Source organism: Sinohyriopsis cumingii, chromosome 15 (assembly GCF_028554795.1).
Source record: "Sinohyriopsis cumingii isolate HCF-2022 chromosome 15, ASM2855479v2, whole genome shotgun sequence".
NCBI lineage: Eukaryota > Metazoa > Mollusca > Bivalvia > Unionida > Unionidae > Sinohyriopsis > Sinohyriopsis cumingii.
The window spans coordinates 110,630,490-110,918,847 of record NC_142975.1 but is presented as its reverse complement, the minus strand read 5'-3'; the positions used below and the strand labels follow the sequence as shown (position 1 = coordinate 110,918,847).

General features: G+C 35.6%; 7 protein-coding genes across 10 annotated transcripts in view; 5 read left to right on the top strand and 2 right to left on the bottom strand.

The window, feature by feature from the left end:
• Window positions 1-70,620, top strand: part of LOC149782478 (alkaline phosphatase-like) — a 73,852-nt gene extending 3,232 nt beyond the window's left edge. The window contains exons 2-10 of the mRNA XM_089935144.1: window positions 33,802-34,022; window positions 45,332-45,506; window positions 46,203-46,372; window positions 49,026-49,136; window positions 49,576-49,678; window positions 58,603-58,743; window positions 64,505-64,696; window positions 67,978-68,103; window positions 69,236-70,620. Coding sequence (XP_089791270.1) covers window positions 33,802-34,022; window positions 45,332-45,506; window positions 46,203-46,372; window positions 49,026-49,136; window positions 49,576-49,678; window positions 58,603-58,743; window positions 64,505-64,696; window positions 67,978-68,103; window positions 69,236-69,510 — 1,514 coding nt within the window. The 3' untranslated portion in view covers window positions 69,511-70,620. The remainder of the gene's footprint in view (window positions 1-33,801; window positions 34,023-45,331; window positions 45,507-46,202; window positions 46,373-49,025; window positions 49,137-49,575; window positions 49,679-58,602; window positions 58,744-64,504; window positions 64,697-67,977; window positions 68,104-69,235) is intronic.
• Window positions 70,621-87,350: 16,730 nt separating this feature from the next.
• LOC149782477 (uncharacterized) lies at window positions 87,351-106,608 on the top strand. Its single transcript, XM_089933902.1, has 4 exons — window positions 87,351-87,483; window positions 99,211-99,277; window positions 101,823-102,153; window positions 102,877-106,608. Exon 4 carries the CDS (start codon window positions 102,945-102,947, stop codon window positions 105,204-105,206), a length of 2,262 nt encoding a protein of 753 aa, XP_089790028.1. The 5' UTR covers window positions 87,351-87,483; window positions 99,211-99,277; window positions 101,823-102,153; window positions 102,877-102,944; the 3' UTR covers window positions 105,207-106,608.
• An 8,467-nt stretch (window positions 106,609-115,075) lies between these two features.
• LOC149782476 (uncharacterized) lies at window positions 115,076-153,841 on the top strand. Its single transcript, XM_089933900.1, has 6 exons — window positions 115,076-115,237; window positions 131,978-132,209; window positions 136,329-136,474; window positions 141,684-141,743; window positions 148,889-148,999; window positions 151,721-153,841. Exons 1-6 carry the CDS (start codon window positions 115,147-115,149, stop codon window positions 151,855-151,857), a joined length of 777 nt encoding a protein of 258 aa, XP_089790026.1. The 5' UTR covers window positions 115,076-115,146; the 3' UTR covers window positions 151,858-153,841.
• Window positions 153,842-157,890: 4,049 nt separating this feature from the next.
• Window positions 157,891-181,652, bottom strand: LOC149782475 (26S proteasome regulatory subunit 7). Its single transcript, XM_089933899.1, has 11 exons — window positions 181,500-181,652; window positions 177,148-177,185; window positions 174,456-174,537; window positions 172,608-172,682; window positions 171,066-171,222; window positions 169,235-169,403; window positions 167,589-167,753; window positions 166,352-166,439; window positions 164,290-164,492; window positions 163,804-163,900; window positions 157,891-159,676 (listed from the first exon to the last, which is right to left on the bottom strand). The coding sequence occupies exons 1-11, from the start codon at window positions 181,567-181,569 to the stop codon at window positions 159,519-159,521; spliced, it is 1,302 nt and encodes a 433-aa protein (XP_089790025.1). The 5' UTR covers window positions 181,570-181,652; the 3' UTR covers window positions 157,891-159,518.
• A 2,494-nt stretch (window positions 181,653-184,146) lies between these two features.
• LOC149782474 (uncharacterized) lies at window positions 184,147-239,913 on the top strand. Its single transcript, XM_089933898.1, has 16 exons — window positions 184,147-184,270; window positions 188,897-189,115; window positions 189,967-190,110; window positions 194,351-194,505; window positions 194,797-194,890; window positions 202,150-202,293; window positions 205,271-205,347; window positions 208,845-208,934; window positions 211,543-211,642; window positions 213,163-213,308; window positions 217,595-217,722; window positions 221,812-221,921; window positions 223,268-223,372; window positions 226,880-227,010; window positions 230,717-230,808; window positions 235,651-239,913. The coding sequence occupies exons 1-16, from the start codon at window positions 184,238-184,240 to the stop codon at window positions 235,815-235,817; spliced, it is 1,935 nt and encodes a 644-aa protein (XP_089790024.1). The 5' UTR covers window positions 184,147-184,237; the 3' UTR covers window positions 235,818-239,913.
• A 9,093-nt stretch (window positions 239,914-249,006) lies between these two features.
• Window positions 249,007-262,015, bottom strand: LOC149782473 (uncharacterized). Its single transcript, XM_089933897.1, has 9 exons — window positions 261,885-262,015; window positions 260,535-260,656; window positions 259,314-259,655; window positions 257,786-257,899; window positions 257,250-257,490; window positions 253,958-254,144; window positions 253,307-253,600; window positions 252,586-252,662; window positions 249,007-252,172 (listed from the first exon to the last, which is right to left on the bottom strand). Exons 2-7 carry the CDS (start codon window positions 260,573-260,575, stop codon window positions 253,521-253,523), a joined length of 1,005 nt encoding a protein of 334 aa, XP_089790023.1. The 5' UTR covers window positions 260,576-260,656; window positions 261,885-262,015; the 3' UTR covers window positions 249,007-252,172; window positions 252,586-252,662; window positions 253,307-253,520.
• Window positions 262,016-267,460: 5,445 nt separating this feature from the next.
• Window positions 267,461-287,372, top strand: LOC149782472 (uncharacterized). Of its 4 annotated transcripts, XM_089933896.1 has the most exons (7): window positions 267,461-267,579; window positions 270,139-270,681; window positions 273,147-273,811; window positions 277,544-277,798; window positions 280,647-280,907; window positions 283,013-283,482; window positions 285,438-285,582. In XM_089933896.1, exons 2-7 carry the CDS (start codon window positions 270,425-270,427, stop codon window positions 285,447-285,449), a joined length of 1,920 nt encoding a protein of 639 aa, XP_089790022.1. In that variant the 5' UTR covers window positions 267,461-267,579; window positions 270,139-270,424; the 3' UTR covers window positions 285,450-285,582. The 4 variants fall into 4 exon arrangements, with proteins under 4 accessions (XP_089790022.1, XP_089790021.1, XP_089790019.1 ...); XM_089933895.1 differs by lacking the exon at window positions 285,438-285,582 and having other exon boundaries at window positions 283,013-284,082; XM_089933893.1 differs by lacking the exon at window positions 283,013-283,482 and having other exon boundaries at window positions 267,464-267,579; window positions 285,438-287,372.
• Window positions 287,373-288,358: the final 986 nt, after the last annotated feature.

The following is a 288,358-nucleotide window of genomic DNA, read 5'->3' as shown; positions in this document are numbered from 1 at the left end:
TCTGTTTTAAAAATTCACACTTTTCCTTTTGATAAACTCTCTAAATTAGAGTTCCAAGGTTGAATATACGTGATCCTTTAATTTTCTGTGAATTGTAACCTTCTGTCGATTCCATTTGTAAGTAATGTTTGAATCGTTAAAAAAAATATCAGACAATTTATCCACCTGCTATTATTATATCAAACATTATACATTATCACCGACAATATTGTTTCCTTACTCCAGCAATTTTGTTTTTAGAAAAGGAAAAATAAGTATCATTCTTTTTTTATACATATATCCAATACGTGACGCACCTCCAAGTTCTCCATTTAAAAAGGGGGTTGGGGCTAGAGGTTAGGAAAGGTAATTCATCAAATTTAAAAGAAAACGCAAAATATCGATTTCTAGTGTTCCACATTATCGTTTGGCAGACTTATGAATCCTGATTGCCATCTTCGCTAGCCAAGGTTCCGATATTAACCCTATCTATACCTTGACGGATCGAGCAGATATTTTAGCTCTTTGTCCTAGCGACATCTATTGGATTTCATGAGTTGCCTCTCTTAGTATATAATGCCAACTAACCAACAGTGCATAACTGTGGTGCATTGTATATCGGCAGAAAATGGTGGAGGTACTTGACTTTTAATGAATATTTTGTAAATGTAGCATCGTTAGAGCGTTACCTTCTTTACCAAAGATTATTGAATTTCACTCAAATTTTGGCGTGAAGCTTTACATTGATAAGCATTTGAAAGACCAGAACTTTAAGCATTCCATCTTATCATTTGGAAGAGTTACGGCCACTGAATGTCAATTCTCCAGACATTGTTTCCCATCATTTTTGATGACAAATTCTATAACAACAACGGTGACGGATAACATTTCCCGCACCAGAACTACCAGCAAGGCATCAAAGCATGTTATTTTTTCTATTTTCAGCGCACAAGAATTTTGTGTTTTCCACCGCTGTACCGATGGCAGACGAAACACATGGTGCAGAGGAGGTCGCCATTTATGCACGTGGACCAATTGCACACTTATTCCAATGTACGCATGAGCAGAACTATATACTTCACGTGATGGCGTACGCTTCCTGTGTTGGGGAATATGTAACAGACTGTGATCGTCCAATCAGATCTGTCCTCAGTGGTCGTGTTTCCATGATAACTGTTATATTTGTGTGTATTTTATGCAAAAAATATTAGACGTTTTTGAAGACTAGGAATGATTTTAAAAAATTACCTTTTTAGCATTATCCATTATGTAATCATATGCATAGATCGAGTTCGTGCATCTATATTTCTTTACTCAAAAACAATACTAAGTCCACCTTTTGTTTTTAGAAAACAGTTACTCAATTGAAGTGAGATGTTAAAGTGAATTTTCTCAGGAATGTCCGTCTCGTGAATATCTTACACGGAGAGAGATGACCAAGACAAATTGTTTCTCTGTTTACAGTCCATGAGCCGGTAGATTTTGCTGAATCAGAAGCACACCCACACCCACATCTATGAATAATGTGTGTGTGTGTGTGTGTGTGTGTGTGTGTGTGTCTGATTCCGCAGATGCGGACTTTAGTATCACATTTTTTCAGTTGCAAATAATACTGTGTGTTTCAATAGAAGTATATTTCATTAGTTCTGGTCGGATGTTTACAAATTAAACTTGTTTTTTTTATACGACAAGTGTTGACGTTTGCGATAGCCTACTTTTTCCATATGCCTTTTCATTTTGGGTCCTAATATGTAGGGTTGATATGGTATATGACTTGGACGTTGAGCTAAGAAAAGACTTCACGTGACCTTACTATGTTACTGACAGAAATCAGTAATCAACCTGATAAGGTCTTGATTGCTTCATGGATCCCATCATGTTACAATTTAGTGTGTGTGTGTGTGTGTGTGTGTGTGTGTGTGTGTGTGTGTGTGATTTGAATTTTTAACGTAGCTCTAAAACAATTTCAGTCATATTGCTACGATGTGTGCAGTGTGGCAGTTTATAGTGATGTCTAGCTCTGGGGCATCATGCCATTGACATGTAGCATCATGTCCCACCCAGTCACATTATTATGACACCAGGCCAACCAGTCCTAACACTAACCTCTTAATGTTGAGCGCCAAGAGAGGCAGCTGCAAGTGCCATTTTAAAAAAAAATAAGTCTTTGATATGACTCGGCTGGGGTTCAAACCCGCGACTTCCCACATCCGAGGCGAACGCTCTAACCACTTAGGCCACCGAAGCGGTTAGAATGTATTGATGTAACGCATCTCGTTTTGCATTGTATGAAAAGACTTTACAAAAAAATAAAAAAAAAGAAATAATGTCTCGTCGTCCTGAAGAGATTCCTCTCTCTCTCTCTCTCTCTCTCTCTCTCTCAACATCTAGAATATAAGTGAAATTTCTAACTGTTACAAAACCCAACCTGTTTCACTCAGAATGAGATAATAAAATCACAATATTTGCATGCTTTCTTTTCTTTGTGTATCAGTGCTGTTCGTACCCGTTGACGCGTACTATAGTTTTATTGCAACCTCTTATTAGATTTGATTGAAATTAAATTCATACAGCTCTAGATCAAATCGTATTCAGTTGAACAGAGGAATGTGAAGAAAAAAATATCGGTAAAACTTGAATGTGAAATATTCTTGACCTTGTAACACTCCACTCATTGTTTATAATTATATTAACCTGACAGTAATCAGATCCTTTCTCTATCCTACAATACTCTGCGATACCACACGGAGTGTAGCACGGGAGGTGGGGGAGGGAGGGGAAAATGTAAATCATGAGGAACCGCGGTAGCCTGCAGGGCATGCAAAACAGATCAGTCCGGGTCAGCTACTGATTTGCTGTTTCTGGGCAAGGCACTTCATTCCGATATCCCTCGGTACAATATATCCTTCACGTATTTATGTGCCGTTAAAGATAAAACAAAAATCTTTGCTGACATTTCTTTTTGGGGGGGTGGGGGTGGGGTGGGGTGCGAATTAAGTTAGGAAACTGTATTTGAGAAAATAGTGTTAGGTTTAGACTCTAATACAATTTAGAATAGACATAACGATTATTTTAAGTCAGGAATGAGTCCCTGTACAATTTAATGACGCTGGACTATTGATCTTATTGTGATCTAACTCTAATAAGAGTTTGACCTTTACGAGTCCCATATGAAATAACCCGAACGGACTGCAGGCTGTAAAATACGCCTGAGGTGATACCTGCATTTCGTAAAAGCCCAGGTCGGTTACCGTCTCTTGTTATTGGCTAAGGAAATTTACTGTTATTGTCTCGGCACTCAATACTCCACTTGTGTTCCTGTGCCGTAAAACCACAAATCAAACCAAATAAACACATGTGAAATTACAAATTCCATGCGACCTTTACATTTATTTTGACCTTTAGCCTAAGGATGAATCAGTATCACAGAATGCTCTTGGTGAATTTATAATAATAAGTTTCATGGAAATTCACTGAAGCAATCAAGCCATAAGAAAATAATTACAGTAATTACCGGTCATCTGATGACACAGACAATATACCAGCAATTAAGGAAAGAATCTGATATGTTTGAACCAAATGTGTAGTGTTGTGTTCCGGTTGATTCTTATATTTATTTTTCCCCTGGTATCGCATGCAAGAAGAAATATAAACTGGAACTGACACTCACTTCGAATATAAGACGATGCGGAAAAATTACCAGCTATTTATGTGCTAAATATATCGCTTCAAATATTTTCGCCAACACTCACCAAAATGAATCTTTTTTTCCCGCTATTTTGGATAAATTATACCCATCACGCATTTCCAATGTTCACTTACTTTTCATGTTTAACTGCGAATCCATCAAGTGTCCGTTTGCGGAAAAAGGTAAAAAAGAAAAAGGTCCCAAAAAATAACAAATGGATATGACCATGGTTTAATTGATCGACAAAAAATTATATGTTAATTTAAAAGCGCATAAAATCGGTGAAAAAGATATGTAATAACTTATATTTTTAAGAAAATCTGGCGTCTTTTAATAAACTGAACAGATAAAAATAGCGAGCGACTGTTATGTCATAAGTTTAATATGTCTTGAGTGAATTCAAGTAAACTATTAGAACAATTATGTTTGTAAACTAAATGAAGAAAATATCTAATGTAACTAAATCAACGAAGTGTACATTTCATTTGTGAAGAGATGTGTAAACCAGTCAGCATAAAGAAATAGACCTCAATGTTACTTACATTTTCATCAGCTGCTTGTATGTCATTTCGTGCATTAATTTTTAAGGACCTAATTTACATCCGATTTTCGTTGAACACGAATATTTTTAGGAAATATGTTTTTTATATTAAAAAATGATTTAAATTATTAAAACAAAGCAGAATTGAGTCTGAAATTTATTTCATTGTACATCAGACTTTTATGCTTTATTTTGCATGGTATTTTCAAGTTTCCATATTAAATCTTCGAGCGGGAATGAACCTTTATTAAACCGCACTGACTAAATCAGAAATCAGATATTTTATCATGTTTGTGACCAAGCATAATGAAACATGCATACATACATGCATACATACATACATACATACATCCATACATACATACATACTGTAATAGACCTGGGGATGGGGAGAGTGTTTTTTATGTCATAAATTGAACATGTTGTTCATGTCAATGAATATATAAACTGCTGAAAGAATGAATTTAAACACTGTAATGTATTAGAAATGTATAGATCGCGACTTACCTTGATATCTATGTTAAACCGTTCATATTGTATGTCAAGTGTTATTGCCGGTCATGTGGTAACAAATTTTATCGAGTTCAACCTATTACATCTTTAAATACTCACATAACCTTCTGGAATCTTTTTTATATGAATTTGTCACACCCAGAAATAGGTTTATCACACTTAAATTCTCATCCAAATCATCATATGAATAGCACTAAGCTCGATGACTCCAACAGCTGACATCACGAAAATACGTCTGCAGGCAAGATGGCTGACACTAGATCACATGACCGGTTCAGCATAGTAAATTTGTCAAGTTCATATTGTTGATTAAATATCACTTATTGGTTGTACATGCTGGCCTTCGTTTATACAATTATAAGTATGTTTTGCATATTTATTAGTGTATTATTCCATTTTTATGCTGGTCAATATATTTTCAATGTTATCAGCGTTCATCGACAGTTGTGTACTCTTCACCCAATCTTAACTGTCTTGATTACGACTTCAAGTACGTTGACATTTGATGGACACGACATAATACGTAATGTTAATATATTTACTAATGACAGAGTGTCAACGGACAAGTGATGATAGTTAAATTGTATATTAACCCTCAGTCTGTGTCGCTGGTTGTGAAGTATCTGTTCAGCACCATCAGACCTGTTCGGCATCCCGGACAAGCAATGATTGGTTAAAATTACGTCACATGACTATTTTCCGAAGAGTATAAATAGGAGCGAAATTCGCAATTTTGGCAGATAGCTGTGAATTTTAGCGCCTCTATCAACTCTCTCCACCAAATAAAAGAGCAGTGTATTGAGGTAGTTATAATTACAACTTTATTGGATGGCATTAAAAAGCTCATATATACTTAAGACAAGCCTACAAATTTTAATTTCTTTATTCTCAAAAATAGACTGGAATTACATATATATAGTACAATAATAGGAATCAATTCAATTCAGACAAATTCATTTCACTGATATTGGTTCAAGCTTAATAAAAAAAAAAGTAATATTGTGCCACATAAATAAGCAGATACCTCCCACCACACCGAGAATTTAGGGTTAACTTTCGTCCATTTCTTGCTGAATGATTACGTTAAGGTTATGAAGGCCAGCATATTATAGCATTTGTATATTGCATATGTTACACGTAATCAAGCACATACATTCATGTTTTAGTCATATTTCTTGTACTAAGCTTCTTATCACAATTTCTTAGTCAAAAAAAAAATGTCCTGACTTTGAGCAATATTTAAATTTATTATTACATTTACACAAGTTAGCACATACCCCCAATATGTTGCAATACCTGTTGTTGTTGTAGGGTTTAACGCCATTTTTCAGCACACGATAGGCTATACATGGCGGCCAGTATTAATGGTGGAGGAAGAACCCGGGAAATCCCCTGCAAGAACCACCGACCCTCGAGAAGCTACTGGCAAGCTTTCTCACATACCCACATTGGCCGAATCAGAGACTCGAACACACGCAGACAGAGGTGAAATGGCAGTGATCCGTAACGGAGAGCGGTTTAGACCACTCGGCCGCTCGGGGCCCCGTTGCACTACATACATACATACATACATACATACATACATACAAGGCAATATTAAGCACAACAAGCATGTATAATTTACAAGGATGTTAGTACAGTCACCCCAAAACGTCCAGGTAGCCGAATGGTCCAAAAAGGCTCTGCCGATTACAGATCACCGACACCTCACCTGTCTGCGTCGGTTAGAGTTACGGTCAACGTCTGGTCAATGTGTGTTCGTGAGAAAGCTTGTCAGTAGCTTTCTTCCTCCACGAAATATACCGGCCTCCATATATAGTCCACCGTATGTCGAATGACGTTAAGCCCACGAAACCCAGCTTAAAAGATCCAATGAATTTGCTTAACCGTGACAGCAATGTTCAGAATCATTTGAAGATATCCACTTAACCGTAATTGCCGGTCAATTTGACAGTTTCCGACTCCATATATCTCTACTAAATTTGGTCACATCAAATCTCTAAGTGGAGATAGTTCATCGTCTGGAATCAAACTAAATTTACGGTAAGTTTGTATCTGTTTTTAATTCATATTATTGCATTTCTTTATCGTAAGTCATAAAAGTCGGATTTTTGTTCCTCTTCAAATCACTTTCATTTGTGAAAAAAATCTGAGAACTGAACGAAGCCTCTGCGATATTTCTTTTCTTTTGTTTTCATTTGTCACTTCTCTTCCAGCATAAATGTACCAGGGCTGGCCCGAGGAGGAGGGGCGCTAAAGTCACTTTGGCCGGCCCTGAACTGCACGATGAAACTGTTGTCCCATTTAGATTACTTTGTAGCGCATTCAGTACAGCGTAATACGAAACAAGGCACGTGCTATCGCATCTCTAATTCCTTTTAATTTATAACGAACAGTTTTGAAGAAATCGTTTTTTTTTTTGTTCTTTCATTTAAGCAACTAGTCTATATATTATTAGTAAAACGAATCCAGTATTTTCTTTCCGAATGCACTCTGCGGAGGGGGTCGGAGTGGGGTAGCAGTAGAACTAACCACACTTGCTCTTTACAGACAGGTGTTTTTTTTTGTATACTTACTTTGGCTTATACTTCCTGAAAAAGCATTGAGTTTCGGTGTTATCGATCAGTTCTCGAGGTCACGGGTAACGGGCCAAGTCTATCTTTTGATCAGAACACGACAGCAACAACAACAAAGGTATTACAAAGAATGAATATATATATATATATATATATATATATATATATATATATATATATATATATATATATATATATATATATATATATATATATATATATATATATTCTTTGTAATACCTTTATACGAGTCTGCTCACCGAGTACGTCGCACACGGGGATTTCCCAATCTTCCATGAATTGTGAAAGATCGCAAGGAAACTCCAATTCTGATATAATACATTTATTTACAAATATTTTTTTTTCATTTGAACCACATTCTTTTCTTCATTACTGTAAATTAACCCTTCATAAGACTTTGCATCCCTCTAGCCTAGCAGGAAATTAATGGACAGGATGTGCGTACAGCGCGTGTCGTCAGGTACGTTAGAATATAATAAAATGAAACAAAGATATAACATCGATGATATATTCTTTAAATAAAATACGTGTACTTTCTTTTTCCTTGATACTTGACGAACAGAAGACAAATTGTTTATTAAAGTCAACATATATTGATCAGGAAAATGTCTTGCATAGAGATGTCACATAACATCGAAGCCATGATTGTTTGGATACGATTATTCTAGAAGGCCATAGACGCCAAAGTATGAACTTAGAACAAATAAATAAAAGCTAAAATAAAACAGAACCAAACGTCAAGCGAAATAAATAGCATTTAAATGAAACGAACTCAACTTAAGCTGGTTTAGCTAACATTAAATGAAACAAAGTAACAAGAAACGGTGTCACGTTTGCTCAGTCCCAGTTAGTAAGTCGTGTATAAACTATGGTATTATTGCAAGCCATAGTTTGATGTCTAAACATTGCCGCAGGCTAGATTTAATCTCTTACGCAAGGTTACCCTGACCAGAGAGAAGACCCGGCCTCTTGAATCGGCACATGCGTTAAATCGCGCGACTTCCCACCTATGTGCTACAGCTTAGTCCTAAGATAAGAGGAACCCGCGAGGGGAACGGGGCGTGTTCTAAATCCGTCCAAGCGTGGACAGACAGGGAGAGGACATTGTCCGCTAAGTTTGATTGGATCGGGTCAGAGCGACACCCAGTCGGAATTGAGATAGAGGGTGTGACTACAATTTAGATCAGAATCATAACTTCTAGCTAGCAAGCGAAAATTTAGTCTCGCCTAGGAAGATTGCTGAGCAATAAAGGGTTACTCCGAGGAAGCCACTCGTAATTTGGCGGTAAAACTTAGAGAGGAGATTCTAAGGAAAGACAAAGCTTCGTAAAGGTCAGTGAGTTATTTGCTCGATTTTAGCAGAATATTACGGCATTGTAATTATGTGTAGTATGTCTACTTAATTACTAGGATTTTTTGGTACGTATGATTACCTTTGTAGTGTTCATTTACAGGCGTATTTAATTATTATGTACATATTTATGTAGATTGTTAGCTTGTGTTCGGAATTAATTTTGCCATTCATTAATAAGTTACCTCGTAGTAAACTAGTGAATTTATTCATGTGATATGTTAGAATTTTTACATGCTTGAATTTTGAATTTGGAAAATGTTTGAAGTGTGCAAGATTAGTTAATATGGATACATGGATATATCAGAGCAAGGATGTTTGAAGATTTGTGTACTTTGTATGAGTTGTATTGTAAAGAAATACGTCTGATTGCTGGGATACTGTTTAACATAATAGGATTAGGATTATGTACTGATGTGACGCAATTTATTGATGTCTGTATGAGAAGGAATCGATACCATGCTTTTATTACGACGTTGTTTTACCATACAATAACGTATGAGTATTTCGATGGGAATGATTGCGTGACCGAATAAATTTAATAGCCGTTATCTGACCATAGGCTGGGCGTAGTGTGAGATGAGAGGGCTAAGGAAAATATTGTACCGTCCTTGTGTTTTCACGTGACGTTTTTTGGGGGACAGAATTTCCGGTTCAGTTGAGTCCAGAGTCTCTAAGAGGGGAGACGGAAGTGAGAATAGCAGAGCAGTCGGAGTCGACAAAGTCTAGTCGGCTGAGAGTCGAGGAGGAAGAGGAGGAGGAAAAGGAGTCGAGGAGGAGAATGTGGTGAAGGAGGAGAAGCATAGAGAAGGCGAGGCGGAGAATGAATTTGGAGAAAGTAGGGAGGAAGAGGAGAAGGAATTGGAGGAATAGGAGAGAAGAATACACAGATGAGTAGAATACAAGGACAGATGGAAAGCTATCTCACACTACTGATCAAATAATGCAATAGGCTTTCACAGGGTCGAGCGGAAGGAGACTGCTTCGGAAATTTGAAGCACTTGACTATAGAATTGTCATTAAATTGTTATTCGATGAATTTTACTTTTTTGTATATTCAACAATTTAACCGTCGGCTTGCTGAATGGGGGCTCGGAGCTTTACACACATCTTTCACTAATTTAACTTCCAACCAAAATCTAGCCTGGCTGTGACTTCTATAATAATTTAAATAGAATATTGGGAGCACCCAACCCCAACCATAACACACGTACCACAGTGGCGGCATAACAACCCCTCACACCACGGCGGAGGCATCGTCCTGGATCTGAATTAGACATAAATATTATCTTTACGACCTAAAGTGTTATTTGCTAGGAGGTATTAGTGAACATTTGTGAGATATTTTCCATCCTGTGCATTTGAATCTTTATGATTTTTCAGCTTGTGTATGCTATAATTTGATAATTGCATGCTTGGTAAATTTCAGTTACTTGCAGTAATTGTGAAGAAAATATCGGGCAAAATAACTAACCGGAGCGACGTTAGTTATTGTCAACAGGTAAGTATTGGGTTAGGAACGTGTATGATCTGTCAATTGTTTAGTAAGTCGAGACAAGGTATCACTTACTATTAGTATCATCATAAAATGGCTACAGAAAGATAGATAATTAAAGAGTATCGCGCCATGGGCTCGGAATATCTAGGGTACGAGGGAGATCGCCTAGCAGTGTTGATAGAGGAGTGAATCAAAAAATGGAGGGCCGAAAAAGCAGCCGAAAGAGAGGCACAGAAGGAGTTGGACAGGATGGCCGAAAAAGCAGCCGAAAGAGAGACACAAAGCGAGATGGGTCCTGCCAAGATAGCAGCGGACAGAGAGTCACAGACGGAGCTGGCCAGGATAGCTTATAGTTGATGATGAAATTGAATGAAATATATATATGACTATTTCCATCTGCATGTACGAGTATTTTGATTTGGAAAGATGGCAACTCTGGTATTTTCCAACCTTTTGTAGCTTTTAATTTTTTGTGTAGATGGGACGGGCACCATAATGTTTACAGTGCTTAGGGCCCTGGAAGGCCTTAACCCGACCTGTCAAACACTATTAACAATGAATGAAACAAGATAGTCGGACTATCAACCTTATCAAAAAAAGGGCACCCCTGTGTAGTCAAGAGAGATTAAATTCATCGAGTCAGGAGGGTACACAATTGGATAATCGCTTGAGTCAAGACGATAAAACTAAATTTGCAAGGCTGTTAAATGAAGTAGCCGGTTTGTTGTCACACAAAATAAGAAACATGCAGATGAATCGTGTCCGCCGCTCTCTCATATGACCCCAGATCCATTGCCAGTATCGAGATCGCCCTTGGAATCGAGTAGGGCAATATCATCGACATTAGCTACCACAAACAGCATCATGAATGAACACAGTTATTTCGAAAGATTTCCCTTTATGAATAGGCTTAATTGGTTGTGAGTAGTGAAGGGGGGCACTTTACGGACAATGGGAATTAGCATTAAAAACACCCTTGGGGCACTTTACGGACAATGGAAAATTAACATGGAGAAAAATCGTGGGGCACTTTACGGACAAGGGGATTTAACATGGGAATAAATCGTGGGTCACTTTACGGACAAGGGAATTTAACATGGGAATAAATCGTGGGTCACTCTACGGACAAGGGGAATTTAACATGGGATTTTTTTTTTTTTAAAAAAATTTTAAAAAAATTTTTAAAATTTAAATTTAAATTTAGGCAATTCAAAGACTATCTCTTTTCGAGATATATGGCTGGCCCTTAAAAGGGCCTTTGGGTTTTATGTTAATGTATTCATTAACATAAATGGCACCGCATTGGTTTTCTTCTTGTCCTTAGGCTGCGTCTTACTGTTGGTCCGTACATCAGCACTCTTTTCAGGCATCCTTGTCTTTCGACGTAGATCCTACGTATCCACAGGCTGGTGTTTGTCCTGTGGACAACGGTCCACTTGGCTCGGACATACATGAGCATGTCCGTCCGGAACATCATGGAAGACACAAGGGTGGATGACTCAACTGTGGTCCACATCTTGAAGCGACGAGAACAGGTGAATCAATGCAGTGAACGGCGCTTATTTATAGGCGGAGGAAGGATTGAAACGGATTGAGTTCATTTACCAATCCTAACACGCGTTACAGAATTCAGTCAGCTCGCATCCAATCCGAAGAGAGCAGTCTGTGACGTCACGTAGTCAATATAGATTCGCTAGCGCTTGTGTGCAGTCAATCTATGCGACAGTGATTCAACATGACGGAAACTCAGAAAACGATCCAGTGGGGTGCACCAGCAGGGGAGACTGCCCAAGGGAACCCGGACTTACTTTCAGAAGAGGTGAATTGGGATTTTGTGGATTTTCTCTCCTCGCAAGAATTTGTTCCGGAACCTTCGTTACTTTCTTCATTACCGCAAGTGGAGAATTTTAGACAGAGACAGAAAGAAGAATTGGAGAAATTTATACAACGACAAAAGGAAGCGGAACAGACTTTTCTCCTACAGCAACAGCAACAAGAAGAAGAGGTAAGAAAAAAACAACAGCAACAACAGCAAGAAGAAGTAGCAGCAAAGAAACAAGAGGGTGAAAATCAAACGGTCACGGTACTGTTGGACATTTTAGCGGAGTTAAGAAGTCTGAAACAAATGTATCAGACTTCTTTATCACGACCGAAGAGAATACGACCTTCCCGAGCCAAACATGTCAACCCTGTGACTAAGCCTACCGTACCACCCTTAGTGATTTCAACCCAATCATTATCATCATCAACATTACGCAGTCCAGAAGTAGGCCTTGGCCGTGGCAAAGGCTTAAGGCAGTTAAAATTGATTGCTTAAACTCACCCCTACACCATGAAGAAAAAAGGCCCTTTTCAGGGCCACCCACATTTCTCGAAAAGAAATACAATTTCAATTTGCCAATAACTCAAAAAAACTCACCCATGTTACCCTTATAGTACGTGTCTGTGTATGAGTGTGTGAGTGTAGCTTCTTATTTTAAAATCACAACTCAAAGACACTTACCTTATATCATTCATTTATTCTTTTCTCCATTTTTTTACAATCCAATTCACAATTTATAACACAACACTTTAATAAAAAGTTCATTAATTTCTTCTTTTCTCCTTGTTTAGTCTCTCCGGTTTTTGAATTTCTTCACCGTCACACTCTTTTCCTCTTCTTCCTCCTCGCTTTCTTCCCTTCTTCTTTTTTTCTCCTGTTTCTTTTTCTTCACCTGTCTTCTTTCTTCCTCAGAAGAATCCCTCTCTTCCTCTGAAGAATCCCTCTCTTCTTCTGAAGAATTCCTCTTTTCTTCTGACTCCTCTTGTTTCTTTTTGGGGCAATCTGGAGACCAATGTCCTTTTTCTTGACAATAATAACAGGTATCTTCACTTTTGTCTCTTTTAGTCCCTGTTTTTTTTCTTTTTTGACGGTCTGGACACTCTGAAGACCAATGCCCTTTCTTCTGACAGATATAGCAAGTATCTTGACTTTCATCTCTAAAGGAAGGAGAGTAGTCCGTAGGCTGGTCTGAAGAGAATTTTCTAATGACCCCTCGCAAAGCTCTGACGAAACGTTCCATCTGGTCAGTCTCTTCCATCGTTGTGCTCGGCTTGAGAGTGAAATGAATAGTGAAAGGACAAGACACACACCCTTTTATATACGCTGGTCTGCCAGGACTATAAAGTAGTTTATGGTGTTTGAACTTGAGTCATTTGACTTTTTGCTTTCAAGATGAAACGATCCCATTCATTCGAGAAGAAAGAAGAAGAAAGTAAGAGGCAGAAACGTGATCTATCGCCTCGTACCAGGGCTGAAATCTTGGCACAAATTCATGCCAGTGATTTTGAAGAGGACATGAGTGAACCAGAATCCAAACCCTCTAAACCAAGTTCACCACCCTTTGTCAACCCTGAAAAGTACTATTCCATTCGAGAGACGGAAAAGCGCTCCTCTAGAAAATTTAGAACCACGGCTTACAAATACACGGTGAAGTTTAAAGATTTCAAGTCCGAAGTACCGTTAGAGAAAGCAGAAGTGTTCATCACTGAGGTGTGGGATTCTTTGCTCACTGCACTCAAGCGACAATGTCAACCCAAAGAAGACGATCGTTTGAGACTTTCCATACAACACGACGGTTTGAAATCCCCTGTTTGGATCGAGTTTAGCACCCCTGCAGAATTAACTGCTTCCAAAGTCATGGACAAGATTCAACACGTACAACAATCTAATGATCAGTTTGACATCACCGATGGTAAAGCCACACTGGACATGACCCACGTCTCTCCTCCTCAAGGGACAGGACGCAAAAAGATGTTATTGGTGGACGACCTTCGCAACACCAAAAAGAGTCTCGTCCGAATTAGCAACCCTCATGACCAGATGTGTTTAGCCCGTGCCATCGTGGTGGGACGAACCTATGCCAACAAGAACGACACGGTAGAATGGAAAAGAACCTGGGACACTATTCAACGTTCCCATCGAGCCAAACAAGGAAACGAAGCAGAACTCCTGTTGCAACAAGCTGGCCTGTCCAAAGACACACCCTGTGGCATTCCTGAGATGCAAAAATTGCAAGATGTCCTAGCTCCACGATATACCTTGAAAGTGCACCCTCAAGAAGTGCGCGGACCTCTATTGTTTCGAGGGCAAGACTTTAAGGACGGAAAATACATTCATGTCTATTATCACGATGAACATTTCGATACCATTACCAGTATCACCGGATTCCTGAAATACAGTTATTACTGTGAGAAATGTGACCATGGTTATAACAATCGAGAGCAACACAAGCATTGTGGATCGAAATGCTTAGGATGTTTGGCCTCTTCACCCTGTCTGAGCGAAGAACCAGTGCCTTGTTCCACTTGTCTGCGCACGTTTGTCAGCCCTACCTGTTACCAACAACATCTGAAAACGCAAGGTTCACAGAAGAAATGCGCTTGTCAACTGCTGAGATTGTGCTCTACGTGTGAACAAGTCATACGTACCAATAATACCAAGGCACACGTATGTCGAGGAAAGAAAAAATGTCACATTTGTCACCACATCGTGGACTTGGAACACCAATGTTACGTGCAAAAATACCAACCCCCACCAGAGAAAGAGGACGGTCACAAGAAGAAAGGCAATTTCATCTTTTTCGATTTCGAATGCATGCAAGAAACTGGCATTCACATTCCTAATTTCTGCGTGGCTCATCGAGCGTGCGAGAAGTGCATTCAAGAACCTATCTTCAGTCATTGCCCTCACTGCAGCAAGATACCCGGAGGGCGTGAAAAAATCTTTCGGGGACCGAACACGTTAGCCGATTTTGCCCAATGGGCCTTAGACCCCGTCGACAAGACGTGGAGCCAAGAGGACATCGAACGTTACGGAGATTGTCATCGTCATGCCACGGTGATGGCTCACAATTTCTCCGGATACGATGGACAGTTTCTTCTCAGATACTATACGGAACATGGCACCGAACGTCCTAAAGTGACTTTGAACGGAGCCAAAATCATTTTCATGCAAGTGGGACAAGTGCAGTTTAAAGATTCGATGAGCTATTTGGCCATGCCTTTGAGTCGAATGCCTAAAACGTTTGGAATGACAGAAATGGCTAAAGGGTACTTTCCACACTTTTTCAATACGGAAGCCAATCAACACGCCGTTCTACCCCATTTGCCTGAGGCTCACTATTACAACCCCGACAACATGCGTACCGAACAACGAGAAGCTTTCTACGCTTGGTACCAGGCTCACGCCTCGGACCCCTTCGACTTTCAGGAAGAAATGCTAAAGTATTGTCGTTCCGACGTGGACATTTTACGACGTTGCTGTGGAAAATTTCGAGAACTGTTCATGGAACACGGAGGGGTCGATCCTTTGAAAGAAGCTTGCACCATTGCCAAAGCGTGTTCCTTAGTGTATCGACAACGATTCATGCCTGAAAAGACCGTGGCTGTCATCAGTCCTCAAACGACCCACTTTGTCAAACGTCAATACTCGGTCAAAGCCCTACGTTGGTTACATTACTTGTGCGACAAGGAAGACAAGTGGATTCAGCATGCCCGCAACGGAGGGGGCGAAAAGACCATCGGAACGTATTCGGTCGATGGCTGGGACTTAGAAAACCCCAAGATCGTGTACGAGTTTAACGGTTGCTTATTTCATGGATGTCCCGTCTGTTACCCTGACCGTGGCACTAAAAATCAGTTTTTGCAACGAACCATGGAAGACTTGTACCAGGACACTTGTCAGCGGCGCCTAAAGTTGGAACAGCAAGGATACCAAGTGGTGGAAATGTGGGAACACGAGTACGATCACCGTATGAAAACCGATCCCGAGTTTAAACGCCTTGTGGAAAGTTACCAGTTCGTGGACCCGCTGAACCCGAGGGATAGTTTGTACGGAGGAAGGACCAATGCCACCTGTTTGCTGTACCAAGCCGACGAAGAGAAAGGAGAAGAAATCAAATACTTGGACGTGTGTTCGCTGTATCCCTACGTGTGCAAATATTGTCGTTTTCCCGTAGGGCACCCACAATTGCTGACGGAACACATCGACCTGAAAAACATTCGACAATACGAAGGCTTGATCAAGTGCAAAGTTTTGCCTCCCACGAACCTCTACCATCCCGTCTTACCTCACCATTGTCAAGGCAAACTGATGTTTCCCTTGTGCCGTACTTGTGCCGAAACGTGCAACCAAGACCAGCCTTGTCAGCACAGCCAGGAAGAACGGGCCTTGACGGGAACCTGGGTCAGCGTGGAATTGTTCAAAGCTCTGGACATGGGATACCAACTGTTAGAAGTGTACGAAATTTGCCACTTTCCCAAGACACAACAGTACCGCAAGGGTGACCCCACGCAGAAAGGCATTTTCGCAGACTACGTGGATGCCTTTTTGAAACTGAAGCAAGAAGCCAGCGGCTATCCTTCCTGGTGTCACACTCCCCAAGACCAAATAAAATTCAAAGAGAAATATTACGAACAAGAAGGTATCACTTTGGACCACATCGAGAAAAACGAAGGCAGGCGATCGTTTGCCAAAGTGATGTTAAATTGCTTGTGGGGTAAAATGGCACAACGACCGTGTTTACCCAAGACGGAATATTTGACAGAACCTTCCCGCTACTTCCAGATGATTCACGACAAAACCAAATACATGAAACACGTGGACGTCGTTCGAGAGAATTTGATCTTGGTCAATTACGAAGAAGATCTGGACTTTGTACAAGACGACCCTTTTGGAAATGTCATCATTGCGGCTTACGTGACAGCCCATGCTCGCTTAAAATTGTACGAAGCTTTAGAACTGTTAGAAGAACGCGTCCTGTACTTTGACACGGACAGTTGCATTTACATCCATCACCCGATTCAACATCACCCTAACATCGAAGGAGACCGTTTAGGAGCCTGGACAGACGAGCATCCCGACGACAAGATTCTAAGTTTCGTCAGTGGCGGTCCCAAAAATTACGGCTACGAATACCGGGACAAACAAGGAGAAGTGCACACGACGTGCAAAGTGAAAGGACTGACTCTGAATTATCGTACCAGTCGAGTGGTCAACTTTGGGGTATTGAAAGAAGCCTTGCAATCGGGAGAGGATGGAAACTTTAAAGTGACCACTCACCAACCGAACAAGATTGTACGTTTACCCACTCACCACATCGTCAGTCGGCCCTTGGAAAAAGTCTATCAAATCGTGTACCAGAAGCGAGTTCGACTTCCCAATCATTTCACCTTACCGTATGGACACGTTGGTATAAAACATTGGTTGTAAGAGGATAGTTACCCCACCAGAAAGATGACTTCGCCACAGCAAGAATCGAGTGAGAAACCCGATGAGAACTCCAAGTTCAAACCCTACCATTTTCCAGTCTTCTTACCTGACTATTGTGATTGTGCCCGTCGATTGGACACGTTTCAGAAATGGCCTACGGATAGGGAAGGATTACCTTCTTCGCATGTTTTAGCTAGAACAGGATTTGTCTACTTGGGACCTAAGTCAGGATTGGGATACGAGGTACAGTGTTTCGCTTGCGGACTGAAGTTACGAATGGATCTATGTATCTATAAAGATTCAGCTATTCTGGAGCATACTCGATGGTCTCCGCACTGCCCTTACCTTTCTATGGCCTTTCCACCCATTACACTACGGTACAATGTTGACGGTACCTTAGAGACGGTACCTTCCAGAACAGGACATAAAAAACTTAAAAAAGGAAAGATGTACAAGTTGGAGACTGCATTGAGACTAGTATAAAAAGGGGGTTATGGTCAAGATCGATAGTTCATTGTGACTACCAAGACCGAGCGAACAAGATGAATACTTTGAAAAAGACATCGTTTCAGTTTGGGGATTGTAAAAAAGTTGTATCTTCCTCTAGTGTGACTAATACTGGATGGATAAGACCCATGCATTGCGACGGAAAATGTCCGGAAGGAAACTGCGATTGTCCATGTGGTTACCATTGTAATTGCGTAACGGAGTTTGCAGACGAGTGCGATTGTGAGCCTTGCGATGGGACCGATGCTGTACGTTGTGACCTGAGCGATGCCGTAAAGCATCATGGGAACTTTAGTGCTCCTACCCCTGTCATGGAAAGTGATGCTGTGCGTGTCAGACCTGTGGGATGCGAAAGTGATGCTGCTCGTCCTCTTGGACATTTTACTGGGTTTCGTTTTAAAGGGGAATGTCCACCTTCACGTCTACCCCCTTACGGATGTCATCCAGCCCTGAGCAAACTCCTGTTCCTGTCACCCAACCCTCATCGAAACGAACCTGTGAAAGACGAATATTCGTTCCCTGTGCGTTTGTCGGAATACTGCGACTTTGAAAATCGTCTTCAATCGTTCAAAGGAAAATGGCCAAAGTATCTGGGAGGACCGACCCCCGAAGAATTAGCCAGAGCCGGATTTTTCTACTTGGGCGAAGGAGATAAAGTCAAGTGCTTCAGTTGCGGTGTGTCACTTCACCACTGGGAACCGCAAGATTCGGCCTACGTAGAACATGCTCGATGGTCACCGAATTGTCATTACTTACCTTTAGTGGGACCGAGACATTGAAGTAACTTCTTACCATAATCATTTGTTCATGGATACTTTACAAGAGAACATTCGTGCTTTGCCTGTGGAGTTGAGAGAACGCATTTACCGAGAGCTGGTCAAAATACAAGTGAAACGTAAAGAACAATTGCATCCGATACGTCACCGGTGTTTGAACCACTGGTACCTGAAGGCTATACAAGGACTGATTCAATTGAAAGTGTTCCATTGGACAGACATTGATCAACGACCTTCTGGTTATAAAAAGGAATGGTTTGGTATGGACGATTGTAGTTACTACATTGTAAACGTATTGCATCGAATTCCAGAGGAAGAGTTAACGAATTACAAACTTTTTGAACACAATGTCAACTTGGTGAAAGAGGAAACTTCTGAACGAATTGTAATGTGTAGATTAGTGACTCAACAATTTAAATTCGACACTGAAGTGAAACCATGTTTGTGCAAAGAGTACATTTCTTGTGTCAGACCAAAGAGGATTTAGTATGACCTATTCATGGATACTTTACAAGAGAACATTCGTGCTTTGCCTGTGGAGTTGAGAGAACGCATTTACCGAGAGCTGGTGAAAATACAAGTGAAACGTAAAGAACAATTGCATCCGATACGTCACCAGATCTTTAACCACTGGTACTTGAATGGTATAAAAGAACTGATTCGTCAGAAATTCTTTCAATGGTCAGACATTGTTCAACACTTTGAGGTCGCTAATGATCGACATGTTCATAATTATGGTTACTTCGAGATTCACCTACAGCAATACATTGAGGAAGACAAGTTAAAGGATTACAAACATATTTTACGTGGAATCTACTTAGAGGAAGAGGAAACACCTAAACGAACTCTGACGTTTCGGTTACAGTATGCAAGATTTAGATTCCCTACTGGAGAACGAAGATCTCTGGCTAGAAAGTACGTCTATTGCATCCGAAAAAAAGAGAATATAAAAACAGGCTGCCATGCCACGGTTTATGTCACATGTCATCCAACAGATTCCGTGGAAGGAACTCAATGACCATATTCAAACCGTGGATCATTACCATCAATTATTACAAGAACTGTATCCATTCAATTTTGGACGACAAGTGGTGTGTGTCTTAGTGACTTGTTTTCTGGGATTTCGTTTACCAGTCGATTCTTTGTGGACTCTTTACGATCAGTACTTACCACCTCCATGGCCTTAAATGGTCACGAAAAACTCCTTTTGCTCAAAGCCTTGCGTTTTCATCTGGATACTTCTCGACCTCTACGGGAAAAAAAGATTCGTCAACTTTTAGCTACCCAAGACGTGTATGACGATGTGTGTGTAGCTTGTGACTTACATCCCCATTGGACAGATGTCCGTGCCTGGAAAGAATGGGATTTTGAGGCTTGGACCCAAGAAGTGGCCCAGTATGCACGAGAGTTGTTCAAGGAAAAAAGTTACTTTTCAACCCGTGTTAGTGACGGTGCCAGAAGAACCCGTCACCCAGGACAGGACTGTCGTGGACAGACCTGAAAGACCCTTTCGGGAGGACACTTGTGTGACCTTACCCCCTGTTGAACTGGTTAGAACATTACCCAAAAGATGTGATTGTTGTACAGACACTTGTGTTTATTCCACGTTCATCGTTATCATGTGCCTTTTATCCTTGTACTTAAGCCTTTGGCTTTTATGTATTTTTGTCTTTCGTATTCATGTTTGAAAAAAAACATTCAATAAACGTGTTCTGAAAAAGTATATAAACTCTTGTCTTGTTTGTTTTCGTGTCACAAGTGACATTTCTCACACCATGGCTACCTCTGCTGTCTCTGCTCCCTCTTCCTCTACTGTCAAAGTCATCGACGAACACTTAGATCGTGCCAGTTGGGAGGCTTTGTATCTTCGCCATCCCTTTAACATGCTCATTGCTGGACCTAGCGGTTCAGGCAAAACCGAATTCGTCAAACGTTTGATCGAACATAAACATCATTTGATCGATCGGCCCCCTCAACGGATCGTGTGGTGTTACAAAGAGTGGCAATCGGCGTACAGCCTCTTGCGTGAAAGTCAAGGCAATTCCATCGTGTTTGTGGAAGGCATTCCTAAAGAAGACGATGGCATCGTCTCTGACTCCCGTCTAACCCATTTGGTCATTTTCGACGACATGTTAGGAGAAGACGAAGAAGAAATTAAATTGTGGTTTACGCGCAAAGGGCATCACCGTAATGCCAGTGTCGTTTACATCACCCAAAATTTGTTTCAACAAAGTAAAGCCCATCGCACCATCAGTCTCAATGCGCATTACGTAGTCTTGTTTAAAAGCCCTCGAGATAAATCGCAAGTGCAAGTCTTAGCCAAACAGTTAGGAACGCCTTGGCTGACTCAGGCGTACGACGATGCCACTCAAACGCCACACGCCTATTTACTCGTCGATTTGAAACCTACGACCCCCGAGGATTTGCGATTTCGTACCCACTTGTTTCACCACTGGTGCCAAGACGGAGGGCCTGTCCTGTACACGTCTCCGTCCTCGACTTCATTTCACTCCTCCCATGAAAAAAATCTATAAAAACCTCAGACCCTTTTTCGTCTGTCTCACACAGTGTGAACATGACGTCCCTTCAGTCGCATCTTCCCGTCAAATTGATTCGTGCCTTGTATGGCATCAGTCGAGAAAAAGATCCACAAACACGAGCCCGTGTCTTAGAAGCTAGTCTCAAAGAAGTCTTACGATGGTTCACGGTGACGGCACGTCAATTACTCCAAGGAATCATTCAGATTCCTCATCAAACCCAACGCTTTTTCGATCGAAACAAAGTCGCTTTAGTCCAACTGGCCGATCCCCGCATCGACACTCAAACCAAAAAACAAATCATTTTGAAACCTGGAGGGAGCGGTACTCTAGGAGGGGTCATCATTCGCTCACTCTTAAGATGGGATCCTAATGCCCCCAAAGTTATCCCCAAGACAAAAGTCCAACGAAGCCCCAAGAAGAAAAAGAAAAAGACCAAGTCCCCAAGAAGAACTTCTCCAGTGGCGGGACCCTCCTCTTACCAGACACCACCACCATCACCCCGGAAAAAGAAAAGAAGCCCCAAGAAAAAGAAACAGAGAAAAAGTCCCCAGAAAAAGAAAAGTCCACAGAAGAAAACTAGTCGCAAGAGAGGCACTTCGGCCAGGACGCAACCTTACACTCGCAAGCCACGACCTGCCACAACGTCTCCGGCAGCCTCACGTTTGTCCACTTCTCCGTTGATGTCACCAGGAACTGAAGAGTACTTGGAGACGTTGATTACACCAAGAACTTCTCCGTTGATGACCCCCAAAAGAACTTCCCCAGTGGCAGGACCTTCCAATTTAGCGGCAGTGGCTGCTGCTCACAAAGTACCTTCTCCCAAAATCAAAGTTCAAGAAAGATCGGGCATGTTACAAAGTTTACTGGATTTGTCCAAGCAAGAACTGGCTCGATTTAGTCCGTTACGTACCCCTGCACGACGTGTCATGCCTATCCTCAAACTGATAAAACGTAAAGACAATCAGTGGCGACGCGTTCCAGTATAAAAAAGGCCTGTGACCGAGTAGGGTATCAGTGTTTTTAGGTGCTCCTAAAGACTCAAAGATGTCACCCTCCAGAAAACCGCAAGGAAAGAAAAGAAAAGGACTACCACCACGTTTAGCCAAACATGGGGACCTGTTATCTGTCCTGTCCAAAGCTTCTCCACCCCTACGAAAAAAACTCATTCAAACAGCCTCCAAAGAGGTCATCGATACCGTGTGCGAATGTTGTTTGAACGTTTTGAAAGGCACGATCCCTTTGTCCAAACACCAGAAACAATGCTTAGGCAAACATCGTCACGTTCTTCGGAAAATGGTTCAAAAGAAAATTCCCATTCGTCAAAAAAAGAAGATGTTGGTCCAACGTGGAGGTATTTTACCTCTCTTGTTAGGCCCCATACTGAAAGGAGTCTTGGGAACCATGTTGGGAGGACTGATGGGAGCAAGATAAAAAGGCCTTCGGAAGTCCCAAGATCTCAGAATTCACCCCTGACAACCCCATGGAAGGACGAAAACTAGCTTTAGTGCCTTACAAACGATGGATGGAATACCATCGGTGGCAAGAACAACGCACCCCGCATTTACCTCCCAATCCCAATTTGAGCGAAATGTCCCAGTTACAACACGAATTGCAATCCTTGCTGGATCGCCAAGATTTGTCCGAAACAGAAAAATCGCAAAAGTACGGTCAACTCTTGCAAAGACTGCAACTCTTTCACCAGAAAGCTTTAGACGAAACAGCTTTACCCACTCTGAAAGATTTTAAGACTTTGATGAAAAGTCCAGCACCATCACCAGTACCAGTACCAGTACCAGTACCACCAGTACCCGTGACCAAGACAGAAAAAGGAAAAGAAGAAGAAGAAGAAGGGTTTCAAACTCCACCAGAAAAAGTACGCAAGTTAACAACACCACCTACCTCCAGAATTGGATGGATTAAAAAGATGATGGCGACCCCTTCTTCCTCACAAGAGAAAAAGAAAGTGAAGACAGAAGTGAAGACAGAAGTGAAACAAGAACCGATATCCCCTGCTCAGACATCCTCCTCCTCTTCGACACCTATTGCTGGCCGCACACGCAAAGCCTTGCAATCCAAGAAAATACCCCAAGAGAAAAAGAGTAGCCTCTTCCAAGAGTGGGTGCCTTATTAAGACACCAATCAACACAAAAAAATGGAAAAAGTCTTAGCTAGCATTTACTACGATCCCTCCCATCCTGCAGGTTACGCAGGAGTTCAAAAATTGTATCGTGCTGCCAAAACGCGACTGAAAAGTCTCCGTTTACCTCAAGTGCAACGATGGTTACAAGAACAAGCTACCTACACTTTACACAAACCCATTCGACGCAAGTTTGCCAGAAGTCGCACCCGAGTGGAAGGCATCGATCATCAATGGCAAGCCGATTTAGCCGATGTCTCTCATTTGGCCAGCTACAATCGTGGCTACAAATATTTGTTTTGTGTCATCGACGTCTTTTCCAAATTTGCCTGGGTCGTGCCCTTGACTTCCAAATCGAGCAGCGAGTTAGTGCGAGCCCTGCAACGGGTGTTGAAACAAAGCGGTCGTCACCCTCTTCGATGGCAAACGGACAAAGGCACCGAATTTCTGAACCAAGCTTTCCAAAAAGAATTAAAGAAACGTGACATTCATTTTTTTACCACCGAGAATCCCGAAACCAAAGCCAGCATCGTGGAACGTTTTCAACGCACTTTGAAAGAACGCATGTGGAAATATTTTACGCATCACCACACTCTGAAGTACATCGACATCTTACCGCACCTGGTGCAAGCGTACAACCAATCTTACCATCGAAGCATCGGACGTGCCCCGCAAGACGTGACTCCCGACAACGAAGTGCTGGTGTTCGAGCGCCTGTTCGGTACGTCCCCGACGAGGGCTGTCCCCAAGAAAAGTGGAGAGTTGGCCGTAGGAGATTGGGTGCGCATTGGCAAAACCAAACGCACTTTCGACAAAGGTTACTTACCTAACTGGACGACCGAATTGTTTCGCGTCACTGGACGAGTGCATGGCCGTCATCCTGCCGTCTATAAATTGGAAGACATGAACGGAGAAGTACTCAAAGGAACGTTTTATTTGCCCGAGTTACAACGTGTCACCAAAAAAGAAGACGACGTGTACGACATCGAAAGCATTCTGGAACGCAGAACCCGTAAAGTGGGCAAACGACGTGTCAAAGAAGTCAAAGTACGTTGGAAAGGATATCCACCCAGTTTCGATTCTTGGATCGACGCTTCGCAAGTCATCGACTATAAAAAGAAGAAGTGACCATCATGCCCTTTCACACAGCAGACGCAGCTACGTCGACCAGTCCTTCTTCCCCTAGTTCTTCTGTGCAAGATTTACAAAAACAACCCTTGTGGGTGTGGTGTGGAGAACGTGTGCCTAAAACGCAAATCGTCTTTTTCTGCCAAATCTTCGTGGTGTATTGTGTCATCGGGGCAGCCATCGCCAATTTGAGTTTGCAACAAGGAGACAAACAATTGTGGACCATTTTATTGAGCAGTTGCATCGGTTACCTGCTTCCCAATCCCTCCCTGAAATTCTCCTCGAACGGGAACGTTGTGTCCAGTGCCAGTGCCAGTCACCACTCCAACAACCACAACCAGAACCCCATTTTGGGTGGAGACACGCCTCTGACATCCAGTAATATCCCCTCGGACAGCCACAGAACTCTGGAATTATGAGTCACCAAAACCAATTTTACTTAACCTTACCCAGTGACAGTTCCATGGAGGTGTTTCCCAACAACACGTTGTGCTGTTACACGGCCAAATTACCTCAAGCCATCCCCTTAGATCACGAAGCCCATTGGGAAGTGGCTTTAGTGGAAATGATTCACCCAACCCAAGTCCACAATATCACTGCCCAGCAAAATTGGTTTAAGGTGGAAGTTCATGACAAACAATTGCAAGATGAGTTGGATAAGATTGGCACATATACCAATAAAACCTCTGATGACAGAACTAAAACAACCACCTACAACTTGTTCATTCTCCCAGGCTATTATTTCAGTGGTCATCATTTGGTCAGCGCCATAGCCTCCAGGTTTAATGGCGTGTTCCATAAAGCTTTGAGTAATGTCCAAAAAAGTGTCACCCTGGAATACCACAAAATAGCTCGTCGCTTTCTGATGAAATTTTCTGAGGGGTCCAAAAAATTCATGTCTTTCTTATTTTGTCCTGAATTGTTTGACATATTGGGCGGTGACGTGGAGCTGAGGAAGATAGGAGAACAAAAAAAAAACCCCGAATTACTAGTCATTCATGACAACGACTCTTTTGCCAGGTATTTTCGTTTCCCGGTAGAACTGAACCAAGGACTGAATTTGATCTTCGTGTACTCCGATGTGGTGGAGTACAACGTGGTGGGACACACCTCCGTACCGTTACTACGTGTCATTCCTTTCAAAGTGGATTCTGCCACAAACGCTGACGAGGAAGGTGGAAACACTTATCACGTTCACCGCGAATTTGTCCATCCTCACTATTTGCCGGTCAGCAAGTCGTATTTGGACACGGTCAACATTACTATAAAAGGAGATTTGGGACAAAATATTCCATTCACCAAAGGAAAAGTCACGGTGAAACTCCATTTTCGAAAACGGTTCTCTCACGACTCGTAAGCAAGTCATGTATCCAGTGTACCAAGGGGTGGCTCGACAGCGAGGACACGGTTTAGGAGACATGTTAAAATCGGCCTTTCGTTCGGTGGCCCCGGTGTTGAAACCGATGGTGACACGAGGATTGCACGCCTTGAAAGATGCGGCACTGACGCAAGGCAAAGAATTTCTCCAAAATGTCATCATCGACAAACAAAACCCTAAAGAAGCCTTCATGAGGGCAGGCAAAAATGTCTTGCTGCAAACGGGAAAAGACATTTTGGGCCGACGAGACACACCTATAAATGCCCTGCACGCTACCGAGTCAGGCATTCAGCAAGGACAAGGCAGAAAGAGACGACGAAGAAGAAAACACCCTTTCACCAGACTTCAAGCGAGAAAGGCCAAGAAAAGAAGAACCGTTCGAGACTTAGACGTTTTCGATTATTGAGACACAGAACAAAAAAAAATGATGCACCGAGAGTCTTGCGCCTGTTCCAAGACGGAACTGGATCTGTTTGCCATGCCCCCCACCATGATGACCATGCAAGAATCTCAGTGGGTGGAATTTCACCCCGTCTCCTCATTGACCGATTCCGCTCCCATCGAGTTTGAAATCAAAGGACAGCCCGAAGATTACATCGATCTGAATAGCAGTTACTTGTACCTGAAAGTCAAAATTCTAGATAAGACTGGAGGTCCTATAGACACTGAAGCAGTAGCTCCCGTCAACAATTTCATGCATTCCTTGTTCAGTGGAGTGGACTTGTACTTGAATAACAAACTGGTCAGTAGCAGCATGGATACTTACCCTTATCGTGCCTACCTGGAAAATCTCTTGACGTACGGAATAGATGCCAAGAACACTCATCTCAATTCCTGTGTGGTATGGGAAGCTGACGAAGCAGACGAGTTTGAAACATTCGAAATTGATGCAAAAAAAATACCAAACAATGCGGGATTTGTAGAACGAAGAGACAGAATCAAAGATGGACAGAGTTTAGAACTGATGGACCGTTTGCATTTGGACATGTGGTTGCAAGAGAAATATTTGCTAAACGGAGTGAATGTTCGCCTGAGACTGAATCGGAGCAGTACCGCTTTCCATTTATTGGGTAATGCTGACGATTACAAAACCAAAATCCTAGAAGCCAGACTCTACGTACGCCGTGTGGAAGTGTTACCTAAAGTGGGAAACGACATCAGTCAGACGTTGAGCAGAACGACCGCCAAATATCCCATACGACGCGTGGAAGTGAAAACCTTCACCATTCCCAAGGGACAGCGATCCATGATCGAAGATCATCTGTTTCAAGGACAGTTACCCAAACGTTTGATCGTTGGTATGGTCGAGAATACAGCCTTCAACGGAGCTACCGATAAAAATCCTTTCAACTTTGAACACTTTGACGTGTCTAAGATCGAAGTCAGTCGCGATGGCAAGACCTTGTGTACCCGACCTTTTGAACCTGACTTTAAAGAGAAGAATTACTTGAGATCGTACTTGTCCTTGTACGAAGCCACCGGTCAGTTAGGAACCAACACCAGTCACGGTATTACGTACGAAGATTATGCAGGAGGCTATGCTTTGTGGGCATTTGATTTCACTCCAGACCAAGGCAGCGACGAGGGACATTTCCACCCTATAAAATCCGGCCAGATTCGTGTGGAACTTCAGTTTGCAAATCCTCTGCCAGAGACAGTGAACGTCATCCTGTATGCAGAATTCGATAATACCATAGAAATCAACAGTTTGAGAGAAGTCATTCTAGATTATTAGAAGCCATGGAAGACTGTTATCCCTCTTTACAAAGTGAAGAAACTTTGGAGATGAAATGTGAGGAGACCGTGGAAGGAGAATCCCAAGACGAAGAAATTGTCATGATGAAGTCGAGATGGCCAGAACAAGAAGCCCATTTAGTCTCCTGTTTTGCCAAACACTTGGTCGACAAAATGACGGAATTGATCAAGAAAAATTGCTATGGATGTCAAAACGATCATCCCAGTCAAATTCAACACGATAAATGCCTGATGTTAAGTCAAGAAGAAAAATTGGACGAGTATCTGGACGAAGCTTGGAGTCTCATCTCGAACGAAGACGTGTTGCACCAGTGGTATAAAGACTTGCGTGAACATTCTTGTCCACCATTAACCACTCAAGAGATCCATCGTATCGAAGCTCTCCTGAATCAGAGTGAGGAAACAGAACGAATAACCGTTTATTCCTCAGACATTTTCAAGCAAAAAGTCAGGATCGAATTGACAACGTATTATTACCTGTGAAGAAGAAAAAAACAAACACAAAACAATGGATACCTGGGAACTTTATTACCTTTTGAACCACAGTTCGTATACGTCTTCTTGGAATCCCGTCGTCTGTGCTAAAGATGAACTCCCTCATCGCAAACCTAAAGACCATCAAGCTTACGTGATCAACACGGACGACAGTCATCTCCCAGGAACCCACTGGGTAGCCGTCTACTTTCCTCAAGAAAGATGTGTGGAATATTTCGATTCGTATGGATTGCCCCCTTTGGAAGACGATATCATCGACTTTATGAGAAGAAATGCTCAAACCACCCGATTCAATAATGTGAAATTACAAGGCACAGATTCCTTGGTGTGTGGACAGTACTGTGTGTATTTTCTGCATCATCGCAGCCTGGGCTATTCCTTAGAACATTTAGTGACTCATTTCGATCCTCGTTCTTCTGCTAGAAATGATGTGAAAGTAGATCGATGGTTTTGTGACCATTATGTTTATCTTTTGTCTCAAGCTAGGAAACGTAGTGTCCATCAATGGCCTAATGATTTCCAACAGTGGAAATCACAATTTCATTCACAACGTTGTCAGCCCTGTTTAAAGTAGATTATGAATTGAGAAAAAAATGTTTGTGATTTGAAAAAAAATTGTTTGATGTTATAGTGTTGGATTATTATTAAAAATGTTAGAGTTGTTGTTTAGTGTTAAGTGATTTTTGAATAAAAAATGTTGTGTTTTGAAAAAATGCTTTTGTCTTTTGTTTAGCTATAAGAATGTTGAATTGATGCTCTTTCATTTCTTACTATCCCTCTCATGACAATCACTGAACGTTGCGAATCGAAAACCGTGTGGGGGATGTTTTCCTTCACGTCCGCGCTTTCACTTTAAGAACCGGGGTTGTTTCCAGTCTAACCATCCATTGTCGACTCATCCTCCTACGAAGATGTGCTCCAAACTAGCTAAGCTCAACGAAGCCTACGTGAATTTGCATAGGGTCAGACACAGTCTGATACCGAAGCCAGAAGAAATAGAGAATGTGAGAATGTTAAAAATCACTGAAGACCTGATAGAAGAGCTCTTCAGAGAAGAAATGAACAAGGAGAAAGAAGAATGGACAGAGAAGTACAGACTTCAGAGACAGCAGCAACAGCAGCAACAACAACAGCAGCAGCAGCAACAACCTGAAGCTGACAGAGGCTTTGTCGATTGTCGTATCGACACCAAAGAATTCTTCTTCTCTTTCCGAAGAAGCAGACCTATTGCCAGAAAGTCTATCCTCAGAGGACATCGCATTCTTAGAAACTAAAAAGAATGCCATAGCAAACAAAAAAACAGCCCTTTTCAGGGCTACCCAATACTCTAGAAAAGAAATAACGATCGATTTGCCAATGTGTGTAGGTAGAGTAGTGTGAAAATAAACACTAACTCTTTTTAAAAATGTGAGGGTATGTGTTGGTGTGTTTGTGTTTGTAAGAGCTCAAGTAAGTTGGTGTGGATAGTAGATTAAAATGATATCTTTTCTTAGTGTTTGAGGTGTATATTTGGAGTTAGATTGAATTGCTTTGCGTATGTGGATAGTCTATTGAAGTGATGGGTAGCATAAAAAAGTGAGCGAGTGTTTCTTTTAGGTCCGCGCGTTGTTGATGTTTTTTGGTCATGATCAAGGTAAGATGAATTTTATGTTTTTAGGGGATGTTTTCCTTCACGTACGCGCTTTCAGTATAAATTGAAACTCGTTCGGCAGTCCAGCTACCCTTGTTGATTGATCAACACAGCCAGAAGAATGAACACGAGACTTGAGAAACTGTTGGAGCTTCATGTGCATCTGGAATATGCCAGGCGCATATTAAATGAACTGGCCGCGGAAGCCATTGTAGAGGAGGGAAGGGTAAGAGAGGAGGAAAGAAGAAAGAAAGAAGAGGAGGAGAGAAGATATAAAGAAGAAGAAGAAAGAAGATATAAAGAGGAAAGAAGAAACAAAGAAGAGGAGGAGGAAAAGGAAAGAAGAAATTTCAAAATCCCAGAGAGCGAAAATTGGGATTCTGAAGCGAAATATCCTGCCTCTGCTCTCTGCCCCCAAAAGGTAAAAAGTAACTGGGGGATAAGATGTGTATGTGGCGCCAGGCCTGGAAGGTGCCACCATTAACCAGGTGTCCATGAAGTTCCAAACAAAAACAGCCCTTTTCAGGGCTACCCAATACTCTAGAAAAGAAATAACTATTAATTTGCCAATGTGTAGGTAGAGTAGTGTGTATATAAACACTAACTCTTATTTTAGATAGTGTGAGGGTATGAGTTTGTGTGTTTGTGTGTTTGTGTTTGTAAGAGCTCAGGTATGTTAGTGTGAATAGTAGATTATGGGTTTCTTAGCGTATGTGAAGAGTATAGTTAGGGTTTCATTATATGAAATGAGAAAGTAGGGGGATGTTTTCCTTCACGTAAGCGCGATGTTGGGTCATGATCTAGGTAAGATCCATTTTATGTTTTAGAGGGATGTTTTCCTTCACGTTCGCGCTTTTCGTATAAGAACCCACAGTGCTCGTTGTTCAAACCATTCTGCAAAGAATACAAAGAAGATGGCTTCTAACCAAATGGACAAAATGGAAAAATTGCAAAACGTCCTCGACAATTTAGGAATGATAGAGCAAATGTTGGTTAACCTAAACGAGGATCACTATTCATATAGTCCCCATCGAGTGAAGATGGAGATAAACAATTTACGAAAAATGAAGGTAATCATCAGTGATCTGTTGAAAGAAATAAAGGAGGAGAAGGAGGATGAAGAGGAAAAGATAAGAATAAGAACATGGAACGAAAAAATTGAAAAAGAAGAGGAAAATGAGAAGAGGAAGAAAGAAGAAGAGGAGGAAGAGAAGAAAGAAGAGAAGGAGAAAAAAAAGAAGAGAAAGAGTGTTGGAGATAAAATAAGAACTTGGTGGAGGAAAAGAAGAAATTAGAAGAAGAAAACCCAAAGGCCCTTTTCAGGGCCAGCCATATATCTCGAAAAGAGATAGTCTTTGAATTGCCTAAATTTAAATTTAAATTTTAAAAATTTTTTAAAAATTTTTTTAAAAAAAAAAAAATCCCATGTTAAATTCCCCTTGTCCGTAGAGTGACCCACGATTTATTCCCATGTTAAATTCCCTTGTCCGTAAAGTGACCCACGATTTATTCCCATGTTAAATCCCCTTGTCCGTAAAGTGCCCCACGATTTTTCTCCATGTTAATTTTCCATTGTCCGTAAAGTGCCCCAAGGGTGTTTTTAATGCTAATTCCCATTGTCCGTAAAGTGCCCCCCTTCACTACTGTTGTGAGATGTTTATTTCCATTTTTATTTATCTACAAATATTTGAATGCATATTTAACTACTTTACACCTGTACTTAACACTTAACCTTGACCAACATCATAAATGTCCAGGAAGAGAGCATTTAATTCCACGTGTCTATAGATCCCGGGTACAACGATTTGTGACGTTTTGAAGTATGGCTGCGTTACACTCCTTGAGATGCATTTGTCTGCCAGTTCTTATTAGTTCAGGTCAAATAAGGTGCAAAACAATTAGGGTGTAATTAATGTAGAGCTGAAAAAGAAAAGTCATTCAATCGTGAAAGCTAGGTGACAGTGACCCGTTTTTCGTATGGTTGAGTTGCTCTCATTAAGTTGAATATACTTATCGATTTGCATGAGGGTAGGTAACATAGGGTTTAGATATTGAGGGTATAAAGAAGGAATAGTTGATAATCCAAAAGTCACTGAAATATGAAATTGAACTAAAGCTATAATTTTCCACTGAGAAATGGGTGTTAGGTCACACACAGGGAAGACTGCGTTACTTGTTCCCATTCGGGGAGGGGGCTCTGAAAGCGGCGCTTCAAGGGAACAAATTCGTCCAACACAACACCGGGGGTGCATCAGAAACTCTCACCTTCCATACTCGTGTCACTTCCTAAAGCAGGACCCTAGGTGCGCCAGCAACCTTTGTACACCATACCGTTCAATAACACCGGGTCCGTCAGCAACTCTCACCTATTGTGCTCGATACCGTTTGACAGAGCCTGATCATGTGCCCCAGCAACTTTCACTTTCTCTACCCCTACCATTTACCAAAGAAATACATCCGGTGAGACAAAAACTCTTACCTTTTGTACTTAATACCATTCACCAGATAAGAACTATCACAGTCTATACCAAATACAAACACAAAAACTGTACTAGTCCTGAAATAAATTACCCCTATAAACATTTTCATCAAGACAAAACCTAAACAAACATAAAACTATACAACACCACAACAGAATAAGAAGAAACACAAACATAAGCAAGCCATGAACAATAATCTACTAAAACAGTAAAAGGAAGTCAGAACAATGGACATAAATTGAAAGAATCCAATAGTATATCATAATGTCATATATGGTGATTGGCACTATCACGTATATCATGCATATATTTGCAGTTGACCAGCGTGCTCTTGCTGACCATTTTGTAGAACACTACTGTGCATCAATCAGCATTAAACATTTTCTGATTAATTACCACCGATAATGACACAGGCGCGCGCACTTGATAGAGAATGATCGATTTTTTCACAAATGGAGAAAGACTAACTGTCGTAGGTTGTTCGAATAAACCCATTGTTGTTCAAAAAGGTTTTCAGCGAATGCATAATGGTTTAAATAAAACATGAACATCATATGTTGTTAACAATCCCTTTACACTAGACAAAGACAAAAAGTCATCATCATCATTATCATCATCATCATCATCATCAATCAAAAACTATTTTAAATATAATTATTGTCTTCTTCGATAGGGATCCGATTTGCTGACTACCACTCCTTTGTCCCAGGTTAAGGCAAAATTAGGGCATTGTTCACCATCATCAACCTCATCATTATTATCACGTAAAAGCTGTTTTAATTAATTTGTTTCTTCTCTTCTTCTTTGGTGAGTATGACACGCGAGGAAATACATAACTCAGATTGTTAAAAACGCAATGTTATTCATATGTGTTGCTATTAACTTAAACCTAAACTCAGATGTTGATGATAATTTCGTCACGAATACTGCGTTATTACCGTCCGACACCGATCGTTTCTCCCCACATAATAATTGAAAAAAACCCATTATTTCTTTAGGAAAATGTTCGCCATCTCCTGCCTATTATGGTACTGCATAATACTCTTGAACCACAACACGGATGCTCAACCGAAAATTCCCAGTGAAGAGAAAGGCATATATATATATATATATATATATATATATATATATATATATATATATATATAGTTTGTGTGTGTATTGCAATTGCTGACAACAATGGTCTTTTCTGACAAAATGTTTTGTCTTCTTTATATGAAGTATATTATTATCATTATTATTATTATTATTATTATTGGTTCTTCGTTTCTGTTAGATCTCCCCACTGAAATTGTAGGGAACCATTTTGACGAGGCTTGCCATGTTATACTTTAGTAAAGTCTTAATGTGAATTGGATAAATACTACTCCTTACTCTGTCACTTTTCCTTCTCTTTTTGTCTTTTCTCATCTTTCTCTTGCTTCCCGTACTTCTTCAACTACTACTAATTCCTTTCCTCTCTTCTACCTTTTTGTCTCGTCTTCTTTCTTGTCTTCCTCGTCTTCCATATTTGCGTCATACAAATAATTTATTATAAAATCTATTCAATACCATAGACCCCGAATTTTGGAAAACAAAGGCGAAAGTAGAGCTGAAGCGAGTTCTAGGAAAGAAGGATATAAATAATGTAGCAAAGAACGTGATCATGTTCCTTGGAGACGGCATGGGTGTATCCACGGTAACGGCTGCCCGGATTTATAAGGGGCAGCTGAATGGGCAACCAGGAGAAGAAACCACTCTAACATTTGAAGAATTTCCGAACCAAGGATTAGCAAAGGTGAGTCTTCCCAATGGAAATTTGTTTCGTTCTATATTCATATCAGTTTATTATTATTTAAAATGCGCCAAAGAATTTTCTACGTTTTTGTAAACTGTTTGAAAATGTAAATATCATTTATGTTTGGTTTTCATTTCTAAAATAATTTCTTTTCCAAAGAGGACTTGCTCCGTAGACAAAAAGCTCTCATTTTCAGTGTTATTCTCTCAGCCATCAGGTCATATATTTTCCCAATACATAAGTAGTAGGGTGCTGTATAGAGACAATGGAAAACCCAGTCAAAAAGGTCGTGGTGCTGTATGGCGACAAAATTTATAGCGGCAATGGAAAACCCAGTCAGAAAGGTCGTGGAGCTGTATGGCGACAAAATTTATAACGACAATGGGAATTAACATTACAAGACCACCTGGGACGATATAGTGACAAGATTTATAGCGACAATGGGAAAATACATTACAGAGAAGGTGACGTCACAGGATTAAAAATGGGTAACAATTTTGCAAGGAGCTGACCTCAATCGGAGCAAACAGCGGAGGGGGGGGGGAGGACTAGAACGCTTTTCGGGAACGGGACTGGCGGGACAGAGACAGAGATAACACAGACAATTGACAACTTATACAACACAAACAACTAAAAAATATTAGGCAAGAAAGCAAATCTTTTCGAGGCAAATTAGTGACCCTGAAAAGGGCCTTTGGGTTTTTCTGTTGTTTTTTTCTTCTTCTTCAGTTTGTACACCATTTCCTCACTTTGTCAATCATTCCTTTCTTCTTTTTCTCGTCTCTGGTATCCATTCAGGATCTATATTTTTCCTGCACCTTCATCCAGTTTTCATTTAGTCTGTCAAACTCCTCTTTTTTCTTTCTGTTTTCTCTTTCCCTTCTTTCCTTAGACCACCTTTCTTTTATCTTCTTCACTTCTTCTTCCAACATTTTTCTCATTAGTTCTTCTGCTTTCTTTAGCTGTTCCATCCCCCACTTCACAAAAGACCACTCTGTCCAATACAGCATGTCTTCCATAAAACACCTTACTTTCATCACATTATCAAAGGCCTCCATAAAGCCGCCCACTCTCGCATACGGAAGTTGAATGAAGCCTCGTAACGTTTTGACTTCCTCTTCGATCATGCCCTGGATCAGATTCCTGGCTACTTTCAGACTGGTCACTTGACTTGTCTCAAAGTCCTCGGTAACTGGATACCTCCATTCCTTCTCTAGCCTTTCTACCACATAGGTGTCATCCACCATCCAGTACCAACTGTCCTTTAACTGGTTAAACAATTCCATGGTCATCTTCTTTTATTGAACGCTTTGACATTATATTTGTCAAGCACGGACGTGAAGGAAAACATCCCCTACACTCACTTTACTTATTATCTACTATCCATGCACACGGGACAAAAAACAAACCCTAACAATACTATCCACAAAACCAAAAATACTATCCACACACGGAAGGAGATTTTAAAAAAACAACCCAAAATATGCGATCAATAACCACAATATTACTATCCACACACGGGAAAGAGAAGAAAAAAAAACAACTCTTACTATATTATCTACAAAACCTAAATATACTATCCACACACAGGAAGAATAAAAAACTAACCACAAATATACCATCCACACACGGGAAGGAGCAAAAAGCACATCACACATATACTATCCACACACGAGAAGGAAAACAAAACCTTACTATACTATTCACAAAACCATAATATACTATCCACACACGGGAAGGAGGAAAAAAACCCCAAATATACCATCCACACAGAAGGGAAGGGAAAAACACCCACTCTCTACAATCCACACAAACGTACGTTAACGCTTTCAAACCCAACAAATCTACTATCCACACAAGCGTATGCTCACTTACACTAACACACACTCTACTATCCACACAAACGTACGTGAGTTCATACAAACACACACACACACACACACACACACACATACACACACACACATACTCACGATCACATCAGTAAAAGAGTGAGTGTTTATAATCACACTACTCCATATTCACACAAATTGGCAGCTTGAATAGTCTCTTTTTCTAGAGATTTTGTTAGCTCTGAGAAGAGTTGTTTGTTTTAGAACTCCGGGTACACCGGGTAATGGTGGCACCTCACTGGTCTTGAGCCACAGACACAACGTTGGCTCCAGTCACTATCCCAACTGACTGTAGCTGATGAGAGTGCGGAGGCAGCTTGAGTGGCCTCAGCACCCCAATATTCTGTCTCTGGGATAGGGAAACTTCCCTCTGTCTTCTCCTACGCCAGACCCGAGGATGATGTTCTTGTTGTTGACGTGGTTGCTCTCGCAATTCCTCTGCCCAGTTTTCCATCTGTGGGATTACGACTCTTGCTACTGGTGATAATGCATGTGGCATTGACTGTAGCTGATGTGGTTGTTGTGGTGCTGCCTGTGAAGGTATCATCACCTCAGGCTTGACCTCACACAGAGGTCTCAGCTTGAGGTGAGGTAGGATTCTTTCTTCCTTGCCTTCTTTTTTCTCTCCTCCTCTTTTATCCTAGCTTCCTCTGCAATCGCCTCCATAGCCAGCTCGTCCAGGAGGTACATGGCATATTCCAGATGCATATAGAGTTCAAGAAACTTGGTGAGTCTGCTCATATTCGTTCAGTTGATCAACCAACGACGGGTAGCCAGATTGACCAACGCTTTCACTTTATATTTGTCAAGCGCGCACGTGAAGGAAAATATCCCCTGGCACCAAAATTATCAAGATCCAGATCATTAGCAAGACAAACATGGAACACGCTGTCCAAAAAAATACACTCACTCACTTATTAACTTACAAACACTAATTATAATCAAAAACTCACTGACTATTTGACAAGCTACGGAAAACAAAGTGTGGTAGGCTTTCCCAGAGGATAGGTCTGCTTCTTCTGAAAGAGAAGGAGAGCTCATTGGTGTCTACACGGTAGTCGAAAAAACCTCTGTCTGTTTCCTGATATTGCTGCCGTTGTTGCAGCTGTTCTCTCTGCTGTTTCTGAAGTATGTACTTCTCCGTCCATTCTTTTTTCTCCTTCTTGATTTCCTCTCTGAAAAGCTCTTCTATCAGGTCTTCAGTCACTTTCAACATTCTGACATTCTCTATCTCTGCAGGCGTCGGTATTAGGCTTTGCCTCACACTATGTAAATTCACGTAAGCTTCGTTCAGCTTGGCTAGTCTTGAGCACATCTTCATAGGAAGATGAGTCAACAATGGATGGTCAGACTGGAGACTAACCCACTTTATATTGTTCAAGCGCGGACGCGATAGAAAACATCTCTACACTGTTTAGAGTCGGAACGCTAGAATAGTTTGATTTGAGGGATAGAGAGACGTCAAAGAGCCTGGTTCATCATTAAAATGGAAAATAAACGACAGACGACTTTTTCAAAACACAACATTTTTATTCAAATAACTAACATCCAACAATTAACAATGAACAATTTTTTAAATAAACAATCCAATAAACTAACAAACATTTTTCTAATAACAAACTATTTTGGACAAGGTTGACAACGTTGTGCTATTGATGTACACTACGTTTCCTAGCTAAAGACAAAATATAACCATAATGTTCACAAAGCCATCGATCTACTTTCTCATCGTTTCTATATGAGTGACTATCAAAATAAGTCACTAAATGTTCTATAGAATATCCAAGAGTGCATTGATGAAGAAAATACACACAATATTGTCTGAACACCATGGAATCTGCGCCTTCTAATATTACAGTATTGAATCATGTTGTCTGGGCATTTCTTCTCATAAAGTCAAAAGGGGGCAATCAATACGAATCAAATTACTCCATCCCAACCTTCTTTAGGAAAGTAGACGGCTCATCAATGGGTTCCTGGGAGATGACTGTCGTCCGTGTTGACGACATAAGCTTGATGGTCTTGAGATTTGCGATGAGGCAATTCATCTTTACCACACACGACAGGATTCCAAGAAGCAGTGTACGAAATGTGGTTCAAAAGGTAATACATTTCCCAGGTATCCATTTTTATGTTGTTTTTTCTTGCTGTTTTTCTTCACAGGTAATGATAAGTGATCAATTCAATCCTGACTTTCTGTTTGAAAATGCCTGACAAGTAATCGTTTCTTCGTTTCGTCTCTGCACTCTAAGCCAAGAGAGCTTCGATGTGATGGATCTCTAGAGTCATCAATGGAGGAGAGTAATGCTCACGCAAGTTTTTATACCACTGATGCAACACGGCTTCTTCCGAGATGAGACTCCAAGCTTCGTCCAGATAGTCGTCCAATTTTTCTTCTTCACTCAGCATCAGCCATTTATCGTGCTGAATTTGACTGGGATGATCGTTTAGACATCAATAGCAATCTTTCTTGATCAATTCTATATTGTTGTCTGCCAGGTGTTTGGCAAAACAGGAGACTAAATGTGGTTCTTGTTCTGGCCATCTGGACTTCATGACTATGTCCTTTTCGTCTTTGTGTTGGGGTTCTTCTTCCACGGTCTCCTCCCATTCCATTTCCAAAGATTATCCACTATTCAAGAAGGGATAACAGTATTCCATAGCTCCTAATAGTCTAGAATGACTTCTCTCAAACTGTCGATTTCTATGGTATTATGGAATTCGGCATACAGGATGACGTACACCGTGTTGTTTACAGATATTGTCTTTGCAAACGGTAGTTCCATACGAATCTGGTTGGATTTTATAGGGTGGAAATGTCCCTCGTCGCTGCCCTTAATGGGGTGAAATAAAAAGCCAACAAAGTGTAACCTTCTGCATAATGTACGTAATGCCGTGACTAGTGTTGGTTCCTAACTGTCCCGTAGCTTCGTACAGGGACAAGTACTATCTCGAGTATTTCTTCTTCTCATCACTAAAGTCAGGTTCGAATGGTCTGGTACTCAAGGTTTTACCATCTCGACTGATTTCGATATTCTACACATTGTAGTGCTGCAACTCAAAAGGATTTTCATTGAGGGCTGTATTTTAGACGATACCAATGATCAAACACCCTTGGAGCAGATGATCTTCTATCATGGATTAATGTCCAGCGGGAATGGTGAAAGTTTTCACTTCCACTCTTCGTATCGGATACTTAGCAGTCGTTCTGCTCGAAGTGTGACTGATGTCGTTTCCCACGTTAGGTAACACTTCCACAAGTCGCACGTAAAGCCTGGCTTCTTGGATGATGGTTTTATAATAGACAGCATCACTTATCAAATGGAAAGCGGCACTGCTACGATTCAGTCTCAGGCGGACATCCACACAGTTCAGCAAATACTTCTCTTGCAACCACATGTCTAAATGCAAACGATCTAACAGTTCTAACTTTTTGTTGGGGCCTTTGATTTTGTTTCGTCGGGCATTGAATCCCACATTGTAGTTGGGTTTTTTATCTGTAATCAAATCGATATCGTCAAACTTACCCGCTGTGTCAGGTTTCCATACCACGCAAGCATCCAGATGGGTGTTCTTGGCTTCTTTTCCATACGTCAACAGATTTTCCAGGTACGCTAGGTAAGGGTAAATATCCATGTTGCTACTGATCAGTTTATTAATTAAATTACAAATCTACTCCACTGAACAAAGAATGCATGAAATTGTTGACGAGTACTACTTTATCTTCGTCCTTCATATCGGGACCGTCCGTCGATGTGTCAATCACTTTCACTTTCAAGTACAAGTGACTGCTATTCAGATCGATGTAATCTTCGGCCTGTCGTTTGATTCAAACTCGATGGGAGCTGACCCATAGTCCTTGAAAGAGGATATGGGATGAAATTCGACCCATTGGGATTCTTGCATTGTGTTCATAGTAGGCAATCGGCATGGCAAACAGATCCCGTTCCGACTTGGAACAGGCGCAAGATTCTCTGTGCATCATTTTTGTTTCTATGATTTAATAATCAAAAACGTCTCGAGCAGTTCTTCTTTTCTTAGTTTTTATTGATTTATGAGTGTGTAGTCTTCTGAACGGGTATTTTCGTCGTCTCCTTCTGTCTTGTCAGTAGCGTTCAGGGCATTTATAGTAGTTTCTCGTCGGCCCAAAATGCTTTTGTCCTTTTGAAGCAATACATTTTTGCCTGCTCTTAAGAAAGCTTATTTAGGATTTTCTTTGTCAATGATGACATTATGGGGAAATTCTTTGCCGTGCGTCAATGCGGCTTCTTTCAATGCGTGCAATCTTCGTGTCACCATCGGTTTCAACACCGGGGCTACCGAATGAAAGGCTGATTTCAACATATCTCCTAAACCATGTAATCGCTGTCGAGCGACTCCTCGGTACACTGAATGCATGACTTATGAGTCGTTAGAGAATCGTTTTCGAAAATTGAGTTTTACCGTGACTTTTGTTCACCAAATGTTGACCACTAAAATAATACCCTGACGAAATTTTCAACGTGTAGATGCTGAATGCGGATTGCTTGCTGACTTGGTGTCACCTGAAAACCCGATTTAGTTGAAGAGGAAACTTCTGAACGAAGTGTCACGTGCAAGTTAGTGACAAATCATTTATATTCGTCACTGGATCCTCTCTGAGCATACGATCATCTCTGTGCAGAAAGTACACTTATTACCTCCTTCAAAAGAGGGTATAAAATGGGATAGCATGCCACAACCTTTATCACTCGTGATTCAACAAATTCCGTGGAAGGAAATCAATTACACTATTCAGACGGTGGAGGATTGCCAACACTTATTACGAGAACTATGTCCATTGAATTGGGGTCGTCGTGTGGTGTGTTTCGTAGTGACTTGCTTTCTGGGATTTCGTTTACCAGCCATTTCCTTGTGGACTATTTACGAACAGTACCTACCACCAAATAAAACATGAAAGTGGTCCCTTTAAATGTCCACGATACTTCTCAAGCTCTACGGGAAAAAAGATTCGTCAACTTTTAGGTACTGAAGATGTATATGATGATGTGTGTGTAGCTTGTGACTTACACCCTAACTGGACAGATGTACGTGACTGGAAAAATTGGGGTTTCGAGACTTGAACCAAAGAAGTGGCCAATTATGCTCAAGAGTTGTGATCCTCAGTTCAAACGTCCAAGGAAAAAAGAAACTTTTAAACCTGTGTTAGTGACAGTGCTAGAAGAACCCGTCACCGAGGTCATTCATTCCCTTCAGGACAGACTGTCATGGACATTCCCGAAAGAAAGAAAGACCATTCCGGGAGGACACCTGTGAGACTCTACCCGATGCAGAGACTGTAAGAACATTACACACTGTCCCTTGGACACCATGGTTACCAAAAACATGTTGTACAGTGACTTGCTTATATTCCACTTTGATCGTTTTGATGTGCATTTTATCGTTGTACTTAACCATTTGGCTTTTATGTATTTTTGTCTTTCGTGTTGTTCCATTTTAACTTGCAATAAACGTGTCCTGAAAAGCTATAAAAACTCTTGTCTTGTCTGTCTTCGTGTCAAAAGTGACATTCCTTGCACTATGGCTACCTCTGCTGTCTTTGCTCCTTCTTCCTCCACTTTCAAAGTCATCGACAAACACCTAGATCGTGCCAGTTGGGAGGCCTTGTATCTTCGCCATCCCTTTAACATGTTAATTTCTCGACATAGGCGTTCAGGCAAACCCGAATTTGTCAAGCGTTTGATCGAACATAAACATCATTTGGTCGATCGTCCACCTCAACGGATCGCGTGGTGTTACAAAGAGTGGTCTTGAGGGTTGTTAATTTTGATGCTACGAAGGTCGTCCACCAATAACACTTTTCTGCGTCCTGTCCCTTGTGGAAGAGATACGTGGGTCATGAACAGTGTCGCTTTTGCATCGGTGATGTGAAACTTGTCGTTGGATTCTTGCACGTGTTGAATCTTGTCGAAGATTTTGGAAGGTGGCAATTCTGCAGGGCTGCTAAACTCGATATAAACGGGAGACTTCAGACTGTCGTGATGAATGGATCTCAAGCGATCGTCTTCTTTGGCTTGACATTGCTGTTTCAGTGTGGTTAACAAAGAATTCCACACCTCGGTGATGAAGCCCTCTGCTTTCTCCAGTGGTACCATGGAATTGAAATCTTCTCACTTCACCGTGTACGTGTAGGACGTGGTTCTAAATTTTCTAGCGCTTTTCCGTTTCTCGAATGTGATAGCAATTTCCAGGGTTTACTAATGGTGGTGAACTTTGGCTGGGTGTAGACTCTCTGGATCTGGATTCTGGCTCACTCATGTCATCTAAAAAATCACTAGCATGCATTTGTGCCAAGACTTCAGCTACTGTACGAGGCGATAAATCACGTTTCTGCCTCTTACTTTCTTCTCATTTCTCCACGAATTTATGCGATCGTTTCATCTTGACTGCGAAAAGCCAAATGACTACATTTTAAAAGCCATGGGTCACTTTATATCCATGTCAAATCAGCCTATATATAATGAGTCTGTGGCTTTCTTTCCAATATTCATTTCACTTTCAAACCGAGCAGAACGGTGGTAGAGCCCACACAGATCGAACTTTTGATCAGAACTTTGCAAGATGTCATAAGAAAATGTTCTTCAGACAAGCCGACGGACTACTCAGCCTCCTTTCGAGATAAAAGTCAAGATACTTGCTATATCTGTAAGAAGATGGACATTGGGCTACAGAGTGTCCAGACCGTCAAAAAAAGCAAGACAGGTACTTCAAGAGACAAAAGTCAATATACCTGTTATCATTGTCAAAAAAAGGACATTGGTCTTCAGAATGCCCCAAGAAACAGCAGGAGCAAGAAAAAGAGAGGGGTTCCGAACAGGAAGAAGAAGAGTTACTCTCCCCAAAGGAAGAACACAGACAAATGCATAAAGAGAAAAATGAGAAGAAAAGAAGATGAGGATAAAGTGATGAAGAAGAGAAGGAAAAACCTGTGAAAGTGAAGAAATTATATATAAAAAACAGAGAGCGAACAAAGACACAGAAAAAGTCTATGAACGTTTTAAAGTGTTGTGTTGTGCTGTGAATTGGATTGTAAAATTTTTACCAGAAAAGACCAGACAGAAAACGTAAGTGTCTCCTGGTTTTGATTTTTAGAATAAGAACCTACACTCACGCACTGGTGGTTTGGTAGAAGTCACTAGGGGTGGTATCGCAGATGTAGTAACAGGGCTGGGTTGTTTGGCTCGGGAAAGTCTTTTTCTCTTGGGTCGTAATATAGAAGTCTGATACATTTGTTTCATTTTCCTTAACTCTGCTTAAATGTCTAAGAGTACCGTCACCATTTGACTTTCACTGTTCTCCTTCTCTCTTAGACCTGGTTTCTTCTCGGCTGCTTTTTCCTGTAGTTTCCTTGTTGCCTCTTCTTCTTCTCGCTGTTGCTGTTGAAGTAGAAATGCGTGTTCTGCTTCCTTGTGCTGCTGTACAAATTGCTGTAATTCTTCTTTCTGTTTCTGTTTAAAATCCTCGACTTGTGGTAAAGAAGGAGAAGGTGGCGAAGGTACTGGTACTGGAACAAATTCTTGAGAAGAAAGACAATCGACTCCGTATTGTGAATGAATTTTGTAACGCGTGTTTGTATTGGTGAATAAATTCAATCCGTTTCGATCCGCCCTTCCCCTATAAATAAGCTCGTTCTGTTTATTCCTTTCACCTGTTCTCGTCACAAGATGTGGACAAACGTAGAATCATCTACTCTCGTATCGTTGATGCTGTTCCGTACGGACTTACCCATGTACGTGAAATCATCATGGACAATTATCCGGATCACCAATACGAGTGTTTGGAAAAGAAGAATGTATGTGGAGAGACAAGGCTGTTTGAAGAGAGTCCTTATCTACAGACAAGAAACCAGAAAAAGTTTGAGGAAGAGAAGCAGACCTATGCGATGCCCTCTATGTTAATGGAATAATGTTAGCATAAATCCAAGGACCCTTTTCAGGGCCACTCATTTGCCTCGAAAAGATTTGCTTTCTTGCCTAAAATTTCTTTTAGTTGTTTGCTGTATAAGTTGTCAATTGTCTGTGTTATCTCTGTCTCTGTCCCGCCAGTCCCGTTCCCGCCAAGCGTTCTATGTTTTCCCCCCGCTGTTTGCTCCGATTGAGGTCAGCTCCTTGCAACATTGTTACCCATCTTCAGTCCTGTGACATCACCTTATCTGTAATGTATTTTCCCATTGTCGCTATATCGTCCCAGGGGATCCTGTAATGCTAATTCCCATTGTCGCCGTACATTTTGTCGCCATACAGCCCTACGACCTTTTTGATTGGGTTTTCCATTGTCGCTATACAGCCCATTATTACTATTTACCTACATTCCCAGGCAGACCAAAAGCAATACACTAGTAAGGACGTTTTTATGCGCTGAGCGTAAAAATATTTTAAAATGTATTCTTGGGATCCCACTTCACAAAGGAGGGTTTTCTCTGTACAAATGGATATTCAGGGGTATTTCAAGGCTCTAGGCAGTGGGTTATCTTTAGAAATTATCTTAATTTCAGTAATTTGTTCACAAGGTAGCATATCCTCGAGATCCTTTCATGCCACACATATAAGAGAAAGCAAACCTAACACGTTTAGGTGTTGTTGTTGTTGTTGTTGTTGTTGTAGGGTTTAATGCCATTTTTTAGCACAAGATAGGCTATACATGGCGGCCAGTATAAATGGTGCAGGAAGAACCAGGGAAAACCCAGGAAAGAACCACCGACCCACGAAAAGCTACTAGCAAGCTTTCTCACATACCCACAAGACGTTTAGTAAAATTCAACAAAAATCTATTACCAAAGAATACAAAGTGAATATTTTTCAGAAGTAAAGTTGTAGTACAAATGACATTGAACACTTTGTAATGCCAACAAATAATGTAAATAAATGATTCAACTCAAATTATCACTGAACACAACGAATAGACTAATATTCAAGACATGAATTAATAATTGTTTACTTCTTACTCCTTATATACAGACTGTCACCTAATTTATAACACAACAAAATGGCATTAAACCAGGATATTTCCAATGGAAATTTAATCGGATATGTAAAACGGTCTAGCCAATTTACTTAAATTTTAACGAATAACCTGGCAAACGTCAGGTAGATCACATACTCTTCTGAGGGAAAAACAAGGCCCTGAACAGAAGTTGAAGTACACATGTTGTTTACAAATGATCGTTATCTTTAAGCATAATCTACAATCAGGGTCTAATATTCATGTGCTGTAATTCTCATCGGTCTTATTTTCATGGAATTGTAACATCTTAATATGATAATAAACATATTGTATACCATAATGCCACTTTGATACGAAATATCCTAGCTGTTTTGTGGTGCAATATTACATCCCTCATCATTAAAGTTGACTTTTATTCTTTCTCATATTGGGTAGACGTATAATGTTGATCGACAAACACCCGATTCAGCTGCAACAGCCACAGCGTATTTATGTGGAGTCAAAGCTAATTTCTGGACTCTCGGTGTTGATCCGAATGTGCCAGAGAGGGATTGCATCGCCCAAAAAGGCAGGGAAGTGACGTCAATCTTAGACTGGTCTAAAGCTGAGGGTAAGACTCTCTCTCTCTCTCTCTCTCTCTCTGTCTCTCTCTCTCTCTTGTGATCAATAGAAATACACGTGGATCACACCATTAAAAGACATAAACATCTGACTGTAAGGTTAATTTAAATATGTTCCTGAAAGATATATTTCTATGAAACAACTTGAGAATGATTGAAAATCTTTAAAGGCCAAACAAGAGGAAGCTTATAATATTGTATTTGATCAATTATGAAGCAAATTTATGTTTTTCTTCAAAATATAAGTAACATGTACAGACTGCTTTTTAAATGGAAGCAAATTACATTTCATTTACCGAACAAATTTGTTCTCAAGGATTCATGCAGGTTACGCACATCAACTTTAAAAAATATCCTTTATTATTACAGCTCCTTTTTCTCTCTCTCTCAATATATATATATATATATATATATATATATATATATATATATATATATATATATATATATATATATATATATATATACATACATACATATACATACATACATACATATATGTACAAACATACATATATATATATATACATACATACATACATATACATACATACATACATATATGTACAAACATACATACATACATACATACAATTTTGGAGACATCGAGGAAAAGAATGCTACGGTATTTATCGATTGGTGACCCCTTCATAATCTAAGTCATCTATCTCATCGTTTCTAAACAGGCAAATCGGTAGGCATAGTAACCACAGCCCACATCACTCATGCTTCACCTGCCGCGTTATACGCGCACTCGGCTGCGCGAGATTGGGAGGGGGATGTTGATATGGAGGGAGTAGATGGAGGCTGCAAGGACATCGCTTACCAGCTGATATATGATAATGCAGATATTGAGGTAAAGTTTTCTGATTTTAATTATGGTGGCAGTATATACAATAGTAGTAGAAGTAGGAGTAGTGGTAGAGTAAGTAGCAGACCGGAAACTGTAGTAGTAGTTTTTGTTGTTGCTGCTGCTATAGTTGTAGTAGATGATGTGGCAAACTGAATAGTTGCAGTAACAAACGTAGTAGTAGCAGTAGACCTAACAGTAGCAGTAGACCCAGCAGTAGTAGTAGACATAATAGTAACAGTTGACCTAATAGTAGCAATGGACCTAACAGTAGCATTAGTCGTACATAATAATAGCAGCAGACCTACCTAATAGTAGCAGCAGACCAACCTAACAGTAGCAGCAGACCTAACTAATAGTAGCAGTTGGCCTACCTACCAGTAGCAGTAGACCTAATAGTAGCAGCAAACCTAACAGTAGTAGTAGACCTACCTAATAGCTGAAGTAGACCTAATGGTAATAGTAGACCGAATAGTAGCAGTAGACATAATAGTAGCAGCAAACCTAACAGTAGCAGTAGACCTACCTAATAGTTGCAGTAGACCTAATGGTAACAGTATACCGAATAGTAGCAGTAGATATAATAGTAGCAGTAGACCTACCTAGTAGTAGCAGTAGACTTACCGAATAGTAACAGTAAACACACTAGTAGCAATAGAACTACCTAACAGTAGCAGCAGACCTACCTAACAAGTAGCAGTAGACCTTCCTAACAGTAGCAGTGGACCTAATATTAGCAGTAGACCTATAAGTAGCAGTATACCTAAATAACAGTAGCAGTATACCTAATAGTAACAGTAGACCTGATAGTTGCAGTGGATATAACAGTAGCAGTAGACCTACCTAATAGCAGCAGTAGACCTATCGGCGTGTGTGATTTGGAATTTTAACGTAGCTTTGATAATGTTTCAGTCAAATCTCTACGATGTCTGCAGTGTGGCAGTTTATATTGATGCCTAGCACTGGGGCATCATGTTGCAGACATGTAGCATGATGTCCCACCCAGTCAGATTATCCTGACACCAGGCTGACCAGTTCTAACAGTAACCTCTTAATGTTGAGCGCCAAGCGAGGCAGATGTTAATACCATTTTTATAAGTCTTTAGTATGATTTGGCCGGGGATCGAACCCACGACCTCCCGCATCTGAGGCAGACGTATTAACCACCAGGCCACCAGATCGGTCACAATATACCTACCTAAAAGTAGCAGTAGAATTAATAGTAACAGTAGACCTAAGAGCAGCAGTAGCCCTTTCTAACAGCAGACGTAGACCTTCTTAATAGTAGTAGTAGATCTAATAGTAGCAGTAGACCTACCTAATATTAGAAGTAGACCTACTAGTAGCAGTAAATCTACCTATTAGTAGCAGCAGACCTAATAGTAGCAGTCACAGATGCAACGGTATAAGTAGGAACAGCAGTAGATTTAATAGCATCAGTTGCAAAAGTAGTAGTAGTAGTAGTCTTAAAAGTATCAGTAGCATACGCAGTAGTTGAAACATTAGTGGTCGACTAAATAGCAGTCCCGGCAACTGTAGCACTAGTAGTAGTTGTTGTTATTGCTGATGTAGTAGTAATAATATTAAATATCATCATCGTAATATCACTATTTGCCAACATAACACATGTCAAAAATATAGTTCACAAATGGATAGGGCGATCACGGTGAAGATTTTCTGCCTGATATGTTGTTATATAATTCGTGTACGTATTAAGATATTTGGTTAAATTAGTAACGAAATCATACATCAGGTCGTCTAGATTACCCATATAAGAACTAGCTACTACGTTATGTATGTAGTTACATGTTATCATATCTTGATCCGCTCTTTCTCCGAATCGAAGTTATATCACTGTACATGTAGATAGGGGTAAAACGAGTTAGATCACTATACTGTAGCTAAGGATAAAACGAGTTAGATCACTATACTGTAGATTGGAGTAACACATATTATACCACTGAAGTGAGATCAGGGTAAAACGTAGACAGGGGTAAAACGAGTTAGTTCACTGTACTGTAGATTGGGGTAAAACATATTATATCACTTAAGTGAGATCAAGTTAAAACAAGTTAAGGTACTGTATATTGGGGTACAACAAGTTATATCACTGTACTGTAGATAGGGGTAAAACAAGTTATATCACGGTACTGTATATTAGGGTAAAACAAGTTATATCACGGTACTGTATATTGGGGTAAAACAAGTTATATCGCTGTACTGTAGATAGCGGTAAAATAAGCTCAGCGGGGAAACGAGAGGGTTTTCAGTCAAACCCAGCTATCCAAACAATAGTGCATGTATTTGATCAATCAAGTGTCCATTCAAAGGTTGTTTCACATCCACGGTCATGGAGAGAAAATGTCTTACCATCAGTTAGTTATCTCCTTTTTATACCAAAACCCTAAAAAAATGATTTGTGTTGGGAAATTGGGATAAATTGTAAAATTAGGTCTCACATTTATATTAATCCATAACATACACAACATACTAAAAAATTGCTTAATACTGGCATGTAATGGCTGAAATCCGATCTAAATGGAGTCAGTTTTACTCCAAAAGACCCCTGACATGCTTCGAAAGCTCTTTACTATGTAGGAACAAACTAATCGCGCCAATTAAAATTTTGATTTATATAGCTGTACATCTTTTTCATCAGGTTCTACTGGGTGGAGGGATACGTTACTTCATGTTGAACAATCAGACCGATCCGGAAACAGGCCAAATAGACTTGGAACATCAGAGGAGAGACGGTCATGATCTCATTAAGGTGAGAGAGGAGATTGAAGGGGGATTCTTTTTTATACTATATTCAAAGAGGATCTTAGTTTTATTTAATATTGAGCCATTATATATATATATATATATATATATATATATATATATATATATATATATATATATATATATATATATATATATATATATATATATAAGATAAGGAGATAATTCCTTCAATATTGCCCATTTTATTGTGTAAATCGTTTGATCGATCGATTTTATAAATAAAAAAATGTGGGATATGTCAATACGCTTCTTACTTTTATATTCCTTTCTTGTCTATTACGTTCATTTTAATTTACCTTTTGTTGCTGGTGGTGTTATGGTTGTTTTCTTTTCTTCATTCCTATTTATTTTATGTTGTTTAAAAAAAAATATTATTATAAAACAAAATAGAGTAAGGTAAAGGATGGTGGACTGTTTTGCAGGCATGGTCCGACGATAAAGACGAGCGGAATAAATCCCACAGCTACGTCTGGAACAAACAACAGTTTGATAATGTGGACTCAAGAAGTACAGATTATGTATTAGGTAATTACGTTTATATTACTTTCGTAATATACGCAATATTTATTAGGTAATTACATTTTGTATTACGTTTGTAATTCATGCTGCATAGTACAAAATAACTGTGTCACGTCAGTCGTACAGTAAGTTCCAACCACTATGCCACGTACCCTCTATAGCATCTATGTTGGTGTATCATGACGTTTATGAATCGGAAAATTGGACCGCCTGAGAAACGTCACCGACCATAAGTTGGGTGACCGGTAGGCCCATAAATCAGCCTCTCACCCGTGATGATATTGATCGGTGGTTTATGGACTGATATAGCCTATTCATTAAAACGAGCACAAATCGGCAGCCAGTTTGTTCTGTCTTCATCGGAGTACATCTGATATACTTACCTGTATTTCTCGCGGCTGTGGAGCGACTATCGTCTCCGAAGGGTTCTTTTGATGACACGTACATTATATTTCCTGCGCAAATCCTATGTTTGGCGACTTGTAAATCCGCGAGAAAAAACACTATCCTCTCTTGTGTGACTATTTTGAACTTCGCGCAAGATATGGTTGTTATCAAATACCGGTAAGTGTCTGAAGTATGGTGTGTTGCAGAAAGATCTGCATGCAGCAAAATTTATATTTTAATGAACAGGTGACATTATACCCACATATCGTCCATCAGTATCAGCACATATTTGGGGTGGGGGTGGGGTGATTTTAATCGGAATAGGTGACCTACACCATTAAATATTTCGAGGTTGTATATAGTTGCGCATGGAAGCTTGTTACGCTGATTTGTTCTTGAGGGAACAATTGTAACCGGAAGTGGATAACTGCTTTACAGCTAAACCATAATCATTCCAGACACGCGTTTGAAACACGATGAACAAACGTTTCGTAATATAAATGCAAATCCAAAAAGAAAACGAAGAAAGAGAATTTCAATTTAGATTAAAAGAATTAGAGCTGGCAAGTGAAATGCACATTCCCACTTTACATACAAAATCAAGTCTTGATGTTACTAAGAATATTAGGTTAGCGCCCCCTTTTAGAGAAAAAGAAGTACACAAATATTTTCCTCATTTTGAAACAATTGCTGAAAATTCGAAATGGCAAAGAGAACATTGGACTATATTATTACATAGTGCACTATTTGGCAAAGCCAGAGAAATCTATGTTTCCCTGTCAGTACAGAAACGTGCCGACTATGATCTGGTTAAGGAATGCATCTTAAAGGGTTGTATGTTATTCTGTGAGGCTTATCGACAAAAAGTCAGGAACTATAAAAACGAAGCTGGACAAACTCATGTCGAATTTGCAGGAGAAAAAGAGCAGTTATTTGATAGGTGTTGCTTAGCCAAGAAAGTTGATCAAGATTACGAAAACCTAAGACAACTCCTATTACTTGATGAGTTCAAGAACTGTGTCAATAATGACATTAAGACTTATCTTGATGAGCATAAGGTTGAAACCTTTAGAAAATGCTGCTCGTATTGCTAACCAGTATTCCTTAGCCCATAAAGTTTATTTTGTAAGTCTTCCTCTCAGCCATCGTCTGGTAAAAAAATAAAAATATTTCCGCTTAATACGAGCCCTTCAGGACCCGTGGCAGTCGGAACAGCGTTTTCTTTACACGTTGAGGGCATTCATTTATTACTAGGAAATGACCTAGCTGGAGATAAGGTTGTGGTTAACCCATTTGTAACTGACAAGCCTTGTTTGGATCAGAAGGTCGATCCAATTGAAAAATAGTCCCTGATTTATAACCAACTTGTGCAGTTACTAGAGTTATAACAAAGAAAGCACTTAAGAATAATGTTGATCATAAAATTATTAATTTAGCTGACGCATATATTGGTCAGGCTTTTGATGAGGTCACTTTCGCTCTTTGAATGGATCAATCACAATGATCCTCTTTTAACTGCTCATTATCTTTATTATAATCAGGGTGACGAACGACAATCACTTGTCGTCGAACAGGACAAATATTCTGAGATCTCCTGTTTGTTTCAAAGGGCCATTAATGAAACTGAAGCCACAGAAGTACCTGTTTATTATTTCATGAAAAACGGGATTCTTATGAGAAAATGGAGACCACTCGAGGTATCTACTGGTTACGAGTGGTCAGTGAACTATCAAATTGAAGTTCCAAAAATCGTACGGACAGGAAATTCTTAGTCTGAACATAAAACTCCTTTGGCTGGTCATTTATGGATTAATAAGACTTATCACAAGATCTTAAATCACTTCTATTGGCTAAAAATCAAAAGTGATGTTTTTAAATACTGCAGATCTTGTCATACTTGTCAGATGGTAGGAAACCTCAATCAGAAGATACCTAAGGCACATCTGCAACCTATTCCTGCGTTTGACGAACCATTTAGCAGAATGTGTTGGTCCCTTACCTAAGATCAAGTCAGGTAACCAATACTTATTGACCATAATGTATGCATCAATAAGATACCCGTAGGCAATTCCTTTGAGGAATATTAAAACTAAAACAATAGTAAAATCGTTGATACATTTTTTATAAAAAAAAAACAACTAAATTTGGCCTTTCCAGATCTGTCCAATCTGATAAATGGTCAAATGTTATGTCTGGAATATTCCAGCAAGTTATGTATGAATTAGGCATACAACAATTCAAATCTTCTGCCTATCACCCTGAGAATCTAGAGGCTTTAGAAATAGTTCATCAAACTTTGACAAATATGATTCGGACATATTGTTTTGATACGGGTAAAGATTGGGATGAAGGCATTCATTTACTATTGTTTGCTGTTAGGGAATCAGTTTAAGAATCTTTAGGATTCAGTCACTAGTTTTTTTGACACACTGTGCTTGGACCATTGAAGTTGTTAAAAGAGAAACTTCTTTCTAATGAAGATACCGAAATCAATCTTCTCGATTATGTTTCAAATGTTAAGTTGTCAAAGGCTTGTGAGGTTGCAAGAACTAATCTGCACTCTACTCAGTCAAAAATGAAATTGAGGTATGATACGAATGCAAAAGAAGGAGTTTTCAGCCTGGTGATAGAGTCCTGGTGATAGAGTTCTGGCTCTCTTGCCCGTACCACAAAATTCTCTTCAGGCCAAGTAGTATGGTCCTTACACAGTTGAAAAGATAATAAATGATTTAAATTATATCATAAATACTCCTGGGAGTCGAAAACAGAAACAACTTTACCACATAAACATGTTAAAGTAGTATATTGAAAGAGATAGCCAGGTTAATCATGCAATTAATTTAGTTGTACCTATCCCACTCATTGAGGATTTAAGCGAAGGAATGCAATCAGACTCTTCTGAATTTGGAGTAATAAATCTTCGAAATTCAGAAATTTTGAATAATCTGGACCAGAAACTTTCACATTAGCAGCAAGAAAAAAGGAATGAACTAAGACAGTTATTACTTAAATATGAGCACTTATTTTCAGATGTTCCTACAAGAACAAATAAAATCTACCATTACGTTGAAATTGGAAGCAGGAAAACAGTTATATTCATTGTTGATGTTACATTACAAATATGATGCCATCTTTCTTCATAACAAAATAGTTTCATATATTCCTGTATTACCCCTGATTTGCAAGTCAACCGCTCTAAGCATAGTGATTATGTAACAAAAAGATCTCCATCTCCTAACAATTTCGATGTCTTTGACCACTGAATTCTATTCTTAATGCCCCATAGCAACGCAGTTTCTCCATCGATTTAATCCCACTTCGAAGCTTTTGACTAAATATATATTCACATCTCTAACTAAAACATTCTATGAAATGTGTTTTCAATCCATTCACATCTATGAAACATTCTATGAAATGTGTTTTCAATGCATTCACATCTGTGAAACATTCTATGAAATGTGTTTTCAATGCATTCACATCTATGAAACATTCTGTGAAATGTGTTTTCAATGCATTCACATCTATGAAACATTCTATGAAATGTGTTTTCAATGCATTCACATCTATGAAACATTCTATGAACTGTGTTTTCAATGCATTCACATCTATGAAACATTCTATGAACTGTGTTTTCAATGCATTCACATCTATGAAACATTCTATGAAATGTGTTTTCAATGCGTTCACATTTCTAACTAAAACATTCTAAGAAATGTGTTTTCAATTCGCATCTCTAGCTAAAACATTCTAAGAAATGTGTTTTCAGTGCATTCACATTTCTAACTAAAACATTTTAAGAAATGTGTTTTCGATTTACATCTCTAACTAAAACATTTTAAGAAATGTGTTTTCGATTCACATCTCTAACTAAAACATTCTAAGGAATGTGTTTTCAAAGTTCACGCTTGACTACACAAAACGAAGCCAGATCCATACGCAAATAAAAAGCTTTCCAACATTGTTAGCCCAGTTATCACAATTTTCTCTTCATCTTAGTTGTAAATTGTAACATTATAAAGGAAATGTCTTCTGGCAATTTACGAATTCCAAGCTAACCATTCAACAAAACCTATTATACATTATGATTACAAATGCATTTAGAATAGATATGAATTTATTTACAAAATGACAAATGGACATTTTCTAAATCATTGGCATCTTAAAATACCCAAACCGTATCCCCATAGTTAAGAGTGGGAGCTATCTTCGAGTAACACAGATGAAGTAATACAATTATATGTATTCTGCCATAGTTTGAAAGAGTTTTGCTAGAAATACACATCCTTGATACTTATATGATTTAGTCTTGACCTCCGTAAAGCCATATAACCGCCTTTCATAACTTCAGAAATAGCCATCTCTGCGAAATACTATCAATCTTGGTTTTTTTCATATTCACTTTTAATGCACGCTTTAAGCAATTTCTATGCAGTCTATTCAGCATATTTTGCAACTGGTGGGCAGTGTCAACAAAGACAGTTGAATCGTCTACATACAATATTAAAAATAGTTCAAAGGTTCTACCGATACTCCCTGTTTCCTACAGCAAAGACGTGTTTCAGATCGCTCAAAACTAAATGCAAGAGTAAATGCGATTAAACACAACCTTGGCATACGCCGACATGACAATTAAACACGTCAGAAATAAGATTATTGGACTTAACACATTACATCATTGTAAATTGCCTTAAAAATCTCATAAATCTAAATTAATACTTTCGCTAACTGTGCTCTTTTACTAAGCTTTTTGTACCTTGTTGTCCAAATATTGTTCTTTTGTCCAAAAAGATATAGCTTTAGGAGGTGAACAATTGGACATTTTGTGTAATCTGTATCCTTTGTGGCTAAATATTATAGTTACACTTGCAGATTCAACATGCAAAATCCTTCCATTTACGTTTTTAAGCAAATAGCTGAAACGCATAAGAACATTGAGAAACATTATGCTAAGTCAAACAAAATAGAGGGCCAATTTCTTCAAAAATGGGCTTCAACCATGAACTTGTAACTTGTGCAATGCGGTAGACCGGAACTAATACTGTAATATTGCGAAGTCTATGTCACCTATACGCTTTATACTTGTGTCGGCCTATCCAATTTGTGTCCAAATAGATTGCGTTCAATATGCATGTGTGCATGTGCGTGTATGTGTGTGCGTGTGTGTGTGTATTTTCATTTTCTGTACATTATTTATTGTCCCTAGCTTAAATGATAATCAGAAATGTTTTGATTGTGAGGTGACCTTGGGATGGTCTTCCCCGACCCAGCGGTCAACCTATTACGGGGTTAATAAAAAAAGTTAATAATAACAACAACAAAAACCAAACAATATTTTCACTAGCAAACGTCTAATGCATTAAATTTCTCTATACCCTATCGAAAGCTTTTTAATGGTCTATAAATACTGCATATAATCTATCCACATGTTTTCTTAAATATTTAAAAATCCAAGTTTTTTCTTCTCTAAGTAATTCATTTTCGTTAACCCATTCATTTATTCTGTTAAATGCCTTTCATGCTTTGCTTAATAACCTCTATTACACTGATACATCTGTAGGAGGAGGGTTCATTTACATAGCATTTCTTCTGAATTTGTTTGGTCTGATTAGGGTTTGTGGATTTCACGCATTTTAAGTACATGATAGGCTATACATACATGGTGGTCAGTACACTGGGTGTAGAAAGAACCCAGAAAAATACCCCAGATCAAATATTTTATTAAATAATATTGATAAAATTGTTCATATTTTATTAAATAAAATTGATACTATTGCTGCTTTTATGTTGCCCGTACATAAAAATAAATCGCTGGATAAACCATATACTCCCACAGGTTTGTCATGTTTCAGTTTATTCAGTGCTTGGCTGACCACTTCTTCAAACGTTATTCTCTCTGGAGCCGAGTTGTCCAGCTATCGTCCAGCGAGCCAGATGTGACCTACGGGTAAATTTGTGTGGCCCGCGCTCATGCAAAATATTATTTCTATAATTATTGTATAATTACAATTATATATATATATATCTTGCTGGTGATGTCACAGCTAGGTGTTCCTTTCTATTAACTATTTTCATTTTGCCGCATATTTGTAGTACTTCATTAGAATGGTTAAAAGGTAAGGTTATACAAATTAGATAAAAAGGTATATCAAATATAATGTAAATGTTAAAAAGCAAACTCCTTGCAAAACATGCGCACAATTTTTCTCTATATAAACTACATTCGCTAAAATGTCCAAGATTTTCTCAAGTGGTACGACTTGTATAACCTGAGGTGACAAAGCTTTAGTTCCCATAATAATCGGATCAAAAATACACTTTGACACCAGAAGAAATAACTATATTTGGCTAAACATTCGAGGAGTATTTTTATGCAAGTTCTCTTTATGACACATTCCATAGCAACTATTTAAACTGCATAGCAACCATGGAGAAAATTCATGTTTTCAAATTTCCCCCAAAATACACTGGTAACACTTTAATTAAAGTATTGGATGAAATATTAAGTATTCCATAATTTACAAAGAAATGTCTGTATATTGGTCGCGATGACAGCCGTATGAGAAATATATTGTTCACATCTCCAAACCACTTCATCTTTTATTCTTATAATGGATATTTCGCTTATCCCTTGATAATTCTCTTTATTTTTGTGTGTGCATAGATTCAAGAGTTACGACCTGTTACATATAGTTCCGTTTATAATATCATGACATCATTTTGGCGGTCTATGGGATTTACTTTCTCTATCTATGTCACTGGATCTCATAATGATGAAATAGAAATGATCGGTTTAAAAAAAAAGACACCAGAAGTTTCACACATGCAGTTCCAAAAAATGATGGTGTTCCTATAGTTTTCACTCCACAGAAGCTTGCGTCAAGGATATGTTTGTATACTGGTAAATATATGTTTGATCATAAACAGAAAAAAATGCAAAGTTATTGAATTTTTAATATCATATTGTTTCAATGGGTTTGTTAAGGGCGCTGAATTAATACCGTGAGTCTTTTATGAGTTTCGCCTAGGGAGAAGTTTGCGAAACAAAACTTTCACGTACTGTTGAGTTTACTAAGGGAGCTAACTTGTACGGTCCTCAAACGTCGCCATTGTTTCGCAAGTAATCCCTCTTATTTTCTGCGGCCACTCCACTTTTATTGAACGATGCCGCTTCAAAAGAATGTGTGTGTGCGTGTGTGTGTGTGTGTGTGTGTGTGTGTGATTTGAATTTTTAACATAGCTTTAACAATTTTTCAGTCATATCGCTATGATGTCTGCAGTGTGACAGTTTATAGTGATGTCTAGCACTGGGGAATCATGTCGCAGACATGTAGCATGATGTCCCACCCAGTCACATTATCCTGACACCAGGCCGACCAGTCCTAACACTGGCCTCTTAATGCTGAGCGCCAAGCGAGGCCGCTGCAAGTACCATTTTTGTAATTCTTTTGTATGACTCGGCCGGGGATCGAACCCACGACCTCCAGCATCCGAGGCGGACGCTCTAACCACTAGGCCACCGGAGCGGTCGAACCCCCAAAAGAAACGCAGTCGAACTGTGAAGGTTTGTCGCACTACTACTAGTGGTGGTAAAATAATGTTCATTGCGTAGTAGTAGTAGTAGCAGTAGTAGTAGTAGTAACAGTAGCACCATATTTACTCCCCTATACGACGAGTCCAACTACAAACTGCACAGACACAGATCAGCCGTCACATAATTCGCCGGCAGATCTGGGTCTGTGCATATTGTTAGGAGCTTGTTAGGAGTAATTAGTAGAACAAACAACATTGATCCAGGTCTGCAGGCGCATTTTGCTATACAGATTATGATCTTTGTTGTTTGCAGTTTAACTCGACTCATAAGTGAGTAAATACGTTGATATACATCAGCTCTAATAAAAAAAAAGTAATAATGGTAGAAGTAGTTTCAGTAGTAGCAGCAGCAGTAGATGTGTTATTAGCAGCATTACTGTAGTAAGTGCAGGAGTAGTAGCAGTAGCTGTATTAGTAGTAGTAGGAGCAGCAGGAATAGTCATAGGAGTACTAGTTGTACTTGTAGTAGTAGGACGTTGTGGTAGTAGTAACATTACCAGGAGTAGTAGTAGTAGCAGCTATTGTAGTAGTAGCAGGAGCAGCAGGAGTTATATTAATAGGGGTAGTTGTGGAAGTAGAAATAACAGTAGTAGTAGTACTAGCTAGGGCTAATGAGTGTATACTAGTTAGCAACACATCTGACGTTTCACAATAAGTAATCAAAGGCATATGCAGACGACTAGACCGAATTAAAACGTGCGGGTTATGAGTTTCTTAAAAACTTGTTAGATCCATAAAATTGAAAAGCTAACAGCATTAATGACATTTATTGCAATGTAGAACAAGTTTTTTGACAATTTGGCAAAGGGTGTGTGGAAGAAAATGTCTCGAAAGAGGAACCATTTATTGTTATAGCAAATTAAAGTTTCGACGATAACGTTGATGTCACTGAAATGACGTGCAAAGACATGACTTGCACTACTTTCTACTGTCCCCATTCTGTTGTGTTTTAGGTCTATTTGAGCCAAGCCATATGCAGTACGAGCTAGAGCGTGACAAAAGCGGTAATGGAGAGCCATCTATAGCGGAAATGACGCAGAAAGCCATTCAGATCTTACAGAAAAATGAAAAAGGATTCTTCCTGTTTGTTGAAGGTCAGTTTCATTGTTTTGACGAGTTATTGTTTTATTCTCGCTAGCCGGTTTTATACATTGAAAATGGTCGACATATATAGCTGAAGAAATTTTAAATTTTTCTGCACACCTGATATTAAATGAATATTTTAAGTGTGATTCGAATTCGTTTCATTCCAAATGTATGGATTCTTTCAACACAATTAAGTCACCTTTTACACCATCTGGTGGACGTGACTCCCATTTCGATTGTTACATCGAAGCTATCACACATGGGATATTACAGGATAATCATCAAAATCAATATTGTAGTAAATTTCTAAGGATGAAATTGAGTCTTTACAGAATCTAATTAATGACAAGAGTATTGTAATTAAAAAGGCCGATATACACTATTTTTTATTATGAATCTGGGAGAATATGATAAAGAAGCTGAACTTCAATAAAATGATGAAAAAATTCTATAAACAAATTAACGAAGACCCATCAAAGAAGTTAAATCGAAAATTTCTTCATGCATTGATGAAGTCGTTAAGAATAATAATTCCGTATTTGAGGAATTTGATACTTTCCCCCTAAAAATACGTAGACCTCAGTTCTACATATTGGACAAAACTCATACAAATCATGACCATATCTTGCCTTTAAATTATCCAAGATGACCCATTATATCAGGTTGTAATTCACATACGGAAAAATATATTGATAGTGTTTTGCAACTCACTTCCTTAATGCATTAAAGATACTACTGATTTCATGAAAAGGTTGAAGTCTATTCAACATCTATCTGTTAATTCAACCCTTGTATCTTTGCCACTATATACAACCATACCGCATACAGATGACACTGAGTCGTGTAAATATTTTCTTGATAACAATCCTAATCATAACAAATTATAAAGTGAAGATATTTGTAAAATAATAAAACTTCTCTTGGAAAATAATAATTTCCAATTTGATAGTACATTTTAAATCCAAATAATGGGCAAGGCAATGGGTAGTACTGTGTCTCCTTAATATGCTTCCCTTTTAAAATGTAAATTAGAAAAAGGTTTTCTTCAAAACGAGAAATTCAATCCAACTGTTAGGTTAAGATTTGTAAATAACATCTTTTTGATCTGGAACCATACAGAAGAACTACACAAATTTATTAATCGCCTAAATCATTTTCACCCGACGATTAATTTTACTTATACTGCATCCAGTATGCATGTATCCTTTTCAAATGTAAATGTAATTAAAACATATTAAAATATTAACTCTACAACTTTTCATGTCAAAGAAACTAATATCCACCAATAAGTGGAATATACTTCATGTTATCTCATGTATGTAAAAACGGTATACCACATAGCCAGGCCAAACAGATACGGACGCATTATTTCCTGTGATTCTTAATTACAGAATTCCTTGAATGAATTAATACACATTTCCAAAATAAAAAGTATCCTATACACAGAATTGATTCTGCCTTAAGCAAAGCCCGCAATCTTAATCAAGAAGAGGCTTTAAACACTGCAAAATGTACGATAGAGAAAAATATAATTCCTTTCATAATTCAATATCATCCTTCATTACCAAAGAGAGGCCTTGTAATTCATAAATACCGTAATATTTTTTTAATTTATCAAATAAAACCTGCGGAAAAACACTTTATAAAAGCAAACCAATTCTTGCTTATGGATAGAGCTTTTAATTCTGAAGATTGTTTTAAAGAATTAAACCGACAGAAAATTTAAAAAAAGTTATTCGTCATCTAAATATAACAGACGTCTGTGCTCTCAATGTACAAATATTAGAGGAAGTACCTATTTTAGTGGGTCCAATATGATTCTCATCAAAATCAAGAATGAAGTGTTGTCTCTACCTTTAAACACTGAGTGCCTATCAACTGGTGTGATTTATTTGATAACCCGTACAAACAATGTAACATGCAATTATGTTGAACAAACACTTCAATAACTTCCAAAGACAACCAATAATCATCACTTTCATATAAAAATTGTATGGATCATCAATTATCTTCTAATGTTTCAATGTATTTTAACACAAACAATAACTCTTTTCCTTCAAGCCAATCAATATTGTACATGGAGAGAGGAATAGACCAATTAAAGAAAGTTTCTGGATTCATAGGTTAGATACGTTATATCTCCATTACCGTAATGCCAAGGCATTGAATAGAACTGTATGCAGTTTTAATTAAAAAAGACCTTATATGTTATGTACATATATTTCCTTTATAAATATATAATGGTATATATAACTGTTTGTACCTAAATTATTCTTTTCCTCATTCAGTTTTCATTACAGACTCGTGCATCATTTTGATCCTGTTACACATATAAAATTCTTATGGTGACACATATCATTTATAATTTTATGTCAATTACATAATTGTCATTTTAAAATATAAAGACTTTATCGTTATCTTTTAAAACATTTCATGTTTAAAGGAGCAGACAATGTATATATATACACACTCATTTGTATGTGAAATTTTGGTCTCTTCATATCGCGTTAATATGCATATATAAACATTGTCTCATCAGTAGGCCATCGCTATCGCTTCTTTACTATCTAAATCAGTGATGTCTTTCAAGTGATTGGTCATTAGCTACGTAAGAAAATAACGAGAAAAACTAAAACTATTAATTATCCAAGTTTTCTAAATGAATTCAACGTGGTGCACAATTTCATCGAAATCCTCTCTAATAGGGACATAAAGGACAAAATGCGAGAATTTTTATTTATTTATTTATTCTCTTCAGAATCACTATGAATTTTGGATTATTTTTCTCAAGTATATTTCTCAAATATGTTTCCTCCAAACCACTGTGTTTTCTGGATAATATTCAGTTTACAATAAGCCAGAATTCACTAGCTTCAAGGCATTTATTAGATTTTTTTTGCTGAGGAACCATTTCCTTATGTATCTATAAGGGTGATGTAAATATAATATAAACACTAGACCATCAATTCTAAATATGATTAAAATTCACGGTCTTTGCATATAGATGAATCAACCATTTTAAGTTGCACTCGTTATAACGCGCGGCAATTTTTTTGCGAATTTAGATGTAACTCGGTTATGCCACGGCTTCCACATTTTAGACCTATTGCACGCCCTGATCTTTATAATTATGGATAATGATTAAAACATCATTGCAACTTATTAAAACATGGTTGATGGTAAATACTTTAGGTGGAGAACTGGTGTTAGTTATATAGTTTGTAATTTACCGTATACGAAATATATGTGGACAGTATACACTTAGTATTCGACGAGGCGCTTGTGCCAGATACAATGCATATTTCATACTGACCCCATCAATCTTGTAATCGGTCACTAAAAAACTATATACCGAAGTTATTTTAATTTGACTGAAATAATGAATTTTTGTTGTTGTATGATCTGAAAGGACTTTGTCGCTATTTATAATAATCGTAAGGGAAGAAATAAGTCAAATTGGCAAAATATAGTAAGGCCGACATACGCTGGACACCAATTGACGCACACCGTATAGAGGGTATACAGGACTTATAAGGCTCCCACGTGACCTAGCTTATCAAATGTTATCCTGCTAAACTGATTTAAGGTAGCGTAAATGAAATATGTATACGATTCAAAAGAACAGATTGTTTCTAAATATCTGCTAATTTAGTCAAATAATTATTAGTTTCAACTCTCTGCAAGCTTGTGTGGATTTATAGTCTAATAATGATATCGTGTTCTGACAGAATTACTTGTTGTTAAACATGTTTATATCCACACACGAACAAAAATATTCATTGTATACGTACCTTTATATCTGATACGAGTTTTATTGATATATACAAGTAACTGTTTTTGACAACTTACATACAGTGAAGACTAAACTTAATGATGCAGTTATACGACAAATGTGCGCCTAATTAACATTTATTTGAGGAAATATTGGATGTTAAGTTGATTATTATGCCAAAAACAGAAATCTCTTTATGTATTTATAGAGCTGAAATATGTATGCACTGGAGAATTTTTTTTTCACTTAAAATCAATGCTTGACTGCGCCATGCAGTACAAAGAATACACAGATGTGACCGCGCCAGTGACCTTTTGGTTAGGGCGTTCGCCTCGGTTGCTTGACGTACCGGGTCCGCAAACCTGCCGAGTCATCCCTAAGACGTATAAAAATGTTTATCGCAGCTACATTTCTTGGCGCTCAGCATTAAGTTGTTAGTGTTAGAAGTAGTCGACCTGGTGTCAGGATAATGTGATTGGATGAGACCGGATGCTATATGTCTGCCGCATGATGCCCCCGTGTTTGACATCACTATAAACTGTCACACTGTAGACGTAGTACTAATATTAGTACTCTTACTCGTACCTCGTGGACAGGGTACTAACATGAGCATATACGTGTTAATTGAGCAAGCCGGGTGTGATTCACACCCGGCGCTCTTTTAGCCTAATAATAATACTTTAAACATATTCCTTGCATATAATCCAATAAATTGAGTAGTCCTCTTATTCAATACCGCAATTATCGAAAATCATTGTAGAAATAGCTGTAAAATCTCGTCTAGTATTTTTAGCCGATATTTTCGTTTAGATCGTCCGCCATATTATTTCAAATAATGATTATTTCCGTTCTCAGCCTCGTTTGTTTGTGTGCCATATAAGGACATTGACGCCTTATTTGGAAATGTAAACAAATCGTAGTAACAATCTGGCGCCGTTTGGGTCAGAAATTCTGCGCATTAAAAGTAAATACGGTTTATCGGCAACTTTGAAATTCCACCAAGAAGCGATTATTCGCACTTGATTGATAATAATATAGCGTAGAATATCCAGGGGTCACGGCGAGAGTCTCGCGTTATCTGTCATGGCGGACAGGATATGGTTAGAGTAACCATGCCAATTTATTTTATCGTGTAAGGGCTTAATAAATTCAAAATAAGCCAAACATCTTTCACAACATGATTTTACTTATGTAGTTGATTTCTACTTTCTTTGTTTTTCTCACTTTAGTGGTGACTTTTTTTGCTCCATTACATGATATGGGATCAGTTCGTAGCCTCAACCACAACAAATCAAGGTGAGGCTACCACATCGTAGCTAACTGTAGACGTAGAGATATGACTGAACAATTGTTAAAGCTACGTTAAAAATTCAGCACACACACACAAACACACGCGCGCGTGCACGAACGCACACACACAAAAGTTATAATTAATGGGTTTTGTTTAGTGTTTTACTGCAATTCGATGCACTTAGGTTATTTAGTGCAGAGGCAGTTGCATTCAATTGACTTGGTGAGGACATAACCGCTGCGCTATCGCAGTTCCTGTCTCCAATTGTCGCCTCTTACGACACACTGGCAGGCACATTGGGCTTATTTTGCATACCTCTCTCTCTCTCTCTCTCTCTCTCACACACACACACACAGTGAAAACAATAAAAGCCTGGGACATCTTGAACGAATGAATCACATAAGTTAAAGACAGTGACCACTCTAAAGGAGCATTTTCTTCGAAGTAATTGTACGTTACACCGACTGACTGCATTACCGTAGCATGTATATTTCAGCACACCGTATTTATGAAAATGGACTAGCTAAAGCAAACACGCTTACACAAAAATTCTAAGGTTCCATGAGAGCATTTTATGAAATGATGACAACATCAATGACAAAAGCAAACACGCACCTCAGGTAGGAATATTTAAATGAAAGTGTATTTGATATCAATGTTTATAAAGCAACACAAGAATTACTATCACGATTTTGTGCTCTGTCAGGGGGAAAAATTGATCACGCTCACCATCAATCATTGGCAAAGAAAGCGTTGGATGAAGTGGTTGCCATGGACGCTGCTGTGCAAATGGCCATGAAGATGACCAATGAAATGGATACTTTGATCACTGTCACTGCCGATCACTCCCATGTCTTCAATATTGCAGGCTACCCGTATAGAGGAAACAATATACTAGGTAATGTATGTGCATGACAGTTATGCCTAGGTGTGTGAGTGTGAGTTTTAGTAATGGAATGGGTGGACGAAACTTTGTGCACAAATACCAGGAGAAGGGGCAAAAAGGACTAGATAATCTCCCTCTCTCTCGCAGAAGTCTCCAATCTGAACTGAATACCCGAGTAAACCAAAGTATTTTTCACCTACCGGAAACGGAAACGGTGTTACCCGTATATTGAAGTCATGGAAAAGTCATTTCGTAAGTTACGTAAATGAGAAAGACTTTAACTTTTTGGATGAAATTAAGTCAGCCTAAGTAATTATGAATGTGACTCATATATTTCGGTTGTAGAGGCATGAGCGTGTTTATTGAAAAATATAAAACTGACTGATAAGGTGCCAAGATTTTAAAGTATTTCTCCATTTTGAATAATCCAGACATAAATTGGTTGTGTGTGTGGCTTTTTATACTATTTGTTGCACACTGGAAGATTCCATTTTAAAGCTGTTTATTTTTCTGTTACTGCTTACCGTTTTATCGATTGATGTCGATTGATATCGATTAATGGCGACTGTACTTTAGTTTGTCTTTAACACGTGAAAAGGATACCTTGCATGAATGAATCAAGTAAGTTATAGACACAGACCGTACTAAGAATCATTTTTCTCTTAGTCATTGCACATTCCACCGATCAATTGTGTTACTGCAGCATGTCTGTTTCACCACACTATATTTATTAAGACGGATTAAATAAAAACAAATACGCATACACAAGAATTCTAAGGTTTTATAGGCGATGAATCCAAGGTCCACACAAGATCGAATTCCTATAACTGTCGGTGTTTGATTACAAAACAAATTAGTAAAACATAAATTGAATTTATACGTTAAAAATATACAAATACTATTATTGCTTCGTTACGTTTATTTACATTTTATGTCAGTGCAAGTAGACAAAAGGTGTTGAATTACATGTTTAGAAATCCATTCAACAAATTGATGAATGTTCGGGTCTGTCTTTTGACATAGTCAAACTGTCTTGTCATATGTACATCATAGCACGTGACACCTTAATATTCCAGGGATTATGGTCATATCAATTGTATGATGTTTGTTGTAACAGTTACTCATTCTTTGGCAAATTCGTTTAGGAATAACTTTACTAACGGAGAATAAATTGCGCCGAATCATCACTTTAGTATACATTTTAAGAGATAACAGAATGACATTTCTTAAAACTTGATTTATGATTGGGGGTGTCAGCTGTTGTTGCAAAACTCACTTTAAAAAAATCAAAATTAAGAAAATAGACTTATGGTCGTATAGTTGGGGACAGGGACGTCAATTTCACCCCCACCCCACCACTCGAATTTGCACGTGCTGTAAAACTGCTGTAGCCTATATACGAACATTAACAAGTACGTCAAGTTTTTCCCCACCCCACCCCCTCAAGTTTTGCCCTACCCCCTCAAGTTTTGCCTCCCCCCCCCTCGGAAAAAGTTAAAAAGCCATCCCTGGTTGGGGATGGGGTATCCGAAGCAGCATGCGATACTGCAGCAGTCCCGCCGGTTCGCGGCCAGCCAATTTCACGGCGCACCGGACGCAGAAGATGAGTAGCCAGTTTGTCTTGTCAGCTAGATTTCGAAGAATACTGAGCAAATTTAATCTTCAAATTTATCTTTATATGATATTTTAAAAAATGTACAATACAAATGAAAACATAAATAATGGTGAATTGCTACAAGATTTTGGGCGATATTAAAAGGTAGTTAACTCGTGCTTAAACAGAGTTCACAAGATGCTTATATCGTCAAATAATGACTTTATTGCGTCTATATCAGGGTTGGGCACTCTACGGCCCGCGGGTCGCATGAGGCCAAGGGTTTTCATGCGGCCTAGGAACAAGTCATCATTCGCACTGACTCTGTGCTTATCTCAACCTTATATAAAAACCTAAGACTCTAAGACTTTTAAAATGATGTCTGAAAAAATTCACTTCAGAATATTTGAAGTTTGTAAACATTTTTTGACCTAGAGCTCACGTATCATTAAAAAGAAACAAAGTTCTGTATAACTTGCAAACATGCAAAAACTTGAATGTGCCCCAAAACTATATCCTCAATCATGGAGAATGGTCAAGCACACAAAAAAGAGCAAATATACTTAACAATGTCATCAGCAATTTTCACTCAACAATTATGGAAAGAGTTAATTTTTGACACAGGAATAAACAGTTATGGAAGCCGCCACATACCACAGGTAAACAAGCAAGATCTACGTATTAGATAAATTATATCACAAACAGATATGAGTTGAACAAAAGATAACTGTTCAGCATCAGTCTGATTATATGGATGCGTTTAATCCAGTTCGAAGGCCCAGTAATCCACTGCTGGAACTCATCTTACCGAAGATCTAATTTCATGGGCAGTTGTGCATTGTATACAACAGACTGATCTTATATTCTTTTTTTATTTATTATTTATATCGATATAACTTAGAAAAGTGAATACAAGAGATTGATGGTCGTGTATACAGATTCAGAAGCAACGTAATATTGAAAGACATACCTATATACACATATTGCATACATGGACGGAAAACAAAAAGACAGACAACAAGAACATTAAACAGACCTGCGAACGAATATATTTGAAATCATAGGAGCAAATGTTCCTTCAAAAGCTAAGAAAGAGAATGCCAACGTATTATGAAGTTCCTTTTTTATCGTCATTTTCATTCGCCCGTCACTGTATTTTGATTTCCTTTTTTCTTTCAAACAGGCTCATCCTATCATATACAACTGCCATCAAATTATGCCTGCACTCCATGGCCCATAGCTTACGTTTCGGCATAAACATAAACAGTTTTGTTTTATCACGTGACAGTGTTCTAAAATTTTGCCTTTTTAACTGAGAAATAATATGACTTGAAATAAAATAAAATCGACCTCAATATTATTCATTTCATATGATTAGCATTCTGTCTGTGATTCCATGGACTAAAATAAGTAAAACAAGGTCATAAATTATTAACGGAGAAAACACTACGCCGATATGGATGCTTGTTTTATACTGTCAGATTCTTTCAAATCATGGCAAGTGTATATACATTAGCTACTGAATAAAGATTTATCTTTCAAGAAAAGAGCAGACATTTATGTTTTAAATCATTTATACCCAAGTATACGTCATGGATCTCATTTTTAAATTGAGAATTGTTTCTATTTTCATATAGTCAGCTGGTATCAGTATATTTGTGATTTCACATTGTTTGACACAGATAAGTGTGTTTTTCAGGGGTTGTTGAACCTGTACCTATGGAGTGGGGCCCCGTTGATGACCTTCCCTACACAACCGTTATATATGGTAACGGTCCCAGCTACAACTACAACAATCGGACGAATCTAACGGGCGTTGACACTAGTAAGTTGGACCTTACAGCTTTTCTTTCAGAATTATTAGGTAGAAAAAGACAAAAATATATGTCCACGCTTGCAGAATAGTTTTGTATGTTTTATCACGCACTGCCAAGTAGATACTGACAATTACATACTTCTTACCGTGTGGTAGTCAGATTTCTAATCCAGAGATTTTCTCCCCCAACAAATATTATAAGATTAAAAGTTCATTTACTGTGAATATGAGAAATATTTTTTTAATAAATTTCTTTTTTTTTCATTTGAAAGGATAGGTATTTACAGATTCTTTAATTGTCCATTTTGCTATAAGCACAATTTCAGTATAACAAATTCATGCAAAGACCAATGCTTCACCGAGGGACACATTTTTCATTATGATAGATGCTTAGCACGAAAATAATCAATATCAGTCGATCGGATGGTAATAATACACTTATTCCTATAGATATGAATGTAATTTGCATGTATTCCAATATACACGAATGTGTGTGTGTGTGTGTGTGTGTGTGTGTGTGTGATATTTGGATTTTAATGTAGCTTTAACAATTTTTCCAATCATATCACTACGATGTCTGCAGTGTGGCAGTTTATAGTGATGTCTAGCACTGGGGCATCATAGCAGACATGTAGCATAATGTCCCACCCAGTCACGTTATCCTGACACCAGGCCGACCAGTCCTAACACTAACCTCTTAATGCTGAGCGCAAAGCGAGGCAGATGTTAGTACCACTTTTGTAAGTCTTTGATATGACTCGACCGGGGATGGAACCCACGATATCATCGGCGAAGAGTTATTCTACAGATCTGGTTCCACTTTTTTATTCGCATATACTTCATTGCACAGAAATCTTTTCAACGTTTCTTTGAAGCCAAAATAAAGCGTTTTGGTGCATGATATTTCGTACAGCGACATCTATTCTAACAATGTAATTTCGTCAAAAATTACAATTTCCCTCAGGTTCATTTATAGATATATTTTTGTCTAACCATCGGTCATTCAATTGCTCGAGAACTAATAAAACAAATCGTTTATTCCGTCAGATTCCTATTTTATAAATTACTTTAGATCCCTTCTGATGATGACAACTACAACAACGATGACGGAAAGGTAAATTAGTTGCTTTTTAATTTCCAGCTCACAAAGATTTCGTCTTTCCATCCGCTGTACCGATGAGATACGAGACACATGGTGCAGAAGATGTCGCCATTTATGCACGTGGACCAATGGCACACCTATTTCAACGTACGCATGAGCAGAACTATATACCTCACGTGATGGCGTACGCTTCCTGTGTCGGTGAATATGTAACAGACTGTGATCGTCCAATCAGATCCGTCGCCAGTGGCTATATGTCCATGACCAGGGTTGCATTTGCGTGTATTTTATTCTCAAGACTTCTGACTTTCTAAAAGAGTGAGGAAATCATCTCACCAGGATAGCTTGTCTTGACTTTGATATATGTGTCAGATGTTTTATATTAAAAAAGAAGAAACATTATTTAGTCATAAAATCGGTTACTGTAATTTTACTGATAATATTGTTTCTCGCATTGAAGCTTTAGGATAGTTATTCAGCACTAACCATTTCTTAAATCTCTGAAAACAGCTACACCCTTGAAAACGATGAAGCGTTATTTCATTTATTCAAAAGTGTGCATCCTGATAATTTGATGGCGAGAATACAGTTGAAAGAAGGCCAAGTCAACATAAGCACTGTTTAACGTCCACCAGCTGGTAGATTTGACTCGATTATAACCGTAACACTTATCTTTGTGACAAATATAACCTTTTCTTCATAAGTTGTTCAAGTAAAACTATTTTCCGTTAGTTTTATCTGATTTTATAAAATCAGACTGCTTATTTGTTTAGATAAGAAAAAAGTTGAACTTGTGTGTTAATCAATTTTTACTGAATACTTTGTTTTTTGTTTATATTTTTGTTTTCGTTCCTGATTTGTAAGTGGGTTTGTAGAAATGGAGGCAAAGGAAAAGCTTCCAAACACTGGGCATGGCTTAGAAAGATACAAATCAACAATTAATAATTAATATCCGAAGCTCATCAGTATGTTCTCCCTCGATTAGATGTTTTTGATCTACTTCATTTTATATGTTAAAAAAGATTTTCTAAACATGTAATTTGTTTATTCGCCCAGAACAATCCCCCATCTCTCTCTCCTCTCCCTTTCTCTCTGTCTCTCTGTATATCTGTCTGTCTGTCTCTCCCAACTTATTTGTCTGTCGAAACCTATAGTGGCATAATTTCTTTACTGTATAATGTTTTTGTATCACATCTTAGTTCGTGTCAACCGAAATGTACTAGATAATTTCATTGCAACCTCTTTTCTGTTTTGATAAAATGTAAATTATTTTATCGTTACAAATGATAGCATTGTGTTTAGAAGAAGAACGCGATAAATCAGCAAAACCTGGATCTGAAATACAATACCATTTCAGCACTCCTTGTTTGTTCAAGTCTTACATTAAGTTTATAGAAATCAGAGCCTTTCTGTATATTATGATGTTTTGCGATACCGCGCTTTATGTACGACAGGGGTGAAATACTATAAATGGTAAGGAGTCTCCAGGACTCGCAAGAGAAAGGTCGCGGGTTAGAATCCTGCCCATATCAGCACATGCCAGGGGCTATGGTTTGTCCAGGGGCATGCCACTGCATTTCCAAATGCTAATACAATAAACTTTACTCTGAAAAATATCTTTGATTATCGATATAATTAATAATCGTCACTGTTCGTTTGTCATTCATTGTAGCATCCACGACTTTGTCGACACCATCAGTGTGGCATATGATTTTGAACGTCGACCACACATGAGACGCACCATCTTCATTCAATTCTTTCTTGACGTCATGAACAGTATTAATCACACTTTCATTCGTCGGATCAACCAGAGTTTGCATCGTAAGTCAGGGGATATTCTGTCAAGGTTACATTTGTCTTTAGAAGGCTTTATTTTACTCTCTGTTAATTTTTCCAGATTATAATTAAAATAAGTATATGTTTAAATCGAATAATGTGTATATATATATATATATATATATATATATATATATATATATATATATATATATATATATATATATATATATAATGATTCAAACAAAGAATAAATGTAAATGGTTTATGATACGTCCTACAACTCATTGTGACAAATCTTGTGTAAATGAATTCTGCGGATATCATTTACAAAGTGTACGGAGAGGGAGTTTAGGACCAAAACCGTGTTTGAATTGTGGCGTTGGGGTTAGAGAAAACACGCAGTTGTGTGTGCAATATGGTGGTTAAAATACAAAGATCTCAAAAGATACTATGATAAAAACATAACAACAAGAATAATGATAATGTTAAAAGAAACGCTGAAAACTATCTTGCTAGATATTGAAAAAATAATTTAGACAAATAATCATTTAAACAAATAATATCATATATCAATGGAACAAAAAGAATGTGTGAGGCATCCAATCATTAAGGATTACGAGGCATCTCGTGATGGTATGATTAGGCACTGTCGACTAAAAACAAACCAGTCGGTTATGTTAATAGTATTTCTGGTTATCTAATGCTTGGTGTTGATGCAAATAAAAAGTATTATTCTCATGAATTTATTTACGAATGTTGTCATGGAGTAATCGAAGACGGTCTTGTAATCCATTATATTGATTCGAATAAAAACTAATTATTTATGTAATTAGTGAGCTATTACAAGGACTCAAAATTGTAAATTTGGTGAAATTGGTTTGCATAAAACAATTGCAAAAAGGGCGGTTAAATCGATAAATACGGAGACCGGTGACGAAATAAAATTTCAATCAATAAACGCAGCTGGAAAATACTGTGATATTTGCATGCCGTTTGTTCAGCGCATCGCTGATAAAATATACCAATAATTTTTCATTATAGTTGATGCGAGATAACTCTGTAAAGCTAAGATATATCCGTTATAGTAATTAAGTAGGGTTGCTACTAATACTATATTAATATCTATTTATTAAATTTTTTTGGTGTGATCATTTTCATTGTTAGAATAAGTATTTGTTCATTCTGAGACTTCTATTGTAGGTGGGAATAATTCCAGTTCGTATTATATATATATATATATATATATATATATATATATATATATATATATATATATATATATATATATATATATATATATATATATATATATATATATGTATGTATGTATGTATGTATGTAGTTGTGGAAGTTCCCCAGTCGCAAAGTGTGTAGGTACTTTTTTATGCTGGGTATAATGTCATGATAGAACGGTTATGTTATTTTCTCATTCTGAAACTTCTATTACTTAAGGAAGATAACTCTGTCTCTCTCCGGCAGAGTAATTCAGTAGTTACCTTAGTTGTTACTGCGAACGACCTGAATGAAGGAATATAACTTTGTAGCATATCTTTCTCCGTTGAGCTTACTTTTTTGAAACCGTAATTAATTAATTTACCATCTGTGTAATAATATCAGTGAAGTAACATAGTTGTATAATGGTTCAAATTAGTAGAATGATATTTACGGTTTCTGACTTATCGGCAAAATCAAAGCAGAAACAGTGGTTACTCACGCCGTTACATGTACAATACAGCTAAGCTATTTTAAAATATCTAGGTAAATTGCTGTATATTTCAACCTACAAAGTCAAGGCAGAAACATAATGTGCGATTATTTGATACAGTGTGTTCTGGAAAATAGAAAATAAGTTCACGCTGTGATTTTACTCAGTACTGTATTATAATCATCTGTAGCAATCCAGCATATGTAACTTTATAATAATTTCTAAAACACTTATCTATAAGATTGGAACATAGTGCATCGCTAGCGTATCTGATTCTCATAGTTGGGGATGGGCGTTCGAATCTCGAGACTGACATACTGAATACGGTGGCGATAATTAAAAAAGTGGCGGTCCACCCCAAGCTCGAACTCCCATCATTTCACCATGTGGTGTGTGCTTTTTTGCACTCTCCCCGGGTTGATTATTGGGGTGTGTGTCAAAAATCTGTTGAACGTAAAGAATTATTTCGTATATGTATTGTGCCGTCCTTAGAATTAAGATTATATGTATTATTCCTGACTGAACCATTGTGATGACACTATGTAGTTTTCTGACTAAACCATTGTCATGACTGAACCATTGTAATGACACTATGTGGTATTCCTGACCGAACCATGGTCATGACTGAACCATTATCATGGCACTATGTGGTATTCCTGACTGAACCATGATCATGACTGAACCATTATCATGGCACTATGTGGTATTCCTGACTGAACCATTGTCATGACACTGAGTGGTATTCCTAACTGGGCCTTAGTATTAAGATTGTATATACGCTGTAAATAGCTTAATACAATGCTGTAAATATGCTACTATATGTGTTGTGCCGTCCTTCGAATTAAGATTGTATATGCGCTGTAAATAGCCTAATACAATAAATATGTAAATATTTTTAAAAATTTGAAATAGATGTTTTTTTTTATATTTTATAATGAATGATGAAAATATTAATGATAATTTTCTGCAATAATTTTTTTATTAAAGGCGGCATAATAATTAAATTCAATCCAGAAAAAATATTTGTGGTTTTGAATCATTGCAAAAAGGTAAATTTGAAGACATATATACACTACCAACAGAATACAGATTTATTAAGCTCATCCAGTAAGCTATGTTCCAATAATTGGCTACTGTAAGAGATACGGAAGTTAAAAAGTTCGTATCTTTCTCAGGCGTGATCGAAAAAAATAGATCAGAATTAGCTCACGAATACGAAACGAAAAAAGTTCTTGACAAGCACGTGAAGCAGATAAAAAAAAGTGTATGTCCGATCTTGAAAATAAAAACAATGATAAAGTTATTAGTGAAAGTGAAAGTAGTGACGAAATTGAAAATAGTAAATGGAATTTTGAAAGTGAAAGTATGGACAACGTCACTGATGAAAATGAAACGGCAATGTCGTAGTCAATTATCCTCTGACTTTTATTCTACCTGAGAAATAAAAAAATTAAAAGATTCTGTTATAAATATATATTTGATTATGAAATTATTATTGTACAACTTTCTTTCGATAATTTGAATATACACATGAAATCGTTAAGATCTTACGTAGAGATTTATAATCAAATTTTCATTTCTTAAATCAATTAAATGTCCGCTTTGGTCAGTCGGTTTAAGATGCAATCTTGATAATAAATTATTATGTCATCGTAGATAAACCGGATCAATCGGTTCTTGTCCAATCAAATATCTAGGAGGTAGTTGAGGCGTAAATGTATATAAAATATATCCTTGTTGAGCTTGACTAGACTTTTGAAGATCTGTTTGATAACTGCCATCAATTGCGTCACATACAAGATTGATTGCAATAGTTGAAGCTATATTTACAATTCCCAGTGAAATATGTATGCCGCCACCATACGGATCATTGTTATGTCTGGGAAGAGATGCTGGTGGGGGTATTTTTCCCCATGACTCAAACAATTTTTGGAAAGTTTTCAGTAATAAGATCGTTAACTGATCTTTTTTTAGCTCGTCGGTTTTAACTTCTGGTATTATAAATGTTGGTAATTCTGCTCCGTTATTTTGTAATAATCAACAAATATATTTTTAATGTAGTATCATAACCTATTCTTCTTCCTGTTCCTGTACTGCATTTTATTTTTTCATCAATAATAAGATAGTCGGCATATTCAATATCTGATAAAATTGAAGTGTTTCAATGATTTGTTGTTTTACATCGTTACTATAATATTGTATTATACTAGGAAATACATTTTGTAGATTGTTAAGTACGCTTCAATGTTCAAGTTTAATTTCATCAGTAAAAGTTTTTATAAAAATACAGATATGTGGAAAAGGCTTTTCCTAAGCTGTATCATATACTGTTCTACCAATTGTTTATATACTTTTTTACCATCAGTTGTAGTAAAATAGTTTTCATGATCTTCTGGACCATGCCGAAATAGTATGCTTCCTCTTCCCACAAACCACCACGGAACGTCTCCTCCATATTTTGGAACTGTTATTAATATTGTTTTGCCTGTAAGGAATTCATTTAACTCTGGTTTTTGGAGGTCCTTTATACTCTGGTGCTATTTCAGGTTATCCTAAAACGCTTCGAATTGATGATTCGTACTTTTTCGAATTTATTTCTATCGCAGCTGATAATGTTGGTTCGTGAACTGTTATAGATATTTTTTATTCTCCCCCTCTTATAGATTTTATTTTGCGTTGGACTTCATCGTTCGTTTGTTCGATTTTATATTTACCTGTAGGAATTTTGATAACTTGCCAATCGAGAGATTTATCATCTTAATTTTTATTTGCAAATACAAGCGAATTATTTGCTGGTAATCCACCGTATGATTTTGATCGGATATTTGTCCAGCTGTAATAAACTCGTAATTGTGCAGAGCTATTTCTTTCACTGGAATTGCAGATGGAAAGTTAACACTAAATCCTGGAATAGTTGAGCTTACCGATATCATTTGTAGTATTTCGCCTGAAAACGTCAGTGGAGTTGACATTATCATTAGTATTATTATTTAAATCAGGCGTGGATTATATCACAGCCATTACTTCCTTATAAATCTTAATAATCTCCGTGAACTCGCTATCTGATATTGTTCCATTGTTAAGACTTCCTGGTATAGATGAGGATGATTTAGAGTATGCTAGCGTTCCTGTATGTAATTTTACTATATAACCATGGATTTTGACTTTGTGCACGTACATATTTATTTGCAATGATATTAAAAATAGCAGCAATTGTTGTTGCGGTTGAATCACAAATGGTTACAACTGCCGGTGCCATCGTTAGCGATGGTGTTGTTGTTGACAATAATACGCCGGCTCCATGAATAGCAGCAGACGCCGAATACACAATTATATCAACAACTACACGTCTACGATACTTTTACTTTTACTCTATACTAGTCAACGATATTTTTTAGTTAGTTTGACATTCGAGTGCTTGATTGTACCTAAACTTCTGAACATTGATTCGAAGGCTCATTATATTTTATTTAGTAATCAACTGAGGTGTTTGAGCGACAAAATCCAGACACCACGAGTAAGACGCTGCGGTTTATTATTCATCAGATGATTCTAGCATAAATGTTTCTTCGTCTCCCGGTTCCAGAAAAAATATTAGTTGAATGACGCCAAGGATACGTAGTAAAGATACAAAATTTTGCACCGCTGAACACGGACAGCCTGTACACACCAGTGGCTTCCGCGGTATGTTTCATAGTGTTATTTTGCTGTAACTATGTTGAGATGACACTGTGTATACCACGTTGATAATCTGCTTGTGGGGAATTTTAATCAGATTAAATTTGTTTTTACGATATTAGGAATTCCAATTATAACATATTCTATTTTTTCTAATCGTTTCAATATCTGATATAGCTGTTTAAATATCACCAAGTTTTGTGTTAATTTCAGAGAGTTTTACGACAACAGTCAGCGGACGTCCTAAGAAATCATCTGCGATTCTATTGATTTTTTGAGAATGTCTACGAAGATTTGAAAACATACTGACGTGAAAGTCATATTCACCCCGCAGCATGGTTAATTTAGTATCTACTGTATTATAGTTATTATCGACATATTTTTTTGTTGTAGCATCTTCATCAGATGATGTATCTCTTAAAACAACTTTGTATTTCCATCCATGCTGAGTTCACTTGGCATTATATCACCGATAGATCGTAAATGATTAGCAACACTTTTTGCAATTTCATTTCTAATAGTTGCGATTGATATATTTGAGTCTCTGATTCTACCACTATCAGTAAATACTGGAATATTATCCGTAATAGCACCGAGAGCTCTATGAACTATGTCATTCCATTTGATATTACTCGTCTTTAAAACACCGAATTTATACTGAAAAATAACAACTTCATCTCGGTAAACTCTAGAGAGGTTCATAATATCGGCAATTTCATCTTTAGTCGCGTAATTTGACAAATCAGTGTCATCTTTTTTCTCTCTCTTGTCTTTTATAGAAGATCTTCGGTAAATATATACCATTATACTCTAAAATCTGTTTAAAAAGATAAGCGGCTACTTGTATAATCGTGTATGACGTAATGAGGTGGTAATGTTGATTTTGATATAACGTCGAGTACAACAGTTGCTTCACGCCTGCATTTGGGCGGATGGGTTATTGTTTGTGTTTGTAATGTTGAAAAACAGACTTGATTTGTTATTGTGTTTGCGTAATTTAACAATCCCTTTGGTGGTGCCAACCCATACAAATCAAAATACAAATTTCCACGTGGATCAATCACTTGGTGCTGTTGGAGCTGCTGGTCATATCGCATCAAAAATATTAATAACATGAACAGGAATAAAAAGAGAGGGAAAGGCCTAAGATTACCAGGAACCCCTTATCGTACGGAAAAGGTCTTAGACTTCCAGGAACAATTCGGTAATCTCTCCAATGTCAGATTTTGGTTTAGTTGAAGCTGCTAAAAAATTAAACTTGAAAATTGTAGAGGTGTTTTTATGCGTGACAATGATATATTATTTTGACCACTTGTGATCTGATCTTTTTTTAGTGATATTTTTATTCCGCAGTTCTTTGCTGATCTTGATTGAAGTTCTTTTAACCTGACCAGGAGTCAGACTGAAACTAACATGATGATATGACACTATAAATATCGTGAGTGATTAGTTGCATGTTTTCTAACGGGGCATCAATAACTTTCATTCGTCCACTAGCACCCTCAATTAACATCGATTTGTCGCTGAATATAACAGCGATTGTTCTGCAATTAAAACCTCCACCTGGCTTTACGCGAGGTCAAAAATGAACATCAACGACAGATTGTCTACTCAAATCAAGATGTTCAAAGAGAAGTATTAGATCAGATACAGACTTATAAAACCTATTTTGATTACGTCCATTAATGTCATCAAACGATGATATCCACATGCTATATGATTATTTTCAAAATTTAATAATATATCTTCAGATGGTTCCTGATGTCCGTTTATTCTTAATGAAACTTTACTAACTCCAAGCTTGTCAAATATCATATGACTATGATTCTGAGATTTTAATCGCTCAGAATTCTGAAAAGCAATAAAAAATATGTCTTGGTGCAGATGATATACATTGCTGTCGGGCATTTCTGCGCACCTAAGGTTTTCGTTTCAAATATAGAAGCAAAACGCATACCGAATTCGAGCGATTGACAAAAATACAATACAGCAATGCTTACCATTTGAAAATAAAACGCAGTTGTCACCAGATTATTCTGTTCAAAATAATATTAATTTTGGACACTGAGGATACCACCACCCTGTTTTCCTGACTCGCGAAATGTCGGCCTATTCTGCGCATAGCTTTGAAAAGATCTAATGTTTATCCATCGGGCTGCAGAAATGAAATATATTACTTTGGACTGTTTCTGTCAGCAGTTCAGTCGAGTAATTAGGTCAGGTTTATAGCTAGTTTTACAAACTTGAACGTAAAAATGCCAATAAATGGCAAGAGATATTAAGCAAACTAAACCGATCTTGTAAAAAAAAGTTGGTAAAGTTCAACATTTTAAGAAAATTAAGCCATTACGTGGAAGAGAAACAACAATGAATAGGATGTAATGTGATTACAACGTTTTGTTGATGGGGAAAAATTACTACAGAATTTAGAAACAGACTATACGCCGGGGAATTTGTTGATAATTTATGTTCTAGCGGCAAGTAGACACGTTGGGTAGTAGACGATTTTGTACGTGTGGGGCAACTTCTTGCGAAATTGGAAACTTGGATTGAAATACAGTTTTGTTTTAATGTACACATTTCCATCTTTTATATAATGTATTTGTCTTGCATGATTCTAAAGGATGCATAGTAAATCGAATTTTCTGGGTTACAGGTTCACGAAGGTCATGGAGTGGGTCTTCACGTTGCCATTTAGAAATCACATTTTTATGTGCATTTCGAGTCTAAATGTCGGATATTTTTGTACACTTTATGAATATCACCTTTCTTAATTAATGTACGATTGTTCTTTCTGGATACATAATGGATTTTTGACCCAAAATAGCACGTGATACAATGTTTTCAGAAATGACGTATCGTTGCGCAGAATTACCCGACGCGCAGAATTGGCCGACATGACGGTATGCCATGTAAATAAACCATTATCATTACTTTGAACACTATCTGTGGTTACTGTTAACCATGACAACAATAATTTACCACCTGTATCCATAAAAGAAAGTCATCTTTGTTCTTCAGCAATTGTTGGAGTAAATTATCGGCATCCACAATAAAAGTTTTGTCAATTTGTTTACTTTACAAGCATCAGCTCCTAGAACGCACCAGATAGCGTCATTATCATCACCCTTTCTAAGAAGTACAACTGTATGTTTAGCCCCAAAAATAACTTTTCTAACATTTCTGCAAAATCCAAAGATGTGGGACGGTGGAATAGCGAATGGAAATCTTCTGCGAACAATTCTCAACATTAATCGAAGTGTTGCAAATCCTAAATTGTAATCCTGATTAAGGGAAATAACCATAGTTTCTACATCAACAGATGCGTTTCCAGCAAAGTATTTTGGTCGTGCTATTATTTATTTCTGATAATCAGGGTCGTTAGTTATTATCTTTGGCTAACATCACTGACGGACCAGCTGATATTGTATAATCATCAGAATATCTTGCAAGACCTATTATTGTTGCAGTAACATCAACATCTTTCTGAATCGTTTCAATATTTTTCCCATCAATCATATACGTAGCACTGTCAAACAACTCTTTAATACCATCTGTTTTTATAATGTCACCTTCTACTTCAATAAAAGCCTCAGCGGGTAGAAAATATCTGCTTGTATCTTGAACTTGTAATTCAATCCTTACAGGCTGATTCGGTTGTTGTGCGTCAATAAAATGTAAATGATAATCACGCACTGATTCATCTTTAAGGACCATATCAAACGCTGGATCGGAAACACACTTAAATATTTTTTAAATTATTTATTATCGTCTAAAACGAAGACCACTTCATGAAATAAAACTTGTATTTTTTTCTTCTCTTTCTTTGACATGGATCTTCTGCTTCATCATTCTTCTCTGCTAGTTTTTGATTTGCTGCTTGATTTAATATTTTATTGACATTTGCAGGCATAACCTCAGTGCTGGCAAGTTTTACTGGTAGTTGGGGTTTTCGTTGTACTAACCATGACAGTCTATCCTTGATTGTCGAAAACGCTTTACCGGCAACATTACTAATTGCACCATGAATATTTTCACGAACAAGATCAACAGCTTTCATACCTTGTTCCTTTACAAATGGTATTATTTTTGGAACCGTTCTGTTTAAAACAAAAACCTTGAACAACATCACCAAGTCCATCACCGTAAATCGCTCTATAGACTGGTAATCGCGAATTTATCACTCTGATCATGATCGGTCTATGTTGAGCATTATGTATAATCATCTTATTTGTCATTCATTTATCTAATCACTGTAATAATTATCAGCAATTTCATCGCTGAGAGATCGATAAACATTGATGTCTATGATACCGCCTGTAAATAATCTTCGACAAATATCAGAGATTTCATTGATTATTTTCAGAGAATTATTTCCAGCACGTTTTCCTCCAACCAAAATTTCTAGTCTATCTACGTTGGAAATAAAACCACTACCTCCTGATGTAGTCAGTGAAGAAAAATCACTTCCAGTCGCGCTGGAAGAATCATCGCCAATATATTTTTCCTTAATATGTTGTATAGTTAATGATGATTTAGATGCACCATCTTATCTTTGTCTTCTCACATCACAGAAACATTCACGATAATCGCTCTCATACTTGAAAGGTCTATTTGTAAGTATATAATGTACATCTTTAGCCAAATCATCTTCATTTTGCCAGGATTCAACAAATTTAGGTTTTACATATTTTGCTATGTCATTATATCCCCGTGTGACAATACTTACTGCATCGTCATAATTTTTTTCTAATAAGTTCAGTGCCCTTATTTGTAAATTTATTTTTAATATTAATTAATTCCGAAGGTTTTCTGGGAGATTGTGGTTTTTATTGCTGTGGTCGGGGAAGTTGTGAAGGAGACTGGCTTTTCCTTTTGTCGTTCTATTTGTTGCTGGCGTGGAGGAAGCTGATATAAAGGTTCCTGCCTAGAAGGTTGCGGTGGAAGAGGGTTTCGTTGAGGAATTTGTTCCAGTACCTCATTATAAAGTTTTATTATGTCATTAACAAGTTTTACATATGTTAGATCATAATCTCTGGCTTGTTTTTTGTTGTGAACTATGCGATATATCCATTTAATAAAAGTATCATCACTTATATTTTCTTAATCGGGTTTTAAATATTTAGGCTTATCAAAAATACTATTTAATATTAATCTGGGTAATATATCTTCTTTAATATCTTTAAGTTCTTCAATAAAGTAATCTCTACATTTTTTGATCAGTTCAATATTTCTTTTCTTACTTTACGTTTTGGTGCAAGATCTTTTAATTCAGGAATACCTTCAAGTATTTCTTCGCCTACAGGGGGAGGTTGTGCAGCAGCTATTTCAGTTGGAAGTTCTCGTAAAATCCTCTTTGTTTTCTTAGTTCTTTCTGCTATTTTTCTAGTATCTGTAGCAGTTCGTTCCAACGTCGGAAAAAGACCTTCTGTAGCATCTACAACTCTCTCAGTAAATTTTGTAATTGGTTTTAATAATTGTTCTGTAACTTCTGCAAATTCAACTTGAGATTCCTGACGTTTATGCAGTTTTTGTTTGACAGAATCACGGTCGGGAAGAAATGTCTTTATTTCCTCTAGTCGCTCTCGAGCTAATCTAGCTGTATACGATTCCGTAGCTGGCGCCGTTATCATATTAATATTGATTTAATTAATCCACACGGATTTATAACAATAAATGTACACGATCCTCGATCACGATATCGTATAGGTATTTATAAAATATTTGGTTGAGAGACTGATAGAACAATGATTTAATTATAGCAGCAGAGAGGGTGCGACTTCAATAAAACGTACGGCTTTTATAGGCAAATGTGCATACTTTAAAAAAAAAACTATGGAAAGAAAAAAAGTAACAAAATAAACTAACCCAATCAGAGAAACTCTCTGTAAGCTTGAGGTTTTGGTTTGGCGTTATTGACCTTTTATAAAAACATTTTCGTAGGAAGCTTTATTTTTTTTAAAAAATGACGTTTTAGCGAAAGGTCTGTTCACCCTCTCTGCTGCTAGGTGACGTGTCTCTGTTACGTGACTGGAGTTGTTCGAACGGGTACAGGGTTGTCATTAGCCTTGTAAGTGATTGTTTCCTCATCTGGTTCCGTTTCTTGTTCTTCCTCGTCCTGGATGCTTCCCAAGACCCATACCTTTCATCACCGGCTACGTCATCAATCGTGTCATCCCATATTAATAATAAAATCGTTCTCTTAACACCAGCTCTCAGGCTCTAGCTAGCCGCAAGAGTTTTACCTAGGAACTGGTCCGTGGTACTTGCGTTGAAATCATAACATTGGCTGGCAAGCTCGCCTTGCTTCACTGTGTTGATTCTCTTTATCGCTGACGTACTTAGTATCTCGAATTCTACGCACCTGCGCTGTATACTTACTGGCTGATTATGAACTGTACTCGTGTACGACCAAAGATCCATGTGCAAGTGATTATTGCCTGTTCCCTGTATACACGCTCTTCAGGGCCAATTTTTTACTGGACAAGTGGGAATCGGTACACACACTCGTCTTGCATGTCCGAGAGTGCAAGACAAGAAAATGGATGTGCAGAAATCTCCAAACGTCGACCGGAACGTCCCAAAAACGCCAAGTAGTACTATTAGTCAAATTCCGCTCAGTTAACGAAATCGCGCTTTCCTTATTACCTATTCTGTGTAGACCACATTCGAAATTTAGTCTCGCGTACAATTGAAGTTAAATATTTTCCTATCTGTAACATACTATTGAATGTTCTTCTGCGGTCGTCGTCTTCTCTACATTCCTCCACAATCAGAACTTCTTCGAACTTTTGCTCCGGGAACGCATCTAATCCTTGGGTATCTGTCGGCTATTCTGCTGTCTCCACCAGAGTAGAAAAATGATGTTGCTCATATGTCTTTCGGTAGTAGAGTCATAGTATGTGCACACCAAACTGCCATTGTTGTATCACTGATTTACGGGATTTTCAGCGATTTCTAAGCAAAATATTTTAAGTCTTCTATTGCCTGCTGAAATGTCATATCCAAAAGCCGTTGCCTTTCTAGGCAAACTCTTCATCTTATTCCACTGCCTCCTCGATCTCTTCATCTTGCGCTTGTTCTATTTAGCTGTGTGATGCTGTTTAAGCGTGACGGCCATCAGTTTGGTGTGCAGAGTGGTTGGTCTCCCTTGAATGATTTTTTTTCTTTCTCTTCTCCTTGGTTTTTTGTTTCTTCTTCTTTTTTGTCTTCGACATCTTTGCCTTCTTCCAGAGCACTGAACTGTAGTTTCCGTGTACTACCTCACACTTTTTGTCTCACACTAGGAGTTGACTTGTTTTCATGATTCCAGCTCTCGGGCTCCATCTAATTGCTGGTGCCTTACCACGGGCCCTGTTTTCTATATATATTTTGTTTAAGGATACTTCATATAACAGTTTGGCTTAAGGCGTGGGAATCAGTATTTACTGTGTTTTAATGTATAATGATGATAACGTCACACACCGCAGAAAAATGATATGACGTGCACCCATGTTCCATTTATAAGAGATAGATGTGCTAGAGCAAGAAGTTAATATTCTCATTTCTGTTTATATTTAGCTATTATTTATCATCATTCCGGTGGCCTAGTGGTTAGAGCCTATGCCTCAGATGTGGGAGGTCGCGTGTTCGAATCCCCGCCGAGACATACCACAGACGTATGAAAAATGGTACCAATAGCTGCCTCGCTAAGCGCTCAGCATTAAGAGGCTAGTGTTAGGACTGGTCAGCATGGTGTCAGGATAATGTGACTGGGTGGGACATGATGTTACATGTCTGCGGCATGATGCCCAAACATCAGTATAAGCTGTCACAATGAAGGTATCCTAAATCGTTAAAACTACGTAAACATCCACACACACACACACACACATTTATCTTCATTTGTTTCTTGTTAGCTACATTATTCAAAAAGGTGATTCAAACAAGCACCGGATGCGGGAGGTCGTGGGTTCGATCCCCGGCCGAGTCATACCAGAGACTTACAAAAATGGTACTAACAGCTGCCTTGCTTGGCGTTCAGCATTAAGAGGTTAGTGTTAGGACTGGTCGGCCTGGTGTCAGGATAATGTGACTGGGTGGGACATCATGCTACATGTCTGCGGCATGATGCCCCAGTGCTGGGCATCACTATAAACTGCCACATTGCAGACATCGTAGCGACATGACTGAAAAACTGTTAAAAGCTACGTTAAAAATCAAAAGATCACAAAGATCACAAACAAGCACAATTTTTATTATTTATTATAAAATCGTGTGTATCAGGATCTAATTGATTTCATGATGAAATGAATTTATTTATTCCAAAGATTTATTTTTGTTATGTAATATATCTAGTTTTTTTTCTATTATTAGATTAGTTAAGGAGATCGAAATTACTTAATAGAAAAATGACAGCAATGTTTCTCTATCCTCAAAGAAATATTGGTAATTCTAATAATCTCATTCAGCCTCATTGTGACTGTCATTTTGAGTTCTTTGCAATACAGGAAATTATAGATGAATACTGATATATATGTATAGCAACAGATCGGGCACGCGTGATGTCTGCGTATCGCTCTCGCCATAATAGTGAAACTGCCCTTCTGAGAGTAGTTAACGACCTTTTCTCTGCTTTGGATATTGGCAAATCACGACCCTCCCCGTCGTTGACTTGTCTGCGGTATTTGACACATTAGACCATAGTGTATTACTCCACCATTTCCAGCATGTTTTTGGTATTCACAATACACCATTGCTATGGTTCAAGTCCTACTTAGTGGACAGGACATCAGTTATATCCGCAAATGGAAAATATTCCAGCCCATTTTATCTGTTTTTGATGGTCCACAAGGTTGTGTTCTCGGTCCTGTTCTCTTCATTCTGTACACTCAGCCGCTCTGAAGTGTCATAGATCGACATCCGGTGTCTCAGCAATTGTATCCTGATGATACCCAATGTAACAATCTAGCTAACCAGCTGAAGTTGAGGTTACCATCCCAGGCGCAGAGAGATGCATTTCCAATATGAAGTCATGGATGAGATGTAACAAGCTGCAGATGAATGATGATAAAACTTAAGCCGTCCTGATCACCATGCAAAGACTTTCTCACTCACATCCTTTTCCACAAACAATAAGCATCAGCAACGTTATCATTGAAGGACAAGGTTTGATAACGGTCGATTCTGGCACAAAATCAAATTCAGATGAAACCCGTACAGATAAAATAGGCCCCTCGTTCTTTGTTAAATATGTATTTAATTCATTTCAACGACCGCTTTTAATAAAGAAAAGCAACCATTAAAAGTTAAAGAGTTTCTCCTCTATTATGGCGCCTATTTTCGTGGATTAAAGACAACATGGCTAAAGAGCTAAAAGTCCAGTTTCAAGCTGATGACTGAAAATAGTACCTCTAAAATTATGCATTTGCATACAATTTTGAATACATAAGATCAAAGAGGTTTATCCCAGACTTTAATAGCCATGATGTTTTTAATATATACAGAGAGAGAGAGAGAGAGAGAGAGAGAGAGAGAGAGAGAGAGAGAGTTCTGTTTCATTGTCAAAATTGTCTAGCGTAAAAAAGAGTTATTACATGTCCACCACCACCCGACACACCATGATATAGTCCAAGTCACCGACAAGAATAAGGAAAATAAATATTGCTAAAAGTGGTTGACAGAAAGAAAATGTAGGTTTGGCAAATTCAAATCTACCAAAATATATCACATTTTGTTACGTCTGATACAATTTAAGTATTTACTAACCATACTATCTTATACCGGTATGCCACCTGGAAAATATAGCCCCTACCATTACGTCCACGTCATTTAAATGCCAATAAATTTTCCTGTCGGCATACATATCTAAGATTACCTAGTACATTCTCAAATCGTATCAGATATTCTAGAAAATAAATCTGACATGTTCCAGCAGATTATACCCAGCTAAACCTAAATTTCCTTCCTGTCCGCCGCCCCGAGTGACTCGATGGTCTAAGGCGCTTGCCTTTACAGATTGCACACGTCTCACATCTATCCGCATGGGTTCGAGTCTCGGCACGGCCAACATGATTATGTAAAAAAGGTCTTGACTGTAACTTCCGGTGAGTCGGTGGTTATTCCCTGGGTTTTTCTTCCGCCAAATATATTGACCGCCGTGTGTAGCTTATCGTGTGCTGAAACATGGTGGTTAACCCAGAAAACCATTCCTGTCACGCACTTTTGGCATATTTAGTTGATGGGTTCTTTCTTATTTTATATCAAATGGCTCTCCTGAATGAAGGTAAGTAATATCATTTTAAAAGAATACATGGCATTAATACTAAAAGTTCATCTATACTCATTGGTAAATATAATTACCAAACTGTTCTATGTTACTGCCGTATTTCATATATTATTTTCATGATTTTCTTAATTCTGTAACAATTCATTTAATTGTATATTTAATGCTTAGGAAACTTATCATTATCCAATATGATTAATTTCATATCACCACTGCCCTAGTACAAACCTGATTTTAATTAAATTCAAGTTTATCCTTTCTGAATATCAAGAATTACACCACAGTGATGTCTCTATTTAAAATATAACAGTGCCTTCTCTTCTCTCCTTTCGCCCAAGCCTACCACCGAAAAAGGACCCTTATGTTGCAATGTCTGTTATGTGCGATAGTATGTATGGCTCAAAAGGTAAAGAAAATGTAGGTTTAACATATTCATATATATATATATATATATATATATATATATATATATATATATATATATATATATATATATATATATATATATATATATATATATATATATCACAGGTGGCTGACGCTAGCTTAATGTTGAAAAAAGCAATTACCTGAATGAAAAAAGTCATACCGAGTGACAAAATTACTTCTGATTACACGCATGACGCGTTCTGACAAATAACTCTAGCTATCTTACTATAAAAGGTAGTTCTTAAATAACATCCATGTATATTGTTAGTGGTGTTATTTAAGCATTACCTTTTGAGCATTTGAAGTGTGTGCTTACAGTACGTATACGAGGACAATCGGGAGTGGATCGTGTATTCGAACTGAATGGACTTTAGATGACAAATGCATAATTCTTTGAAGGAATCGGATTCCAAACGTTGAATAGAGCTAATGGTAAGTAGGAACTTACTTTTGCATCTTCTGCTGTTGTTGTTGTAGGGTTAAGCGCAATTTTTCAGCACACGATAGGCTATACATTGCGGCCAGTATTAATGGTGGAGGAAGAACCCGGGAAAACCCCGGAAAGAACCACCGACCCACGAGAAGCTATTGGCAAGCTTTCTCACATACCCACATTAGCCGAATCCGAGACTCGAACCCATGCAGACAGAGGTGAGATGGCAGTGATCCGTAACGGAGAGCGCTTTAGACCACTCGGCCACTCGGGGGCCCCCATCTTTGGCTGTTCTCAGATTAATGAAGGAATGTTTCGTAGAGTCTCAAACACTGTATCTTTCAGTAAATATCTCAACCTGCAGAAGAGTGTAACTTTGTCCTGGCAGTCAAAATTGTCGCAATGCGGAAGTTTCGGAGCCAGTAATTTCCGTTTAGTGCAACTAAAAAAAAATATTGATGACTCATGGGATAATCTGAGGCAATGTGTCACTTGGTATGATTTTTCCTTAAGGTTATTGCATCTTTTCAATATCAAGCTCGCGTCACCCACATGTGACCTATTAAATATTTTAGAAGCATATTTGACAGAATAGAAATTATTTTATTATTCTTCAAATTATCACACGTGAAATGGAGTATCTTATATTTAGTGCGAGTCACCGCTCTTACACACACACACACACACACACACACACACACACACACACCATAGTAAAGAGGTATTCGGAGACCCTTGCCATTTTCCCCCAATAACAATACCAAAAAAATAAAAAACGATTATGTCGTGATACCGATCTAAAATGTTTTGTTTAGTATGTTCTCAAGTAGTCTGATACAATACATGGGGAAACTTCCGGGTTCATATAAGGTCAAAAAATATGTGGCTATCACATTACACTGGTTTTAAAATTAGGGCATTTAGGTATTTTTTTAAAAATTATTTTATCTAAACTTTTTAATCTTATTTTATTATATTATTATTTATTTTCGGTAAAGGAGGACTTTAAAAAGTTCTCCAGGGTCTAAAATCGCCTTAAAATGACCTCAACTATATTAGTACCGATGTATAAAAATAAGATATTATTTAACGTACATATGGATATTCTGTATATATATATATATATATATATATATATATATATATATATATATATATATATATATATATATATATATATATCTTATGTTGGAAGGTGTAAAACCACTTTACAAAAATGAATGTCAACAAATAGACTTGTGCTACAGATTGCTTGCATGCCAATGTCTACAAGTTAAAGAATCTATAGACACATAATCAGCAAATCTGAGCCTCAAATTGGAATATAATTATGCAGTTCACAACTTTCGGTCTGATTGTGAACATAATGTATTTAAAGCTAAGTATGGTAGTGGATTTTCCTGAAATTAGTGGACTTTCTTTTCTTCTTAGACTGATAATGGAGTTCCTGATGTTATTTATTAATGTGAATGTTTAATTCAATAGGTTATTTTTACTTAGTTTCGTGAAATACGTTTCGTGACTATTGTAGTCTATATTCGTTTATGCAGCACGTGTACTTGTAACAAGTTGCACTACTCTGTAATATTTTTTCTATGATTGTCAATATCGTCATGCAGCTACAGCTTCTAGAGTTATTTCAACAATTTAGTTTCCATGATTCCTAAAGAATATGTGTGTCTGATAGCGTGTCAGATATAGTAAAACTTCATTTAATTTGACAATTTACTAATTTTGTTACAGCATAATAATGGTAATATCACAATTGCCTACCTTGTAACTGTTATTGCGATAAAAGCGTCACTGTTGCTACGAGCGGTGTTGTTTTGAGAATATGCAGCTGATCCGGTACAAATATAATTTATAACAACGAAAATTCGGTTATATGTGCATTTCTTGCACATCTTTAAAATAAATTTTGTTTCTTCTAGGAGCTGTAAATTATCGGTAATAGACAATTACAAATACCGATCTTATGAAAAACATTAAACATAGCATCAATGCCCGTTTATCAGTAATGCAAGTACAGGCCCGGCCTTAGGGCAAGGCGAACGCGGCAACCGCCTTGGGCCCCGTGCATTCAGAAAATCAACTCCGCGATGCAGATTTTTGCTGCCTTGGACCCCGCACATCCAAGGGCCAGGCCTGTGCAGGTATTAGAATCAAACCATTTTCTTTAAATTTAACGTAGCCCGCATGATTGAAACAACGTACAATTTTCAGAGGTTTCAACTTATCTAATAAGGAAAACTTCTTGAAAGTTTCTTGTTGTTTCACGACTGCCGGACAGTTAAATTGCAGAAATACTTGCAGGCAGTTGCATTTTTAATATTTTCCGCGTTCTATATACCACACGCGCTGATGCTGTTGACATCATCGCACGTTATAAATATGAAAAAAATACAATATAGTATTATAAATAACGAAAATAGATTTTGGACATTTTCTGAGACCATTACTGAGCTCTATGGTCCCTATTAACAGGCAACACGAAATCTAAGTGTCACACAAGACAGTAAGCTCGCTGTACACCAACTTGTAGTGAACGTATGCAGGGATGCATATGTGGAGCTGAGACGCATCAGCTTCATTAGCAAGTTTCTTTCGGTTGATGCCATTAAAACACTTGTATGTTCCTTAGTTCTTTAGGGAATGGACTACTGTAATTCATTTCTGTTTGGTTCATCACAGTATCTACTACAGAAACTTCAAAAAGTTCAAAATACTGCTGCTATGCTCATCCTTAGAATATGAATAACTGAGCACACCTCTCCCTCCTCTGTAACCATCACTGGCTATCCGTTCCATCAAGAATCAAGAACATACACTGTTCACTATGCTACCACATTTCGTTGGCTGGATCTGGTCCAGTATACCTATGTGACTTCATCCATGTGTACATCCCCTCTAGAAACTTACTCTCCTCTTCCCACACTCGCATTCTCATTTTTCCCACTGTTAAAATTAAGTCATATGGACAACGTTCTTTTGCGTACCAGGACCCAGCTACGTGGAACGAATTGTCCATAGATCTTAGACACAATGACACTGTGATCTCATTCAAGAGTGCTCTTAGAAATCACCTATTTCGACTGCCGAAATTATTTTAATCTTAGTGCATATATCTTCAGGTATTCTTCTCTTATTAAGAATAAGAGCAAATATAAAGGTAGCTAAAACAAGAACGAAGAATGCAAAAGCTACAAATGCTGCTATTATTACTAGCGTTACGATCTCTAACTGCTTCAAATATGGTATTATTACTAACGTTACGACCTCTAACTACTTCAAATATGCTATTATTATTAGCGTTACGATATCTACTTAAAATATAATATTATTACTAGTGTTACGATCTCTAACTAATTTAAATGCTGATATTATTACTAGCGTTACGATCTCTAACTGCTTCAAATATTATATTAATACTGCTGCGAGTGGTGCTCATCTGATTATGGTTCTTAATACTGTTAATAATACTACAACAACCGCTTCCAATACTAACACCATTTTATTAATATTATCACTGATGCTACTATTACTACTTCCGCTACCACTACAGTGCCACTATTGGCACCATACTATTAAACTTGCTACATCAACTGGTGCCAGTACCTGAACAACTAATTATATTCATAGTACCTCTTCTAGTCCTACTACTACTACTAGTTTGTTATGATATTTTATCTATGATCATGAACTCGTCAGTTCAAGTGCACTGCTCACATGTTCAGTCGCTGCAGACATCCTAGCGATATGACTGAAAAATTGTTAAAGCTACGTTAAAAATCCTAATCACACACACACACACACACACACACACACATTTTCAGTTCGTGCCAAAACCTTGTTGTATTGCAACAATCCAGGGGTTTAAATTGACCGAGCGGTGTCAAACCCCGGCGCGATTCCACTCGAAGTCATAAGACTTCCCCTTAATTCCAAAGACCCATAAACAACTACTGTTGTAAACTAGAAGGTCCATTCTATAAATAATTTTACTCTAATTGATACAAGACCACAGATCTCAACACCTCCCAATTGTCTATCAACAGCACATCTACATGGTTTCTCTTCATCAACTTTCCGTACTGTACCGTCAGCATTTCACGCCGTAAAACTATACAGCTCCCCCTAATACAGGAAACTGTTTCTATATCGCCACCTTAGGCCAGTCAAATCATGGTTTAAGCTGCATTTTGCTTTTAAATTTGCCTCACATTTGCCGCTTTTGGCATTAAAACGGTACCTGCCGACGACGGAACAGTACCGTCTCGTTTATTCCATTGTGTAATTTACCAGTCTCCAATAATAAATACTGAATCTGGAGTCACACAATCAATGTACACAATTAGATTTTAATATGGACTATTAAACTCCAGGAACACTCATGCGGCTCTTACCTGAATTCACCTAAATTAATCCAGGGCATCATGGAAACTCACTAACACTTCACTTCATGACGTTTACTCCTAGTAACTGACTAATTATTTCGGGCTGAGGAATATATTCCCAGCACCGACTTCCCATAATCAAACAAGTAATCACAAAAATCTAAGAATTCTTTAAAAGGAAGCGTTATAAACAATTGCGCATGCTCTAAATGTATTACATTATATTAACATATATATTATTCATTAGCAGTGCCACGTATTTCATACTATGATCAATATAACTAACCAAGATAGTGCCGAAACCGACATAAATAATATTAATGCTTCTTCAAAAAAGTCACGACGGAAACGTAATTATGTGAGAGACGACAAGAAATCTTCACATTGTGTAAGGGCAATGTTTCGGAATGGGCAGTTGTAAAAATACCAGCAATATCTAAACAAAATACATATGGTAATTTTGTCTTAAAGTTTGCCTGTAAAATACATACATTTGTTAATTATTTAACAATAGCAGCATGTAACATCTTGAAAAACACGGTTATTGTACATATCTTTTTGGCACTCATTTCTTCCATCTCTCATCAAAGAACTTCTTATTTTCTTGCGCGTCTATCTGTTAATTGTTTTATTGATTATTTGCCTATTCATTGCGCAACTCTAATGTTACAATGTTTTTAAGTTAGCAACGAAGTAAGTGCGAAATTAAGAAAATATATTTTAGCAGCGATGATATGTATGTATGTATGTGAAGTACTCAGGTAAATTATACAAAATGGTGCATATTTATTCCTCTTAGATTTTCTCAAAACAAAGTTTCAGCATTTAATATTGTACTGCTAAAATAAATATACAAGAACAACAGCTTCTCAAGTTTAAACCTCCATAATACAATAATATTTCGCACACGACTTTATTTCATAAAAACATTGTAAATTCGGCGGGGTGATTGGTATTTAACAACAGATATAGCTTCTGACCGTTATTTTATTGACCATTGTTTAGTAGTTCTTCAATGAAAAGACTTACATGTGTTAGGAATTGGTATTGAAAAAAGTTATGCGAAAGTACAAGGAATTGTACAATTAAAGGTACATATTCAATTCAAATCAATATTGCAGTCACTATTGGCCAATTCAAGATCCACGAAATGATTTATTTAAAATAGGAACAATTTGGTGAAAAAGTAAAGGATTTCCCACCCCCACACCATCTCTCTCTCTTCTCTCTCTCTCTCTCTCTCTCTCTCTCTCTCTCTCTCTCTCTCGTGCATGTTTCTATTTCTGTATGCATAAAGAAGTCTTTAAATGACACAGTCATTTTTATGTCATTACAATTTTGATATTGTAAATATTCTTGCCACCATTTCCTCTTATTTCGACATTGTGGTTTCATGTTTACGAATGGCTATTTGGTATATGACTTAAAAACGGGGTGGGGGGTGGGGGTGAAATGACACATGAATATCAACAAAGCCAAGTTTGTTGGGTTACTTAAGTAAGATATATAGTATTGTCTCTGACCTTTATCTTCTGACTCGAATAGACGAAACAAGATGTTACCTCCCATTTCTAATTGAGTGATACGTACTTAAAGACGGAAGTTCTGTTTAGGTAAACTTAGAGCGGATACTGTTTGCAAGCACAGACCAAACAGTCCATGTGGTCACTAGCACATATATGAATGGAGTTAAACGGGCAAACAAAACGTCCGTTTGTTTATTTTGAACCAATTACCACATAAAAAGCAACGAGGGCGCTGTCAATGTGTGCAGAAAGTAAGACCGATCGCGTCACAAAAAGAAAGTGTTTTTGAAGTTATCGTCATTGTGAGGCTACATATTATCATCATTGTCGTCGTCGTCACAATACTACTGCTACTACTACTACTAAAATTACCGCTAGTACTAATAGTACAACTATTATCATCGCAAGTACTAATTTCGTTACTTTCAGCTAATTCCAATGCTTCTCATGACGGCTGCTATGATTGATATTACGTATACAATAATGACTGCTACTATCGTTGATATTACGCATACAATAGTGACTGCTACTATCGTTGATATTGCGTCCACAATAGTGACTGCTACTATCGTTGCCATTACATATACACTAGTGACTGTTACTATCATTGCCATTACGTATACAATAGTGACTGCTACTATCATTACTATTACGTATACAATAGTGACTGCTACTATCATTGCCATTACGTATACAATAATGACTGCTACTATCATTGCCATTACGTATACAATAGTGACTGCTACTAGCATTACTATTACGTCCCCAATAGTGACTGCTACTAGCATTGCTATTACGTATACAATAATGACTGCTACTATCATTGCCATTACGTATACAATAATGACTGCTACTATCATTGCCATTACGTTTACAATAGTGACTGCTACTATCAGTACTATTACGACTTCAATGGTGACTGATATCGTGATGACTTTTATGCTCACATCAGTAACTGCTACTACCAGTACTATTACGTCCGAAATAGACTGGATTCTTTAGTCCTGATGATAACATTCTACGGTCCTCCCTGGTATCCCATGACCTTGCATCAGATCACCTCTGCATTATATGCCATCTTGATGTATCAGTCCCTAACCCTCCACCTTTATCTGCTACTAAGAGAAACCTCCGTATGATAAATAGAACCAAACTAATGCACGACATCCAAGCTAACCTAACAACTTGCTTACCTCCTACCGCAGAACAATTCGATAACTGTCTGTGTTCATTACTTGACAAACATGCCCCAGCTACCAAGTGCAGAGTATCAATTCAGAAGTGTTCTCCATGGTATAGCAGTGTTAGAAACCAGCTTCGCACTGCTAAAAGAGACCGCCGTAAAGCTGAGAGGCTCTGGCTTTCCACCAGACTCACTATTCATAAACAAATCTATGAAGTCGCTAAGAAGATTGTCACAAATATAGTCCATGCAGCGAAATCAGCCCACTACACTACTAAGATCATGGAAAGTTCCAGCTGCAAAGAGATCTTCGAGATTACTAAGAAGCCACTGTCAAGGAACAAATCAACACCGCTTCCGACTTTTTTCTCTCCAGTCGACCTTCCGGACATGTTTGCAAATTTCTTCCGTGACAAAGTATAAACCATTAGAGATTAGCCTGACACCACAATTTCAATTGACTCGTCGTCACCATACATTTGGGATACATAATTTGAGCGGCAACCATTAGCAGCATTTGAACCTGTCTCTACGGATTTCGTTCGTACAATCGTGATGAAGAGTGCACCAAAGTCATGTGAACTTGATCCAATTCCAACATCACTGCTGCTTGAGTGATTAGATCCAGTATTGCCTTCATTAACTGATGTTATTAATACCACTCTCTCATCTGGAGAATTCCCATCATTTTTCAAAACTGCCATTGTAAAGTCTCTGATGAAGAAACCAACACTAGATCATAACGATTTAAAGAACTACCGCCCTGTTTCTAATCTCCCATTTATTTAAAAAATCTTAGAAAAGGTTGTTCTATCCCAGCTTGTATCTCATCTAAATTCAAACAGTCTATTTAGCAACGTACAATCTGCATATCGCCCTTGCCACAGTACTGAAACAACTCTTCTAAACGTAGTTAATGACATTCTCTCTGCGTTGGATAGCGGAAAGATTACAGTCCTCACCCTCATTGATTTGTCTGCAGCATTTGACACTATAGACCATGATATATTACTTCACCGTCTCCAGCATGTATTTGGCATTCATGATGCAGCCTTACTGTGGTTCAAGTCCTACTTGGTCAACAGGACACAGATTGTATCTGCAAATGGAATACTCTCCAGCCCAGTTGATCTATGTTGTGGTGTTCCACAGGGGTCTGTTTTTGGTCTTGTTCTCTTCATTATGTACACTAAGTTGCTCTCAAGTGTCATAGATCATCATCCAGTATCTCACCAATTGTACGCTGATGACACCCAAATATACAAATCTAGCCACCCAACTGAAGTTGATGCTACCATCCAAGGTGTAGAGAGGTGCATTTCTGATGTGAAATCATGGATGATTTGTAACAAGCTGCAGATGAATTATGATAAAATTGAGGCCATTCTGATCACAACACAAAGACTTTCTCATTCACATCCTTTACCTCAAACAATAAATACCAGCAACGCCAACATTAAATTCAAACAATCAGTACGAAACCTATGTGTTACTCTGGACAATACTCTCACACTGCACCAACATGTCATGAACATATGCAAGGCTGCATATCTTGAGCTGAGACGCATCAGCTCCATTCAAAGATATCTTTCAGTTGATGCCACTAAAACACTTGTGTGTTCATTAGTACTTTCAAGACTGGACTATTGTAACTCAATTATGTCTGGTTCATCTCAATATCTACTCCAGAAACTTCAAAGAGCTCAAAACACAGCTGCTCGGATCATACTTAGAGTACCACGATCATAGCACACTCCCAGCTGCTCTGTACCCTACACTGGCTATCCATTCGATCTAGAATCAAACACAAAATTTGTTCTCTGTGCTACGTTTCACTGTCGAACTCTAGTCCATCATACCTATTTGACCTCACCCATGTAGACACCAGCAAGATACTTACGCTCCTCTTCTGACAATCGTATACTCATTATTCCCACTATGAAAACAAAGTCATATGGACAGCGTTCTTTTGCATACCAAGGCCCAGCAACGTGGAATGAATTGCCCACTGAACTTAGACACAAAGTCACAGTGATCACATTCAAGAGGGCTCTCAAAACTCACTTATTTCGACAAAACTTAAAGACCTAATAATATTTCCTACCTGAAATATTCTCAGCATGTTTTTTTAATTTTTAAAAATTTTAAATAATGTTTTCCTAATTTCATGTTGTTTGTTATTTTAATATTATGTTTCTTATCTTATATGTGTTGTCTAATGTTGTAAAGCGCTTAGAGCTTCTAAATATTAGGCGCAATACAAAGTCATTATTATTATTATTATTATTATTATTATTATTAAATAGTGACTGCTATTATCATTGTTATTACGTCCACCCTATGGACTGTTACTATCATTGATATTACGTAAACAATAGTGACCGCTACTACCTGTACTATTACGTTACAGTGGTTACTACTGCTATCATTAATATTACGTCCACAATAGTGACTGCTACTATCATTGCTATTACATCTACAATTGTGACAGTTGCTATCATTGCTATTACGTAAACAATGGTGACTGTTACTACCAGTACTTTTACGTACATAATAGTGACTGCTACTATCATTGCTATTACGTCCACAATAGTGACTGCTACTATCATTGCTATTACGTCCACAATAGTGACTGCTACTACCAGTACTATTACGTCGGTAATAGTGACTGCTACTATCATTGCTATTACGTCCACAATAGTGACTGCTACTGCCAGTACTATTACATCCAAAATAGTGACTGCTACTGACAGTACTATTACGTCCTTAATAGTGACTACTACTGTCATTGCTATTACATTCACAATAGTGACATCTACTGCCAGTACTATTATGTCCATTATGTTCATGATACAATTCATTGCTGTTGTCTTTGACTGCTATTACAACCATCATCTGTGTCAACAATTGCATCTCAACCAGACAATCATATTTCTTCACATAAATTCTTAGTTTTCATGTTTGAATATTTTCCACGCCTGCCAAGACTTTCGTCACAGGAAGAAACTACAGACCAAAAGAAAACCATTCACGTAACACAAATCAAAAGGCTGAGAGAAAGGCCACAATAATTTACATCTTTATTTGTTAATGGAAATATACAGAACAATAGATGTGTGTGCCTATGTGTGTACAATCATTTTTTTTAAACCAATGATTTCATTTTCAATCAAATAAGCACCATCATTAAATTGCAAGCTATAAACTAGCTGGCATACAATAAAATGTGCTAAATAGGCAGACAAGTGTAGCGGAAAGAATTCAACGCCACATACAATGAGAAATGTTTATTATCCTATCATGTATTTAAAATATGCCATTTATTTCCATTAAGAAATATTTACCTGAGCACATTTGTATAGACCACTTTTAGGGTCTGCAGACATAGCTTCTGAGTGAATGCCCTGTTATTAGTTACCTGATTCCTAATTGCGGTTAATTAATTGTGATGTGATGCCTTTAATCCTAGAATTAGATATGTATTATTAATAGTATGACTCAGTCGCAGCTATTTGGCGCGTATCTACTAAAATCAACTTGAATCTTTAAAATAACGTCAGTTTGCATTATTTAATATTATGAAACAAAATGCAATGCTAACGGATGATATCACGGAATGGGAGCCATTTTTTAAATTAATACTGACGTAACTTTGATTTCCGGAAGTTTGGAAAGACTTCAATTCTCCTATTTGAAATCTTGGGGTATAGTTTAGTTTCGTCAGACCAGATGTGGAGTTAAAGTGATTTGGCATGTTTATGGTTCTTATTATGTTTTCCTAGTTTATGAGCCAATGTAATGTGTTTGGACATATGATTCCAGGTTCAATATTTTTGCCTGATTTGTAACGACCTATATCAGTGTATATCAGCCTATGTAACCCTGTTGACTGCAACGGTTCGAGTGTTTGTAATTGGGCCGGCCTATATTTATTATGCTATATTATAAGAGAACGAACAAATGTCATAAAAACGCTAAACAGGGTATAAGCTTCTGTTGTTCTTTTATTTTAGTTTTTGTTTTGTGTCTCTCCTGTTTCTGTTATCTTGGCCTGTTTCCTTGCCTTTGAGCAATTGTTATAGTCTAAGTTTTTGGCGTGTAAATGTCAGGTTATTAGCAGGTTTGTTATTTGCATTACTTGCACCCTTGAGTTCGAGCAATTTTAATGAAAGAAGTTTTGTGTTGTGATGTGATGTGATTTAGATTTTTAACGTAGCTTTAACAATTTTTCAGTCATATCGGTACGATGTCTGCAATGTGGCAGTTTATAGTGATGTCTAGCACTGGGGCATCATGCCGCAGACATGTAGCATGATGTCCCACCCAGTCACATTATCCTGACACCGGGCCGACCAGTCCTAACACTAACCTTTTAATGCCGAGCGCCAAGCAAGGCAGCTGTTAGTACCGTTTTTGTAAGTCTTTGGCATGACTCGGCCGGGGATCGAACCCACGACCTCCCGCATCCGAGGCGGACGCTCTAACCACTAGGCCATGAAAGAAGTTTTAAAGATATCAGTCTTGATTATATTAGCGGCTACTGTTAAAGTATCATTATATAATACAAAACTTAGGTTTTCATGCTGGACTTGTTATTCGGGTGTTCTTTCGTCTCTTTTCCAGGCACATCGTTATCTACAGCGCTCGCCTTTACAGATCGCTGACCGTAGAAAGGTCCTTAATTGACACAGTAAGTTTGAATTTTTCTTGTGTGTCATAATAATTTTACGTGTGTACAATTTTTATAAATTATTTATAAATTATTTAGATTATATTAAATAATGTTCTGTCATTTCGACATTACTCGTGAGTTTCCTTGTAGATCATGAAGAAATTGTGATTCCCTTTAAGACATCAGTGATTCCGTTTTATGTATTCCAAGCAGATGTGGTTTATAACTTACAATTTACAGATATATATTTGCAATATGAGTCAAAAACGAGAGAGAGCAAATTAACCAAAGAAAATCACGATTGACAATTTTGTGCCTTTACCTGTACCTATTTATTGTATCTAATTTTTTATCTTAAAGCAGAGGCAAAACAAAAATAAGATCTTGTGTTTGGAGCAAGATATATGTTCCTATAACTGAAATTCTTTGAAGTTAAGAGAAGAATGGTAATTTACGCAAGTACGGACCTAATCACTCATATAGGAAACTAACACGTAAATAAATGATCGAACTTAAACGCGCAAACATGAAGTACATTTGTGTATTCTATCAATAACCACAAAAAGGGTCAAGGACGCACTCATATAATGTTCAAGAAGAAAGAAAGATCAAGTGTCAGAAAAGAAAGTATATGTAGAGTCCATGTCTTTGTGTCACTATATATGATTATCTTCGACATCAGAATCTAGTACCGGCCAAAACAGTAGCAGTGTCAGCAACACGACCACTACTACTGTTGCTACTACACGCTTTTATCCCTTACATCACAATTTTAAATAAAAATTAGATCGTACTTGAGACGGAACCAAATTTGACATGGGAATTGATCAGATAGTTGAGGACGGTGGACGACATCATGATCGATTTGACGCCGATATCATTAAGTAGATTTGAAAAAGCATATGACAAGAAATTTTCAGCTGATTAAATATACCTAAAAGAAAATCTTTCCTTTAATTTTTTGGACAAGGCCGATCGCGTGATACCATCAGCGACAAATTGTATCACTTTGGTATATTAATCTCTAACGTTGCAGCTGCTTGATATAAAGAAACGTATTCTGCCCAGTCACCGGTTTCTAGATTTGTGGCGATGACAGGATGGGCAGGAACAAAACTTCTTGCAGCGTTACCATGACCGCAACGAACATTTTCACGATGCTAACGATCTTTAAGTTTTCTATGCGATTGTCAAATTTAAGATGATCTACCACATAACCTGTGGGGATGATGCCACGATGAGCTTCAAATACAAAGCGATGACGGTACATCTTTGTTTATGTAATTACTTAACCGGAAACATCAATCAGCGAGTATCCGCTGTTGTTGATTATCATCACGAGTAATATTTTTGTTCGCACATGACGAATATTTCCATCCTTATCAGCCTCATATCGATCAAATACAAGCCAAGTTGCCATTGCTGTACAAATATCTTTTCACTCTACCTGTTAAATTGATTGTATTTTTCGTAGACCCTCGAAACAGCTAGATAATCTTCATTACGGTCCAGGTAATATTTATGCAGCGCAATCAGCTTTAAAAGGCATGTAGGCGGTGATGTTTTTATTAGGGCATATCATGTGTATCTGGTCGTATTTAAATTTGGTAATCTCTGGTACACAAAATCACATCGGTCTCTAATTGTTGGTTTCACAGAAACAATATAGATCATTCGTCGGCATTTCCGTAATCTAGTCGGTCGTCGTCCTCCCCAAAAAAATAAAATCAATCCGAGCGGTGGGTCTCTGTTCGAGCCAAAATCACGGAGTTTCTGAAGAAAAAAATCAATAACATCCCATTGGTTGGGCTGGATCAGGTGAATAGGCAAAGTCAACTGCAAACTGAGTAGTGTGTTTTGTCATGTGGGGTCTATTGCAAAATACTGTCGCAAATGACGGTGTATTTAAGGAGAGAATTAAGCATTCAGATTCATTCCGATTTGGAGTTATTTTCACTTCTTTTATTCTTGTTGTAAGACTGCAGACGTGTTTTATGATGTACTTAAATATTATTAGAGAGGAAAAACATTAACTTGGACTGTTCAGTGGAAACAGAAACTGCTCATTATTTGGACGATAAATTTATTCTGGAACTGTTTTACAATTATTCAGAGGCAGTCTGGACAATGCCATGTTGATAACGTCACGGTTCTGGGAAGACCAGTACATTTCCGGTTTCGAAAATTTACAAGGAACTTTACATTAATTATTTCATAGACCTTTATAAGGATTAGTTTGGATTCACTTCATGATACTGTGAGTTCCTCTCACATTTTCATTATGAATTTGTTAATGAAATTGTTTGTTAAGTGTTACAAAACTTGTTGGTTTTGCTTCTTTCTGTTACTTCATTTGTGACCACAGTCTTAATAGAAATAAGCGGATCTGAGAAGAAGAAAAAGATGTGCTTTAAAAAAAAAAGAGATTCGGATGAATATTAGTGATTAGCTGGGGCGCTGGAATGTACATTGAAGGGCCAATATTGGCGGAAGACAATTCGACATAGTCTGGTGTCAACTTCTTATGTTTACAATGATGACGTCATCTGATTTTGTTTTTCAGCTTTCACCCACGGATGTCGCCGATCAACGTCTAATTAATTCGTACACATATGAAAATGGCTGGGTTTCTCAGTTCGAGGGAGAATTTCCACGGCTCATAATGTGATTAAACGTCGACATTACCTGGTTTTAATGGAACCCAACGATGTTTATGGCCAATATCTTTCAAAATTCTGTATTATTCAGATGATTTGACATATAAGACTTTTTGCACGTAACGGCGGCATTGGGGCTTTACAAACATTTCGCCATTTCAAACGATGTGATCTTCGCGTAAAATCTGCCATGTGAAGACATAAGATATACAACCTTTATTCACAAGCGTATTAAAGGTACGTGCTATCCATCACATGTATTTGTAATTTTTTTACCCAAGTCTGGTGACCTCAGTCTATGGATTTATTTGATTATTTAGGAGGAAAAGCGTTTGGCTCCTACAGGGATTGACTGCCATCTGGCAAGCATCCATCATTCCGTCGATTTAGATGTTGATGATATCACAGCATATACACTTAAATATTAAAAGTACACAAAGTTTAAAGGAACATGTTTCCATTCCACACCATTTCAGTTATCAACATTTATATTGAAATACGTGGTTTGGTGAAAGCAGATTGAAACATTTCTGTGTATTTACCATTCAATCCATATCTCCTGCTTCAGAAGAACTAATCCTGCACAGTTTTATAGATATGAACAGTAGAAGTGCTGTCGATTTATATAAGGAATCACTGAAATATTTAGTTTAATGTATATATCTCATTAGGTATGGACAATAATGCTATTTGCTAGGATCTGTGTCAGTTGTATTATTTGAAGCTTTACACAGTTTAAACATCAATAATTGCAATGCCAGTAGCTGGTAAAGGAAAGTTATATTTCTGTCAGAATGTTACCACGTGATCAAAATGAAACTGTAAGGAGAACTACTTTTCTAGATCTTGGTTTATTGCTATTAAGTGTATCATCATTTATCTCACAGCGAAATTTTAATATGTTACAAGTTATTGCAGTAAACTATGACCATAATATGGGCAGTATATTTTGTGTTTCAGGTCAAAATGACTGAATATGAAATAACAGAGGTCAGTGATTTGTAATATGGTCCTGCACAACGTATAAAATGGCAAGATGCTTGCTTGAGCAGAAAGAGCTGAAGTTATTAAGTACCAAATTTGATATGAAAATGCGTGCAGATCAGTTTGACATTAGAAGAAAGATATTTACTACAATATTTAAACTTATTGACATAATATATTCTTCATGTGCGGCAACGCAGTCACCTCTTTTGCTGGAAAAGAGAATATATGGAAGTATCGGCGAGGGAATTAACTATCCTAGAAAGGGTAACTATGAAAAAGACATTGACATCGTATGGATTTCTAGAACTAGCGTAGCTGTGGAAAGTATAGATGATGGGGTTTCGTATCAGACTCAAAATGGCATATACCTAATAGAGAACGAACAGTCTATACCAGGATATTGTTACCTCCGTAAGATCAAGGAGCCTCCATGGTATGGTTTTCCAAGCTCGTTGAATCCATTGACTTCAGAAATAAGTGGAATCCGATATCTTTCAGGTTCGGCGATAAAAAAGTATATGAAAAAATGTATGAGAATTACTGATCTGCCGTCTTATTTTTTTAGCTGGATGTGTGATTTTTATGGCAAAGTGCATTGTGAACCAATACAACAAAAAGGGCCAGCGACATATTTTCGTTCTAAATTCGAAATATCAAATCCCTTAGGAGTATCTAAGACTGATTGTGTGTTCGTAATTCGCTGCCCAAAGTGGCCTTCATTTGCATCTGAGTGGACCACAAGGAGAAGACCATATGACTGGCCCACAGAAAAGCAAATCAAAGAAATAGTAGCCAAAGGTATATATTTTGCCCCAGTTGGCTGTAACGGTCACCGAAATGGAGATCTACAATGGAGATATTCTTTCAACGAAGCCGAGAAACAGCTTGTCCTTTCCTTCAACGCTACTCAAGCGAAATGTTATGCTCTGTTAAAAAGAGTAATATCAGAAAATGTGACGCCGCATTTTGAGAGCGATATTATCAGCTCTTATCATCTAAAGACCCTAATGTTCTGGATGATAGAACAGAGCGATCAACAAAATTGGGTTCCAGCCAATTTGATCGAATGCCTTTTCTATGTTCTTGACAGCCTACTCCGGTGTGTGGAGAAGGGAACTTGTCCAAGTTATTTCATCCCAGACGAAAATCTGTTTCTTTATAAAGTTACAGAGGAAAATAAGGAAACTCTGCAAAACTGTATTAAATGCATCATTGCAGATGGTTCGCCCGTTTTAACTAGACTATCTAACTTTGCTGTTGATCGTGCCTTTATCCGGTATATCCAACAAGAATACGACTCGCAAGAATATGCACAAGCTGGAATGAATTATGATCTCATATTCACTCGTACAATCAGACTTGGTCATATTGAGAGTATGTACTTACCATTGTATCTTGTCCAAGCAGACGTTTTCAAACTCCAAGAGTCAGATAAAATAGTTTCTTATTTCAATGATTTATTAAGTACTTTAATTCGTGTGGTCAATGCATGTGATGATGCAACTGTAAAGGAAATAATGACTAATATCGTTGCACTCGTATGCAGCAGCTATGGAACTCACTGTCTCTCCATCTCTCTTTGTCAGAATGTTGAGATTTCAGAAACCAGTGAAATGGAAAACCTTGGAGATAAATATATAGAACTTTCTTGCTTGAGAAAACAAGTGGCATGTCTAGCAAAGCATGCAAGCTATGCATACATGCGTGGAAATCTCCAATCCGTTCTTTCTACTGCAGACAATATAATTCGAATGTATGGCGAACATTCATGGAATGTATTTAGCACTGATGCTCCTCGGGATGTGCAGACACGAAATATAATACACAGCACTTTGAACTATGAAGTGAAGACAGGTTCTGGAGGAGCTGTTATATTCATGAAGAACGAGATTTATGTAGTCCCAGGCAATGCAAAGGTTGAAATGTTTATGTTTGGGCACGTAACAGATCCCTTAAGCATTTTATCCAAATTCAGTCAGCGCTTGGTGGTCAACCCATATTTGTACGCAACGTATCTGGGCTTTCTAACGAATTGTGACATGAGACTTCAAAAGGAAGCTGACAAAGCCATTAAAACGATGGAAAGTATATGCAGTGAGCCTCCCAATTCCCATCTGACAGCTTCTCTAAATCTGCTCGGCGACTGCTATCTGAAAAGAGGAAAAGTAGACAAGGCGATGGAGAAGTTTGCCCTTTCAATGCAGAGGAACAGCAGGAGAAACGCCGCACCCTGGCATGTGGCCAGGCTGGTATGGAGAAAACTATTAAACAGATGGTCAAAGACGCGTGATGAAGACTATTAGGTAAAAACAATTTCAAAACAAAGCATTCTCCTTCGGAAAAATACGGCAGGTGACCTGACGCATATAAAGGAAAAGTTCCGATTAAACGATTATAACGTTGAATATGGATGCAAAATTATATTTTGTCTGGACTAGTAGAAACGTAATTAAAATTAGGGAGCTTTTAAGCCAATACTTGTCTGTATTACATCAAAAATATATAGCAGATGGTAAATTTTAATATATATATATATATATATATATATATATATATATATATATATATATATATATATATATATATATATATATATATATATATATATATATATATATATATATATATATATATATATATATATATATATATATATATACAAAACTATATATGAATTTTATTCAGAATCGACACGAAAACCCCCCACAAATTTGATAGAAATTTGATACAATGCAAGGATTCATCGAAGCCACCAGGTTGAGATGAATCCAATTACAATATCAAAGTATTCCCTCACCCCCAATTCGGAAAAATAAAATGCGAATGGGAGTTTGCATCTATTACACATCCAGCTCTTATGATTTCCAAAAATTTTAGGTATACAGTGTGGGTGGAATTCAAGGCAAATTATTATTTATAGCGTTTGATGTTATGCATCGAAGAATTTCGACTCGCATAAATTAATGAAAATCCATTTTACGTATTTTCGTTCATGGTTTTAAGAAAATGTAGATGAATACGATAATAAACTTCCTTGCAAGTTTCATTCATCTCATGTAAGTATTACCTTACTAATTACGTTCCTTATGTATTTCATCATTTGATTAACATTTATGAAGAAGTTCAGTGCTTAAGCTACAAGTTCAGATGCACAAGGACAATCTTAATTATGTTAAGCATAAAATCTGGATATGGTACATCTTAAAATCAGTATGAGTGACCTTTACAGAACGGACTGAACCACACTTATTTGGATGGCATCCTAGGCAAACGCCTGTAGAAGGAACTTTATAACTAGTTTTGTCTCTTTCACGATTTTATATATATATATATATATATATATATATATATATATATATATATATATATATATATATATATATATGTAATTCGCGTTGATTGTTAGTTATTTGTATTCATTATATGCTAGGGTTATGCAAAATTGTATTTTGTAACAGACCTGATCCAAAAAAAAGTTCATTGTCCACCTCACCACAACCGTTGCTTTTTTTGTATACAACATTGTTTATATTTCTCTGAGTGTAGTATAAATATTAAGATCATTATCTTAATCTGAGACAACAACATTAGATTTATCAAATAAATGGACCTGTTATAAGTGATGTTTGTCGCATTCTTTATTATAATTTTGATAACAGAACTTGTCTTGTTTACAGTCAAGATTATTGACGTCAAAATGCTAATTGTGACCTAGGTCAGGTAGAGGACTATATAATCTTGTTTACTGGTTAAATTAATTATTTCTGTTATAACATCTGGACAGAAATCGTCGTTGTGTACTGTAAGTGAAGTTATCTAATTTAAATTGCTCTTCGCTGGAAATACAAAGTGCTCCATACTATTCTTAGAATGAGACATTAACTTGGAATTATAGTGAATTCCAACAAAGATTTATTGTATTATTGTGATTCATCAAAAGACTGTTGGTACATCATTAAAATTGAGGTCTTTGGTACAATAGTACATTAGAGACTACATGCCATTACAGGCTCATCAGCACCTTCAACGTTGGAAATTATCTGGAATACCACTAAAGGTTATTCAGAAATTTATAAATTCGGATTTGTGTTAGAAATTCTAAGATAATTTGGGATTTAATTCACAATACCATAAGTTCCTTCTTTTACAGTTTCACTTTGAATTCTATGGAAAACAAATTACTATTTCTTGACTTAGTATATACTTCTCACAACATTTCTCGCGTAATGATAAGCATATATAGTCATGAAAAAAATGTTATGTTTCTCGAATATTTGAGAGTGCTTTCAGTGGGAATAATAAACGGAAGTAGACAAATCGATTCCGTTGGCTTCTGTATGAAGACAACTAATCCACTATTTCTTTTGAAATATAAGGTACGTTGGAATTACAACATTGCTTAAGTTAAGAAAACAGATGTTTCTCTTGGGATATGCAAGTAAAATAAGCTATTTTATTAACTGAACTCATCTCCATATAGGAACCAACTGGCCCGGATAAAACACAACATATTTTTTTAATGAAAGATAAAATATCGATATGTCTGATTCTTGGCAACCTCTGTTTTGAAAATGGTTGGGTTTGTTACCGTGTATAATCATAGCAGCTCTCACCGTGTGCAGTCATTTTTAGACTTATATTTGTCACATCACAATCTCAAAGACGTTTTCCTTAGTAGTGTGCTAATGAGGATTTTGTTGGCTATTGACATAGGTCGCTGCCTTCTATACCATATGACTGTTCTCTTTTTCGGTTACAAATAGGTCACTTTTACTGATGGTACGTCCCAAGGGCTTAAGCTACGTAACAATAAAAAGCAAAATCCCCAAAAGCATTCTATAATCCAAAAATTAAATGTATTTTCCTAAAATCAAAAACCAAACAAAGTGAAAGCATGTATTAAAAATAACTTACAGTATGGTATGAATTCCTAGAATATTTCCTAAATGTACTCTCAATATTACAGTAATCCAGAAACGCTCCACAAGTATTCCGAACGAACGGTTTTAATATGCTTATGTGCTAGCACCATTGGCGAATCACTGTTCTAATATGCAAAAGTTCTACTTCAAGGTTGCATCAATTTCTGCACTAGCACATTGTGAGTTCATTGACCAAGTGCTTGAGTGATGCTTTAATAGAAATAATAATTTATCCTCCAACTTCTATTACCGGTACAAAGGAGAAAGTGCTCTGTTTTCATCATATGGTGAAACACGAACAGTCTAGCCTACTGCCTGACTGAGGCAGAAGGCAATGAGCAAACAGATCACACCCATACCACTAAATCGTATTCGGGCAATTTAATCTTCCAGGATTGAACTTCTAGCTATATAGAGAGGGTGGTAGGTTTAATTTGATCATATAATAGAAGACGTGATCCTCAGAATATTTTTAACTAGACTTATATTCCTATTATTGATAGGTAAATGAAGCGATTTCCAGCCATGCAACAATAGTTTGGTGATAATTCACTTCCCTACAGAACATTCATTTTTATGGTCAGTTCGATATTTTTAACAACATTGAATAGAAAAACAACATATATTTAACTTCATAGTCTGAAGAGAACGACGGAGGAAACTTCTACAGTCTAAAGGGTAATTGCTAACAATGTATTTCTCATTATATTCACGGATTGCATCTCTCTGAACTGTAACATGTCGTTTTCAAGCATTCCTCATAAATCCTAATTATACCGAGTAACAAATGATTTCTCGCAATAAGCTATAAAACTATAATGTCTTATATGGATTGATTACATAGAGTTTTGTTTCATTAGTATTTACTTCTTTGAATTATATTTTTCGAAAGATAACAAGTGACCCTGTCTGGATGACACAAAAGCATCGATGCGTTTACTTCCGGTACATTGATTTTGCCTCTAAGTCGGCGTGACAGTGGTCTTATTATTTTCTCAATTTACTTCCGGTACATTTATTTTGCCTCAATGTCGGCCTAACAGTGGTCTTATTATTTTCTCAATTTCTTTTGCCTACATGGTATGATTTGTAACTGACAAAAATGTAAGTAAGTCTCCTTATCAACACAAAGCACAAATCCGTGGAATCTGATTGGTCAATCAAGATTTAATATAAAGTTGTACATCTCGTCTGACGACGTATAGCAGAGATCGGCGACGCGTCATGTAAATGTGTTATGCGTATCACGTGATACACAAAAGTGAAACTGTAAGACAAACAATGATAACGGCTGATAATACAGCATGTGTAAGGAAATAATATTTAAAAAAAACCAATGGTATGGAACTGCATTTGTATTGCTGCTTTTATCTTACAGCCTTCAACAACAAATTTATAGCCATAGTGTATATATATATATATATATATATATATATATATATATATATATATATATATATATATATATATATATATATGACAAAAAAAATATAAATATAATGAAGTAATTGACATGATTCTCTGTTTTGATTTAGTCTACATTGAAGACAGTTTTAATTCATGTTTTTAGAACATTTTGAAGAGTTAATCTACATGGATCATTTCAAAATAATAAAGTTTTATATTTTTTTAGTGATAATACACTTGTACACACAAGAAGTTTTAAAACTGATGACAGTGTATAAATGTTTATCATTTAGTAAATGACATGCCATCCTGAAATATTCATGAATCATTATTTGTTTTAGATATAAGATCAAAATAAAATATATTGGTGATGCAACTTTTGTCTTTTTTAAGGAAGTTTCCACCGTTTTGTAATCATTGTTTCCTTTATATTTTTATTGGTAACAACATTTCTGCCATAATATGTAATTCGTGTCACAGCATCACAGACAGGGGTTTCTCTATACATACTGGCCTCTTCTGGTATCTACAAAACAAATCAGAAAACATGTAAATATGTTACATATCACAGTTGACTTTGAATGTGTGAGATTTATATGTTTGTTTACTCGTGTTTTTTATTTTACACTTAAAAAGAAATATCTGAATAAAGGTTCCTACATATTAAATAAGCTGCAATTTGTACAGTTTTGTATATCAAGCCTGTAGCAGTCCGTCATGATTTCGACACCTGCAATGATAACATTTGAAAGTGTATTGTCAGTGTGTTCCGCCATGTATACTGTAGTACAAAAGCCGGTTTATTTGTCCTACATTCTAAGTCGGCGAGCTATACATTGCCGTGCTATTTTTAGCAATTAACAGTGTCGGTCGATCTCTGCTATACAATAATATCTTAGATCTCGTGCACCTTACGCAACGTTCAAGGTAGATAACTTTTGTCTGTGGTCTTGCTTCTCAAGCATACTTTAAGGTTTGTTTCCGTTTATGCGATGGGTAATTTACCTTTCTTAATTTTGTAATAACTTTTAAATTTCTTGGCTATATTCAGTGTTAAAAGTCACATGTTGATGTTCCTGTAGGAAGGCAATTAGAGCAAATAATTATTATACTTTGACGCGATTAGGTGCTTAAATGAATAGGTTACTAATCATATTCAGACACAACAAAAAGAAAAACATGCAGGTATCCGAATTCGTCATATCAGGAATTACATCACAATTAATACTTCCAGTTCAGTACCAGGAATTACATCACAATTAATACTTCAGTTCAGTACCCACGAATGCAGTTCTAGTCTATTTTTAGAACATTTTTTCCTCTCTCATTTTGGTGGCGATAGAAGAGTTTTATTTATGCATTTTTGGTAGGGATTTAAAGGTAACTGTTTATTCTTGATAATATGAGCTCAGGGTGTTGTTGTCTGTATGTATTTTGGCGACAGTGCACAGTGAGTAATAAGGCCTTGGTGATGATCCGGAAGTGAAATATGTGTTCTGTTTACATGCTGTTATGTTGACAGTCAATCATCTAAAAAAAGAGCAGGTCAACCTTTGACAAGAACTTCACCGTGAAGTCATCTTTGAAGGTATTTTAGACTAACATATGATTTGCATTGATTGTCACACAGTGGAAAGGTCAGTACTGAGAAATAAATGTAGAGAACATATAGTAAAATTAATTGTGTACTATGTCCATCAGCTGAAAGGTGAGTGATACCTGTGCATACTTATAAAGATGTTATGTTGCCCGAGCCGTAAAAATGTTTTTATTTTTTTATTCGGATTTACTTTTATAATTTTTCTACCAATGTGTTCATAACGTTCGCTTTTACAAAATGCATTTTCTTAATTGCATCAAAAACACAAATGTAGCACAGTCCAAAATGTAAGATGGTAAATACAAACTACAAAGATGAGCACTTCTGTATCCAACATCCCCATATATATATATATATATATATATATATATATATATATATATATATATATATATATATATATATATATATATATATATGTGAGTGTGTGTGTGTGTGTGTGTGTGTGTGTGTGTGTGTTTCTTCGTTGTCGTTACTTGCTATCGTGTGTTCCTTAGCTCTCTTGTTATGCATTTCTGAACGTGTATTAACATACTCTTTGTTTCATTCTTACCGGTGTTGTTGTAAAAAGTGTTCTTCTTAGAACTGCTGGAAATATATTACTTATCTATGACATTATATATTGGCTGTCAAGCTACATGTAAATTATTATCCCTGTTTTCTATAGGATAGCATAAATATTTCTCAACTTTCGATGTGTTTAAGATCGTGCTTTTCCAGTGCCGAACAGTTGGATAGCTGTATCCTACCTCACACGTGACCTTACCCTCACTTGTTGACTATTTGTGGCGTTCTAATGCTATCTTAGTGCACACAAAGCAGTAAATACTTTCCGATTTCTTATCAACACTTTAACATTCTTTCTCAGTAATAACAATAAACATTGCTTGCGATACTTTTGCATACTAAAACAAACACTTGTTGAAGTTAAGTGTTCCTCAAACAGGCCGTTTCACATATCGACCTAGCTACATGTACGGTTTCTTTTGTTCAATTTCGAATCGAGAACTTCGTTGCTGTAATTGTTAATGTGTTTTGTGTTTTTTTAAATTCATAATATCATTATTATATCTGAAGAGTAAATCAACTTAAGGTCAAGGTCTTAATTAATGTTATGGTCAAGAGTGGACTTTAATTTTGACCTTGTTACATTTGTATAATTGCGCGAGGTATCCACTATACACAATTTGAATGCTGTGAAAAAACATTACCATAGTCGTTTCAACAACTGGTCTTTGGAATCTATAATACGTGTAAACACCATTTAAAGTTTGCACTGAATTATTCAATGTAAACCTTACTTTTTACGTTCTATCTTAAGGTAAGGGAATTTTAAAGATACATCAGTTTCACAATATGCCATTTTGACGTCGACCCTCATTTTTCATTCATTAATTTGAATGTATCATTTTGCTTCGGTGTAGTTCGATAAATCAACCCCCAAATCTGTGTTGATACTGATGGACGATAAGTGGGTATAAAGTCACCTGTTCATTAAAATGTGCAATTTTGCTGTATGCAAATATTTCCGGAACAAACCTGCATACACTTTAGACACATACAGGTAATTGGTAGTAGCCATATCTACCGCGAAATTCCAAATTGCTACAGGACATAATGTTGTGCTATTCCACGTGGATTTACAAGTTATCAAACATAAGATTTGTTCCGGAAATATAATGTACATGTCACAAAAAAAACATTCAGCCAACAGTAGCTCCACAGCCGCGAGAAATAACAGTAACCGTATAAAATGTACACCGATGTGTGCAGCCAAAACTGGCTGCGGATTTTTGCATGTTTAAATGAATAGGTGTTATAAGCCTTTAAACCGAAAATCAATATCATCACGAGAGATGGGCTGATTTATCAGCCTAGCTTCAGTGTAGATTAGGAGCATTCCATCCTTGAGGTCTGCGTCAGCAGCCTCATTTGTGACAAAAAGACACAAATTAGGACCATCGGATGGAAATTTCCTATCCTACATTGATGCATATTCAGGACTCTATTAATATCTTTTCCTGTCTGACCTACCACGGTAATTTAGACTTTCATGCACGTAACGCAAATTTAAGCAGTTGCATCATAAACAGAAGAATTTTAGAGATGTACCTTTCAGTTTGTTGTCTTTCGATCTTTCACTGATTTATCAGAAGCGTGTCCAATATTTTTTTTCCTTTTCTAACGAAAATAGTCTTCTTCAGCTATTCACTGTTTGATTGTCCAAGGTTTTGACATGATTCTGCATTTCCTTGTAAAACATGTATTCGTTAGCATGAGACTGAATTCTTAAATTTGATTCCTTGTCATGTATTGCCTTGCTAGCCAACAATTGTGTGGTTTCTTTATGGCACTTATTACTACTTCATTGTGTTTTAATAACTTGTAATTAACGAATTTATCCCTGAAAGCATTTTCAAGAAATCCTAATACGATTGCTCCACAATTATAAAAGCTTACGAAATGATCAATCCTATACTTCTCCTAAACTTTAACTGTTATGTCCATTCAATCAGACACAGGTGTAATGCTTAACTAAGTTAAAAGTTTATATTCAATCTAATACTCTTTCCTCACACGTCTACAATGTTCTGTCCCTTTAATCAAATCATTGATCTTTTGTAAAATACTTGTAATTAGTACATTGACACTTCACTCTTTCGTGTCGGACTTCGCTCGCTTATGGCCCCGCTTTTCGCTTACATAGTCATATCTATTGAATTAAACACAATGTTTGGCAGTTTGGCAGCTTTTCCTGTTTGGTCGCCTGTTTCATGTTAACGTCTTTAATTTTTCTTGCTTGTTCTCCTTAATGAATATCTTCTTTCGAGCAAGTTTGAAATGGTTCATAAAAACTTTCGTTTTCCGATGATCACAAAAAGAACTAAATTTCACTTCTCTTCCACATTTACATTTAAATTTCAAATCATCAGTGATTCTACCTAAATGGTAAATGACTAATATATAGTCATAATCTCTCATACCGTTAATTGACCACTCTTTACATCTATGATACTTTTGTGAAGGTCCTCTCCTTTCTTCTTTTTTGATTTGTCCATTTCCAGTGTCTGGATAGTACAATGAGGTGTCAAATGACTGGTAAACAATTGCTGTCTTATAGTGATATAATACAGATTGGAAGCAGGTATATCAACGTGACACGTGTCATTTGTCAGGGTTATGTTGCACGTAGTACGTCATACATAGCACGCGATAGACTTTATTCATGAATCGGATACAATATTTATATGGCAGTTGTTCAGTCTTTACAACATCTTTGTTAGTTTTTAAAACTATATATGAGATAATTTGCGAGTGAAAGTGGAGCGATTGGATTTAGTTCGATAGATCTGACACCGCTGATGCGTCATTAACCAGATGTGTAAGTTACACGTCACCACCACAGCACCTTATACATTCAAACAGCCTTCCTCCTCCGTCAGACATACTGAGAAAATTAAAGGCTGGTTTATGCTTAACTAGTGAGCCACATGTGCTCAGACTTTATACATGAAATAAATAAAGTGAACTCGGTCGATTGAATACATATTAAACCATATCCCTATGCTTCCCTTTAAGTGTGCTAACTGGTTTTGAAATATCAGCCTTTAGTATATACACAAATTATGATGTGTTTCGAACAAGGTTTTTAATGTTATTTACATTTCTTTTTTAATGTAGTTCCTCCTGAGAGTACATCAAAAATGAAAGTGTGGCCTTCAGGTTAATGGGGTTCGAAACCGCGACATTCCGCATCCGAGGGAAACGCTCTAACCACTTAGACTACCTGAGCGATCCTTCCTTCAGGTTAATAGTATCTTTATCCAATATATGAAAGTTTTTCACATTGTACTGAGCACGATAAATAAATAAAAAATGATGTAACTAGTGGAAACTTATTTTCTCTCAAGAAGTTGTGTGATCAATTAATCAGTCGAACTATTCATTTTCCAGCTTTTGGTTTTAGTGGTGTTTCCGGCACTTCTAATTTGCAGTGCAGTGAAAAATTTGTTTATGCCTTTTTGCTATCATTACTCTTCGTGCATGTTACGTCAATGAATTCAGTCCCAGTCTCCGCTTTCCGAAACTTCACCTACTTTTTTCTACAGTTCACACTGCGCTATAAAGTACCAATTACTTGACCAATTAATCGTTTGAAAAAAAACACCACCATATCGCAGATGCGGAAATATCGTAAGTGGCCAAGCACATCATATCCGGAATCAAGTCAATATATCATGTGCCAGCTGCATTGTTTGGTCTCTACTCGTACTAATTTCAAGTGGTTATCATATTGTCTTTCTTCGCACAGTTATGATTTCACATTTGTCTCTCACGGCCAAGATCAACTTGACTAGAATGTTTGGATTGTACTTCGCTTTGCTAATAGTTGGCCTTGCATTTGGTAAGTAAAATCAAGATTTTGTTATTATAAAAATTATATGGAAGTTGATTAAGATAAAAGTTATTACTGCATACACAATTAATCTTACATGATTAACATTAAATACGGATACTGAGTCTTATTTTTGTTGTTGTAGTTTTAATATTTTTATTTATCGCACACCCAGGTTGGAACGATGTTGTTATTTTTTTCTGACGTCCTCCTGTTCGTAATCTTAGCTGTACGGAATCGAAATTTGATGAATTTCAGTCTTCTTTGAATTCTGTTTGGGAATATATATGGTGGCTTGCTCTGAGTCGGAGAAAAGAACTCGGTTGGTATTGGATATTAATAAGCCTCGGTCTGACGGCCACGATATTAAACTCTTTTTATCAAAACAAGACACGTATAAAGTTTTGTGCATATACTTTGCATCAAGGAGTATTTGCACATTTATTTTGTTATACAAACATACACACATATATTCAGGAAATATGTATCACTTCCTATGAAGATCCATACTTCTAGTTCAAGGTGGCGATGGAGTTTTTGGACCAAAAATCATTGTTATTTGTACAGCTAAGACTCAATACAATGTTCAGAACTTGACAGTTTTAAATATGTCGTAAAATCAAACTGCTACTTTATTCTTTTCTGCTGGACACAAAAATGTATCTTCAGCTCATACTGGAGGTGAGATCCAACGAATAGACAGCGGGAATAAATACTCCCAATACCGAAATTGGTGTTCTGTCTGATTGATATAGTATAAATTTTTAAAATGGAAATGTAATAAAACTTGACTATATCAATCATTTCAAATTATTGCTGACAACCGGAGACTGTACAGCTAAAATGTTTCAGTATATTTATTTGGACATAGTACAAATCAACCTTTTTACGTATAAAAATTTCCCGAAATCACGTTTTTTTGTAATAGTATTAATAGTCAAGGCACGCATAGTTTACTTCTGGAGTGAACTTAAAATTAGGGGTCCGTTTTATTTATGTTAAACATAATCATCTTTAAAATTTTAAGATTATTTAATTCGACACGAGTTACTAATTTTTATATAATGCTTACGAAGCTTATTTGATAATAGTAGTAAATAGGGATACTATAGCGACAATGGGAATTAGCATTACAGACCCCCCCTGGGAACATATAGCGACAATGGAAATTTAACATGGAGAAAAATCGTGGGAACATATAGCGACAAGGGAAATTAACATGAAGAATAATCGTGGGACTGTTGAGCGACAAGGGAAATTAACATGGAGAAAAATCGTGGGACTGTTGAGCGTCAAGGGGAATTGAACATGGGAATAGGGGACTGTATAGCGTCAAAGGAATTTAAACAGGGTGGGACTGTATAGCGTCAAGGGAAATTGAACACGGGAAAAATTGCTGGGTCACTCTAGGGACAAGGGGAATTGAACATGGGAATAGAGTGTGGGTCTGTCTAGGGACTAGGGGAATTTAACATGTGGAAATTGAACATGGTGGGTCTGTATAGCGTCAAGGGGAATTGAACATGGTGGGATTGTCTAGGGACAATGATGGTAGAGGGTCAAACACAACAGAGACAGAAACATACATACACTAGAACAAGCGTGAGATTTATATATAAAGCATTACCAAGACCTGAAATCTTGCTGGGGTGTTCAAAAATTTGCATAATTGTAATGATGCTATAAATAGCTATAATCAAGGAAATGCTCAACGACAAATTGGATGTGACTAAAAGTAACGCTAAAATGACGAAAATTGTCCCAGAATTTAAAAGAAAATAAACATGTCCCCGAAAATTAAGTTACAATGGTTTAGACGAAAATGGATAAAATTAGTAACTACTTACAATATCAACTTGTGTGACGATCGTGGATAAATACCTATGTATCTATAATCAGCTGAAATTCCTATGAAATCCCACTATCTATTTATAGCTCCAACTTGTGGGTTATTCCTTTGGAAAATCCCACTATCTTTTTATAGCCTCAGCTTGAGTGACGTTCCTGTTTATGAACTCTAGTATATATGTATAGCTACAAAATGTGGAAATCCCCAAGTCCATATTTATAGTCTCAAAATTTCCAGCATCAGTGACGTCACTGTACTGAACACTAGGGGATAAATGGCAACAGTGTTGCAAGTGGCTGACCTGAATACGCGCTACTGTAGGTAGGTACGTAGAGTGTATCTGATAGGGATAAAGTGAGTTTTATAGGGACAAACAGAGACCAATACACACACACACACACACACACACACACACATACACAACATACGCGCGCAGACACACACACACACACACACACACACACACACACACACACACACACACACACACACACACAGAGGGAAGAGGAAAAAACAAACCCCAAATATACTATCAACACAGAAGGGAGATAATACAAACCCCAAATAAACTATCCACACAAACGTACGCGAACGCATACAAACCCCAAATAAACTATCCACACAAACGTACGCGAACGCATACAAACCCCAAATATACTATCCACACAAACGGACGCAAACGCATACAAACCCCAAATATACTATCCACACTCGGGAGGAAGAAGAAAAAAACAACCAAATATACGATCTACACAACGTACGCGAACACACACACACACACACACACACACACACACACGCACACCACAGAGGGAAGAAGAAAACCATTATACACTATCCACACGGAGTGAAGAAATAACCCTTTATATATACTATCAACAGAGAGTGAAGAAAATAACCCATTATATTCCATCAACACAGAGTGAAGAAGAAAAAGTTTTTTGAAAGCACCTAAGCCCTCACCTGCAATGACCAACTCTGCCAAACACCTACACCCCCCCCCACTCCCAACACTACAAAACCCATTTAACCCGTTATTTTATGGCATCAGTGTGTGATTTAGGAAACATCAAGACACAAAATGATGGATGAATAGACTGACTATTGTTTACGGACTTGCATGCCTAAAGAGCGTGCGTGAAGGAAAACATCCTTCCATTTCAATTCTAACTAAAACATGATCCAGAGGGATAGAGAGAGGTCAAAGAGCACAATTTCATAAAGTGTGAGTAAAAACAAAACACGCCATCCTTATTATACAATGTCAAGACCAAGAGACACTTACGTTTTCTTTCTGGTCTATTCTCTTTTAGAAGGCAGTATGAAATTTCACATCAGGGCCAACGCATTGGCTCACATTGTCAATTTTTCCATTTCCATGTCTTTACTGGCACAAGTTCTTCATCATCTTCAATTTCTTCTTCTTCTTCTGAATCCCTCTTCTCTGTTTCGTCTTGTTTCTGTTTCTTCTCTTTTCTCGTAGGGCACTCTGAATTCCAGCGTCCTTTCTCCTGACAACGATATTAGGTATCTTGACTTTTGTCTCTCTTTCTTAGACGAAGCAGGTATTCTGGAGACAAATACCCATTTACCTTTGCAGATATAGCAAACTTCATTAGCACACACTTTCGTATGACTCTCATCAAATCAACGACCAAAAGAGTAAGTTTTGTTGCCACTTTCGCCTGTGAATTATGCTTTCGTATGACTTTTAGCAAATATTTGACCACCAGGTCGATCTGTGCTGACTCTTCCATCTTCTTGATCGTTTGAGAGTGGAATGAATACTCTGACGCTAAGACACTCTCCTTATATACAGGGACCTGCTGCGTATGAAACCTAGTCAAATGTAATTTTGCAATAAGATGAAACGATTTCATTGAGGAAGTAAAAGGCAATGATGTACCGTATCGCCTCACACAAAACTTGAAGTGTTAGCTCAGATCCGTGTCAGCGATTTCGAAGACGACATAACTGAGCTTTCATCAATGCTCTCCATTTATGCCACAAAACCACGAGTCCTGATTCACGCCAAAAGAAATTTCGTTCGGTCCATAAAAAATAGTATCACATCTGAGAAACGCAAAAACGAACTTCCAGAAAACTGAGAACGACGGCTTACACCTACAACGTGAAATGTATGAGTTCAAGTAGTGCGTAAAACTTAGTCAAATTAAATTTTTATAGTCAAAACGAAACGATCTCTTTTCGAAAAAGAAAGCAGACACCAAGCGACAATGGCGATCCGTGTCACACAACACTTTTCAAAATGTATATGATCAGAGGTTTGTTCTAGCGATCTGCACGGTTAAATTAAATGTTGATGTATTTTGTAATAAGACGGACACAATTTCCATGGGATCGCCCATGGAACCATTGTTCGTGCATTAGTTTAATTTTTTAAAATATTTTTATATATAAATCGCCTATAGGATAGACCCAGTAAAGCATGGCCATTCTCGTCACTGTGTGAATAGCTACTCAAGTCAATTCGAAGTGAACGCGGTAAGAAAATAAGTATAGCCAATGAAATGGCTTACAACGGGTGATGCATTGTTTTGTTCTAGGACTGTGTGGCATAATAATCCCTATGTTCTTGCGTTGTTACCATTACAGTGCAGACAGACTGAAATGTGAACTTACAAGCCCTCTTTGTGTGTGTTGTACCATTTCTTCTTACCACATCAAAATACTGAGCGTCACAGTATTGGTTCGCGTTTTCAAGCTGACCATTTTTTTTATATCTCACTTAAACATTTTAACATAAACACTCACACTCACATTGGTAGAGTCAGAACAGATATGTTACAGTATTGAGGGGCATGTTATCTTTTTTTTTTTCAAACTAATAAATTTGGGGTTTGTTTGAAGTAAAGAACCGAAAGTACAGTGAAACTCAAGGATGATGACCCAATCTGTCTGTCTATTGATGCGCGTATTTACTTAAGAAGAAATATGACCTCTAAAACACAAAGAGATACGGCAAGCATGATTAGAATGAACATAACGATGTTTTCCTTCACGCCCGTGTAATTTAGAGTTTCAATCCTCTTTGAAGACAAACTTAGTCTCCTTTTGTAGGGCTTGAAATAATAAAAAACCTGAAAAAATCTTAAGCACTTTGCTATAGATAATTTCATCAACAGACTAAACAACATAAATACCGTTACAACACTAGAAAGCCTTAAATCTTCTATCAAAAAGAAATGCATCAAAAAGTTAAAGATTAACGATAACTAACCAATGAAACCGAATTTAACAAAGGCAGTGACATGTGAAGAAATGTCTCTCACTTTGGAAAGGTAGGCGAATGTACTCTGTCATGTACCATCAACTTGAAAAAAAATTATAAACAGAGAGAAACCTAAATTCAAAATTCAGTTGTTTTTTTCTTCAAAATTGTTTCGTTTCTTTTTTCTTTTTTTGGAACAAATCTAAGCACTAATATAGAGTGGAAAAGGGAAAATGCACATACAAGCTTTGATATTTCTGAAAAAATGAGGGGATATTCCTAACGTTCATAACCACCTATGGACTTGGACTTGTCTGTGACTTATCCACAAAACAAGATGTACATATTTCTGGTCAAGCTGCAAGTGTGTGCGTGTTTTTGAAAATGGTAAAAATTGGATATACAATTTTCTCGTGACACTTATAAAGTGAAGAGTGTGCAAGTGTCAAAAGCCAAAGTCATATAAGTTTTGTATTTTGTACGGCTTGTAAAGATTTCCACTTTAGAAAATGTGAAGTATCACAAGTTATTATCACAAACAGAAGTGGAACATAGGGGCTTGCAAGAAAGAAAATAACCCAGACAGTTGGTGTCATCAAGAGTGCTAGAGACGGTACCCGAACTTGCTTGCTTGCTTACTTGAATTAAAGTGATTTTCGCTCTAATGGAGCATATATCACTTGTTTAATAACGCACCGCGTGATTTTTAATTACTCCTGGGGAAGGAAAGAGAGCCTCATCTCCCAGGCTTTTATGTACTCACAGACTACTTTTAAATTTAGCCACTCAGGTGTAGGACTAACTAGTCCTTAACAACCTGACTGAAAGGCTTTAAACATGAGTGGGAATAGTCTCACCACACACTCATTTTTCTGTCCGAGCGTGGTAAAGGAGGAAAAAGGTGCTCAAAAAGACAGCCATGGGTGTTAAGTACTCAACAAAACGCTAGCCCGTACTTATTTCAAATCAAGTCGTGTCACCAAAAAAGACGACGTGTACGACATCAAAGGCATTGTCAAACGCAGAAACCGTAAAGTGGGCAAACGACGTGTCAAAGAAGTCAAAGTACGTTGGAAAGGATATCCACCCAGTTTTGATTCTTGCATCGACGCTTCGCACTATAAAAAGAAGTGACCATCATGCCCTTTCACACAGATTCAGCTACTGCAATCACTCCTTCACCCAATTCTTCTCTGCAAGATTTACAAACACAACCCTTGTGGGTGTGGTATGGAAAACGTTTGCCTAAAACGCAAATCGTCTTTTTCTGCCAAACCTTCGTGGTGTATTGTGTCATCGGTGCAGCCATTGCCAATTTGAGTTTGCAACAAGGAGACAAACACTTGCGGACCATTGTATTGAGCAGTTACATCGGTTGCCTGCTTCCTAATCCCTCCCTGAAATTCTCCTCGAACGGGAACAACGGGAACCTTGTGTCCAGTGTCAGTGCCAGTCACCACTCCAACAACAACCCCATTTTGGGCGGAGACACTTCTCTAACTTCCAGTATCGCCTCGGAGAGCCACAAAACTCTGGAATTATGAGCAATAACAACCAATTTTACTTAACCTTACCCAGTGACAGTTCCATGGAGGTGTTTCCCAAGAACACGTTGTGCTGTTACACGGTCAAATTACTTCAGACCATCCAGTTAGATCACGAAGCCCATTGGGAAGTGGCGTTATTGGAAATCATTCACCAAACACAAATCAAAAACATCACCGAAAAGCAAAACACTTTCGATGTGGAAATCCTGAATGCCCAATTGGAGGAAGAAATCAACAAAATCGGGTTTTTAGGGGACACAAGACCAGCCAGCACTCCAGCCATCATTATCTACACCTTGAAAAGTCCTTCAGGTTATTATTTTAGTGGTGAACATTTGGTGGACACTATTGCGGACAGGTTCAACTTAGCCTTTGGCAAAGCACTGAACAGAGCCAAAAAAAGTGTGAAGATTGAGTACCATAAAGTGGCTCATCGTCTCGTGATCAAATTTCAAGATACGGACACATTGTCCCTCAGGTTCAATGGTAGTTTGTTTGAAATTTTGGGTGGACATGCAGAAATGGTCGCAAACAATATGAGCCCAAGATCAAAAGTAATATGGATTTTTACAGAGCTTTTGGAAACCCTGTAGAACTGAACCAAGGACTTAATTTGATCTTTGTGTATTCCGATGTGGTGGAGTACAACGTGGTGGGACACACCTCTGTTCCGTTACTGCGTGTCATTCCTTTCAAAGTGGATAGTACCACAAACAATGACCACGAAGGTGCAAACACCTATCACGTACACCGTTAATTTGTACATCCTCACTATTTGCCCGTCAGTAAGTCGTATTTAGACACTGTCAACATTGCTATAAAAGGAGATCTGGGACAAAATATTCCATTCTCCAAAGGGAAAGTTACAGTGAAACTCCATTTTCGAAAACGGTTCTCTAACGAATTGTAAGTCAAGACAGCGAGGAGGACATTTTCACCCTATAAAATCCGGCCAGATGCGTGTGGAATTTCAGTTTGCAGAAAATCTACGCGCAGATAATACGGTGAACGTCATCCTGTATGCTGAATTGGACAATACGATATAAACCAACAGTTTGAGAGAAGTCATTCTAGACTATTAGAAGTCATGGAAGACTTTTATCAATGTTTGTATAGTAGGGATTCTTTGGACATGGAATATGAAGATCCTGAGGAAGGAGAACCCCAAGACAAAGACGAAGTCATCATGATGAAGTCTAGATGGCCACAACAAGAATCACATTTAGTTTCCTGTTATGCTATAGTCTTGACAGAAAAAAAATTAAGGAATTGATCAAGAAAGATTGCTATGGATGTCATAACGATCATCGCAATCAAATTCAACACGATAAATGCCTGATGCTGAGTCAAGAAGAAAAATTGGACGAATATCTGGACGAAGCTTGGAGTCTCATCTCGGAAGAAGACGTGTTACAACAGTGGTATAAAGGCTTGCGTGAACATTATTGTCCTCCATTAACAACTCAAGAGATCCATCGCATCGAAGCTCTGTTGGATCAGAGTTGGGAGACAAGGCGAAGTAACGGTTACTTGTCAGACATTTTCAAGCAAAAGGTCAGGATCGAATTGATGACTTATCATTACCTGTGAAGAAGAAAAAAAAAACAAAACATGGATACCTGAGAACTTTATTACCTTTTGAACCACAGTTCGTATACGGCTTCTTGGAATCCTGTCGTCTGTGCTAAAGATAAACTCCCTCATCGCAAACCTCAAGACCATCTAGCTTATGTGATCAACACGGACGACAGTCATCTCCCAGGAACCCACTGGGTAGCCGTTTACTTTCCTCAAGAAGGATGTGTGGAATATTTTGATTCGTACGGATTGCCCCCTTTGGAAGACGATATCATCGACTTTATGAGAAGAAATGCTCAGACCACCCGATTCAATAATGTGAAATTACAAGGCACATATTCCTTGGTGTGTGGACAGTACTGTGTGTATTTTCTGCATCATTGCAGCCTGGGCTATTCTTTAGAACATTTAGTGACTCATTTTGATCCTCGTCATTCTTCTAGAAACGATGTGAAAGTACATTGATGGTTTTGTGGCCAGTATGCTTATCTTTTGTCTCTAACTAGGAAACGTAGTGTCCATCAATGGCCTAATGACTTCCAACAGTGGAAATCACAATTTCATTCACAACGTTGTCAGCCCTGTTTAAATTAGAGTGTGAATTGAAAAAAAATGTTTGGTATTTGAAAAAAATGTTTGATGTTATAGTGTTGGATTATTGTTAAAAAAAATGTTAGAGTTGTTTGTTAGTATGAATAAAAAAATGTTGTGTTTTGAAGAAAAAAATGCCTTTGTGGTTTGTTTGGCTATAGGAATCTTGATTCATGCTCATTGACTTCTCTCTATCCCTCCCATAACACTATTTGAACGTTCCGGCTCGAAAACCGTGTAGTAATGTTTTCCTTCACGTCCGCGCTTTGACTTTAAGAACCGGGGAAGTTTCCAGTCTGCCCATCCATTGTTAACTCATCCTCCTACGAAGATGTGCTCCAAACTAGCTAAGCTAAACGAAGCCTACGTGAATTTGCATAGGGTCAGACACAGTCTGATACCGAAGCCAGAAGAGATAGAGAATGTGAGAATGCTAAAAGTCACTGAAGACCTGAAAGAAGAGCTCTTCAAGGAGGAATTCAAGACGGAGAAAGAAGAATGGATGGAGAAGTACAGACTTCATAAACAGCAGAGAGAGCAGCAACAGCAGCAGCATGAACCTGACAGAGGCTTTGTCAACAGTTGTATCGACACCAAAGAGTTCTTCTTCTCTTTTCCGAAGAAGCAGACCTTATCCTGTGAGAAAGCCTGTCGTCAGAGGAGGCCGCCATCTTATAACCTAAGCGATCGCCATAGCTTCAAGTTCCAAAAAAAAATTTCAGGGCTACCCCATACTCTCGAAAAGAAATAACATTCCATTGCCTATGATATGTTAGTCAGTTAGAAGAAAAAATACAGAAGTGAGTCTATCAGCACATGATTTCTTTATCTTGGTTAGAAAGTGCGACTCTAAGTCCTTCGTTTCCGTCGCTTATCAAAATTTTAAAAATAGTAATGTTCTGTAAAAAAGTGAGTGAGTGTTTCTTTTAGGTTTGTGCGTTTTTTTTTGTTGGTGATAATATGGATAATGTAAGTTCGGGTACAACGAAATTAAAAGAATTAGGCCCAGAACTCGGTGTGGAGGGAAGAAATATACGCAACAGTAGCGGGAGCAAGCAATGCAGACCTAGCCAGTTAGCACTCCACCCACCTCGAGAACACAAATAACATCTAGTCAACAGCCGACTATACCTAACAAACAACCTGCCCCGGAAAGAGTGGTGGCAAAACAAAGGGCCAATTATGTTAGACAAACGGTATGACAAACTCAAATGTAATTATCGGAGGCACTACGTTCTTTTCTGGGGCCCCGAGTGGCCGAGTGGTCTTAAGCGCTCTCCGTTACGGATCACTGTCATCTCACCTTTGTCTGCGTGGGTTCGAGTCTCGGATTCGGCTAATGTGGGTATGTGAGAAAGCTTGCCAGTAGCTTCTCGTGGGTCGGTGGTTCTTTCCGGGTTTTTCCCGGGTTCTTCCTCCACCATTAATACTGGCCGCCATGTATAGCCTATCGCGTGCTGAAAAATGGCGTTAAACCCTACAACAACAACAAAGTTCTTTTCTCACTCCGATACTACAGACAATCTCAGCTGAAAGAACAACCACAACAACAATAACAGCGACAGACACCATAGCAGCGGATTTGAAACTATCTACCTCAACTAAAGAATTAGTATCAGAACCAGAAGAGGAAATTGAGGCGGTTGCGGAGGAGGAGGGGGACGCTGACCCTCGTTGAGAAGTACACCGAAATGGGACTAGATCAAGCATTGTATGACGTCAACAAAGCAGGGTAGTTTATTAGAGCCATACAATACGTTGCCTACAAATCTCTAGACACCTTTAAACCAAGGCCTTCTCAATGGGGATTAGGGTCAGAGTTCTTCCCCAATTCTACAGACAAACCTACACTGGATACCCCCTCAGTCAACTGGTAGAAGCCGCTGCTTACATTGCCGCCCATCATGGCTACGCATTTCCTGATATCAAGAATCATGAGACTAGGAGTGCGGGAAAGAACGTGAAAGCAAAAGAGAGACGTGTTACCTTCTAACAGAAAAAAACAGCCTTTTTTAGGGCTCCAAAAGATTGCTTTTTATTAACTAGGGAACCATATTTGGCTTGGTATCCCTCCTTGACTAAACTATTCTCGAAACAAACTTGACCTATTGGAACACCGCAACAAACTTAACTTTTTAAACCTAACAGTGACCAAACTGGTATATGTCTCTTAGACATAATAATTTAAATAAGATCAGTATGGCTATTTTTATGTACACTAAGTACTAATATTAGATAGATATGTTAGGAAGTAGGAAATTTAACAGACTCGTTAGATTTGAACTAATTGCACAAGTGGTTAACACATTATTGGTACTTTTTACTGTCCATTAGCAAAAACGGGACTTGATTTGAAATAAGTACGGGCTAGCGTTTTGTTGAGTACTTAACACCCATGGCTGTCTTTTTGAGCACCTTTTTCCTCCTTTACCACGCTCGGACAGAAAAATGAGTGTGTGGTGAGACTATTCCCACTCATGTTTAAAGCCTTTCAGTCAGGTTGTTAAGGACTAGTTAGTCCTACACCTGAGTGGCTAAATTTAAAAGTAGTCTGTGAGTACATAAAAGCCTGGGAGATGAGGCTCTCTTTCCTTCCCCAGGAGTAATTAAAAATCACGCGGTGCGTTATTAAACAAGTGATATATGCTCCATTAGAGCGAAAATCACTTTAATTCAAGTAAGCAAGCAAGCAAGTTCGGGTACCGTCTCTAGCACTCTTGATGACACCAACTGTCTGGGTTATTTTCTTTCTTGCAAGCCCCTATGTTCCACTTCTGTTTGTGATAATAACTTGTGATACTTCACATTTTCTAAAGTGGAAATCTTTACAAGCCGTACAAAATACAAAACTTATATGACTTTGGCTTTTGACACTTGCACACTCTTCACTTTATAAGTGTCACGAGAAAATTGTATATCCAATTTTTACCATTTTCAAAAACACGCACACACTTGCAGCTTGACCAGAAATATGTACATCTTGTTTTGTGGATAAGTCACAGACAAGTCCAAGTCCATAGGTGGTTATGAACGTTAGGAATATCCCCTCATTTTTTCAGAAATATCAAAGCTTGTATGTGCATTTTCCCTTTTCCACTCTATATTAGTGCTTAGATTTGTTCCAAAAAAAGAAAAAAGAAACGAAACAATTTTGAAGAAAAAAACAACTGAATTTTGAATTTAGGTTTCTCTCTGTTTATAATTTTTTTTCAAGTTGATGGTACATGACAGAGTACATTCGCCTACCTTTCCAAAGTGAGAGACATTTCTTCACATGTCACTGCCTTTGTTAAATTCGGTTTCATTGGTTAGTTATCGTTAATCTTTAACTTTTTGATGCATTTCTTTTTGATAGAAGATTTAAGGCTTTCTAGTGTTGTAACGGTATTTATGTTGTTTAGTCTGTTGATGAAATTATCTATAGCAAAGTGCTTAAGATTTTTTCAGGTTTTTTATTATTTCAAGCCCTACAAAAGGAGACTAAGTTTGTCTTCAAAGAGGATTGAAACTCTAAATTACACGGGCGTGAAGGAAAACATCGTTATGTTCATTCTAATCATGCTTGCCGTATCTCTTTGTGTTTTAGAGGTCATATTTCTTCTTAAGTAAATACACGCATCAATAGACAGACAGATTGGGTCATCATCCTTGAGTTTCACTGTACTTTCGGTTCTTTACTTCATACAAACCCCAAATTTATTAGTTTGAAAAAAAAAAAAGATAACATGCCCCTCAATACTGTAACACATCTGTTCTGACTCTACCAATGTGAGTGTGAGTGTTTATGTTAAAATGTTTAAGTGAGATATAAAAAAAATGGTCAGCTTGAAAACGCGAACCAATACTGTGACGCTCAGTATTTTGATGTGGTAAGAAGAAATGGTACAACACACACAAAGAGGGCTTGTAAGTTCACATTTCAGTCTGTCTGCACTGTTATGGTAACAACGCAAGAACATAGGGATTATTATGCCACACAGTCCTAGAACAAAACAATGCATCACCCGTTGTAAGCCATTTCATTGGCTATACTTATTTTCTTACCGCGTTCACTTCGAATTGACTTGAGTAGCTATTCACACAGTGACGAGAATGGCCATGCTTTACTGGGTCTATCCTATAGGCGATTTATATATAAAAATATTTTAAAAAATTAAACTAATGCACGAACAATGGTTCCATGGGCGATCCCATGGAAATTGTGTCCGTCTTATTACAAAATACATCAACATTTAATTTAACCGTGCAGATCGCTAGAACAAACCTCTGATCATATACATTTTGAAAAGTGTTGTGTGACACGGATCGCCATTGTCGCTTGGTGTCTGCTTTCTTTTTCGAAAAGAGATCGTTTCGTTTTGACTATAAAAATTTAATTTGACTAAGTTTTACGCACTACTTGAACTCATACATTTCACGTTGTAGGTGTAAGCCGTCGTTCTCAGTTTTCTGGAAGTTCGTTTTTGCGTTTCTCAGATGTGATACTATTTTTTATGGACCGAACGAAATTTCTTTTGGCGTGAATCAGGACTCGTGGTTTTGTGGCATAAATGGAGAGCATTGATGAAAGCTCAGTTATGTCGTCTTCGAAATCGCTGACACGGATCTGAGCTAACACTTCAGGTTTTGTGTGAGGCGATACGGTACATCATTGCCTTTTACTTCCTCAATGAAATCGTTTCATCTTATTGCAAAATTATATTTGACTGGGTTTCATACGCAGCAGGTCCCTGTATATAAGGAGAGTGTCTTAGCGTCAGAGTATTCATTCCAATCTCAAACGATCAAGAAGATGGAAGAGTCAGCACAGATCGACCTGGTGGTCAAATATTTGCTAAAAGTCATACGAAAGCATAATTCACAGGCGAAAGTGGCAACAAAACTTACTCTTTTGGTCGTTGATTTGATGAGAGTCATACGAAAGTGTGTGCTAATGAAGTTTGCTATATCTGCAAAGGTAAATGGGTATTTGTCTCCAGAATACCTGCTTCGTCTAAGAAAGAGAGACAAAAGTCAAGATACCTAATATTGTTGTCAGGAGAAAGGACACTGGAATTCAGAGTGCCCTACGAGAAAAGAGAAGAAACAGAAACAAGACGAAACAGAGAAGAGGGATTCAGAAGAAGAAGAAGAAATTGAAGATGATGAAGAACTTGTGCCAGTAAAGACATGGAAATGGAAAAATTGACAATGTGAGCCAATGCGTTGGCCCTGATGTGAAATTTCATACTGCCTTCTAAAAGAGAATAGACCAGAAAGAAAACGTAAGTGTCTCTTGGTCTTGACATTGTATAATAAGGATGGCGTGTTTTGTTTTTACTCACACTTTATGAAATTGTGCTCTTTGACCTCTCTCTATCCCTCTGGATCATGTTTTAGTTAGAATTAAAATGGAAGGATGTTTTCCTTCACGCACGCTCTTTAGGCATGCAAGTCCGTAAACAATAGTCAGTCTATTCATCCATCATTTTGTGTCTTGATGTTTCCTAAATCACACACTGATGCCATAAAATAACGGGTTAAATGGGTTTTGTAGTGTTGGGAGTGGGGGGGTGTAGGTGTTTGGCAGAGTTGGTCATTGCAGGTGAGGGCTTAGGTGCTTTCAAAAAACTTTTTCTTCTTCACTCTGTGTTGATGGAATATAATGGGTTATTTTCTTCACTCTCTGTTGATAGTATATATAAAGGGCTATTTCTTCACTCCGTGTGGATAGTGTATAATGGTTTTCTTCTTCCCTCTGTGGTGTGTGTGTGTGTGTGTGTGTGTGTGTGTGTGTGTGTTCGCGTACGTTGTGTAGATCGTATATTTGGTTGTTTTTTTCTTCTTCCTCCCGAGTGTGGATAGTATATTTGGGGTTTGTATGCGTTAGCGACGTTGTGTGGATAGTATATTTGGGGTTTTTATGCGTTTGCGTACGTTTGTGTGGATAGTATATTTGGGGTTTGTATGCGTTCGCGTACGTTTGTGTGGATAGTTTATTTGGGGTTTGTATGCGTTCGCGTACGTTTGTGTCGATAGTTTATTTGGGGTTTGTATTATCTCCCTTCTGTGTTGATAGTATATTTGGGGTTTGTTTTTTCCTCTTCCCTCTGTGTGTGTGTGTGTGTGTGCGTGTGTCTGCGCGCGTATGTTGTGTGTGTGTCTGTGTGTGTGTATTGGTCTCTGTTTGTCCCTATAAAACTCACTTTATCCCTATCAGATACACTCTACCTACCTACCTACAGTAGCGCGTATTCAGGTCAGCCACTTGCAACACTGTTGCCATTTATCCCCTAGTGTTCAGTACAGTGACGTCACTGATGCTGGAAATTTTGAGACTATAAATATGGACTTGGGGATTTCCACATTTTGTAGCTATACATATATACTAGAGTTCATAAACAGGAACGTCACTCAAGCTGAGGCTATAAAAAGATAGTGGGATTTTCCAAAGGAATAACCCACAAGTTGGAGCTATAAATAGATAGTGGGATTTCATAGGAATTTCAGCTGATTATAGATACATAGGTATTTATCCACGATCGTCACACAAGTTGATATTGTAAGTAGTCACTAATTTTATCCATTTTAGTCTAAACCATTGTAACTTAATTTTCGGGGATATGTTTATTTTCTTTTCAATTCTGGAACAATTTCGTCATTTTAGCGTTACTTTTAGTCACATCCATTTTGTCGTTGAGCATTTCCTTGATTATAGCTATTTATAGCATCATTACAATTATGCAAATTTTTGAACACCCCAGCAAGATTTCAGGTCTTGGTAATGCTTTATATATAAATCTCACGCTTGTACTAGTGTATGTATGTTTCTGTCTCTGTTGTGTTTGACCCTCTACCATCATTGTCCCTAGACAATCCCACCATGTTCAATTCCCCTTGACGCTATACAGACCCACCATGTTCAATTTCCACATGTTAAATTCCCCTAGTCCCTAGACAGACCCACACTCTATTCCCATGTTCAATTCCCCTTGTCCCTAGAGTGACCCAGCAATTTTTCCCCGTGTTCAATTTCCCTTGACGCTATACAGTCCCACCCTGTTTAAATTCCCTTGACGCTATACAGTCCCACCCTGTTTAAATTCCTTTGACGCTATACAGTCCCCTATTCCCATGTTCAATTCCCCTTGACGCTCAACAGTCCCGCGATTTTTCTCCATGTTAATTTCCCTTGTCGCTCAACAGTCCCACGATTTTTCTCCATGTTAAACTTCCATTGTCGCTATATGTTCCCAGGGGGGGTCTGTAATGCTAATTCCCATTGTCGCTATAGTATCCCTATTTACTACTGATAACATTTTGCGGATGCAACTCTCCTGCAAAATGCAAAATCAGCGAAAATAAATATTGTAGAGAAACAAGTTCTGGGTTTGCAATATGGTGCACATACACAAACTGACAATGCACCGGTATGTATGAAAACATATATATATATATATATATATATATATATATATATATATATATATATATATATATATATATATATATATATATATATATATATATATATATATATATATACATGTATTCAAATTCAGTGGAAGGCGAAAAGAAAAGAATAGCTGTAACTATGTCGGATTCTTTATGGCATGATTGTTTCTTGAACTTTTAGAGCAATTAGGTTGAGGTTTCATATAAAATCACGGTTCTTTGCACAAGTTATTTCTGAGAAATGAATCCAAACAAGTTAAAGAAGTAAGAGAACGTTAGCCGTATTTGGTTATGTGCTACATGTTTTAGTTAAGTTAGACGAAATTGCTGTAGAATTTAAAACAACAGAAACTCAACCTTTTCATGGATGACAGGTTTGGCAGATACTTGAGAGCGTGCGCTCATATTCCAAAAATTGAACCCATTTTTATTCGAGCATACAGGTTATCAAAACTCGTCATGTGGTTGAATTAGTAGAAGCCAGATGTAAATTTTTGAAGAAAAGCTTTCATTTTTAGGTGCACAGCTTAGAAATGGAAACAGGTGTGAGACTCCCAAGTGCGAAATCAAGCCATTTGATCTCCGCTTCTGGTACCAAGGGATTGAAACCGAGCTACGACAAATCAACATAAATGAGGGCGATGACATCATCATCACATGCGATGGGTCATGTGTGGGTGTCTCTGAAAATCCACGACTGAGCTGGTATGGACCAAATTTAAGACGCATCGAAGAAAACGGCAGTAATAGGTAAAACAATGTATATTTTTATATATTCAGTATCCTTGTAAAATTAATAAGATTTAGACAAAAGAAAGTGAAATTAAATAAAAGAAAAACAAATATCGCAGCTCTGCCCACCAACAGGCGTCAATCAGCATGTTCCCCACACACTGCTTAATGGTATATTTCAACAGTAAGCAACGAGGGTCCGGCGTGGCCGAGTGGTCTAAACGGCTCGACTTTACCGATCACTGCCATCTCACCGTTGTCCGTGTGGGTTCGAGTCTCGGGCTTGTCTAATGTGGGTGTATGAGAAAGCTTGCCAGTAGCTTCTCGTGGGTCGATGGTTCTTGCCTGTGTTTTCTTCCTCTACCAGTTATACTAGACGAAATGTATAGCCTATATTATGCTTAAAATGGCGTTAAACTCAAAAGAATATACAACAACAACCACGAACAATACTAACAAGTCGTTATATATGTCAGGATAGAAGTTAAACTTGTCAGACATATTAAAGCAGTAATTTTGGGACTATCGTCGTAAAGTAAGATATGTCATTCTTTAAATCCTTCACTGTGAAAGGTTTATAGGTTACTGCATTTGTATGGGAAAATATGAACGAGTTTGGGATGGAATACTGCACGAACTTGGGAGTGCAGTATATCCTTCCGACACAACGAATTCATATTTTCCCATACAAATGCAGTAACCTTTTTATTATATGATCAATTTTTATTCTACCTACGGTTTAATTATATAAACACAATACACTACAAGAAACAACGTAAATGAATGAATGCCGTATTCCAAATTAAATACACAAGCGCAGATTTGTCATTACACAATAACATCATTATTAATGTGCACATAACTCCGCCCAGATAAATTTGAACTTTGTCGCGCGCTAGACATAACTTTCGACAGAAAATGGCGTGTCTAGTTAAAATTGAAATTTGCAGTCATATTGTGAATGAATGTGCATTGCAACAACTTTTCCATTTGATCTGGAATGAATATATTTTGGTATTTTGTTTCGATTCGACGAAAGTTTGTGATTTTGGACTGGATTCATCTCTGCAAATTATACATGAAATACATCGGATTGAAGCGGCGCGGGAGAAGCGTGTTTACATCTGCAAATGTGTTTCTGTTTCTGTCATTGAATGTTTGAAATCATAATGTGGGAAAAATATGAAGTCTTTCAATTGCAATTATCAAAAAGACGCTATCGAATGTAATGCTTATTTCATTTTGAGTGCAGTAAGGAGGATGCAATTGCACTTATCATCGAAATTACAGCACAATTTCGAAATGTGTAATCCAGATTGAAAACCTATGACATGGCTCATGTAATTCGGATTTGCAGAATTAAGAAAGTACATTTTGAGAAAATTCAGGATGTAAAACTGTAAGTATATTTTATTTTGTCATTCTTATCACCAGCTGAAGAAGAGAGTATATGACTTGTCACTTGTATGTTATTTGTAAGGACCTGTTCTTGCGTCTGTTGTATACTGTAGCTAGCCTAAATTCGAAACATTGTATCAACGCGGAATGTGCCAAAACAGCTGGTATGTGGCAGTCCATGAGACATCTGTTTTAGTTCATTCAGAAACAAATTTAAACAACTACAAGGTAAAGAGCCTCTTACGCGAGTGTACATGATTTGTGTACAAATCAAAAGAGCTGGCGTCTGCGTCCATTGTTTGCTTACAATAGAAAGTAGTTCCTTTATGCACGTGACTGCAATATGGGTATTGTCGCGCGAGTTCAGTATCGGGTAATATTGAACGATTTTGACATTGTAAAGTTAACGGGGGAAAAAATGAGCATATAATAAAATTTATTATTGTACATATCACTGTTAAAGATATGAAAACTATTTTTGTGACACGATTCTGTCTTTTACATTCAATTCGTTTTTTCTTTATGTTTCTTCTTACAGATATCCCTACCCACTTCGATTGTAAAAATGTGTATATTGAACAAGACAACTTCACCTATTAATACCACGTTTTCACTCAAAGATTTAGCACATAGATCATAAGCGCCGTGATTGTAAATCACACATTTGATATAAATGAATTTTGGGTGGACAGACAGAACATTTATTGAGGAGCAGATCTTACCTGACATGTGAATAATAATTGTAGTCCTACCTGAGACAGGTGTAAGTGAATCTGCTTATTCTGAATGCCGCAAGTGACTGGCGCATTCTCATTAGTCTATCTCTGTCAAATAGGCGGACCCAGCACGTCGGTAGCGTATCTGCGTAACAGCTGCTTTGATTGGATACACGCAAAAGAGTATTTTGACCGCTCCGGTGACCTAGTGGTTAGATCGCCCGCCTCTGATGCGGGAGGTCGTGGGTTCGATCCCGGCCGAGTCATACCAAAGACTTACAAAAATGGTACTAACAGCTGCCTCGCTTGGCGCTCAGCATTAAGAGGTTAGTGTTAGGACTGATCGGCCTTGTGTCAGGATAATGTGACTGGGTGGGACATCATGCTACATGTCTGCAGCATGATGCCCCAGTGCTAGACATCACTATAAAACTGTCACACTGCAGACATCGTAGCGATATGACTGAGTTTTTTTTAAAGCTACGTTAAAAATCCAAATCACACACACACACACACACACACACACACACACACACACACACCGTTTTGAATTTATACCTTATAATGTTGTCCATACGTGATACACATGGTTATAAATAGATAGGCAAAAAACCTAGCAATATAAAACAACATAGAAATAGTGATTCACGTTAAACAAATTTTAAAAGAAATAAATCATTTATAATCATCTAAAATTAATAAAGTGAGAAAAGAAACCTTTCACAAGAATACAACCTATTTGACAACATGCTTTAATACAAAAGTTGTTCGTCGTTTACAAGGAGATTACCTCATGTAAGTAAGTTTTGCCGGAACATATTCTTTTTAAAATTTCATTTAAAATGTGTCGTAATAGTCTCGATCTGTCCGATACAATGAACTGTTTATAGTCAATACACACCTCATAGTGGGTTTCCTCCTCTCGGTAGAATAACAACTCTTCAACAATGCTGTAAATGATTATATTCATTGCCACTAAACGAAAACTGAATTGTCTAATAATTTTAATACGTATAATTTAAATAGTTTTACTATTAACTTTTCCCTGCTGGCGTGGCCGTTGTTCACAATGGGAATATGTTTTGCAATGCATCGGTAGCAATGTTCGCATGATTCTTATCTTACGACCATGAGACACAAGGCAAATTACGTGATGAGTTAGCAAGTTGCCGGACATTATAATTTACCATAGCAAGTTACCGGACGTTATAATTTACCATAGCAAGTTACCGGACGTTATAATTTACCATAGCAAGTTACCGGACGTTATAATTTACCATAGCAAGTTGCCGGACGTTATAATTTACCATAGCAACTTACCGGACGTTATAATTTACTAATGTAGATGATATGCTCAGATAGTCCCATTTTGTCTCGTTTGTTCTGCATGGGATTTCGACACACGAGAACAATACTATGATCTAGCTATTTACAGATCTCAAGGTCTACGACATCGCCAAACTAAAGCTGAAACTTGGATTTCAATTTGCTACGTAAGGTCAATGGTTTTTCGTGCACTTTGTAGGTCAGAAATTTACTTTTTCAAAGACAACAACCTCCTAAAGTTTTATTCAAACTGAATAGTAATGCTACAATAAATCGATGGTGATAAAGTCCTTAATTATGACATTGAAAAAAAGTTGACGGGAGCCGTTATTCTAGCTTCCATGGACTGTGTCACACTTTTGGGGTAATATTTCATTACAGTGTACATCATGTTAAGACCTCTTCTTCTTCAGAAACTCCATGAAGATTTAGGATGAATCGGTTTGAATTATCTTTCTGTAAGGGTTACTGTGCCCCCGCTTTTTTTCACTTACAAGGCGAAGATGTTTCAAAGGGCGGTGTGTGTGTGTGTGTGTGTGTGTTTCTCTCTCTCTCTCTCTCTCTGTGCGTGTGTGTGTTACACTGTCTATCGCAGGCTTATCTTGCGGACTATTGAGGTCTGTTCAATTACCAATAAAAACTGAAGTCTGATTTAAATTTTCATAACTTAACTCATCTTGATGCCACTTTTCTTCAGAACATACACAGAAAAGTCCTTTTCCGGTCAGTTCAGCCGTCTCATACTGCATGACGCGACGGCGAATATGTCAGGTCGATACACCTGTCGGGGATGGTTAGGCCAGAGAATAGGGTGGAGAAAAAAGGAGATGAATATTGCTGTTGGTAAGTTTAGTTGGTGTTTAAGGTTTCGGACAATAGTACAAGTAGAATGTTAACGTAAAGCAATGGCAAATATCAGTGATATCATTATTCATTACTACTTTTTTAAAGTAAAATTCTTTACCACTCGTCCTCTAACCTGCCTCCAAAAACTTAAAATCCCTTGAACTAAAACAAAAAGAGCCGGATTACTATTTGTTGGTAGAACATGCAAGAGGCGACACATATCTTTGCAAAATGCTACTCTGCAATCCACTCCGGTGATCTAGTGGTTAGAGCGTTTCTCTCGAATGCGGGAGGTCGCGGGTTCGAATCCTGGCCGAGTCATGGCAATGACTTAAAAAATGGTACTAACAGCAGGCGCTCAGCATTAAGAGGTTAGTGTTAGGACTGGTCGGCCTGGTGTAAGGATATTATGACTGGGTGGGACATCATGCTACTTGTCAACAGCATGATGCCCCAGTGCGAATCGTCACTATAAACTGCCACACTGCCGACAGACATCGTAGCTATATGACTGAAAAATTGTTAAAGCTACGTTAAAAATCCAACTCACACACACACACACACACACACACACACACACACACACACACACACACACACAGAGTACTCTTCAACTTTCAAAAATAGTTTCAGCTGAGATACCAAACTGCTCCTCCGGTGGTTGATATTTGCTATTGTTGCTTACTATTTCACGGAATTTGTAAATGTAATGAACAACACAAAAATTGCAAGCCTTGCGCCAACAGAAATAGCACATGTATCCCTAACTTGATTTGTAAAACAAATTCAATGCAATAGGACTGAAACGACAAGTCAAAACGAGGCTGGCCATTGGCCTATGCAGGTTCACTAACATCATAGTCCTAATCAAATACCCCATCCTCATCCCAATCGCACAACATCCAGTGCATTTTATTCTCGGTGAAAACGCTTTCGTAGAGCAATCTTTCCCTCCCATAAGAGCCTTATTCTTTAGGTGAAAGACCACATCTAGCTGTTTTCTCCAAGGGCAGGCAAGGGTCATAACTCTATCCAAAAATTAAGTAGACTAATTTCATAAAATGCAAATCCGGATTTGATAAACATGGCTCACCTAAAATTGCATCAAATATATTTAATAGTTCTTGGGCCATGCTGATTACACGCAATAATTCCACGTAAAGATATGAAGTTGATTCACAAGGGCCACAACTCTGTCTAATATGATGTAGACGAAACAAAACCCATTAAAAGACCCAGATAGTTAACTTCATATATTCATATGGCATCTATGAAATATTGTTTATAACAAATTCCCCAGAATATATTGAATAGTTATAGAGTTATACTGATTTCAGTCTACATTCAAAATTTCCATGTGAAAACAAACATTTTCTCTTCAAGGCGAAAAAACAGTCTAGAGAAATTGTTTCCCCGATGTTAAAATACAGGCCAAAAATTATAACAAATTCCCCAGAATATATTGAATAGTTATAGAGTTATACTGATTTCAGTCTACATTCAAAATTTCCATGTGAAAACAAACATTTTCTCTTCAAGGCGAAAAAACAGTTTAGAGAAATTGTTTCCCCGATGTTAAAATACAGGCCAAAAATTACAACATGCAACAACAAATAAATGCGTTTAAGTATATTTTTGTCTCGAAAATTCTCCTCAAGAATATTTTTAGCGGCAGAAAGACTATTCTAGAGTATATTTCTCTCGGGGATAAAAAAATCCTTCTTGGATTATCCCCCGTCCCTCACAGTTATGCCAAAATTTCTCCAACACGACAATATTCCATAAGTCAGCCCGAACAAATCTGCATTCCTTATATTTTACCATTATTGATTGATACATTTCTTGGAAATGTTTGGTGCGCAATATGCATCATAGTACAATCTGCTGCGGAGAGATTCTGCTTTTGGGGAAAATAATAATAATAAACCAGCTATTCCCTATAGGAAAATTTACCCTAGAATCTTTCTTCATTCGGGGATAAATTAATCTAGAGTAAAATTTACTGGGATAAGGTCCCATACAGGCCCAAACTCCCGGCAGAAAAGTCTGCTCTTGCGACAAACTTTTCTGCGAGACCTGGTACACTTTGTAGAATTTTCTAAGTGCATTTGGTCAACAAATGCTAACGTTTTATGTCTTGTTTGGTGGTTATATACGCACTGCATATAGACTAGGACCGACAGTGATGGGCACCATCTGGCTCGGTAAGGTCTTACAAAGAGAAACTTGTGCATGGAAGTGAAAATTAGGAGAAAATTTTTATATTCAGCGACCATACTTCCGCAAAATGATGAGTTTGAATGCTTGAAATCAAACTCTTTCAAAGTCTCTTAGGTACATGGAAAATTCCGTCTAAACATATGAAGGTCATAGACAAGGGTCATAACCCTGTCCTAAATGGAATAGCGGCGACAAATTTCGTAACACACACATCTGAATGTAATAAACAATGTTCACCTTAAATTTCATTAAATATATAGAACAGTTCGTGGGTCATGCTGGTTGCAATCAATATCCCACGTAAAGATATGATTCAAGCTGATTTACAAAGGCCATAACTCTGTATGAAATGATGTAGACGAAACAAACCCAATAAAGACTTGACACAACCACAAAACTTCGTATACCCATATGATATATATGAAACAATGTTTTTACCAAATTTCACCAGAATATGTTGAAAAGTTCTTGAGCTATGCTGATTGCGGTCAACATTTCAAGTTAGTTTCCATGTGAAGACAAGAATTTATTCGACAAGGGGCATAACTCTCTGACCAAACTCATTTAGACCATAGATAAATCATTTATGACACAAGTATGTCTGGGACAATATTAATAACCTACGACATTAGATGGGGGCCCCGAGGGGCCGAGTGGTCTAAAGCGCTCTTCGTTACGGATCAATGCCATCTCACCTCTGTCTGCGGCGGTTCGAGTCTAGGATTCAGCCAATGTGGATATGTGAGAAAGCTTGCCAGTAGCTTCTCGTGGGTCGGTGGTTCTTTCCGGTGTTTTCCCGGGTTCTTCCTCCACCATTAATACTGGCCGCCATGTATAGCCTATCGTGTGCTGAAAAATGGCGTTAAACCCCACAACAACAACAACAACGACATTACAGTATGTTGAATGGTTATTGAGCTCTGCCGGGTTACAAACCACATCACATGTGAAGACATAAAATTAGTTGTCAAGAGCCATAACTCTGTCCAGACTGAGTCAAATTAGACAAATCCATATAAACTACATTTAAGTCGATGAGATAATGTTCGTGCCAAATTTTATCTTAATATGTTGAATTCTTTTAAGCTATGACGGTTACAAGCAACACCCCATATGAAAATATGAAGCTAAGTGTAGGAGGCAAATACAATTTCCAACATGGAGCTCGCGACATAAAACTAATAAATAGAACATATGAATCTATGCGACAATGTAAACACAAAATGGAATTTGAATATGTTGAATGGTTTCTAAGTTGTTCTGCTTACAATGATCTGCTGTGATGGATATATTTCAATAATAGAAAAAGGCAACAATTCCGCAAAACCCAGTAAACTTTCATCGGAAAGGATGAAACATTAAAAACGCACATCATCTTGTCAAGGGCAAATCACTGATCCAGTGTCATACAGTTATGTGTAAGGGTTGCAGAGCTTTCGCGTTTACAAGAAGTATGAACGCAGACGAACTGAATGGCCAGTGAACTTACTGACAGAACAGTTTATAGGGTATACGCATCTCAAAGTGGGACCAAATTCTGATATTAAAACACATGTAGATAATGTAGATTGCAGATAAAGTTACATGTTTGGGTAAATATAAAATTGCCTTTTACTTTAATCTAATCGATCACGGTAAAGTTTATGAATTGTTTAGCTTGATTCTTTCGAAATTTGCCTCATTTTTCAAAAGTGTGTTTTTGCAACTAATTTTGGGGGGAATACTCAAAAATGTACGAGAAAATATATTTTTTTAATAATAAAAAAATGAAATGTTTGGACGAGCAGATATGGCACAGTAAGTTTTGATTTACCAATCTTTTTCATCAAAATCAACGCAAATTTGACGTCAATGTCATCTCAAAGCAAAGATGACTTTGAAATCAAACCGTCTGTGCAGCAACATAAGTTCAGTTTCCTAAAGATGAGATGTAAAATCGAATAAATGAAAATCTTCCAGGCACGAATGTACATTTAGTTTCAAATATTGTACACGACAGAATTACAGCATGCAGCAAATATGAGAAAGGGCACATTCACATCTAATCTTTATTTGCGGAAATGACATCGCGATACATCTAGCAACCACACTAAGCGAAAGCACATCTAACGATTGATGACGGAACCTATAAAGACGTATTTTATTAGACCCTTCTTAGCAGTGGATCCTAAATAAAGTTTGACATTACCTTATGTTGGTACCACAGAAAACCATCTCATGTTGTACGTTTGATCTTGATGAAATAATGCATCATATTTTAGTCATTTATCATTATCTTGGATGTTTTCCGTTTTAAGTGTCTTTTCACAAATACTTTTCTTGGACGTTTTTGTAACCACATTATTTTTGTACACAATTTATCGAAATGAAAAGTAACGAATTCCAACACTTTTTGATGGCTGCAGAATATTTTTTCTCACTTCATAAATACACGCATGAAGTTGAGTGGGAGAGTCCGGTGATAAAAGTTTCTTTTTGCTTTTTTTGGACTTTTTACCTAATTACGCATATTTGGAGCAAATGACCAGTTTTATACAGAATCAAAGCATTGCTTAACAAATGACATGATATTGTATTAAAAAAAAATGTTATTACATGTGTCACTTTGACACTGTTAGGACTGTTGATATTGGAAATTTATGTATTGCATTTGCTAAATTATAATATTTACCTTGCAAAACGAGTAAACCTTTTAAAGATAAAAATATAATACATACCATTCAAAATGATATAAGCTAAATTATAATATTTACAGTGCTAAAGAATTACCCTTTCAAAGCCAAATTATAGTAAGTATATTGTAAAAAGAGTTCATCTTTTAATGTTCTCATATTTAATGATTATTACCAACAAATCTACGTTATGTTCATATTAATGACAGTTATGATAGCAAATCAATGAAATGAAGTTAAGATGTATAAACTGTATTTAAAAATCGTCAGTCTAAATTTGTTTATCCTTCATTTTTACCTTCATAATTTCGCAGGTCGGTCAAGCAATCTAGAGGTTACCCAGAGGACGACAATACCAGTGGATGTAGTGTCCCGTGAGTAGATTTATGATGAAGCCTGAATTTGATAATCTGCATAGTACCAAAACTCTCTGAACTTCATTTTATTTAAGAATTTATTGATTAAAATATTTAATGACAATATACCATATATGGTTGTAATGCAGGGTTACACGTATTTTTTTAAATACTCCAATGCAAGATGTCAGTCATCACGTGCCATCATTGTTTATACATAGCTGCTTATTTGGATGATTCAAAGAGCGAACGTGACGCTAATCTGTATGCGGTTGATGCATTGACATATCCAGATCTACACTGTTGAAAACGTGACGTGTGTAAAGCAGGTAAATAAGGGGACGCATGTAGCTCAGTCTTAATCGGATTGTCTTCTCGGATCATGCTGAGAAATATACAAAAGTGTCTCACTTACATGAATTTAAAATCTCTGAGGAGTCACAAGATGTTAAATAGCGGTGTCTCTCTCCAATAGAGAAGCCAATTAGGACAAAAAGGTATTTTAAAAAAAACGTGATCTTCACAGTTAGGACTTGTTAATGTTATGAGATATTTTTGAAACGTTTAGATCATCACCTGTGAAACACAAGTTTGACCCATGCTACTATTACAAAGTTCCAGAATAAAAAAAGATTGCATGTCTATGGATGAGATCAGTAGAGTTAGAGACTACAAATCATGCAGAGATGTAGAGAAAATGGTGATATTGGCTTAAAGATAGAAAATGGATTAACACTAGGTTTTGACATGCTAATAAGTAGTATTGAAAGAATTTGATCCAACCAAAGACGGTTCTTTTTTTTTAAAAAGTATATAACGCCAACAATTTATATGACTCGGTTATGACTTAACACTTTCCGTACGTAGGATTTAGATGGCTGTGTGATGAATTGATTATATTAAAAAAGATACGAAACAGTACAATATGACCTGATTGATGTGCAAGGGATTCATTTAAGCTGTTGGTTTAGATTCACCAAACTAGCACAATGCTATTTCAAGGCTTATCAATTATAGTCTTAATATGCCTCCCGGTTTGTTTGTAAACCCCCCCCCCCCCCCCCCCGATTTCAAAAATGAAAATTTTCAATGTGATACAAAGCGCAAAGACCTTAGTCAATTCATTCATTGATTTATACTTTCTAACCCGAATGTGACCAGAGTGGCCCTAACACTAGCATTCTCTGCTCTTTTTTCATGCTTAACGGACTTTACATCCTAACACGGCGCCATGTTGCGTACACAATGGGCGAGTTGATTTCCTCAGACAACATTGTGACGTAGTTCATCCTATTCGGTAAATGTCGAATAATTCTGTAAATTACCATAATGTTGAGAGTTTAGAGTTAAATCCCTTTACATGATGTACATGGGGGCGCTCATCAGTTATTATGTACTTTTGAGAGAGTGACGTAAGGTTAAGTTGTTTGCATTTGAAATATGCACATTATAGATAATGTTGGCATACCTCTATGCTACTTTGGTGTAATGTGACTGACATTTCTTTGGACATTGTACTTACAGAAATTGTACATGAGCTAAACACACTGCTAACTAAAATGACTACTCCTTTGTGTTAAAAGTTCAGCATAAATTAGTCTAAAGTACACTATCTTTAGCACCTATTAAAATAGGGAAAATGAATTTTGCCCAACTAGACAATACCAGCTTCTGAAAGTACAATGGATGAATTACCAAATACATAAAATGTGTTTTTAAAAAAAAGTTATCGGCTCTTTTTTACAATTTACCTTTGAAGTCCATGAAGTGAAAAAGACCAAGTGGAAGTAGCAATGTTTTGAAAGGTGCGCATCTGGAATAAGGCCAAGCTGTAGACTCTACAACCCATAAATACACCCATCAATCATTCACCAGAATAAAGGGAATTAAACGTTCTTTGAATAATACCTAAGATATCAAATTTCTTTTTGTTTTTTAAATAGCCAGTATAACCAGCGAGAACACACGGAGAAATTCTTTTTCTTTAAAATTCTAACCTATGCAAAATACGAAACTGTAGAGCGCCATCTAAATCCACGTGAAAGGCAAATTTGTAGTTGTCATTAGTTTCCTTTGCTTAATTTGACATTGTAAAAAGATCGGAAGCAGACGACGTAGTGTTTTCCTTCTATGTACATACATGTGTATTCGTGTATACAGCCCTTCGCTGAAAATGGACTTGTCCATGAACCGGAAATGACTTGCAAACAGTGTCGTCATTTACACTGAAAACTTCCGTTCGGAGTGAAACACAAATGAAAACAGTGTTAGGGTCCCACCTGAGCATAATCAGGTTTGAAATTATAAATCAATAAATGAACTGATTAAGTTCTGTCAACCTTTTTATATCATTTGTGATTTTCGTTTTTTAAATCGGAAGAGGGGTACAAACAAACGGAAAGGTATACTCAGACTATAGTACCTGAAAAGATGATACCAGCTCACGAGGAAATGCCTGAACTTCGAAAGCAATTAATTGAGGAGTGCTATCAAAGATCAACACTTTATGCGTGCATTTTATGGCAAAACAAATTACGTGATTCAATAGACAAATCTCAAGATGCATTTAGGTGTTAAACTAAAACAATCAGCATAAGAATCCGTTTCCTTCAAAACCTTGGATGAAGAAATATACCACATGGTAGCAAATCGGTGATAATAGGCACCAAATGTCACACCCAGTCACATTATCCTGACAACAGGTCGACCAGTCCTAACACTAACCTCTTGGTGCTGAGCGCCTAGCGAGGCAGCTGTTAGTACCATTTTTATAAGTCTTTGGTATGACTCGGCCGGGGTTCGAACCCACGACCTCCAGCATTTGGGATGGACGCTCTAACCGCTAGGCCAACGGAGCGGCTCCTGAAAACGTGAAATATGTGTATACTGGTGCAGATGTACTTGTTTTGTTTGGAAAAATAACATAATCATAGTAGGACATGGTGAAAATGCGTGAACATGTGGATATACATGAGTATCCTATAAAACAAATCGTACAACTCATCTTTTGTAAACTAGAGTGACAGTAAATTTCAGTGATGTATACGGTGGAATTATTGAGCAAGTAATATCTATTAATTCAAGATAGGAAATAATGTGAGGATAAAATGTAACGGTGTTAAGAAGACAGCTGTTAATAATAAGGCCTGAAGACCATAACACTTGTCTGTTAATAATAAGGCCTGAAGACCATAACACTTGTCTGTTAATAATAAGGCCTGAAGACCATAACACTTGTCTGTTAATAATAAGGCCTGAAGACCATAACACTTGTCTGTTAATAATAAGGCCTGAAGACCATAACACTTGTCTGTTAATAATAAGGCCTGAAGACCATAACACTTGTCTGTTTAATTTTGAAAAGCTATCGTGATCAGATCATCAGATTGTATTAAACAAGGAACTTACAATGTTGATATAAAGTCACGACGAGTCCGTTAATAATAAGGCCTGAAGACCATAACACTTGTCTGTTTAATATTGAAAAGCTATCGTGATCAGATCATCAGATTGTATTAAACAAGGAACTTACAATGTTGATATAAAGTCACGACGAGTCCGTTAATAATAAGGCCTGAAGACCATAACACTTGTCTGTTTAATTTTGAAAAGCTATCGTGATCAGATCATCAGATTGTATTAAACAAGGAACTTACAATGTTGATATAAAGTCACGACGAGTCCGTTGACAAAATACATAGTAATTAGGTTGGAGACAATAAACAGCGAAAACAATTAGCATAATTTTTACCAAATAAATATCCCTCACAACAAAATGATATTGCGAGTTACATGCAATAATGGAATCAAAACAATTGACAAAATGTTAATGTTGCGTTAACGACATATTCGAGAAATATAAATCTAGTACAAATGTGTTTGAAACAAAAATAAAATAAATATAAAAAACTTGTCACAAAGTAAATATTTGAAAATAACTTGCTGCAAAGCATGAAGGAGTAGAACATTAAATTTCTTCGAGAGATTGAAACATCGAGATGTTACAAAACAGTCACCTGTAAATCTGATAATGTTGGAGAGCGGTAGGTCTCTCCCAGAAATAAGGCTGTGTCACAAAAATATAAACCACATACTGCTTGCAGAAAAAGAGAAGAACGCAAACAAAAACTGTTAAATGCGAAGACGTGAACACACAAAAATAACTTGAATAATAGTTTTAAAATATGTTCAAGAGAATCGGGTTATTATATGCCTTTTGCAATGAAAAACAGATCGTGCACCAAACATAAATAGTAGCTTAATATCTTTGATAGGCTAATTGCAGGTGATTAAAAAGCAAACCAAACACTGAAGAAATCAAAGAAGAGACAGAAAACAATTAAACATTTGTTTGGTAAATGAATTGGGAAGCCAGCGCAATGTGTACATCTTGTTCTTCTGTTTCATACCGGGTCAGGATATAAAGGGAAAAATAAGCAATGCCCAACACAATAACAATAAAAATGACTTTATTTTGACAAACCATTTGGAAATCATCCATGAAAGAATTAACATCAAGATAAGTAAATAAATAGACAATTGTCTTGGCACACAAATTGAACCTTTTCATTTCTTAATATATAGTTTTTGGTCCAAAAGAATAAATTTGGAATTTTACTTCGTGAGTCGAGAAATACTTTGAAAAGTAATTTGAAAAGAGGTAACACAACCAAGTAAAAACTAAAAGTTAAATTTCTGATACTAATCAAACAAAGAATTAACAAAACATTATCAAATTTGTTTCTTTTAATTTTCATTTTGTAAAAGTCAATGATGATTATCATACTGTGCTGCGTGACATTTATCATCGACATTTATCATCGAATTATTTGTTGAGAATATTTTTTCATCACTCATTAGTTAGTATCTGTTGAACTTTTGTTATCTTGTGTTCAAGTTTTAGTTTTCAAAATACTTTGAAATGAATACCAAAATTAGCGTTCTCGAACATTTTTTAAATAAGTAATTGAAACATTTAAATCAACGTGTTCTTGCAAAGTCCTTTTTGAACCAGTTCGTTTTTCTCGTCAATATTGTTATATTTAGTCAATGATGTCTGAACCAGTTCTTACCCAAATAAAAAGTCCCAATCCAAGTCCGTGTGTTGTTATACTCTAAGTCCATTTATTTTCATCTTTGTAAAAAAAAAGTAATTACAGATCATGTCGGTTTTACCAAATTGAAATATTTTTCACGTTCACTGTGGTCGAGAAATATAGATTTGTGTATCATCTTTCACTTTGATTTTGTGAGTGATTCAGAAATTTCATTCCCATAATATTTTAAGCTATTATGATGACGAGCAACGTCTCGTGCAAAGACAATAAATAGATTGACAAGGGACATAACTATGTCCCAAATGGTGTAGAGGAGACTAACTTCATGAAAGGCACATAAGATAACTTCGTATCTGTATATAAAATCTAGGAGACTGTGCTCTTACATCGTTCAGTCAGAATATGGTGAATGATTCTTGAAGCTTGACGACAGATCCAGCACATTCATTTTACATTTGCCAACTCTGTTATCAAAATTAAGGAAAAACTGACTATAATGTCAACTCCAAACGAGAACGTACATCTACCTCAAACGGTATGTGCAGGCTAATCTGAAACAGTTTACAAACCCAGCCATGTTTGGATGTCTTAAAGGATAGAACGCAAAATTGAATAAAAAACACCTTCAATTCAGGAATGAACTTTTAATTTCAAATATTGGCTTGTTAATTGTAATCCATCCAACAACAGAGTGTGTCCTTTTCACCAACATGGCGGTGTAATACATAACAGACCTTGAATTTTCGGATGAAAAAATTCGTTTTGTTACATCGAATCGACATTTGGGAATTATATTATCATCCAATGGCTATCGAAGCAACTCTATTAAATATGTAACTCGTTCTGTATCTATGCTAATTGGGCGGCTGAGGAAATCTAAATGTTATCAAAACATAGCATGAATAAAATTGGTGAAAAGCTTAATTAGCTACTGATTAAGGAAACGAAATGTGATTTTACAAAAACCTTAAATAAAACTGTATGTGGCGACACAATTACAAAATAAATCATCCCAAGAATGATAGAGGAATACAATTAGGTACATACTTTAATTATGACAAAACTTAACAACATCGATTATTTTCCAGCTTTGCTTTGCTGGTGATGTAGCAGTCTAATACACACATGGGAATCAGATAAGGTGTAATCGGGTGATTTTAAACTTATTAATTTACAAAAGAAAAAGAAAGAGACATCATAGTGATCCATAGGGTACTCTTGAAATGAGCTGACAATGTCTGAGAATTGATTTCCACCAGGACACTTTGAATCCTGTTAGCTAAGTAATCGTATATATATATATATATATATATATATATATATATATATATATATATATATATATATATATATATATATATATATATATATGCCATTAAATTTCAATAGCTTTCATGTTATTAAGTAATTCCCTATGCTACACTCTGTAAATGATTGTGGATAGTCACATAATATAATGTTTGTAATTTCACTAAAGTTAATAGCAAGTGTCTGTAACGACAGAGCTTTAACAAGCGGTCGTCGAATCGCGTTGTCTACCATCCATTATAGCAAAGGAAGCACACACACAAAAAAGCAATATATTGTTAAGGTACATGTGAAATTTAACCGTTTGATGCTGCTCCAGACAAAGATATTCCTTAAGTATCCATTGCTTTAGTGGGCAAGACATAAATTCTGTTTTAAGCTATAATTATTCAATTTCGTATCTTTTACAATAAATAAAAATAATTAATTTTAATAACTCAGGTACTACGTTAGAAAATTTTTATTTGAAATAAAAAAATTAGTAGGCAAATAAATCCTGATTTGAAGAGAATATTTTATCAATATCGTAGAATAGGATAGTCAGTGATGTTTGATGTCGGGCACGTAGTGCAGAAAAGTTGATGTAGGAAGTAGAGTGTTAAGTGACAACTTTAAGAATTTATCACCTAGGAAGAACAAAGGTAATTAACCAAGGGATTTCTTGGGTGGAGGTGGCTCCATCCCGGTAATTTTGACTTTAATGAAAACAGTTTATTGGAGTGAACTTATTGAACCTTAATACTATATATGCAGTACACTGTAAATAGTTTTTGTTCTAATTGTACTTGTTCCTGATAGACGTGAATATCTCGTCCAAGTTCAAGTGCACATCTGGCGCGCTGATAGACGCTGATAAGGTTTGTGATGGATTTCCCGATTGTGAAAGCGGCAATGACGAAGCCAACTGTGGTAAGCTACGGGGGCTGGTTCTCTCTCTCTCTCTCTCTCTCAAAATTTGAAAAGTAAAAAACAAAACAAAATAATGTCTTACAAGGACAGTGTTAAACTGAAAGATATCAGTTCCGAAGGAAAATTGCTTTATCATGTATAATATTGCATATAGGTCACTGAGCTATTATGTCTGCTAACCTTTTAATATAGAATGTTAGGGGCCGTCCATTTCATACGTACGCATGGAGGGGGAGGGGAGTGGTTAACCCAAACGCACACGCTTACGTATGGGGGGGGGGTCTACTGATAATGTACGTACACATAGGAAACGGTAGGTGGAGGTGGGTGAAACTTTGATAATTTGTCTAATACATAACTGTACGACTGGGTTCAGTCGTTGTTTGAATTTTAGTGGACACTAGACAAACGTTTTACGGGTCGTCCATTAATTATGTCAACAAAATGGGGGGAGGGGGTTTGAAGAAGTTTGACAATTGTTGACATGGGGGAGGGGGGAGTTCAATAATAAATTGACGTCAACAATGTTATTTTTTAAAATAAATTTAATAAATTAAAAAATAGGAAATTAGTCGGTGCGTTGGTATGGCACACGCTCGCCCGTCAACAGCCCACCAGTTTAATCCTAAACCGGTTGAGCTCTTGCCAAGGAAGTCATAGTCTTGCATCATCATATTTTGTTTTTATTCAGTGTAGATTGTAGACTGTATACAGATTAACCACATATGGTATTAATCTGAAGAAATTAATGAATCAGCCACTATGGCCATTATAACAATTGAGGAACATTTGGCTTCCCCATGGGAAGATGATAGAAGTTAGAATATAAAGTCTCGATTTTTTCATGAATTCAAAGTGTTATAGTCAATTTGAAATCTGTTAAACAAGTAAAAAAAAAATGTATTAAAATTTATTTGTAGACCTTTTAATTTCCATAATTCTATTTTTAGCATAAAAGACAGCCGTATAAAATATTGGTAGTTTGTAAGGGGGGGGGGGGGATTTTGACATACTTTTATTGGGGGGGGGGGACTGAAAGTTTGACAGTTGTTGACAAGGGGGGGGGGGGGTGTAAAAAATTGCCTAAAAATTGTTGGCATAATTAATGGACGTCCCTTAAAGTTACGCAGCTTATTTCTTTGATACAGCACGACATTCAACGTCGTTGGACTAATTGACTAATTGTTTTATTAAACATGTTAATATTATTAATCCTTGATCGTTTACGCATGGACTAAATATATGCAGTTTTATAGAAAATTCGGGGGGGGGGGCGTCAAGCGTACGTACGCAGGTGGGATGGGGGTGTAAAATGTATGCATGTGTACAGGGAGGAGGGAGGGGTCAAGCTTTGCCAGATTTTTGCGTACGTACTAAATGGATGGCCCCTTAGCAGAACTGTTTAAATAGCTAAAATGTTAGCTGGCCTGTTTAATTAGCTACAATGTTAGCAGACCTTATTAAATAGTCACATTCCATCTCAAGTATTATCTTAGATCAATATTATAAAATTTGTTTTATATTTATCTCAGTAGACTTCAGTATTGCTGGGTTGTAATTCTGAAATTTTAAACAAGCAAGTCAATTTGTTTTTAAGTTCTTTCTTCTGTATTCTTTCTTTAAAGACCCAGATGTCCACACAGTTGCTCGATGATTTAGAAGGTTTCTTTTTGTGTACATCTTTTTTAAAACGAAAGTAAAGTTCTAACAGAGACATGACCCGACTTTAATAAAGTCAATTAATATGTCCTCAAAATTGAGATTTTACATTAATCTGATGATGCCATAGACAACGCTATTTTATTTTTGGCATAGGTAAAGATTGTGAAAAAGACGCAAAACCATTTTCTATTTTGACAATCTAACATAGTAAAAGTTGAAAAACAAAACATTAGTTGATAAATGTCTAAAAACTTTCTGACAGGCAAGGCAAGACGCCGTTTTTGGAAATTAATTATTTTATAACTGCATTTTAATCAGTGATGTATGCTGAATGTCAGGTGAAAATAATTGTTAGAATCTTCTTTTTTTTCAGAAAGAAATGTTGAAATGTCAAGTGAACTAGTGCTTGGCCCCAGTTTCATAAAATTTCTCAAACTTTTTTTGTCAAATTGAGATCTGACATTATCCAGCTTGTAACACTTCAGCCAATATCCATATTTTTGTCAGAGGGTCAGACAGTTGAAAAAAATAGAAAATCAAATTTCACTTTTAAAAATGAATACGTGGAGACGTTTTATTCATAAATAAAGCAGTTGAGAAACTTTGAAAATTGAGAAAATCGTCATAATTTAATCAGAAATAAAGCGGAACTTTTATGAAGAAAATTTAAGACACTCACATCCCCGATTCATGCTCAGTATTCTATAAAAAAAACTGCTACCAACATGAAAAAGCATATTAAAAATATTTATTTATGGAATAAAGTTTGAAATTTTTAGTGAACTGAAACGTGCAGAGCAGCTGTCATTTCACCTCTTCTCAATAAAAACGCTGTTTGATCCATACTATATCATTGCTATCATTCAATTGCCTAGACCTGTACATATTTACACCAAATAAATGGTTTATTATCATAAGTATTCACAGGCTTATAGAAGACCTAATTATTATAAATAATGCGTGGTTATCAAAATGCCATATGTGCAACTTTAAACATAAACACAAGACAGCAATTGTCAAGATTGAAGAATTAAGCGACAATATTCTCTTGCATTTCAGTTATTGGTTTGGTATGTAGCGAGGGAAGTGTTGCATGTGCAGACAACGAAATGTGCATACCACGTAGTCAGATCTGCGACTCAGTTGTTCACTGCCGCGATGGATCGGATGAGCTGCCACCTAGCTGCAATATTTAATACTTACAATGTCGCCTGACTCGGAGATACTGTAATTATTTGTGTTTTAACAGTGACTGCAAACAGCACATACCCAGATGTGGCTCCATGATTCTAAACGATGTCATTCTCAAGAGATGTTTGACCAAATGATCAGTTCTTTGGTCGTTAGCCAATCAAACAATAATTTTCAAGTGTATCCTAGTTTAAGCGTGAGGATATGTTTCTGGTATTACTCGTATACTTAATATAACAGCATAGACATTGATATACCAGAGCTTTATGCAACGGCAAATCTGGGTCTGTATTGATTGCTGATGGGTGCATGTTCTGTATGTGTACATAGAGTTCTATCCAAAACACAACACATTTACAAATGGGTACATATACATGGATAAATACAGTTTTAATCAAAACACAAAAACATTGGACCAAGATTGTCATTCTATTCATGGATTCATATTTCTTCTTGTTAGGAATATCAAGTTCTAATTTTAGCTGGTTACTATTTTTATCACCTGGTTCTATTTGCCGAGCTTTCTGAAATCAAGTATTTAAAATACTGACCCTAAAATAAAAAATTAGTAAATTCAGATTTAGATGAAGAAAAAAAAATGACCAGTTAAATGCTGATATTAAAGTTAGCATGTTTTTATTCATAATTTCCAAATAATGAGTTTCAAAAGGCTGAGTCAAGAACCTACTGAAAATTAAAACTGTTCATGGAGGGGGGGGGGGCTCTTTATGCACTTGTATCACTCACACAGTTAAATAAATTGTCTGACAGAAGAAAGAAACAAAGAAAATTGTGCTACTTTATGATAATCGTAATTGAATTTATATTTTATTATTAAAGAAAATGCAACATGGATGACATAGTAATGGTAAATATTGTATCCAATGCCAGGAGAACAAAGTGACGACAATCTGCAACATTTGCTTCCCAGTGTTTGCCAAACAGAACTGGGGAGTCATCTTAAAAACACAACCAATCAATCATAGCTGAATGAGCCTTAATTCTCTTCTTGTCATGTAAGAAATCACTGATAATTAAAACATTTGATCCAGATTTACCAACAGAACTCAAGTCTGAACTTAAACCAAAGCGTACAATCCAATGGTCTGTTCTCAGTTTCATTGATAGAATTTAACAAAGCGTACAGTCCAGTGGTCTGTTCTCAGTTTCATTGATAGAATTTAACAAAGCATACAATCCAATGGTCTGTTCTCAGTTTCATTGATAGAATTTAACAAAGCGTACAATCCAATGGTCTGTTCTCAGTTTCATTGATAGAATTTAACAAAGTGTACAATCCAATGGTCTGTTCTCAGTTTCATTGATAGAATTTAACAAAGCGTACAATCCATTGGTCTGTTCTCAGTTTCATTGATAGAATTTAACAATATGCTTAATTTTAGAATCAAGTAATCTCATTGCTTGAGATTTAAGTCCGACTTAAATACGGCACTAAGTTATCTATTTGTCAGACTAGGTAACTGTTCAGATTAGTTGCCTTTTCCATTAATAAAAACTTAGCCCTACATTTATCCAGTGGAAGTAACTCATGCTGATAGAGGAGGTAACCTATTTTATCTGAATAGGATTTGATTGGTAGAGTTCATTTACATTACCAATGCGCTGACAGTAAATGTAAATAAAACATTTATTATTCACCTTTGATATATCAGAGTACATGTGCTGTGAATCCCCCCCCCCCCCCCATGTGTTTGATGATTTGCATGACTGGGCTGATCTAGCTATTTGGGTATTAAAAGTCTGAGCCAAAAAGAAAGAAGAAAAACACTGTGTATGGATAACATGAATACACCATACATTGTGTCCCGTTTTTATAAGATGTTCAGGAGCTGAGAGATCTAGCTGATTAGTGCTTTGCCATGTAACTTATTACAATCCTTCTGTGAATCTGCTTGTCTAAATATTACTCATCACTGATGTCTTTTGAATCACCTCAAGGAAAGTAAATAAATATCTTTTTTTCTGGAATATTCTCTTCTGTTGATATTCATTCTGCAGGTGAGCTTACTGTAATTAATATCAAGTAATGACGATAGAAACAAGGTTACTGTCATCTGTAGCAAAATGTAATATCATATACAGTTGTATAAGTTTTACATTTTACTCCATATTCAGTCAAACCTTTCAATCAGGGTCTCCCAAGGGTAAAAGGCAAAACTGGCCTTTGTGCACAGCTGATCAGTGTAAATGGGGTTCACTCTCCAAAATTGATTTTTGAATGAATACCATTCAACTGAATAGCATTATCGTAATTATTGTTAAGATTATTTTATGTGCACAATTCGGGGCCCTGAGTTGCCGAGTGGTCTAAAGCACTCACCATTACAGATCACTACCATCTCACCTCTGTCTGCATTGGTTTGAATCTCAGGCTCAACCAATGGGGGTACGTGAGAAAGCTTGCCAGTTGCTTCTCGTGGGTCAGTCATTCTTTATGGGGTTTTCTGCCATACTGGCCGCCATGTATAGCCTATATTGTGCTGAAAAATGGAGTCAAATCCTACAACAACATGTGCACAATGCAACAAAATCACAAAATAACACGCATAAGTAGTTGGCTCCCAAATTTATGTTCTACGCAAGATTACTGTGTTCAGCTCATGTGAATCAATCCTGTCAATTAAATTATCATCAACTTATTTGTTTTATGCACTATGACACAAGTTTCACTACAGTCTAACAGCTGATATATGCCTGTAAAATCAAAGGCCTTGGAAACAACTGTTTGTGCTTCAAAAACAATACCTGGGTTAAACAGTTGCTCATCTTGCAAGGAACAAAAGACAGTCGGCGTAAGTAAGAGGCCTGTGATGAATCGGAAATCAAAAGACGTTGTATAAGGCTCTTATCGTGACCCACGAAACAAAAATTTTCCTGTCATTACATACCCTAAAATTTTAATGACCTGTTACAATAATGAAAAGGGAGGTAACTTGCATCTCTTCCCAAAGATGATCTTTTTGCATGTCGGCTTTAATTCACAAGCAAATAGATGAAGATATCAAACTATAAATGTCACAACAGCATTAAAACAATTTCCATTACTGCTGCGATAACATGACTGTATTTCCCACTATCCAACAACTGAGTTGCTTTGATATTCTTCTGCAGGAATAAAAATCATCTCACTTTCTAACCTGACATATGCATATGATTTTGACTGAAGTACAGCAAGTACAAGATAGGAAATTTTTAAACATGAATTCACATTATGTCTCTTTACTTAAAACAATGGCTTCTTCATCATCAAACATGCATTCCATCTGAATACTGAGAGCAGTCACTGCTGATATGCTCAAGTGACTGCTTAAGGCTGTGAGAAACTGTACCTGGTTAATAAACACCGGACCACAGACTTTAACACACAGGGCATTTATATATATATAAAAAAAATTACCTGCTGAGAGGAAATTAGAATGGCCATTTTGACCAGGTGACCATTAGGACAGATTGAACTGTACATTTGCTGTCCTATTTACAATGATGGCCATTTAGTTAAAAAAAAAATTCAAGAAAGGTAAGTTTTATTCACTAATTCATTCTAATTGGATACAAGAAACAAGTGTTCTGCAAAATACAGTAGTATGGTCCACAGCAAAAGCAAGAAAAACTCACAGCTTCCCAACGCTTTTGTGTGTTGGGTATACGCTGGTAATCTCCAGCTACCCCCAATTTTTCTTTCCAGCAGCTGGGTGATAATTCACAAGTAGTCGTTGTCATAACCATTGCCAATGTGATACAACTTTGTTGGCACCTTATCCATGGGTGTACAGAATGGGTCAAAGGTGAAATGCACAAAACTCTATTAAAAATAAACAAACTTGTTACATGTATATGCAATTATAGCATGAATGATATCTAATGAATTTATGGGTTACTGTTCAGGGTTTGTGGGTTGCAGACAAAGGGTCTATTTGAAACTAGGCAATGTCTATAAACAAGAGCTCCAAGTGCATCAGAGATTGTTCACCTGGTTAGCATCAGTCTGTGAGTTAAATGCAGAGTAGTTGTCCAAGAAATTTGGGTTAGAAGGATACTTTCTCTTAAGATTTCTTCCAGTGCTGTTCCTAGGCTTTCTAGTTTGTGTGTGTGTGTGTGACTTGGATTTTTAATGTAGCTTTAACAATTTTTCAATCATATCATTACAATGTCTGCAGTGTGGCAGCTTACAGTGATGTCTAGCACTGGAGCATCATGCCGCAGACATGTAGCATGATGTCCCACCCAGTCACATTATACTGACACCAGGCCAGCCAGTCCTAACACTAACCTCTTAATGCTGAGTGCCAAGTGAGGCAGCTGTTAGTACCATTTTTGTAAGTCTTTGGTATGACTTGGCCAGGGACTGAACCCATGACCTCCCGCATCTGAGGTGGATGCTCTAACCACTAGGCCACTGGAGCGGTTCTTTCTAGTTTGTCTATATTCATCCGACTTCAATGCCAGATTAGCATCATAGGTCAATTATAGGTCCCTTTACTTGAATGCCTGGTGTAAACGTTTCTTCAAATTTGGTCCAGTAGTTTTTGAGAAATAATTAAAAATATAAATAGTTGATGGATGCACAATGCAAGACACGAGATACAGGACTATACCATAAAATTATCTGGCCTTTGGCCAGGTGAGCTTAATAGCTTAAAATAGCAAGCCATTAAAACATTCTTTGTTCACAGGCAACACAAATCTAAATCTTGCCGACCACTGCTTAGAAAGTGATCACTAAGTCTCACCTGACTGCCTTTGTTTTTGCTGATATAACATCATTGATAATTTTTTTGTACTCTAAATTCACATTTATTCATGAGGTACCAATTTTTTTATTTATGTGGGTCAGCTACATCACGATTTTATTGTCACAGCAGAAAATGAACCATGGCACAAATCAATTTTATGATATTTTTTAAAATAAAAACAAAACTTTTACCCTGGAGGAAAAAGTGCTAGGGTCAGCAATGAAAAATGGGCAGTCAGCTGACTGGAAACAGACTTTTTTGGGCCTCAGACAATGAGGATGCATTCTTGGATTTTGAAACAGATGACATTTGGAATTGGATACTGTGAATTTTAAAAAATGTAGACTTAATTTCAGGTCTGTATACATATAATACAAGTTCCCTTTGATCGGGTACCCAATGGATAACAGGAGAAGTTTCTTAAAATTCTGATAGTTCTATTCATATTTTATTTTGTAGCAACCACAAAATCCTCATGAAAAATAGTAAATTTAATATCCAATTAACAAAATTAAATCCACACAAATAAGTATTTTCATACAAGCCCCACAATTTAATTAATATTTAATCTGATTTGCAACATGCCTTCATACAAAATGTCATACATCATCTTCTTATAAATTTCTTTGCCCCAAAGAAAACTATAACCAGAGATGGGTAGTAAACAAAAACAATCCTTCATTTCTTCAAGGCAGATCGATGGATGTGTAATGCGGCATGAATTTCGGTTTAATAGAACTTCATTTTTTATCTTTGCTTTCTGATCCATAATTTCAACCTCAAAGTCCCTCTTGATTTTACAAATGTCAACTTTATCCTATTTGTCACACACCTTACCCACTTTATTTCTATTTGTCACACACCTTACCCTGTCTTGCTGCTAATTTGAAGAAGCTGATTTAGTTCTTATGCAAAGAAAACTGAAATCTGAACCCAAAAGCTGAACCCGTAAGAAACAGCTTTATTCTTCTGAAAAATCTAGTGAATAAAAGTCGTCTTTTTCTGGATGAAAAAGTGTAAAATACACAATTACCTGAAATCTTTTTAAAGCCTAGTCTTGATTCTTTGTTCTAAGACCTGTCATCTAGATCTATAAATGAACAGTATTGATGTAATAGCCCCTGGACAAAGGCTACTACCCACAGAGTCATATGGGTGTTGCTAGGGTTCAATGTGTTAAAATAATGTTGTATTATGGATATACAGGAATGTGTGAATTAAAAAAACATGGAACTTGTGAATTCATGAATAACACTTATTTTAAAACAAAAAAAGGTAAAAGCATTTAAAGAGTACTGAAAGTTTATTATTTTATGGCTAAATGGCTGTTTTACGAAATAAATGCCTATTAATGGAATTGAGATTAATTGCAACATGAGCTTATCCTTATGTATCATACTTAGAACGATTATCAATTTTGTATAATGTGCTGAAAACGGAACCTGAAGGTATCTAAGGAATATCGAGTGTTCAATTGAAAATATGAAAAAACATTTAAACTATCAATATCAAAATAACAAGTCAGTTTTCATGTATAAATTACAATTGTTTGAAACTCTCCAACGGTACAGCAACAAAGAAAGCAAAAAAGAGCACTGATTGAAAAAAGGAAAGGTCATAAAATGTTGCATTGTCTAGTTGTTGTCGTTGTTTTGAGTTTTATGCCATTTCTCAGCGCAATACAGACTATACATGGCAGCCAGTGAAACTGGCAGGAGAACCTGTAAAAAAACCAGTAATAACCACCAAACCACAGGAAGCTACTGGTAAGCTTTCTCACATACTCACATTTACTGAGCTAGAGACTTGAACCCACACAGACGTCAGATGGCAGTAACTGGCAAAGTTGAGCAATTTAGACCACTTGGCCAACCAGGGCCCCTGCCATGACTAGGATTTTTCACAAATAACACACTATAAGGATGACACTGCTTAGTAAATATGATTTTAGATATAAAACTAGAGTTCTTTATATTTTTAAACTGCATTCCCATGCAAAATATTGTAAAAACTGAGATAAATGCATGACATGATTCAACAATTCCTCAAGTGCAAACAATTAAAAATAGCTTGAAAAGATTGGGAAATCTGTGAAGCCCTAATATACGTCAAGCAGGCCAAAAAACCATGTAAATAAGCCAGTGATTTTCAGTACTTTGTTCATCTTGCATGTGTAAATAAACAGGTGAAATGGTCAGCACATCACTGCAACTAGACATAGTCCACCCCAATCATCCAAGTGCAAAATCAAGTGCTCTCCTTGTCCCAGTGTCACCTCGAGATGAGTTGTGCTCAATTTAAAACCTGTTCTATCCCAAAGGTGTAATTTAACTGAAATTGAAAGCCAAAATAATCATCTAACACAATGATCTGGTTTTCAACATTAAATTAAAAATGCTGAACTGTACAATCTGGGTGGATTTTCATGCTGAGAGAATAATTTTATGCATTTATGCAGTACACTCAACATGTTTGTCATGTAATTTCAAAATTGGTTTTGGAAAGGTTGCATATTTAGCAATAATAATAATTTAAACAAGCATATGTGTATTCTTTATTCTGTAAATGAAACAAATCTCCAGTTGTTAGCAAATGTAGTTGCTGCCACATGTTTTTCTCAAGCACAACATCAGTTTTCTTTTGTTTTTCAAACAGTACAATTCTACAAGTACATGTAATATGCTCACTTAATATATATGTATTTTCATGGACCCTGTCAAAATTTTCAGTCTTTCAATTTAAAAATATGTGCCAAACATTAACCTTTCATATTTTATTCAAGTACCTAAATTAAAAGAAAAATACTTTCTTTGTAAACTGAGCCTTCCAGAGTAAAGTAGAGTGAAGTATCATTCTTATCACTCTGGATCGGACTGTATCATATGAACCTTCGAAAAAACAAAATAAATATTTTAGTTGTATGTCATGTATCTCGGGGTAGAACTAAACTTGGCATAAGCTTTAATGACTTTGTTAACTGCTTCCAAGAAATCTTTTTCAGTTGCCATCTTTCTTCTAGCACGGATGGCAAACATTCCAGCTTCTGTACATACAGATCTTATTTCAGCTCCTGGAAGGGAAAAGAATGAGAAACAGATTAACAGAAATTTTCTTCATGACTGAGATGAACAAATTAGGAATTATACTACCTAACCACATATAAGAAAGATGACTGACTATTGTACACTAGCGATGTGATACTGAGCATAGCTGAGTGACATGCTGTGACTTGATTTATATATGTGGGTATGTGGTTTTCCAAAAATGACCATTTCACTGGCATTTAAATGAATGACAGGAGGAAATGGTTCTTAATGTTTTCAGAGGAGTATCAGTGCTCAGCTGGTTTTTATCCCTGCATTGTTATGCAGTTTTGATACAGTCCTTATGGATAACTGAATGTGTGTAATATCGTTAAACCTGTCCTACAACATTAAAGCCAGACACACACAACTTGGGTCAATGATAGTCCTTGGGTGAAGATCTTACTGGGATGTTTGGAATTTTGATCATGCCCCTTGGGGTGTGACCATGGGTTAGGGACAATTTGACAAAAATTTCAAACAACTCCAGTGTTGTTTAGTTCTCATGTCTGAAATTTGGCATATGTAATTAATGACCAAAGGGACAACAAATATCTGACTGCCTCCTGGGTGATGCCCCCAGGGTATATCCTTATCAACAAGTCCTAAGCCCCTGGGTCACATAATAAAAGCTGTTAAGATCACTCACCCCAAAAATGTTAATCATATACAGGAAACCATTGGGATATTAACATTACAACCATATACACCTACTGGATATAAAAAAATGTGAAGCCAGGATACACCACTACCTTCTGGGACTTTGTAACTGGGTCAAAACTTAAAACTATTGAGATCTCCGTTCTATAATTCTATATATAATTACTGGCTATGAGAAGACAAATTTATACACTAAACTGAAATGTTTGCCCTTAGGTCCTTCCCTTCCCCCAAGGGACTTTGCCCAAGAGTCATGGCTAGAATACTATTAAGATCCGCATTCTATTACCATGTATTACTAGTTGGACATGAAATGAGAAATGCACATACCCAACTGATATTTGTCCCTTACTGCAGTTTTTGCCCTAAAGAGACCTACCAAGAAAGTTCAAACTTCAGTTTTTTTGTCTAAATGGGGAAGTATTGGTATATATGTTTTACAATCGCAGAATTCAAGTTTTAATTAACATTTTATATAAATAAAAAATTCCACGAAATTGAAAACATAATGACGACACAGTATTTGTTGGTAGAATTCTCACAATTAATGCACAAGGGCATACAGTTCAAGGTCAACAATATCTAGATCTTACACAATGTGAAGTAGTCAAATGCTACTGCTTGTTTTATTTCTATGCCCATGAGTTTTCTGAAAGATGTTTTCTTCGATAAACATTCCAAACAGCGGGATAAGCACTACAATAAAATCACAGTCTTATATCTGAACTATAATAATCCAAAGCTAAGAAAATTTTCTTACCAAGAATTTGGAAAAGAAACAACAGTTGCAATTGGTTTGAATTTTATTGCTCAGAAAGATGCAGACAAGTTTACGGATTGAAACTGTCGATGTCAACATAAAAATTAAAGTCAATCAATATTTTCAGTTAATTTCTTCAATTTTCAAACAAGATCCTTGGCAATAATAATGAAGAAAGTATCATCAGAAAGCAAAAATGTCCTGAAGATACAAATCAAGTGAATGTAAGTGCAATTCTGTTATTTCTGCCCAAAAGTGAATGCATCAATGTGTTCCACACGAGTGAGCAATGGCAAATATAATGGCAGAAGGTTTATAAAGCAGAAAAAGGCAAAATATGTGTGAGGTAAAAACCTGAAACTTGGTAAGCAATTTTGCTAATGGAGTAAAATGTAGGTAACATAATCACAAGCTATTTCTTGTATAATCTCAAACATGATGCTGCCTGGCATCCAGTATAATGATATGTTATGGAAAGAAGATTGCATCAATTTATACATTTGGTAAACAGTAGTTCAGCTGTGCCAACCCCACCAAGACCTTTTAGGTCAAGGTAGTGAAAAAAAGTTTGTAAATTGGACCAGTTATCAGTAAGGTGTAACAAAATATCATGTGCTGCTATTATCAAGAGGGAAAATATGCATTTAAAAGTCCCGAAGTGCAATTCATGATTGATGCAGCAACGGTAAACACTGTGTTCAACTCAAAACTTGGTAAAGCTAACTTGAACCTTAATTACATCAAGTACAGTTTCACAAACAGCAATTCCAACCCTACTGAGCTCAATGGCTTCTTGATATCTCTCAATCTGATGTATTCCTTTACAAAAAAATCACCGGGGCCACGAATGTGGTGGCAGCAACATTTTCCCCCACCATTTGACACAATCAAATCAACACATGATGTCCAGTAAACGTAACTGTTGCACTTCCTGACTTTTTACTCTAGAATCTAAATAATCTCCTATATTCTTCTGTACTATGAAAACATTTTAAGAGGTTTATTGCCCATTCCATCCAAATGTGTAGCTTGCTGGATGCAAGTTTAAAAAAAAAACAGCTTGATCATGCAGACATTTTGCATCACAAGATGTGCATAGTTTAAAGTGTCTCAGGTACTCCAATAAAGTTAGACTGGTTCCCTGACCAATTCCACTTCATCTATTATGAAATTAAATCTGAATCAAACACTAACAAATCAGTATCTGGGTATTTCCATAATTTGTATTTTATTCAGTAAATCCATATTTTATGGGTCATTTCCATAAGACTTACAGCAAAATCATATTGGTTTGCAAGTCTGGTAACTGATACCTGACCATCAATTCAATAACATTTTCAATCAAAAGGCTCAAACTTCAACTCGAAACTCAATGGTTAAAAGTTGAGTTTAATTTATTAGAAAGGTTTAGTACTCTGGAGGAATATTTCACCTGAATGGTTTTGACAAGAAGTTGAAAAGAGCAATGTGGATGGTCAACACAACAGATGACACAAAAAATCTACTTGGCCCTACTTGCCAATACAACAAATTATCATAAAGCTGATCAAAACGGAGTGAACTTAAATTTTTAATTTAATTAAATTTAACTCATTTGGCCCTGGAGACTTTTGTCATTTTCACTTGAAACAAGGGTAGGAAAAGCATTTTAGAGGTTAATTCTGAATACATCCAAATATATCTTCTTCCAAGAGATTTTCATTTACACTGATGCCTAGTTGTGCAAGAAACATTGTTTTTCATTGGCTATTTGGCTCACGCATGTGCAGAAGGGTAAAAGTTGGAGGTTTTTTTTCCTTCTGCTTATTGGATGCATCATTTTCGTTTCCTGGCCACTTCTTACACTAAATCCCCAACATATCCAACTTTTTGCAAAGGTTCACCTGTCTGTGTGCAGTTCACACCAGTCTGCCTTAGAACATGGGCCAAAATATTTCATATCTGGACACAAAATCTGATCCCAAGAACAGACAAATATTTGGTGTAAAAGTAATCAAGTCTCAACATCTAGGATTTTCCCTCTGCCTTTAGTAATGCGAGTAGAAAGTCCAGATTATCTGGTATCATTGTAAAGCTACATCTGTCTGCTTTTCAGTAATACACCCACATTGTTGTATTTAAAATCATCTTGACACTACAGAGCTCGGAAGTTGGGTACAGCCTCATCATGCCTACAGGTAAGATTGGGGCTGAATGAGTTAACAAATTTGTGCCAATAAGAAGGTGCTAATCTCTGTCCAGTGGCAATAGTGGTTAGAACGTCTGCTTCCGATATGGGAGGTCGTGGGTTCTAACACAGACAGTGTCATATCAAAGACTTACAAAAATGGTACCAGCAGCTGCCTCACCTGGCACTCTGCATTAAGAGGTTAGTGTTAGGACTGGTCAGCATGGTGTCAGGGTAATGTGACTGGGTGGGACATCATGCTACATGTCTTTGGCATGATGTCCCAGTGCTAGACATCACTATAAACTGCCACGCTACAAACATTGTGTTGATATGACTCGAAAATTGTTAAAGCTACATTAAAAATCCAAATCACACTGTCCAAATGATTTAATTTTTTTTTTTTGGCAACATTTTTATATAATTCAAATAAGAAAACATTACATGTACCCTATGTTTTGTTATAACCAGATTAAACTTAAGTAAAAATTTTCTTACAGGTTTGAAAAATATTACAATACACTTACCTGTGCTGTTTGGACATAATCTAGCTAGAAGCTCGTATCTGATATCTTTCTCTACACTCATTGATCTAGCATGGATTTTGAATATGTGTGTCCGACCCTGCAAAAAAAGTTTTTATATGAGAAGACTGTAACATGCTTTAGTTTAACTATATGCTACATTTAACGCACTAAGTGGTTAGAAAAGAACATTTACTACAGAAGAACCCATGCAATAACTTAAAACTGACCAAATTGTGAAATAATGATTTAAACGGAGAGAAAGAAATACGAACCAGTTCTACAATGTAGTTGAACTTACATAAAAAAAATGCACTCTAAAAGAAATGAAAATCGAAGAGAATTTATTTCACTGATTGTCCTTGCCACTGAAAAAAAATTGCTGGTTCAGTCACACTTTTAATAAAAATTGAACTTTTGAGAATACACATGTTCAAATTCTGAAGTAATTAAATTCCTCATTGTAAACAATGTGAACTGCAGGTTTACCTCTAAATCTGGGAGCCCAAACTCAATCTTTCTGTCCAACCGTCCAGGCCTCATTAGGGCTGGGTCTAATGTGTCGGGTCTGTTAGTTGCCATAAGAACCTTTATGTTGCCACGGGGATCAAAACCATCCAGCTGGTTAATCAGTTCCAACATGGTTCTCTGTACTTCATTGTCTCCTCCTGCACCATCATCAAATCTGGCACCTGGGTACAGAGATATTCATCTTTATTGCCAAATATAAAACTTAAACCTTTACCATATTTCCAAATTTAACATGCCACCTGTCTATACACAAAAATTTACTAACAGTAAATACAATATGTACAAATGTAAACTTTGATGCCTTTGTAACATCAAAAAACTCCCTATTATGTTGAGCCCATAAACCATCAGAACGAATTGTCTGGGCAAAAATGTACTGAAATCAGGTAACTCACAGGGATACAATGATATCAGTAACTTTTCCTTTACTTTAAAAAATAAATAAAGATGCAAACAAAAGTACTTTATAAAGGTTAATAATGATTAATGGCACAAGAGGTGGTCAAATGACAGTCTTGAAGAAAACATTTTATATTTCAATGCCTTCTTTTAAATCTCTGAGATACTGAAATTTGTTCATTTTTATTTTTGTGTGTCTTAATGTCATTTTTCATCACATGATGGGCTAAACATGTTGGCCAGTCAGTATACTTGGTGGGTGAAGAACCTAGAAATAACCACCGACCCATGGAAGCTAGTGGCAGGCTTTCTCGTATACCCAATTTGGTTGAGATGAGATTGGAAATCATATGGACAGAGGTGAGATGTGTTAGTGACCTGTAAAGGCGAGTGCCTTTTCTGCACTACCATGGAATTTTGAATTTGGTGAACCTGTCCTATATCCTGAAGTTTGAGAATCCAGGGGCATAAATGGTGGTTTTACTGTCTCTGGTAAATATCAGATCATCCCAGTGTTTAAAGTGATTAAAAAACTTCGTGCAGGTAAAGCTTAATCTACAGTGCCTTTGAACTGGTAACAATAGTTAATAGTCTAAAGCAAGAACTTCATTATGTCATTACAGAAATATATGTACATAACAACAGTCAATAATAAAATGCAAGAACTTCATTATGTCATTACAGAAGTATATGTACATAACAGTAGTCAATAATATAATGCAATAACTTCATTAGGTCATTACAGAAATATATGTACATAACAACAGTCAATAATAAAATGCAAGAACTTCATTATGTCATTACAGAAGTATATGTACATAACAACAGTCAATAATATAATGCAATAACTTCATTAAGTCATTACAGAAATATATGTACATAGCAAGTCAATAATATAATGTAAGAACTTCATTATGTTATTACAGAAGTATATGTATATAATAATTTTAACTTGAAGTTACTTATCTGGTGCTAAAGTTACAAAAGATTCAGTGGCACAGCACAAATAAATTGGACAATGCATTATTCTTCTTAAGCCTATTCCAGTTTCATTGCAACCAGTTTATAATTTGTTAGAATATTTTTTGCCTACGAATGTACATGGATAAATCTTAAAGTCATTTATGCAAATGAAAACAAGCAAAACATTAGTATTTTCTTTGGCAAATATACATTGCAGACCATAAAATAAATCAAGGTATTGAGAATACTGATGGCTTGCAGTATTCTCATGATTCTAATTTACATCAGATCAGATGAAGGAACATAACTCAGAGATACTGCTATCCATGGGCCTTTGAACCAGGATAAATATACTCCTATAAAGACTCTTTATGTTATTCAAAACTTTCTTTTCTTCATGTCACTTTTAAATGTATATTAACAATTGAAACAGTAATTGTAAAACTACCTCAGCAATTTCCTTTTATAAGTATTTTCCACTACTGATTTAAGTACTGCCATCAGTTGAATATCAACGAAGGGGAGATGTCCACAATAAGGTTGAATATTTTACCTGAATTTGAGATACCTCCCTTGACCTTTAATAAAAAACAAAAACTGAATCTGACGCCACAGAAAAAATGACCGAATTCCTTCCAAGTCAATAAAACAGCCTTACCTCCAATAGCATCAATTTCATCAAAGAAGATAATGCACGCCTTCTTATTCCTGGCCATCTCAAAGAGTTCTCTAACCATTCTTGCTCCCTTTTAGGATGAAATGTACAAAGCATTTTAAAAAAAACATAAATTGGATGGAAGTTAGGAAAAAGAGAACAGTAGATGTAAAACAAAAGTTTAAAATTTGATGGGACAAATACTTAGAATTAACCTATAGATGATTCAGCAATATCATTGTATAGCACACATAGGTAATTAAATTATTCATGAGAATGTTATGATTAAATAAATTCAAAATCTTGATCTGATTTATACCATTATGATAAACAAAATTCCTTGCAAATCTTTTCCTTTTACAACATAAATGTTCAAGCCAAGTTATTTATTAAAACAGTAATATTAACATCAGGAATTTAATAATAAAAGATAAAAGAGAAAAAGATCATTACAATGTGATCAGCAAAGTATGAACAGTATGCACAACTGCCTCCAAATCAATAGGTGCATTCCTTGACTCCAATGTAAGCCATCTAAACAGTTAGTAAAGGTATGTTTTACTGGGCTTACTTACTTTTATGGAAATAATTTGTCCTTCTTTCAGTTTCTGTGACCTTGAGCTTTGAACTTCAAAATGAAAAAGTGACTCTACCATTTCAAATGCAAGCCATCCACTAGGTTTGGTCAAAATAGGTGATAATGAACTAAAGATGTCATACATAAACCATTTTCCATTTCAGCCAAATTTATTATGCAGTAATTGTAATATTAAACTTTGACCCCAAATCAATTTGTGTCTTTTACCTCATGTGGAAGCTATCTAAAAGTTTTTTTTCCCAAGGTATCTGGTATAAAGGACAAGTCATGGTGAAAAAACAATTGTTTTCCTTCTTTTAGTCAATGAAACCTTGACCATTAGTGCATGAAATCAATAGGTTTTGTCCTCGTCCAAATTCTAAGCTACTTACACAGTCCAGTAAAAACAGATGGCATAGAACTCGAGTTATTGTGTAGAAACCACATAAAGATCAGATGGCAAGATTGATGTAATCCAAAATATATTACATCAGAACATTTATAAACATTACTATTACAACAGTAAAAGAACTAAGATTTCACATCAACAGTGAAAACTGTAAATTGTTAGTGTTTGGTGCTGGTAACAGCTGTTTTAATACATAATCTGTGTAACTTTCAATGGCATGCACATAAATAAAGAAAATAATGATACAGTCTTACCTCTCCTACATACTTCTGCACCAATTCAGATCCAATGACTCGGATAAAGCAAGCATCTGTTCTGTTTGCCACAGCCCTTGCACACAAGGTTTTCCCTGTTCCTGGGGGTCCAAACAGCAAAACTCCTTTAGGTGGTTCTATTCCCAAATTGACAAATTTTTCTGGCTGTAAAAGAAAAAGTTTTATAAATATTTTTTGTTTAAAAAGCTGGTTATTTTTTTAAAATGGAAACCTACATCTCCCTGCACAACAAACCTAATGTACAGTACTTAATTTCATATATAACGATATTATTTTAAACTACCAACCCACACAACTAAGCCTGGGATCATAACCACAAATCCATATTACATGTCCTTCTAAAATCAAAATTAAACATGAGCAAATTCCAGGAATTGATGTTCCCTACTTTTTTCCTCCTAAACTGAGCGAAGTTTTGTTGCAGAAAATGCTTGGTAATAATGGTGAGGAATTAAAGTGCATTTGTCTAGGAAACACCATGCAAAAGATGCAGAAAACTGACACTCACAACAGGGTGATGCATCAATATAAAGCTGCATCCAAAAATTGTGCCAACATTTAGCTGCCAAACCTCCACTAAATATGCACTGAAACACACCACCTAACTACTGTTTCCACAGCTTCACTTTGCCACTAATTGTTCAATTTCAACCAAATATGGCATGCAGTTTTATACTTAGTTTCTGCAAGCACAACTTTACCATTAAAAAAAAAATTTAACCCAAATTTGGCAATTGTCTTAAAACTAATGAGATCTTGAACGAGTACTATTCCAGCATTCCACACATTTAACGAAGTAATGCCCCTTGATCACCCATACTCTAAAATTTGGTTTTCATGACAAAATATTACTAAGCATTGTTGGATTTCAACCAAATCTGGCAAGCAGCTTTAATATTGATAAGACCTTGAATGAATTTCCATACAACAACAGAAAGGGTTTAAGGCCCCTGATTGCTCTGACATTTCTGCAAGCTTACCTTTGCTAAGCTTTGCAAGCTTTCAACCAATTTGGTATGCAGCTCTATTATGATGGAACCTTGAATGAATCTGATCTCCCACATTTCAGAAAATCATTAACGGTAGTTATGGCCCCCAACTGTATATCCTCTGGACTTGATGTGTAACTTTGATAAGCCTTGTCCGATTTCAAACAAATCTGGAATGCAGCTTTATACAAAGAGGACCTAGCACAAATTTACACAAGTCATAGCCTCTCATTGCTTGTCCTCTTGATTTTGGTTTTTACTGATGAGTTTACTAAGCTCTGTTGGATTTTAACTCAATTTTGCAGCTTTAAAAAAACTCCAGTACTGATTACACCATTTACAGTGGTTATGACCCCTTATTGATTTTCATGCTATCTTTGGTTTCTGCAACATAACTTTACTAAGGAATGATGGATTTAAACCAAATCTGTCATACATTTTTATACTGATGAGCCCTTGAATAAACTTTGTTTTCAGCATTCAACATCATACTTTAGAGGAGTCATTGCCCCTGAATACCTATCTTCTTATGTTTGTTTTCCAATCAAAGTTCGTCTTTTTCAAGGCCCTACTGAGCAAACTGTAGTGAGTAGGGCTCTTTGCAATTCATAAATCACTAACAGCTCTAGTTCTTACATGCAGTAATGGTGTCTCCACAACTTCTCTTAGTTTTTCAATCTGTTCCTTACAACCTCCCACATCACTGTATGTCACATCTGGTTTTTCCTCTACTTGCATCATGGTCACAGATGGGTCAATCTTGGGTGGAAGTGGAATGTGGATCTGGTATTTGTTTCTATCAACTCTGAAAAGAGAAAGAACTAATTACATGTAAAACAGCTCCTATCAACTGGTAGAGAGAACTGGATAGCACAGGACTGGCATACTAGTATGGTACTTTATGGGTCTCAGACTTGACCCTCTATTCTGGCGTATGCATAGGGGTGTGTGTCTGCCCATCTAAGATTGGTGGTTTCTGTCTGGATCCTCTGGTTTCTTCAAGGATAGTAACTTGTGAAATATTGGTTCATTTAACTTTCCTTCAATGTTCATAATTATAGCTATCTAAGTATTCAAGCAATTGTAAATCACAAAAGAGTACTGGCTATTGTGATATTCTAAATATACAGGGGTCAAGCTAGGCTTGAATTTTAGGAAGTGACTCCTCCTTTTGGATAGAACAGGGAGAAGTTAGAGCTAAACATGGAGAAGTGGGAGAAAAGAAATATACATAGACACATATATGTGTGCGTTGTTTTCATTTTCTTATTTGAATTATGACTTTTATTTTCTAGTATGCATATTTGCATCTGACGATGGTTTTATGCAATACTTTATTTTCAAGTAGAAAATTTTAAATGTTCTATCTACATTATGAACATATTTGGTGCATGTTTAAAATTATCATATTCATATGCAGTGTATTTTGGCAATATGACTTAAAAAGAACAACGGAAGCTATACATTATAATGAATATTAACTAAGTAACTTGATTACAGTATTGTAATTGCAAGTTAGTACAACTGCTTAGTCAACTACCCATAATCAAGAATTTTTCTTTTTGCTTTCTAAAAGTTCACAATACAATGGCAGATGAAAATATTTCTAAACTTGCCTGAAACAACCCCTGCACAATGTACATAAGAGCAAATGCACATGTATGATGTACACAAATCATCCTCTTCGACCCGACTTCTTTGTAGCCAATAAAACTTTACCATAACTGTTCATAGACAACAAAATGAAGAATTTAAGTATATAATGTACTAAACCCTTTTTTTTCCAACCAAGTCAACACAGTCAAGATGCAAATGCAACTATTCTTAATGTAACGACTCACTTGTTAGATTTGTTAAAAGATTCCATTGATAGGATTGCAAATATAAGGTTTTATTATTTGTCTATGTACTTGGTGTTGTGTTAGGCATTGGTTAAATAGCATTTGCTTTGCAGTTATTTTTCTTTGTATTTTCACCAATATGAGTGAACTCAGCATATAACGTTGACCTTATATCATATCTCAAATTACACAACACAGCATTGTCCCCCATATTTCTGACATAATAACTGCATTTTGAAGTTAAATCTTCAATAATGTAATATTTAGACTGCTTTCTATGAACTGTATATTTTCCCCGACTATAATTGCCCAATGGTTTACAAAAAGAGCCAATGTGAACTTACAATACTACACTTGTGTTAATGTATGACGTTACAGAGTGGAGAAAAAAACCTGGTCAGACATAATTCACTTCTGATACTATACACTACAGGCACGTACATTCAGTGTCACAGGCACAAATTTGCGTCTATCTGGCAAAGTTGTAGATTATCTTGGGTCTTTAACACTTTCCTTTAAAGTGATATTTTGTTGTAAGTTAAGCGCAGCACAATACCCAACAGCACAGTGAAGCATGGTGCAATTCAGCAGCAGTAATACCACCATGAACATTACCCTGTACTTACCCAACCCTCATTCCTTCCTCAATATCTGTTGGAGCTACTTGATCCCCAAGGTCCACTACAAACTTTGCAAACTGTTTGACATTGATGATATACTTGGGGTCCTCTGAGTCCGCATTGATAATCTTTGTACACCTGGCTACCTGTAGAGGTTGTTCACCTGTATTGGTCAGAAGCAATAAATATCAAACTAGCTACAGTCAAATCCAAATTAGTGAAATTATTAATAAAACATAAAATGGTATTAGTCATCAGGAACCTGGATGATTAGAGACAATTAGAAGCTTGATTAATTGCAATGATCAGAAGCTTGGATATTAGGTGATTGCAAAGGAGACTTGCATTCTCTCCCATAGTTCAATGCATTCTGCTTAATTCATCTCTGTCAAGGTCCCCTGGACTGTTTAACATCTGACCTGCAAACCAGGGACTCATCACTACATGAATAATATGGTTAACTTAGTTATCAAAATACTGTTGAGTCTCAACAAAACAGTTCAATGAAATTTTAATAAAAAACAAACTGAAAGGTTTAGAACCATATGCAACATGGAATTATTCCATACTGATTCTAGTTCGACATCATACTCAAAATAATTTCCACTTTTCTGAGGTGCAGAATAATCATTTTATTGTCTAATGAAGTTATGATCTTTCAAAATATTTTAGTGAAAACATGCATGTGTGATTTGAATTTTTAACACACCTTTAACAATTTTTTGTCATATGCTATGATGTCTGCAATGTGGCAGTTTATAGTGAGGTAGAGCACTGGGGCATCATGCTGCAGATACGTAACATGATGTCCCACCCAGTCACATTATACTGACACCTGGCTTACCACTCCCAACACTATTCTCTTAATGATGGGCGCCTAGGGAGGCAGCTGTTAGTACCATTTTTATAAGTCTTTGGTATGACTCGGCCAGGGTTCAAACCTGTCATGAAAACATATAAGCATGACCATCCATTTTGGAGCAGCAATAATGTGATTTTCAAGATGGTCACAGTGGCCCCCATTCTGAATGTCAGATCAGCACTGTTTTCATTTAGAATGCAACAAGGCGTCATATAAGAAGTCCCTCAGTGAAAACATCCATGACAGTACAATCATGGCAGCCATATCTGCTGCCAGATCACCATCATTTCTTTCAGGACTAGCTATAAATGATTTTCAAGATGGCTGGCATGCAGCAGTTACACTGTATATCCGGGAGCATCATTTTCATTTAGGATTAATCATACCTTAGGATGAATGAGTTTGTAAGCTTTTTGGCAATCTTCCAAGGAGCTTTGCAATAACAAACTTTAGTTATGCCAATGGATGCCAGACTACTAATCTGGACAAAAGGCCATCATGTAAGCTTCTGGTCTAGGACCTGTATGGGTAAAAATCTTTAGATAAAAAATCAAAGTGCTGTTTCTGAAAAAATATTTTGATCCTATAACAAATCTGGCACTCTATACTAATTTAAATATTCTTCAAAATCAACTTGTCTTAGGGTATGATCACCAAGAAGGTCACCTCTTTAAATGAATACTCACTCTGCAATGTCTGTTTGTCTGCTGCCAGATCCCATAAAGCAGGAGGAGCTAACCCTGTATCTGACTCCTTAATTCCTGAGAAAACACAAATTGGTAAATAATTAAGATTTAGTCTCTTCAATATCAAAATGAAATGTTATTTCTACCATTTAAATTTACATTACCTAAGTGATGAAGTATGATTCTGAGACATAATTATTACACATATATTTAACATGCATACAAATAATGCAACTGATGATTTGTACCATTTTTATCTTCTATCAGTTTCTTTTGTAGTGGTAATAAATCACCTGATTAGGAGTTAATTTTCTGGAACTCAAGTATAATCATCCAAATAGTCAGGCAAATTAGTTGGTACTTTTAAATCAACATCTAAAATCCCATCAAATGCATTAAAGGTTCTTCAAATACTTTGAGTTGTTCTTTGCTTGCCCACTTCAATATTCTACTTGCATTGTTTGACACATGGCTCAACCATACCAATCCATTATAACTATACACAATCCTTTATAACTATACATGTCAATTTTTATTTTATTTTTGGTTGTTTTTAGCATCCTTTTCAATTACACTATTGGCTATAGTATGCAGAGAAAATGGGGGCTAAGTGCCTTTTGCAAGGACACAATGAGGCAGCCAACCAGGACAGGCATGGGCAGGTCTTGAACCTGTGACCCTCGAGTTGCAGTCCGTTGCTCTGTTTAGGTACATACTGAAATGACCTTGGCTTTGATTTACCATAAACTATATCTTCCATTATATTACCTTCACTATTAACATAAGACTCATGATTTGTTACCACATACCTATTTGAGATCAGGCTAATTCCTCTCGTGATTCCAAATTTAATAAATACACAGATACCACTATCTATAACCATTTCTAATTATTCTTAGTTATTTTCATTAGCATTCTGAGTCTGTCCTTGTACAGCAAAGTAATGTGCTGGGACAAGTTTAAGTTATTCATACACGCAAATCAAAATGCTTCTAAAACATTGGCACAATTTACATTATGTACCAGATGTGTGGATTGACATTGTAAATGACGTCAAATGATTAAATTTCAAGATAGGATCATGCGTTCGGCTGACTGAAACTTGTTACAAAAAGATACATTTGTATGCAAATGTTATTTCCATTAATCATGCCACATTCTGAACAAAAGACATCACAGATTAGAGAAAACATTTTTCTAATTTTTATTCCATAACTGGCTTTAAAATGCACTTGTCTGGTCAAGCAAACATCTTGAATAAGTGACTTACTATATGCTCATCCATCAACCAAAAATAAGATAAGATGAGTGGAGCTTTCAAGTTTTATATGCATTATGTCTTTATATTTATCCTCCAAAAATATACAATAATGGTATGGAAGAACACTAAATTTATACTGCAATGTGCTAGTACAGCTTTCCCTTTCTTTCATGTGCTTAGTTTCAGCATAATTCTAAATGTAACAAAGCTACTATGGGACCAAAACCATACCAAAGTATAATAATATGGGTTGAAAGCAGACATTGTTAACTTCAGTGTTATATCTTTATTTCCTTTTCAAAATGCCCGAATTTAACAAATTCTGATACTTTCTGCGTTACAACTGCTTGGTACACTAAGCTATTCTCAATATATCCAGATATCTTGGATCAGCACATAACATGATTTTCACTATAACACGATTCATAAAAAAACTTGGGCCATTGTCACATACTGAACAAGTATACTGCACATAAACTGTAAAACCACAAAGTGGGCATGAAATCGAGGTGTGCTGCAATTCTTGCATCATTTTGGCTACTACTGCAAAGTGTTAGAAAGAATCCAGTATAGTACAATATCAATACCTGCAAGCTCGTTAACTTTCTTCATGACATTCTGAACATCGTCCTCAACTGTCTTGATAGCTTTACTGTACTGACCAACACCCTGAAAATATTAATTTCTGATGTTACAATCAATTTACCAGCTTAAGTGTTTATTTCAAGAAATCCTAGTCACAAATGAAACCATAATGCATCAATTCCTACTAGCAAGGTTGTCGTTGGGCAAGTACAATTTTGCAAAAGTAGAAAAATTGCTAAATTAGTGCAGCATAAAAACAAATTTAGAATTTTAAGACCATTTTCTGCCACATCATTCTTGCAAAGGCAGTACCTTGCCTAGCTCTTGATGACAGAACCTACTGTTCCTGTTCACAGACCCTCAGTCTTTCAGATCTGTCTACAGTTTCTATAAACTGGACTGTCTGTGTTCGGGGAAATGAGGTCCTGGACTTCAAGTTTTGAAATCTTACGGACAACTATGACAAAGTCATAACTGGATCGTCACTCTCTAAATTCAGACAACCAACAGCATACAACTAGCAAATACAATGATCAAACCTTCAAATAGCTTATTTTAGTAAAAAACATGACATCAGTGATTCTGAATATCATGCAGTTGTACAATGAACCCAGGCTAAATATTTAAAAATAAATGAACATATATTTTCCAATACAACAAGAAATAATTTTACTTAAGTTGGGCTTTGCTGAAACTCATTACTGCGATCTGCATTTATCGCTAGACACTAACATATTCAGCTACTATAGATACTAGCAAGACAGACTAAACCCTGATATTGCTTTAAAAGCCAATTAAATCTGCTTATTGGCTTATTCAGCTGCTCATCTGTACCATGTCAATTACACATCAGTATTTCTGAATGGTAATTAATCCCTCATGTGGCATTAAACATTTGCATAATGGTGGATAACAGACTTGGGATAAATTACTTTTGTCCATTACAATTACAATTAGGATGTGCTGGTAGATGTCAATTATAATTTCATTACACCATATCGGTGATGTTCAATTACAATTACAAATACAGCGTAATTGTAATTCATTAATCACCTAAGTTGGAATCCCACAGTAGCCTAAGTAAAATCATTTATATACGGTTTTCTTATCATAAATTTAGTTTTAATGCTTATTTTCTATCTATTCCTATATTATTAGACTAAAACCTGGCAGTTACGATAAATATATATGTTTACTCAATTTTTATAATTTATTTGGAATTAAAAAAACACATTTATCATTGCTTTTGTAACTAACATGTAATTGAGTAATAACGTAACTCTAGATCTTCAATTACAATTACACCTTACTGATGATGTTCAATCATAATTACAATTACAGTGTAATTGTAATTAATTACTCAATTACACCAATTTCATTGTAACCGAACCCAAGTCTGCACTGGCAAAGCAGGTATTAAACTTTAGCATCCTAACCCTACAACCCTTGCATTATTGCATCACTAGACAGAAATCAACATTATTTTTCTGTTTTTAGCTCATTTGATTACCATATATACTTGCTTTCAAGTGGGATCCAAATGCAAGCTTCAAAGACCCAGATCTGTCATTGGATAATGTACCAGCAGATCTGGGCCTATAGGCAATTTGCAAGAAGTTGCAGGTTTCAACAGAACAAACAACACAGACTCTGATCTGCTGTCACATTATGCAATGGCAGTTCAGTCTCTGTTGTTCCAGCTGGATTGAAGTTTTATGTGAGCAAATATGGTAATGTACCCTAAAAATATCCATCAGTCCTACTACCATACAAATTGAAAATGAGCAGTGCCAGTACACATGCACCTAGATGCTCTATTTATAGTAATGATGCCTGTGCTTTTGCCAATGGAAATGAAAAAGGTCAAATAGCTGCGGTCAGCTAGTTCAAAATCAGAGCTCACAAGATACAAATGTGACTCCAGTGAACCCCAAAGTATTAACTTAGTGAGTATTAAATCAAAGAAATACAGAACAGAGGCATTTCTTTGTCAATTTTGACAGAAATAGCCTTTTGCTGACCCAAGTCAAAACCACATCAGAAATGAACCGTTGGTTTTAATGGTAATTTCAACACACTGTTGGCTTTTTTTAAAATAGAGCTCAGAAATGTAGCAAGTGCTATTCCCATGGGCACACCAGGGCAATCATCCTGGGCTAGTCTGAATGGCTATAGAACCCGTAACCCTTGGATTACTAGTCAGACACTCTACCAACAGAGCTACTGTGGTTGTCAGATTAAAAATGAATATTCACCAAAGTATTTAATAGAATTTAATGTTCCATTCCTGCAACATGTTTATCAAAGTTTCAATAGGAAATTTTTCCTTTTCATATATGCATTATTTTGATCAGTTTGAGTGCACAAGAAAATAGTTTATGCACATTACTGCAGTTATTGTTATGCTGGTTTGACATTTATCCATGCACTTCCGCTTTCACAAATGCATGTACATTATATTAAGTTTTTGATCTTTTGTATTTTAGTACATAGCACAGTCAGCAGTTATGGGACACAATTATCTCATTACAGCAAGTTAAGATCTGTAATGCTATGTATCATCATTGTTGGATTTATATGCCCTGTTGAAGCTCATTGCTGCAATCTGCAATTATTTCGAGACAGTGTTATTTCTTATCACCCACCCCCACCCACCCTGAATATGGGAACTGAACTGATTCTGTAAAAACTTACATATGTTTTCAGCAGGGCAATATCACCTTCATCTAGAGCTGAAAGAATAGAATTGGAAGAGTTAATATGGTCCTTAAAGTAAACTTAAATAGCATGGGTATCAACAACATATCGTAAGAACAATTCCAGTATCAGTTTAATAATCTGTACTGTTTTTTAAAAAAAAAAACACCTAGGTCTGCATGTAACACCATGATCAAGCCATTGCTGTAAATGAGTGACATTGACACTAAGGTTAAACATTTGAACAAGCATTCCACAGAATAAACTGTCTTCAAAATGATTCATCCAATAAATATAAGCGACTGAAATGTTAACCATGGTGTAATTTATTTAAACATTTCAGTCACTTATATTTACTGGATGAATCATTTTGAAGACAATTTATTCTGTGGAATGCTTGTTCAAATTTTTAACCTGTAATTTATTTAAAACTAATGCTACAATAAAGTAAACAGCAGTACTGGTTATTTTTAAAAACATTTTTCATTTTTGGACTCAAGTAATATATGGATCAAATTTTAAACAAAAAAGTATACAGTGGAACCCCGCTATAACATATAATTGGGGTCCAAAAAATTGGATCATGTTAAAAGCAGGGTTGCGTTAATGCAGGATTTTCAGTATTTTACATTTTTCAGAGAACAACTCATTGGCACATGTACGTGTATTCATGTCTAATGTATATGATGAATAGGGGTGTCGTCATGGCATGCAGTTCATCCATAAAGCATGTAATTCCATTGAAAAATTGCACACAGATTTACAATATTCAGTAATTTTGTCCCAGATCATTGTGTCTGAATTCAACGTCTAATATATAGCATGAACAGAGTATTCACAACATTTACTTGCCGTCTGATACCGTACCGTCAGGGCTTGCAATTAATCCATAATACATGTAATTCCATTGAAAAAATTGCATACATATTTAAACTATTCAATAATTTTGTCATAGATCATTATGTGTCTGAATTCAATGAAAAAAATTAACAGCAAAATCAGGTTAAGAAAGATGAAGCATGTGTACAATTTATTATGTTCCAGGATCTATGAATGGTATTTGTACAAATTTCATACTGCTAAAATTTTCTCAGATGTTTCCGTGTACATTAAGCCATTTTAAATTTCCAATAATTAACACTTGTACACCTATTCGTTTGAACAACTACAGCAAGAATAATTAACAACCAACACATGCTTTCAGTGTGTGTATAACTTTTACTGCAGATTTTGTGAATATCCAAAGAAACGTGTGAAAACTCCTATACTAATCATTGTACAAAGTGCAGAGAATGACTTGCGTTTGTGAACTAGCTTTTCCATTATGGTAAAATATTTTTTTTAAAAATAGGAAATTAATAATGAGTTCACAAGCAAACACCTAACACATGTAAAACCTGAGAACTAAGTGCAGTAGGCATGCACTGGTCAAGAGTCACTTTTACTTTTAAAAAATTCAGCTGAATGCATGTACAATTTCAAACCCTTTCAATTTCTAGCTAATAAAGCGGAATAACTGACTGTGTCTAACACCGCCAAGCCCAGCAAATATGTTGGCGGCTTTTGTTTTTGATGTTTATTAAATTGTGGGAATCTTTTATCAACCACCACATTGTCTGCTACTTGGTTGCGCATGCAGTTAAAGAAGAAATGCATATTGGCTATTGTTTGAGCAACGATTGTATAAAGAATTAACTGAAGACAATCACAAAGACTCTTCCCCAAAATGATAATAAACGTTGAACACACTATTTCTCATACTTAAAAAAATAAATAATTTCTGGCACAAGAAAAATACACGTACATGTATTTCAGGAACCACGCCATGATCATATTATATTCAAATTCATATCAGATCTCTTCCCCAAAGTGATAATCATTTTTTTATACACTATTTCATGTACTCTGAACAAAAAATATTTTTCATGTGCTGATGAATATACAAAATTTCAGGAGCCACGCCACGACCATGTTATATCCGAATTCACATTATGGCAGGGTTGCACTGTCTTTATATTTTGAGGTCAAATACCCTTTTTCTGTAAACAGCGCTAATAAGAACCCATAAAAAATACTAAATTAAGGTGCCAATGTATGTACTGTTTCAAGTCTACAAAGTACAAACCTTGCAAAACATAAAGCATTATGAACTGAACATGATCTCTCTCCCTCTCTCTTAAAGTTTAAGACCTGAATGTGGGCAAGTACCATGCAATATTGAGCTTGCCGGTACCAAATTTGAACTTGTCACTGGTATCAAGCATGTGGATTTGTCCAGCTCTCACTTAAGTTGATTTATATGCAAATATATCTGGTAGTGAGAATCAAAAAAATCCATCAAGAGGCTTAGGAAATATAGGCAAATTGAAAACTTTACCTAAACCAAAATGACAATCTTCAGTGAATGGTACACTGACCACAAGATCAATAGGGCAAGTGAGAGTGAATAGTCTTTTGATGCATGATTATTCATCTCAAGCAAGAAGAGAATCATTCTGGGGATTCAGGGGAAAAATAGCAACTGAAAAACATTCAACCTAAGCCTTATAAGTTATCTCAAATCTTTTCTGAAAGGAACCTTGACCCCAATGTTTACTAGGCAAGTGTGTTAAACTAAAAAAATATTATGTGCCTTATCAGATTTTTCTACCATTTTCAGAACAGACACAAGGTCCACTTAATTGAACAAACTGAAAAACTGTGAATTGTTTTTACAGAGTTCATTTACGTATATTTACAAATGATTCTTGAACTGTTAAATAAATTAACAGCCCAGATTACTTTTCCTCTTCAGATACCTTGCAACACTCATCAGTGCAACATTCCAGGCAAACTGCATTACATTTGCTTGTAAGTTCTGATCGGGAGATTTATTACACTTACATCAGCACAAATGGTCAGATTCTTTTATACTGAATAGAGCTGAATTTCAGACCCAAAATATGCACCCAAAAATCACAGCTTATAATGAATCATTCCAAATATTAACCAGAGCTAAAGTGTGAATCAGAATCCTTTTTACAAAATATTCAATTACAAGATTTGTATTCAAAATATGCACTTACCTGAATGCCTTTTGCAAAATGAAACAAATAACACAGAACATGTTCAAACAGGTTATCTCAAGTGGCAGATGCAAACCTGTCACAACATGACATGTCACATGAAAAACATAATTTTCAACTACAAAACCCAACACAGTCATGTTTTGAATAACATGATTTCCAGTAAACTTAGAGAAATTAAGAAAAAAACAATTGAGTTTTCTTTACAACCATTATACACGCCTGTAACCTATAGTATGTAAAAACAGCAAACAGTCCTATTAAGACAAAACTCAGGGCAGTTTATACATCTGATTGTCAGAGAGGTGAGTCAAAGGGAAGATAGTAAGAAATAAACAACCAAAATCTCACAGGATACTTGCTGACAGCAGTGATATGTTATGTCTTTTTGAACACTGCTGTTGGAGCCCATTAGGCTAATTTTAAACAGGAAAAGTACACTAAGTGAACAATCCAATTCATCTGAGGTGAGAGAAATCAAAGAAATGCATGACAATGACCAAAAGTTATTACTGACCATTGCCTTGAATAAGAAAATTCAAGCCATTTATGTTAAAGATTATCAGCAAGATCAAGATGAGCCGCAACATTTATGTAACTTTATATTAATACACGTATTATATTTTTCGGTAGTGTATAAGTGCGACTAATTTATGAAGACAGCAATGTGTCATAATGCAGTTGTGATTCAGCAAGAGGATGAGCTATCTGCAAACACCATGTCATCACTATCCATTCTGGAGTACATGACATCAATCAACAATGCAACATCACTGTACATCATCACAGCACATGAATACACTCTTTATTCCCAAAAGGTACAAGTTATGTATACCACGAATTCCCCTGTCAATTGATCCCAAAACATTCGTCACAGTACTATGTGTTCAAACTGCAAGGTGTTGCCCCATCATTATTATAAATATCATGATCAATTTCCTACATTTCATGATTGAGAATATGGCAGATATGCAGTGAGGTTTGAATGGGTTGGGATTCTGGCCACCTTTTAAACCAAGAAATCAATGCTTGCCAGTAACAGAAACTGCAACAGTATTGTAGCAATTAAAACCATATCAATATAAGCCGGTATAACTGAGTAGAAACTAATAAGTAGTCTCTTTTAAGTACTTGGAGAAAAGTGATAGTGTTTTACTTCTGTTAAAAAAATTAAATTTCCATACAACGTACCCCCCCCTCCCCACTTCAGTTCAAAGAATGAATAAGCAATTTTTTCCTCGCGCTCTTAGGTCTAAGTTAATTACGCAAAATTGTGCTTTGAACCTTGTATTGGCTTTTCAGCATCTTTGTCGTCCTTAGTTTTTCGCTGATCAGCTCCAAGATAATCAGGCATTGTGTATTTGTCTAAAATGTATCTATCTTATGCGGCGAAGTGTCTGTTTTTGTACCAAGTCTCGTAAAAGTCTCGTAGCTCGTGTGAAATTCTTTTTTCCTGAGCTCTTTGGAAAACAACGCACCGGAATAATTACTCGGTTAAATATTTTTAGGTCACATTGCAAAGATTTTATTTTTAAACAAATAAACCATTAAAAACTAAATAAATCAATTAAATTCATCTTTTTTGTCAATGTATTAGCATTAACAAGAAAGCAAAGAAGATTTATAATGTACAAGTAGTACTTTGTATAATGTGACATCGCGGGATCAAGATGGGAAATACTATGTTACAACATGTTTTCCCACAGGCTTAAAATTGAGATGGAACTCTGGGATCATGATTAAAAATAGTATGTTAACTAATATCCATAGTTTTAACAATAAGGGATTCAAAAAGGGCCAGGGCAATTAACATTGAGCCATTATCAAGTAGGGCTGAATGGGGACATACTGGAATTAACAATACTCATAAGGGGTTAACTCGTGTTGATCTCTATTGTTCCTAACTGGAAATGTAATCTTGAAACCACACCTACTATCCAACATGCTGTGGAATGACCAACATATAAACATATATATTAATCACCCAGGGAAAGGATGTAAAAGAAGAGGAATAGAAAAAGTAGAATTTAAATCCCTTATAAACAAAATGAACTTCTATATCTCCAAATAACTTCCATATTATTTTCTTATAACAAATTAAAGCCCTTTAACTTCTCTACCATCCATTGTAAAACAAATATTTCACTTCTACCACCCTTATAATGCCCATAACCCTAACAATGAGGTGCATGGAGAGATGATAGTAGAAATGTCTTACTACACGCGCAGAGACTTATTCACTATCATACATGGAGTTGAAAAACGAGAAGAAAAAACAGAAGGGGCAATTGTGTACATGTACTATTTTAAAAGAATGGAGAAAAGAGCAAATGCTAACTTGAAAACAGGCATCGGCTTGTCTTTTACAATCCAGTCACAAATAAGTCCAATACTGATATAAATACTGCATGAAATTAAACATACTGTATTTATACAGTGCCTTCCAACATTTAATGTTATCACTAAAACACTACCTGCTAAAACACCAGCAGAAAGTTTCTTTGTTGCAACAATATCCAGTGCCAAATGAGTCTTAATTGGTTATTACGTTTTTTAAAATAAAAAACAAACAAATTTTACTTTCTTGGTCTTCAAAGATTTAATACGTTGAGTGAAAGTGCTGATGTTTGGTGAAAATTAAATCTTCTACACTGTAAATTAAGTCAGAGTTTGGCGCGTATGATGCGAAGTGGAATTTAGAATCTGTAATTCTGAATGAATTTCACCAAATATCAGTTCACTTTGTTATATGGTAAACTTTCCATGTAGTTTGTGTAACAAATCAAAGATTCAGAGAGAGAGAGAGAGAGAGAGAGAGGCTATTCAACATGTACGGAGGGAAAAACTGTAGTAATTTTCCAATACACACGTAAAAACAAGTTTATTCACACACACAGAGTGAAAAAAGAAAAAAATTAGCTGGAGCGCTTACACAAATATACAGCTTAATAGAATGGAGAAAAGAACATGCTGATGGAGTGGCATTGTCTTACTTTTTACAATCCATTAACAAACATCCAACATTGACATCTAACCCTATATGAAGCTAATATTAATCTATTTCTATTCTATTTTGTCGTGCTATATTTCACGCTTTCAGTAAAACCAACACCTCTTGAAACACTGGCGGAAATTGTGTTTGTTGTTGTTTTTGTTGTTGTTTTTTGTGCAAAATTATAAAGTGTTCAGTGAGCCAGAACGTTTTGTTACTTTTACTATTTACTATTTTGCCGTACTTGGAGTTTGTATATAACTAGCTTCAGACAATCCAATTTCAGTTCACTTCGTTATGTAGCATTCTTAAGACAATATGTAAACAGGATAGAGAGAACAAATATACACTTAAGGACAGGTATTGATGTTTGTGGTCTAATGGGGATTAAACATTACGTCATAGGTTTAAGGTGCGTGGGGCTGTTAACGAGTCGAATGTGAAATGAAATGTAGAAAATTAAAAAATAAATGAAGAAAAAAATGACAACACTGCTATTACTACTACTACTATTTATTATTATTATTATTATTATTACTTTTATTATTATTATTATTATTATTATTATTATTATTATCATTATTATTATTATTATTATTATTATTAATACAAATAAATAAATAAAAATATATTCATTGCTAACGCACAGGGAAGTATATTTTATCTTTTATGTATGTTCTGACATCTGTCTGATGTCCTAATATGTATTGATGATATTAGAATAATTAATTTGAGCATAAATGTGTAGACCTAGATAGTGCACAATCTTTGATTTTATATCTATGGTTGTGATACAAGTTGTTCTTTTTTCTTTTCTTTATTTTACTTGTTTTCTTTTACTTGTTTGTTTATTTACAGAAATGGACACTTTACATAAAGGCTGTATCCCTTCTAAATTTTTCCTGCTGATAATTAATACAGCGCCTCAGCCGTAATGGGTCTACAGTACTGTATAGGCTTTGCATGTTCTCCGGATATGACGTAAATTGCCAAGGGTACTATGTAAACAGTGAAATATTTTGCAGCAAAAATGATTATTTACGTGGAAAACAAGGCTTTTCCAGTAAGATTACTTAGTTATCACACTCAATTATGTGTAGTTACATATTTATTCAACACAGTGAAAATTGGTCATGCGCAGTTTTTCAACCAAATTAGTCAATGTTTTTTTTTCTTCTTCAAAATACCAGGATGTCCGATGTTCGCGGTATTGCTATTTCCGTGGTATTTCAGAATTATAGAATTGCGACTTTCGTAGTCATCATTAAAACTGCACTTTTATGGAGTTGATGCAGAACTAGTTGTCATCTTAAACTAATTTGCCTATTATGAAAAGAATAAAAAGAAAGCACCCACCCCACCCCACCCTGACTTCCTGTCAGCAATATTTGATCACACTATTGCACAGTGATCTCCTATATCAGATTCAACTTCCATAGTCATAAGTTTTCTACGTGATTGGAAGAAACTTCTCTGCAAGTTAGTTGTAGATGGTCTACCTAACAGGAGATGTTATTCAAAAAGAGCAAGAAAAATGAAGCAAAGTATTTTGAAAATTAGATCAAATACTGTGATTATGTGGCCACATAGGTGTAAGATACCTGCTATAGTTAGACTTTCCCGCACATAATATCATCTTAATTTTATACACTCAACTTGTGATAGGATTTCACCATTAGTATAAAGAACTACATGTAGTTTTACCAGAGGGTAGTAAAATAAAATTATTTTTATTTATGTAGAAATTGTAATTTTGAACAATATGGTGAAAATAAGATATCCTGGACTGCTATTAAGGGTTTCAAAGCAGCAGGAAAAGTTGAAAAAGTGGTTTGATTGGGGGAATTGGTAAAACATTCCTTTGGTGGTCCAGAAGAAAAAGGGGGGAATGGGGGCATATGGAATTTTGCCCATATAGGCTAAAATTGTGTTGGTATATCTTTTCTTGATGGAGAAATATGAATTTTTTCTTTCAAAAATAAGTTTGTTGTATCATAGAACTTTGTTAAAAATCAGATTAATAATTTTTATCTCAGGGTTCTTTTTCCTGATTATCTAATGGGACCCATTGGTGTAATAAGGTAAACATTTAAAATCATGCATAATTACCAGGTGAATTTATTTTGATATAGAGTTATTGTAGTTTGTTCATTGTTCTTTGAATGAAGTAAGTATCTCTTTTTTTCTTAAGTAATATTAAATCTATATATAGAAAATGTGTTACAAATGTATCCCAGAAAATACAAATTGCCTGGTGATAAAATCATAAAGAAAGCAAGAAGGAAAAAGGGTTTTTATAATAAAACATAAACTAAAATAGACAATAAAAATATATGTAATTAACTCAGTGTGCAGAGGGGGTGCTTTGGGCCCACTTTATAATACTATGAGTGTACCTGCTGAAAAATGTTACAGATTATAAATAAATGGCAGATTTGTTTCTAAAATAATTGAATGACATAGACATGCTATTAGTAAATAATGTTTAATATATGTCACAATGTGTGTACCATAATCATATTATATTTATTGTTCATCAGACACTAATATGTCATAATGTGTGCTGTATTCATGTTGCATTCCAGTAGTTTCCAACCTTTTTTTGGCCACAACCCTAAAAAAAATTTGCGTGAGCCTTAAGACCCCATTTCCACAATTTTAATAAGTTTTGACACCCTCCAAAAATCCTGTTTACCCTCCAGAACATCTTCATGATTCTGATTTGGGTACTAATATGTCACAATGTGTGTGATGTATTCATGTTGACTATTTTATATTCATCAGATACTAATATGTGTGATGTATTCATGTTGACTATTTTATGTTCATCAGGTACTAATGTCACAATGTATGTGATGTATTCATGTTGATTATTTTATGTTCATCAGATACTAATATGTCACAATGTGTGTGATGTATTCATATTGTATTTTATGTTCATCAGATACTAATATGTTACAGTGTATGTGATGTATTCATGTTGACTATTTTATGTTCATCAGATACTAATATGTCACAATGTATGTGATGTATTCATGTTGACTATTTTATGTTCATCAGATACTAATATGTGTGATTTATTCATGTTGACTATTTTATGTTCATTATATACTAATATATCACAATGTGTGTGATGTATTCATGTTGACTATTTTATGTTCATCAGATACTAATATGTCACAATGTGTGTGATGTATTCATATTGTATTTTATGTTCATCAGATACTAATATGTGTGATGTATTCATGTTGACTATTTTATGTTCATCAGATACTAATATGTCACAATGTATGTGATGTATTCATGTTGACTATTTTACGTTTATCAGATACTAATATGTGTGATGTATTCATGTTGACTATTTTATGTTCATCAGATACTAATATGTCACAATGTATGTGATGTATTCATGTTGACTATTTTATGTTCATCTGATACTATGATTTTATCTGTTGTAATTAAGTCAGACTGTCTGCAAATGTTTATCATGTCGATTGTAACTGGTATATTTATCTGTTGTATGAGTATACATTCACCAGCCTCTCTTATTATTTTTTCCTCTGTATTACATAATTTATAGAACTTTGATTATTTGTTATAAAACACTATTACGATATTTTTTATTGAATCACAAGTTGTGTGCCTTGTTTCATTACGAGTATGTGATCATTGGTTACTGATTGTGATTGATTAGGAATGATGAAGATTTAATAATATTGAATTAGAAAAAGCAACCATCTTTTAGACTTAGACTGGTCTATATTGTATGGAAGAATGAAGGTGCTTATCTTAATTGGTTGAAATTAATCTCTGATAGAATAGGTAATGTATTATAAAATGTTCAAATGAACTTTTTGAAAATTCTGAATTGTGGGCAGCAGTTCCTCCACATATATATGGCAAAAATCATTGACTGGATGCAGTTTTATTTGAAACCCCAATGCTATCAATGGGCACCAGTGTTTGCTTGTATATTTGTGGGTATAATTGTTTTCTGTTTTTATCAAAACCCACAATCCCAGTTTGGAAATAAATTGCAAAATCTTTCAATTTTAATATTTTCCAATATAATGACCACTTTAAGAGAACATACGGTGTTTGTGGTATCAGTAGTAGTGAATCTCCTTTAATTCATGCACTGATAGAAACAGAAGTAAAAGTTACATTATGATATAAATCACATAGATTTACTACAATATTTATATTTAATAAACTGCTACTGGAGCAACCCATTTTTTTCTTTTAGCTTCCTAATTTAAATAAAACACGATGAAATCACAATATACATTTCAAATCTAGTTTGAAACAACCCCTATACATGTGCAGGAGAGCACATGTCTTCACACCACAGTGGTCATGTCTTCACTCCACAGTGGTCATGTCTTCACACCAAAGTGGTCATGTCTTCACACCACAGTGGTCATATCTTCACACCACAGTGGTCATGTATTCAAACCACAGTGGTCATGTCTTCACACCACAGTGGTCATGTATTCAAGCCACAGTGGTCATGTCTTCACACCACAGTGGTCATGTATTCAAACCACAGTGGTCATGTCTTCACACCACAGTGGTCATGTCTTCACACCACAGTGGTCATGTCTTAAAACCACAGTTGTCTTGTATTCACACCACAGTCGTCATGTCATCAAACCACAGTGGTCATGTCTTCACACCACAGTGGTCATGTCTTCACACCACAGTGGTCATGTCTTCACACCACAGTGGTCATGTCTTAAAACCACAGTTGTCTTGTATTCACACCACAGTTGTCATGTCGTCAAACCACAGTGGTCATGTCTTCACACCACAGTGGTCATGTATTCAAACCACAGTGGTCATGTCTTCACACCACAGTGGTCATGTATTCAAACCACATTGGTCATGTCTTCACACCACAGTGGTCATGTATTCAGACCACATTGGTCATGTCTTCACACCACAGTGGTCATGTATTCACACCACAGTGGTCATGTCTTACACCTCAGTGGTCATGTCTTCACACCTCAGTGGTCATGTCTTCACACCACAGTGGACATGTCTTCACACCGCAGTGGTCTTATATTCACACCACAGTGGTCATGTCTTCATACCACAGTGGTCATCTCTTCACACCACAGTGGTCTTGTATTCACACCACAGTGGTCATGTATTCAAACCATATTGATCACTAATTTTATGGGTGAGTAATCTCAACTTTATGGCTACATGTTTAACTAATCAGATGAAAAATGAATGTGAATGTTTTAAATTTCACAAAGGTTTGGTGAAGGTTCTGAAACTAATATAAAAACTTTGCCTGTTCCAGTGGCATTTGTAAAATATTTTTACCTGTTTGTAATTGCTGTCATATATTCAAGGCACTCCTAGCAGTGTACATTAATTGCAATGTTTGTTTTAAAGTTTTGTGGCCTAAATACATGGTGTAGTTTTATCTAACTGTTGTTACAGTTGAATACAAACACCACATCTGCAGTTGGTACTGAATGCTGAGGTGCACTGACTTACTGCATTTTGCAGACATTGTAGATTTGCCTGTAATCTGTAAGTTGCTAAAAGATTTAGAAAATTGATTACAGGCCATTGTGATTTTTAGTCTCACTCAGTATTCATGTTTTTAGCGACAAACAAAAGTACAATAGAATTGAGATTCTTCTTACATTTACTAATTTTATGTTGAATTTTGCAGAATAAAACATTTATAGTGGTGGTAAAGGAAGGAGATAGAGTTGCAAGGATAAGAGCCCATCTGCTGCATATTCTGTTTGAGATCGGCCGTGAGGAGCACCAGTTTCGTCTACGATACAATGGACAGTTCTTGCGTGATGCATTTGTTCTTAATGACTATGGCATCAAGTCAAACAGTGTGGTGAAGATGGTGCCAATGAGCAACAAACAGGGACATGATGTAAGGAGAGAGAGAGAGAGAGAGAGAGAGAGAGAGAGAGAGAGAGAGAGAGAGAGGGGTGACATGTATGTGGATATCTAAAAAAAAGTATAACTAGTCAACAAGCAGGTTATGGCAGTCCTGTGGTTTCCTTTATGAAGGAACATCATTTTATAAACACCATTATTCATCAATACAGGAATCAATTTGCTTAACTAGTTGGTAAATTATACTGAAATGTTTAAAAAGAAGAGTTTCTGTTATCTGTTTAGGATCAAATTAAAATTTTAGAAATAATAATTTCTTCTAGAATGAAACCCATGTGTATTGTCACTCTTGAATAGTTTTTCAGTATATCTAGTTTAGCTGAATTGAATTTTTTGTTTTGTAGGCTCAATTTGTTGCCCAATGTTGGGTTTAGTTTGATATTTCAAAGTACATATAATTATGCCAGATTACATTTAATTATTATTAGTCCCCATTGAAATTATGGTGACATTTATTTCCACCAACTGTGTAAGTTTGACCTGTTATTAATTGGAATTTGGATGAATAATTTTGTGGATTTTGGACACAAATAAAAATTCTTTTCAGTTTTTAGAGTTTCCTTTTTGTTTTGTACAAATGAGCATGAAAATGTTGAACATCAAAAAAAAAAGACTTTGACATTATGGTGATAATAAATTAACAGTAGGTTATGTAAGTGTACATGAAAATGTTTTAGTCAGAATTGGGTACTATATGATGGTATTAAGGATCTCTGGTAGGAAAGATAATATAATAATTTCAGGACTTGCCTTTAATTTCAGGAGTTCTGTTTTTTCAGTCCATTTTACAAATAACTTTAATTTATTTTTCCACTGGTTTTTCAGTCCTATGGGGACATGAGATCCGTCTCCAGCTCCCTTTCCATGAGCTTTGACAAAGGTGAAGGTCAGCCTCAGCCCGTTAAGGCAGCACTCTATTCTGAGATCAAATGCATGAGATGGAGAGAGAGGCTTCTGGCAGATTTAAAAGTATGTATAATTTATTCTTGGAAGTAATAGTACATTTATTAAAAAATAAGTTTAATCTATGAAAGCATATTTCAATAAACACAACTCATTATCAGTGTCAGTCATTTTGCAAGGTGTCTAAATGACCTGTTTCAGGATATCAATGCATTGGACTTGATCTGTTTGCAGTTGAATTGGTTCCATTTTAAACTGTATATACTCACCTATAAGTAGGACTGACAGCAAAATACATAGATTCTGATCTGCCATCACATAATGTGCTAGCGAATTAGGGTCTATATTGTTTGCTCTTCTGATTACTCATAGCAAATGGCACAGACCCAGCTCTGACAGTGCATTGTGTCATAGCAGATCTGGGTCTCTTTAGTGCAGTTTGATTCGACTTATAATTTAGTATATATGGTACGTTAATTTAAGTTTTAATTAATTTTTTTTTTTACACAAACACATAACAAGGTAGGCTATTTATCTCATTTAATGAAAAACCCAACTTTATCTTATCCACCCCAGGCACAGTTGTAATATAAGAGCAGATGGTTGATTGCAGTCATTCTTTCTATACAATATTTTGTGGACAGTCTTAACCAGTAAATTCATTCTGGTTGGTACATTTTCAACTTTAATCAATTTGTGCAATTGTCATTTGAAGTAAACATGTTAGAAGTTAGTATAAACATTCAAATTCAAGTTGAACATTTTACTCAAACAACAAATTGATGGTGATAATTTGCTTTACTCAGACAACAACTGACTTTGATAAACTGCTTTACTCAGACAACAATTGATAGTGATAGTTTGCTTTACTCAGACAACAACTGATGGCAATAATTAGATTTACTCAGACAATTGATGGTGATAATTTGCTTTACTCAGACAACAATGTGATGTTGATAATTTGCTTTACTCAGGCAACAAATTGATGGTAATAATTTGCTTTACTCAGACAACAAATTGATGGTAATAATTCGCTTTACTTAGAAAACAAATTGATGGTAATAGTTTGCTTTACTCAGACAACAACTGATTTTGATAATTTTCTTTACTCAGATAACAACTGATGGCAATAATTTGCTCTACTCAGACAACAGCTGACTTGATAAACTGCTTTACTCAGACAACAACTGATTTTGATAATTTCCTTTACTCAGACAACAAATTGATGGTAATAATTTGCTTTACTCAGACAACAACTGATTTTGATAATTTGCTTTACTCAGACAACAATTGATGGTAATACTTTGCTTTACTCAGAAAACAAATTGATGGTAAGAATTTGCTTTACTCAGACAACAATTGATGGTAATAATTTGCTTTACTCAGACAACAATTGATGGTAATAATTTGCTTTACTCAGACAACAACTGATGGCGATATTTAGATTTACTCAGACAACTGATGGTGATAATTTGCTTTACTCAGACAACTGATTTTGATAATTTGCTTTACTCAGACAACAATTGATGGTAATACTTTGCTTTACTCAGAAAACAAATTGATGGTAAGAATTTGCTTTACTCAGACAACAATTGATGGTAATAATTTGCTTTACTCAGACAACAACTGATGGCGATATTTAGATTTACTCAGACAACTGATGATGATAATTTGCTTTACTCAGACAACAATGTGATGTTGATAATTTGCTTTACTCAGGCAACAAATTGATGGTAATAATTTGCTTTACTCAGACAACAAATTGATGGTAATAATTCACTTTATTTAGAAAACAAATTGATGGTAATAGTTTGCTTTACTCAGACAACAACTGATCTTGATAATTTCCTTTACTCAGATAACAACTGATGGCAACAATTTGCTCTACTCCGACAAAAACTGACTTTGGTAAACTGCATTACTCAGACAACAACTGATTTTGATAATTTCCTTTACTCAGACAACAAATTGATGGTAATAATTAGCTTTACTCAGACAACAATTGATGGTAATACTTTGCTTTACTCAGAAAACAAATTGATGGTAATAATTTGCTTTACTCAGACAACAATTGATGGTAAGAATTTGCTTTACTCAGACAACAAATTGATGGCAATAATTTGCTTTACTCAGACAACAATTGATGGTAATAATTTGCTTTACTCAGAAAACTATTGATGGTAATAATTTGCTTTACTCAGACAACAAATTGATGGCAATAATTTGCTTTACTCAGACAACAATTGATGGTAATAATTTGCTTTACTCAGACAACAATTGATGGTAATAATTTGCTTTACTCAGACAACAAATTGATGGCAATAATTTGCTTTACTCAGACAACAATTGATGGTAATAATTTGCTTTACTCAGAAAACAAATTGATGGTAATAATTTGCTTTATTCAGACAACAATTGATGGTAATAATTTGCTTTACTCAGACAACAAATTGATGGCAATAATTTGCTTTACTCAGACAACAAATTGATGGCAATAATTTGCTTTACTCAGACAACAAATTGATGGCAATAATTTGCTTTACTCAGACAACAAATTGATGGCAATAATTTGCTTTACTCAGACAACAAATTGATGGTGATAATTTGCTTTACTCAGACAACAAGTAATGATGATACGCAGAGAGTCACATTCACATCAAGCTGACTAAATATTCAGATCAAAGCAAGAATACAATATGGCATGCTGAATATCCCAGAGTTGACAATTACAGCATAATGAGAAAACTAATATTCTTTTTTGGCATGTGTTTATTACTTATAGTTTTATAACTCCTTTTTTGAATTATCTTGACTTTTTTAAATATAACATAATCCCATATTCTCCTTTTCTGATAGCTAATCCTGCCCCTGGGTCCTGCCCCAAGGTGGGGTTATGAAATTAACAAAAAAAATGGGGACACAGTTTAGTTAAAGTCTTCATTTTACTTCATATTTGGAATATTAACATCATCACAACGTGATCTTACAGGTTTTGCTTCATCTTCCCCCGGGTCAGCTCCTGGGTGGAGCCACTAAGTCTGAATATGCAGCACACCATTTTGTTTCACGTTTCAATTCCATCTCTTATGTTTGATTAGCTTTTACTCCAAGTTCATATTACCTTGAATCACAGTATCTGAGTGTTATAAAATTGGTGGGAATTTAATTTTTAGCACATAATGAACCTAAAATTTAATTGAGTTCTTGATGAACCAGAATATTTTTGTAATGTTAGGTATACCCTGTCTGAGCTAAGTCATTATGTCATAATGTTTGGTATACCCTGTCTAATGAAAATCTGTGCTGTGTCATATAATAATACAGACTTGTTTTATTCCATCCTGATGCATTAATACATGCAAATACTGTGATTAGCAGGATGTTAAATCAAAATTAAAGACAAGACTTGAAACAGGACATTTCTTTAACTTAAAATCCATCTGCTGACATGTTGTATAACAATGACATTTATATTATACCTTTTTATATGTATCCATGGTTACCAGCTTTCAGAATTGCTTATCATGGTATGACATTAGTATTTATATCATACTTATTTTTACTTTATGTAATTTTACAGAGTAGAATATTTTAACTAATGTTAGTTTGCTCAATACATTTACTAACATTTTATGGTTGCCTAAAATTGTATGATTACAGTAACTTCGTCATTTTATACAAAGCTTTTAACATGAAATATGGCAGTACATGTACCACTAGGTACTCCTGGGTAGGCTATGGATACAGTGACATAAAATATGGAGGTACCACTAGGTACTCCTGGGTAGGCTATGGATACAGTGACATAAAATATGGAGGTACCACTAGGTACTCCTGGGTAGGCTATTGATACAGTGACATAAAATATGGAGGTACCACTAGGTACTCCTGGGTAGGCTATGGATACAGTGACATAAAATATGGAGGTACCACTAGGTACTCCTGGGTAGGCTATGGATACAGTGACATAAAATATGAAGGTACCACTAGGTACTCCTGGGTAGGCTATTGATACAGTGACATAAAATATGAAGGTACCACTAGGTACTCCTGGGTAGGCTATGGATACAGTGACATAAAATATGAAGGTACCACTAGGTACTCCTGGGTAGGCTATGGATACAGTGACATAAAATATGGAGGTACCGCTAGGTATTCATGGTTAGGCTAAGGGTATTGTGACATAAAATATGTCAGTACCACTTGGCACTCATGGGAATGTATATTGTAAAATTATATACATTTTTATACCATATGCTTTGATCAAATTGACCTATGTCTGACATGCATGTAATATGTATTTCAGGTTCTGTTGTATCTCCACTTTATGTTTATTGTACTGGCTGTTATGACAACATTCCCATATGCAGGCATCTGGTGTGCATTGTACGTCTTGGTCGGTTGGTATCTTCTACCGGAATATACCAGGCTTGGAGGCTTCATCGGAAACACATTTCACTTGTATGTGTTGCGTCTCTCTTCCTCTCGCTCTACATCTCTTGACAAAAATAGATACCATATATAATAGATATGTATATATATATATATACATGAAAAGGTAATAAAAGTAATAGTTACATCAAATGGTCAAAGTGATGAATTAATGTAAGTGCCATATTACTGAGATAATTGAGACATTTCATGTGGCTAAAATGTTGATTTTTTTTATTTGTCATGAATTTAATCATGCCCAGATATTACTTTTTAAATGCTTCATAATGGCTATCAATTTCTTTTTTTTTTTTTTTGCAGGCGGTATGTTTTTTGCTTTGTATTTGGCACCTCTGGCTTAGGTATTTTTGCAGTAAGCTTGTACTTTGCTTCAGTGGAGTGGATGTCAATTGTTGTAAGTACATTTATAAGTCATGGAAGAAAATTAAGTAATTTAATCCAGTTGTATTTCTAATGTAAAGGTTAATGTCTTACACACCTTTATAGTTACTTGAAAGTCAGCAATGTATCCCCTTTTCCATGGCAGGAATACAGAGTACATTGTTCCCACACTTTAAAAGTTTCTCATATTGCATGTTTTAGTTCTGGATTTCATTACATTTGTGGAATTTTATTTTATCATTGATATAATAGTTGTTCATTTAATTTTAAGTTTTTTTGATGAGAACCAATTACATGAACCCTGCTATTACACACATCATTATAACACAAAATTTGGATATATCACTCTATAAAGTGGTTTGGTACATAATGTATTGGACAGTTATATACAACAACTACTGCTTTTTTGATGGGTTCTCCTGTTAAAAGGGATTTCACATCATAAAATACCCTATTTTTTACACTTCTTTAAGACCAAGGCTTGTTGCAGCATTTCTTGGTATCAGGCTCTCACTCTCACTTAAAATGTGGGTCATTTGTTTGGCTTAAATGAGCAATATTATACTGAGGCAGCACTGAATTTGGCCTTTATTTGTTTCCTGCACAATATGACACCAGCCTATGGAAGGTTAACCACCACAATGAGACACCAGCCTATGGGAGGTTAACCACCACAATGGGACACTAGTCCATTGAAGGTTAACCACCACAATGAGACACCAGTCCATTGAAGGTTAACCACCACAATGAAAGACCAGTCCATTGAAGGTTAACCACCACAATGGGACACCAGTCCATTGAAGGTTAACCACCACAATGGGACACCAGTCCATCAAAGGTTAACCACCACAATGAAAGACCAGTCCATTGAAGGTTAACCACCACACTGGGACACCAGTCCATTGAAGGTTAACCACCACAATGGGACACCAGTCCATGGAAGTTTAACCACCAGAAGATATTACATTTACTATTCAACTACAGTTGGGTTGTCTGCTAGAATTATTTACATGTGTTACTGAAGACTTCAAATGAGTATTGGATGATTTTGGCTAATAATCCATCACTTACATGATTTCTACTAGAATAGTATGAGAAATTACTTGCATCAGTTACATGATTTTCACTGGAATAGTATGAGAAATTACTTGCATCAGTTACATGATTTCTACTAGAATAGTATGAGAAATTACTTGCATTCAGTTACATGAGTTTCACTAGAATAGTATAGGAAATTACTTGCATTCAGTTACATGGTTTTCACTAGAATAATATAGGAAATTACTTGCATTCAGTTATATGATTTCTACTAGAATAGTTTGAGAAATTAATTGCATTCAGTTACATGATTTTCACTAGAATAGTATGTGAATTTACTTGCATTCAGTTGTATGATTTCTACTAGAATAGTATGAGAAATTACTTGCATTCAGTTACATGAGTTTCACTAGAATAGTATAGGAAATTACTTGCATTCAGTTACATGATTTTCACTAGAATAGTATAGGAAATTACTTGCATTCAGTTACATGATTTCTACTAGAATACTTTGAGAAATTAATTGCATTCAGTTACATGATTTTCACTAGAATAGTATGTGAAATTACTTGCATTCAGTTGTATGATTTTCACTAGAATAGTATAGGAAATTACTTGCATTCAGTTACATGATTTCTACTAGAATAGTATGAGAAATTAATTGCATTCAGTTACATGATTTTCACTAGAATAGTATGTGAATTTACTTGCATTCAGTTGTATGATTTCTACTAGAATAGTATAGGAAATTACTTGCATTCAGTTACATGATTTCTACTAGAATACTTTGAGAAATTACTTGCATTCAGTTGTATGATTTCTACTAGAATAGTATGTGAATTTACTTGCATTCAGTTGTATGATTTCTACTAGAATAGTATAGGAAATTACTTGCATTCAGTTACATGATTTTCACTAGAATAGTATAGGAAATTACTTGCATTCAGTTACATGATTTCTACTAGAATAGTTTGAGAAATTAATTGCATTCAGTTACATGATTTTCACTAGAATAGTATGTGAATTTACTTGCATTCAGTTGTATGATTTTCACTAGAATAGTATAGGAAATTACTTGCATTCAGTTACATGATTTCTACTAGAATAGTATGAGAAATTAATTGCATTCAGTTACATGATTTTCACTAGAATAGTATGTGAATTTACTTGCATTCAGTTGTATGATTTCTACTAGAATAGTATAGGAAATTACTTGCATTCAGTTACATGATTTCTACTAGAATACTTTGAGAAATTACTTGCATTCAGTTGTATGATTTCTGCTAGAATAGTATGTGAATTTACTTGCATTCAGTTGTATGATTTCTACTAGAATAGTATAGGAAATTACTTGCATTCAGTTACATGATTTTCACTAGAATAGTATAGGAAATTACTTGCATTCAGTTACATGATTTCTACTAGAATAGTTTGAGAAATTAATTGCATTCAGTTACATGATTTTCACTAGAATAGTATGTGAATTTACTTGCATTCAGTTGTATGATTTTCACTAGAATAGTATAGGAAATTACTTGCATTCAGTTACATGATTTCTACTAGAATAGTATGAGAAATTACTTGCATTCAGTTGTATGATTTTCACTAGAATAGTATGTGAATTTACTTGCATTCAGTTGTATGATTTCTACTAGAATAGTATAGGAAATTACTTGCATTCAGTTACATGATTTCTACTAGAATAGTATGTGAATTTACTTGCATTCAGTTGTATGATTTCTACTAGAATAGTATAGGAAATTACTTGCATTCAGTTACATGATTTCTACTAGAATACTTTGAGAAATTACTTGCATTCAGTTGTATGATTTCTACTAGAATAGTATGTGAATTTACTTGCATTCAGTTGTATGATTTCTACTAGAATAGTATAGGAAATTACTTGCATTCAGTTACATGATTTTCACTAGAATAGTATAGGAAATTACTTGCATTCAGTTACATGATTTCTACTAGAATAGTTTGAGAAATTAATTGCATTCAGTTACATGATTTTCACTAGAATAGTATGTGAATTTACTTGCATTCAGTTGTATGATTTTCACTAGAATAGTATAGGAAATTACTTGCATTCAGTTACATGATTTCTACTAGAATAGTATGAGAAATTAATTGCATTCAGTTACATGATTTTCACTAGAATAGTATGTGAATTTACTTGCATTCAGTTGTATGATTTCTACTAGAATAGTATAGGAAATTACTTGCATTCAGTTACATGATTTCTACTAGAATACTTTGAGAAATTACTTGCATTCAGTTACATGATTTTCACTAGAATAGTATGTGAATTTACTTGCATTCAGTTGTATGATTTCTACTAGAATAGTATAGGAAATTACTTGCATTCAGTTACATGATTTTCACTAGAATAGTATAGGAAATTACTTGCATTCAGTTACATGATTTCTACTAGAATAGTTTGAGAAATTAATTGCATTCAGTTACATGATTTTCACTAGAATAGTATGTGAATTTACTTGCATTCAGTTGTATGATTTTCACTAGAATAGTATAGGAAATTACTTGCATTCAGTTACATGATTTCTACTAGAATAGTTTGAGAAATTAATTGCATTCAGTTACATGATTTTCACTAGAATAGTATGTGAATTTACTTGCATTCAGTTGTATGATTTCTACTAGAATAGTATAGGAAATTACTTGCATTCAGTTGTATGATTTTCACTAGAATAGTATAGGAAATTACTTGCATTTAGTTACATGATTTCTACTAGAATACTTTGAGAAATTAATTGCATTCAGTTACATGATTTTCACTAGAATAGTATGTGAATTTACTTGCATTCAGTTGTATGATTTCTACTAGAATAGTATAGGAAATTACTTGCATTCAGTTGTATGATTTTCACTAGAATAGTATAGGAAATTACTTGCATTTAGTTACATGATTTCTACTAGAATAGTTTGAGAAATTAATTGCATTCAGTTACATGATTTTCACTAGAATAGTATGTGAATTTACTTGCATTCAGTTGTATGATTTCTACTAGAATAGTATATGAAATTATATGCCTCAGTTATTTGATTTTCACTGGAATAGTATAGGAAGTTCTTGGATCAGTTCAGGAATAATATTGGAAATAACTTTCATTATTTGCATGATTTTGACTGGAACAGTATCTGAAATTATTTGCATCAGTTACATTATATCTACTGGAACAGTATGTAAAGTTACATGCATTGGTTACATGATTTTTTATTGGTCTAGGAATAGAATGTGAAATAATGTCAAATTATTTGCATCAATTACAGTATATCCCTGGAATAGTATATGAAATTACTTGCATCAATTTCATGATTACTGATTTGTCTTAGTGTCTTAGTGACTTAGTGTGTTAGTGTTGCCAATCTGCAGTATGAATACATTTAATTTTTGTATTCTCCATCCTAAGTTTGGCATTTTATGGTATGGTATTGTTTGTCCTTCTCTGCTTCCGTTACAATTGCTTGGCCGGCCCATACCTTTCTTGGAGAGTTTCCTCAATTTTTTCCCACACATATATCATGACTAGACTTATGTTGTGAACCTGCCTGAAGGTAAAGGTCATGACCTGGGGAAATGTAATTTGATTACTTGTATCCATGTGGGGTGTATGACCCCCTTGCCAGTCGAGTTATTTGAATGAAACTTTTGCCAAACATTTATCATTGTATAGAATGTGTGTCACTATAGTCATACCCCCTTTCCTCAGGGTGTAGGTCACAGCAAGGGAAAATGTAACTATGACATTTTTCCTTAGCCATAGTATAATGTTAGAACTATAAATGAGATATTTTAATGAAACTTTAACCAGCCATGTAAGACAGTGTGTAACATACCATAGCCACCCCACCCCAATTTAAAGGTTAAGGTATACAAGACAGAAATATCAGTGAACTCTATCCATATATAGTGTAACAGTTGAACCTACAAGGATATTTTTAACTAAAGTCATTATATACATCTTGTCAGTATCTTGTATATTGATGGTCATACCCCTTACCTTAATGTCAAGGTCACATCAATGGGTGATGCAGGTCATTGGCCCTGTTTTGTGATACAGATACCCCAATGGATATATTTTGATGAAACCTTACCATTGGTTCACATCTTATCATATGGTAGTAAAGTCTCTTGCCCAAAGGTCAAGGTAATTCATAGGGTAAAGGTCATGGAACAAGTGTATTGTATACCCTTTGCAGTACTTGTTATATCCCTGCCATTATATAGTAATTCATTCCTTCTGCCTGTACCTCAGTTGATCATTCACTAAGATGTCTAACCCCTCAGGTTTTGAGAGATTGCCATGAAACTTGGTAAATTTTATGGTTATCACCCTTAGGTGCACATTTAAAAAAAATCAGTTTGCATTTGTATTTCTTTAAATACTTTTTGTCTTGTAGCTTATTTCAGTGTATAAAACAGTCTTGTTAGTGAAGCTAGTCATCACTTTGCTCTGCAAATTTTTGTTAGAGTTGCTGCCCTTTTGTCCTTTAGCTTAATGCAGTGTATGAGACAATCTTGTGAGTGCAGTTAATCACAGTTTTTGATGGATTACCATGAAACTAGTTACAAAAATACAGTCATCACTTGAAGATGTACATATTAACAAACCACTTCGCTCTTGAAATTTATTTTAGACTTACTGCTTTTTCAGTCTTGTAACTTATTGCAGTGTATGACAATTTCATTCAAACATTGCTTTTGTAGTTTTTTAATTTATTGCAGTGTATGCCAATTTCATGTAGACTTATTGCATTTTCAGTCTTGTAACTTATTGCAGTGTATGACAATTTCATGTAGACTTATTGCTTTTTCAGTCATATAACTTTTTGCAGTGAATGACAATTTTATTTAGACTTATTGCTTTTTCAGTCTTGTAACTTATTGCAGTGTATGACAATTTCATGTAGACTTATTGCTTTTTCAGTCGTATAACTTATTGCAGTTTATGACAGTTTTATTTAGACTTATTGCTTTTTCAGTCTTGTAACTTATTGCAGTGTATGACAATTTTATGTCGACTTATTACTCATTCAGTGCTGTAACTTATTGTAATGTATGACAATTTTACATATACTTGTTGCTCTTTCAGTATTGTAACTTACTGTAGTGTATGACATTGTCATTTTGACCTACTGCTCTTTCAGTCTTGTAACTTATTGTAGTGCATAACAATGTCACTAGTGTAACTAGTCCTGCCACTTGTCTTGCACTTTTTATGGATCGAGTTGAAACTTTGTACTTGTTATCATCTAAAGATGTACACAGTGACAAATCTTTGTGCTCACATGATTTGTAAGAACTGTTGCCCTTTTTGATAGAAAGTTTGTGGATACAACTATTGCAGTTTTTATTAGCTTGCTTTGGCATAGCTTGTACTTGAGTAAGGAAAAATCCTGTCGATATGAGTAAGGAGATAGTCCTGTTGATTTGAATAAGGATACATCCTGTTGATTTGAGTAAGGAAAAATCCTGTTGATTTGAGTAAGGAGAAATCCTGTTGATTTGAGTAAATAAAAATCCTGTTGATATGAGTAAGGAGAAATCCTGTTGATTTGAGTAAGGAAAAATCCTGTTGATTTGAGTAAGGAGATAGTCCTGTTGATTTGAGTAAGGAGAAATCCTGTTGATTTGAGTAAGGAAAAATCCTGTTGATTTGAGTAAGGAAAAATCCTGTTGATATGAGTAAGGAAAAATCCTGTTGATTTGAGTAAGGAAAAATCCTGTTGATTTGAGTAAGGAGATAGTCCTGTTGATTTGAGTAAGGAGAAATCCTGTTGATTTGAGTAAGGAGAAATCCTGTTGATTTGAGCAAGGAAAAATCCTGTTGATTTGAGTAAGGAAAAATCCTGTTGATTTGAGGGTCAAAAGGAGAAATGGCATGGTCACTGTGACTGAAAGATGAAAAATGGATTCAATAACATTAGTTTTGCAACACAGACATGGACAGAATTTTGTGAATTGCTTGCACTTGAGGATATCGAAGAAACCTTTCAGTTTTGGATCAATGGATAAGCTGGGGGTGACTAAGACACTCAGTAATATTAGTTCTACATCACAAATGTACACCAAACTTTGTGGATGGCCGGAATATATTGTTCTGCTCAGGATGCTCTTGTTCTAAATTTGACTTTCAATTTTTACCAATTTAATATGATTTCTTTTGTGACCAAGTATTAACATTTGTCTGTGATATTTATTTTCAGAAGCATGGCTGTAGCAACATGGTGTTTTCAGATGCATGTTCCAGCAAGAATGTGTACACTGCCGTTTTCTTCACAATGCAGGCCCCTCTTTTGCTGCTTACTACAGGGATATGTGCCTACCTTGTGTACAACTTCACTATTGAGGTGTATTTTATTTCCACATGTATTACATCCACCATTTTTTCTGTCACAGTTGTGAATGTTGGTCATGTGCCCTTGATTTTAAGGCAAAAAGTTTGTTTAATTTAGAAACAAAATTTTCTGGAATAAATTGCTGAATATGGGAATTTTGCATGATTTTGAAATCTTTCATATTGGAATTGGGACATTTTCCACATCCCATACATCAACTTTTTACCCCCCAAAATAAGTAATAAGAAGTCAGCTGCCTTTAAAGGACATTTTTCATTTCCTAGAGGTTTGACTGTACATCAGTAAATACTATGTATTTAACATATTCTCACTCAAATATTTTTAATTTATCATACCAAACCTTTTGTTTTGAGGATTGGAAAATTTCTTTGATTCAATTAACATTTAGTATTCCTGACAGTACAGATATTTGTACAGTGTTCTATAAGTTGACAGGGCCTGGAGTGGTCTAAAGCGCTCTCTGTTATGGTTCACTGCCATCTCACCTCTGTCTGCGTGGGTTCGAGTCTTGGATTCAGCCAATGTGGGTATGTGAGAAAGCTTGCCAGTAGCTTCTTGTGGGTCGGTGGTTCTTTCCGGGGTTTTCCCGGGTTCTTCCTCCACCATTAATACTGGCCGCCATGTATAGCCTATTGTGTGCTGAAAAATGGCATTAAACCCTACAACAACAACAAAAACAACAACAACTATAAGTTGACAGTACATATATTTGTACAGTGTTCTATAAGTTGACAATACATATATTTGTACAGTGTTCTATAAGTTGACAGTACATATATTTATAATGTGTTCTATAAGTTGACAGTACATATATTTGTAGTGTTCTATAAGTTGATAGTACATATATTTGTACAGCATTCTATAAGTTGATGGTACATATATATGTTCAGTGTTCTGTAAGTTGACAGTACATATATTTGTACAGTGTTCTATGCATTGACAGTACAGATATTTGTGCAGTGTTCGATAAGTTGACAGTACATATATTTGTACAGTGTTCTATGCATTGACAGTACATATATTTGTACAGTGTTCTATAAGTTGACAGTACAGATATTTGTAGTGTTCTATAAGTTGGCAGTACATACATTTGTGCAACTTTCTATAAGTTGACAGTACATATATTTGTACAGTGTTCTATAAGTTGACAGTACAGATATTTGTACAGTGTTCTATAAATTGATAGTACATATATTTGTGCAGTGTTCGATAAGTTGACAGTACAGATATTTGTACAGTGTTCTATAAATTGATAGTACAGATATTTGTACAGTGTTCGATAAATTGATAGTACAGATATTTGTGCAGTGTTCAATAAGTTGACAGTACAGATATTTGTACAGCATTCTATAAGTTGACTACATATATTTGTACAGTGTTCTATTCAGATATTTGTACAGTGTTCTGCAAGTTGGAGGAAACAAGATAACCCAGAGAAAACCATTGACCTTGATTGGGCAATGATCTACCATTGCACATGCCAGAACCAGAGTTTGAATCTGTGACTTATGTGGTTCAGTTAAGGATATGTGACAATTTTATTAATCAGATTTCAGTGGTGAAGCCACACAGTGGGTCCCTGTATGTATGGCACTGAGTGTTGAAGTGGAAATTTGCAGTTTATGGTCAACACATGTATAAATGATTGTTTTCTATGGTTGATTGGTACCATTTTCACCAAATAATGGAATTTAAAATACCTTAAAATTCATATCTTTCAGCATTTGTTGTTAGTGAAAATTTAAAGAAACTTAATTGGAAGTGAGGCACTGATTTTTTCTATTGCATACATAACTGAATAGTATTGGTTGCAATCCAGAATACCTTGTATAAATTGTTTGAAATTCATCTTGAATGAAAAACATCTCATTTGTTTTTATGCAGTGCCTAATAGAGTATGTGTAAATGTTAAGAGGTGTATGTGTGTGATTGTTGGCGTTTGTGTGTGTGTGTGATTGTTGGTGTTTCTGTGTCTGCTGGGATGATACAGTTTGCTGTGTGCAAACATTTGACAAAAGACATGGGAAGACTTAAAACCCAGTGGTTTAATGTTTTTGCTGAGTTCTCTGGCATTTTTAATACACAACAATCTGTGCTGGTTTGATTGATTGATTGGATTTACATCACGTGCACCCAGAAGGGCATGTGTGATGGTAATCTGTGCTGGTGTTGATGCATTATATAAATGTCTTTGCTAGGATCAAACACAGTTTGTGTAAGTGCAAAACTTAGATGCTGAGTTTTTACAGTCTTTTCTGAATGCTGTGGCAAGTGTTAGTTTGATCTTTGCTTTTACATGATCTGAAATCCTCATAAGTAATTTTCAACAATAAAACCACTAAAACTATGAGCTAAGTCACTAAAATCTGAAATATATTCTGTTCAGGGCATTTGTGTTACACATGTGCAACTTGATATTACCCTAGCTTCATGTCAGTGATTGTTTGCATACAATGTCCATTTGATGACAAATAAAGATATTGGCAAAAGTTAAACCAATGCATTAAAAATACATTTGTCATTATATACCATCACCTGCAATTCACTTGAAACTGCCCTGGATTTTGCATAAGCAAAACAAACCATACTGAAACATATTGTAAATTACCCATATTTGAACACAGCATGCATTACAAAAGCACACTTGCCAAACTTACTCAAACCATCATGTAAGAATATCTGATACCTCTGAATCAAAAGAGATAATTTTACTTTGTGAGAAATATATACACCAACTCTTCACCTTTAGCACTATTAAAAGAGACTGCAAAAGAAAAGTAACGAATTTGAAAAACTTCAAATGTCTAAAGAAAGGTGTCCATTTTAGATGACTACGAAAATATGGTCTGCATTCTAGAAGCCACTTGTGCAAGACTGAAAATTTGTACTGTTTGCTTGTATTAGCATTTTGCATTGAGCAAGAGTCTGGTGACCATAATAATTATTCCAATCTATATGTCTGTTTTAGACTGGTGACCTGATAGAGCAAACTCTTGTACAAGAAAGAGACATTGAAGAAGTGATGATGTTAGCTAAGAGCAATAAGTAAGTACTAGTACATTTCCAATGACATGACTTGTACTCTGCCATTCAAAACATACTAGTACAGTTCCAATGACATGACTTGTACTCTGCCATTCAAAACATACTAGTACAGTTCCAGTGACATGACCTGTACTCTGCCATTCAAGACATACTAGTACAGTTCCAGTGACATGACTTGTACTCTGCCATTCAAAACATACTAGTACAGTTCCAGTGACATGACTTGTACTCTGCCATTCAAAACATACTAGTACAGTTCCAATGACATGACTTGTACTCTGCCATTCAAAACATACTAGTACAGTGGATGACATGACTTGTACTCTGTGATTCAAAACATACTCGTATAGTTCCAATGATATGACTTGTACTGTGCCATTCAAAAAATTCTAGTACAGTGGATGACATGACTTGTACTCTGCGATTCAAAACATACTTGTATAGTTCCAATGACATGACTTGTACTGTGCCATTCAAAAAATTCTAGTTCAGTTCCAATGACATGACTTATACTCTGCCATTCAAAAAATTCTAGTACAGTTCCAGTGACATGACTAATACTCTGCCGTTCAAAACATACTTGTATAGTTCCAATGATATGACTTGTACTGTGCCATTCAAAAAATTCTAGTACAGTTCCAATGACATGACTTGTACTCTGCCATTCAAAATGTACTGATACAGTTTCAGTGACATGACTTTGTATTGTGCCATTCAAAACATAATACTACAGTTCCTATGACATGACTGTACTCTGCTATCTAAAACATACTGGCATACAGACACATGTGGCCTGAATGGAAAAGATAATATTAAATTAAAAACAAGTTTTGTATACTGTATATACTTGCTTATGAGTCCAACTGCAAACTGAAATTATTTATATTGTCCTGAATATTGTACTAAATATTTGACCAGAATATTGTCATAAATCTTGACCAGAATATTGTCCTAAATATTGTCCTAAATACTGTCCTGGATATTGTCATAACTCTTGACCAGAATATTGTCCTAAATACTGACCAGAATAGTGTCCTAAATATTGACCAGAATAGTGTCCTAAATCTTGTCCTTGATATTGTCCTAAATATTTTCCTGAATGTCGTACTAAATATTTGACCAGAATATTGTCCTGAATACTGTCCAGAATATTGTCCTGAATACTGTCCAGAATATTGTCCTGAATATGGTCCTAAATCTTGACCAGAATATTGTCCTAAATACTGTCCAGAATATTGTCCTGAATACTGTCCAGAATATTGTCCTAAATACTGTCCAGAATATTGTCCTGAATACTATCCAGAATATTGTCCTATATACTGTCCAAAATATTGTCCTAAATATTGTCCAGAATATTGTCCTAAATACTGTCCTGAATATTGTCCTAAATACTGTCCAGAATATTGTCCTGAATACTGTCCAGAATATTGTCCTGAATATGGTCCTAAATCTTGACCAGAATATTGTCCTAAATACTGTCCTGAATATTGTCCTAAATATTGTCCAGAATATTGTCCTAAATACTGTCCTGAATACTGTCCAGAATATTGTCCTAAATATTGTCCAGAATATTGTCCTGAATACTGTCCAGAATATTGTCCTGAATATGGTCCTAAATCTTGACCAGAATATTGTCCTAAATACTGTCCAGAATATTGTCCTGAATACTGTCCAGAATATTGTCCTGAATATGGTCCTAAATCTTGACCAGAATATTGTCCTAAATACTGTCCAGAATATTGTCCTAAATACTATCCAGAATATTGTCCTGAATACTGTCCAGAATATTGTCCTGAATACTGTCCAGAATATTGTCCTAAATACTGTCCAGAATATTGTCCTAAATACTGTCCAGAATATTGTCCTATATACTGTTTGTCCTAAATACTGTCCAGAATATTGTCCTATATACTGTCCAGAATATTGTCCTAAATACTGTCCAGAATATTGTCCTAAATACTGTCCAGAATATTGTCCTAAATATTGTCCAGAATATTGTCCTATATACTGTCCAGAATATTGTCCTAAATATTGTCCTAAATACTGTCCAGAATATTGTCCTATATACTGTCCTGAATATTGTCCTAAATACTGTCCAGAATATTGTCCTAAATACTGTTCAGAATATTGTCCTAAATACTGTCCAGAATATTGTCCTAAATATTGTCCAGAATATTGTCCTATATACTGTCCAGAATGTTGTCCTAAATATTGTCCTGAATATTGTCCTAAATACTGTTCTGAAAATATTGTCCTAAATACTTCCTGAATATTGTCCTAAATACTGTCCAGAATATTGTCCTAAATATTGTCCAGAATATTGTCCTATATACTGTCCAGAATGTTGTCCTAAATATTGTCCTGAATATAGTCCTATATACTGTCCAGAATATTGTCCTAAATACTTCCTGAATATTGTCCTAAATACTGTCCAGAATATTGTCCTAAATACTGTTCAGAATATTGTCCTAAATACTGTCCAGAATATTGTCCTAAATATTGTCCAGAATATTGTCCTATATACTGTCCAGAATGTTGTCCTAAATATTGTCCTGAATATAGTCCTATATACTGTCCAGAATATTGTCCTAAATACTTCCTGAATATTGTCCTAAATACTGTCCAGAATATTGTCCTGAATATTGTCCTAAATACTGTTCTGAAAATATTGTCCTAAATACTTCCTGAATATATATATGTTTGAAATTTTTATGATACAATGTTTTAACAGTATTTCATGAATATTGTCATCATCTGACACGAAAAATTCCAATAAAGTTTTAATATTATTTCATGAATGTTTTCATCATCTGACATGAAAAATTCCAAAACAAGAAGATTAGAGTGACTCTTACATTCTGACTTTTGAACTTCTGCACCCAGAAGTGTCATTTCTTTTGTAACATATGTCCTGTCCTAGTTGGGCAGACAAGCTGTTTCATCCAGATGTTAAAAGTCCATTATGGACCCTATTAAAAAGTCAAATGAGATAAAATTATTGGTCAAAAGAGACTTGAAACTGGTATTTACCAGGTGAAGTATTAGTCAACTACATTTTTCTGTTACACAGATAAAAACAATTATGAGATGTTTTGCTTTTACTTTTTTGCATATTTATGCAGTGATAAACAAAGCAACAAAACAATATTCAATGTCAACTTGAAAAACCTTGAAATCTCCTTGAAATGAACCTCTGAAAAGCTGTACAAACTATGAACAATGCTTTAACTGAATTTGTATAATTCATGCAATATTGTTGTTGAGTGCATAATATGAACTGTAGTTATGGACCTCTAATAAATATAATGAGGGAGAGTGGTATTGAATAGAACAAGGCTTTGATTCCCACAGACAACTGGAATTGTCTGAATTCAGTGTTGCAATCTTAGAAATGGCTTCTGTAGTGAGAAGATTGAGTAGAAAAATAGAATGGGAAGTCAAACAAATTGCTATAATGATATGCAGTGACAGTTTTCTTAAATTTGTTTTTGTCTTAGAGTGAAGGACAAGAGGACGGCTGCATATGAGCTGGCCACCATGGCAGCCACAGGAGATGACAACAAATTCAAGATTGTAGCAGAAGGAGGGTAAGTTTTACACTTCTAAGGATTTCAGGGTATGGTAATCAAAGCTGAAAATATGTAAAGAGAATTCTGATTACACTGTCATGAATAAAAACATAGCCACTTCTCAAGTCTTTTTGTCAAAACATTTCTTTGAAGATCTTTATTTATGTTTTGGAAAATGCTTGTTGTGAAAATTCTTAGATGTTGACCATTCCAATAATGCTTTAATAGCAATGAATTTATCTGTATAGTTTATTGTTTTATATTCAGTGTAGATCATTTACAATGAAATGCCCCATCTAATTTTAAATAATGTCAATTTTCTTGAAAGAAAATGTGCAGGGTAACCATTGTCACTCAGATATAGTTAACTAGTGTTTAAATTTACTATTGTTATTCTAAATCCTGTATACAAATTTTTGTAGCACATTTATTTTATCAGCAGTTGCAGTAAATCATACTTGGAACACATGCTGGGCACTATCAGTGTGGATTATAGTCTGATAATACAAACCCGTTTGTTTGTACACCCCTACCGATTTAAATAGCGGAAACCTTTAATGTGGTAAAAAGTGCAAGGAACTTAGTCAATTCATTCATTGATTTATAGTTTCTAACCTGACTTTGAGTAGAGCGGCCCTAACACTGTCATCTTACGCGCATTTCATGCTTAATGGAAGTTTCAGTGCAAAAGACGGACATGCTCGGATCCATTTCCAGTTTCTGGTCCATTTTTGGCAAAGGGGTGTATCACGACTACACATGTACATACATAAGTTGTCTGCTTCCGATATTTATAAAGTCGAATCAAGCAAAGAAAATGACAACTACGCTTTTCGTGTGGATTTAACAAGCGGTTTAATTTTTATGTTCATTTATGCAGAGGGATATAACTCCATACTCTCAACGTTATGTAATTTACGCAATTATTCAGCATTTGCCAAACAGGATGAACTATGTCATTATGTTGTCTGATGGAAATAAACTTGCCTATAATGTACGCAATATGCATAGTGTTAGTATGGAAAGTCCTTTAAGCATGAAGTGGTGCAGGGGAGGCCAGCATTAGTGCCATTCTGGTCACAGTCAGGTTAGAAATTATAAATCAACAATTCAATTGACTTAGTTCTGTGCACTTTTTATCACATTAAACCTTCTTGTTTTTTAAATCGGTAGGGGGGTACAAACAAACGGGGATGTAGAGTCAGACTATAGTCACCATAGATACAGTTTAACATTTTTTATAATTTTCAACTCAGTGGTTACCAGAGTACCTCACATTTTGTTAAAGTGTCTTACCTGTTACCATCTAGGTTTAACTGGAAAAGCTGTCAAAGCATCTTGTTTAACACATTTTAAAATCTTTTGAAACTTTAAACATTTACACTAACTTTTCCCACTAGTACTATTGCTCTGTAATCAGAGGACAACATTGTATGAACATTTTTGGTATTAAAATTGAGTAGAATTTAATTTTCCTTCTCATCAAATACAGTAGACCATGTTTCTGAGAATGCCTACAGACCAGTGACATTTGTTTGTTGGATCAGAATTACAAACAAAATCCATAGATTATATTGATACGTTTACTTGTATGTGAGTGTCTCTGATTACTTTCATAAATCCAGAAATTTGTAGAAACCAGTTCATTATAATCATGTAATCATGTTTCATTTTATTTGAAAATTCATTAATTTATATATTTTTATTAGCTTTTTGATGTTTTAATACTAAAAATTCTGTTGTAATAGTGTATAAATTAAAAGAAAACAAATATTCTATTTGTGGAAATAGTATAAAAAAATGGTCGTATCAAAGAATAAAATATATGTTTTTGTACTTACGTCATTTTGGTCATTTGAAAAGTAGACATGCCTTAAAAATAAGCTTTTTAATCATATATGTCCACCATCTGGCATAATGTGTTATATATACGATGATGCCACCCTTTCATCTGTCCATTCCTATGAAGTCATAGTTTGTCCATCCCTAAGATATCATCTGTCAGTCTGTCCATTCCTAAGATATCATCTGTCAATCTGTCCATTCCTAAGATATCATCTGTCAGTCTGTCCATTCCTAAGATATCATCTGTCAGTCTGTCCATTCCTAAGATATCATCTGTCAGTCTGTCCATTCCTAAGATATCATCTGACAGACTGTCCATTCCTAAGATATCATCTGTCAGTCTGTCCATTCCTAAGATATCATCTGTCAGTCTGTCCATTCCTAAGATATCATCTGTCAGTCTGTCCATTCCTAAGATATCATCTGACAGTCTGTCCATTCCTCCTGATAATGTTAGTTAGACAATATGTACCTTTGCCAAACATTGGATAGCTTACACCAGAGTTAAGGTAGAGGCTTGTTGGTTTGGGCTTAAAAGGTCAAAGGTCAAAGTCACTGTGACTTAAAGAAGAAACAACTTCAGCACAACAACATTAATTTACAACTCATAATGGTACATGTGATTCTTGAATTTAATAAAATTTAGTTCATCGGAACAAACATGCATGCTCTGTCCTTATAGAATTGTTTTTGTTAGTAAACAATGTTCATTACATTGTTGTTTACTTGCAGTTTGCTACATGTAGATATATTTGTCATCTTCATCCTTTTTTATTATTAGCCTCAATGTTCTGATGGACATGTCCATGAGTTCCGATGAATCTACGAAGGAGCATGCAGTTGAGGCCTTGGTTGAGCTCATCACCATACCATCCATACAGGTAAATAACTGTTAGCCATTAACATGAGTGATGAGGACCTGGCTGATCTCATCACCATACCATCCATACAAGTAAATTACTGTTTGCCATTGACATGAGTGGTGAGGACCTGGCTGAGCTCATCACCATCTATACAGGTAAATAACTGTTAGCCATTAACATGAGTGATGAGGACCTGGCTGACCTCATCACCATACCATCCATACAGGTAAATTACTGTTTGCCATTAGCTTGAGTGGTGAGGTCCTGGCTGACCTCATCACCATCCATACAGGTAAATCACTGTTTGCCATTAACATGAGTGGTGAGGCCCTGGCTGAGCTCATCACCATACCATCCATACAGGTAAATCACTGTTTGCCATTAACATGAGTGGTGAGGCCTTTACTGAGCTCATCACAATCCAATTGATACCAGTGAAGTACTGTTTGACATTAACATGAGTGGTGAGGCCTTTACTGAGCTAATCACAATCTTACTGATACCAGTGAAGTACTGTTTGACATTAACAGGAGTGGTGAGGCCTTTACTGAGCTCATCACAATCTAACTTATACCAATGAAGTACTGTTTGACATTAACATGAGTGGTGAGGCCTTTACTGAGCTCATCACAATCTAACTTATACCAATGAAGTACTGTTTGATATTAACATGAGTGGTGAGGCCTTTACTGAGCTCATCACAATCTAACTTATACCAATGAAGTACTGTTTGATATTAACATGAGTGGTGAGGCCTTTACTGAGCTCATCACAATCTAACTTATACCAATGAAGTACTGTTTGACATTAACATGAGTGGTGAGGCCTTTACTGAGCTCATCACAATCTAACTTATACCAATGAAGTACTGTTTGATATTAACATGAGTGGTGAGGCCTTTACTGAGCTCATCACAATCTAACTTATACCAGTGAAGTACTGTTTGATATTAACATGAGTGGTGAGGCCTTTACTGAGCTCATCACAATCTAACTTATACCAATGAAGTACTGTTTGATATTAACATGAGTGGTGAGGCCTTTACTGAGCTCATCACAATCTAACTTATACCAGTGAAGTACTGTTTGATATTAACATGAGTGGTGAGGCCTTTACTGAGCTCATCACAATATTGTCCAATCCATACATGTAAATTACTGTTTGACATTAACTTTTGAATAAATGATGAGTTTGTTATAATAACATATGTTGCATGCAGGTTTTAACAATGAATATGTGTAAAGGGCTTGTTTATAATATGTGTTGTGGTAAAATATCACTGGGACTGGAGGTTTCTCATGGAAATAATTAAATCAGTATTTTTTCACAGTTACAAATATAACTTAGAAAACCCAAACCCTTCTAAATTGAAAATAATTAATTAGGTCTGGAGGGGTTTTGGTTTTTAAAACCAAGAAGTCTCTTGGATATTCTGATAAGGTATTATTCTGTTGAATACTGAAATTGACATGGTTGAGTGACAATACATATTCTGTGTTTGTGAAAAGGTTTTTATACTACCTAAATCTTAATTCCAGGATAACTTTGTTGAGATGGGAGGAGTACGAAATTTCACAGCCCTGCTTCATTCATCCAATTCCCGCATTGTTCAGGAGGCAGCCTCAGCCCTGTACATAATCTGCCAGAATGATGACAACCGTCATTCTGTAGTTGTCGATCATGGGTATGCAGCTTGTTCATATTTGAATATTTCTTGCCGTCCAACAGTTTAATTAGATCATATGTAGAGTTCCTACTCACAGTACTCCTTCATTATAACACTGTTTATTTTAGCCATATAAATTACCTTTGTTAGAAGTGAAGACACTCTATACAGGGGTTATGATGTAATAATGGGATAACATATTGCAATACAGGTAAAACCCATTATAATGTGATTCTACTTCTAGAGATCATAATGTAATAATGGGATAACATATTGCAGTAGAGGTAAAACCCAGTATAACATGATTCTGCTTATAGAGGTTATAATGTAATAACGGTATAACATATTGCAATACAGGCAAAATCCATTATAATGTGATTCTGCTTATAGAGGTTATAATGTAATAATGGGATAACATATTGCAGTAGAGGTAAAACCCATTATAACATGATTCTGCTTATAGAGGTTATAATGTAATAACGGAATAACATATTGTGCTACATTGTACACAAAACCATAAGAAAGAGGGAGTTTCATGATCTGAAATGACATTACAGTTGGTTCTCATCAGCTAGGAATTACAATAAAATGGAATTAAAGAGTTAAAACATGGTGGAAGTCAGTTAAGCCTGTTTAATCAATGCTAAAATTTCCATTGAATGATGCTTATACTATACTGATGGGCTTGATAGGGATGGTAAATAGGGAGGGAACACTGTGTAACTAAAATGTCCCATCCCCTGACATATATAGATGTACACAGATGTACAATAGATGTAGATATATTAGACAGATGAACATAGATGACTTTGTACATAGACAGATGTACATACACTCAGATGTACATACATACAGATGTACATATTAGATAGATGTACATAGATGTGCATAGACAGATGTACGTTGATAGATGTACACAGACAGATGACATAGACAGGTGTACATAGATTGTTATGGCTTGAAGTACATTGAGATAGGTAGATAGATAGATAGATAGATAGATGTACATAGATGAACATATATCAACAGATGTTCATAGATGTACATAGACAGGTGTACATAGATGTGAAGAGATAGGTGTATATAAACACTTGACGTAGATAGATTACTGAGATAGATGTACATATATGTACATAGATAAATGTACATAAACATACATTCATAGATAGATGTGCATAAATAGATGTACATAGATACATAGACAGGTATATAGATGCACAGATATAGGTACATATATGAATACATAGATATACATTGATAGATAGACAGATACCAGTATTTAGATAGATAAATTATTTTTTATTTATAAGACTGAAGTGTTCTTCATCTGAAATCATCATCTTACAATATATACATGCTTATAAGTCTATTTCATCTGCACACACCCAGATCTGCTGTCACACAATGCGTTGGCAGATCTGGCACTATGCAGTTTGTTATGAATAACCAGTAAAAGAAACAACATAGACCATAATCCATTGGTGCATTATGCAATGGCAGAACAGCGTCTATGTTGCTTGTCTCTGGGATTGATTTATAAGTGAGTGTATAAGGTAAATAAGAATTCTCTGTGACTTCAAGTTCCATATTGTTGTTGATACATTTCTCTTTAGGCCTTAAACACTGGTTGGTTAACAAAAACTTTACATTAAACACATATCATAAATGAATAGGGAAACACTGCAGTTCATTGCATATACCTTATATTAGTTCTTGAAATTTTTATCATATAGAATGTATAGAAGACAGAAATAGTGAATGCAGAATTGCTGTTCATGCTTTTGAATTAGTTTTGCAAAAATGTGAGCCTGTATTAAGTAAATGTTCATCTTAACTGGGTCTAACTGAGTCTCTAGAAAGCAAATGTTCATCTTAACTGGATCTAACTGAGTCTCTAGAAAGCAAATGTTCATTTTAACTGGGTCTAACTGAGTCTCTTGAAAGCAAATATTCATCTTAATGGAATCTATATAAAGCAAATCTTCATCTTAACTGAGTCCCTCTAAAGCACATGTTCATCTTAACTCTATATAAAGCAAATGGCTATCTTAATTAAATCTATATAAAGCAAATCTTCATTTTAACTGAGTCTTTATAAAGCAAGTGTTCATCTTAACCGAGTCTCTGTAAAGCAAATGTTCATCTTAACTCCATATACAGCAAATGCCTATCTTGATTAAATCTATGCAAAGAAATTTTCCTCTTAAATAAGTCTTTATAAATCAAGTTCATCCTAACTAAGTCTCTGCAAATGTTCGTCTTAAGTGAGTCTATATAAAGCAAATGTTCATCTTAACTGAGTTTATATAGAAAGTGTTCATCTTAGCTGTGTTTATATAGAAAGTGTTCATCTTAGCTGTGTTTATATAAAGCAAATGTTCATTTTAGCTGTGTCTTTATAAAGCATCTTAACTGTGTCTCTATAATGCAAGTGTTTATCTTAACTGTGTCAATATAAAGCAAGTGTTTATCTTAACTGTGTCAGTATAAAGCAAATGTTTATCTTAACTGTGTCAATATAAAGCAAGTGTTTATCTTAACTGTGTCAATATAAAGCAAGTGTTTATCTTAACTGTGTCAATATAAAGCAAATGTTTATCTTAACTGTGTCTCTATAACACAAGTGTTTATCTTAACTGTGTCAGTATAAAGCAAATGTTTATCTTAACTGTGTCAGTATAACACAAATGTTTATCTTAACTGTGTCAATATAAAGCAAGTGTTTATCTTAATTGTGTCTCTATAATGCAAGTGTTTATCTTAACTGTGTCAATATAAAGTAAGTGTTTATCTTAACTGTGTCTCTATAATGCAAATGTTCATCTTAACTGTGTCTCTATAACGCAAATGTTCATCTTAGCTGTGTCTCTATAACACAAATGTTTATCTTAACTGTGTCTCTATAACGCAAGTATTTATCTTAACTGTGTCTCTATAACGCAAATGTTCATCTTAACTGATTCACTATAAAGTTTGTACAAAGTGAAGTTATTTTACTATTAACATTACTGACATTATTTTTTGCTTCTGAATCATTTAATTTAAATTAGCTCTCTTCTTTAATTTTGTTTTTGTTTTGTGACATAGGATTTTGCTCTGAGATTCTTAAATGCCCTTGTGATAAGTTTTTATTTAAATCAAATGACTGTGCCATTCTTTTTTGTAGCTATGGCCAGGTGTTATACTAGTACATCAAGTTATCTAAATGCAGCTATACAATTAAAATAAGTTAGTTGCCTCTATAGAAATACTAAATTAAAATAAGTTAGTTGCATCTATAGAAATACTAAATTAAAATAAGTTAGTTGCATCTGTAGAAATACTAAATTAAAATAAGTTAGTTGCATCTGTAGAAATACCTAATATGTAGTACTTGGGTGTGTATCAATGTGCCTTGTATCATGATCAATGTCATCATCATAAATGCAGAAATACCAATTTTCTTTCTACCCATTACTTTTAATGACAAATCATCTAAGCATGATTGCCAGGGGACAGAGGACACTAACCATTGTAGGATAAGTTAAAAATACAACACCGATGCCCCTACCTAACTGGTATGATGCAGTTTTGGAACAAAGTTATAAGTCAAGAAAGAATGAATAATCTACTACCTTTCTTTTTCAGAAAATGGTGACAATAGAAATTAAACTTGGAATTTTAGCATAAAGCCTCATGCCAAAATTGGTTTTAATCTCTGAAGTCTTTCAAGTGTTACTGAGCATAACAAAATTATTGATGGATTTAAACTTGATGTGGTTTGAGATGAATCATTGTGACAGCCGGATGGGAGGTTAGACTTTCTGCCTCCATAGATGTCAGAAGGATATGGAATTGATGGAATTAAAAATTTAGAACTAGACTAATTGTTTGCCCCACCCCCACTAATAAAATATAGTCATCCACTCGTTTCAGCAAAATGGCCGCTGTAAAATGTTCTATTTTGTAATTCTAGGTTACATAAATTGTCACTGGAAAACAAGCCAAATGCATATTTTCTCCAAGTCTTTTTCTCTAGTTTTTACATTATGGTAAATAAGCTATTTTTAGAATTTTTGTACCTATAAAACAAAATTTATGGAATTAGCCTTTTTTTATGTATACCTTTAGATTCTTAATTGTGCTACAAGATACAGGAAGGACCATGTTCATTTATTTTCCATATGTGCTTTTTTCACATGTGCATTTATTTATATTTTACAGTGTGAGGCATATGTGTTTAGAGCTCTTTGGAAATATTTATTTTAAAAAATTTGATGCAAAGAGTATGACAGCTAATAAGGATGTGTTTGTTTGTTTTACAGACTGAACGATCTGTCTCATGCTGCCGAGCATGGCACCATTTTGACTCAGAGAACTGTTGCCAGTATCTTCTTGGAACTAGCCTTTAATCAGGACATCCGTACTGAACTCACCTCCAGAAATATTCCAGGTCTGTATTACATTTGCTGGTATATAAATGTGAAAACCATATTCTTGAATCTTTTGGCATTTAAAATGACAGTAAATCAGAGACTAGCCTTTGCATTCAATATATGATTTTTAGCAAACAGCACAGACACTGATCTGTTGGTGAATTATACATTGGCAGATCTGGTTCTATGCTGTTAATACTTGGGTGTGTATCATACATAAGATATATGTGGTGTAGTATTTCCTCACTATGATGCTCATATTAAAGTGGAGCACTTTATCAGTGAGATTGTCTGATATTAAAATATTTGATACATAATATTACAATAATATCACAAAATTTGATCGACGTTTGTGCTCGTGTTATATAAATAACTGCATTATATTGACTGGGGTACCTTATAGCATACCTGTCAACTCTCACACAGGAGGAAAAACTCCCAATTTTTGGGGTTGTTCTATACCTTCCTCCAAATTTAATTTCTCCTGGTTTTTGCAGAGAACTCCTTATTATTTTATTATGTCTGTCAATTTTCAATTCTCCTAAAAAAAATACATAAATAAATAGATCTCATGCAATCCACAGAAGCCATGTTCTGTTTTTATCACTTGTGAATATTGTTGTGATGTAATAATTATCATCACATCACAAAGAATCTTTTCTTCAGCAAATAGAATGTTAGGTGTAAACATTGTTCATGTCAATTTATGCTTTCTAAAAAAAAATACTATAACACTACTTAAATCAGAAAATAAACCACAACAAAAAATAAACCACAACAATAAAATTATCAGCAATTAATTTCAGTCCCAAGAAATGATCGCTGTGAATGCCATAGCTTCTTATTCCCAGCAAAGAAACGAACACGAGTGAATACCTTACATTACTGTACCATATATATCAATGTTAATTACCATCATTAAATTAAAGAAGGAACAAAGAAACATGCCACGCAGCTTATGTGCCCTAAAAAAAAATTAATTCAGAATAAATATATTATTTGGTAAACGATTGTTAAATGCTTTTTGAGTTCAGAATAAGGCAAAAAAGGTGGGATAAAAAATGTCTGTGGTAGCTTGAGATAGTGTACTTAGGCACTGCTAGTTACAATGAAATAGGGCATCTTTTGTTATTGTTGTTGTTGTTGTTATAGAGTTTAACGCCATTTTTCAGCACACGATAGGCTATACATGGCGGCCAGTATTAATGGTGGAGGAAGAACCTGGAAGAATCCCGGAAATAACCACCGACCCTCGAGAGGCAACCGGCAAGCTTTCTCACATATCCACATTGGCTGAGCTCGAGACTCGAACCCATGCAGACAGAGATGAGATGGCATTGATCTGTGACAGAGAGCGCTTTAGACCACTCGTCCACTCAGGGCCCCAGGGCATCTTTTATTTGCCAATCAACTGCTGGTGCTTACATAACACACACTGTAGAACATGGTTTCTTTGCATTATGTTGGATGGCCTATCCTTTTTACAAGATAATTGCAATGATAAGGATTAACTGTTAATTAGTCATATTGGCTTTCTTGCTTAACCGTAGCTGTTGTTCAGTTTGGCCTCAACGGACCAGAATATGAAAAGAGGGCATGCCCTGAGTGTGTGTGTGTGTGATTTGGATCTTTAACAATTTTTCAGTCATATCGCTGCAATGTTTGCAGTGTGACAGTTTATATTGATGTCTAGCACTGGGGCATCATGTCGCAAATATGTAGCATGATGTCCCACCCAGTCACATTATCCTGACACCAGGTCGACCAGTCCTAACATTAACCTCTCAATGCTGAGTGCCAAGTGAGGCAGCTGTTAGTACCATTTGTGTAAGTCTTTGGTATGACTCGACCTGGGAACGAACCCATGACCTCCTGCATCTGAGGTGGATGTTCTAACCACTAGACCACCAGAGCGGTCATGCCCTGAGTGAAAATAAGGTGCATCACAGGGAGAAATGACATGTCCATTATGAATTTCATGCATATTGGACCTGGTAGATATGTCAATATTTAGTGAAAATGAGGCTTAACAAATGTAATGAAACACCTCCCTGCATTGGGTCCGAATCTCCCTGTTTTTTAATTCAATCTCCTTACTTGGCTTATGAAACTTTCCCAGGCATGTTATACTGAGGATATATAGTATTTATGGTTACCATACACTGGCTAGGTTAGTCTTCCACAACGTTATAGTGACTCATTAGGTCATAATTTTCTAAATTTCTACACATAATGCAGTGGTGAGTGTACAACTTCTTTTGGAATTGGGTACCAGTCTAAATGCATTTTAACCTGCCAGGGAATGCTGGGCCCTAAAGAGACATAAACTGAAACCAAAAGGGCCCTAATGAGTTGTAGAATGAACCCAAAAGGACCCCAATGAGTCATAAAATGAACCACAAAGGGCCCTAATGAGTCATAAAATGAACCCCAAAAAGGCTCTGATGAGTCATAAAATGAACCCCAAAGGGCCTTAATGAGTCATACAGTGAACCCCAAAGGGCCCTAATGAGTCATAAAATGAACCCAAAAGGGACCTAATGAGTCATACAGTGAACCCAAAAGGGACCTAACAAGTCATACAATGAACCCAAAAGGGCTCTAATGAGCCATAAAATGAACTACAAAAAGGGCCCATATGAATCATAAAATGAACCCAAAAGGGCTCTAGTGACAATCATAAAATGAACTCAAAGGGCCATAATGAGTCATAAAATGTCCTAAATGAATCATACAATGAACACAAATGGCTCTAATGTGTCATAAAATTAACCCAAAAGGGCCAGTGAGTGTCATAAAATGAACCCAAAAGTACTCTAATGAGTCATAAAATTAATCCCAAAGGGCCCTAATGTGTGAGAAAAAGATTCCAAAAGGGCCATAATAAGTCATAAACTTAATGTTATCATCATTTTTTTCTTATTCCCAATTAAAATGTTGCAGTGGTGTGAGTTGGAATTTTCATGATGTACAGTTATAAGTATTCTTCCATGTGTACATGAGCCCAGATATGTTTTTGGCAGTATTGATGGCTTGTAGCTGTTACTTTTTCCTATTAAAGTTGACTCCAAATCACAGTTCATTAAATAAATAGGAACCAATCTCATGCATAAATGTATATGATCCAAATTGCTTTGTAGACTTAGTAGCAAGTTCATGAATGACCACGTCATACTTGTATTTTTATCAGTGTATATATCTGCACTTTTTGTCCGAGTAGCCAATCACAGACTTCTGAGCTAAAAATGAAGAGAACTAGTCACAGTTAAAGCTGGCATATTATTTGCAATGAAAGAAAGATTTTGTATATCACATTATTTTGTCGAAGTTCTTAATTTACTTTTTATTAAATGGGTAGAAAATTTAGTTTAATTTCAGATACTGAAATTTGGAATACAATTTGTTTTGTTGAATTAATTCCGTAGCAAGTGCAGTACATTCGTGTATATCGACTTCATTCCATGAAAATATGGACTTACCTCCCCCATTTTCTTATGCCAGTAGGCCATCTTGACAATAAAAAATGAAACCTGGCTCGCATGCTGTAAGGACCAGGATTCAATGATCCTTACCCCACATTGTCTGTCACTAGGTTATGCAAAGTGCCTCTGCCATATACCATATATATTCACTTAAAATTCAAGTCAAACTGCAAACAGCAAAGATCCTGATCTGCCAATTAGCAGAATGCACCTGTGGATCAGGTCAGTTCTGTTTGTTCTACTAATTACTTTTCTAACAAACTGCACAGATTGAGATCTGCTGGCACATAATGCACTGACTGATCTGGGTCTATACAGTTTGCAGTTGGACTCATAAGCTAGTACATACATCACTAGTGCTGTTCTTGAAAAAAGACCGTCAAATATAATAGACTCTGGAAGTTTTCCTAATACTTTAAATACATATTTACTGCAAAATGAAAATAGGTACTAACTTAAAGTGTCTTCTTGTATGCTGCCTATTGGATAATACACATGGCAACATGCTGGTCTATGAAAGGTGGTCTTGTTGTATATAATAAACAAAATCATGGTAGACCTATTGTTAATGTTGTCTGAGAAGGTCAATTTCACATTGTAGACTCTAGGGATGTTACTTTTCAGTGCAAGCCCTGGTTAAGTTGTCACAAAGTAATGATACTGAGATACTTCAGTACTCTCTGCAAACACTAGAATTGCTGGCTATTGAAAGTGCTGATGTACTCTTTGCTCAGGTATGTGTATACACATTATCTATCTATCTATCTATCTATATATCTATCTATCTATCTATCTGTCTGTCTGTCTGTCTGTCTAACTATCTATCTATTATCCATCCATCCATCCATGCATCCATCCGTCTATCCATCCATCCATCCATGCATCCATCCGTCCATGCATCCATCTGTCTATCTATCTATCTATCTAATCTATCTAATCTATCTATCTACCTACCTACCTACCTACATATCTATCTATCTATCTATCTATCTATCTATCTATCAAATCAGAAATCATCATAGACAATTTAATTTGATTGCAATGGAGAGAGAGGCAGGAACAAATGAACAAATGTCAACAAAATAAAATGTCACAAGCAACAAGATTGTTGATTATGTGTTAACCTATATGGTATTTTGTATCTGCATGAATATATTTATGATTTTACAATATCTATATCTCTGTCTTATGCAGATCAAATTCTTATGCTATTATGTTTTCATGTTTTGCATCCACTACATTGTTTCTTTTTAACAGATTTGCATGTTTCACTGGTATATATATATATATATATATATATATATATATATATATATATATATATATATATATATATATATATATATATATATATATAATTTTTAGAACACCTCTAGTTTTCTCAGATAGTTAACTATACATAGCAACCCCACCAGTCTTACATGTCCAGCAAAAAAAAAATTGGTCTAATTCACCCCTTTATAATGCATGTAGTAATTGATGCTTGGTTATTTTGTGTGTGTGTGTGTTTTGTCTCTGTAATAAAATATCTATATCATGCATCAGTCCATTAAAGCTTGCTTCTTTTTCTTTTCATGTACTAAAGTTAATTCTATTATATTTAATTGAATTACTTTTCCATTATATTTAATTGAATTACGCTTCTATTTTATATAATTGAATAGTTTTATGTTATGTTTAGCTGATAACTTTTCTATTATATTTAATTGAATTACATTTCTATTATATATTATGGAATACTTGTATGTTATGTTTAGTTGATTACTTTTCTTTTATATTTAATTAATTATTTCTCTGGTATATTTATTAGATCCCTTTGTTAATGTTTATTCAGAGGTTTCAGGGGCATGAGAGAGGGATTTCTCAAGTGAGGTATTGTTTTTCTTAGAGGTAATGGGACTTTGTCACATGAGTGCCAGAGGTGGCCATTTGGACAGTTACAAATATATAAATTAGTAATTTGCATAAATTTTGTGATGTCTATTCATGTCCAGGTCACCACAGCTCTGATGCTCTTGGGTTTGAATGCAGTTGTTGTTTGTGCCATGTATTTTATAAGTCCAGGTTGCTTTGGTTACAGGAGAACCTGTTAGAAGTTTTGTTGGAGCTGCCTCGGAGGACAGTTGATGAGAGACTGTACACCTTGGTGGGCAAGATTTTGCTGTACTTTGCTGAAAATCAAGATGTACGTAATACATGACCAATATCATTGGTAACACAATATCAACATTATCAGTAATATGCTGTTATAGGTAATACACTGCCAATGTTATATGTAATACACTCCCAATATCACAGGTAGTACACCACCAATATCAGCTGTAATACACCTGCAAATATCACTAATACATTACCAGTATCATAGGAACCACACTACGAATATCATAATACATTACCAATATAATTGGAAGTACTTTTCAAATATCATAGATTGTACACTACTAATATCATAAGTAGTATACTATTAGTACCATCTTTAATGCACTGTAAATATCAGTGATACACTTTCAGTAACGTCTTTTAATACACTACCAATATCATCTCATTGACACTGCCAATATCATAATATTCCACTACAAATATAATCATAGGCGATACACTGCAAATATCATAGGTTATGCACTACTAATATCATAGGTAATACACTCCAAATTATTAATGGTAATATAGTATCAATATCATAGATAATACACTACAAGTATCATAGAATGTACACTGCTAATATATTCATCAGTAGTTCACTACTAACATTATCATAGATAATACTGTTTTTCTACCAGTACCATCTGTAATGCACTAGAGGGTTATGTACTACATTACCAACTGCATCTCCAGTACACTGCAAATATATCTAATACACTACAGATATCATCTGTAATACAGTTCCAGTATCAGGTAATACATTATCAATATCATAGGTTATACACTACCAGTATCATAGGCAATACTCTACCAATATCATAGGTTATACACAACCAATAGCATAGATAATACACTACCAGTATCATAGATAATACACTACCAGTATCATAGGTAATACACTACCAATATCATAGGTAATGTACTGCCAATATCATAGATAATGCAGTCCAAACACCATAGGTTATACACTACCAATATTGTAGGTAAAACAATACCTATATCATAGTAAATATACTACTAATATCATAGGTTATACACTACCAATATCATAGGTTATACTCTACCAATGTGATAGGTAAATATACAAACAATATCATAGGTATTGCACTGCCAGTATCATAGATAATGTAGTCTAAACACCATAGGTTATACACTACCAATATTGTAGGTAAAACACTACCGATATCATAGGTAAATACACTACCAATATCATAGGTTATACACTACCAATATCATAGGTTATACACTACCAATATCATAGGTAAATACACTACCAATATCATAGGTAAATACACTACCAATATCATAGGTTATACACTACCAATATCATAGGTTATACACTACCAATATCATAGGTTATACACTACCAATATCATAGGTAAATACACTATCAATATCATAGGTAATATACTACCAATATCATAGATAATGTAGTCCAAACACTATAGGTTATACACTACCAATATTGTAGGTAATACACTACCTATATCATAGGTAAATACAATACCAATATCATAGGTTATACACTACCAATATCATAGGTAATACACTACCAATATCATAGGCAATACACTACCGATATCATAGATAATACACTACCAATATCATAGATAATACACTACCAATATCATAGGTCATACACTACCAGTATCATAGGTAATACACTACCAATATCATAGGTATTGCACTGCCAATATCATAGATAATGTAGTCCAAACACCATAGTTTATACACTACCAATATTGTAGGCAAAACACTACCAATATCATAGGTAAATACACTGCCAATATCATAGGTAATACTACCAATATCATAGGTAATGCACTGCCAATATCATAGATAATTTAGTCCAAACACCATAGGTTATAGGCTACCAATATCATAGGTAATGCACTACCTATGTCATCTGTAATACACTACCGATATCATCTGTAATACATTACAAATATTATTAATATGTCTACCAATATAATAGAAAATATTTGTCTCCAAATACCAGAGCCTAATGACCACCAATATCATCTGTAATACACTCTAAGATGGTCAATTTTATTTACTTCCTTCATTGTATGATTGCTTGATTAATATGTGGAAAACAGCTGTTTTACTGATCTAGGTGTTTGTTGGATTTAAAATGTTTTATTGAACCAATATTTTGATTTTAAATTGGTGTGTAATATTGATCTATGCCAGCCTAGGAGTATATACTTATCCATTCCTAACCCATGTGCTTTACTGTCAGCAGTAAACAAGATAGACCCGTATATATTTTTACTTCAAGTACAGACTTAGGATCATGCTATTCATTCTACTAATGGGTTCAAGTGCAATATGGGACAGTAGACTTGGATCTAATATGCCATTCATTCTACTAATGACTTCATGTGCATTATGGGATCATAGCAGACTTGGATCTATGCTATTCATTCTACTAATGTGTTCAAATGCATTATGGGACAGCAGACTTGGATCTATGCCATTCATTCTACTAATGTGTTCAAATGCATTATGGGACAGCAGACTTGGATCTATGCTATTGTTGTTGTTGTAGAGTTTAACGCCATTTTTCAGCACAAGATTGGCTATACATGGCGGTCAGCATTAATGGTGGAGGAAGAACCTGGGAAAACCCCAGAAAGAACCACCATCACCTATGAGAAGCTACTGGCAAGCTTTCTCACATACCCACATTGGCCGAAACCCGGGACTTGAACCCATGCACACAAAGGTGAGATGGCAGTAATCAGTAATGGTGAGCACTTTAGACCACTTAGCCACTTGGGGTCCCCTCTGTGTTATTCATTTTACAAATGAGTTCAAATGCATTATGAGATAGCAGACTTGGGTATATACTATTCATTTTACAAATGAGTTCAAGTGCATTATGGGATAGCAGACTTGGGTCTATGATATTCATTCTACTAATGAGTTCAAGTGCATTATGGGATAGCAGACTGGGATTACACTGTTTGTTTTGCAAACAAGTTCAAGTGCATTATGGGATAGCAGACTTGGGTCTATGATATTTATTCTACTAATGGGTTCAAGTACATTATGGGACAACAGACTTCGGTTTATACTATTTTGTACTGTCAATGATTTCAAATGCAATATGGGATAACAGTCTTGGATCTATGCTACTAATGAGTTCAAGTGCATAATGAGATAACAGACCAATGGGTCTATGCTATTTATTCTACAAATGAGTTCAAATGCAATATGGGATAACAGTCTTGGATCTATGCCATTCATTCTGTTGATGAGTTCAGGTATATTATGTGACAACAGACTTGGATCTTTGCAATTCATTCTACTAATGGGTTCAAGTGAAGCATGGGATAGCAGTTTTGGGTCGATGCTATTCATTCTATTAATGGGTTCAAGTGCATTATTAGATAGCAGACTTGGGTTTATGCTATTCATTCTAGAAATGAGTTCAAGTGCATTATGGGACAGAAAACTTGGGTCTATGCTATTTTGTTCTGTTAATGTGTCTGTACTCAGTTTGGGTGTGCATAATGAATGCTTGTCATTTTATTTGCCTTTCTAGACATGCAAGAAGATGCAGGATCATCACTGTCTGAGAGAGACCCTCACCATCTTTGCCCACACCAAGGACAGTGTTCTGCAGAAGGTGGCAGTGAAGATCATCTTCTGCATGATGGACACTAAAGAGCTGAAGTAAGAGTCTTTGAAAAGTACTTACAATCCTTAATGAGATTGACCTCCCAATTAAAAAACAAAATAATGTCTGTGATGTTTTGAGTCAAGTTTTCAAAGCATACATATTGAAGGATGTAGTCATTTGTGATACATTACTACATCAGACTTTGGAAATACAATGCACATTTTCCAGTTGTATCTTTGTACCATATAACTCTATAGATCTTTGTACCATATAACTCTATAGATCTTTGTACCATATAAATCTATAGATCTTTGTACCATATAAATCTATAGATCTTTGTACCATATATAACTCTACAGATCTTTGTACCATATATAACTCTATAGATCTTTGTACCATATATAACTCTATAGATCTTTGTACCATATAACTCTGCAGATCTTTGTACCATATAACTCTATAGACCTTTGTACCATATAAATCTATAGATCTTTGTACCATATAACTCTATAGATCTTTGTACCATATAACTCTATAGATCTTTGTACCATATAACTCTACAGATCTTTGTACCATATAACTCTATAGATCTTTGTACCATATAACTCTACAGATCTTTGTACCATATAACTGTAGATCTTGTACCATATAACTCTATAGATCTTTGTACCATATAACTCTATAGATCTTTGTACCGTATAACTCTACAGATCTTTGTACCATATATAAATCTATAGATCTTTGTACCATATATAACTCTATAGATCTTTGTATGATATAACTCTACAGATCTTTGTACCATATAACAAATATAACTCTATAGCTCTTTTAGGCAGAGGGATGAAACTTTGTTCATTTCTATATATTTACTCAGGTGGATATAATATTCATGTTATATCTGTAAGGTCAAGGTCATAAATCAAAGTACTCTTTACTTTTGTTTCTAATTTTAATGCCTTTTGGAATTATGGTCATGACACGTGGAACTTACATGTGTCACTGCCAGGAAACACAGTCCTGACACTTGGAACTTACATGTGTCACTGCCAGGAAACACAGTCCTGATACTTGGCACTTACATGTGTCACTGCCAGGAAACACAGTCCTGATACTTGGCACTTACATATGTCACTGCCAGGAAACACAGTCCTGATACTTGGCACTTACATGTGTCACTGCCAGGAAACACAGTCCTGATACTTGGCACTTACATGTGTCACTGCCAGGAAACACAGTCCTGATACTTGGCACTTACATGTGTCACTGCCAGGAAACACAGTCCTGATACTTGGCACTTACATGTGTAAGTGCCAGGAAACACAGTCCTGATACTTGGCACTTACATGTGTCACTGCCAGGAAACACAGTCCTGATACTTGGCACTTACATATGTAAGTGCCAGGAAACACAGTCCTGATACTTGGCACTTACATGTGTCACTGCCAGGAAACACAGTCCTGATACTTGGCACTTACATGTGTAAGTGCCAGGAAACACAGTCTTGATACTTGGCACTTACATGTGTCACTGCCAGGAAACACGGTCCTGATACTTGGAACTTACATGTGTCACTGCCAGGAAACACAGTCCTGATACTTGGCACTTACATATGTCACTGCCAGGAAATACAGTCCTGACACTTGGAACTTACATGTGTCACTGCCAGGAAACACAGTCCTGACACTTGGAAGTTACATGTGTCACTGCCAGGAAACACAGTCCTGATACTTGGAACTTACATGTGTCACTGCCAGGAAACACAGTCCTGATACTTGGAACTTACATGTGTCACTGCCAGGAAACACAGTCCTGATACTTGGCACTTAAAAGCATCCTGACCTGGGAATAGTACAGTCTTAACACTCAGTTCTTACACATCACTACATGAAATTGGTGCTACTACAATAAATGTTACTCTTTTTAGCCACTACTTACAATGACAGCCACCATTATCATAAATAGTATCATTCTGCAGTCACCTTTAACATTATGGAAAACACCCGTCTTCTTTAACCCAATTCTTCTGCAACCACTCTTAAATTTGGTATTTTATGCAGATGTAAGCAAGAGTTGTCACAGACTCATTTAGGTATCTTTTAACAATATTTGCTTGTGAACAAGTCACAGGTTCTCAGTTGATTTCCAAACTGAGGAGTCATCTGACCCTTGACCCCAAAATCTAAGAAATAAAAATAAAACTCTCAAGAGTCAAAACTAAAATCTTGAGAGTCAGTTCTTTTGGACAGTCATGAGCCATAGCTGTGATTCCTTGTTATTGGTGGCAACATATCATGTATAAGATTCACTGTCTAGTGCTGAATAATGAGAAATACCTGTTCAGTATTTTGTAAGAAATGTACAATCACATTTTTGTAATAGTGTTTTTCTTTCTGAGTTACTGTGTGTATATTTTGTGTATGAAACAGACAGAGGATTATTTTATAGGCCTCATCATCATCATCATCATCATCATCATCATCATCATCAATGCCTTAACCCAAGAGGTCGCTGGGGCACCACAGTTGACTTTACAACCAATTCTCTCCATCTTTTCCTGTTCTCTATTGCCCTTTGGGAATCTCCAGATCCCATGCTAATATTGTCCTACTTTATAGGCCTACTTTATTATATTTTCAACTTTACAACATATTCTATTATCAACTGCTCAAATCAGTTTATGTGCAGAAATATACAGTATGGGTATTTTGTTTTCTTCTGACTGTTCTCATTAACATGTGCAGAATATCCAGAATTTGTCCTGTTTCTGTAGTTTATATTAATTGAATGCCCAGTAATGAAACCTTGACTGTTTTTATGGCAGAAGAAATATACCATGTTCATGGGTCTACTTTGAGTGCATTAAAAAATCATGCATGTAATTTGTAGTCAGTTTATATGCGTAAATTATGTTGATACAGTGCATATCAACCACACCAGTGGAATAGTGGTTAGGGCATCCACCTTGGATGCAGGAGGTCGTGGATTCTAACCTGGCCGAGTCATACAAAAAACTTATAAAAATAGTACTAAAAGTGCATCACTAGGCACTGAACATTCAGAGGTAAGTGCTAGGACTGTTTGGCCTTGTGTCAGGATAATGGGACTGGGTGAGACATCATGCTACATGTCTGTGGCATGATGCCTTAGTGCTAGACATGACTATAAACTGCCACACTGCAGACATTGTGTTGATAATAATGACATAAAAGTTGTTAAAACTACATTAAAAATCCAAATCACACACACACAGATACAGTGCTTATCAAAAGCTCAGGTAGTTTTCTTATCAAATTTATCTCTTACATCCATCATATAACTCAGAAAGTAAAAACACTTAAAGATTTTGGCACTGACTTTCTATGGTAAAAATCACCTTCAAGAAGTGAATTTCTAAACTGTAAGTTTAATTTCATCATATACTCCCTAAACATTTAAATCACTTTTGATGTTTTTTTTTTAGTTCTAGTGCCAGGAAAATAGTCATTTACTGAATTCTATTGCCATCATTGTCATTTACTAAATTCTATCATTTCAACTACTGCTTCAGAATCTCTTATTACTGTCACAACATCCACTCCTGCTACAACCACTGCTGGTGCTGCTAATGTGACTTTGCAACCAATCCATTATCATCATCATAATCTTCTTCTTCTACTCCTTTTGCTTTTTGTCATTATCTTCTTCCTCTTCTACTCCTTTTGCTTTTCGTCATCATAATCATCTTTATTTGATTTTTCACATTTTTCTATTTTTGTACAGAATGAGGACAAAAGCAATGAAACTGGACCGGATACTTTGCTTTATCAGAGACAACTCTGCCGATAGAGATGCCTGGGATATGGCTGACCAAGGTACATTGTTTTTATAAAATTCATTTGCTTTTTTCCACTCTGTTTTTTACTGTGCATTTCTTGAAACTGAATATTTCCCATTTAATATGGGAACATTTACCTGAAGCCTGTATAATGTACTATTATGTGAATAACATTTACTTTGTGTCTGTGCAGATACCTGTACAGGGAAAACCCCTTATGACCATAATCCCTTGGGGCAAACTTTGAAGACTCTTTAGTCCTCTCTCTTTTCTTCTAAGAAGATGTGATTTGGTTCCATTTTCATAAAGCTTCTTAAAGCCAAGTAAAATCTCAGCTCAAGTTCTGCATGTCTGTTGAGGGGAACCTCACTATAATGCAGTAGTAGGGGTGGTCCATAACTACCAAGCTGAATCATGTTAGCGTGGTAGTTGAGGTTCATAACTAGGGACCAATGTGCTAGCTTAATAGTTGGGGTTCATAACTAGTTGATGTGTTAAGGCAGTAGTTGATGACATAACTAGTGACTGTGTTAACACAGTAGTTGGGGTCAGTGTAACTAGTAGCTGTGTTAACACAGAAGTTGGAGCCCTTAGTGGCTGTGTTAACACAGTAGTTGGAGTCCACACTAGTGACTGTGTTAACACAGTAGCTAGAGCCCTAACTAGTAACTGTGTAATGTAGGGAACTGCAGTATAGTGAAAATGATCAATCATTGGACAAATAGGTCTATAAGTCCATGTAGGGGTGGGGGTGAAGATAAACAAATTGCCAGTCAAACAGATAGCATTTGTATTAGCTTCCAAATTATAATACAGTTGGGATTAAGATAGCACTATGTTTAATTAAAATTAATAATTGATGTGTAACAGCATTACCTATCACATTATCCTGACACCAGACTGACCAGTCCTAAAACTAACCTCTTTATGCTAAGCACCTAGCAAGGCAGCTGTTAGTACCATTTTTGTAAGTCTTTAATATGACTTCACTGGGGTTTGAACCCAAGACCTCCATTTTCCAAGGTGGATGCTCTAACCACTAGGCAACCAGAGTGGTGGAGCCACATGGAGAAAGAGAAGGGGAGCATTATTACATTTACACTTCTCATTAATATACATCAATGTCCAGAGCTTTATCAGTGTAGGGTACATGACAAATTTTGACTAGTCCAAATGTAATAATGTTATAGATACATGGGATGTGACAAAAATACGGCTGAAAATTGTAAACACCTCTCTCAACTATAAAATATAGGTCACTGGGACTTAGTCTGGTACGGTTGAGTTGCTTTCCATCAGATGCATTAGCATGTCAGCTTTCATGAAATATTAGGGTATAAAGAAACAAATAGCTAAAAATAGACAAGTCACTCCAGTGTAAAACTTGGGTTACACTGACCTTGTTTTGGTATGACAAAGCTACTTATTGAGATGCATTCCCATACAAATTTTCATGTGTTAGTGAAAAAGGGTCAAAGATAACTGATGACATGAGGAACAGAAAGCTTAAAGTACAAAAGTCACTCATGCATGAAAATAAGGTCACAGTGGTCTACTTTTAGTATGATTGAATTCCTCTTTCTGAAAAGCACATATATAGCAACTTTATGAGTAAGAGAAATAGGGCATATGGCATTGAGGGCAACTAAATCAAAGTACCAAAATCACATAAATGTGACAATTAGATCAGAGTGACTTGCTTTTGGTATGGCTGAATTTTTCTGATAGAGCTGCATCCATTTGCCTGTTTTGATGAATGTAGGTGAAATAGTGTACAAGATACTGAGGACATAATAAAGAAATGGCAGAAAATACAAAAGTCCCTCAGTCATGAAAAGAAGGGAACATTGACCCACTATTGGCTTGTTTGAGCCACTTTGGAGCAGATGCATCCATATAATGACCAAAGGGATTCTTAGTATGTATGATCAAAGGGATTTTTAGTGTGGGAAAAGTAAAGTAATCAATATCAGGCTTCTAACTAGTAACATGTGGGGTGAATATGGGAATTTCAGACAGATGTGAGTGAAGCAATTATAAATCTGGTAAATAGGTCAGCATCATAGAAACTAAGAAGTTGGGTGTGAGAACATATCAAGTACAGTTTTTGGGTTACAGAAATTAAGGCTTTGACAAATCTGGGTAATTATATGGGTCAGCGTCATGACATATCTGGATAACAGGATCAAATTCCTGCTGTTTCAGCACTGCAGTTTGTTATGATATGATCTGGGGGAAGGGAGCTGTCATTCATCTAGTAATGGTTAGCCAATCATATTCTGAATGTGGGGAAAGGGTGTGGGATTACAATATGTGTATATAGATAGATACAAGATATATTGTGCAGAACAGAAGAGTCGAAAAAGTGAAGGCAGTGTAGAAAGCAGAAGGCAGTGTAGAAAGCAGAAGTGTAGAAAGCAGAAGGCAGAAGGACACCAAGCAGAAAGGAAATTAGCAGAAAGAGGGCAGAGAAAGAAAAAGGAGCAGTATAGATAAGATGTATTTGGAAATAAGAATCAGACAGAGATATACAAGATAGGGAGTTAAGAGAAAGGATACCTAATAGACATAATGGAGTGATAGATATTCTGAGTGGACAAATATAGTGAGAAACAGTGTAGATAAACATTAGTGTAGAATCTGAAGAGGTGGACTGTAGTGTGTATATTGGATATAAACAGTAGATTACAATATGACTTAGTGTTTTAATTAGTATACCCCTGGTCCCCGCCTCACCCCGAAGTCAACAGAAAGACCCAACTAGGTCAGAGAGACCACACCTAACAGGTCAGACTGTATATGACCAAAGATCCAAGATCTTCAAACTAGACAACATATGTGGATTGAAAACTCCAAAAATTTCAGAATATCATAACCACTTTTGGAGTATGGTATCCATACAAGATCGCAGAGATCAGTTGGTATTCTGCCAATTATGCTATAGACATGCAAACCCAGCTTGTGCATTCTTGTTGAATGTTACTTTCACCCTGGTTTTATGTGACCCTGATGAAAAAAGCTGTACAGTGATGTGCCTCCAGCAACAATCTTCCAGTTTTTAAGGGAATGCAATTCATATTATAAATTGTAACAGTTACCATTTTTTTAAAAGTATTAAAGTGTTTTATACCTTTATATTTTATTTTAAATACCTCGTATAGAATCTGAACAGCTTTAGATTTTGACCTACTGTTAATTGGTAACCACTATTGTACTGAGGTGCTGTTAAATGTCAGAATATACAAATGTATCCAGACATTAAGGGCATAGTAAATGAATGGCTGAACCTACAATAGTCACTAAAGAATGAAAATTAGGTTACATTGACCAAATTTTGGTAAGGTCAAATTTCTCATGAGTGTAGATGAAATAAGGTTCAAGAGTAACTGACAGTGTTATGCATTTCATTATTAGTACTGTGACTCATAAAAGGAGCCAATTTATAAAGATTTATGTCCAATTCAATATCTTTCAGCAGCCATTTATTCAACAACATTTCCTTAAAGTTTGTAAAGTAAAATATCTGCTCTGTCAAAGAAAGACTGCAGTGTAAATTATCTCATCTGTCAAAGGAGGACAACAAAGTAAAATATTTGATCTGTCAAAGAAAGAATGCAAAGTAAAATATCTGATCTGTCAAAGCAGGACAACAAAGTAAATATCTGATCTGTCAAAGGAGGACAACAAAGTAAAATATTTGACCTGTCAAAGGAAAACTGCAAAGTAAAATATCTGAGCTGTCAAAGGAGGACTACAAAGTAAATAATCTGTTCTGTCAAAAGTGGACTACAAAGTAAAATATCTGATCTATCAAAGAAGGACTACAAAGTAAATAATCTGTTCTGTCAAAAGAGGACTACAAAGTAAATAATCTGTTCTGTCAAAAGAGGACTACAAAGTAAATAATCTGTTCTGTCAAAAGTGGACTGCAAAGTAAAATATCTGATTACTCAAAGCAGGACTAAAACTAGACCGCTCTGGTGGCCTAGTGGTTAGAGCGTCCACCTCGGATGCATGAGGTCATGGGTTTGATCCCCAGCCATGTCATATCAAAGACTTATTAAAATGGCACTAACAGCTGCATCGCTGTCAACATCATGATGCCCCAGTGCTAGACATCACTATAAACTGCCTCACTGCAGACATCATAGTGATATGACCGAAAAATTGTTAAAGCTATGTTAAAAATCCAAATCACACACTCTTTCCACGTGGTATCTAAGTCATTTGCTTAGCCATACAACCAGAAGGTAATGATTTTCAATTCTGTCGAGACCAGCATGAATCAACTGACAAGGTGTACCTTTTTGCAACACTCTGAACTCCCATTGCTTTATGATCAATCCTTTGTACCAGTCTGTATATTATCATTAATCCTTTGTACCAGTCTGTATATTATCATTAATCCTTTGTACCAGTCTGTATATTATCATTAATCCTTTGTACCAGTCTGTATATTGTCATTAATCATTTGTACCAGTCTGTATAATGTTGGATGAAATGTACTCATATTAATGAGGGGATTCATCTTTATGTGTAAACATAAGGTTTAATTTTTAAGTAAGATACCCATTTGTGACTATTTCTTGCAAATTCCACAAAAAATCCATCAAATAAAAACCTAGGTCCTCTTTTTAAAATTATGTATAGCCCATCATCACATTTTTTATTATCATTAAAGTTGTGGGAGTTTGGTGACTTTAGCATATTTCATGACATAAATAGATGGTCAACTCAATGCTTAATTTGTTTAAATCAGTCTCTTCTGAAAAAAGTATTCTCATTAATCATTTTCTTCCATAAATGTGCACAAATTGTATACTTGAAGGGAAAATTTGATTTTCAGTGCAACTTCAACTTTTTTTTTCATGCCTTGTAGGTATTGAGGTGATGATGAATAACAGTAATGACAACTTCCCGAACCTCCCAACTCTGAGTACAATTGAGAAGCTGAATAAGATGGGTGGAGCTTACAACTTTGGGTCAAGAACCTCACTGAGGTCTGACTCAGGGAGTTGCAGCAGTGAGCCCATGAGGAAGAAATAGAATAAATAAAGCCTGTTTTCATAGTTTATTTATTTTCTTAACTTTAAATAAAATTATATTTGGTTTTGTCTTCTATAAAATAAATAAATTGTACATTACCAAAATTTCATTTTGAAATGATAATTTACATCAAATGGCAAGTGACCCACTTGATAACATACAAAATGTTTCTTAAATAATACTATACTCAAAATAACAGAATTATACTGCTATATTCTGGGACTGATGTGAAATACCACTACATTCCGCAACTAATGTGAAATTGCTACACTCTGGGACCCATGTCAAATACTGCTACACTCTGGACTTTATCTGAAATACCCCTACACTCTGGGACTAGTGTAAAAAAATAGCTAGACTATGGGACACTGCTAAACTCTGGACTTGATGTGAAATACCATTTCATTCAGCAGTCAATGTGAAGTATGGTTTAGACAAGTTTCCATTTTATTAAGGTTTCATTATTATTTTAAATTGAAGTAATTACCTCGTATGTATGAAAAATGTAATCTTACTGAAATAATGTTATCTTTCATTTTCATTATTTGTAATGGGTACATTACAAAATATTCTTAAAATCCATGATAATTACAACATATTCATTGTCACTGGGTAACATGTCAACAGTATCATGGTTGGTAACTGACTCAATACCTTATGTATAATCAGAACCTGTTATGGACATTAGGCCAGAGCCTGTTTCAGTGTGTTACCATGTGATACAATTACCTTTCAAGCAAACTGCAGTTTTTTGTCCACACCAGAATGGTCCACATTTATAACTAACATCTGAAGCAGCTTATCCTCCTGCAGTTTAATCTTTCAGAACATACCATTTTGAACAATACTAATTAGTCTTTCATGTCATAATTGGCACCAAGTGTCAATAGAGATTAGCAAACTTGACAATGTTCAGATATGTTAAGATAACTGTTCTGTTCTAAATACACACATAAATTCAGGATTAAATTCAAGCACCAGCCTGGGCAAGTTTCACTGTATTAGACAAATTCTGCTTGCTTGGTAGAAGAAGCAGAATTTTAGCATTATTATTTTCCTACTAGAGTTTTTTACTATCTGACAAAGTAAAAATTGACTTTGATAAAGAGGGAGTCTGGTTTATTTAAGCTGGAAGAACCAGATGCAGTTACCCTAATTTGTCAAACATTTTTTATTTCATATATTTTTAATTTGATAAGTAATAAGTTAAAATATCCTGAGTGTGTTTTAAGATTGTGTCCCTTTTGAAGGATACAACTTTTTCTGCAGATAATTAACAATGGAAACAAATTACTTTTGTAAATTTTGGATGATACAGTGTGTAAATATCTGACACATTAAGTTGGGACAATCTAAAAAAACAATTTTTTTAATTATTGTTTGACATAATCTTTTTTATTAAGGATTTGAAATAGAAAGTATCTTCTTCCTGTGATTTTATTAAATGTAAAAACTGCAAAGAAGATTAGAAATAATTATGTAGCCTTTATATTTTATATAGTAGTTTTTAAATTGTAGTAATTTAAATTTGCCAACTTGTTTTTGTCAAACTTAAAATTATTTTTATTGCTAAATTAAAGGTACAGAATTTTAAATCAAAGTATTATGATTCAAGATGAAGAAATCTGAGATAACATTTTTAAGCTTTTCTAATATGAAATGTTGACTGCTGCATATTATAACAGTAAACTTTGTTTATAATGATTTTCTCACGTGTCAAGATAGATTTTTTATGCTTGCAGGCTTGCCTTGGTAAACATTATCTCCCTTTCATGGAAATTTGTCTAATACATATTCAGACTGTAATGTATAATTTAACATTTCCATCTCTGTTTTTTTTCCTTTGAGCAAAAGCCAGTAATTTTTGCAAAATTCAACAAATAGTTTATTTCCCATACAGAGTGAAAATTTAAAAAGAACATAAAGTACAGTATAATCTGTCTTGAAAGACCACCCCTTATGCCAAATGGTCTCTCAAGACAGGTGGTCTCTCATAACAGGTTGTAACACTATATAATCAATAAATCTGTGCATGGAGATTCTGGTCTCTCAAAACCGGAGGTCTCTCATAGCAGTGGTCTCTCATGGCAGGATTTACTGTATTGTGAATTAAATCCCAAACAGTCCTAAAAGTTATCTCAGAAGTCCAACTGAATAGAGTTCCAATTAAATTCCAGTGGTGATGCAGATAAGTTCCAATATTTAATGTGTGATGTGCCATGTCACCTCTGTCTGCATGGGTTTGAATCTTTGGCCTGGGCTCGGCCAATTTGGGTATGTGAATGCTTGCCCATGGGTCAGCAGTTCTTACCAGAGTTTTCCTGGGTCTTCCTCCACCAGTTATACTGGCTGTCATGTATAACCTAATATGTGATGAAAAATGATATTAAAACCCCAAACTATATATATATATATATATATATATATATATATATATATATATATATATATATATATATATAAGATGTTCTGAAACTTCTTTTGATTTTTTAAAGTGATATTTTAAAGAATAAAATCTCTGGAGATTTGATATTATAAACAAACTTTGCTCATTGTTTCAAGAAAAAACAGCTAAATAACAAGTGTTGTTTTAAGTGCCAGACATTTGTTTGGATGTGAATCCCATCTTAACATTAAAATGTTGGAATCATAAAGTATCCCAAGTAAAATGATGGATTGATAAGCTTGCTTGTACATTCAAAATAAGTCTACAATACACTTATGATGTAAATAGGTTTTTGCTTTTCAACAAGAGGCTGGCAGGACCGCTTCTCTTATTAGGTATTAACTCACTAATTTTCAGGAATTTTAATAAATTTGTAACATGAAGGTTGAGGTTTAAACTTTAGTTTGAGATTTTATGTCAGTGAAAAACAATTAGGTTATCAATGGGAGTGTGGTATATGCACTACATCCTATTCTACAGCACTAGGAACCATTGTCACTTGCACTCTATCAGATAGAGTCTATCCCCACTGCAACAGTATTAGGAACCATTTATACATGTACTAATCTCCACTCCAAAAGCACTGAGAACCATTGCCACATACTCTCTATTCCCACACCAAGAATACTAGGAACTATTTCCACATGCCCTACATCCCCATTCCAACTGTAATGACCATTTCTACATGCTTTATATTCCCACTCCAAAATTACTATGGTCTTTTTCTATATGCATTATTATCTCCACTCTATCATTAATATGAACCATTTCTACATGCACTATATCCCCACTCCAACATTACTAGGGACAATTTCTACATTCACTATATCTCCACTCCATCATTACTATTAACCATTTCTTCATGCATCTCCACTCCAACGTTACTAGGGTACATTTCTATATGCACTATATCTCCATTCCAACAGTACTAGGGACCAGCTTTCAGTACTTTTCCTTATTGTAACATTGCAAAGAAAATTATAATTCTTTAGGAACACAAATGGATGTCAAATTTGTTGGTTTGTGATGAAATATCATGCTTCTGTTAACTCAAATTCTGAAAGTTTAATTTAATTGGACTTTCAAATCTTGAGTTGGTAAAGTTTTTATTTGTTTATTTTATAGTGCAGCTGAAATGACGTCATTGACTTTATTCTTTTTCTTACCTTTTCCTATAGCATATAAGTCCCAAATTCATGTAATGGGTACTTTTATAACGTTTCTTTTCTTTTTTCATGTTTTTCTGTTACTAAAGAGACTGAAATTAATAAATATGACTTTTGCTAAAAGATTTTTATAATATTTATTTTCTGGAAAACTGAAAGAGATCTGTTGAGGGCATAAATTGGTTTATTTTGATAAATATTTAAAACAAACAATTATGAACTCTATTGTTAGCATTTTAGTATACATAGTCAAGATATACAATTTTTCTAACATTTCATAAGAGAAACAACTTCTCTGCACATTTCATGTACAGTACATATATTGTTTGTTGTAAATGCAATGTCCATTGTATCTGTGATATGTTCATTATTATGAACTGTGTATTCCACTCTGTAATATTGACATAAAAATATGCTTTTATTTCTCCTAATATTGGCTGGTCCATCTCTCCAAATGAATAACAATAAACTCTGTTTTAATTCATGTTTTTGTCATTTTATGTTCATAATGCTTGCAGGAACCCCAGCTAGCCTATTAATCCAAGATTCTCACCTATACAGATCACTGACATCACACCTGTGTCTGCATGGCTTCAAGCCTTGGCTTGGCCAATGTGGGTATGTGAAAAAGCTTGCCAGTAGCTTCCCATGGGTTGATGGTTCTTCCGAAAGTTTTCATAGGTTCTTCCTACACTTCCTACACCAAATATACTGTATACTGGCCACCAAGTTAATCCTCTCATGTGTTGAAATGATTTTTGGTGTCACATGCACTGTAGAGTCATGAGATGTTTAGTGAAAAAGGACCTGGTCTCATATTGGTGTCACATGCTCAGTACAATCATGAAATACTTTGTGAAAATAGGGTGTGGTCTCATGTTGGTGTCACATGCTCAGTACAGTCTTGAGATATTTAGTGAAAATGGGGCCTGGTCTCATATTGGTCTCACATGCTCTGTACAGTCACAAGATCCATAGTTTGGTTCATTGTTGTTCAGCACAGCAATTAGTGTGGAGTTAATTAGAGTAAACAAAACCCCAACTGTATTCGAGATAATGGAGTAGTTATATACTGTATTATTAAAAGAAATAACATACAACTGTTTATCTTTATTTATTACTTTGTTTTGATCAATTAGTCCTTAATTAATTTAACTGCAAATGCATATACTGTCATCATCTGACCATGAATTGGCAAACCCCGTTTGAACGACACTTATATAATTAAAGAACTTTTGATGCATTTGCCTCTTGATCAAAGTAACTATAGACCTGTCAGCATTTTACCCATCATATACAAATGTTTGAAAAATCAATTAAGACCCAGTAAGCATAATTGTTTTAAAACATTTTAACAAACACTTATGAGCTTTTCATAAAGGTCATGGATGCCAGACCACTCTATTATGCTTTTTTTGAAGACTGCATGAAGGCTCTTGAAAAAACAAATATGTAGCTGCAGTGCTGATGGACTTATCCAAAGCTTTTGATTGTCTCCCTTGTGATATTCTGATTTCCATGGTTATGGTTTGTCAGATGACTCATTTGGGCTCTTGCTGAGCTATCTGTGTAATCGTAAACAGCAAATTTAAATTGCAGGATACCCTGAGTGGTCTGTCTGAAATTCGAAAAGGGGTTTTTCAGGGATCAATCCTTGGATCACAACTTTTTAATGTTTTTATCAACGATATCTTCTATTTTATTAGATATGCCTCTTTATATAACTATGCCTATAATAACACTTTGTTCTTTTCCTCACCAGATTTTAGCAATGATTAACACACTTGAAGGTGAGTCGAACATTCTGATTGACTGGTTCACTGCTTACAAAATGAAAGCCAAGCCCCCAAAAGTTTCAAGCAATAGCTGTTGGTACAAAGACATTCTGTATGAATCCTGTACTTAACATAAACAGTGCTGTCATAAATTGTAAAGAAATTGTTTAACTTCTTGGAATTGACATTGACTATCAACTGCAATTTGATTCAAATAAAAAAATCTATAAATAGAAAACTTCAAGGCATCTATCTGCCTTGAGATTTATTGGTCAAAAGCTAACTAGATGCAACAAACTAGCAATCTTTTATATATTTATCCTCTCCAATTTCAATTTCTGCCCCTTAACCTGGATTTCTGCAGTGATATAAGCGCTACTAAACTTGGGAAAAAAAATACAAGAGTGTGCTTTGAGATTTGTGTATGATGATCTTAAAAGCAGCTATCATAAACTTTTACTTATGGCCAAAAATGTCAACTCTAATGGTGTACAAACTTTGGGTTATGGATTTTGAGACTTTCAAATTACTGAATAAGAAACTCCGAGGTGTTTGGACAATTTAATAAGTTTTAAACACTATAAATATAATTGTAGATATTCAAATATTTTAGATGTCCTAAGAATTAAAACCTTAACATTTGGTACACAAAAAATATGTTAGAGCTGCCACTGTAATGACAATATTTCAACAATAACAGTAGATACCAAATTTTGATAACAGTATGGAAGTATGTTATACTGTCATTTTACTGATCAATAACTCTTTAGACAATTTGGGGTGGGCGCAAATATAAAGCATAGACATCTTTATTTGCATGTGAAATGAATAAATACATTGGATAAATTTATATGTAATTCTGTATGATGGTGTTGATACGGGCTCAAGGTATGAAAAGTTAACTTTATATCTGTTTTATTTAAACATGGGAATGTTATTTTGGTTTCAAACAAAATCTAAATGCGATAACTCCTATCTATTTTGTTATTTCTAGGAATTTGTTAATAAACATCTGATGTAAATTACAAGTAGAATAACTACCTTTTACATTCTCGTACTATTCTTGCGAAAACATTCATAACCACTAAGATAAATCAGGTGTGCATGTTTCGTTATTTTTCTTTTAATATTTCACATGGGCCGAATCGGCCTGGCATTTGGGCTGAATGAACCTGAAATTTGGTCCTAATCTGCCACGGTCCAAATCAGCCAGCATTCCTTCCTGCGGCTTGCTCAGGCAGAATTAAAATAGCTGTTAAATGCTCCAATTAATTACCTCTTTTAATGAGCTATCTGCGACCAGATTACTAATTACTGTGACAATATCTTACACCCATATCTTTCCGCTTTCAGAAAGGGTCTCAGCTGTCATACAATGCTAATGTGACTACCAGAAGACTTGCTCATAGCCCTTAATCAAAACAAATTTTCTGCAAGCGTTTTTATGGATTTATCAAAAGCATTTGATGTTTACCTCATCAACTCCTCCAGGACCTTCAGAAACTGGCAGTATATGGAATCTCAGATTTGGCATAAAATACTATGGCAAATTGTCTCTCAAACAGACGACAGTGTGTCAAAATAGGTAACTCCGATATTTCATGGGCAAATATCTATAAAGGGTTACCCCAAGGATCAATTCTTTGTCTCATACTTTTGGACCAAATGCCAGGTTGATTCAGATCATCTGAAACAGTATTAGGTTGCATCACGATTTGATAGTGTGTGATGTGTGTGATTTGGATTTTTTAACGTAGCTTTAACAATTTTTCAGTCATATTGTTATGATGTCTGCAGCGTGGCAGTTTATAGTGATGTCTAGCACTGGGGCATCATGCCGCAGGCATGCAAGCATGATGTCCCACCCAGTCACATTATCCTGACACCAGGCCGACCAGTCCTAACACAAATCTCTTAATGCTGAGCGCCAAGCGAGGTAGCTGTTAGTATCATTTTTGTAAGTCTTTGGTATGACTCGGCCAGGGATCGAACCCACAACCTCCTGCATCCAAGGCAGATGCTCTAACCATTAAGCCACCGGAGCGGTGGGATTTGAATGTGAAATTTAACCTCTGTTTAAAATATAATCTTAATTTCCCATGACCATCTCAAAATATGCATTTAAGGAAATAAACCCCAATTGTAAACGTAAAACATTGTTTTGCAATTTAGTGGTGAAATATTTTTAAAACAGCTCATTCACCTTTATGCAAAATTTAAATGGTTTATTTTATTGAGAAATAATAAAATTACTAACAATTTTAAAAAAATTTGAAATAAGGGCTCATAGTAACACGTTTTATCTATATATATTGGTCTGAGTATGTTAATACTTCTGTTAGATTTATTTAGAATTAATATTTATCCTGTACATTGTACCACAGACTGCTAGTGCTAAGTAACACACACACACACAAAATGGTGGTGTTATCTCTTTTGAAAGATGAAATATATTTTACAAATCTTTGTTTGAAGCACTATATCATAGTAGTCATGATGGTATAAGGACTGGTGTGTGCAATCAAATTGATGGGTGCCTGGGATGAAATCTCCGTAGAGTATGAATTAAAAATTCTCTAATTATTATTTGTATTAAATATTCATTCTGTCTATCATTATCATGCATTTTCAAGCATAATCCAGGGATAGCACTTTTCCGTTCTGTTTGCTGCATATTTGCATCTGTCTAATAATGGATTCTATACACCTTGATTTCTGTCAAAGGAATCCAGAATGACTGTGTGGTTAAGATGGGAACTAATGACAACATGCCAGTGTGTCTATTAAGTTGTGAATTAATGACTAGGTCAACATGCCAGTGTGTCTATTAAGTTGTGAAGTAATGACTAGGTCAACATGCCAGTGTGTCTATTAAGTTGTGAATTAATGACTAGGTCAACATGCCAGTGTGTCTATTAAGTTGTGAAGTAATGACTAGGTCAACATGCCAGTGTGTCTATTAAGTTGTGAATTAATGACTAGGTCAACATGCCAGTGTGTCTATTAAGATGAGAACTAATGACTAGGTCAACATGCCAGTGTGTCTATTAAGTTGTGAACTAATGACTAGGTCAACATGCCAGTGTGTCTATCAAGTTGTGAAGTAATGACTAGGTCAACATGCCAGTGTGTCTATTAAGATGAGAACTAATGACTAGGTCAACATGCCAGTGTGTCTATTAAGTTGTGAACTAATGACTAGGTCAACATGCCAGTGTGTCTATTAAGTTGTGAACTAATGACTAGGTCAACATGCCAGTGTGTCTATTAAGTTGTGAACTAATGACTAGGTCAACATGCCAGTGTGTCTATTAAGTTGTGAATTAATGACTAGGTCAACATGCCAGTGTGTCTATTAAGTTGTGAATTAATGACTAGGTCAACATGCCAGTGTGTCTATTAAGTTGTGAAGTAATGACTAGGTCAACATGCCAGTGTGTCTATTAAGATGAGAACTAATGACTAGGTCAACATGCCAGTGTGTCTATTAAGTTGTGAATTAATGACTAGGTCAACATGCCAGTGTGTCTATTAAGTTGTGAATTAATGACTAGGTCAACATGCCAGTGTGTCTATTAAGTTGTGAAGTAATGACTAGGTCAACATGCCAGTGTGTCTATTAAGTTGTGAATTAATGACTAGGTCAACATGCCAGTGTGTCTATTAAGATGAGAACTAATGACTAGGTCAACATGCCAGTGTGTCTATTAAGTTGTGAACTAATGACTAGGTCAACATGCCAGTGTGTCTATCAAGTTGTGAAGTAATGACTAGGTCAACATGCCAGTGTGTCTATTAAGACGAGAACTAATGACTAGGTCAACATGCCAGTGTGTCTATTAAGTTGTGAACTAATGACTAGGTCAACATGCCAGTGTGTCTATTAAGTTGTGAACTAATGACTAGGTCAACATGCCAGTGTGTCTATTAAGTTGTGAACTAATGACTAGGTCAACATGCCAGTGTGTCTATTAAGTTGTGAATTAATGACTAGGTCTACATGCCAGTGTGTCTATTAAGTTGTGAAGTAACGACTAGGTCAACATGCCAGTGTGTCTATTAAGTTGTGAAGTAATGACTAGGTCAACATGCCAGTGTGTCTATTAAGTTGTGAAGTAATGACTAGGTCAACATGCCAGTGTGTCTATTAAGTTGTGAATTAATGACTAGGTCAACATGCCAGTGTGTCTATTAAGTTGTGAATTAATGACTAGGTCAACATGCCAGTGTGTCTATTAAGATGAGAACTAATGACTAGGTCAACATGCCAGTGTGTCTATTAAGTTGTGAACTAATGACTAGGTCAACATGCCAGTGTGTCTATCAAGTTGTGAAGTAATGACTAGGTCAACATGCCAGTGTGTCTATTAAGACGAGAACTAATGACTAGGTCAACATGCCAGTGTGTCTATTAAGTTGTGAACTAATGACTAGGTCAACATGCCAGTGTGTCTATTAAGTTGTGAACTAATGACTAGGTCAACATGCCAGTGTGTCTATTAAGTTGTGAACTAATGACTAGGTCAACATGCCAGTGTGTCTATTAAGTTGTGAACTAATGACTAGGTCAACATGCCAGTGTGTCTATTAAGTTGTGAACTAATGACTAGGTCAACATGCCAGTGTGTCTATTAAGTTGTGAATTAATGACTAGGTCTACATGCCAGTGTGTCTATTAAGTTGTGAAGTAACGACTAGGTCAACATGCCAGTGTGTCTATTAAGTTGTGAAGTAATGACTAGGTCAACATGCCAGTGTGTCTATTAAGTTGTGAAGTAATGACTAGGTCAACATGCCAGTGTGTCTATTAAGTTGTGAATTAATGACTAGGTCAACATGCCAGTGTGTCTATTAAGTTGTGAATTAATGACTAGGTCAACATGCCAGTGTGTCTATTAAGTTGTGAAGTAATGACTAGGTCAACATGCCAGTGTGTCTATTAAGTTGTGAATTAATGACTAGGTCAACATGCCAGTGTGTCTATTAAGATGAGAACTAATGACTAGGTCAACATGCCAGTGTGTCTATTAAGTTGTGAACTAATGACTAGGTCAACATGCCAGTGTGTCTATCAAGTTGTGAAGTAATGACTAGGTCAACATGCCAGTGTGTCTATTAAGACGAGAACTAATGACTAGGTCAACATGCCAGTGTGTCTATTAAGTTGTGAACTAATGACTAGGTCAACATGCCAGTGTGTCTATTAAGTTGTGAACTAATGACTAGGTCAACATGCCAGTGTGTCTATTAAGTTGTGAATTAATGACTAGGTCAACATGCCAGTGTGTCTATTAAGTTGTGAAGTAATGACTAGGTCAACATGCCAGTGTGTCTATTAAGTTGTGAATTAATGACTAGGTCTACATGCCAGTGTGTCTATTAAGTTGTGAAGTAACGACTAGGTCAACATGCCAGTGTGTCTATTAAGTTGTGAAGTAATGACTAGGTCAACATGCCAGTGTGTCTATTAAGTTGTGAAGTAATGACTAGGTCAACATGCCAGTGTGTCTATTAAGTTGTGAATTAATGACTAGGTCAACATGCCAGTGTGTCTATTAAGTTGTGAATTAATGACTAGGTCAACATGCCAGTGTGTCTATTAAGTTGTGAAGTAATGACTAGGTCAACATGCCAGTGTGTCTATTAAGTTGTGAATTAATGACTAGGTCAACATGCCAGTGTGTCTATTAAGATGAGAACTAATGACTAGGTCAACATGCCAGTGTGTCTATTAAGTTGTGAACTAATGACTAGGTCAACATGCCAGTGTGTCTATCAAGTTGTGAAGTAATGACTAGGTCAACATGCCAGTGTGTCTATTAAGATGAGAACTAATGACTAGGTCAACATGCCAGTGTGTCTATTAAGTTGTGAACTAATGACTAGGTCAACATGCCAGTGTGTCTATTAAGTTGTGAACTAATGACTAGGTCAACATGCCAGTGTGTCTATTAAGTTGTGAATTAATGACTAGGTCAACATGCCAGTGTGTCTATTAAGTTGTGAAGTAATGACTAGGTCAACATGCCAGTGTGTCTATTAAGTTGTGAATTAATGACTAGGTCTACATGCCAGTGTGTCTATTAAGTTGTGAAGTAATGACTAGGTCAACATGCCAGTGTCTATTAAGTTGTGAATTAATGACTAGGTCAACATGCCAGTGTGTCTATTAAGTTGTGAATTAATGAACAGGTCTACATGCGAGTATGTTGACTATGCAGTCCGAATGCATACACCATCAACTTTGTAGCAGATATGTTTTGTGTGCTTCATCGTGATGGTATATGGACTGGTGTGTGCAGGCAAGACGATGGTTGCCATTTACCTGCTGACGTGGGCTCAAATCTCTCTATAGTACGAATTAAAACATTTTTCTACACATACAGGTCTGGGTGTTTCAATGACTTTATTAGATTTATGTATAATGTACTGTTAACAGTATCTTAAATAAATTCGGAAATTATTATATTGTTCGAAATTGAAATTTTTTAATTCCCAAAAACCAATTTTATTGATAGTATTGGGTAAAATGCTGTATGATTATACATGTCTAATATGGTTTCTAAGCTTATGTTTTTAAAGGGTAATATATGCTATGCCTATACTTGTATAACATGATACTATCTAACCTTATCTTGGTATAGGGTGAGACACTGTGCTTATTCTTGTACAAGATAAGACTTTCTAACCTTATTCTGGTATAAAGTAAGACATTCTTTGCTTATTCTGGTATAGAATAAGACACCATGATATTATACTTATATAACATTATACTATCTAACCTTATACTGGTATAAAGTAAGACATTCTTTGCTTATTCTGGTATAAAATAAGACACCATGATATTATACTTATATAACATTATACTATCTAACCTTATACTGGTATAAAGTAAGACATTCTTTGCTTATTCTGGTATAAAATAAGACACCATGATATTATACTTATATAACATTATACTATCTAACCTTATTCTGGTATAGGATAAGACACTCTATGCTTATTCTGATATACATTAAGAGATCCTAATATTATGCTTGTATAATATTATAATATCTAACCTTATTCTGGTATAGGGTAAGACATGCTCTTCTTGTTCTTGTATAAGATTAGACTTTCTAACCTTATTCTAGTATAAGGTAAGACACCCTAGTCTTGCATAAGATGAAACTTTCTAACCTTATTCTAGTATAAGGTAAGACACCCTAGTCTTGCATAAGATGAAACTTTCTAACCTTATTCTGGTATAAGGTAAGACACCCTAGTCTTGTATAAGATTAGACTTTCTAACCTTATTCTGGGATAAGGTAAGACACCCTAGTCTTGTATAAGATTAGACTTTCTAACCTTATTCTAGTATAAGGTAAGACACCCTAGTCTTGTATAAGATTAGACTTTCTAACCTTATTCTGGGATAAGGTAAGACACCCTAGTCTTGTATAAGATTAGACTTTCTAACCTTATTCTAGTATAAGGTAAGACACCCTAGTCTTGTATAAGATTAGACTTTCTAACCTTATTCTGGGATAAGGTACGACACCCTAGTCTTATATATGATTATACTTTCTAACCTTATTCTGGCATAAGGTAAGGAATTTTTTTAATTTAAAATTTCTAACCTTATTGTTGTATAAGGTAAGACAACCAAGTCTTGTATTATTTTAAAAATTGACATTCTATCTTTTTCTGGTTATAATGTAAGACACCCTATTTTTTTAATAAGATGAGACTTTTTAACCGTATTGTTTGATATAGGTTAATATGCTCCATTATATTAGGTTTCAAATATGTAACAAACACCATTTTTAAAATTCATGTTATTTATTAATGTGTAACAAATTTCAAACCAGTATCATATGACTCTTTACATCCAATTAAATGTGGCAAATACTGTCAATTCATAAATATTTGGATTGATTGTACTTTAAAATATGTATAATGAAAAATAAAAGGCACAACTCTACACACACACACACAACACATTCTTTATTTCCAAAAGGACAAATCACTTTTGAACATTTAAATATGGAAAAAGACTGTCAGAATGATAAAATGAGTATTGAGACAATCTCTATGAGTACCCTATTGCACGTTGACATACAAATAATTGATATGAAACTAAATACAAAAGGTTTTAACATAGGTCACTTACAAGTTATATTGAGAAAAATATACCAGATTAAGTTAATGTTGTCTTCCCAGGAAAATAATATACATGTTTTAGGACTCATTAAAACCAAATTTAATGCTAACCACAACAATAAGCTATTTCACTGTCGAGGCTACAATAAACCAGTATGCAGGGACAGAGACAGCAGGGTAGGTCTTCTTGTATATATTAGGGAAGATGTAAATGCAGAAAGGCTATTTGACTGGGATTCCCATGAAATTGAGAGTATCTGCGTTGAAATTTCTCAAAATAATTTAAAATAATTCCAAGTTGGTTTCATTTAAATGCCACCAGTTCCTCCAAAGCAATTTGGAATGATAACTTTTTGAAACAAATGGAAAATGTTTTTGCACAGGAAAAAGAAACATATTATAAACTTCTCAATATAAATAAGGAACTTCTAAATACTGAAATAAGGAACAACTGGATGAAATGTATTGAATCATTAGGCCTAGTCCAGCGGATAAAAAGCCCACAAGGGTAACATAAAAAGCAAGCACTCTTAAACCTACCAGACAATGTGGCTTGTGTTGATATACCAAATGTTGGTCTTAGTGACCACTATCCTACTTTTTTTACAAGAAAGGTTAAATACAAGAGAAATAAGAAAAATCTACACAAAACTATCACTTACAGATCGTTCAAAAATTTGTAATAAGTATAATTTTTCAATGACTTATATAAAGTTCCATGGAATATGATCCAAAATTTGATTGACATATAGAAGAAAATCTGAGTGTGAGGATGTACTTATTTATGAATGTAGTCTCTAAGCATGTACCACTTAAAGTACATAGAGTAAAAAATGAACTCCAACCTAGTTGGATTACTACTGAAATCAAAGATGTTATGAAAACTAAAGACCAAATCAAGGCTATTGGGAATCATGCATACCGGTACTATACATTAAGGAGACAAAAAATTACAACTATAATTAAAAAAGCTATATAAAAAAATATTATCAATCGTTGCTTTAAACACAAAAAGCATCACAAACTCCATTTGGAAGAACACACTGGAGGAACACAGAAAGATCAGACAAGTAAAATTCTCTCTTCTTCTGGTAAATGTCACCATAGTCACTGATGACACTAACATTGCAAATGTTTTCAATCAATTTTAACCAACATTACCACAAAGCTAAAATAACCAGTAATAAAAAAAATCTTTAATGAACTGAAAAGTTCTGCAGCAGCTAATTCTTTAATGAGGAATGTTTTTCTCTACCCCCACCATGTTTAAAAAAAGTGTATTACAAAATGTCTCTGTGAACTTGATACCAAGAAAGCTAAACGACTTGATCAAATTTGTCCACGACCCATTAAATCTTCTGTCTCTGCTATTTTAGATAGCAGAACATGCAGAATAAATTTAATTATTTCAATCTCATCTCTCCCCAAAATATGGACAACTGCAAAAGTAATTCCATTTCACAAATGTGGTTATAAGGATGATGGCCAATCTCAATACTACCAAAATTGTCAACATTGATCGAAAAATATGTCAATAACTCATTCATGTCATATTTAACTAAACACTTGCTGTTACACCCTAATCAATCAGGCTTTAGACAGAAACATTCATGAAAGACTGTCTTGATCTCCCTAACTAATAAATGTCTTCAAACACTTGACCAAGGTACATAGGATCTGTATTAGCAGATATCAAGAAAGGTTTTGACATTCTGAAGTTGTTAAGAGACCTGGGAGGCTATGAAGTGTATATGTCTATAGTCTATGTACATGGATCAGTGTTTTCTGTAGTAGTTCATTTCACACAGCATTTATAATTTTATATCTGTAGAAGTCATTTTTCAGGTCTTTGTCATTAAATGTAGCCAAGAGTATATAATTTGTTTCACATTAAGTATTTAAAACTAGTTACGTGGCTTAAGCTGCATGTAATTATGCTGACCTTAAAATGTATTGTGCTATGCCTGCATATAGGATAAAATTGACTATGGAACGAACTAGCTTAATTCCAAAAAGCTTGACATCATATGCAAGTGTGTTTTTGTCTTTCTCGAAATGCTTTTGTATTGTATGTTATCAAAGATGGATTTAACATATGTTTCTATGTTTTTGTTACATATTTCTTGTTGTTTTTGTTTGATTTTGGAACAACTAAGTCAGGCACAGCATAAGATACCATAGGTTTCTTTTTTACTGAGACAACTGGTCTGAGATGATTAGACTGAGATAAGAAAAGTAAGGTTATCAAAACAGCTAGATTTAACTGTCACATGGGTGAGAAATATAGATAAACAGCATATTCCATATATGTTTATGCATAATGTGTAATGAAGTTTAAAATAGTGTAATGATTACGACAAAAGTGTAATGGTTGACATGTATACTTATACATAAAAATTTAACTCTTGCTTGACCCAACATTTTAAAATTCTATTGAATGATCAAAATTTGAAGAATTACATGTTCTTGTTCCATTTAATTTATATAAGTAAGTATCATATTCCTCTACTTTCTCTTTAATTTTTTTGGTAAATGCCTGGATGGTGTAAGATTGAATCCCCAACACCATATCTGGGCTGGTGACACATCTTCTGTCCATACTATTCTTTCTCCCCTCTCCCCAGTAGCTCTGATTGTACAAGGTGACCAGCTGCCACTCACAGATCCCTTGTACCACTTTATTTTTAGTTGACTTTCCATCATCTCAACGACCTGGCCTAACTGAGGCCATTCACCAGCATATTTTGGTAAGTCCAAAAGCACCATGTCATCGAACCGAATAGGCTTGATACACAATTTCAACTTGCTTTGTTTCCCAATGAGAACCTGAAATTTTGTATATCGTAAATTCTTAAATTCACACTTGAGAAAATTATTGTATGTAATTGGCATCAAAAACAAATTTATATGCTGCTACATTACTTATACCTGCAAATTAGTTGTTCAAATGAGTAAATTTAGTTTGCACACTTTATGATCCATGTATGCATCAGACATTTAACAACATTAATAAAACAAAAGACAACCTTTGTTTTGTTTACGATCAAAATACGCTTACATAGACTTTCAAAAAAAGATCTGTTTTATTAAATTAAACATAATTCGCCTAATAATAATGTTATTATACTTATAGCATTGTCCTTTTGTGTGAAGATACTTAGACTTTTCTTAAGTTTTATGGCTGACAATATTACCTCCTAAAAGTTAATTGTATTAGTAGAAACCGTTATAATACTTACAGGAGGAATACATGCATCTTCATCTACAAATTCAAAAGCACTGGTTGGCAACTCTTCCTCTATGTTTTGGATTTCTCCTGCAAAGAAAATAATTTATGCATAAAAATGTCTGGAATTGATGATATTATGCAATATTATGTTTTTGTCATCGCAACTGTCACATCATTTATCAATATCAGCAACATTTTCAAATAACATTGAAACTGGACAGATCCATGTCTTGGAACATTGTAAATTGTATGCCTTTATGTGATAACTTTTAAGCTCAAAGCATAAAATACATTTATTAAATGTGTTTTCATTATTAGGTATGCCAAGTTGTTATATTTTATCAAGTTTTACTTTATTGCTCAGTGTGTTTATATAATTGCTTTATACATGTATACTGCATAATGTTTTGTCTGTTATGCAACAATTGCAAGTTTTCATTATGAATTTTAACCTTATAAACTGGTTATATTATGAAAAATATTGTGTAATTTTTAGTGGAAATCAAATTAAAATGTAACATGCTTTAAAATGCTACAACATACATACATATATATTTATCAACAAGATAACCAATTTGAAATAAAGTGCATCATCAATTTTTGTAATTAACATATTATATTCGTAAGTACAAATTTATTAATTTCACTCAAAAGAAATAATAATATGGAATGCATAAACATTGAGTGAGATGAATTCTCCGACTCATCGCTACAGATCACTGCCATCTCACCTCTGTCTGCGTGGGTTCGAGTCTCAGATTCAGCCAATCGGGTTATGAGGGAAAGCTTGCTAGTAGCTTCTCGTGGGTCAGTGGTTCTTTCTGGGATTTTTCCCCGGGTTCGTCCATTCATCATTTAAACAGGCCGACATATATAACCTATCTTGTGCTGAAAAATGGCATCAAACCCTACAACAACTACTAATACAAATACCATGATCATCCATTAAATATATAACTTACCACCGACAGAAGTTGATTGTTTTAAAATTTCTAATGGCCACTCAGCATCAACATAATCCAAGTCTGCAAATAACTGATATGCAAATATAAAAATTTGCTTATTTCATATAAAAAAAAATCATTTTAAAGGTCTATTACATATGCACTTGTTATGACATTTGTTAGAATAATTTATTTTAGTTTCCTTCTTAATCATTCATATTTCATTTTACTTTGGTTGCTTCATTACTTTAAAATATAAAGATGTTGAAATCTTCATAAAATAATATTTGATACTGATTGCTATGTCATATTATATTATTATAATTTACTACAATATCATTAAAAATCTTACAATTTTTATTTAATGTAATATCCTACACTGAGATGACCTAAAGTGAGTGATTAATATATCAATAAAAAAACAATGTAACTTATTACCTTTGTCAAAATTGCTAAAAAATTTGATCCACCAGGTTTTGTCATCATCACTGTTGAAAAACTGAAAGCTATTACGAATATCAGCTTCCAATTTTTCAACCTCAATATCGTCAAAATTTGGAGACAGAAGGCTTGGGATACCCACTGGGTTACTCTTTATAATATACCCATCACACTTATTCCATGACTAAAAATGAAAATTTATTCTCATTCTGTATGGTATTATTAAAGTAAATAAATTGTATAATGTTATATTTTGTTTGTGATCTTTATTACTAAAGACAGTATAATTTACGATAGGTTTAAAATATATTAACTATATGTAAATACAAGTAATTTCTGTTATTATTATGAAAACAAATTACACCAAAAACAACATCATACTAATAAAAAGCTCATCATCAGCGATTCTGAGCAAAAACGAGCAATGATAAAACATAAAACGTTTCATTATTTAATGAATATAATTATATCTACATATGTTCATATCATGCAATTATTTAATATATACTAATTACGAGTATTTTCTTTTCTGGATTATAAATGTCCCAATAAATTTTATATTAATTCTGCTACAAATTTCATCATAATAAACACAACTGTACACTAACTAGTTTACAATAAGTGTGTTCCTTTGAAAACATTGGTTGATGTTTTTAGATTACCGTATTTACCGCATATGTTGGGACACGATAAAATAATAATTTTTTTTCCTGTCCCAAAACTTATGGTGAAACATTTTTTCACTTTGGTCATATGTCCCAAGACTTAAGAAACGAAATAAAATTGTATTGCATTTGTGCTCCCCCCCTCCCCACTGCACGTTGCAATAAAATAGATAAATAAAACGTTGAATTGATAATAAAAAGAAAGAAACTAACCTTGTGTTGTTATCATTTATTCCTTTTTTCAACATGAGCATTTAAGAATAAAATATTTCTACGAAATCCATAAGCGTAGGATTCCATACTGTAGCATGTATCAATTATGTCCGATACCACACACCATGTTGTTCACATGAACATTGAGAAGCAATTGAGTGTGGTTGTGCTCCAAAGTTTGAACATGTTATCCGACTGAAAACTGGAGCCAACAAAATCGCAAACAAGAGGGAAATAGTCAACCGAAATCTTGAAGACGCCATTCACGCATGACACGGTGTTGGGTGCAAAATAATCAAGATTGAATTATATCCAGGTCTACAGTATGACAGTATGTCGCAAATAAAAATGATCATTTGAAAACACATTCACTTAAGTGTAATTGACAATCTTTTTACCATCTTAGGTTACAAAATTATCTTTACTATTTACCCGCAGACGTCAATGATACTTTGTATTAATTGTAACCACAGATGCCAAACACATAGAACATAGAAGCCCTGGTGGTGAATAAACACGACTGGCAGCAATCAGTTAACTCTTCCTTTGAACCTACCGACAGGACATCAAAGACAAAAGGTGATTTTTATTACAAAGCAAGCCGATCTCAGAAGCCGACTTTGGTTACTTGTTTTTTTTGGTAATGGATATCAATACAAAGGTTATTTTATTGCAAAGCATGCCAACATCGGAAGCTGACTGGATTTTGTGAAGTGAGCCGATTTTTATATATTTTTTTTTTGTTTAATATACAAAGACGGCCGAGATATGGAAGCAAACTTGGGTTCCTTTTCAATTATATTCACGGGAATTTTGAAAATAAATTGAAACAATGGAACAAATTTTGACGCAATATAGTGCTTTGTGCACAGATGTCGATGAATTCGCAAACGAGAGGGAAATAATCAACCGATATATTGAAGACAACTGCCATTCACGTATGGCATGGTGTTAGGTTCAAAATAGCCAAGAATAATTTTTACCCAGGTCTACTGTATGACAGTATCTCGCAAAAGAAATCATTATTTAAAAACATATTCACTTGAGTGCAAGAGAAAATCTTTTCGCCAACGCGGGTTACAAAAGTATCATTACTATTTATCAGCAGACATCAGTGCACTTTTGTAATAACTACTACAAAAAATGCCAAGCACATAGAAGCCCTGGTGGTAAATAAACACAGCTGGCAGCCAACAGTAAACTTCTTCTTTGAATTTACTGACAGGACATCAAAGACAAAGGTTATTTTTATCACAAAGCAAGCCGATGTCGGTAGCCGACTTTGGACTCGGAAGCCGAATTTCTTTTAAAGGATATCAATACAAAGATTATTTTATTGCAAAGCAAGCTGACCTCAGAAGCCGACTTGGAATCTTTTACGTGTGCCGATTTTTTATATTTTAGCTTTGAATAAACAAAGACGGCCGAGATATGGAAGCTAACTTTGGTTTCTTTTCACCATTATTCACGACATTTTTTAAAATAAAGTGAAACAATGGAACAGTTTTTAAAGTTTACAATATAATGCTTCGTGCACGAACACTGATGACCCAGCATCATCCAGAAGATTTGGAGCAAAATAAAATCACGTGATGAATAGATCATTTCGCCGACAATATGATCATTAACATGGATGAAACTCTATTGTACTTTGATCGCATTCCTGGATGGACTGACAATAAGATGGGCATCAGAGGTCTGAGAATTAGCAAGACTAGTGCAGATGTGAAAAAATCTGACTTTTGTCCTTGCAGTTTCCGCTTCAGGTGGTGTGTTGTCTCTAACATTTTTTTCACGGTATGAGAAAGCTCAAAATATATTCATATACCAAAAGAATAGATCGTACGTGTGCAGAAGGGTTGTGTTGAAGAGATGCTGCTGCAGTGGATTGAAGAGTTTTATGTCAAGTATACAGTTTTATATTTTTTTAAATAAAATATCAGTTGGAGTGCAATTTCTGACATGTAATTTTCGAATGATTTAAATGGTGTCCCACAACTTACGACTCGAAAAAAACGATGTGTCCCAGAACATACAGTGCACAAAAAAATTACTTTTAAAATTAATTTATGGTGTCCCGACAAATACGGTGTCCCAACATATACGGTAAATACAGTAACTTAGTTTAAACATGCTGATAATTATTGAAATAATGTGAGTGCATGAGCATATTAATATCAACACTTACTAATCAGCATGTCTAGATTACCTTAATTAAACAACATTCTCTAAACAAAATTAAATTTCACTGCTGATACTACCAAAACTTCATTAAATTATGCTTCTCATTTGGCAATTTCTCATCATAATACTTTTATGAAGCTAATGTCTTTGTATACTTCATGTAGTATTTAAGTGTGTCTTTATTATCTTTATGGTAAAAAAACCATATATTTCTTAAAACTATTAACCTTATCGGTAGACCATTTCTTCCAGTACATCTCAGCTCTCCCAGCCTCTCCAAGCACAATCTTGAAGACATGCGGCTTAGATTGACCTTTTAAGGGTTCAATATACTCATTCATCCATTCTGTGACATTAAAAGGTCTGGATGTCTTTATCCTAGTTGGAGTTGGATGATAGCATTTTTCAAATGAGGCCATTAGGTTATCAACTGTCAATGCTGCATGTTCTGACAGCCAAATGGATAAGCTGAAAAGTTATTTTTTATATATATTAAAATCAATTAATTCCTACTGTATTTGGAATTAACATCGTAATTAACAAAGAGTCAAATAATGAAAAAAGATGACAAAAATGAAAATTCCAATGAGGCACATTATTTACAACAATGTCAAAAAATATGATGTGTGTTGTGTGTGTGTGTGTGTTTGTGCATACAGTATCTTTATTAAACGTTATGTTAAAAAGGTTGAAAGATAACCAACGGTAATAACTCACATATTCCACTAATTTCATTGACATGATCATAAAATTATCAACTAACCGAGAAAAAACTTGATCTATATCTCCATGGGTGTACCCAGCCATAAGAAATGACACCTTCACCTTCTGAAAAATTATCTTTTCAACAAGCAATGACAGAAATGCCAACACGTACCTAAAACGAAAGCAAAGTTATAATTGTACAAAGGTAAATTTTTGATATGCCAAATGTGCAATGGTTTTGTCATAACATTGCTAATAAAAAATTTAGCAGGTTTACTGAAGCATATATATATATATATATATATATATATATATATATATATATATATATATATATATATATATATATGATTAAATGATCATGGTTGGCTATTTATCGATGTCTAAATTGTACCTATTCACTCACAAAGTAAATAAAGTCCAAAGGACTTTATGTAAACTTTATGAGTGATTAGGTAAAATTTACACATCGATAAATACCCAACCATGATCATTTAATCCCTATAATTCCAGTTTTCTTTTCTAACATCCGATCAGCGGATTTAACCAACAAAACATTTACTTTTATGTACATCAAAGTTTTCTTTCATTAGCCTCTTAACTGAGATAGAATACATAGCCCTATCTTCGCTAGGCAAGATTCATTGATCAACTCTTTATACTGTGATATGGGGTAGAATGTCATAGCGGGTCATGCCAGTGATATAATGTTATGATCATTATTTTAATATATAAAAAATGGTTGTTGTGGTTAAACTAGGAGTATTTCCCTTTTTTTTGAAAATTATGCTTGCGTGTAGCACGTGTTGTTATAGCAACGTCGTTGTTACTTTCTACGCATTTCGATCTTTCAAAAGCAAAATTGTGTCCATTTTTAGTGACATCCCTTGGTTGACATATGACCCTGACCTTTAATTACCGCTGCTGTAACATGTTGTCAATGTGAAATGCAACAATTTTCGACGATTACCTTCTTAAACCTGACATATGCCTTCTTCAGCAAAAAGGACGAGTGTTGGAATGCAGCAAGGTCTGTGCAATTACATTGTTTTAACTTCTAGTGGTCGATTTTAAGCTGTGGCTTGTCATTTTTGATCAGAAATCACAGGAGTGGGTGGGTGGGAGCTTGTTGTTATTATTATTAGGGTGCAAGGTGATGATATAGATAAAACTTCACATCAAATGATCTTGTAACAGAGAACCAAAAAGTAGTCAGCAGAATTTATCGATGTGTAAAAAAAATTCCAGATAAGTATCACGTGACTGTTTACAGCCAATCAAAGCACAGAAAACATTATAAAAATTGGAATTATATATATATATATAATTAATATTTTGTTAATATCACATACAGAAATGCATAATACATAATACTTGCTTTTTCAAAGCATTATATAAACTTGCTTTACAAATAAACATTAAAAACCATATTAATTATTGTGGTAAGATATATATAACAACACCTTTCCAATAATCATTTTTGTTTTATAGTCATCTGCATTGTATATATTATTATTAATAACATTTGGGTGTTGTGAGTGAATAATGAAATATGAAGGAGCATAAATTGTCAAATTAAACCTCACCTGTTCTTGTTTTCTCTGCAACAACTGTCCATTTGAAGATAAAGAACTTTGGGCAAACTGTCTTTCAACATCAAAAATACCTCCATTAAAATTGTTATCATCAGATTACTTGAATAGCTCCACTGGAACATATCAAAGAAGCCATATGTTCCGATTCCATGTACAATGACACCAGTTTGATGCATTTTAAGCTTCCACATGGAACTGGTGTACTTACTGGCATACACAAAATGTGGAACATATGTCTTACTTTGATTCATTCCATCAATGATAACTGACAGGTATTTTGATGGGTATGATCTGGCCTTTGTCTGATGTTTATAATATTTTTGTCGTTCAGCACTGCAAATAAAAATATATAATAAATTGATGAGTAAACATAGTGTCATTTTATGAGTATTGTTTTTTACATGCGTATAAATGTTTTAAATAAATTAAGGACTGGTATTATAATGACCTTACTACGATCAAGCAGAACAATCCCGAGTGCTATAAATAGCTATGTAACAGAAAACTCCAAACATGTATTACTACGCTCAATTAAGATTTCTGTCTTTTAATGATGCAAACAAAATAACGTAACAAATAATTAAAGTCTAAATTATAAGAGTTTAACGTTGTTTTATTCTGAGTTTATAGTGGTATAAACTGTCAGTTGCTGACTCACACAGCTTCGGGCATTATTTGCTGTGTGAGTCAGCAAATGACAGTTTATACCACGATAAACTCAGAATAAAACAACGCTAAACTCTTAAAGGAATGAGTAATAAAGTTTTGATATTCCACCAAGTATGAAGGAAAAATATGATGTGAGCCAACAATTTCTCTGCAGTTCAATGCTATTTGTTGGCTTTTCCTGCTTCATGTCAGCTGTTCAAGTCTCCGTGTTATATTATCAAAGAATATGATCATGCACACGCTTAACATTAACAAATATGTGCAGTTTAAAACATCTGGGGTGATGCTGTAAAGTTAGTCAAGTGTTCCCTAACTTGTTTCACCAATTGTAAGATGAAACCCGGAGCCAAATAAAACACTGATAAACCAAATATCTTGATTTTTTGGCTTCAATCAGTTCTGATATAGATATGGCTTTAAAACGATATGTTCATATAGGAAATAACCAAAAGTTTTCCAAAATACATCGCCAATCTGATTGCTGTAAAAATTGTAATGACACAAAAACAACTGAATTATTTATTAATAAGAACTAGAACTTACGTTTGTTTCTTCAAATGACAATCTCGTCTTGCCTTTAGCATCTCCAGTTCTTAAGTGTTTCTTGTCTTAGCAATACTTATTTTGATAGATGTACATATATTGCATTTGGAAAATCTTGAATTCTGTAAGTACATTTTATACAAATTAGTTAAAAATAAATGCCATAAATAAGATCTTGAAAACAATATTTATTAATAAATTTATCTGAATATTTCTGATATTAATAACATTATTACCTAAAATATATTCATTCTTTACATTGTATGATTTATAAGAAGAATTTATCATTTTACTGATAATATTCACATTTGATGTACTAGATTTTCATTATGTTCATTGCTTTTAACTAAAAAAGTGGGCTATAATTTGAAGAAAATAGTTTTAATGTATTAACTTTGTAGATCTTGTTACATCTGTGAAGATCTAATAAACTGAAAATTAAAAGGGTCATTACCATTTGACAACTAATCTAAATTAGTATCAATACATACCGAGAAAATGTTATACAAGACCTTTCATTTTAAAAACAATCATCAAAATCAAAACAATATTTATGATTAAAGTTTATTGTCTGGTAAATCTACAGATAAAATATGTTAAGTGATTTATTAAATTACAGTGTTGGAAATACAGTTTGCCACTTTGAATTGCAAAGATACCTTTGGTATTCCAATATGATGCATTTCTTTCCTCCACAGCCTCATGAAATGTGACAATGAAATCATCAAATTGTTAGGAATTAGTCTGTCTTCATTTTCTCAAACAGACTTGTTTTTGTGCAGCAACTGGGCAGATAAAATTTCTTTGAGTCTGGCAATTTTTCGGCATATTTGTTTGCATACTTTTGGAGCCATGCTATAACTGCCATGCTTTGAACACTTCTCCTGCCTAAACAAGATGATTTGGGCACAATCACCTTTTCTTGGTCTAAGCAAGAAATGAAAAAAAGCGTTAGAGCTAAAATGTTTCTCAATATTTATCAAGTGGTTTGTTGGGTACAGACAATGAGACTGTCTTATCTATTTATCTGTCATATTATTATACAATTGGCATGGTTTCCCAGTTATTTGATTTTCATAATATATATATGGTAAGTTAGGGTTATGTGTACAGTATCTGCCTGGGCTAATTAGGGTCATTGATCTATGTTGCTTTGGGAATAAAAGCTTAGCTTTCCATATTTTTGAAATTATATAGTCATTAATGTGCTTAAACTTATGCAGAAGAAATGCAAAACAAAGTCATACATTAGCTTCATACTTACAACATTATACGACAATCTTCAAAGAAACTAATGCTTAATATGCATAAAGAATGGGAATAAAAAAGGTTCATATTCCTTATACTTACTACAAAATTTTTTCCTTATGGCATAAAAAGATGAACTTGGTATTCCAAGAATTAGCTGGAAGGCCACACAAGAGACAGTTTTTGTTCCAATAACATACAGGAATTTCCAATTCATTTCGTTTTCACAGAATCTTAAATAAAGAAAATAAATTAAATAACAAACATATGAATGAAAAATATTAGGTGTTTTAATTAAGAGAATTTGAACGACACCCAACCCCTTACAGCTGCTACTACCTGTAAAAGTTACACTAATATTGGTAGCATTATATACCCATCAAAATTTATAAACGATGAACACCAGCTGAACTAAATAATAATTGACACTCCCACACACTAAAAAATGATCATGTTAAGAAGGGGGCAGAAATGCTTAATCTTGGTTATATAACAGGAATAATGGTCATCCTATATTTTCTGCTCGAGTTAATTATCAATAGTAGTTTATGCAATGGCATATTGTAAAGAAAAATAAAACAGTAACAGGAATAAACAATGTTTCTAATCATCTGCATTGGACATGCTAATGTTGCTACATTTGAACTGTGCTGTAATGTTGTTGTTGTTGTTGTTGTTGTGGGGTTTAACGCCATTTTTCAGCACACGATAGGCCATATATGGCGGCCAGTATTAATGGTGGAGGAAGAACCCGGGAAAACCCCGGAAAGAACCACCGACCCACGAGAAGCTACTGGCATGCTTTCTCACATATCTACATTGGCTGAATCTGAGACTCGAACCGGCGCAGAGAGAGGTGAGATGGCAGTGATCCGTAACGGCGAACGCTTTAGACCACTCGGCCACTCGGTGTGCTGTAATGATAAACAAAGAAGTGTCTCATTTGGATAATAATAATGTGTGATGTTTAAATGTTTAATACATCACATTCCCTAATTACATTATTTTTTATATGGAAATCTTACATAGAATGTGACCAAAAGAAGTCGAGTAGCCACTGTTTCTGTTCATGGTTTGACATTGTTTGATATGATTCCTTGCCCGCAATATATCAGCTTCACATAGTGAGGCCACACACAACATTGTGGTGCAGCATAAAGTGGCAAGAAGCATATCAACTGGAAGAATTCTATGTCGTCTTTGTTCTGGAAAGGAAATTATTATAATTATAATTGTGACAATCATGCAGGTAAATGAACAGAACATCAAATGTCAATTAACCTACCCATATTTTGTATTCTGATAATAAAAACATCCAGTTAATTTTTTAAATTTTAGTTAACAATAATTATGATACAAAATAACTTCATCGTTTTAATATTAAAACCATCTATTATATTTTTAACCAATACGATAATAACATTAACAGCAATGAGCTTAGAATGTTAGGCGCCATTAAATTTAATTTTAAGTAATTGTGCTGAGGAAAATAGATCCTGCATGTTCATTATGGCACCCATGTTTGATGTTTGGTGATCACAATTTAAAATTATCACCAAATGTATATAAAGAAATTGGTTAAAACCATAATACCATAAAATTTCTGTTGTGAACAACGTTAATATTTCTTCTCATTTATAATAAGTAACAACAAAATTTTGTAGGTGGCTGCCATGGTGGTCACATCTGATGTCAAATCCGCAACATATAATTAATATGCTATTTTTTCTCCGCGTGAACTTCCATTTTAAATCATTACTGGCTATGTCATTATGGTGAAATGGGAGCTACGTGTTTTGTTTGCCAGAAGTGCTGTTATATTGCAAAATATTACATACGCTGTGTTGCTAAATTGTCTTCAAAGTCACTGTCATCATGTCCCTGCTGTAATGCACTATTGCGACCCTGCTTTCCTGAAAAATTAACAAGATTTTAACATGGTAAATATAAATACTTTAATTTATATTGCATTATATGATTCTTCATCTTTACTTTGATGAAAAGATTAATTATCACTTCATGTTTAATTATTAGTCAGTATTTTGGGTGGATGTATTTTACCCGAGCTTTAACGATAAGACTATTACAATTCTTTTCAAACCACACTTTATATCTCGGTCATTTAAAATATTCTATTCATCCATGTGTAACTTGTTTGCAGTGATCTAAGTTTATGTCTCTGACATTTGTTTATTAATGTAAATACTCACTTACAAGGATACCAGCTATACTGAGCATTGTACTTCATAAGAAAAGTACTAAATAAAACTTGTCTACTAACAAACTAACGTGGTGTCCTGTACAATTTATGATTGAGTTCCATACAATATCACATGTCAATATCTTATGTTTATACTCTCTTAATGTTGTGGACCTTGATAGATGAAGTATTTTGTAATAATCTTCATTTGAAACATCATGTTAATTTGTGTTCTCTGAACTCATAGTGTGTCACTGAATACTATGCAAATTGCTAACACTGAAAAATCAATACAATTAATTTATTTTCATATATATATATATATATATATATATATATATATATATATATATATATATATATATATATATATATATATATATATATATATATATATATATATATATATATATATATATATATATATATATATATATATATATATATATATGTATGTACTGGTCTCAGCAGGCTAATTCCCCTTTTTAAAAAAATCATTTCTGTAGTATATTTCTTTAAACTAAAATAATTCCTGTATACCAAAAAATGAGCACCAGAAGTGATTTTCATTAGCTAAAGTTATATTGTATGATTTAAATGTATGCATATGATTACTGAAAGTGAATATTGTGCAAGAGCAAAAATATAAAAAGTGTATATTATTATTATTTTTTTAATTTTTTTATTTATGTAATAAAGCAATGGAAAAATGAACATTATCCATAAATCATGTCACGTAACTTCAGTAGCAGACTGCTGTAGGCCCTTTTCTCAGCTCAGTATTTCCACGTTATTCCATCAATTGTCACTGGCACTTCCTTGTCTTTTTACAATGGTATCTCTCCTGAGTTTACCCTCAGATACAACCTTAACTTTAATTATCATTGTTTGTTTATTACTTTGTTTAATAATTGCATACTTAATTACGTTAACCTCAAATGCTAATAGTGAAATCATCTGACCATGAATTTTTAAAACCTGTTAGACTAACGCAGCCATAACTAAGGCACTTTTGATGTCAGTTACGAATTTCCTGAATTGAATACCATTCTAGAAAAGATATAATGGTGACTTGAAATAACTTTGCGATTATTTGTTATGTGGATGTGTTGTTATATATATATATATATATATATATATATATATATATATATATATATATATATATATAATAATAATGAGGACTTTGTATAGCGCCTAATCTTTAGAAGCTCTAAGCGCTTTACAACATTAGACAACACCTGTAAGATAAAAAACATATAATGATATGATTACAAAAACAAACACCATGACATTCGAAAACATCAAACATGCTGAGAATATTTAAGGTAGGAAACATTATTAGGTCTTTAAGTTTGTTCTTGCAGTCAAAATAAGTGAGTTTTGAGAGCCCTCTTAAATGTGATCACTGTGTCTTTGTGTCTATGTTCAGTGGGCAATTCATTCCACATTGCTGGGCCCTGGTATGCAAAAGAACGCTGTCCATATGACTTTGTTTTCATAGTTGGAATAATGAGTATACGATTGTCAGAAGAGGAGCGTAATTAACTTGCTGGCGTGTACACATGGGTGAGGTCAGATAGGTATGTTGGACTAGAGTCTGACAGTGAAATGTAGCACAGAGAACAAATTTTGTGTTTGATTCTGGATCGAATGGATAGCCAGTGTAGGGTACAGAGCAGCGGGGAGGTGTGCTCTGATCGTGGTACTCTAAGTATGATCAGAGCAGCTGTGTTTTGAACTTTTTGAAGTTTCTGGAGCAGATATTGAGATGAACCAGACAGAATTGAGTTACAATAGTCTAGTCTTGAAAGTACTAATGAACACACAAGCGTTTTAAAATGTGAGAGTACTGTCCAGAGTAACACCTAGGTATATATATATATATATAATTATTCAGAAGTCAATATTTAATGTATTTTGTTTTGTGCGTTAAATTAAATATTTTCCCACGTTTTAAAGGTTAAAATGAAAATAAGTTTGTTTATAGGTTCAAAATTTGACTAAAAAGACAACAACAGTTTAAAAATAACAGTAGGTAAAAATTTAATGATAACAGCGAAGTACATTATACTATTGTTTTACTCATCAATAACTATTTAATTCTTTTCAAAATATAATGTGAGAAAGGCTCAATTTACATTAGAAATTAATAAATACATATACTGAATCAATTTATATGCATTACTGTTTGATAGTATTGATACTGGAATGATTTATGGAAACTTGACTTAATATTTTGTTTATTTGAAACACTGTAAAGAAATTTTGGTTAACAAAATCTAAATGCGATAACTCATATAAATTTTGTTCTGATTTTGGCAAATAACTATCTGATGTAAATTTAAAATCTGAAAAGTATATTCTAATACTCTGCTTTCAAAACAGTAATAACCACTAAAATAAATCGGGTATGCATGTTCCATTGTGTTTCTTATAATATTTCACATGGACTGAATCAGTCTGATATTTTGGCCGAATCAGCATGTAATTTGGGCCGAATAAGCCTATAATTTGGGCCAAATAAGTCCATAATTTTGGCCAAATAAGTCCTTAATGTGGGCCAAATAAGTCCATAAAATGGGCAAAATAAGTCCATAATGTGGGCCAAATAAGTCCATAATGTGGGCCAAATAAGTCCATAATGTGGGCTGAATCAGCCACGGTCCACATCAGTTTGCATTCCTTTTTATTATCTTCAATAATGACATTTTTTTTCCATAAATGTTTCTGATTTTTCACAACTATATTGATGACAAACACTTGCCTTCTCTCAACATGACTATAATATTATGAAATCTACTTTTTCAAAACGAATTACAATACCTTGATAATGTTGTTCAACGACAATTAAATAAATGTATATTATTTTCATGTAAAATGACTTTTCTGCATTAATTTTTTTACTAAAAAATTATCAATTGGGTGGAGGGGAATAACTTAAGTGTGTATGGGAAAGCATGTGTATTTTAGCATTGTCTTTAAACAACATAAACATTTTAGAAAACAAACAATTAACAACAAGAAACTAAGAACAGAAAAACAACAAAATAAAGCAAAAATTAACATAAAATGAATAAAATAAAATAAAAAAATTAACAGGACCCCCCCCCCCATAACTTATGATTGTTAGTACTATACGACATTTAAACTAATTGTTATATAATAGTTTATATTCGGTAAAATGTATCCAAAGAGCTAATGTTTCTTATTCTGTAATGCAACCCGACTTCTACAAAAAATTGTCTACGTCTTATGCAAACGCTTGCAATTAGAACTAAAGAAGAACATATATGCCTGACTATAATCCACAAATATTCGACGCAAGCTTAATGTTAAAAAACAGGGGCACGAACGTGTTATGGGGATAATCTGACACAATTTTGTCACCCAGTATATTTTTCCTTCTGGTTATCGGTTTTTTTCTTCTTCTTTTTTCTTTTTTAACATGAAGCCCTCATCCAGCAATAATGCTATAATCTAAAGAGAGAACGTGTACCACAGTTTTCATAGCTTGTGCAGAAAATCGGGGTCCCAGTCCAGCATGCAAGCTCATCAACGAGAACTTCCGGTGAACATGAATCAGGAGCAATAAAGGTTATAATCATTGCTATCCACAGGGGCTCGTTACAAAGAAAATTTGGAGTATCCGTCCTTGAATCAAGGGATGGGATTCTAACCTGTAACAATATAACATTATAACATTGTAACGAGCCCCTGTGCTGATATCTGACAATCATTATGAGTGTTGTTTGTCCTTTGTAGAACACAGAAGTTATGAATGTTATCCATAGAAAACAATGTATTGAAATTTATTATAAATATATGGTTTATTTATTTACATATCTCCAGACCTGGTTTAATATTCGTGAAAATGATTTGTTCAATGATTTGGCGTCTTTTTTTCCTCGTAGAAGATTGGATGTCTTTCCTCCATTGTTGCACATAGGATGTCCCCGTTCTCGAAATTTAGGATTAATGCAACTGTCAGCAGTTCAGAGGACAAAGAAAAATTCTTGATAGTATTTTGGTTAAATAAGACGCAGGATCTCATTTATTTTGACAGTATTATCACCTTTACTTATTTTGTCTGCAGTGCACTGTCATATATGCCTTGAACACATTATTGTAATAATCATTGTTTTTGGTGCCGATAACTATTTATATTTCAGGTTTAGCTAGATCTTGATCTCATTTAACTATAGCGTTCATTCATTTTCTACCAATGTTTAAAATAATTATTTTTTTCAGATTTTTTTCTTTCAAAGTATTCATTCATAAATTAAATGCCAAATTATGTGTTACTGCAGATTGTTCACCCCATAAATTTAGTCCACATTATCATTAATTTATCTGCAGATACATCTTATACTTGACGCCTCCTTTGACTTCGCAATGCAGCTCAGCAAACTTCAGATCTTCACTGTTTTGATGACCAAATTTGTTGTTTAAGAAATTGATATCAGTTGCCATCATTTTTCAAAAAATCGTTTTTAGTGACTTTAGCCATTACTAGCAGCAGCATAGAAATGGAAAGATGTGCACAAAATAAAAATGATTGGGAGACTTTTACGTCAGAAATCCTGTTGAATTTTAAGACAATCTACTGTGCAAAATCTTGATACCTATTCCTGTATGATGGCCCTTTTCTGTCACGTGTATGACATGGTACACAGTTGCTGACAAATTGAAGTGACTTTGTTTGAAACCCAACCTGCTTGCCATCATTAGGAAAAAATGGAACTTGAGTGAATAAATGAGCCATTATTCAGTATTATGCTATGGGATGCACGATTGGTTTGTCATATGATTACCACATCTTGCAGCCTACATTGTCAGATGGAATCAAATTGTCATTGCTTGTTTGTATGTATCATGTGATTGTTTTAACTCTGACATATAGAAAAATCTTGGCCATGATTTTTTTTGGGATCACGTGATCAAGCAGTCAGAGAACTAGCTTAGTAAAAGGTCAAATTTATATAAACTAGTTTTGATTCATGTGTAGGCTTAGGAAGAGACTAAATATGTTTTATTCATCACAATAAAATGATGGTTAAGGCCTTTGATCAGTGAATCTTGAACCAGACAATATGTAGAGAGATGGTTCAGAGAACTAAAAATACTGAATTTCAATGGCTGATTTGATGTTGAGGCAGATATTTAATGTTGACATATCTTGATATACTGGCACTATTAAAAATAAAATGTTTACTTGTCATCATCTACTTACAATTCCCCACAAACATTATTTGTGCTGTGTCTGAGATGAGCAACAAATTGCAATGGCTACTAAAATGTAAATATTAAGTATGTTGCTGTGACTAGAGTGTTTTGATTGAAACTTGGAGCACTGTAGGATAAATTAGCTTACCACAGGATGAAGCAGCTATTTGAAACAGTCAGGTTCTCAGCAAATTCCATGCTTTTGATAGAGATTGCACTTTGATTTACCACCGTAACATAACTAGAACATTGTGTTCCTTTCATACTTATTTCCAGGTGAAGTCATTTCTAACATGTATTTTTTTATATTGATATATGTTTATACATATTGCTAATGTTTTGCCTCGAGTGATATGTCAGGATCCATGCTGAATAGCGATGAACATAAAATGATTGCAATATGTCAAGATGTTACACTGGAATATGCAAAGAAATGAAATTTGACTTCCCTATGCTTCAGTTCAGATGAAAAGAAACTATGTTTCCTGTAATCTAACTGGCCCTTATAATCTTGCACTGGATTGTTTTCTATTCATCAGATATTGCTCTTAAGCAAACATTATTTTCTGGAATGTAAACATCTGTCTGTTTGAGACTTTGTTGTCTTTTCGATTTGGAAAATATTTCTTTTAGTAGAATACTGAGTTTAATACAATATCAGTGTTTTACAGTTTCAAATAAAAACATTTTGCTAATGGCATAAAGTATATTCTTCTGCTTTTTATTAATTTGGAAAAAGTATTTTAAAAAAAGCCAGTTGTAACTAAGTTTTTACTTCTTGACTTGGTTTCCCTATTTTCCATTAATTTAACTTTTTTGGCTTGGAAAATATACCTTTTAACACCCGCATTTAATGTCATCATGGACTGAGATTTTTGTGTGTAACCTTGTTACTGAATTTATTGACACATTTTTTTCTTTTCTTTTCAGTGTTCTGATCCAGTTGCTGTATTATTATCCATGATGCAGTCAAATAACAGCTTACCTTTTTAATTAAAACAACTAAGTAAAGCTTGTTCCATTGATTGGAATCATAACTTTAACCTTTAAGAAAGCATGTTAGTGTAATGTTAATATAAAATATAACTCAACAGGCAATTGGGTAATTTTTTGGAAGTAGCTCTTCAAACTTTAACATTGTTCAACATGTTCTGTCATCTTTCCAAACAAAGTTAATGCACTATATGCTTTAAGAAGGATATCCCATCAGAAGACCATGGGTTCAGCTGATGTAAAGGGCATTATCTACCTGTCCACAAATATGCTGCGAATATATGAAACTGTTCGAGCAAAAGCAAACAAAGACAGTGACGCCCTTATTGAACATTTATTAAATCTTCATGTGCAGTGGGCACAAAGGAGGATAGGAATTAAAGTTGCAGAGACACTTGCAAAGAGATTCTATGGAATAGAACAGGCAATGAAGATGAATTCAGATTCTCTTATGGAGCATTTGATCTCGCTTTACAATGGGTAAGTTCATTTGAGAAAATTTACTTTTTGGGAAGAGGTATTAAAATTTGGTATGACCATATATATATTCAGATCAGATCAGGGCCAGTGTGAGACAATACAGCGACCTTTGTGAAACAGACATTTAGCTCCCTTCCCCATCATTAAAATATTTGGTGATAATAAAGCTTGCAAGAAATTGATGCAAATTATGACCAAATAAAATGATTTTCATAGTGAAGAAAAAACAAATGGTTTAGTTCATTTTAGCTCACTTGACTGATTTTTGCACCCCTTTTCTTCTGTGTTTTTGAGCCTTGCTGAAAATGTCTCCTTGTGTAAGTACACTGCTTACATGCACACTGTAGCTTGCACTGGCCCTGATTCCGATTTAAGTCAGTTCATGATGCAAACAGCATAGCTCCAGATCTGCTTGAGGATAATGCTTTTGTAGATAAGAGTCTTTGTTGTTTCATATTGATTACTCCTAGCAAACTGCATAGACTCAGATCTGCTAGTGCATTATGTGATGGCAGATTTGGGTTTATGAAGATTTTTGCTATGGTTACTAAGTTGCTGTAGAATACAGGTTATTTTGATAGTTATGGATAGACACATACATCAAGATGTTTTAGGATTCTTCCTGCCCCATTGCTATACTGAATACAACTAAGGCAATTTACTGCAAAGAAGCAGTGCCCTATATAAACATCAAGACAACACTGGCAGGCAACATAAGTATCAGGACAACACTAGCAGGAAAAATAATCATTCTGACAACATTAGTAGTCAACATAATCATCATGACAGCACTGGCAGACATTATACCAGTAATCATCATGACAGCACTGGCAGACATTATACCAGTAATCATCATGACAGAACTGGCAGACATTATACCAGTAGTCATCATGACAGCACTGGCAGACATTATACCAGTAATCATCATGACAGCACTGGCAGACATTATACCAGTAGTCATCATGACAGCACTGGCAGACATTATACCAGTAATCATCATGACAGCAGTGCCAGACATTATACCAGTAATCATCATGACAACACTGACATGCAACAGGCTCTTATTTCCAGTTTATGTATGCTATTGCCTCTTTAGAAACGTGCTCTCCACTGCCTTTCGATATGTAAAGTCACTTGTAACCCACATTTCTTCAGAATTCAGAGAGTGGAAATGATAGTTCTGCATTGAAAAGAAGTCTTGCAAAACATTAAATTTGACAACCCATTATTATCCCAGATAATACTGAAGCAGTGCCTTATACAATCATCATTACGGATGTACCATTTGAAAAAATCTCTGACTTTTTAAGGGAAAGTTGTTTTATATAACAATTATAACCATATGTTGTGAGCTTATCTTAATGTGTCATCTTAATCAGTTCTATTTTTCTTGTTGTACTTCATGATTACATTTATTTGGAAGGGTATGTCTTTCTAAACAATTTATTTAATTCTTCATTTTGACAGTATTCTAACTTTTACGTTTAGTTGGTACCATGTAGCTATTATGCTGAGGTACCATAAAATGCCACACATGTACATAATGAAAGCAAAATATTATCTTTCTCAATTTAATGATTCATCATTAAAAATTACAAACTAATGTAAAGGCTGGCAATGTGTTATTGTTATTATTTTAAAATGGAATATTTTTGGGTTCGTTTAGCAAATATATCTTGATATATTTCAGGTTTGCATCAAATTGTCGTTCACTTTAAAATTACCTAGGACACCTGAAAAATCACATATTCTTTGATACATGAACTTAGTATACAGTTTTAAAAATAAGATTTCACATGTATATTTTTTTTAGGTCTGCAGCACTTGTGTAAGTTGCAGAAATAAGTATTCACTGAATTTCCTCTATAAATAGGGACTGTTTGCTATAGTTTACTTTCATAATTATCCCCATGCCTTGAGATACTGTCTTTGGTGCTGTCTGTCTGTCCATCTGTCCATAACAACTTCAGATCCTAAACCACTAGGTGTAAATTCACAAAACTCTCTAGTTATTTTCCCCTATGGAAGGGGTGCACGACCCCCAGATCCGGCCTGTGAACGTGTTCTGTCTGGCCCTCAGGGCAAATTAAAACAACACAAAAATCTGGCCATGAACAGTAATTATATTAAAGAAATTAGTGTTTGCGGCCCTCGAGTGGTCTTAGAAAATGCAATCTGGCCCATGGCCGGAAAAGGTTGTGCACCCCTGCCCTATGGTTACTCCATTGGTTTCAAGTCAAGGGCCTCTGTGGGATGGGGTGAAAGGTCGGTTGTACAAAAGTTTCAGTTGCAGTGAATACATTCTTTATGTTGCCATAGCAGGAAGATGCATGATGTATGTGAAGGATTGTTCCTGTCTTTGGGGTTATGGGTGAATGCTGGGATGAGGGAGGTGAATAATGCAGTGAAAAAGCATGAGGATTTGTGATGTTGAGTCATTACAGTTGCTATATTTTTCTATTCAGAGAATTTGATGGAGTGAAGGACGAACATGCAGATGTTGAGGATTATTCCCAGGATGTCTCATCAAGTTCTAATAATCCTGACAGCTTCTTGTCACACTGCAGATCAAAAGAGATAACATATATGAATAGGTCAGTGACTTCAGATCCATTAAAAAGTTCACATTGTAGAACAGACAGAGATCAGCTGCCAAAGGAGTCATCACATGTAACAGATACTAGTACATTTCCAATCATAACAAATAATAGCGTATTACCATCAATTCGTCGCTCTAAGGCTGCTGGTGAAAGGTTAAGCAAAGGTCTTGGGCATTTTGAGATGTCAAGTGAATATACAAAAGTAGGCAGAAACAGAAGAACATCCGAACAGCTTCACTATCCAGTTTCCATTGGCACTACATTTAATTCAGCATATCAACCCAATGGTAAAGATTCAGAAACATTGAAACAGTCCTCAGATTTATCAGCAAGAAAAGATGCCTATTCATTGCACAATATGTCCCGTAATGAGACTGATGTTCCAGATAACATGGATACACTTCCTGAAGACTTTGTTATTGTGAATATAAAAGAGGAGATGGATACAAGTAATATTGAGCTAACTGGAATTGACCACGGGGATAAAGTAGGAAATGGAAAAGCAACAAACAGTATACAACAGATGACAGGTACAATTAAAGAATTGCTGAGTACAAAATTTTTTTCGTTTAATTTTGAAATTTTTAGAAGTTTTAGATTTATGACAATGTATGTGGGCAGAATATGGATCTCAAATTCAATGGGATACAATTTATTTCATGGTCAAGGTTTGCCATGTCACTGGTAAAAATCTTAACCCCAGGTGTTAGATTTCCAGGTCCTAGCCACACATGAGGGAGACTCTTCGTCTCATTCACTGCATACATTATTTTTTAGTTAATACTTTGCTGAATATAAAAGCCTAACTGATGCTTGCATGTTACAATATACACAACAATGATGTCAGGTGAATGATGTCACAGAGGTAGTACATGAACTTGTTTTCCCAGGAAAAGCTACAGGTAACTTAGGCCTGGAGGATGAGAACGATTTGTCTAACCCATTAAAACTTGAGATAACTCTGGTGGATGAGAAAGATTCATGTAACTCTTTAAAAACTTTGTGTAACCTGGTCTCATTAGCAAGAAAGATCTTTTGAACCCAGTATAACTCTGGTAGGTGAGAAAGATCTATCTAATGCATTTAAACACGTGATAACTTTGATGGTTGAGAAAGAGTCTGCATTTGAGAAATCAGAATTCAGAAAGAGAAACCTCTTTCCACTAATTAATTCAGAATCAGAAAGCAGAGCTTGTCACCTAAGCATATTATGATTAATAATTGTCTCACCTGCATAGTATGGACATTAATTGTCTTGGCAGCATATTATGGATAATTATTGTCTCACTGGCATTTTAGGGATAATAATTGTGTCACCAGAATATTATGGATTATGATTGTCTCACCTGCATTTTAGGGATAATAATTGTGTCACCAGCATATTTGTCTCACTGGCATTTTAGGGATATTAATTGTGTCACCAGAATATTATGGATTATGATTGTCTCACCTGCATTTTAGGGATAATAATTGTGTCACCAGCATATTATAATTGTCTCACTGGCATTTTAGGGATATTAATTGTTTCACCAGCATATTATGGATAATAATTGTCTCAAATGCATTTCAGGGAAAATAATTGTGTCACTTGCTTATTAGGGATAATTGTCTTCCCTGCATTTTTGGAATAATTTTGTCACCTGTTTATTAGGGATAATTGTCATACCTGTATTTCAGGGATAATAATTGTGTCACTTGCTTATTAGGGATAATAGTCTCACCTGCTTTTTTAAAATAATAATTGTGTCACCAGCATAATGTGGATAATAATTGTTTTCCTGCACAAGCATGATTATACTCGGGTACCAGTGGTAGTATTGTTATCATCAGTATTGTCTTTTTTTCTCACAACTTTTACCCATGCAAACATGAGAATGTCTTGTTTACTGATAGGAATATTGTGTAAATACCATTTTGTTAGAAATATCCACAAAACCTTTTGCAGAAATTGTCTGCAAAGCATAAGAATAAACTTATGGCTAGCTGCTTCCATAAGATGAGACCTATGTATGGGTCGTAACAATTTTGTTTTAATGATTGTATATTACAAACAGCAGATTCATGTCTGTCTATGAAGTCCTTCAAACTATCCATTGCATTTTGTAAATTTAAGGATCACTGAATATACTTGTGTATGTGATGTGATGAAATACTTTTGTTTTGCCTTTGTAAGCATGGTGAGACATACATGTCAGAAAGTAGCCATAATTAACATTTTCTTCAAAAGGCAGGTCCGTCTTTTGACCTGACAACTACAGACCAATATCTGTACTAACCTTGATTTCAAAACTTTTGTGGAACAAGTTTATAGTCAGTTATGTAATTAGATAGTGTCATTTAGCCTTATATTTAGTTCTTATGTCCTGTCACAGCTGTATTAGGATCAACTGATTGGTATCTTTTTTTATTGACTTCCAGAGAGTTTTTGATTTTGTGAATTGTAGACTACTCCTATATAAACTCAGACTATACAAATGTACCCTGTAATGGTTCACATCATTTTTGAATAATAGAACACAGCTACTTAAGACTGGTTCCAATATATCAATGTCAAAGACAATTTCTGATAGTGTATCACAGAGATCTCTTTTGTGTTTGTCATATTTCATTAATCTGCCATTGAGTCTAGTGACTCTAATACATATACTGATGACACAATATGGTCCTCTTCCTCAAGCAGCTTTCATGACTTTGAAACTGATATAAATGCAGACTTGACAAATGGGAATTATTGGTGTTCAACTAATTATATCAGAATCAACCTAAGAAATATAAAGAATGTTATTTGGTTGAAAGAATATGTTCAAAATTGATGCTCTCAATCCAAACGTCACTTAATGGAGTTAATTTGTTTCATGTGAGCAATTGAAAGCTTACGGACTTGATGTGGATGGATCTTAATCTTGGTTTGGATGAATCTTAATCTTGATGTGGATGAATCTTAATCTTGATGTGGATGAATCAATAATCTTGTTGAGGATGAATCTTAATCTTGATGTGGATGAATCAATAATCTTGTTGAGGATGAATCTTAATCTTGATTTGGACGAATCTTAATCTTGATTTGGATGAATCGTAATCTTGATGTGGATGAATCTTAATCTTGATGTGGATGAATCTTATTCTTGATGAGGATGAATCTTAATCTTGATGTGGATGAATCTTAATCTTGATGTGGATGTGGATGAATCTTAATCTTGTTGAGGATGAATCCTAATCTTGATGTGGATGAATCCTAATCGTAATTTTAATGTGGATGAATCCTAATATTTATGTGGATGAATCTTAATCTTGATATGGATGAATCTTAATCTCGATCTTGATCCATTCATGTACAAAATGTGTGCTCTAGTATTTTAAGACTTTTCTCTAAAAGCAAAAGAATTATTATCATTGACTATGTTTGTACTATTTAGCGGCAATGCTTGCAGCAAAGAAATTGATACATTTTCAAAACTACAAACGAGAGCATTACATTTGATTCTTGATGCCAGAGTCTGTGTACCATCCTGGTAGTTGTTTAAAGAACAAAAATTGGCTCATGATGAACCAATAGTCACCTACCACAAATGTATTTGTATGTTCAAATCTGTTTTTAACTTGTCTCCAGAACACATTAATAAAAACTGGATATTGATACTGTCTTAACTTGGTATAAGTCAAGATTGCTGGATACCAGCAAACTCAAAATCTTAATATTTTCAGGGGTATTACTATGGAATTCGGTACTGGATAATTTGAAAGTTAAAAGCTGTATTGAAGAATTTATAAATGGTTGCAAAAAGTACCTTTTTGAACAGCAATTTATTTTAAGTTCTTCCGAGAATGTAGATAAATTACCTCTTGTCCTCTGTGTGTGTATTTAGGAGATTGAGATAGTGAGAAAGTAAGTGTCATGGAGTAAAATCAAGTGCTGAATTTGTGAAGTATGCACAAGATTTAAGAAAAAGTTTGATCATTTAATTTTAAAAAAGATTTGTTTTGAAGGATGCAGTGTTAATACAATTAAGTGTGTTACCATCTTGACATTATTATTATTATTACTATTATTATTATTATTATTATTATTATTATTATTGTGATTGTGATTTTGGTGGTGACAGTGGTTGCATCAACTTTGGGTTCAATGTATTCTAAGATTTTGTAAGTCAGATGCAAGGGGATACATCATGGAACAGATGCAGGTGGGACACAGTTCTTTGAATCATTTGTTGACAGTCCCACTTCACAAGTTTAATGTATTTACTTCTTCCTTTTTCTAGGAGTCTGTGACAGTGAAAATAGCAACTTTACATTATCAAATTCGGTACAGTTCCAAGATCTCCAGCAAAGCTTACATGGAGGAGGAAAAGCTAAGATGTACAAATGTTTTATTTGTCAAAAGCAGTTCCGCACACTTAGTACATACAGATACCATGTTCTAACCCACAAAACTCAGCAAGGTTTTACATGTAGACTGTGCAGCCACATCTTTCCCCGCCTGTCCTTGCTGAGGTTCCATATGAGGTCACATACAGGTGAGACGAAGAAATAGATTGATACATTTAAAAATTTTACCGTATTATTTGGAGTTTTTGTTAGCAATACTTTTCCATGTGTCATGATGAATCTGAATCTTGATGATGATGAATCTTAATCTTGATGTGGATGAATCTTAATCTTGATGTGGATGAATCTGAATCTTGATGAGGATGAATCTTAATCTTGATGTGGCTGAATCTTAATCTTGATGTGGATGAATCTGAATCTTGATGAGGATGAATCCTAATATTTATGTGGATGAGTCTTAATCTTGATGTGGATCTGGATGAGTCTTACTCTTGATGTGTATGAATCTGAATCTTGATGAGGTTCAATCTTAATCTTGTGGATGAATTTTAATCTTGATATGGATGAACCATAATCTTAATTTTGATTTGGATGTATCTTAATCTTTATGTGGATGAATCTTAATCCTATTTTGGTTGACCTGGATCAACCTTTTCCCTGACAAGGATGGAATAAATATGCAATCAGTCTTTATCTAACCAACACATCTTGGTAAATTCGGATTTGAACGAGGACATGAACCACATCCTCACCATCCTTCACATTTATGTTTTATTGTGAATTTGGACAAGTTGGATCTTGCTTCTTTTCTTCAGTTCCTAACTCCTGTCAGCCTTGTTATAATATCTAGCACAATGACTGGATTGTTGATGCCTCAGATTAAGTCTTTATTTAGAAAGATCTGGTAAGCAGCTAGTTTTTCTTTATCATTTTGGACAACTCTGCAGGGGTGAATAATCTCACTCTTGTGGAACCAGATCAACAAAAGTGGTCCCCCTCATTGAATGAAAAAAACATAATGATTCCTTGATTAATATGTTTTGGTTAAATGGTTAAAATTATGCCCTTAAAACTCTTGAATGCAGGAGTGTCAATGGGCTTCATTCCCTGGTCCCCTGTTGGGTGTTTTGCCCTGTTCTTTGCTCACTCATTTTGTTTCTCAGATGAAATCTCTTTTAGGTCATGACCTGGCTCAGTTTACCTTAATCTGAATCGTTGTTTTCAATGAAGCTGGTATCTTATAGGATTTGCTTCCCAGTTGAATTAGTTTTAGTGTGCAAGGGGAACAAACTGCATGCAAATGATAATTGAGCTCTTAGTCCTCTGGTTATTTTGCCTTCCTGAACTTTTCTGATTATATATAATGACAACAACAACAACCATGACCAAACCCTGCAATGTAAGCATCCAGTTGTTGGTTCTGCTTAAGCTTATGCTGGTTAAATAAATGGAAGACCAATGGCTAACTAGCTGGGAAAAGGGAGATGATTTATACGAGTTTCTTCTCTTTGTAATCTCTGGAATGACAAATTTAAGCGGCTTTTTGATTATGAATCACCAGATAAAATATTGGATTTTATTTAAGAATATGGTTTATTTAATACATTTTGACCCATTGTTTTAAAAATTCTATATTTTCTATCTCTGTATTTTATTTGATATACATTTAAAAAAAATTGCTATATATGCTGGTTGCTTTTTCCATTTATCCTGTAGGTTTACATGTTTACATTTGTTTTGAAGGGTTTATCTTCCAAAAGTGTTTTGGAAATTATGCACTTTTACATTTTCAGAGTTTGCTGTTTAATTAGCACTATTTAATACAAATAATACTTATCAATCATAATGCTGGCCTATCCCCCTACCCTTCCGATTTCTCCATCTGTGAACAGCATGCATATCTGCTCCTGTAGTAACCGACAATTGATGGGATTTGGTACTAGGTCCTCTATCAAAAACATGTGGTGAACATTTTTCTTTGCTTGGGACTGGTGGATTTATGAGGTGATGGACATAGTCCTGATGTATTATGATTGTTAAGTTTTATCAATTAAGCATAATTACTGCAAAATTAAGTTTCTGCAGTTACTAGAACAAAATCTTATGAAAAGTCAATTACAAATCAGCTTCATTTCCAGCCAGTCATCATGGGTATGAATTGTACCTTATATTTTTTTTTAAATTAAGTTTGTACAAATTATTGCTTTCAAAATGAAGAATTGTTAATCAAATACTTTGTATGTGCTTTTTTTCATGGTACAATTATTTTCTTTTGATAAACCACTAGTTGAAGACTCAACCAGTGTTGATTATGCCTTGGGTACAGTGGGACCCCACACAAGCCATGAATTTAAGCACTGATGCAAATTAAAATTGCCAAACAAACATTGATACTACAGAAGCAGTTATCACTTAGTCGCCTTAAATAGTGTCATGCATCATAAAAATCTTTGACAGGTCAGTTGTTGAAAGACTTCAGTCAAGGCCTATATGGCTCTCACAAACTTCCATGGCCAGGTTAGGACTTAAAAGTCTGTATACATACAAAATATTAACATTAAAATATAACTGATAACTTGAAATATAAATATTTATTTCCTTTTTATAAAAACTTTCTTTAAATAGTAAATATTCACACTATGATGTCTATGCAATAAAATGCAAGACTGCTTGTGACAAGACTGGAAACAACAGACTTTGACAGTTCATGAAATAAAGAATCGATAGATTAAAGAAAGTGTTATGTAATTTTAGAGTGCATAACATAAAAATATAAAAGCATGGTGCTGATAAAAGTGCTTTGGTGAGGTGCATAGTATAAAACTATGCAGAACAAGCACTAGGAACTGAACATCTCTTTCTTTCCATCTCACTCAGTCTTTTATGACATGTCCAGGTGTCTTACAAAATTAAACTTGCCTGAGCCAAATATGAGTTTGTCCAGGGAGTTGGATAACTGACATGAAAGCAAAAATAGTTAGGATTTGCAATGAAATACCTTTTGACATTACTCAGGTTTTTGAAAATACATTACAGAAAACAACACAAGTGCCTCTGCAGTTCATTTGGATGATTTGGAGAGGGGCACAACAGTGGATGGCTGTTATGAATCATTGCCTGGGGAGTTGGAGTGGATTAATGAAGATGAAGACCAAATATCAGTTACCACTGATGATAGTAAAGACTTGGAAGAAACTGAGTCTGACCTTGTAGACAGCAGACTTGACGAGTGGAAAAGTAGTGGCAAATCTGCATCCACCAAAAATACAGACAGATGGGCTGTGAACCGATTTCAAGGTTTGTGAAATAAGACTTTGTTCTAATAAATGTGTAAGGTTTTGAAATGTCCCAGAATAATAGCTAACATATTTTTTTATATTTATTTTGGTTTTCTTAAACATATGTTAAATCACATTTTGCACTGTGCTGTTCCATTCAGTTTTCAAAGTCTGAAACAACTGAGCTGAAGGATCAACGGAGCTTATGGTACAGCCTTGCCTTCTACCATTTATTATGTATTGTACTGGGGCAATCCAACAACCACAACATACTCTAGCATATATCTTGGGCTAATAAAAAATCACAATGTTCTGCTATACACATGTCCTCTGCATGAATATTTTGTGGTTTTGCAGTCCATGTCCTTTATTAATTCTGCTGTGAACTTGTTAACTACTTAACAGTTGTCAATCAAAGAACATGGCATGCATAGTCCCTCTTATTGTCTATATCAGCCGATAGTTTGTAGTCCTCTTGAACTATTTATGCCTCTATTGCTTCGCTGCAGTCCATGACATTTTACACACTTTATGAGGGTCATTAATAGATGATCAGATTAGATTTTCAGGTCACAACAGCAGGCATATGCATCTTCCTCCAGAGTGCAGACTGGATAAGCTGTTATGAAAGTCAAACCTTATGATGTACATAAATGGATAAATCCAGGTTGTGAGTTGTAGATTGCACAAGTCTGCATTACATCAATTTTCTGATTTTGTTCTTGCATGTTTTTTAACTTGTTGGAACTTTTTTCTTGATAAAATCATATTGGCATAATTAAGCACAAACAAACTCCACTTGAGATAAACAAATGAAATTCGGTAGACATAATTGTATTGATATTTAGATGACCGGATTTAATGCACCAAAACTTGTTTGTACAATTTAGCAAAGTCACGTGACATACTCAATTTTGGAAGCAAAAATAAATGATCCAACTTGTTAAAACTATTGCAGCACATTTTTCACATGATTTATAAAACTGTGAAAAATCTTTGAATTTTAAAAGGTAGATTTATCTTTGAAAAATATTTGAATTTTTTGTATAATGTCCTTAAATGATGACAATTCTTCTTGAATTAATTGAGGGAATAAAGAATATTAAAACTGAATTAAATATTATAATTTAAATTCAGAATTGCTGTTATTTAAGTCTTTTGTAAAATTAATTTTGTAACTAAATAAAATGGGATACAGCTGGGTGGATCAAATGACACACTACCGATAGTTGTGGAGTAATGTACCTTTGCTTTATTGGAACACCAATACCATTTACAAATGGATGACTAATTCAGAAAAAAATCTGACCTAATTAATTAGGAATAAGCTGTATTTAGAATTTAGATTGGGAGAGTGACCAACTTTACATTGGATATTTGTCTCTGCAAATACAGAAACATTTGCAGTGAAAAGCAACTGAGAATCAGTTCACAGATTTGTATTCTCTCACCTTGACCTTATTTTTTGGAACATCAACAACAAGCACTACTTAACCTACCATCTCGTCTTAACCTGAAACATTGACAGTGCCCCTCCAACTGGCAGCTTGGAATGTCAAGCTTTGTACTTATTCATGTAATGATAAACAAAATAAAATTTGGAGAAAGTTACTTTTTTGTCTGCAGTGGAGGCCTACATGTCTTACAAACACAGTTCAGTTTAATGATGGTATCACTGACTGCCATTAATAAATTCTAGGAAATGAATTGGTAGGTATATATTTATTCTTTTGTGGTTGCCATCGATAAAAGTAACGTTGCTAATGAAACAAAATGCACTGTGGATAATGTCGGTAGTAATTGTTGACATTCTTACCATGTATGCTAAAATGAAAACTACTAAAGTATTTTCTTTAAACAGATGCAGGAGTGCTTTTATCTTCATTTTTCAGCATATCTCGAAATGTTACATATTTTGGACTTGTTTATTTTTGTGCCTAATAAACTTGTAAATTATTTTCACAACTTAATTGGAGATGCACAGATTTCCCCACAACTAAAATAATCCACTATACAATATATGCTGCCTTTCTGCAGTTATGTAGTTAACGAGTTGCAGCAGTTTCATATTTCTTTTATGCTGTAAAGGATTGGCATATATGTTTATTCACTGTAATTTTCCAGCAATGGCTTTGGATCCAAGTTCAAGTTTTGCTGATGGAAGCATCCATGGCAAGACCATCACAGATGAAAATGGGATGCAAAGCATCATGACAGATGTGGCTTTATCATTAAAGCACAGTACCCCTGATGGTTTTTCAACTCTAAATCATCAAACAAAAATACAAAATTGTCAAAAGAAAACTAAAACTGACACCTCCTCTTATGTTTGTTCTTCCTGTGGGAAAATATTTGCCTACAGACAGAACCTGAAACGCCATGAGGAGGGGAAACATAAGGGTAGTTACAAACATATATGCACATATTGCAGTAAAGGATTCCATAAAAAGAGGTCACTGTTGGAACATATGCAAAGCCATGCTGGCATTAGGAGTGAACAGTGCTCAAAATGTGGGAGAGAGTATTCATCTAGAGAGACCAGACAAAGACATGAAAATCAGTGTGAAGGCAAATACAAGGAGAATGTCTGTATGGTATGCAAAAGTTCATTTTCATCAAAACGTGCATTAGTGGATCACATTAAGGGGAAACATACCAAGCAAAACAGATACTCATGTGAAATATGCTGTGCTACCTTTAGCTGGAGGTCATCTTTACGTCATCATAGAAGATTTTGTTATAATGCATCTTCTCAGTGTTAACAAGTCTTTTTTAAATGTTTTGTTTATGACAGTTTTGTATACACATTCGTGATGTTTATTTGATAGATGTTTGCACAAAAATAACAATGGTAATGTACAGTGCACAAAGATTGTTTTAGGGGTCATAGACTTGGTCATATGCATCATTTTGTGTACATAAAAATGGCAGTCTGTTTAAGCTAAGAATTTTCCATTTTGATAATGGTTTGTGGAAAGATTTAATATATGTACAAAACTCAATACATTTACTGTATGAAAAAATACATGAAGTTAGGCAACTTTTTCAAACATTCTTGTCAAAGTTGCTTTTTATGCAGGATAATCATACATGCTATTCTTGTTGCATAGTTTGTGTTGATAAAAAATAATCTCATTTCTTCATTATATGTAAACTGAATTTCTTTCTGAATGACATAAAATGACAAATTAACATTTTGATGTGATCCTCTTTCTTATTGACTAGTATCTCAATTGCTGTTTTGAAATAATAGCTGTAGAAAGTTTTATGACAAATGGTAAATAAACTGATGTCAAAAATTTTTTGTGCACTTTGAAAAAAATTTATTACAAATCATATTTTTAAGGAGAGTGACTAATATCATTACTGCCCTCATGCCTCATCCCATTACCTTTCTATTAGAGAGACTAATGTCATTACCACCGTCATGCCTCATCCCATTACCTTTCTGTCAGAGACTGACTAATGTCACTACTACCATCATGCCTCATCCCATTACCTTTCTGTCAGAGACTGACTAATGTCACTACTACCATCATACCTCATCCCATTACCTTTCTGTCAGAGACTGACTAATGTCACTACTACCATCATACCTCATCCCATTACCTTTCTGTCAGAGACTGACTAATGTCATTACTACCATCATGCCTCATCCCATTACCTTTCTGTCAGAGACTGACTAGTGTCATTACCACCATCATGCCTCATCCCATTACCTTTCTCTCAGAGACTGACTAAGGTCATTACCACCATCATGCATCATCCCAGGGAGCCAAGGTTGCCCACTTGGACTCATGATCAAACTGTTGCAGGTTCTGTACCCGACCAAGCTGAATGACTTGGTGTTATCTTTGTGAAAGGCGTTTAACTCCCATTTCCTCTGCATGATTAAGCTCATGTTGTCGTTGTCTTAGGTTGTATAATAAGTAAGATCTGTGCATATTAACAAAATGATCTTGCATCCAAAACTACATCCGTCATTCCGATTTGATGAAACCTGGTTAACAGGTTTCTATCCTATGTATCTTGCATGATTTTAATCATCAACAAGACATATTAATTCTGCTGGCAGCTTTGAGAATAAGTTTAACCAGACTATAGTAAAATAGGTAACTTGATGTAAAGTTTGGGAGATAGTTTACATATATTGTATATTATTACAATACCATGAAAGCCTGCTTAGTGAAATGGTGAACTGTTGTGCACATTAGGTGAGCGATATCAGGCCCACTTGACCTATTATATTTTTGACATGGAGAATATAAACTTGAATGTAGAAATCATTTTAAATTTGAATTATATAATACATTTTGTTCTTCAAAAAGTATGGATTTATGTTGAAGAATTTGAACTTTAAGAGAGGAGTTATTCATTATAAGTGCAATATTTTTTGTTTTGGAAATACTTCTTTTGTGGAGAAATAAATACACTTTAACATCCTAAAGTATTATGGTCTGAAGAATAGCTTACAAAAAACAGTACAAGTAATGTCTATTGTATGATTTTGATGCAGTGTAATGTGACATTTAATTTCTTCTGTATGCAGAGTGGCAAGTAAGACAAGGCATTACAATTGATTTTGCTACTGTGGAACCAAGGATCCTTGCTCTGAACCTGAGAAAATTCTATGCTGAAATTAGAACCAAGGAGGGAAAACTTTTGACACCTGTTGGCCTGCGGGGAATTAGATGTGCCATACAGAGAATTATTATGGCGCCTCCATACAAAAGAACAATCAATATTGTATCTGACGAAGAATTTCGACCTGCAAATCAAATGTTTGAAGAAAGATGCAAGTTGTATTTAAAATGGAATGATGCTGCGCCAAAGCACCATCCTAAAATAAGAAAAATGGACATGGAAAAACTTAGATTTTACTTTCAGCCATCAGAGTCACCTGAAATTCTGCAACATACAATTTGGTTTCTTCTTTTTTACAACTTTGGCAGGAAGAGGCTAGAGAAATGGAATTGTATGAACAAAGGCAGTTTTTTCATTAAGGTTGATGGCAGTGGACGAGAGTACTTGACATACAACATGACTCAAAGTCATCAGCAGTTGCAAGATTTGTCATCGCCTGCATTTTGGGATAATGATGAAGAACGGGCCTATGGGTCTAACAGTGATGGTTCCCTTGATATCATACAGGTGTACAAATTTTATCTCAGTAAATTAAACCCCAAGTGTAATGCCTTGTTTCAGCGTGTCAAAAAGACCTGGGAGGTAGATGGAATTTGGTTTGATGCTGCCCCTTTGGGCAAAAACTGTTTAAAGGAATTCATGAAAAATATATCCAGAAAAGCATCCTTGTCTTATATTTACACCAATCATTGTGTGCGTGTTACAGCAATTGCTGATATGTATCCAGAAGGTACTGAACCAGTGCAAATTCTTGGGATTTCCCAAAAAAGTTAGAGGAATCTTTGAATCGTGATGTTGAAGACTCAAACTCTGTTACAAAGATATTTCTTTATTGAAATGTCAAGAAATAAAATGAATGTAATTTTCAGTCTTTTAAGTTATACTTGGCTTCGTTTGGGTCAGAATGGCATGCAGACCTAACTTAGCTAGGGTTCGTCTTCAAGGTCTCATGGATAGGATGCTTGTCTGTTGAACCCCAAACTGATGCATGTACTGATGTACTTGTTATTCTTTCAGATAGGTGTCAACCTGCAATAACATACCTGCCAAACAAAACAAGGCCTCAGTAAGGCAGTCAATTTTTATTTTGTAAGTTGGATCAGGTTTTAGTAATGTGTAACAAAATATCACGTACTGCTATTGTCAAGTCAAACGTTTGTAAAGTTTACTTGAATCTTAATTAGCTCCATTACAGTTTCACTAGCTGCACTTTCAAAACCTATGGAGCTCAGTATATTCTTGGTATGTTAACTTGATGTTGGCCTAAATCTTAAAAAAGATTAAATTTCCTGTGGGCCATTGTGACAATAATCATCTTTCCTGCCGTTTGACATAATCTAATAAACACATGATGTCGAGTAAACGTAATTGTTGCTCTTCCTGCTTTTTTCCCTAGAATTAGAATATTCCGTTTAATTCATCTCTACTACTATAACATTTTAAGAGGTTTATTGTCCCTTTCATCCTGACCTATTGCTTGTTGGATGCCACAGTACAAAAACATGATGCAAAAGCTTGATCTTGCAGATATTTTGCATCACAAAATACATGCAGTTAAGTGTCTGAGGTACTCCAGTAAAGTTAGTCTAATTCACTGAATAATTCCACTGAGGCTAATATATAACCCTGATCCAAATCCAACATGGATAGGCCAGTATCTGGATTTTTCCACACTGTGTTATTTCCATAATTTGTGCTTTTATTCTGTAAGTCTGTATTTTAAGCATCATTTCCATAAGACTTAGGGCAAAATTGTAAAGGTTGGCAGGTCTGCAATAACGTGTATTTTTTTATCTTGAATTAAGATATAACCTGGTCACATTAAAGCTCATAAATATTTTCTATTGTTGACGATTATTTTATATCTTTATTACACCACTTTCAGAGTCTCAGATTCAGCCTATGTGGGTATGTGAGAAAGCTTGCCAGTAGCTTCACGTGGGTCGGTGGTTCTTTCCGGTGTTTTCCCGGGTTCTTCCTCCATCATTAATACTGGCCGCCATGTATAGCCTATCATGCTGAAAAGTGGCGTTAAACCCTACAACAACAACAACAACACTTTCATATGACAGACAGTTGATTAGATACTATGAATAAAAAAAACTTCTGACTTGCAGATCATCATTACATAAATAAGATTCCGTCAAACCTTTAGCTTGCAGATTGTGATTACGTAAATAACATTCTTTCTGTCAAGGATGATAAACCTATAGCCAGCAGATCATGAATACATGACTAAAATTCTTTCCATCAAGAAAATGAATAGGAAGATTTCTGTTTTAACAGAGCACTGAATGCATGGAAGGAAATAGGAATGGCATGTGTTCATGTATTATGGGTAAGTTTTATTCTACCTAGTAATTTTCCTGACTTCTCCTCTCCCTTTCAATGATGCAATCACTGATTGGTTCTATTTAATCTGGATCATCTGAATCAGTGCCACTCTCAAATTTTTTACCATATCAACCATGCTGTATTATATATATATAGCTTTAAAAAAAAAAACATTGGTTTCTCGGCACAGACATTTAGACATCTTGACTAGTGATTCCACCTGTCATGCTTATTAAATATATTTCTGATAAAGTGTGGGATAAATTAAACTGTTGAAAAAATTTCAATTCAGACTGGATTAATTGTCTTTGGAAGTAATGCACACATCCTTTTTGGTTTCATTTGTGTTATCACTTTCATCTATATTTGTTTTTTGATGGCATTTGTGTCATTTTCATCGCTAGTGTTTTTTTTCTTCAAAGTCAATGGGCTGTAGTACTGTGGGTACTAATGGGGAAAGTGAAGGAGTGCAGCTTGAGGGAGGAAGACATC

What these genes read in the sequence shown, in the direction of transcription:
- LOC149782474 (XM_089933898.1), top strand. Translation starts at nt 184,238, where the DNA reads ATGATTATTTACGTGGAAAACAAGGCTTTTCCA. An exon ending in CTGATGTACTCTTTGCTCAG is followed by an intron (nt 221,922 to 223,267) that starts GTATGTGTATAC and finishes CTTTGGTTACAG; the next exon opens with GAGAACCTGTTAGAAGTTTT. An exon ending in ACTTTGCTGAAAATCAAGAT is followed by an intron (nt 223,373 to 226,879) that starts GTACGTAATACA and finishes TTGCCTTTCTAG; the next exon opens with ACATGCAAGAAGATGCAGGA.
- LOC149782473 (XM_089933897.1), bottom strand. Translation starts at nt 260,575, where the DNA reads ATGCTAAAGGCAAGACGAGATTGTCATTTGAAGAAACAAAC. An exon ending in TGCAGAGAAAACAAGAACAG is followed by an intron (nt 257,900 to 259,313) that starts GTGAGGTTTAAT and finishes CTTTCGTTTTAG; the next exon opens with GTACGTGTTGGCATTTCTGT. An exon ending in ATAGATCAAGTTTTTTCTCG is followed by an intron (nt 257,491 to 257,785) that starts GTTAGTTGATAA and finishes ATAACTTTTCAG; the next exon opens with CTTATCCATTTGGCTGTCAG.
- LOC149782476 (XM_089933900.1), top strand. Translation starts at nt 115,147, where the DNA reads ATGATTTCACATTTGTCTCTCACGGCCAAGATCAACTTGACTAGAATG. An exon ending in AATAGTTGGCCTTGCATTTG is followed by an intron (nt 115,238 to 131,977) that starts GTAAGTAAAATC and finishes TTTCATTTTTAG; the next exon opens with GTGCACAGCTTAGAAATGGA. An exon ending in GGAGATGAATATTGCTGTTG is followed by an intron (nt 136,475 to 141,683) that starts GTAAGTTTAGTT and finishes ATAATTTCGCAG; the next exon opens with GTCGGTCAAGCAATCTAGAG.
- LOC149782477 (XM_089933902.1), top strand. Translation starts at nt 102,945, where the DNA reads ATGGCAAGATGCTTGCTTGAGCAGAAAGAGCTGAAGTTATTAAGTACC.
- LOC149782472 (XM_089933893.1), top strand. Translation starts at nt 270,425, where the DNA reads ATGGGTTCAGCTGATGTAAAGGGCATTATCTACCTGTCCACAAATATG. An exon ending in CAGTATACAACAGATGACAG is followed by an intron (nt 273,812 to 277,543) that starts GTACAATTAAAG and finishes TCCTTTTTCTAG; the next exon opens with GAGTCTGTGACAGTGAAAAT. An exon ending in GGCTGTGAACCGATTTCAAG is followed by an intron (nt 280,908 to 285,437) that starts GTTTGTGAAATA and finishes TTCTGTATGCAG; the next exon opens with AGTGGCAAGTAAGACAAGGC.
- LOC149782475 (XM_089933899.1), bottom strand. Translation starts at nt 181,569, where the DNA reads ATGCCTGATTATCTTGGAGCTGATCAGCGAAAAACTAAGGACGACAAA. An exon ending in TGGAGACACCATTACTGCAT is followed by an intron (nt 167,754 to 169,234) that starts GTAAGAACTAGA and finishes TTTCTTTTACAG; the next exon opens with CCAGAAAAATTTGTCAATTT. An exon ending in ATTATGTCCAAACAGCACAG is followed by an intron (nt 159,677 to 163,803) that starts GTAAGTGTATTG and finishes TTTCCCTTCCAG; the next exon opens with GAGCTGAAATAAGATCTGTA.